The sequence below is a fragment of the Panthera pardus genome, unplaced genomic scaffold, assembly GCF_024362965.1.
Source record: "Panthera pardus isolate Hobbes unplaced genomic scaffold, ASM2436296v1 HiC_scaffold_11, whole genome shotgun sequence".
Taxonomy (NCBI): Eukaryota; Metazoa; Chordata; class Mammalia; order Carnivora; family Felidae; genus Panthera; species Panthera pardus.
In genome coordinates, this window is record NW_026526666.1 from 86499148 (window position 1) to 86768382 (window position 269235).

General features: G+C 47.1%; 9 protein-coding genes and 3 long non-coding RNA genes across 22 annotated transcripts; 6 read left to right on the forward strand and 6 right to left on the reverse strand.

Annotated features, from left to right (window-relative positions):
* Positions 1-599: 599 nt before the first annotated feature.
* On the forward strand, positions 600-8314 carry KDF1 (keratinocyte differentiation factor 1). Of its 2 annotated transcripts, none has more exons than XM_053898776.1 (4): positions 600-724; positions 6005-7072; positions 7529-7603; positions 8166-8314. In XM_053898776.1, the coding sequence occupies exons 2-4, from the start codon at positions 6037-6039 to the stop codon at positions 8246-8248; spliced, it is 1194 nt and encodes a 397-aa protein (XP_053754751.1). In that variant the 5' UTR covers positions 600-724; positions 6005-6036; the 3' UTR covers positions 8249-8314. The 2 variants fall into 2 exon arrangements, with proteins under 2 accessions (XP_053754751.1, XP_053754750.1); XM_053898775.1 differs by having other exon boundaries at positions 657-784.
* A 1720-nt stretch (positions 8315-10034) lies between these two features.
* NUDC (nuclear distribution C, dynein complex regulator) lies at positions 10035-21077 on the reverse strand. The gene is made up of 9 exons (XM_019432474.2): positions 20865-21077; positions 18489-18566; positions 13499-13702; positions 13355-13420; positions 12449-12568; positions 12178-12372; positions 10934-11017; positions 10721-10839; positions 10035-10302 (listed from the first exon to the last, which is right to left on the reverse strand). Exons 1-9 carry the CDS (start codon positions 20943-20945, stop codon positions 10251-10253), a joined length of 999 nt encoding a protein of 332 aa, XP_019288019.1. The 5' UTR covers positions 20946-21077; the 3' UTR covers positions 10035-10250.
* Positions 21078-28133: 7056 nt separating this feature from the next.
* NR0B2 (nuclear receptor subfamily 0 group B member 2) lies at positions 28134-30170 on the forward strand. The gene is made up of 2 exons (XM_019432546.2): positions 28134-28732; positions 29535-30170. The coding sequence occupies exons 1-2, from the start codon at positions 28192-28194 to the stop codon at positions 29831-29833; spliced, it is 840 nt and encodes a 279-aa protein (XP_019288091.2). The 5' UTR covers positions 28134-28191; the 3' UTR covers positions 29834-30170.
* A 7829-nt stretch (positions 30171-37999) lies between these two features.
* GPATCH3 (G-patch domain containing 3) lies at positions 38000-45058 on the forward strand. Of its 2 annotated transcripts, XM_019432527.2 has the most exons (7): positions 38000-38473; positions 39797-40221; positions 41786-41960; positions 42575-42634; positions 43441-43562; positions 43684-43811; positions 44318-45058. In XM_019432527.2, exons 1-7 carry the CDS (start codon positions 38038-38040, stop codon positions 44532-44534), a joined length of 1563 nt encoding a protein of 520 aa, XP_019288072.1. In that variant the 5' UTR covers positions 38000-38037; the 3' UTR covers positions 44535-45058. The 2 variants fall into 2 exon arrangements, with proteins under 2 accessions (XP_019288072.1, XP_053754740.1); XM_053898765.1 differs by lacking the exon at positions 43684-43811 and having other exon boundaries at positions 44318-44521.
* Positions 45059-45253: 195 nt separating this feature from the next.
* On the forward strand, positions 45254-56428 carry GPN2 (GPN-loop GTPase 2). The gene is made up of 5 exons (XM_019432472.2): positions 45254-45820; positions 46398-46554; positions 48846-49006; positions 50012-50142; positions 53858-56428. Exons 1-5 carry the CDS (start codon positions 45410-45412, stop codon positions 53928-53930), a joined length of 933 nt encoding a protein of 310 aa, XP_019288017.1. The 5' UTR covers positions 45254-45409; the 3' UTR covers positions 53931-56428.
* A 6080-nt stretch (positions 56429-62508) lies between these two features.
* On the reverse strand, positions 62509-63873 carry SFN (stratifin). The gene has a single exon (XM_019432548.2). It carries the CDS (start codon positions 63764-63766, stop codon positions 63020-63022), a length of 747 nt encoding a protein of 248 aa, XP_019288093.1. The 5' UTR covers positions 63767-63873; the 3' UTR covers positions 62509-63019.
* A 4035-nt stretch (positions 63874-67908) lies between these two features.
* ZDHHC18 (zinc finger DHHC-type palmitoyltransferase 18) lies at positions 67909-96589 on the reverse strand. 3 transcript variants are annotated; one of them, XM_053898773.1, is made up of 10 exons: positions 96152-96588; positions 91761-91921; positions 77041-77190; positions 75319-75456; positions 75151-75199; positions 74509-74611; positions 72809-72921; positions 71579-71678; positions 69201-69278; positions 68532-68646 (listed from the first exon to the last, which is right to left on the reverse strand). In XM_053898773.1, the coding sequence occupies exons 1-9, from the start codon at positions 96472-96474 to the stop codon at positions 69237-69239; spliced, it is 1179 nt and encodes a 392-aa protein (XP_053754748.1). In that variant the 5' UTR covers positions 96475-96588; the 3' UTR covers positions 68532-68646; positions 69201-69236. The 3 variants fall into 3 exon arrangements, with proteins under 3 accessions (XP_053754747.1, XP_053754748.1, XP_053754749.1); XM_053898772.1 differs by lacking the exon at positions 69201-69278 and having other exon boundaries at positions 67909-68646; positions 96152-96589; XM_053898774.1 differs by lacking the exons at positions 68532-68646; positions 69201-69278 and having other exon boundaries at positions 69726-71678.
* A 12854-nt stretch (positions 96590-109443) lies between these two features.
* Positions 109444-119748, reverse strand: PIGV (phosphatidylinositol glycan anchor biosynthesis class V). 6 transcript variants are annotated; one of them, XM_053898770.1, is made up of 5 exons: positions 119180-119748; positions 118083-118177; positions 116155-116289; positions 111624-112745; positions 109444-110263 (listed from the first exon to the last, which is right to left on the reverse strand). In XM_053898770.1, exons 3-5 carry the CDS (start codon positions 116230-116232, stop codon positions 109982-109984), a joined length of 1482 nt encoding a protein of 493 aa, XP_053754745.1. In that variant the 5' UTR covers positions 116233-116289; positions 118083-118177; positions 119180-119748; the 3' UTR covers positions 109444-109981. The 6 variants fall into 6 exon arrangements, with proteins under 6 accessions (XP_053754745.1, XP_053754744.1, XP_053754743.1 ...); XM_053898769.1 differs by having other exon boundaries at positions 119010-119748; XM_053898768.1 differs by having other exon boundaries at positions 118896-119748.
* Positions 119749-120945: 1197 nt separating this feature from the next.
* LOC109256757 (uncharacterized) lies at positions 120946-126594 on the forward strand. Its single transcript, XR_002075763.2, has 2 exons — positions 120946-121238; positions 125644-126594. It is a non-coding gene; the product is annotated as an uncharacterized LOC109256757 (long non-coding RNA).
* On the reverse strand, positions 125882-196269 carry ARID1A (AT-rich interaction domain 1A). 2 transcript variants are annotated; one of them, XM_053898764.1, is made up of 20 exons: positions 195064-196269; positions 169746-169958; positions 167940-168392; positions 166631-166747; positions 143126-143366; positions 142754-142843; positions 142025-142192; positions 141018-141330; positions 139582-139727; positions 139375-139484; positions 137950-138159; positions 135210-135417; positions 133910-134042; positions 133561-133733; positions 133045-133195; positions 132829-132963; positions 132648-132744; positions 131282-132173; positions 130805-130935; positions 125882-128980 (listed from the first exon to the last, which is right to left on the reverse strand). In XM_053898764.1, the coding sequence occupies exons 1-20, from the start codon at positions 196201-196203 to the stop codon at positions 127250-127252; spliced, it is 6852 nt and encodes a 2283-aa protein (XP_053754739.1). In that variant the 5' UTR covers positions 196204-196269; the 3' UTR covers positions 125882-127249. The 2 variants fall into 2 exon arrangements, with proteins under 2 accessions (XP_053754739.1, XP_019287931.1); XM_019432386.2 differs by having other exon boundaries at positions 133561-133736.
* Positions 175873-176382, forward strand: LOC109256758 (uncharacterized). Its single transcript, XR_002075764.2, has 2 exons — positions 175873-175972; positions 176193-176382. It is a non-coding gene; the product is annotated as an uncharacterized LOC109256758 (long non-coding RNA).
* Positions 196270-236310: 40041 nt separating the features above from the next.
* Positions 236311-245784, reverse strand: LOC109256845 (uncharacterized). The gene is made up of 3 exons (XR_008417102.1): positions 245503-245784; positions 240084-240166; positions 236311-237442 (listed from the first exon to the last, which is right to left on the reverse strand). It is a non-coding gene; the product is annotated as an uncharacterized LOC109256845 (long non-coding RNA).
* Positions 245785-269235: the final 23451 nt, after the last annotated feature.

Consider the following 269235-nt stretch of genomic DNA (forward strand, 5'->3'; position numbering starts at 1 on the left):
CCGCCTCCACACTGCTCGGAGGCCCCAGGGTAGAGGTAGTTGTCCTCCCCTACAGATTCCCCCAGATAGAGGTGAACTGACCAGCGAGCAGATGACGCGCACCCCCTATTCTACCTCAGGGCAAAGGAAGACACCGGAGCCCAGCGGTTCACTGGCTTGAGAATATCTGCTGCGCACCTAGTATGTGCCAGGTCCTGCCCTGGGCACCAAGGGGCATTGGGAAACAAGACCAGCCTCTGTCCTCAAGTCAGAAAAGGAGGAGGCAGAGGACAAAACTGTGCTGAGTACTATGCTAACGAAGTACTGAGACCTGTTCTATGTAACAGAAAACCAGACAGGCCAAGGGCCCCCCCACCCCCCCACCCCCCACCCCCCCCCCCCCCGCGGAAGGCATCCCAGGGGATATGACCTTCGAGCTGGGCCTTTAAGGACCGGCAAGCGCTCCCCAGGTGCTCAGAGCCTCCTGGGACACCTGCCCGTTTAACAGGAGAGGAGACTGAGCCTCGGCGTCGGTCTACCCTACCCGCCTCCTTTAACCAGACCAGGCCGAGCACCGGCTCGGAGTCCGTAGGCCTCGCGCCCAAGCCGGGCCGCCGGTGCCCGCCCCGCACCCAGGGCGGGGCCTCGGCCCAGGTGCGCGGCGGCGGCGCTTCGCGGAGGCAGGAAGTGTGTCCCCAGCGGCGGCCCGTGCAGCGCTCCCGCGAGACGCTCACCTGCGCCCCAGGTGAGCGGCGAGGGGGGCGGGGGGAGGGGCCGGCCGGAGGCGGCTCACCTGGCGGGACAGGTAAGCCCCGCGCGGGCCCGTGGGGGCGCGGGCCGGGGTGGCGCCGGTGTGGAGAGACCCCCCCCCCCCGCCCGAGGCTACACCTGGGCGGGGGAGGGTCCCGGGGCCGCTTCCTCGGGCACCACCCTCCCACTTCCGGGGTGCGCGGGCCGGGGAGCGGCCTGAGCGGGCGTCTGGGCTGGGCGGCCAGAATGGGGGTGGGGGGGGGCGGGGGGGCCGCGGTCGCCCTCAGGGCTGAGCTGGCTGGGGTCGGGGGGTCTCTGCTCGCCCGGGGAGGGGTGGCAGTGTCGGGAGGGGGGAGGGGGGCGTGCACACCCGGAGGAACGGTGTCAGGGCGGGAGAGGGGCTGCGTCTGCCCGCGGGCGGAGGGCCCCTGCAGCTGGAGAGCGTGGAGCTCGCCCCGAGGGCCCCGGCTGGTGCAGAGGCTGTGCTAATCGGAGGGGCAGTGCCCGGGTCTGGTTCTCCCTTGCCTCGGGACTGGGTGCCCCCGGATGCCGGATTCGTGGGCTGAGCCTTTGGGGCAGGAAATAGAAGGTGCGGGGACGCCGGGGGCGAGAGCCGAAGGCTGTTTCCCGAGCAGGGTTGGGGTGCCCGTCTCCGCTGGGTGTGCAAGACTAGGCTGGGTACGGGGGTGGGGCCTGTCCTGGGGACCTTGGGAGGAGGGCGGTGTACAGAGACCGACCCCTGTGTGTGTATGTGTGATCTCAGGGACTAGGGGAGGAGAGAGCATCAATGAGAAGTTTGGGGAGGGCGGGCCCCTGCAGTGACTTGGGGCGCCCGGCGACCGAGCCCCTCCCACGTGCCAGGCACCACACTAAGAAACCCGCACGAAATAACTCATTTAAACCTCACAGTGGCCCAGGAAGATACTCATGTCTCCCTAATTAAAGATGAGAAAACTGAGGCCAAGAGGCTTGTCCCAGGCCACAACGGGAGCAGGGGCCCTCCCCTCACTAAACCAAATGACCAGTGTTCTTAGGCTTTCGGATGTGAGGGCAGCAGCAGCCAGCGGAAGATAGAGCCTGGAGGAAATGGGCTAAGTTGGACTTCAGAAGGGTTCTGGACCTAGAGGGGTGGGGAAAACTGAAACAAGCCACTGCCCTTAGTACCCTCCCCACCCCCCCAACCCCCCCCCCCCCCCGACCTCCATCTCACCCACATTCCAGGTATGTGGCACAAAACAAAGTACATGGGCTCCAGAGTCTGGTAGAGCACAATACAAATCCTGTGCCATCCCTTTCCAGCTGGGTGTCTCTGGGCAAGTCACTTCTGAGCTTGAGCTTCCTGATCTGTAAATATAACATTTACAGAACAATTGTTGAGTGTTAGGTAAAGTGAAAGCCCTCTTGGGCTGGAGACTATTTCTGGCCCATTCACTGCTGTTTCTCCAGCATTTAGCACAGTGCTGGGCACATGGTAGGTGCTCAATAAATATTTGGTGGGATGAATGTATTTTTTTTTTAATTTTTATTTATTTTTTAATGTTTATCTATTTTTGAAAGAGTATGAGAGTGTGAGCAGGGAAGGGGCAGAGAGAGGGGCGGACAGAGGATCTGAAGCAGGCTCCGTGCTGACAGCAGAGAGCCCGATGCTGGGCTTGAAATCAAACCATGAGATCATGACCTGAGCCAAAGTCGGAAGCTTAACTGACTGAGCCACCCAGGTGCCCCTGGTGGGTGAATTTAATGAATAGTAGCAAATCCTAAAGCCTTGGGGGTAGAGGAGGAGTGATCCAGACCCTTATCAGTAACCCCTTGAAGGTTTTACCTACCCCAGAGCTCAGTGTGGTTGAAACAGTGTAGAGGCACCCATCCTCCTCATCCAAGGCCTGAGCCTGGAAGGCTGAGGGCTCCCTATATGGTCCCTCTGTGGGTATAGGCTTGTTCATGGAGCTAGCAGCTGGCCACTTTGCCCCTTTCCCTCCCAAGTAACAGATAGGATGAGGTATTGGGTAAGACTCTGGGCCAGGCTGCTTGGGTAAAAGTAGATGTGTGGTTTGGATAACTTATTTAACCTATCTGGACCTCTAGGTATATAGTATATAATAATAATAATAATAATAATAATAATAATAATAATAATAGTAGTAGTAATAATAATAATACCAACAAATAGGGTTGTGAAAATTGGTTTAATACATTTACAGTACATAGAACAATGTAAGCCATCAATAACTAACTCATTCACTAGAATGCAGACTCCTGACTGAGGTTAGGGAATTTTTGCCTGTTTTATCCACCAAAATTTAGAACAGTGTCTGGCATTCAGTAGGCCTTCACTAAATATTTGTTAATTGAGTGACTGAATGAATCCATACCTCCAGCCCCACATTGCTCAAACCAAGGCAAAGGTTTTTAACCACTTGCCTGTCTGGGTTGTGAGGGACTTTCAAGTCATCTATTAGTCTCTGTCTGTACCCCCTTCCCTGAGACTGCTGCTACCCCTATTCTGGTCAGCCTAGAGCTTGAAGTCCTTTTTCTTTCTACCCCACGGTTCTGATTCTACTCTAAGGCCACACAGAATGTGTCAGTCCCCTGAAGCACTTACTGTATCTGACCCTGTTCTGACACTGAGGCAGAAAGGAGTCAGACACAGTCCCTGCCCCTTGGGGTCATACAGGCTTATCCTCAAACAATGGGTTCAAGGCTGACCCAGCTGACAGAGCCCAGCAGAAAGCTGTAGGAAGACAGGTTACCATCCCACTTGGGGATGTGGAGGCTCCTTAGAGAAGGAGTGCAGAATGGGGCCGGGGAAGTGGATTGAATAATTACAAGAATAAAGAATTCCTGTATCCTCTTGCCTAGCCACCATGGCTGACATTCCCTCCCTCCCCTTCTCTCTCGAGACACATGAACCTTCGGATTTTCTTGGGAACCTTTTGAGATTAGGTTACCGACATCATGCTCCTTTACCCCTTAGTGCTTCAGTGTATGTTTCTTAAGAGCATTATCTTATATAACCATAGTAATCAACTTCAGGAAATTTAACATTGGCATAATACTATTCAATAATATACAGTCTACTTGTAAATTTTACCACTTATCCACATTACCCAGTTTCCAATTTTTCCTCTTGATCAATCCAGGATCACACATTGCATTTAGTTGTCATGCCCTTAAGTTGGGCTTGTCTGATGTTTCCTCCTGATTATATTCAGGTTATGTTTTTTTTGGCAGAAATACTTAAGTAATGTCATATCCTTCTTAGTGCAGAGTATCAGGAGGCACATGATGTCAGTTCATCCCATTATTGGTGATGTTAATTTTGATCATTTGATTAAAGTGGTGTCTGCCAGGTTTCTCCAGATTGCTAAAATTCTCCCTGGCTGCAGTAAGCAGAAAGAAATGGAAGTGGCCAGAATGGGAGTCTCAACAGTACCTGGGTGACAGATGACCGTGGGCCTGATTAGAGAGGTGGCATTTATTTGTCCAAAGCACATTGTCTGTTAGAGCCAGAACTGGGACTAGAATACAGATATCCTGATGTTCAGTCCCAAATTCCTCACATACCACCAGTTCTATGACCTCAGTGCCATTAAATCAGGGAGAAAAAGATAAAGGATCAATGTCACAGAAAATCCAGTTTATTGCTTGGAAACCCCTACATGTAATCAAGAACCTTCCCAAACATATCACTACATAATGTTCCCTAACTCCCTGAGGCATAGTTATTCGCTCCCATAATGCCTCATATATCCTACATGTTCCATCTTAGGATCTTTTAAGCATCTGTTTTCCCTACAAAACCATGAGTGAATCACAAGAACAGGGTCTGTAGTTTATTCATCCTTGGTTTTACAGTGCCTTAACATAGGGCCAGCCTCAGTGTTTGTGGAATGAATGAAGTTTTTGCTCTGAGTTTGCTAGCAACCAAGTCAGAAAGGGAAAGAAGGTGTGTTTTGTGGCTTTCTTGTCTAATCAAAGGAAGCAAAAGAGTGCTTGGTGTTAAATATTGCTAGGCGAGCAAATCTGAGCCAGATTGAAATATTGACGTGGGGACAGTTACAGCCCCATGTCTGATTGAAGGAAGAGGGGAAAGGGAAGGTAGTAATGCTCAGGTTCTGTAGCAGGTCACATGGAAAGGCATTTGTTGAGTAGCCTCAGAGACTCTGTGCTGGGTAGGCTTACCAACAGTGGGAATAAACTGGGGGAGACCATTCCCTAGAAAGTGATATCTCAGGGGATTTTTCTTTTTATGTGGTAAAATATACATAACATAAAATTTACCTTTTTTAAAAAAAATGTTTATTTTTGAGAGAGAGAGCACACGCATGCACATGCATGGACCAGGGGGCAGAGGGAGAGGGGGACAAAGGATCCAAAGTGGGCTCCACACTGACAGCAGAGAGCCCAACACAGGGCTTGAACTCACAGGCTGTGAGATCATGACCTGAGCTGAAGTCAGACAACCACTTAACCGACTGAGCCACCCAGGCACCCCTAAAATTTGCCATTTAATCATACAATTCTGTGACATCAAACACAGTCACATTGTTGTGTAACCATCACTGCCATCCATCTCCAGAACTCTTTCATCTTCCCAAAGTGGAACTCTACCCAGTAAACACTAACTTCCCCTTTTCCCCTGCCTCCAGCCCCTGGCAACCACCATTTTACTTTCTGTCTCTAAGAATTTGACTATTCTAGATATTTCATGTAAGTGGGACCACACGTCTGTCCTTTGGGTCAGGTTTATTTCACTTGTCTCAAAGCTTATCTATGTTGTAGCCTGTATCAATTTCATTCCTTTTTAGGGCTGAATAATATTCCATTGTATGTATACATCATGTTTTGCTTATTTATCCATCTATCAATGGCCATTTGGATTGTTTCCACTTTTTGCCTATTGCGAATAATGCTGTGTGTACATTGGAATACAAATACCTGTTTAAGTCCCTGTTTTCAGTCCTTTGGGTGTATACCTAGAACTGGAATTGCTAGATCATAGGGCAGTTCTGTGTTTGATTTTTGGAGTTGCTGCCACAGTTTTCCACAGCAGCTGCACCATTCTACAAACATTCCCACTTCACATCTTCAATGCCTGTCATCCTCTGGTTTTTCAATAGTAGCCATCCCAATGGGCATGACGTCCCAGGAGATTTTGACATGTAGGTTAGACCAGAGACAGAACTTCCTCTTGGGGAGGGAGGGATACTAGGTGAGGGTTCATGGGCATAACTGCACCCTTGATCCTGACTCCTTTCTGGCCTCTCCTCTACAGGTGCCTGGCTGCAACAAATCATGCAATGAGCCATGCCCCGCCCCGGACACCCCCGCCCATCATCTGGGCCCCCACGCCTGGGACCCTGGGAGCGGCCAACAGAGCTATGCCTGGAGACGTTTGATGAGCCATCCCAACCCCCACCGAGCCGCCGCACCCGCAGGCCAGACCCCAAGGACCCTGGCCACCATGGGCCTGAGAGCCTTACCTTCATTTCCGGCTCTGCTGAGGCTGCTGCTGAGCCCCCGGCCTGTTGCCTGCTCTGGCGACCCTGGGTGTGGGACTGGTGCCGGGCTGCCTTCTGCTTCCGCCGTTGCCGGAATTGCCTTCAGCGTTGCGGGGCTTGCGTGCGGGGTGGCAGCCCCTGCTTGTCTGCTGGGGACTCCCCTGAGAGGGCTGCTGACACCAACTGGTCCAAAGAACACAATGGAGTGCCCCCCAGTCCCGACCGTGCACCTCCTGGTCAGCGGGATGGCCAACGGCTCAAGTCAACCATGGGTAGCAGTTTCAGCTACCCTGACGTCAAGCTCAAAGGCATCCCTGTATATCCCTACCGCAGTGCCACCTCCCCAGCCCCTGATGCGGACTCCTGCTGCAAGGAGCCACTGGCCGAGCCCCCACCCATGCGGCACAGCCTGCCTAGCACCCTTGCCAGCAGCCCCCGTGGCTCTGAAGAGTACTACTCCTTCCACGAGTCGGACCTGGATCTGCCCGAGATAGGAAGCGGCTCCATGTCCAGCCGAGAGATTGATGTGCTCATCTTCAAGAAGCTGACAGAGCTGTTCAGTGTGCACCAGATCGACGAGCTGGCCAAGTGCACATCAGACACTGTGTTCCTGGAGAAGACCAGTAAAATCTCGGACCTTATCAGCAGCATCACCCAGGACTACCACCTGGATGAGCAGGATGCCGAGGGCCGCCTGGTTCGTGGTATCATTCGCATCAGTACCCGCAAAAGCCGCACCCGCCCGCAGACCACAGAGGGGCGCTCCACACGGGGTGCTGCCCCTGCTGCCGCCCCTGACAGTGGCCATGAGACCATGGTGGGCTCAGGGCTCAGCCAGGATGGTAGGTGGAGCTCCACATGGCTGAGGGGCAGAGCAGAGGAGGTGCTGACCAAGGGAGGGCTGCGCTGGGGTCTGGGGCCACTGTGGGTCCACCCTTCAGCCAGTCACTGCTCTTCCTCCTTTTCCTCCCTTTTCTGAACTCCTCTGCATCCCCTAAGAGGCTCCTTCTGTCCCCTGCTGCCACCTGCCAGAGTAACTTGCAGGCCTAACCTGGTTAAGAGGATCCAGGAACCCATTATGAATTTGGACCTTTGCCCTAACCAAAACCCCTACCCACCCACCACGGCACAGATGCCTGTGTACACGCACACACACTGCCTGTGTCTTTGTTTTAAACACTGTTTCTCTGACCCAGCCAAGGGGTAGGTGACCCCTCCTTCATCGGGCTGGGAGCTGGTGGGGGCTAGGGTTAAAAGGATGTGATAATGACGACTGCCCCCTCCTGTTCCCTCCCTAGAACTCACAGTGCAGATCTCCCAGGAGACCACTGCAGATGCCATCGCCAGGAAGCTGAGGCCTTATGGAGCCCCAGGTTTGGTCCTGACCTGACTAGTACAGAGGACACTGCCCTACAGTCCCCTCTGGCAACCCCCCTCCATTCTCCCCTCTCGGCTTCCTCCTGGGGTGGGTGGGGCATGGGATCAGAAAGGGACCAGAAGCCCGAGCAGCCAGACCCCATCCCAATCCTGCAGGCTGGCTTAAAGGGTTCACTTGGGAGACATTCAGAGGGCTGTCCCTGAACGCAGGGTTCAGAAGCTGCATCTAAGCCCATATTACTGGCGAGGACAGTGAAGGGGCGGGGGGGGGGGGGGGGGGGGGGGGAGCGCTTTCCACTGGTGCTGAAAAGGCACTCTACCCTGTGTGCTACTACTGTTTTGTTGGTCTTCACCAGCCCCCGGGAGTGAGGTCATTACCCATTTACAGACAGCAAGGCTGGGGCTCAGAGAGGTCAAGAAGCCGAGTGGGTCACCCAGCCAGGATCAGACTGACCCAAGCAAGTCCTACTCTGCTCCTTCTCAGCAGGCTTTTCCCTGTCCCTGGGACCTAGATGAGCTCCTTCCCCTCTCTGAGCCTGTTTCCTCTTCCCTTCTCAGGATACCCAGCCAGCCACGACTCGTCCTTCCAGGGCACAGACACAGATTCATCAGGAGCACCACTGCTCCAGGTGTACTGCTAACCCCAACCAGGCCCAGTGGTGGCAACCCCTTCTGGGAGTATAGCCCACAGCATGAAGAGGGGAAGCAGGACCATGAGACCAGAAGCAGTGGCCACCCGTGGCTCCTCCTGCCTCAGCTGACTGGTTCCTGGACCATGTGCATTTCACTGGGCCACTGTGCCCATATCCCCCTGGATCCTCTGCTGGCCTGACCCCTGCCTGGGCCTGCTCCTTCCTGCCCCTGGTCTTCAGGCAGCCTCGGTCATGGAAAGCAAAGACTTCGAAATTACCTTCTGGGATTGGATCCCATCTCTATCCCCTTAACATATACCCCCATAACCAAACATGCCAACTTCCCTCTCCCCATGATGGGGAGGGAGAGGGTGACAGCTCAAAGAAGCTTATTTTAATGGATTGGGTTAGGGAGCAGGCAGGGCCTGTCTGGAATTCTGTGGGCCGTGCCCACTCCACATTATGTTCTATTGTTTCTTGGCTGATGGTGTTCTGGATGCTAACACAACCACAGTTCCAAGGACAAAGGTAACAGAAGACGGCCTGGTCATCTCAGCAGATACTGTCCTTTCTGTTCAATCTGCTTGGCTGCTGCACAGCACAAGAGACATGATAGGGTGCCCAGCCTGCCTCAGTGTTGTGGGGCAGTCATAAGGCTAAAATGATACCAAGAATGTCTACCTGTCAGGTTTCCCCAATAAAGAAGCAGTTTCTGTACCTAAGGAAGGTCTAACAAGTGCTTTGTCATTGTTGAGGGATTCTTTTAGGTAGGCCTACCTGCCACCACCACCCCCCCCACCCCGCCGCCTCAGCTCACTGCCCATCCCTGCAGTGTCCCCAAATCCCTGAGGATGGGTCAGCTCCCACCCAGCCTCCAACTTGCAGTTCAGCTCCCTCTACCTCTCCCTGGTTCTGATAGCACTGTGGTCCACTGGGATCTTCTGGACCTTCCCAACAACCCTGGAATGGGGTCATCCTTTCATGGACCAAGAGGCTGGGGCTCAGAGGGTTCAAGGAACTTGGCCACATGACTAGTAACTGTGGCTCTCAACCCGGAAGCTGGCCTCTTGGCAGTTTTGCCCCAAAGTTAGCAAGCTGACCTGCTTGGGGTAGAAGTAGGGTCCCCTTGTTTGGACATCAGAGCCCAGCTGGGTCCAGAAGGATCCTACTTAGCTACTCCTCACACACAGGAGTGTCTTAGTCCTCTCAGCAATGAGGAGAAAGCAGACCCACCAGCCCATTCTTGACCGAACAAGATAGACATCCAGGATCCACCTCACCCCCCACAGCATCTTATTATCTCACAGGCACCTTGTGGCAAGCGACAACTAGGCAAACTATCCAGCTCCCTATCAAATATACAAAATGGAGATGGTCCCCTTGGGGACTGTGACCACAAGGTCCCAGTACCAGTGACAAAACTGTCCCCTTTCCTTCAGCTCTGCTATCTCATCCAGGTCAAGGCCTCTCCAAGATGGAGAATGTCCACAGTGAGACACTGTCTTAGAGATGAAAACGGAATCAACTCCAGTGGGTCTTAAATTCTGCTGAGTCATGGGCCCCTTTAAGAATATGACACGTATTCTGATCCCTGTATCCAGAAAAACTCACCTTTGCTCAGTCACAGACTAAAAGCCTTGTTTAATTTTCCCTCTAAGTAATGAGAAACAGCCCCAGAGAGGTGTAAGGACTTGCTCTAGGTCACATGGCAGAAGCTGGGCTAAAAGCCAAGCCCCCAGCACCAGCAATGAGAGGCCTGTCCCCCAGGGAAAGACCAGAGGGAAGAGAAAACAGGTGGAGTAAATAGTTTTAATGTGTAACGGTAGGCCAACTGGGGAAGATAAGACACCCCCCACAAGGCCCCAGCCCTTCTCCCATGATGCCCTGGGACCAGTGTGTCTGGGCCAGTCCCATACCTGTCCCAGCCCTGAGGCCCCCAAATCCCAGGGAAGGGTAGGAAAAGGTGGATGGCTGGGGTTCACCCCCAAGAGTTCAGGGAGACATATACGGGCTAGTTGAATTTGGCCTTGGAAAAGTCCATCTCCGGATGCTGATCCATGAACCTGGGGAAGCAAAAGTAGGAAGAAGGTAAATCAGGCCGTCCCTCTCCCGGAAACTTAGCCCCTTTCTCCCAACCTCCCACATCAGGTCTAATTTCTTTAGAACCCTGAGCAACTTGGGAGCCAGGCCAGGCAAGCGGTAGAGCCTCAGGGTTTTCCTATAGATGGCAATGACCGCTTGTGTTCTCCCTTCCTACCCTGAGGTGGCCTTGCCCTCAAGATGACCTCAGAAAGTGATTAGAGTAGGCAAGCTGAGGCTATCAATCCATAAACCTGGCTGGCTCATTCTGGAAGGGGAAGGGCGGCCCCTGTGTCCTGCTCAGTGACCCACTCACTGTCTCACCCAGGCCTAGACCCAACACCCACCTCCTCCCCAGAACTACCCCCTCACCCCCCAAGCCTCCATCTCTGCATTGCTCACTTCTTCAGAATCTCCTGCTTTTTCTGCTCATCCGAGGTGGGCAGCCCCATAGACTTCTGCCTCTGGTCGTACATCATCTTTTCCACCATGCTGCGGGTCTCACTGTCCAGGTCTGACAGCTGAGGGCAGGCAGTGACAAAGATGGGTGAAGCTCTGGGGCCACCTAGGCCCTCACCTCCCAGCTGAGGCCCAACACAACCAGCTAAGGCTCACCTTGGAGTTCTCAGGGTTGATCTTCTTGGTATTGATCTCAGGATCAGTGGATACCAAACGGCTCCACCACTCCATCTTGTTGATCTGTGAGGAGGGGAACCACCGGAGATGGGAGGTAGCTCACTCTGTACCCTAGGAACCACCCCCCAACCTTTCCAAAACCCAACTCTCTCCTCTATCCTGTACCTGGGACCCACAAAGCCCTGTGCGGGGCCCTAGGGTGCAGATGGGCAAGACCTCTGCCATCCCCAGTGGCTTGGGAAGCAAATGGAGACAGTTACAAATCAGTGTCATCAGGGCAAAAATGAAGTGCAGAGGGAGCTATTCATCCAGGGTGGAGGGACAGAAGTTAGAGTGGCACCAGGACTGGGCCTGAGGGACACATGGTACACCAGATGAAAAAGCAAGAGAGGACATTCCAGTTGGGAGAAGCTAGTGCAAGGACATGGGAGAGGTGAGTGAAAGGCAGGTAGGCTGGGACAGGCCTTACGTGCCATGGAAAGCTTTCCTTTGACTCATGGCACTTTACAGGACTACATTTATTTACTGGTGTCTGTGTCGCATCTCTGAGGGAATGAGGCGAGGCTTCCTGAAGGCAATTTTCTATGTTTTGCTCATTGCTCTCTCACCAGCACTTAAAACAGCGTCTGGCACATAGTACATACTCAGGTATTTGCTGCATTGAACTCATGTACAAACCTAATGTAAAACAAGATGCTTTGGTACCAAAGACTCAATCGTGACTCCATCCCTACCTAGAGGTAGGAGCCTGGGCAAATCTGAACTGCCCTTTTCCTGATTCTAAAATAGGAATTTTAGACCGAACCATAAAAAAAAAATTTCAAAAATTAAAAAAAGGGGGGGGGGGTGCGCAGCACCTGGGTGGCTCAGTTGGTTGAGCGTCCAACTTTGGCTCAGGTCATGATCTCACAGCTCATGAGTTCGAGCCCCATGCTGGGCTCTATGCAGACAGCTAAGAGCCTGGATCCTGCCTCAGATTCTGTCTCGGTCTCTCTCTCTGCCCCTCCCATGCTCACATGCTATCTCTCTCTCTCTCTCCCCCTTAAATATAGACGTAAAAACATTTTTTTTTTAATAGAATAAAATGGGACAGACCTACATTGAAAGTCCTGTGCAGATTAAATGTGTCCACTAGGCCCCCGGCATGGTCCCTGAGTGAATGAGCAGACACCCTCCCTCCTTTCTCCATCAGGACTCAGACCAGGAGACCAGGCCGCTCACACCTTCTCCAGATGCACTGTCACCACCTTGCCGTCCTCAATGAGCCACGAGCTCTCCTCCACCTTCACCTCGTTGTAGAGCTCCCCGTCAATGATCGCTGGTTGCCCCTTGAGCCCCACCCGGAGGTGCCGCCGATGGATGTCCACCACCACATCCTTCCCCTTCAGCCGGAAGTTCACGTGGAAGGGCAACGCCAGCTGCATGGGGCAGGGGAGGTCAGCAGGAGCCCCAGGCTGGCTCCCTAACCTCCTAACCCGAGCCCCGGCCACTCACATCCAGCTCCGACAAGGTCTGGGTCCAGCGGTAATTGGGCAGGTCGGCCCCGTTGCCAAGGTTGGGCTTCAGTTTCCCTTTGTCTTTCTCATCCTCCTCCTCCTCGTCCTCCTCAGCCTCCTGCTCACAGTTGGGGTGCTCAGCTACTTACCTGACAGACAGACTGAACCCCGCTGAGCCAGGCCCAGGGATGGCACTGGGCGTACAGCCGCAAAATGAAACAGACCTGGTCCCTGCCCACTCCAGGGCCCACTGGGAGCCAGAGGTAAAAAAATGGCTCTGATCTCTGTCTAAGACAAGCAGCATACCATGTGACAAAGGACACAGTTGGTGAACAGTGACAGTCAGAGATGGACCCATGGAACCTAGCTGGGGATCCAAGCCAAGGGACTTGGAAAGAAAGCCCAGCACAAAACAGAAGGTCACAAGGTGGCTATGAACAGGGTTCTAAAATAAAACCAGGCTGCCAAATGATCAATTTTCTTTTTCTGTGTCTGTGGGGCTGAGACTCCTACTGTCAGACCAGAAACTCTGGAAAGACAAATGAATGCCCAAGCGTTGTTTGGGAAGCTGGACTTGAGAGGGAGGAGCCCCAGGGGCACATCCCCCACATATATCGCCGCAAAGGGCCAGGCTGGGCCCACAAACCCCAGCCCACCCAAATGATACCTGTCTAAGCGCTGTGCTCTCTGGCTCTTAGGCTCTCCTGCCAAGGCTTTAAGACCAGTAGATTTTTTTTAAACCCAATCCTGTGGTCCAATGTCTAGGAGTGGGATCTTGAAGGATGGGGAGGACCCCCAAAGCTGAGGGAAAGGGCATAGGGGAAAGCATCCGAGACATGGGGAAAGGCTACAGAGTCTCTGGAAGTTTCCAACCCCCTGACTATGCACCCCCAGTCCAACTCACCTGCTTCCCTGGTGAGCCAACGCTGCCATTCTTGAGCTGGGCCTCATGATTCTCTGCATCCTTTTTCTGTGGTGAAGGGCACAGCAGTTGGCAAGAGCATCCTCGCTGCCAGTGCTGATGGGGGTGCAGGGAGCCCACTCTTACCTGGTCAATCTCCAGCTGCAGCCTCTCTGCCTCCTCATCTGTCAGCTCCTTGATCTGGGGCCCAGAGGTCTCTGACTTGGCCTCCTTGGCCAGCCTGGCTGCCCGCTCGGCCTTCTCCCGCCGCTCATTCTCCTGCCGAGATCTCTTCTCCCGCCGGGCCTTCTGCGCCAGCTGATTGTGGTGGTTGAAGGTCTGTGTGATGAGCTGGGGGAGGGACAGAAGGCGAGGAGGCACTGGGGCTGGGGCCAGTATCCCAAGGCCTGGAGTCCAGTCCCGCCTCTATCTGCTGGGTGCCTGGGCAAAGGCACTGCACTCAGAACCCAAGCTCCTCATCTATACAATGGGGGGGACACTGTACACACCTATCTCAGAACTCAAATGAACAGCTGCAAAGTACCTGGCACAATAAACAGTGGTTACTTAAAAAACACACAGTCTAGTGACTAAGAACACGACAGTGAAGCCAGACGGGCTGAGTTCTAACCCAAGCTGTCACACACTAGCTACTGTATTTTTGGCAAAGAACTTAACCTGTAAGAGCTTCAGACTCCTCACCTGTGAGAATGAATCCCTATACCTCACAGGGCTGTTGTGCAGACCCAATGGTAAGTGCTCAGAAGGTCCTTCCCTACAGAGCAGGGCTGTTATGAACAGAACTCCAGTCTCCGCCCAAGAGACCTTTCCTGAGCCTGCAGGCCTGCACTGACCTGCTTCCCTGACTGATCTCTTCCCCATGCGTACCTGTCTCCAGGACAGCAGCAACTCAGCCAACACATCCAGAATCACCACATTAGCAGGAAGGCAGAGAGAGCTTTCTTGAGGGAAAAGGCTAGACTCCTCCTCTCCTCAGCCCGAGAGCGATCAACGTCAAATCCTTCCTCTCCCACTGTGCCTTCCCAAAATGTTTCCAACCCACATCCTGCTAGCTGGTCTCCCTGCTGCCCAAGAGCTACCACAATACTACTGCCACTGTCACTAGCTGGCTGCGTGGCCTTGGACAAGTGAATGACTTTGACACTTTCGAAGCCCCAGTTTTCTCACCTGTCACGAGAATCGAATAGGACAAATGCTTACCAAGAGGCTGGCACGGTCCTTGCCACATCACAGCCACATACACAGTGTTAGCTTCCTAACACCCCTTGCCCGACTGAGGCTAATCCAGTGTCAGCGGGTTAGGGGTGGGGACAAGTATGTTCTCCCCTATAAAAATGCAATGGGAGAGATGGCTCACCTATTCATACCAATAGGTCTCAAGATGTGGTTCCCCACACCCGCAACACCACCATCACCCACAACTTGTTAGAAATGCTAAACCTCAGTCCCACCCCAGACCTACTGAATCAGACATTCCGGGTGGGGCTCGGCAGCCTGTCTTTTTAACAAGCCCTCCTGCCCAATTCTCAAGCAGACCCGACAGTCACACCTAGACTGGAGTTCCCGGACTACTCCTTCTACCTGTGTGACCCTGAGGTCATCACTCTGTGCTTCTATGTCATTATTACCAAAAACAATCTTGCATAAGTTGTTCTTTGCCTAAAATGTCCTTGTCCCTACTCCCAGGTCACCTGGCAATCTCCTGTTCATCCTCCAGGACCAGCTCCGGTGTCTCTTCAGGCCCTCAGCAGGCCCAGGAACATACCCAACTCAGGAAACCCACCTGTGTCAGTCCACACATCTGGAAGAGGCCTCGCGGGCACTCAGCACATGACCGGTGGTCAATTTACCACCTTCCAAACATCTCTGAGCCACAGCTGGATGGAAGGAGGGGTCTGCAAGAGCTGAGGGGCGTAGGTGGGGCTCAGGGTCACAAGTCACCCACGGGCTCCTAGACCTAGGTTCTGCCAAATGCCCCGTGGCTTCTCATTCATTTGATGTCAGTTCCTCCGGCTACCCCCAAACTCCCAACCTCATGCCACATGGCAGTAGTTCCACACTCTACAAGGTTGAAGGGCACCAAAAGCATCCCCCAACCAAATGGGTTAACAAAATGGAGTGTGTGTGAAAGAGAAGGGAGTCACCTGAAGGCCATTGTGCTGTCAATAGAATCAGTCACGGGACAATTACGCCAGCGAAGGCTGTTCCACCAAAGGGCCTTGGTCCCAAATCCCTAATCGGGAAGACCTTGAACTCAAGCCATTTGCCAACCAGTGGCCAAGGGGAGGCGGGAGCAGGGCCCTCCCCTCTCCCAGCTCCAGTGAATCATGTTACATCCCATTCGTCCTGTTCCTTCCTAGCTCCTGGAGGTTAGGTGAGGGCAGAGCTGAACCACCAGGCACAGCCAAGGCCAATCACAGCAGTCTCTGACCCCTCCTCCCAATCTCCTCCCACCAGCTTTACCCAGGCCCAACCCCAGGCAGAGACCCCTGGGGGTGTGGAGCCTACTCTATGGTGCCAACCAGCAGGCTGTCAGAGAGCCAAGCATCTGTTACTAGACACATCTTTGGGAACCACAGCCCAGCAGAGGAGGGAAGGATGAGGACAGCTGGGCTAATTCTAGAAGACAGGCCCCAAGGGCACCTGGGTGGCTCAGTCGGTCGAGCTTCTGACTCTTGATTTCAGTTCATGATCTCACAGTCGTGGGATCAGTCTCCAAGGCAGACTCGGTGCTGAGTGTGGAGCCTGCTTGGGACTCTCTCTCCCTCTCTCTGCCCCTTCGCCGTGCATGCACAGGTGCGTGCACACACTTGCACAAGCGCTCTCTCTCAAAATACAAATAAACATTTAAAAAAAAAAAAAAGGAAGATGACAGGCCCCAGACTGTTAAGCGGGCAGACCTGAACACAGGCTTTCCCTGACCAAGGCTGGGTGATCGGGGAGTAAAGAGCGGTTCCCACCAGCCTGGCAAGAAGAGACACTGAGAGGTAGGAGATATTTAACCTTACCAGGGCGAGGGTACCCCAAAACATCTGAAGGAGAAAACATATGCCTGTTCTAGAACTTCACATAAATTAAATCATTCAAGAAGTGCTCCTGTGCGTCTTCCTTTGAAAAGCTGAACGATATTCCATTAGATCCATCACATGTATATATGACACTATTCACCCATCAGTGGATGCTTGGATTGCTTCCACTTTTTGGTTCTCGTGCATAGTGCTGCTATGAACACGGGTGTACAGATCTCTCAAGACCCTGCTTTCAATTCTTTTGGGTATGTACCCAGAAGTGGGATTGCTTCGGCTCCAACAGGTTCAGAAAAGGACCATGAACTTGATTCTCAAATGCCAGCCACTTCATCTACATTACCTCTTTTTATCCTCACAACAGCCCTATGAGATAAGGATTTAGACCCCCTTACAGCTGCGAAAAATGAGGCTCAGAGAAAACGTGATTTACCCAATGCCACACAGTGGTAAAGCAGGAAATGGAGGGGGAGACTGGAATTCCAACTCACGTCTACCTGATTCCAGAGCCTTTGCTCCTAACGGGTGCACTTAAAAACGATGTACCTGGTGGCCTGTACACAGTAGGCACTCAATACCCAGGAGTTACTGTGTTACACATGGAGACCAGGTGGGAAGGCTGGACAGGTTTCTGCCTGCCCGAGAGTCTGACCCACCTCCTGGGGAAGAGCTGAATCTAAGTGAACAAAGAGCCAAGGAGCATGACAAGGTCTAAGAGGGGACCAGCAGACAACCATACATGGCAGCTACCATCACCCCCATACCTGTAAGACACCACTTCTTTATTTATTCCCTGCTCTCCCTTCTTCCAGCTATCTCTTAATCATCCTTCATACCTCAAGCACCGCTTCCTCAGTCTTCCTTGAGCCCCCAACCTAGGGCAGTCCCCCATTTAATGTTCCTAGGGCTTCTGCCCGAACACCCACTTCTTCATTTATTAAGGGGTGGGGGCAGCATGCTACACTGTGAGATCCATGAAAACAAAGGCCAGTCTGTATTCACCTATGTAATCCCAAAGGGTCTGGCATAATACCCACCACAGACAAAGCATTAAGTGTTCAATAAATGTTCACTGAACGAATGAACAAATGCTATTATAAGGCAGTCTGGCCCGCAGAGAAACAGGCGCTGGCGCTAACACAGAAAGAATATTTCAGCCAGAAGGGGTCCTACAGGTCAGTAAGTCCACCTTCTTCCATTTTGCAGACATGTAGATTGAAAGGACCAGAGAATTGGTGGGAAATCAACCAACCCACACCAATGGGCTGAGATTCCAGGACTCCCACTCTCAAGCCAGTGTGTCTATGACAGAGTAGCCTCAGATCAAGACACAGTATAGCACATTCCAGCTTGTCAGATGCCTGACGCCACAGGAAGCAGTTTGCAAAATGTCTCCCTCTTGTTACTATGTCTCTTTAAGTGAAAACAGTATCAATGTCCTAAAAAATCATTGTTCGGTGAGGTAACATTTTCACAACTTACCAATTTTCAAAAATATAATTACAATCTAAGGTATCAGAAGGAAGTTCAAGGTCTCAGAGCCTGTACCACAAAATGCAATTCCCAAATCCATGAACTTTGGGTCACCGTATCTGGGAAGACTGGGATTGGTTGGCTTTAAGTTTTCCTGTATTTGTTTTCTAAGCTCAGTTTCCAACATTTGCCCACTCTCACCACCAGGTAGGTAATTAGATAAAACTTCCTCAATGGAAAAGGAATCCAGCAGCATGCGGTCAAGGGCAGAAGACAGTTTTACAACAGACTCTGGTTCCAACGCTGGCTCTCTCACAACTTAGCTCAAGACTGAGGACAAAGTGCCAAACACCCTTGAGCCAATTTCCTCATTTGCAAAATGGGAATAGTAACACCTGTCCTTCTCAAACTGCTAAAGGATCACGGGAAATAGAGGCAGATAAAGCACCTGGCAAGGAAAGGGGCTTCAATAAACGACAGCTTGCTTCCCGTCCCCAAATCTTCGCCCTTGGCATTTTACTTCTGCTGAAGGCTATTATTACACCAAAAGAAGACCAGGGGAGCTTTTCTTCTGAAGAGACAGAGCTTCCCAAGGGACAGCAGGCCCCAACACTCACCTTCTCTGCCATCCCCTCTTCTCCTCCAACGAAAAAGTCTGTTTTGCGTCGAAGGAAGCTGAAGAAAGTATTCACAAGCTGAAAGACAGAAGGAGACTGCAGCTGTGGAGATGCCACAATGGGAGCCCCTTGACTGCACAGAGATCGGTTTCTCGTCCAGGAGGGATCTTGGGACTTGATTGTTTTACCCCAAGCCTCTCATCAGAGGAGACAGCCTCCCTAACAGGCCCTACCTCAGTCACTTCCACCAGGAAGCCTAACTTAACCTTATTTAGCTTTCCTGAAAGGCAGATTTCTCATTTCTCCTGTCTATGGGTACATGGGTTTCATATTCCTTGTGGTTCTAGAAGGAGCCTAAGGATATAGAACACTCCTCTCAATCCAGGGCTTGAAACATCTAGGCCCAGCTTTCCTCTCCAGACAGTAAAAAGTCCATCCAGACTGGCACTGGCTGAGTTACTAGGGCAGAGACGGAAGGAGGGGAGTATATGAAGCCACTTCAGAGAAGTTTAAAACCAACTAACTCTGACTGGTACACCAGAGTATCCAAATGGTTAAGAATACAAGTTTGAAGATCAGACTGATACATATTAGCTCTGTCATCTTGGGGAAGTTTCTTAACTCTAAAACAGAAACAGCAGCAGGACCTATTTCTAGGGACCCTGTGAGGATCAAATGAAATAATGGAGGTGAGGGCCCTTAGTAGCGCCTGGCCCACAGCAAGAGACCTCCTATATTAAGCCATGGCTTTTTTTTTTTTTTTTTTTAAATGTTTGGGGGTGGGGGGGGGCAGAGAGAGGAGGAGACACAGAATCCGAAGCAGGCTCCAGGCTCTGAGCTGTCAGCACAGAGCCTGCAGAGCAAGAGACCTCCTGCCAGAGTGAACTCCTCACACACAGGAACCGTGAACTATGGCTTATTCTGTCTACATCCCCAAAGCTTGGCACCAGGCTCAGCGTATATGCTCAGTAAAACTTTTCCTGAATGAAATGATCTAATGGTGACCAAGAATTAGCACCTTAGTGCTTTGATCTGCCCAAAAGTTCTAGCATCAGATTTAGAACCACTCATATCTTCATGGTTTGAATTTCTACTTCTAGACACTTTTTTGATTCACTCAAAAATGAACCTGTTCCCAAATCTAATGTCAACAATTCAGGAGGATGAGGAAGGGAATCTTTCACACGTGCAAATTAGTAACTCTCTTCCCACCTCAAAAGGCTTAGGAGTCCTTGGTCTCCACAGGCACCTGAGTAAAAGAATGGGAATAGAAAGCTCAAAGAAAACTTGTTCCCAGTGAGACAAAGAATCAGTAATGGACTGTGGAAAGCACAATGGCCCAAGGAGTCTGGTCCTGTCTGGTCAGGAACCTGTTGGATGATTTTAGGCAAGTTCCTTTGGTTTCTTTACAGAATGAGAGTTCTGGAACCAATCTTGATAGGCTTTTCTATTTCTAACTTTCCACGTTTTTGGCCCAAAAAACCAACTCCAGAATCTGTAACAGTTGGTCCTTATCGTTCATATGCTATGTGTTATTATGCAGTCACTATGTATGAATTATGCTTTTGAAAAGTTTTAAGCTCCATCAGGGCAAGGACAGATTTCTGCTCACATCTATATGCCCAGGACCCAGTCTGGTGAGTGTCTGAAACACATCAATCACCCGAGAAGTATCTGAATGAACAAACCTGACTACTGAGAATTCCCTACTGTCCTTCGAGACTTTTCCTGTCCAACAAAGATTCAGAAATTAAAGGACTTGTAGCTCTATCTCAAAGACAAAGGAACTGAGGCTTGGAGACGTGGAAAGGTCCCTTGTAGGTAGGTGCTGGAAAAAATTGTGAACCCAGGCCTCCTACTCCTCATTCACGGCCTAAAGGGACCACGTGCTAACATCACCCCGCCCCACACCCCCCCCCCCCCCCACACACACATTCGCCAGCTCGGTCCAGGTCTTGGTAGATGCAAATCCCAACGTATAGGATGCTTCATCCTAAGAAATGCTCTTCGGGGGAGGCCATCGGACGGAAAACGAGGCCGGAAGCATGTATGAGACTGGGGGACGGGTTAAGGGAGAGGGCAGCGGGTTTTCCAGGAGCGCGTTCGGAGACGCCGGAGTTGCTAAGACACGGAGTTGCTAGATACTAAGCGGGGCCGGGAGCCCGGGACAGAAACGAATGGGGCCCTAAGTGCCACGGGGAGGCCAGACCGGAAGCTGGGTCGCAGTGAGGACGTAGGAGGAATCCCAGGAACCCGCGAGGCCCAAGGGTGAATCTCGACCCCGGAAAACAGAGAAGTGGAGTAAGCGTGGCTAGGACCGCGCGGGTTGGCGAGCGCCTCAGGACCAGGCCAGGCCGACGCCGCGCGGGCCGTTACCTCCTGCACGCCGCCCTCGTGCTGCTGCGCCATGGCCAGCAACATGCCGTCGAACCGCTCCTCCTCCTGTTCTCCGCCCATCGCGCCTGCCTCTAGCGACGCTCCGAGTTCCCAGCTCCGCACTCGCGTCCCGCGTTCTCCCTGCTCTTTCGGGTCGCGTCCGGCCCAACGGCTCCAGTCGTCCGCCTTCCGCAGCGGAGCCGGAAACACGCACGCGCCGCACCGCCCAGGCCCGCCTTCTCGCCCTGTCTTCCCGCCTCCCTCCGGGCCCGCGACCACTGACCGCGCGGCAAACAGCCCGCTTCACCGACCATTGGTCGACATGCTGAGCCAATCGTCGAGCGCGTCCAGGAAGCGGTGGGCGGAGCAAGGGTCCCGGAGTTTGGCGTGAGTTGCTATGGTCACCAGATGCTTTGGAGCCTTCCAGAAAACCCTGAACTAAAATCTGGCCGGGTTGGAAGTTAAAAAGGGACAAACTCTGAGCTTCACCCCTGAGAGTGACTTCCCAGCTTGTAGAAAAGTGGAACTGAAAGTGTCCTAAGTCCTCTCTTCCAGTCCTTCCATGAGGCAGTGGAGGCCCTAGCCCAAAGGACAGCCTACCTCTGTCATCATCACACACTTGCCAGGGCCAGTTTCTTGGGGTGACAAACTGTACAGTGGCTCGAGCCTCGTCCTGGGAAGGGCTCCGTGCTTGGTTTAATGCTCTTCTGATGCAGTCTTGAAATTCTTAATTTTTGAACAAGGGACAACACGTTTTGCACCGGGCCCCACAAATTATGGAACGGTTGCTGTATTCAACCTTCAGTGGGGGACACGTCCCAGCCATCTAAGGAAAACCGCTCCACTTTTGCGGTGAAATTCTTCATCTTAGTCTTCTCAGGGATTCTACCCTTGTTATTGTCCTTTTTTTAAATCTCCTGCATCACAAATGCTTTTCTTCTGGATCATTCCCTTCAATTTACAAACATGCTCTAATGTCACTTATCTTTTACCATTCCGTGACTCCCATTTTCTCATCCTACCACTGCAATTTTCGGTTCTCACTTACAGCAAAACTTGAAAAGATTGCTATACTTGCCTCTCCACTTTGTTACCTTCTATCTTTCCTCAATTTATTGTAATTAGTTTTTTCTTTTTTTACCATTTATTTTTGAGAGAGAGGGCGACAGACAGAGCACAAGCAGGGGAGGGGCAGAGAGAAAGGGAGACACAGAATCTGAAGCAGGCTCCAAGCTGTCAGGCTGTCAGCACAATGCCGGACGCAGGGCTTGAACCCAAGAACTGCAAGATCATGACCTGAGCCGCTGTCCGTCGCTTAACCCGACTGAGCCACCCAGGCACTCCCTAATTAGCCTTTTCTTAAAAGACTCTAACCAAGGGTACAATGACCTTGTGTTGCCAAAGCCCATGGACCACTATTATCTTCCTCAACTTCCCAGCTGCATTTGACAGTTTGCTCCCTCTTCCTTCTGGAAACATTCCCCCCACCCCCCGCCCCCACCCGGCCTTCAGGCCATACACAGGTCTCAGAAAACACAGCTCTCCACGGTGAGAAAAAAAAAAATACAAGACTTGGAGCACCCGCTGGCTCAGTCAGAAGAGCATATGACTCTTGATCTCAGGGTTGTATGTTCCAGCCCCAAATTGGGTAGAGATTGCCTAAAAATAAAATCTTAACAAAAAAAATCCAAGATGTATCTTTTTAATGTTTATTTAATGTTTTGAGAGACAGAACACAAGCGGGGGAGGGGCAGAGAGAGAGAGAGAGAGAGAGACACAGTATCCAAAGGAGGCTCCAGGCACTGAGCTGTCAGCGCAGAACCCTATGCGGGGCTCAAACCCACAAACCTTGAGATCATGACCTGAGCCCAAGTCGGTCGCTTAACACACTGAGCCACCCAGGCGCCCCAAAAAACCCAAGCTCTAAAACCTTGGAGTCCAGCTTTACATGACCACCCCCCACAGAGGGGTCTCCTTCTCCTCCTCCTCCACTGCCTCCTTTAGAAAATGAGGGTGAAAGCAAGAGCAATAATAATGACCACTGCCCTTCCTTTACTGAGCACTTGCTGTGTGCCAGGCTCTTTGTGTCCTGAAAAACACCTAGGAAAGGCATTATTAGAGGCAGATTTTCCGTGAATCTAATGAAACTTGAACCTCAGCGTCCTTCACTTGCACATCCAATGCCTTGGGGAGAGGCTGGGCAAGGTCTTCTTTATATAGATATAGATATAGATATAGATATAGATATAGATATAGATATAGATATAGATATAGATATAGATGTTTTATAGATGTTTTATAGATGTTTTACAGTTACAGATATTTTACAGTTATAGATATTTTACAGTTATAGATATTTTACAGTTATAGATATTTTATAGACATATTTTATAGATATAGATATTTTATAGATAGATATAAATACTCATAGTTCATGAGTTCAAGTTTGAGCCCCGCATTGGACTCTGAGCTAACAGTATGGAACCTGCTTGGGATTCTGTCTCCCTCTCTCTCTGCCCCTCCCCTGTGCACTCTCTCTCAAAATAAATTAAAGCTTTAATATATATATTCTTTTTATTTTGCAAAAATAAAAAGCTTAAATTATAATTGCTCAAGACCACTGTTTGCCCTGTTTTTTGCCCACTCTATCCCACTTCCCACTATGAGCGATTCCCAAGACACCTGGGAAGAACCTGGGTGGTGGAGGAGAAAGAAGGACAGGTAAAGAGAAGAAGCAAATCTGTACAAAATTCTTTCAATCATCATTAAATTGTCTGTCACTTCATAGTGATGCCGACCCAAAAAGGAAGTTCTCTCCTATAAAGAATACGCAGCATATACAATTATAAATACTCCATGCATAGGGGCGCCTGGGTGGCTCAGTCGGTTGAGCGTCTGACTTCAGCTCAGGTCATCATCTCACAGTCGGTGAGATCGAGCCCCATGTCGGGCTCTGTGCTAACAGCTCAGAGCCTGGAGCCTGCTTTGGATTCTGCGTCTCCCTCTACCTCTGCCCCTCCCCTGCTTGTGCTCTGTCTCTCTCTCTCAAAAAATAAATAAACGTTAAAAAAATTTTTTTAAATAAATACTCCACGCATATATTTCTTTTTTGATAGTAATTACGCAAAGTAGAATTTATCAAAATTCCTACTACAAACCTATAAGCACGACTACAAGTATCAGAAACATCTGTGTGAAGTATCCTGGCTATCAAGAATAAGACATGTTTTTATTCCTAAAAAAGAAAAAAAAAGAATAAAACCTGTTTTTGATCAACCATTCCAGAGGAAAGACAGAATCATCGCTCCATTTTCACTGAAGGAACTTATTTTAAAATTTTTTAAATTTTTTAAAATATTTATTTTTGAGAGAGAGAGCATGAGCAGAGGAGGGGCAGAGAGAGAGGCAGACAGAGGATCCAAAACGGGCTCTGTGCTGACAGCAGAGAGCCCCACGTGGGGCTAGAACTCATGAGTGAGATCATGAACTGAGCCGAAGTCTGACGTTCAACCAAATAAGCCACCCAGGTGCCCCTGAAGAAATAAGGGGGAGGGAGCCACAGTGGCCCAGAGCAAAAGTCAGAGCCCCAGCAGGGTGAGGAAGGTGGCCATATGGCATGGGGTCCAGCAAGGTGAAGAAAGTGTCCCTGAGTGGGAGGGGGCAGCCAGACACAAGCTATCAGAGCCCAAGTGGGGTAAGGAGGGCATTTCATAGGGAATCGGGTGGTGGTAAATATGGGAGACTGATTATAAATAGATCCAATAAGTGAATAAATTCAGAATGATGAAAGCCAGATTTCTCGGTGTTGGAGAAGGGAGTCATAAATATAAAAAGGGGAGAATGAGAATGAACCCTATTATAGTAGATTCGAATTGCAGGTAATAGTCTGAACCCATGTTTTATAGTATGTATAAATAGATATAGAAATAAATATAAGTGTGTGTGTCGGGGGGGGGGGTGTACTCTCCTTAATTCTGGAAGGGCCTGGGAGCAGTGACACCCTCATAACAGTGAGCAAGTCCAGGTTTCTAATTACCCTCCCAGTACCCAGATCATGGTTTTTATTTATTTATTTTTTAATTTTTTTTTAACGTTTACTTATTTTTGAGACAGAGAGAGACAGAGCATGAACGGGGGAGGGTCAGAGAGAGGGAGTCACAGAATCTGAAACAGGCTCCAGGCTCCGAGCTGTCAGCACAGAGCCCTACGCGGGGCTCGAACTCACGGACCGTGAGATCGTGACCTGAGCTGAAGTCGGCCGCTTAACCGACTGAGCCACCCAGGCGCCCCCAGATCATGGTTTTTAAATACTACTCTCCACTAAAAGATTGAACCAGAGCTTCTTGGAGTACTGGTTGATTGCAGGGGCTTGAAAAGAGGTATCTGCTTAGACCGGAAAACAAAGGATGTTCAAAGAATGATGGGGTATGACAAAAGGACAGACTCCAGCTTGAAAGAGCTCCCGTGGGCCAAATCTGTGACAAGCTGAGCATTCAAATAAATAACGATAGTAACAGATTACAAGCCACTAAACAAAATAGGAGAACATGAGTTCATAAATAAATACACACATACATACATTCAAACTATGAGAAGGTATGTATCTACATTTTCAAAATACCTCCTCGCAAACTACAGATTCATTACAAAGGGGAAGAGAGTAAGTATAGTGGAGAGGCCTGGCAGACATCACCTTACTCGGGTGACCAACGAGAACCACAGGACAGATGGAAATGTGTGCTATCTGATAGAATGAATCAAGAACACCTCACTTCTGTGATATTCCTGCTAAAGGTACATAATCTGAGTCTAATCACAAGGAAGCCTTAGACAAACCCAAAATTGAGAGCCTTGCTACAAACTAACTACAACTCTTCAAAAGCGTCAAGGTCGTGAAAGGCAAGGAAAGACTGAGGGACTTTTCCTGACTGACAGAGACTAAAGAGACATGACAAATGCAGCGTTGAGATTGTGGACGGAGCCCTGTCTCTGGAATACTTCCTCTAGAGCATTTGCTGAAGCTTAAGCGAGGTCTGAGATTAGATGGGAAATGGAAGGGAAGAGGCAAGCAAAGAATGTGCAGCTAAAACACGTAGGCAAATACCGTCAAGCAATTAATCAAAGTATTGTGTTATTCTCCCGGGTTTGTGACATTCATGTTTTTCTGTCAGCTTATTTTAGTTTGTAATTGGCAGAGATTAGTTTTCTCATTTTATTAAAAAAATTTTTTTTTAATTTTGGGGGGCACCTGGGTGGCTCAGTCGGTTGAGTATCTGACTTTGGTCAGGTCATGATCTCACAGTTCGTGAGTTCAAGCCCTGCATCAGGCTCACTGCTGTCAGTGCATAGCCCTCTTTGGATCCTCTGACCAACGCTTCCCCCCTCTCCTCCCTCACTTACACTCTTTCTCCTAAAAAGAAATAAGCATTTAAAAAACAAAGATTTTTTTTTAATTTTTAAATAATCTCTACACCCAACATGGGGCTCAAACTTAAAACCCCAAGATCAAAAGTCACATGCTCTACCTACTGACTGAGTCAGCCAGGCCCCCCCCCATGTTTTCTCACTTTAAATATTCACTTTCATACCTGATTTTCTATTCCTAAAGAGGACCTTCCAAATTGTAGAAGCTTCAGGGCCCATAAACTCAATATGCACTATTGGCCTTTCTTGTACCTTTTAAAGATGAGGAAACTGAGGCACAGCAATGTAAAGTGACTTGCCCAATGACGCTAAGTGATGGGGCAGGATTTGAACCCGAGGAGTCTGACTCCGGTCTCCTTTGAGGGGATGCTGAAGAGGTTTCAGTTGTGGAAGGTTGTGGAAGGAACTTTACAAATGTAAGGATTAAGATTATTCACAATCGAATGAAAGATGTGCACCTGTTTGTCTGCTGGGGCTTGGTTCCTTAGGCAGAGGAAAGGGAGGAGCAAAGTCCTCCTACCGAATGCCAGAAACTGCTTAGAATTTCACATCTAGGACCTCACTGTGTTGTTGTCCCAGATGAAGCTCCTAAGGCCCACAGAGATTAAGGGATCAGCCCAAGGTCACACAACTGGAAAAGGACAGAGCCAGGAGCAAATGCCAGGGATGGTGATGGCTGTCCAACCGTGTGCTATAGCAGAAGGCTTGCCAAGCTGGGCTTGCCAAGGTCCATGAACACAACACAGCCGAGGACCTTCCCACCCTCTCCTCGACCCCATGCCCCACCGTCCTGAGACAGATGCCCGGGACAGAGTTGCCACGTGGCTGGCGGCAGAGCAGCGTTTCTGCCCGGATCATAAGTCGGCAATATCTGTGGACCAGGTAGCTGCGAGGTGGAGACCCGGGTAGCCACCAGCTCTGGAAAACTTAGGCCACACAGATCTGGCTGAACAACTGGGCCAGCGGATCCAGGGGAACAAGCGAGGACTTTGGAGTCAGACAGATCTGGGCTCTGTCTCTTCTTGGTGGTGTGACCTTGGGCAAGTCACTTCACCTCTTTGAGTTTCAAAAAGTAAGAATCTTGCCTCATAGGCAACCTCTAATATTAGACTGGAAAGTTCTTGGCCCACAGGAGGTGCTCAGTAAGTAGCAGCCATATTTCAATATTGTTCCGGGAGGGTTTCTCAGCAGACACAGCCTTTTGGGAGCTTTAGGAATCCAGGCTGAGGAGAGAGAGTTCTTCAGGACCTTATTTCTGCAGGCCCCCAGAACTGGAGTCAGAGGAGGGAGGCCTCCTAGTGTGCACAGTGGGCAAAGTCCTCCCGGCCCCCCAGGGTCCTGGCTCCCTTCCCTGCAGCCTGTTCCTTACCAACAACAGGAGCAAAGCCCCAAGGTTAGGCAAACAAGTCAGTGATAAGGCACTTCCAGGTTGGGCCTTGCATTCAAGGCTTGTCCAGCTCTGGGGTTGGCTTCCCAGCTTAGTGAGAGTCCGACAGGCACCAATAGGGAAACCTGCCATGACCACCTGCTGATGGTGCACCTGAGGCCTTGGTGCCCTGGTACAGCCTGGGTTAATGACCTTGTTTATCCACTTGAGTCATCCGATAAGGGGCAGTCGGGCCAGCCGGGCCAGCGAGCAGGCAGTGCTGTACCCTGCATAGGCTGCTTCATTGACTAAAGTGATATCAGGGCCACGTGGAGCTCCCAAAGCCCCCTCCCCCACCACTTCCCCACCAATCCTGCAGGGTCAGTGCAGTGTTTCTTTTTTTTTCAATGAACATGACTTCTGGAGTCAAGGTTGTCAGGCTGTTCCCCCCTCCCTCCCACTGGGGTTATAAATAGCACCCACAGCGCAGAGCAGAGGGCGGGAGAGCTGGGAGGAAGGAGGAACAGATCCCCAACCATGAGTTCGAGCCAGCCAGGGACCTGCTCGTGTCGGGGTGCTGCAGGCCGCCCGGCCATTCTGTACGCACTTCTGAGCCCTAGCCTCAGGGCCAGGCCCTCTGTGCCCCCAGCCCGTAGTCATTGCCTGTGCAGGCAGCACCGGCCTGTCCAGCTGTGTGCTCCCCATCGCACCTGCCGGGAAGCCTTGGATGTTCTGGCCAGAACAGTGGTCTTCCTCAGGAACCTGCCGTCCTTCTGCCAGCTGCCCCCCCAGGATCAGCAGCGGCTGCTGCGGGGCTGCTGGGGTCCCCTCTTCCTGCTGGGGTTGGCCCAAGACACTGTGACTTTCGAGGTGGCCGAGGCACCAGTTCCCAGCATACTCAAGAAGATCTTGCTGGAGGAGCCCAGCAGCAGCTCAGGCAGCGGCCAGCTGCCAGATCGACCCCAGCCCTCGCTGGCTGCGGTACAGTGGCTTCAGTGCTGCCTGGAGTCCTTCTGGAGCCTGCAGCTGGGCCCCAAGGAATATGCCTACCTGAAAGAGACCATCCTCTTCAATCCTGGTGAGCTTCTAGACACTCCTGGGGCCCAGCCAGGGAAGGCACCTGCTAAGGGCTTCACGTCCGTTATCTCTTTGGGTCCTCATTATCACCAAAAAGCCACCTCACAAAAGAGGCTCAGAGAGGTTAAGTGATTTGCTGAACGTCCACACAGCCAGGTAGGGGCAAAACAGGGATGGGAACTTAGGTTTATTCATTCCCAAGACTAGCCCTGGCCACTCTATCTAAGAAAGTGTCCTGACCCTCAGGGAAGGTGGGAGTTGGGGGCGGGAAGATGGGCAGACACAGCTGTGCCTCCGTCACAAAAAATTCTGTAGGTTCAGGAGGACCCCATAGAGAAGAATGGAAATGTGAGATGAGAATTCCTCCCCAAAAAGCCCTAGTGGAATATCTAAATTATAGTAACTATGGTGATAGTAATGAATATTCATATTATGCCTACCATATGTTAGGCTCAATTATAAGGGTTTTGCATAGACTAGCTGATTTAAACTTCATAACATACCTAGGAGATAGGTACTATTATCTCCATTTTACGGACGAGGAAACTGAGGCACAGAGATTAATTTATCCAAGGCCATGCCACTGATAAGTGACAGTGCGGGATTCAAACCCAGGCAGCCTGGCTCTTACCCATTACTCTGGGCTGTCCCACAAATGGACGGATAAATAAAATGATAAATAAATAAATGGGGGAGGTAGTAACAGGGCCTCAAAGGCCAACCCCGCAACCTCAGGGCTTGGGCCAGGATTGCTGCCTGGGAGTGGGGTACTCACCAGCCCTCTTCACCTTCTCTGCCCACAGGTGTGCCGGGCCTCCACGCCTCCTCCCACGTTGGACACCTGCAGCAAAAGGCTCATCATGCTCTGTGCAAGGCCCTGGAGACCTGGTGCCCAGCAGGCCAGGGCCGCTTGGCCCGTGTCCTCCTCACAGCCTCCACCCTCAAGTCCATTCCGCCCAGCCTGCTTGGGGACCTCTTCTTTCGCCCTATTGTTGGAGACACTGACATCGCTGGCCTCCTCGAGGACATGCTTTTGCTGAGCCAACCTGTTCCAGCCCAGGCAGAGATCAAGTGTAGGTTGGGCGGAGGCTGGCAGCGCTGATTTGGCCCAGCTGTTCCCGGGGGTGGCCTAATGCTCCCAGAGGAGGCAAGTCTGTATAGGCAGCGCTTCTGGAGTAATCTGGTCCTCGCCCAACAAGATGGGCTTTGGGGCTCCGCACTCACCACACCTGTCCCCTTGGCCGTCCTTGGTTTGACATGGTGCTCCAGCTCTCTGGCCATCCCTTAGTGATTCCTAGAGCCTCTGGGCCAAGATTCCTGTCCCCTCCCGAGGTGGGGATGGAAGCTTAGATGACCCGTTGGGCCAAGAGTCCTAATGACTTTGTACAGAACTTATCTAAGTTATTGGTTTTTGTAATAAAAGGCATGACACCCTTGGAGCCTGACACTGTAATTTGTGCATGTGGAAGGGACTGTCCCACCTCCAGGGTCTACCCTGCCCCTATCAGAAGGAGTCCAAGAGAAAGAAACCGTAAGGAGTGTTGGAGCCACTCAGGGAGCTGGGATATTAATTTTTCGGTGTGGAATGCTTATTTCATTTTGGGGGATGAGATTTATTTTGTACAGGTCTGAATCCAGGGGATGGGATCGGTTCAGGACCCCCTTACTTCCTGGCATTTATCTTTGGGGCTGGGGGTGTCTCTCCCTCTCCCCAAATCCGCTACTGACCCCTCCCTTGACCTCTGACCCCTACAGGCTCCCTCTCACCTCAACGAGCGTCAGATCACAGCCAGTGAGGAATATGAAGCAGTCCATTCCTAAACTAAAACAGACAAGGTCACTGGAATTCCTGCAGTTTGGGGTCGCTCACTTCCACCACCCCTGCTGATGACAGAAGAGGATAGTCCACTGCTCTCCCAATGGGAGGGGCAAGGGCATCTAGGGTTGACCTGGTGCAGCTGCTTGGAGGCCAAGCCTGGCTGAGGTTTAGCTGCCACACCAGATGTTCAAGTCTGAGACACTTCCATGGCAGTTAGTTCACAGATACTGCCCTGAGCTCCCCCCTACCCCCGAGTTCCCTTCCGTGGCCCCCCCGTCCCAGCCCTTCTCCTGGAATCCACTCTCATTGGCCACAACTAGAGGGGCAATGCTTGGCATAGCCATGGCCTTCAGGACCGCTCCATTCAGTGCATGGCTTGTGTCTGTTCTGATTGGTCAATGTCTGGCCCTCAGTGTTTGTTAAATATTTTGAATATCACCCAGGTTAGGGTAACTGACCTGTAGGCAGGAGGGAATGATAACAACATATATGCCTATAGGACCCCCTTTCAGGCCTCCCTCCTTCTTTAGCAATAAGGCCTGCCCCTACCAGTCCTACCCCCTTCACCACCAGTTTGGATTCTCTTCATGGGGCCAAGTTAATTATTGCTCAATGAGAGGTCATTCACTCAGGGACAACAGTTGAAGAGTTGTCATTCAGGCCTCTGCTGAAGGCCCCCAGGATACGGACCACAGGGAACTAACCATATACCCATTCTGGGCGCCCAGTGCCACAGCAAGGGCACCCCATCCCTTACCCAATCACCTACTCACCACTCAGACACCCAGAGTGACAGAAACGCACAGCTCACACCCTACAACAAAGATACATACAACTCAGACCTACAGCTCTCTCTCTGTTTCTGTCTCTGTCTCTGTCTCTGTCTCTGTCTCTCTCTCTCTCTCTCACACACACACACACACACACACACACACACACACACACAAAGACGTACAAGTCAGACACACCTACAGACCCATAAAACAGAACCACCATCCACTCACACACAGCATGGAAAAGCACAGCCAAGATGCACTCACTCAGTGACATACAGCAGACCCAAACACAGGACAATAGAGACATGCACCCGAGCCAGATGTTGACACATACATCCCTATGCCCAAGGGTGGGGCACACGCTATGGAGACACCCTCCCACTGGGGAATGTTCTCCATGTTCTGTAGGTCACAGGAAAGAGAACAGTGGCCCCCAAAGTAAGCAGACCTGTGTCTGCACATCTTCATGGTCTACGCAGAGCCTGCTAATCCAGCCCCAAACTGCCTGGCATTTGGGGCCTCAGCTAACCAATCACCCCCTTTCCCCATGGTGACCCCCAACATCTACCTTCCTCTCAGACAGGCCATTTGCTCAACAGCTCCCCCAAGCCAGGACGTAATCAAATTCCCAAATAGAAGCATCCTTTAGAACCCAGAACAGGCCCTGCATTCCTTTGCCCCCTAACCTCCCGCCAGAACTCCCCAACTCAGACCTTGGGCCGCCAGTCACCTCTCCCTGCCCTGCCCTTCCCAGCACTTGGACAGACACCGCCCATTTCACCTTGCAAATGCATGAGGCAACTCTTCTAAGAGCAGATGCCTTGTCTCCCCATAGGAGCCAAATTCAGAGGATTCCTGGATTTCAGGTCATTCTATCTTCTATGTTCCTTCAGTAACTGCCTCTGTCAGTTTACTGTTGCACCTCTCTGAACCTGCAGGCTGGATCTTTCTGCCCTTTCCTCCTCCAACCGTGAACAGCCATTAGAAAGTGCTCCTCTCCGCTACCCACCCCAGCCTTTTCCCTCAACTTATCTAATGTTTCCATCATCCAAATAGCTTCCCTGATTAGCCCTATCTTCCTCCTTCGCAAACTTCTTCCCTACCCCTCCACATGGTTATGGAGCTATACTTCTGTTTCTCATCTGTATCTCTTGTGTTGCTCCCTGTGCCCTGTCCAAACCTTCTGCAAGGAAGATAAAGACAAATCTAGCAAGACTAAAGAGAGAATTATAATACAATGTAATATGAGCAAGAATGCTTTCTCCATGAGACAGCAGGCCTTCCAAAGGTGGGGGACAGTGTTCCATTATCAGCAGCTTACAAGTGGGAATTGTGTCTCATAACCAGAGAGGGAAGAGGACGAAACAGGCTCAGACAGGGTGTGCAACTTACTCAATGACTGATCACTATCTGTGCTGAGATTTGAACTCAGGCCTGTGTGACTGTGGAGGCCAGGCCCTTGCCACCAGCATAGGCTGGCATGAGTCATGGCCAGGAGCAGGCTGTCTGGAGCCAGCTCAGCCACTGTTTACTGACCATCAGCCATGATCCCTGTGCTCAGGCCCAGCCAGGGATGACTCACTAGGAATCAGGAGAGTGGCTGTGGCTCTGGGTCAGCGTTGGGTGCCATTTTATTATCACCATCATCTCTACCTTTATTAGCCTAATCACTGACTGCTTATTAAGCAGTCAGGCACTGAGCTGATGTGTGCTGTGTCATGTGCCAATACACCCTGACTTTCGGTGTCATAGAACCTGGGATACCAGCAAAAAGCCAACACCCAGTATCCATCCATCCATTCATGCCATTATTCAACATCTCTCTTGATGATCACTTGTACTAGACCTTGTGCTAGATGCTAAGGGGCACAAAATACACAAGATACAGTCCCTGCATTCACTGAACATCCTGTCATTGGCAGAGAGAGACACATAAGTAATTGTAACACAGAGTGATCTGAAATGTGATAGAGGTATATTCAATGGGCAGCAGGAGCTCAGAAGAGGGAGGGACTAAATCTGCCTGGCAGTGGAATAATGCTTCAGCCAAGTGGTCACTGCTCTGAGCTAAAGAGAATGAATAGGGGTTTGCCAGGTAACCAAGGGATGGACATTCCAGATAGAGGGAATGACAGGCGCAAAATCAGAGAGGTGACAGAGAGCAAGGGGTTCAGGTAACTGCAGATGGTCTGGGAGCAACTTGGGCCCAGGGCAGCAAGAGATGGGCCTAGAAAGGTGGACAGGGACCATGTCACAGAACAAGGCAGCAGAGAAAGGCAATCCCAGTGAAACCGATGGAGGCAACAAGGCTAAAATCCCAGGGGAATCAGGTTTAAAGAGGATTATTCATTCATTCCTGGCAGGTCATTCTAGGTGACTACTAAATAATAACCAGCTAACATATATTGAGAGCGATGCTCTCAACATATTACATGGGTTCCATTGTTCAATTCTCACAATAACTGTGAGGGAATCATCATCATTGTCTCTATTTTACAAATGAAGAAACTGAGGCACAGAGAGGTTAAGCGACTTGCTCAATGTTACACAGTTAATAAGTACAGTCAGGATTAAAACTCAAACGGTCTGAACTTTGGCCCTATGCTCTTAGTCACCAGGCTGTCTTGTGTCTTTAAAGGCCAGGGATTATCTGGGGCACCCGGCTGGCTCAGTTGGTGGAACATGCAACTCTGGATCTTAGGGTTGTGAGTTTGAGCCCCACGCTGGGTGTAGAGATTACTGAAAATAAAATCTTTTTTTTTTTTTTTAAAGGCTAGGGATGATCAACTGGAGAATAAATGACAGTACCTACACCCCTTCCCTTCCCCACCACACTACAAGGTGGAACGAGAGGGAAAATGTAGCCTCGGTTACCCTTGGATTTAAGTTTTTGATGAGAAGTCCGGCCTGTGTGTTCCCCCAGGGAAGTGGCCCCCCTTTCCCTGGAGACAGTCCCCAGCCACACCCAATGGCACATTCCCATGTTAGTGCCAGGAATATTCTTTGAATCAGCGGGGATTTACTGAGTCTACCACAGACTGAGTTCTGGAAATTTAGGCCCACAGTGGCAATGGTGTGGAACCGTAAGTGCATACCTTCTTGGGTCAGCTAACAGCGCTTCCCGAGCTCACGTCTTGCTTGCTGTAACGCATTTACTTTTCTATTTTCAGATTTTTCAAAATATGGTTTTAATTCAACCTTTTCTGTATAATATACAGAAAAACACACAAGTCACACAGGTACAGTTTGATGAGTTATCACAAAATGAGCCCCTCCCTGTAAGCACTGCCCAGCTCAAGAAATAGAGCTTTAGCGACACCCCAGAAACCATCATCACCACCGCGCTTCCCCTCCCCGCTAAATGGCATCATGATCCCTGGTTTCCAGCATCATAAGTGAGACTGTTTGCCTGAAACTTTGTATAAATGGAACCGTACAGCATATACTCTTTTGTTTGTCTTTCACTTCCCATTATGTCTGAGAGTCATTCTGACCCATTCACGTTCATTGCCGTAAAGTAGCCCATTACTACACGACAATTCACTTATCCAAGATACTGCTGATGACCCTTTGGTTCATCAAATAATATTTCTTTTTTTTTTTAATGTTTATTTTTGAGACAGAGAGAGACAGGGTGTGAGTGGGGGAGGAGCAGAGAGAGAGAAGGAGACACAGGATCCAAAGCAGGCTCCAGGCTCTGAGCTGTCAGCACAGAGCCCGACGCGGGGCTCGAACCCACAGACCGTGAGATCATGACCTGAGCCGAAGTCAGACGCTTAACTGACTGAGCCACCCAGGTGCCCCTCAAATAATATTTCTGAGACTATTCCTGCACACACCTTTTGGTGCACAGATGTTTGCAGAGCTGATGTTATATAGCAAGAAGTGTCATTACCAAGTCATAGAAGGTGTGCTCAACTTAAGTAGGTCTTGTCAAGTTTTCCAAAATGGGTGTACCAATTTACACTTCCATCAGCAGATTTTAAAATCCAGGTATGTAAAATGATCCTATCCACAATTACCCAGACTCCCATTAGAACTTTTTTTCCCTCGGGGCGCCTGGGTGGCTTGTTGGTTAAGCGTCCGACTTCAGCTCAGGTCATGATCTCACGGTCCGTGAGTTCGAGCCCCGCGTCGGGCTCTGTGCCGACAGCTCAGAGCCTGGAGCCTGTTTCAGATTCTGTGTCTCCTTCTCTCTCTGACCCTCCCCTGTTCATGCTCTGTCTCTGTCTCAAAAATAAATAAACGTTAAAAAAAAATTAAAAAAAAAAGAACTTTTTTTCCCTCAAACAGGTGTCTATTCGTGATCAACACAAAGTAAACATTTTTTTGAAATGAATTGTTTTCCCTTTTAAGATGTTTTACTAAAATTGAGTAAAACAAAATAGCATTTATAAAACGTATGTTAAGTATAGGGGCGCCTGGGTGGCTCAGTTGGTTAAGCATTCGACTTCAGCTCAGGTCATGATCTCATGGTTTGTGGGTTTGAGCCCCATGTCGGGCTCTGTGTTGACAGGTCAGAGCCTGGAGCCTGCTTCGGATTCTCTGTCTCCCTCTCTCTCTCTGCCCCTCCACCGTTCTCTCTCTCTCTCTCTGTCTCTCAAATAAAAAAAATTTTAAATATATGTTAAGTGTAAAGGATAACAGTACAATGGAACCCTCATCATGTCCCATAAATTTTGAAGTCACCTCCCTCCTAAAGGTAATGATTACCCTGCATTTGGGGTTAATCATTTCCTTACTTTTCTTTCTTATTTTAAGTCACATTTATTTATGTATCACTAAAAAGTAGTTTTTAGTTTGTATTTTTCAACTTTATATAAAGAATTCTATTTCCTACTTGCTTATTTTCCCTCATCATCATATACCTGCTGAAAAGTACTAAATGCCGGGGGCGCCTGGGTGGCTCAGTCAGTCAGGCATCTAACTTTTGACATCGGCTCAGGTCATGATCTCACAGTTCATGGGTTTGGCCTGTGCACTGGCAGTGCGGAGCCTGCTTGGGATTCTCTGCCCCTCCCCCACTCGTGCACTCTGTCAAAATAAATAACTTAAAGAAAATCGTACTAAATGCCAACTTTTTGCTCTTACAATCACTGCATCTATGAATACTCATATATATTGTCATATAAAATACAAATCTGGACTCAGTAAGGAGAGACTTCTTTTTAAATGATTGTTGCAGGGGCGCCTGGGTGACTCAGTTGGTTAAGCGTCCGACTTCAGCTCAGGTCACGATCTCACGGTCCGTGAGTTCGAGCCCTGCGTCGGGCTCTGGGCTGATGGCTCAGAGCCTGGAGCCTGCTTCTGATTCTGTGTCTCCCTCTCTCTCTCTGCCCCTCCCCTGTTCATGCTCTGTCTCTCTCTGTCCCAAAAATAAATAAACGTTAAAAAAAATTAAAAAAATAAATAAAATAAATGATTGTTGCAAGCGAAGAAAGGAACTATTGCAATGGAGAAGAAACTTATTGTGATGGGACCATAAGATCTACACGTGCCTTCAAGGTTGAGACAAGAGGAGTGGATCATTCATAGAGAGGAGTAAACAGGGCTAGAAAGAACTGGGTCTGAAGAAGTGGGGTGACCAGGAGTGGCAGGATGAGACAGTAGATCAGAAAATGTTTTACCCTGAACCCAGCCTATTCTCAGGAGGGGTTGTGCGCTGGCTCACCACTTGGTGGGTGGGTGGGTGGGGGAGTGGGTGGGGGAGGCAAAGTTCAGGGACTTGGGGGAAGGAGAGGAGCTTAACCAAAGTTTGGTTAACAAGCATTTTGTTCTGATTGATCAGTGGGGACAAGCAGTTCATCTAAGCGTTTACAAGGGAAAGAACTGGAATTTGGAGTCTGTGGCTGGCCTTGACATACATGCGTATACAAGGGAGCACCCGTGAGTTTTATCTAAGTCATATAAGGAGGCGTGTTTCTTTGCAGTAAGCTGTGTTCTAGAACACAAAAGGGTGGGATCGGGTTTCTTAACCTTCACTGTTTTCCGGGATCACAGGGCTGGGTGAAGCTCAACATTGTCAATACAGGGACATATGCAAAAATTTAAGTATATACAGAGAAGTGGAATATGGGCAGCTTCACTTCCTTCTACTGGGTTACGTCGTATTGTTTTCCAAAGTGGTTGTACTAGTTTCCACTCCACAGCAGTGCATGGGAGATCCAGTTACTCTGCACTATCACCAGTACCTAGGATTTAAAAATTTTTGCCAATCTGGTGGATGTTAAGTACGTCTCACTAGATTTCCTTGATAATTAATGCGATTGATGCTCTTTCATTGTTAATTGGATGTTTAGTCCACTTTTCAGTTGGATTATCTCTTTCTTAGAGATGTGTGGGAGTGCATGAATACGCTTTGGAAGAAGTGGATGGATGAACCACTAAAATGTCTCTAAACTGAGAAAACTGAGATTAGGTGTGGGAAATCCCCAACAACTAAAAATCTTAAAAAGTGCCCCTCCCTCAGGCTTCTAATTTTATCATCATCAGAGTCTTATGAAAGCGATCTGTAAACACATTTCCCAAGTGATGTTTTCATCATCGCTGGCTGCTCTCTGTGGGAAACCGACCCCAAATCCCGCGCCTTCTCAGCTCCTCAACCACCACCCGACGGACTAATCACCAGATACACATCATCGCACCACGGAGGCCTCGGTGCCGCGATATTCTCGCGAGAGTTGGAAACAGCCGATCATGTGACAACGCAAGATGGCGGTGCCCAGCGAGGCGGAGGAGGAGGCCACAGTCTACTTAATAGTGAGCGGCATTCCCTCGGCTCTGCGCTCTGCCCATCTCCGGAACTACTTTAGCCAGTTCCGAGAACAGCGCGACTGTGGTTTCCTGTGTTTCCACTACCGGCATCGGCCTGAGCGGGCTCCTTCCCAGGCTTCTCCCGATTCTGCCCCAACTCCTATCGGCCAGGTTCTCGCCCAGACTTCAGTCACCGATGCCCGCACTCTTTCCCCTCCGGACTCTGCTCCCGCCCAGACCCGCACCTGCTGCTGCGTCATCTCGGTACGGGGGACAGCTCAGGCCCAGCAGCTTCTTCGCATGTACTCCGGCCGCCGGTGGCTGGATACTCAGGGGACTTGGTTGCCGGGTCGTTGTTACATCCGCAGACTTCGGCTACCTACTGAGGCATCAGGTACGGATGGGAAAGATAATAGACTAAGCCTACCGAACCTGGAACAGGGACACCTTTCATGAGGGGATAAGTCAGGTCTCTGATTATCAGGCTCTTTAAGAGTTTAGGTCATTGCCGGACAGAGCTTCAGGCTCAACGCCATGTTAAGTTTAGGGGCGGAGGTCGTGGGGGGAGGGTACGGAAAGAGGCCTATTGGGATGATCCTTCTTTTTCCAGTTTATTACATTTCTTCTGAGACCTTTTTTTTTTTTTTCCTCTCTGAGAGGTCGATATTGCCCTGACACAGAAGGAAAAAAGGGAAACGAGGCTTCTTATTCACTTATTGTCTTTATTACATTTTTTTGTTGCTTCCTACCCAGCCCTCTCTTGGCAAGATGCAAATGAAAAGACAATCTCTTTTCTCTGGGCAGCTCTGGAAGTCACTTTGATGGGTGGCAGGGAACAGCACAGAGTTCTCTAATTCATTTATTCGACAAATCTAGCTTTTGTGCTCACCCAGTGTGATTCTCGCTGCTGTGCAGAAAACAGACATAGTCTGTGCTCAGGATTCAGAGAGGAAAACAGATCTGTAAAAAAGTAAGTGTCACAGAGATGGCATTCTAATTGTTAACATTTGCTGAGCACTACCTGTGTGCTTACTAGGCATTGTTCTAAGCCTTTCATTTTCTTATTTACTCCTCACAACAATCCTATAAGGTAGGAGCTATTGTTACCCATTTTATAGGTAAGGATACTGAGGGATACAGAAGGTGTGTTACGTGCCCAAGGTTACAGAGCTGGGAAGCGGCAGGGTCACAGTACAAACCCAGGCATATTGACCCAGAGCCTATGCTCTGTATCAGCAAGTGTGAGATGACAGAGGAGGGAGAAACTGCTCTCCTAGAGGGATCAGGAAATGTGGCTTTTCATCTGGATCTGAAAGATAAACAGGAGTTTGTGGGAAGGAACGGTGTTCAAAGTAAATGGCACTTGCAGAGACACAGACAGAGATGTGAAAGTCCATGGAACTTTCAGGGCATGTTAAATTGTTTGGTATGGTTGAAGCACATGGTTTGAGGATGCGCAGGGAGTGGGGGTTGGTGGCAGTTGAGAATCAAAAAGTCGACAGGAACCAGATCTAAAAGAAACTTGTGTGCTCAGCCGAGGTGATGAGAAATGGCATGAAATTTTTAGGTGGTTCTGGTCAGGAAATGGAGGAAGTTACTCTGGAAAAGTATGAAAGGGAGGAACAGCATTAGGCTAAAAGATCTGAGCCAATTTCTGGCCCAAGTGTTGCTAGAGGCTTCGAGGTTTCAAGAGCCATTCTTCCTTCTGCTTTCCAAGGTTTCGGCTCCTTTCCTTTCAAAACCCGCAAGGAGCTGCAGAGTCGGAAAGCCCAGAGTGAAGCCTTTACTCTGGCTGACCTGAGGCAACTGCCAGAGCTGAACCCACCAGTGCTGATGCCCAATGGAAATGTGGGGACTCCTCTGCGGGTCTTTTTGGAATTGATCCGGGCCTGCCGCCTACCCCCTCGGATCATCACCCAGCTGCAGCTCCAGTTTCCCAAGACAGGTTCTTCCCGGCGCTATGGCAACGTACCTTTCAAGTATGAGGACTCAGAGACTGTGGAGCAGGAAGACCTTGTGTATACCGCCGAAGGCGAGGAAATACCCCAAGGAAGCTGCCTGGCGGACATACCAGCCAGCTCCTATGGAGAGCCAGAGGAGGAAGGGGAAAAGGAGGAGGAAGAAGAGTCACACTCAGATGACGTGAGTAGAGCGAGCTACCCTTTCTTTGCTGACAGCTTAGAGAGGCTCGGCCATCAATATACTACCACTCTTCAATTGTGTATTACAATAGTTCTAAACCTGGCGGTGGGGTGGGGTGGGGGTGGGGCGGTTCTCAGGAGAATTCCAAAGAGTTAGAACTCCCTGCAATTAAATATAAAACTATAAAACTGCATTTGCATGTGCAAATACGCATTTCTTTGAGGAGAGAGGCCAGAGCTTATTGGAAGATTCTCAAAGGGACCTTCTTTGCATTCTCTAGAAGGAATGTAAGGAGGGTCCTCTTCATAGATGAAAATGTACCCACCAAGAAGTAAAATCATCTAAGGAATTAGAGGCAGATGTGGGATGTGAACTTGGTCCCCTTTGCTGCTTGTCTAACCTCTGTGTGCTTTTATTACGTGGCTGAGAAATCACATTTATTTTCTGACCTTGAGTCTGTGGCTTGAACACCAGCTTCCACTCTCATTTTTTATCATGTGCGATAGACGTTTCTTCTACCTCTTTCTCCAGATTTGGGTGTTCATCCGTAAAATTAGGAAAGGTGTGCTTTGGGGGGAAACTTTGTGCGTGTGCATACTCTGGGTAAAACAATAATTCATCTGTGTCTTTCAACCGCCAGCCCAGAGCTGCTAACATCTCTACTACATCCTTTGTGTAGTACTCTCTGGACTTTTCCCAGCGCCTGCTCTGCAGCAGTGATTCCTGAGGCTTCTTGGAGTTTAACTAGGATAGGAGCCCCCAAGATTTCAAGCCAGGAGTCATCCTATCATTCTGCAAGTCTAGGCAAGCAGTTGCACACATAGGCTAGCGCAGGATTCCAGAGACATTCCAAGATCCATTTCCTGCCCTGGAAGAGCCTTAATACTGCCTGAAAAGAAAAAAGCAGCAGCATCTGGAAAGGCTGTATGGTGTAGCCACGTGGGTTTGAATGCTGGCTCTGCCACTCTCCGTGTACTATCTTGAGCAAATCACCTTACTCCTCTGGACCCAGGTTTCCTCATCAGTAGAATGGGAATGATGGTACTCAACCTCGCAGGGCTGTTGGGGTGATTAAAGGAGCTAAGTTATGAGAAGGGCCTGACGCACAGTAGACAATAGGTATTACTTATTGTCCCTTTTTTCTTTACGACATAACATATAGAGGCCTAAACAGCGTGTACCGATTACCTCCAAACTGAGGAGTTTGGAGACGAGCGAGAGTGCTGTGGCCTCAGTGTGGGGGCTTCACGTGGGCTGTAGAACTTGAGGGATGAGGATTCACCAGGTGAAGAGAAAGTGGTGGGAGAGGAGGGCAGATAGTCCCAGCAGGGGGAACAGCATGGCCAGAAGCACAGGGATAAGAGTGAGTTGGGCTTGGGGGAAGGCACCAAGTGTTGTGACACGGGATGGAGGGATGTGTTGGGCAAGGCTCCAAGGACCAAATGTGTGTTGCTTCTAAGAGAAATTTGGAGGCATGGAGCCTGCTGTGCTCTGAGCTGCCCTCCTTGTGGGCATGAGGTCAGGATGCTGAACAGACAGATCACCTCTGTCCACCTTCTCCAAGGACGATGACCGCGGTGAGGAGTGGGAGCGTCATGAGGCACTGCATGAAGATGTGACCAGGCAGGAACGTACCACTGAGCGGCTCTTTGAGGAGGAAATCGAGCTCAAGTGGGAGAAGGGCGGCTCCGGCCTGGTATTCTACACTGATGCCCAGTTCTGGCAGGAGGAGGAAGGAGGTAATGCTGGCATCCAGGCAAGGGCAGGAGTGATCCCTGCTGCATCCACTCAGGGCTCTCCATTCCACATGGGGATTCTCTGGCAAGGAGGCCAAATCTGGGGCTAGAGAAGAGACTTACCTTGATTGTGTATGAGAGGCCGGTCATCCTTTTTGAGGGTGGCAGATTAGTGGAATGAGGAAAAAATGCCCTCCGCCCCTGCAAATTCTGAATGCCCCCCAGCGGAGATATTTTAAAATATAACCAAAAGCCCCAAGTTCTAAGGGTACCTGAGTGGCTCAGTCGGTTGAGCATCTGATTCTTGATTTCAGCTCAGGTCGTGATCTCATATTTCGTGGGATCGAGCCCTGTGTCAGTGTGGCGCCTGCTTGGGATATATTCTCTCTCTCTCTCTCCCTCTCCCTCTCCCTCTCCCTCTCTTTCTCTTTCTCTCTCTGTCTCCCCCTCTCCCCCCACCTCTCTGCCCCACTCGTGTGCACTCTTGCTCTCTCTCAAAATAAATAAACATTTAAAAAAAGAGCCCCAAGTTCTAGAACATATGTCTAAGTCTAGATTTAACTCTCAACAGAACTGCGAATCCTTAGTTTACTCTCTTTGATGCTTTTTATTTGCAGACTTTGATGAACAGACAGCCGATGACTGGGATGTGGACATGAGTGTATACTACGACAGAGGTACTGGGCCAGGGATTACAGTATGGGGAGGTGGAACAAGGACTCTCTACTAGGGCTTGATTAGCAGAGGCCGAGACAGGACCAGTTCCCCTGGGGTAGCCCACTGAGAGCGTTCCTCTCTTAAATCATCTCTAGTTGTGTGCATTAAATGCTGGTTGTGGGCAGAGCCCTTTTCCTTTGTAGAGGAAGGACATGTGGGGTCAGCCCTCAGGAGGCTCTGGTTCTGATGGGCAGACCCTGGTAGAACGGGAGGTTGAGGTGTTCAGGCTCTGGTTGAGAATTTAGATTCTGGAGGGGTGCCTGGGTGGCTCAGTTGGTTAAGTGTCCGACTTTGGCTCAGGTTATGATCTTGTGGTTTGTGAGTTCCAAGCCCCACATGGGGCTCTCTGCTGTCAGTGTGGAGCCCTCTTTGGATTCTTTGTCTCCCTCTCTCTGCCCCTCCCCACTCGCTCTCTCAATCTCTCTCTCAAAAATAAACAACAACAAAGATTTTTAAAAAGAGAATTTAGATTCTGGAGTCAAAAATGACCTGGGAGAGGTTGGGGTAGGAGGAGAAGACCTGAGTTCTAATTCTGTTTCTCATCTCATGGCTCGGTGACTTTTCTGTACCAGTTTCCTCATCTGTAAGATAGGAAAGCCAGGGTTCCTACTTTTGGTGAGCCTCCAGTCTAATGAGACAGATCATAGTAAAGTAATAAAACACCATAAAGATGAATATGCAAGTCTTGTGAGGAGGTCCTAGAAACCTGATTTTCCCCCTTTCTGCTGAGAGAGACCCTTCTACAAACTGAGCTCTGCTTCCTCAGATGGTGGAGACAAGGATGCCCGAGACTCTGTCCAAATGCGTCTGGAACGGAGACTCCGTGATGGCCAGGAGGATGGCTCTGTGATCAAATGCCAAGTGGGCACCTTTGAGCGCCACACCAAGGTAAGCACTGTGTCTAGCCCATCGACCCCTCTCTTTTCCTTCTCTATCTCCATTCTTTCTGCCACCCCCACCCCCCTGCCCCGCAGCCCCATCTCTTGAGTCTTTGCCCTTCCCTCCACAGGGCATTGGACGGAAGGTGATGGAGCAGCAGGGCTGGGCTGAGGGCAAGGGTCTGGGCAGCCGGTGTTCAGGGGTGCCTGAGGCCCTGGATAGTGATGGCCAGCACCCTAGATGCAAGCGTGGATTGGGGTGAGTATGGCCAAGAGACTTTCCTGGGGGCCCAAGCTAGGCTTTCATCTGTACCCTGGTTTCCCCCCTTCCCTCTGGTTTTGGAAGGGTATTGGAGACTCCTAGGGTTGAGCTTCAAAGCAGAATTAGAAGGAAAAGGTAGGTCTGGCACTATTAATTTTCTAGACCAAGCTCTAAGGCTTGATAGGATCACTGGTCTCCTGTGGAAGTCATGCCCCCTGGTCTGAGGAGTTTGGACTTGATTGCTGTTAGGGAGTGCCTGTAAGTCACAGAATGGTGACCGTTTGTTCTAAACTCTATGTATTATTTAAAATGAAGGCAATATGTGAGACCTCTGGTTGCTGGCACTGTCGATGGAGAGATAAGAGGACTGAAGAGCAAAGATCCAAATTTAAAGGCTCGATCTGTGGGACAAACCAGACGTGCAGTAGCTACTTCTCTGTCTTTTCCCAACCCTTTATTGGAGTTTGAGAGCAGGCCTCTCAGTTGAGCCCTTTTTAATGCAGGTACCACGGAGAGAAGCTACAGCCATTTGGGCAACTGAAGAGACCCCGTGGAACTGGCTTGGGGCTCATCTCCACAATCTATGATGAGCCCCTACCCCAAGACCAAGGGGAGTCGCTGCTCCGACGCCAGCCACCCACCAGCATGAAGTTTCGGGCGGACGTGGCATTTGTGAGGAGTTCCAGCTGTGCCTTGGACAACCCCTCAGAGCATGAGTGACAGGTTCGGGCCTTCCTTAGTATCACTCATAACTGCACCGGTGGCAGCCTTCTGCCTTGGCCTTATGTCCCACCACAGCCGAAAGAACTCTGGGACCAGTAATCTGCGCAGCTTGTTCACAGTGTTCTGTTCTGAACTTGCCTTCTGGCGCTCTACCTCAAGGACATTTTTACCAAAAGCCCCCTATCCTCTTTTAATATTAGGGCTGAATGACCTCAGTGGTCTCCTAACCCCAGTCCCTGTTTGGGCTTGCCCATGTTGCCTCCTCCAGTACCTTGAACAGTTGGATTGACTGAAGTTGTCAGCACAACCTTCGCTGAGCGGGGGGTTCACTGTAAAGGTCAGAAAGAGGGGGAAACGGGCCTGGAAGAGGAGTGGACCCGCGGTGCTTGGGAAGGGACGATCTTGGGGCGGGCCCTCCATCGCCTCCACCCGTGACTGGCTGGGAGCGGACAACGGAAAGGTCGCGGGAAGGTGGCCCGGGTCTGTGACCTAACGGGAGAATAAAGAAGTTTACTACCAGATTTCTCTTTATCTTCCAATTTGGGCCGGGGGAAGGTCGGGAAAATCTGGGCTAGACTTCCCCCCACCACCCCAAACCCGCTAGCGGAGCCCAAACCCGGAGGAGAAACGCTCCGCGTCGCCACGCCCCTAGGCGTCAAGGCGCGCCGTCATCCTGGGGGCGGGACTTCCTCTCGGGGCTCCCGTCGTTTCCGACGTCGTCCGGAAGTCGGGCGCTGATCCCCTTACACTGCGCGGGTGTCTGCGGTTCCTCCTTCGGCTACCCCGGGGCCGAAGTGTACGCCGGGGATCCCGTAGCCTTCGGCTTGTGTCTCAGCCGAGCTACTTGCTCCGCACGGGGCTGCGTGCAGCCTATGGCGGGGGCCGCCCCGACCACGGCCTTTGGGCAGGCGGTGATCGGCCCGCCTGGTTCAGGGAAGACCACGTACTGCCTGGGCATGAGTGAGTTCCTGCGCGCGCTGGGCCGGCGCGTGGCGGTGGTGAACCTGGACCCGGCCAACGAGGGGCTGCCGTACGAGTGCGCTGTGGACGTGGGCGAGCTGGTGGGGCTGGGCGACGTGATGGACGCGCTGCGGCTGGGGCCCAACGGCGGCCTGCTCTACTGCATGGAGTACCTGGAGGCCAACCTGGACTGGCTGCGTGCCAAGCTAGATCCCCTACGCGGCCACTACTTCCTCTTCGACTGCCCAGGCCAGGTGGAGCTCTGCACGCACCACGGCGCTCTGCGTAGCATCTTCTCCCAGATGGCGCATTGGGACCTCAGGGTGCGTCTTGGGTCGAGCAGGCTTCTTTTGCAGATGGAGGAACTGAGACAGGGAGGACAGATGCCACGCCCCCATGTCACACAGCGAGGTAGGGGCCGAGTCGCTTTGGAGTAAAACTGGTGTGAGTTCGAATTCAGGCTCTGCCACTGACTCGCTGTGTGGTCCTGGGTAAGTCAGTTTCTCTCTCTGAACCTCAGTTTTCTCATCTGCACAATGGATGTACTAGCACCCAATTTGGGGTTGTTAGAAGTATGGAAAGGGTTATGTAGAAAGTGGCATGGTGATTGCTGTTGTGACTTGGTGGGCAAAAGTAAATGAAATAGAGTCAGATGTAGTCAGAATGGAACTAGTTGCCCACCGGGAGACGTGGTGCAAGGCATCTTGTAAGGAATAATGCCCCATATCTCCTGGCAGAAGGAAATGAGTGTAGCTATTAGAATGGAGCAGAAGCAGGAGGAAACTAATGGGGAAGGCTTGTACTCTGTCCTCAGAAGTCCTCAGTCTCTTGAGAAAGACGTAGGCCCCGATGTTTCCTGCCTTCCCAGGCCACTCACCCCGTCTCTTCCTCTCCTTCCAGCTGACTGCTGTCCACCTGGTGGATTCTCATTACTGCACAGACCCGGCCAAGTTCATTTCGGTACTGTGTACTTCTCTGGCCACGATGCTACATGTGGAGCTGCCCCATGTCAACCTGCTCTCCAAGATGGACCTCATTGAGCACTATGGGAAGTTGGGTGAGAGCTCCTGTTCTGGGCAGCCAAGGAGTAGGGAATGAAACATCTCAGCTGCAGGGAGCTGCCTCCAGGTCCTGACTCCTGTTTATTTTGTGCACTCTGTATGCTAGATATTGTTCTAGATTTGGGGGACAAGAGAGCTATAGATGGTGATATGTACACTGCAAAGGAATTAAAGTGAATGGTTGGGAGTGAGTTGAATGAGCAGTGCTATTTGAGGATGAGATCTGAATGGTGAGAAGGAGCCAGCCAAGGCTGAACTGTTCTAGGCAGAGGGACCAGTAGGAGGAAAGGCCCTTAGGGAAGGAGTTTTTTTGTGTTTAAAGAAACAGTGGGGGGAGGGGAGGAAGCCCAGAGTAGTTGAGGTAGCAATAGGGGAAGGGTGGTAGGAAATGAGGTCAGAGAGGGGGGCCAGGGCTAGAACCTGTACTGTTGAAACACTGGGGAAAGCCAGTGATGAATATTAGGCAAGGAAATAGCACGAATTAAGAACATCATTGTGGCTGTTTTGTGGAGAACGAATGAGAATGAGCAAGAATGCAAACAGAGATGTTGAGGAGGTTTTTTGCAGCAGCCTAAGCAGTGGTGGTGGGAATGGAGAGAAATGGATTGATCCAGAACTTACTCAAGAAACAGGGTCTCTTGGTGGGTTGGATGTGGAGACTGAGGAATTAAGGATGACTTCAGGGGTGCCTGGGTGGCTCAGTTGGTTAAGTGTCCGACTCTTGATTTCGGCTCAGGTCACAATCCCGGGGTCATGGGATGGAGCGCTTCATCAGGCTCCGCCCTGAGCATGGAGCCTGCTTGGGATTTTCTCTTTCCCTCTGCCCCATCTTCCCTACTCACATATGCTCTGTCTAAAAATAAATAAGTAATAATTTTTTTTTTTTTAAGGCTAGCTGTCAGGTTTCCAACTGAGCCAGTGGACAAATAGAGGCACCTTTGTCAGGGTGGGAAAGATTGAGGGAGAAGCAGGCTGGCACAAGGCAGGAGAGTTGCCTAGGGGCCTCATGGCCGCATTTTTTTCCTGCACAATTAGTGCTCTCCTGAGCTGGGGGCATCAGCTCCCTAAATAGCATCTCCAGGCACAAAGGAACCTAGAGAACAAAAACTGAAATGACCAGCAGGGAACAGGAAGAAAGGTTGTTGGGATCATGGGGTCATAAAGTGTCAGGGCATTGTCCAGGGAGGCCTACTGGCTCTCAGTCAGGACATGGAGGGATGTCAGCACCTTGGAGGGGCCACCTCAGCTCAGAGTCCTGGTCCATCTCTTGTTAAGCCCAGAAGCCCTATTTTATCAATGCCCAGATTTGCAGTCTTCCTGAGCCCCTCTCCTCGCCTTTCATGGCCCCAGATGGCTACATGGTGATCCCTGACCTTTCTAGCTCTGACTCTGGCCAGTCATCCTTACAAAAGACTGTTGTGCAAACCAGATGAGGCCATTGAGGCCCAGAGACATTACATGAATAGCCCAAGGTCAATCACATAGCTGATGTGTTAGCTGAGATGAAATCTAAACCCACATGCACCTGGCTCAAACTGCTTAATTCCTGGGGAGAAATGTACCTATCAGGCAATCCAAGAAGTTTGTTGGAATGCCCGGAACATTATTCCTTGCAGGCAGAGGGATGTCAGTTTCTGATTAGAACACAGGAGCCAGAATGCAGGGAGTGGGTCAATCAGTCTCCAACAGCCTGATTACCTTAGCTCACTGTGGGCCAGACCAATAGAGTAGCCCAACTGACTTGAGTTTTTTGGCAGAAATGGACAGTGCAGGGAGGCCCAGTTTCCTTTTCTTAGAGGAAGTTTGTATTCATAGAACTCCGAGTCATCTAGTCTGATGTCCTCATTTTACATTAAGAAGGAACTGGCCCAGAAGGGAAAGTGATTTATCCAAGAGGCACGCTGCTACAATCCTTATAGTGCGTGTGCTGGGTCCTGGGGCTACTACCTGACTGTGAGCTCCATGTGGCACGGACCAAGCGCTGTTCTTGGTACACATTCGATACCGTTATTTGTTACCATTGAGCAAGTGCTTCTCTGTACCAGACATCGGGATTTATAGCATTTAGTCCTCACAGCAGTCCTGTGTAGCTACTACGTGGCAGAACCAATGGGTAAAACCAAGTATTTTTTTCTTAGTAACTTCATTTCACTGCCTCGACAAATATTTGTTGAATGAATGAATGAGGGAATGAAGACAAAAGGAAGAAGGAAAGGAAATGTGGTTCCTGTCCTTGGGTCTTTTACCCTGATGCCAATTGCTCCTGAACACCAGTTTCTCTCCTTAGCCTTCAACCTGGACTACTACACAGAGGTCCTGGACCTCTCCTACCTGCTCGACCACCTGGCTTCTGACCCTTTCTTCCGCCACTACCGTCAGCTCAATGAGAAACTGGTGCAGCTCATTGAAGACTACAGTCTGGTCTCCTTCATCCCTCTCAACATTCAGGTACTAGGGACTAAGAGGCCTCTTCCCTTGCCTGTAGGCTCTGACAGTGCCTGGAACTTCACCAAGCAAGGGTACAGGAGGCTCGGAAGGCCCAAACAGTGGTCTTTGTCCTGGGTCCAACTATCATTCAGTCCTCTTGGTTTTAGGACCAGTGGCTGTCATGGGCAGGATTCCAATAAAGAGAATAGACCAGACTTTGGCCCTGTCTATTCTGTATTGCTGGGTTTTCTCTACACATGTTCTCTCATCCATGTGAAAATGGGTGATATTAGAAAGTCACCATCAAGGGACTTGACCAAAGCTAAAGATAGGTCTCTCGACCTCATTTAGGATGGGCAACTATGTGTTGACTTTGCAAAGTAGTACCCAACCCCTGTGCATGGACTTGAGCAAACTTATCTCTTCCCTGTTTAATGCCATGCTTTTCTCCTCTGAAATGAGAAAGTGAACTCCACAATATTAATCCTAACAATTACCACTTATTGAAGGCTTTCTGTACTAGGCATTATGCTAAGGACTTGTACGTGCATTATTTTGATCTTTCCTTCCCATCATGTGATGTATGGACTGGTCTTATTACTTTTATGTGAATGAGCAAGTAGATTATATGCAGATTTATTGGGTGCCTAAGTTAGCTAAGTACTGTGCCAGGCACTGAGGATACCTCTACAGAAAAGTCCCTGACCTCATGGGGCACACAGTCAAATAGGGGAGGCAGATGAGTTAATAACTTGTCAAAAGTAAGCTCTAATCAGAGCTATAGGATAGACCCAGGGGACTTTGGGTGTGCATAGAGGAGCTTATCTGTTCTGATTTGGGTGGGTTGGTGGTCAGGAGAGATGGGATGTAGCCAGGCCTCTGGGGACAAGTGGAACTACTCCAGGCACAGAAGCTGCATGAGGCAAGGTTGAAAGGGATGTTTGGAGGCTGCGGGCACTTTGAAATGTCCTCAGTTCCACACACCTCTGTTTCACTCACAAGGCTGTTTCTCTCCTCCCCACCCAGGACAAGGAGAGTGTCCAGCGGGTCCTACAGGCTGTGGATAAAGCCAATGGCTACTGCTTCGGGGTCCAAGAGCAGCGAAGCCTGGAGGCCATGATGTCTGCTGCAGTGGGAGCTGATTTCCACTTCTCCACGTATCCTTGCTCTCTAGCCTCTAGGCCACAGCCAAGGGGGGACATGAGGCTCAGGAGTGGCCACATCTCCCCTTGTAGATGACTGATCTCTTGCTGACCAGTTGGGCTCCTTGGTGACTGTCTCTCAGGTGCAAAGGCTGGTCCCTTAGATGGCTTCAGTGTTGGTTGTACCTGAGGACAAAGGAGGATACTGATCAGAAGGAGCAGCAAATACGGATGCAAAGAAATGAAAAGGCATTGGTTGTTTGGGAGAGATGCAAGGGGTTCAGTTTGCTTCTTGTCCTGACTGTGAAAGGGAAAGGGGGCTGTAGGGGTGCAGGGGTAGTAGGCAGGGCTGACGGTGGGGGGCTTGCATGCCCTGCTGAGGCGTGTGGACTTCCGCTTGTGGGTGGGCGGTGGGAACCAGCATAGCCTGGTTGTGCAGGGTGTGACATGGTCAGGTGTACGTTATTTAAAAGCACTCCGAGTGCAGAAATTGCGTTTAAGGGATGTGAGCGGAGGCACAAGAGTGTTTACAGTCTGTAGATGGAAAGAGATGAAACGTTAGTAGTAAGAACGGAAAGAAGGGTACAGAGTGGATACAAGGAGGTGGGCTACCAGCGTTGGTGACTGGGTGGTTATGGGAATAGATGGAGGTGGACCAGAAGTTAGACTCCCAGGTTTCTGGCTAATACAGCGGTACGTGTGGGCGGTTCTGTTGGTCACTGAGGCAAGAACAGGAAGGGAAGAGGACAGGGTTATCACCTGGATGGGAGGGATGGACGCTGGCAGATGTGCTGTGTTTCAGGGGACCGTGCGACAGCCAGAGCTGTCAGCTAGACCTCCGGAACTGGAGCTGGATTCGTGACCAGTGGGATGGAGCTGAGGTCACGTGCAGGTGTCCCTCAGGTCACCGAGGCCGCGGGTGAGGCAGGACAGGGAAGCGCAGGCCCACTAGGATGGTTTCAGACATTTGACGCTTACACAGCATGCCGGAGACCAGGGGGGCTCCAGAGCCCTTGGTATGGAGGAAGATCATTCCAGCCAGTACCTTCTGATCTGTGTCCGGCCCTGCCACACGTGGGAAACCAAGCTCGCAGGGAACCAGACAGGTTGTAAATAAAATGATGGCGGTAGAGCGCGCAGTGCTTGCTGAAGGGGTTGAGCTGCTACCTCACACTTGGCAGTTAATGTCGGCAAGTTCAACAGCAGGTGCTCAGCAAACACGTGAAGGGGCAGTTTCGGTAGTCCTGAATTTTTTTGTACGCTGTGCGTTACTTTATGCATCCGTACGTGTTATGCAAGGTTCTGTTTGTAAAACGGTACACTTTTTGATAGATGATTTAAGGGATTTTCAAAGGTATTTTTAACCGTATGCATTTGTGCTGATTTTATTTATTTTTATTTTTTATTAAAAAATTTTTTTTGCGTTTATTTATTTTGAGAGAGAGAGAGTGGGGGGGGGAGGGGCAGAGAGAGAGGAGAGAGAGAGAATCCCAAGCAGGCTCCGAGCTCAGTTCGATATCTTGAACCGTAAGATATCACCTGAGCTGAAATCGAGAGTTGGGACCCTTAACTGACTGAGCCACCCAGGCGCCCCTATTTGTGCTGATTTTAGATTCTGCCCCCTACCCTAATCCTCATAAGGTTCAACTTCACTCCACATCTAAGACAGTTAAGGATTGGGGCACCTGGGTGGCTCAGTCAATTGAGCGTCTGCCTCTTGGTTTCAGCTCAGGTCATGGTCTCACGATTCATGGGATCGAGTCCCGCATCAGGCTCTGTGCTGCCAGCACACAGCCTGCTTAGGATTCTCTCGCTCCCTCTCCCTTTGTCCCTCCCCCAGCACGCTCAGAGTGCACTCAAAATAAATAAACATTTTTATAAAAAGATAACTAAGGATTGGTATAAAGAAGGGAAACGTCAGCTCTCCCGAGGAGCATGTGGGTCAAGGAAGCTTCACCAAGGCAGTGGCGCTGGAATTGTGTTATCTTAAAGTGAGGGTTAACCAGGCTGATTAAGAGGGAAAGGGAATTCAAAGCAAAGAGAGTAGTATATACAAAGGCATGGCGGTTCAAGGTCAAGGCACGTCTGGGGAGTTGCAAGTAGAATAGCACGACTCGTGGGCAAGACAGGGCTTTGGCTGAAGAGCAGTGATAGGGCCAGACAGATGGTCAAATAGATGCAGGGTTCCATGTGCCCTGCCCAGGAACGTGGACTCCAGGTGGAGTCCAAATGCAAGTTTGAGGTTATTTCATGTCAAGGAAGATGGACTCCACTCATCCTGAGTGATTCTCGGGGCGACTTGCACAGGAACAAGGCATTATCTCTTGAGAAAAAGAGAGGGGGAAGGGGCACAGGTTCAGAGTCTGCTTGAGTAGGGGTGCGGGGGATTTTGGTGGATGGATCCCTAAGAGATGAGAAAGAAAGTCCGTACCCTGAACATCATTTAGCGAACTACATACTCTACTGGCAAAATCTCATTTAATCCTCATTCGGTCCCTTCTTTTTTTTTTTTTTTCTCAAGTTCATTTATTTTGAGAGAGAGAGTATCCCAGGTATCTGCACTGTCCGCGCAGAGACTGATGCAGGGCTCGAACTCAAGAACCGTGAGATCATGAGCTGAGCCGAAACCAAGAGTCGGACGCTGAGCCACCCAGGCGCCCTTCAGTCCCTTCGTATAGATGAGGCAGTTGGGGCTGTGAGAGTGACAGGTCCAAGGTCCTTCTCCCAGGATGTGCTGGAAGGACAGTTCAAACCTCAGTCTCCCCGGTTGTGGAACCTCAGTTTCTACTAGGTGAACCTCACTGGAGTCACCTAGTAGAACAGCCACGGTGGCCATCCTTCCGTGTCTAACTGCCATCTCCTCCTCAGACCCACACCCAGGCCTCAGGCCGGCCAGCCTCACGGGGCTCACTCAGCAGTATCACAGTCTTTTCCTCCGTGAGTCTGATTGGCATCCTTCCCACTCCATGTCCCTGCTGTCCCAGAGAGGTAGAAAGAGAGAGGTAGAAGGCACCGGATAGCGCAAGCAGAAGTTAGTTGTTATCTTTGAGCTCCCCTGAGTTCCCTCCCGTGGCAGAAGAGAGGTCGGAAACACTTAGCACCTGCTGTGTACTAGGTGCCATAGTAGGCACTTCGTATTGTCTTCTTTGAGCCTCACAACTCTATCTTACAGACGAGAAAAAAGGATGTGGCAAACTCAGGATTTAAACCCCCAGTGGTCTGGCTCCAGAGCACGTGACCTAACACAGCTGCAGGGTTAGTGCCGTCTGGTCCTTTGATCCTCAGCAATGTGGGGAAGAGGCGAATACAGAAGCATTTGGGTCTGGATTGTTTGTTTGTTTAATGTTTGTGTATTTTTGAGAGAGAGGAATCATGTGCAGAGGTAGGGGAGGGGCAGAGGGAAGGGGACAGAGGACCCGAAGTGGGCTCTTTGCTGACAGCACAGAGCCCGACGTGGGGCTTGAACCCACGAACTGTGAGATTATGACCTGAAGCGAAGTCGGACGCTCAGCCGACTGAGCCACCCAGGAGCTGGGGTCTGGGTGTTTTGAGGGGCCTCTCAGACCCAGTGGGTGCGTATTGCCTGGAGCTATAACGGTGAGAAAGGGAGAGGGGTGGGAGCAGAATCCGCCAGACGTGGCTATCTCGCGGCATCAGTAGAGGTCGGATCCTGCCCAGACCAGTTCCCCACCCTTGCCTGTGCCAGCATCCTTGACACGCCCTCCCTCAGCACCCTGGGCCTCCAGGAGAAGTACCTGGCATCCTCAGACCAGTCGGTGGAGCAGGAAACCATGCAGCTGTAGCAGCGAGCTGGGCCCTGCAGGGCAAGAAGCGGAACCCAGCATTGGAGAAAGCGGCAGCCGCCAATGACCACGGACAGCCCTGCCGACTCAGATCGAGAGCAGTCTCCCCAGCCAGGCAGAGCACTCACTGCACCCTCAGTGGTTGCTGTTGCCAGGAATTCAGCACCGGCCCCACTCGGGCTACGATGGGATGTGCTACAAACACAAGAGTTTACTTTCTCCTCTTTGTGACCTCCAAGCTTTCCTCAACCGTCTAGGTCCAGAGAGTTGGGGCAGAACAAGGGAACGGGACCTTCCCTTAGAAGAGGCCTATTTCTTCATACAGGACATCGTTCCCGTCCAAGCACAGGACTGTGCTAGAACTGACACTCAGTCTCCGGTGGTGCGGTTTTGTAAATTCGCAGTCGTAGCAGTGAGCCCGGTGCCTGAGTTTCCACAGGTGATGCTTCCTAGCAGATCTGAGTGTTTTGTTTTCATGGTATTTATTTTACGGTTTTATTCCTTTGGGGCAAGGGTTAACTAGTTTTCCATTTATACTGGTCATTAAAAGTTTACTTTGAAATTGCAAAAAGTGAGTTGTTTAAAGAAAAATATTAAGTATACAGCATGACCTCATAAGGAGTGTGGCTTGAGGTTGGAAATAATGGGGTTTGCTTCCTTTGGTTCTTCCTGCAACTGGTTGAGTGTAATTCATATTTTCAACCAATAGGTGGCAGTCCAGGCTTAGCAGTCACAGCCCGGAGGCAGCAGGGGACCGATGGCAACTGTGCCAGAAGTCTCATTTGCAGACACTTGGTCCTGTTAACATGTGAGAAGGGCTCGGCCTTTTACAAAGTGCTTCCACACACATGGTTCTCATGTGGCTCTCACAGCCATTCCCGGAGACCTAGACAAGATGGAATGTTAGGAAGCCCCATTTTACAGTGAGGAACCAGATGAGTTTGAACTTGGGTCAGCCTGGCTGTCTCATTGTCCACTTTGCTGACTTCTTTTCTTTTTCTTTCTTTCTTTTCTTTCTTTTCTTTTTTCTTTTCTTTTCTTTTTTCTTTTTTTTCTTTCTTTTCTTTTCTTGTTTATTTGTTTACTTTGAAAGAGAAAGAGAGCATGCGGAGAGGGCCAGAGAGAGGGAGAGGGATTCCCAACAGGCTTCACACTGCCAGCACAGAGAGCCTGATGTGGGGCTCGGACTCACAAACTGTGAATTCATGACCTGAGCCGAAATCTAGAGTCGGACTCTTGACAAACTTAGCCACCCAGGCACCCCTTTGCCGACTTCTTAATGGTGAAAAGTCACGGCCCTTCTCCCACAGGATTTGTGGCCAATCAGGGGGAAGAATTTAAACACCTGTAGAGTATTACTGACTCATAAATCAAGGGGAAGATAGGTCACTGGGGGTTTGGGCAGTTGGAGAATTCAGCTTAGGAAAATCTGTTCCGAAGTGGCATTGAGACGGGGGTGACGGAGCTTTGCTTCCCAATTGGAGGAGTCAGAGCAGAAGGCAGAAGAGTGAGGGGCTGTGAGGAGGCTTCTCTAGCTGGGAGAGTATGAAAGCAGCCGACCTCTGCTCCCACGCCTGGCCGAATGGGGGGTAATTACTAGGTGCTGCTTCCCCAGCCTCTTTCATCTGAGAAGTTCAAAGCACCGTACCCCTATTAACACCCTACAGTAGGTGGGGAGGATCAACAGCAAGCCAGGGAAACTGAGGCCAGGAGGCGCAGCCTGGGGATGCCTGTGAGTCACTTGTGGGGCCCGGAGCCCAGGAATCCTGACGCCCAGGTTGCTGGACAAATCCCTCATCAGGTAGGGTGTGAGGGTGGATCCTGTTTTGGAACATAGGACCAGCAGCTGTGGTCAGGGGTTCTGCTGCTTGCCCCATCACCCTGGCTCTTACCAAAGCAAACCAGCTGGAAGGAAGGTGTCATTTGAACTTTATGGCCTTGCATCCAAGCACTCTGAGCATTTCTTCTCTGCAGTCACGGAGTGGAGAAAGGTGGAAGTCAACCCACAGTTAATTTTCAGGCCTTGGTGTGACAGCAAGGGTATTTCCTCCTCCAGGGAATGTAGCTCCGTTCACCTACTGATGGCAAAATGATTTTCTGTTCCCCTGCCATGGTGGGGAGGAGTTGGAAAATGAAAAGAAAATAAGTCACCCATGATCCCATAACATACAAATAATAAAAAATCTTTGTAATCTGCAATAAGTTTTATATTCAAATGTACAAATATATTTTGTGTTTCTCAGTCTTTTCTATACATGGAGAGGGGTAGCTAGAGCATTTGTACGAGTGGAATATGTTATACTTGCTCTGTAACCTGCGTTTTCTAGTCAACACTTATTTCATCCAGTTAAAGATATAGAGACCTTTTTAACGTCTGCATAATATTCCATGGTAAGGCTATGACATTGTTTACCTGTCCAGACTCCCATGGTTAGCCTAAGTCATTACCAACTGTTTGCTGTTGTAAATTGTACCGCGATTATATTTTCGTACTCAAATCTTTGTCTGAGCCTCTGATTTTTAACTTCTGGAGAGATCCTAGAGATGAAACAGCTGATATTTCCCAGGTTCTGGATTCATATCGCCAAAATGCCTTCCAGAAAAGTGGCACCTTGCCTCTCACAGACACTGTCTGAAAGTGCTCTTCTCACTTCCAGACCTCACTTGGCAATCATGAACAACTCCTGGAGGGAGGAAACCATCTCTGAGTGCCTTAGAAGGGACCTTCCCGGTCTTCTCGGCTAACCACTGACATTAGGATATATGCATTTCCTGGCTTTGAAGTGAGGACTCCCCCCGCCCCGCCCCCAAAATTGGAAGATACTGTTTGGAACTTAGCAGAGGCCACAGCTAATTGGAAAGGCTTCCAGCCCAGATAAAGAGGCTTAGGAGTGAACGTGATGCCCTAAAACCCACAGAGCTGAAGCACAGCCAGTCTGCTCTCAGCTGTTTCTGAATTAGCAAGATCCTCACCCACAGTTGGCTGAGAATAGGAAGCCTGATCCCATTAGAGTCTGTGGGAAGTTCTGTCTTAAGAGATTCTCTCTCCTTTCCCAGGGCTCCTGAGAGGGGAGGGGAGTGATGGCAGACCCATCCCAGCTCTAGGAAGAAGGAAGAGTCCCAGATTAGTGCACACTTTGATGAAATCAGGCCTGCTGAGGGGAGGGGAAAGCCCTACACCTTATTTCCAACCCCTTGTGTCAACTCATCGTGTCCTTCATTTCCAGCCAAGGAGCCAACTTCAGACAGCCCCAGATGTCCAGGTGGCCTAAGACTGAGGAGCTATGAGGGGATGGGCTGGGGATTTGGAACCCAGACGAGGTGAGAAAATACGAATATTGGTAAAAATGCTCCAGACTAGACTACATCGCAAAGTTTTAATTTTGTTTCCCCATCCAAAACCTTGAAGCAGTTGAGGGAAATGAGAGGCTCCTTCAAAGCCATCCCCATCACGTGAATCTACAGCCTCCTTGCTGCAAGAATCTGAAATCAGGTTTTTCCCAACTGGACATTTAGACATTGGAGGGTGTGTGTGTGCACGCGCGCGCGAGCGTGCACATGCATGTGTGTGAATATCTGCTTGCTGTGCAAATACGGCGTCAAGAAATGTTCCTAGTGCTCCCCTTCCCACTGATCACCACCTCTTCCTGGACATTAATCCTGAAGCCTTCACAGTCCTCATGGAATGAAAAAACAGCAAAGGAGGAACACTGGAACGTGGGTAAGATTTCTCCCAACTCTTGAGTCGTACCAGTGGTCACTAGCCTATTCTGACCTAAACATCAGGCCACTCTACAGTCAAGACAGGGACATTTCAGGTTCACTTTATCTGGGGGGAGAGCGGGGCGGGGGTGGGGGGGGGCATATGTCTTCCTTCTTTTCTTCTAACAAATACCTCTTGAGTACCATCATCTGATGTATTAAATATTGTGCCTAGACACAGACTGAAGACTCCGTGCTTTCCAGAGTCTGAGGTTTCCTCCTTTATCTCTAGACAAATAATGAGTTAAATTTCCCAGAGAGCAGCCAGAAGATTGGGTGGAGATGAGAGATGAATCAGCCTCTGACACCCCCAGGGTGACATACCTGTCTGCTACCCCCACAGACATTCCTGGCTCCTGACTCAGTGGGTAGGTGAGGCCGTGGCGGGGGGGGGGGGGGGGGGGGGGGGGGGGGGGTCGGGGGGGGGAAGGTTCTGAGAGGAGGAGCACCTACCCTGCAGAAACCTGCCTCCCTCCCGCCACCTCCCCCACAGCAGGGATGGGGCGGGGGGGAGGCCCTGTGAACAGAATTGAAGAGGAACAAAGAATGTAACCAGGTGAAGAAACCTTAATTTAGTGAACGTGCCAGCAAATTGGTCCTCTGCACAGTCTTTTCTCATGAAGACAATTCCTTTCTGCCGGGCCCCGGGGTGGTGTTAGATTAAGAAGTCTTCCTTGATTCTTGGAAAGTCACCAAGATACGAGCAGGGCGGCATAGCATAATGTGGTCCTTTTCAAACTTATTTTTAACTCCTGAAACTCCAGTATACAAAACAGACCTATGTGTGGCTATCTTAGCCAACTCGTGCGGAAACAGGGGCAACCCAGACTGCTGGGCTCCTGCCCTGTGGCAGTTTATGGGGAACCCTCCGAACACGATTTGGAAACAGCGGTTGTAGTTTAAAAACCATGGGCCTTGGAGTTAGACGTGCTGCCCTCTCTAGACACCGAAGTCATTGTATGACCTTGGTTATTAGGTTATTGAACTGCTCTGAGCCTCGGTCTCTTCATACACAAAGATATGTATTGCTGTGAGGATCAAGGTGTGAACGTGGCTGGCACATGGCCGTCATGCCAGCTGCTATGATTACTGTACTCTGTTCTCTAGGAAGAAGGACTGGGGCACTGTGGGTCAGTTGTGCAATCTTGGTGCAAGCATCCAAGATTAGGTCTTCCCAAAAAGGCACCGGACATTCGGACATTGGATGTGTGTGTGTGTGTGTGTGTGTGTAGGAGTATCTTGCCTTTCGGGAAGGAGCCATAGTGGCCTGCCTGACCCCAGTGACTTGGCCTCCCTCAGGTGCCTGGTTCGGAGAAGGCACCTGACTCCAAAGGCACCCCTTATCTCCCATTCCTGTGGATCTGCAGAGCCAGTTTGCATTTTGCTGTCTCAAGGAAGTACATATATGAGAAGATACCTTCTTTAGAAAATTTTAGGTTGTGGATTTTCCTCATACCACTCACATTCTTGGGAGAGGAAGATCTTTGCAAGGGCTTAGCCTCCATTTCCTGGGGGGATAATCTGGCAGTACAGGAAGGATAGGGCTGGGGTTACTTGAATCTTTGTGAGCCCAGTCTCTGTCTAGACAGCCCTGCCTCATCCCAGAACCAGCTTTATTTCCATTTCTACAATAGCACTGGCACTAAACCGGTTTCCGGGCGTTTGGAAGGATGGTTTTAAAACTGAGTTCCAAGGGGCGTCTGGGTGGCTCAGTCAGTTAAGCATTAGCCTTCCGCTTAGGTCATGATCTCACGGTTTGTGAGTTTGAGCCCCACATCAGTCTCTACTGTCAGCACAGAGCCCATTTCAGATCCTGTCTCTCTCTCTCTCTGTCCCTCCCCTGCTCTCTCTCTTTCAAAAATAAACATTTTAAAAGAGTTATTTAAAAATTAAAAAAATTAATAAAGCCGAGCACCTTCCTGCGCAAAACCCTGGCTGGAGACACTGTAGGAAGAAAGGAAAAATGATTAGACAAAGTTACCATTTTTAGGAAGCTCTCTGAGGAGATAAGAAATAAACTCAGGACCTAGCTGCAAACCCAGAGGCAGAGGCAAGTAGATATGAATCATAACTGAATTAATGTACCTATATAAACTAAAGGAGTTGGTAGGATATATTCTGTAATACTGTATGTGTGTTAAAGGGAGGTGGCTACCCATGTTTTGACCTGAAGATGGGCTTTGAAATTTGGAAAACCTGTGGAAAGGCCAGTGGAACCAAAATAAAATGCACCTGCCACGAAACTCATCCTTCTTGAGGGTGCAGTCAGGGGTTTTTAGTATATTCACAATGGTGTGCAAATACCAACTATTTGAATCTGGAACATTGCATCACCCCCCCCCCCCCCCAAAAAAAAAGTCTGTGCCCAGTAGCAGTCGGACTGAAGAATTTTACCTGTCAAACTCTGGCCAGGAAGAGACGGCAAGAGATGCTAGACCCCACTCTGGGTAGCAGTAAGAATGCTTTAGAGAGATTATGTCGTCAACAAAAAGGTCCAAGGCTTTCATGGTCAGAAGCCGGTGCCTAAGCCAGCTCACATCTAGCCATCTGATTTGGTGATATTCCAACCCACAGCATCTGCTTTTGAAATCTGTCAGCACCAACACACTACCTCAGGGTGGCTCATTTCTTTCCCGATATAGGGCAACCATGAGTGGTATAGAGGGGAGAGGCAAAAGTCAGAGGCTGAGAGAAAAGAAGAGAGAAGTACCTTTCCCAGGACCTACCCCATTAAGAGAAAGTCACCAGACCTGCCTGGTAAGAGAAACTGGGTCACTTCCAGAGCCGAGGGAGAGTCATTTGCCCTAGCCCGGAATCTCTGCCTGCTTTGGAACCTTGAAACCCTACACCCTTCCAGGAAAGGAGAGGAGAATACAGGCGATTTAGAAGGCAGCAGGAGTGGTCATGCCAGCTTCCCCTGTAGAATTAGTATCTCTGATAAAAGCCTTCAATTTCAAGTCCCCTGGTTGTGACCAAATTTGGGCTCTGGGGAATCTGATGAGGCTGGACCGAGATCCCATTTTGCCAGGGGAAGCAGTGACCACTTGATGTCAGGACCCTGTCTCAGGTGGTCTGGTGAGCATGCAGGTCAGCTTTGTCAGTAAAGGTGCTCCTCAGGACGGGGGCTGATTATTGGCACAGAAATGGATAAATCCTCGACTACTGATGCTGGAAGGATTCATAATAGCTAACGTGTATTAAACATGCACTATGGGCTACTATATGTGCCCGTATCTTTCAAGCTTCATAGCAACTCTTAGAGGAAGGTACTATTTTTTAGGGGCACCTGGGTGCTCAGTGGGTTAAGCCTCCGATTTCTGCTCAGGTCATGATCTCATGGTTTGTGAGTTTCGAGCCCTAAGTCGGGCTCGGTGCGGACAGCTCAGAGCCTGGAGCCTGCTTCGGATTCTGTGTCTCCCTCTCTCTCTGCCCCTTCCCCACTAGTGCTCGCTCTCTCTCTCTCTCTTTCTCTCTCAAAAATAAATAAACATTTTTAAAAAATGAAAAGAGGAAGGTACTGTTTTTTAACCCCACTTTATAAACGAGGGCACAAACACACGCAATGTTCAGAGCCTTGACCGAGAAGGGTTGGGATTCAAACCCAGGCAGTTTTGACATCACAGTTTGTTAGACTTTTGCCCAAGCCCTTTGATACTGAAGGGGAAACTGAGACCCAGGGGATGTATGGCTTTTCCAAAGTCGCACAGCCAGTCATGGACACAATCCAAGCCCGTCGGTTCAGGGGTGCCTGGATGCTGGAGTGTAGTGGGGACGCCTTGGTGGCAGGGCTGCCGACCCTGCCCGCCCGGCCAGGCCCGGGCACCACCGCCCGGTAGAGCAGATGACTCAAAGGGCGGGGACTGCTTTTTCCGCACGGCCCCTCCCCGTCCCGCTGCTCTGAGGATGCGGAGCTCTCGGGCCGGGCGGGTGGCAACTTGTCTGGGTGAAACCGGCAAAGCGCCGCCCCTGGCCCTTGGCGGGTGGCGGGGGCCCCTCACTCCCGCTGCGCGTCGCGACGCCGGCGGGGCGGGCCGGGTGGCGGGAAGACGCCCCGCGCGCGTTTCGCCGCTCTCTCCCCCATTGGCCAGTCGGGCCCCAGGGGCGGTACCCTGAGCGGCTCTCCGCCGGGATTGGACGGCAGCGGCCTGGGGCCCGCCTCCAGCCCGGGGCTGCGGAGGCTGGAGCGAGCCAGGCGGCCGCAGGTCGCGGCGTGCTGGAGCCGGGAGCGGAGGCGGCGAACAGGGATGGCCTGGGCGGGCCTCGGCTCCCCGCGGCCCTGCCCACCCAGCTCGCGGCTCCTCCTCGTCCGCCCGTTTCAGGTCGCCCCCTGGTCCGAACACGGGGGCGGGCACTCCCCTCTCCTCGGATGTGGGCTTTTAATGGCGTCATGCCCCTGCCCAGATTGTGCTCCCCTCCTCTCAGACCCGAGCCCCTGATGGGACTGTTCCTCCCTTGCAAATCTAGGGTGCGCACTGCCGCTCACTACAGCCTTTCCTTGCGGCGCTGACTCCCTGCTTTCCTGTCCCCCGCAGGTCTGAGATCTGGAGCCTCCCGCCCTGCGGCCGGGGCCGAGCAGCCTCAGAGCAGCCTTTGCGCTCGCCTGACCCTCCCAGGACCAGACCGGTTTGTTGGGGGTCACCGTGATGGAGAGCTGAACACTCCCCACCCCCCCCACCCCCCCACGATTGGCACCAGCCTCTCACCTGGAATCACTGAGCCAGCCCCTTGAGAGGTCAAGAAGCAAAAGTCAAGGTCTCTGTAAATCAGAAGCCAATCCCTGTCCCACCCCTCCGCCAATAACTGGAAGAGACAGGAGGAGTGTCACAGGGGAACTTTATTGAAACATGGTCACACCCAGCAGACACACTTTCCCTCTCATCCTGGGTCTTGCGCTCTCTCTCACTCGCTCTCGCTCGCTCACACACACACACACACACACACACACTCATCTCCACACAGTCCAGCTCTCAGCCACAAGGGTGGGACACTCCTCAATTCCTAAGATTCAGAGGCAACAGGGGGCGGGAGAGAGGCGGGGGTGGGGGAAGAGGTGGCCCGGTTGGCGGTGGGAGGGGTGGAGGAGGGGCGCAGAGAGCAGGGGTGGGTGGGCTGACCGCTGGTGAGGAGCATCGACGGCCGCAGGAAGAGGGGTCCCCCTGGCTCCAGCTGGCCTCCGCTCTGCTGGTCCCTCTCTCGGAGCTCTTGTGAGCCGGGGAGCAGAGCATCCGGGGAGAAGGGTCGGGCCTCCCACCCCGTACTAGTCCTCTCTGCCACGGGCGGGGGCGCTAGAGAGGGCAGGGGCGCGGCAGGGAGGGGGCGGGCGCGGCTCAGCTCTGGGGTTCCTCGGGAGCCTCGCCCCCCTCCTCCCCGGCGTTGTCGGCCGTCCACAGCGTCAGGTTGTCTCGCAGCAGCTGCATGATGAGGGTGCTGTCCTTGTAGGAGTCCTCGCTGAGGGTGTGCAGGTCAGCCATGGCCTCGTCGAAGGTGGTCTTGGCCAGCGAGATGGCCTCCTCGGGGCTGTTGGCGATCTCGTAGTGGAAGACTGAAAAGTTCAGCGCCAGGCCCAGGCGGATGGGGTTGGTGGGCGGCATCTCCTTCTTGCTGATGTCCATGGCCTCCTGGTAGGCGGACCGGGCCGAGTCAATGATGCGCTTCTTGTCGTCACCAGTGGCCACCTCAGCCAGGTAGCGGTAGTAGTCACCCTTCATTTTCAGGTAGAAGACCCGACTCTCGGCGTCACCGGCCTCCTTGATGAGGTGGGTGTCCAGCAGGCCCAGCACTGTGTCACACACGCCCCGGAGCTCAGTCTCCACCTTCTCCCGGTACTCTCGCACCTCCGGGCCCTTCTCTTCCGAGCTCTCCTCGTTGCCTTTCTGCTCGATACTGGACAGGACCCTCCAGGCAGCCCTCTGGCCGCCCACCACATTCTTGTAGGCCACTGAGAGCAGGTTTCGCTCTTCGCAGGATAGCTCCTCACCCTTTTCCACGGCGCTCTTCATGAAGGCTGCCATGTCCTCGTAGCGTTCGGCCTGCTCTGCCAACTTGGCCTTCTGGATCAGACTGGCTCTCTCCATGGCTCTGGCGACAGACACAGGCGGCGGGCTAACTGGCTGCCTCGAAACCAATGCCGGATTCTGTGCCTCTCCTGCTGTCTGCCTGCCTTTTGGCTGGGTGGCCTGGCCTCGGAGAAGGGTGGGGAGGGACAGAGGGCGGGGCTGGGGCCCGGACCTGCCTCCTGCTTCTCTTCTCTTCTCCCCACACCCTTTCCGGCTTTTCCTTAAAGGTAAAAGGCTAAGATGTGGGGTGAGTCATCAAGGCAGTCAGCAGGAGAAATCCGGCCCCACCTGCACAGACACCTTTCCAGGCTCCAGGCTGCCCCCTCTTGTTCAGGGCTTCGATTTACATGGGTGCCCACAGAGCGGCCCCACTTTCTCAAATCAGATCTTCCTTCCTGGTGTTCTTCCAGGGGCTGAGGGTTCTTCAACCAACGGGCCGCTTCAGCCTGGCTAGAAGCCACGAAGCCAGGTGCAGGAGGATGGGGTTCCTAATCCTATCAGGTACGTTTCCCAGCCTTGCTTCAGGGGAGCTAATTACGTTTAGGTAGGGCTGTGGTTTCCCAAGCACCTTCACGGTTGAATTTAATCCCTACCATGTCTCTGCGAGATGGGCCAGACTGTGACTATTACTCCCACTTTAGAGATGGGAATGCTAAGGCTCAGAGAAGTATGAGATTTGCTCAGGGTCACACAGCTACTAAGTCCCCAGCATCCTACTTCCTTTGGCTTCTCTCGTGGAGGCCTCTGACTAGTGAGCTCCAGGCTGTATTTAGAAGTGAGATCCAGGCTTCTTCCAGAGTCGGCCTGAGATGGCGCTATCCCCTGGTCATCACTGCCCCCCAGGGTTCCTGCTGCGTTCCCAGAATGCACAGGTGGCATCTTTCAGGGTGCCACTTAATGAGGTGTTTAACGAGCGGCCCCTGACGCTCCAGCCCAGCCTTTGTAATTAATCACCTGGTAGGTTTGTTGGACACCTTCCCCATCACAGCACAATTTTCCCTTTCAAGTTGGTGGCCTGTTGCCACTTGTTTGAGGACCTACCCTCTGGCTCTCCACGCCAGGTCACCTACCCCCTCCAAGCCGCCTGCCATCATGTATCAGTGGGGTTCACACAGGGTGGGGACCCAGCTCTCCTGACTGACTCAGCCTGCCCTCTGTCAGAGGCTGGGAAGCAGGCCACTTGGGTGCTCAGTCCAATTTGGTTCCCCAGGGGGGGGAAGCTAGCACCTGGGGAGAGAGACAGGACCGAGAAAAAAGAAAGTGGTGGTGACACGTACCATTTTGTTTTAGGGCGTAGCAATCCCCAGCCTGCCTCTCAGAAATGTCCCTGTCCCTTCCGTTTGACTATGGCCCTTCCTCTGACCCCTGGCAGAGGCCTCAGAGATGGGAGACTTCTTTCTGGCCAACCTTCTGTCCCTGTTTGCTGGGATGCTGTCTCATTCAGCCAGGAGTTTCACCTAAAGGTGTTGGCTGTGCCTGTGAGGGTGGGTTCCTACTTACCTGCCCCACCCCTAGCCAAAGCTCCGATGGGGCTCAGGGGTGGGGCTCCCCTCACTGGGATCCAGCCAGCTTAATCTTTGAGCCAGGACCATTTCATAGGCCTGTTCCTCCCTAGTTCCTCTTGGTGCCCGAATACCCACCTTCCCCTCCTGGAGGCGGGCTTAGGCCAGAACTCTGGGGCCCAAAGATGAGATCTGTCTCTTTGAAGAAAAAGTAGGAACATGCCTGGGCTGAGGCTACACGTTTCCAAGGAAGCAGAAGGGATTTTAGGCTTGCCATCCCTAAGACTCGGCTCAGATTGGATCCCCGAGACAGAAAATGATGGAAAGGAAATGCACTAAGATAACTAGTTTAATAGAGCATATCTTTAAAGTGGTATTCTGAGTGATTTATTTTCTTTTGATTTCCCTATTCTCTTCAATGATAGATATGTATTTTTCTACGAGACACAGAATAGCCTAGTGTCGTTGGAATCAGACTGCCTGGGCTCAATTTTTGGAAGCTGTCAGGACCTTGACCAAGTGCCTGAACCTCTATAAGTCTCCATCTTCGTAAGTGTAAAATGGGGCTTGTCGTGAGGATTAAATGAGTTGATGGAAAGCGCTTAGTAGAGTGAATGGTAACCATTATTACCATGTGAAAAAAATCCAACCAATCTTATTATCATAATCACATACACTCAAAACACTAACATGGAGCTGGGGGTTCTGTGACATGAGAAAGGGTCTCAAACCAAGCCTCAGCCGAGTGTCCCTGGGGGAGAGAAGACAGGTGAATGGTCAAATGCACTGCCTCAGCAAGGCCTCCTCCCTCCCCGTCAGACATTCCTCTGGCCTAAGCAGGCCCTAGGCTCTCTAGGACTAGTCCTTCGCACTAGTCATCCAGCCCAGGCTTTCCCAAGTCCTGGGAGGGGGAGGGAGGAAACTGGAGATCCCAGAACACCAGAAACCTGGAAGGCACGGCCTGGCAGGCCTAGGCATTTTGGAGTTGCTCTGTCTCTAGGGAGGCAGCATTCCCTTCCTATCACTCAAGCCAAGGGACCTGGTGGTGGTTCACACCACAAGCTCCAGGCCTTCGGCCCAGCCAGAAACCCAGAAACGAGAAGAGGGAAGAGAAACCTCTTCACTCTTCCCCCTCCCCTGCTGAAGCTTAGGGGTGAATCTGGGAGCCAGGCTGCCTAACACCTCCTGCCCGCTCTGGCCTGTCGATCCTGACTCAGTTCCTGTCTCAGACACCTCCCTTTGCCTCCAGGCCTCCGTTTCCCAAGTCCAGAAGCCCAGGCAGGCAGGAGGCGGCAGGCCCCAGCAGGGCACTGAGTTCCACCATCAGCCTCCTGAGTCAGCAGGACAGGAGCTGGGGCCTCGGCCCCAGGGGGCATTCCTCATCTTGCCTGCTACCTCCCCATCCTTCCATATAGCATCCATCCTGCCAGCAGGTTCAAGGCTCTGGTCCAGCCCTTAGCTGGTAATCACGGGCTTCGAAGGGTTGTGGCACAGAGAAGGCAGCAACCGGTTGCTATCCATCTCCACTGAGAACAGAGGACAGGGCTCCAAATGCAGCAGGAGGGACTCTGGTTAGATTCCAGAAGGAACTTCCTACAAAATGTTGTTGAGTCTTGGAATGATCAAACAAGTAACTGGAGGAAGCTATGGTACCTCTCCCGCTGGTTAGTTGTAAGAGTTCAGTTATCCAGACAAGAGCTCACTCTACTAGTTGCCTTTGGGAGGAAATATTAGATTAGTTTTAAGTGACTCAGCTGTCCTGAGTCCTTTTCTCCTCCAGGCACTGTTGTTTAGAGTATCCCACATCTCCTAGACCAGTCCAGTCTAGGACATAGTGTGGGGTTTGTGGAAGAATGGAATGAGGTCAGGCTGTGGGACTGCATCCCACCTCTGTTATAAGGTCTCGGACAGGTCCCTTCCTGCCCCTGAGCCTCAGTTTCCCCATCAATACAGGAAAGCCAGTACAGATCATCTCTGATGGCTACGGATAACATCTTGTGATTGGGTTTCTCCTTCTGAGATCCCCTCCTCCCCAAGCAGCCCTACTCATTCCTTGGCTAGTGCAGAATGGTCAGGGGTTGGGGCAGAGATGGGGTCCAAATCCGAGATTTGCTGCTTTGTCAGCTTCGGGAGAACCTTGGCAACTGCTGTGCCTTCCTTGAGCCTCAGTTCCCTGCTCTGTAAAAAGGCTGACATCACCTCTCTCATAGCTTTAGGTGAGAAAACGGGCCTGGCACTTGGCTAGCCCTTGCTAAATGGCTGCTGTCATTATTTTTTTTTAGCTCTTAGCACACTGTGTGTGCCTCTCAACGCGGGCCAGCTGCTGGGGAGAGGGAAGGCTCCTTGACATGGCTACCCTGGGCTGGGCTCAGTTCAGGGGGTGACAGTCCCCACTTGGGTTGGGACTTCTCAGAGCTGAGGTCACCTAAGGCTTGGAGGCCTCTGGCACTCAGACCAGTTCTAGAAGGGCAGAGTGAAGAGGACATTGGCCACTCCTCCCGTGTCACTTCTGGCTTCGCTGTGCCTTTTTTAAATCTCCGGAAGGGCACTGACCGACTGGAACAGAACCGGCAGTGGGGGCGAGCCAGACGTTCTGCACACTCATCACAGGCCTCACGCCTGGACCCCGAAGGAAAGGTGGCACCAGACAGCCAAGGATATGGCAAGAAGAGGGAAACCTTTATTTGGTTAAAAAAGGTACAGACAGCAAACAAGCAGCCCCCAGCCGTGGGCTCAGCAGACTTCCTAGGCCCGGCCCAGTTTCCATTAGCTCCTCTGAAGAACGCCGGGCTGTGGAGCCAGCCCGGTCCCTCAGTGCCCGGAGCAAAGGGTACAAGCATCCTCCTGGCATCGCACCTACTTGGGGTAGTGGGGACGGAGGGGGCCGTGGGAACAGTGTCAAACCGGTTGTGCTTAGAACAGTCACCAAACTTGTTCGGCAGCGTCATCAACCACCAACACCCCAGAGGCTCCCGAAGGAACCTGCTCAGCCCCACTGTGGCTCTGCCTGACTCTGGGAGGGGGCAGGCTGTAAGGCAAGATTCCTGAAGAGTCTCGACACCTTACAAATCTGGGGAAGGGGAAGGGGAAGGGGAGTGGAGACGGGGGTGAGTTTCAGCGTCGTATTGTATCACCGTGCTGACAGCTGTGGTATGGCTTTCTACACTCTGGCGTGGAGTGGGGGTGGGGGCAGAAAGGCCAGCCCCCGCCCCCTGTGGGGGGCTCTGGAGAGCACAAGGGCGGGGCGGGCTTGGGGGCAGACCCTGTAGGCACGGACGGTGGCAGGTGGGCCACAGGTTAGGCAGGTGGAGGTGCCGGGTGCCGGGCTCCCCTCAGGCCGCTCCTGGAGAGGCAGAGAGCAGCAGTCCTCAGGAGGTCCTTAAGCCCCCGCACACACTGGAGATCCCCGCAGGACAGCAAAGAAGGAGAAGAGAGAGGGTTAGCGGACCCGGGAGGAGACAGGAGGCCTGCGGGGGGGTGCCGCCTGCTCTCCCGGCACCTGCCTCTTCCCCGCGGGAGGGCCACGGCTGGGGCAGCAGGCAAGGACGCAGCAGAGACACGGGCAGGGGAAGCTCAGCGGGGACGGAAAGCAGGACACAGGTGTTCGTGACTGAGGGCTCCTGCACACCAGGACACCCCAGAACAGGCCCAAGCACCTCTGAGCAGGTCCGCCGCCCCTCCCCAACCTCACCCTTCACCTCCTGCTCCAGTGGGAGCTGCTTCCTCAGTCCAGAGCAGGGCTGGGCCCTCAGCCCTGCCTTCATGCCCCCGTCCTTCTGCTTGGGGGGGGAGGGGGGAGCCCTGGGGGCCCTACCACCGCCAGCACACACACCACACCACACACCAGACAGATGAATGGGCTCCATGGGGTCGGCAAGGCATGCGATGGGGATGAGATGGCGTGTGAGGGGACTAGGCGGTGCTGGCCGACAGGGGAGACACGGTCTTACCAGCTAACCCTCTGCAAAGAGGCCTGTTAGCTCCCCTCAGGCTGTGCAGGAGATGGCAAAATCCTGACAGGTGTCCTCCTGGGGGAGATACCAGAGAGGTGGGCCAGTGTTACGAGTCGTCTGGCTGGGCCCCGCTGCTCAAGGCGGGGCTGGGGGCCAGGGAGGCTCCGGCTCGCAGATTGGAATCTAGGGTCTCGTAAACATTTTCTTAGCTGAGCGGTCACTGGGGGTCAGAGCGAAAAGGCAGCAAGGAAAAAGAACCTGGGGGTCTCCAAATCCCGGAGGCAGGGGAAAGTAGAGGGGACAAAAAGGGGACAGGATGGCCTCTTCTTACATGCCTATGGGGGCCACCTTGCTCAGTCTCCAGCAGACAGACTCGGCCAGGAGAGGAGACCTTTAGCCACATCACTGGCCTTCCTGCCTTCTGTCTCCCCAGGAAAGACCAAGTTTGGCTGAAAGAACAGAGGGCTGCCAGTCGGAGCCTCAGCAAAGAAAGAGCAAACAAAAACCAAACCAAAGCAAATCAACTCTTAAAAACGAAAATTTTATTACAAGCAGGAACAAAGAATACTGGCTTAAATAAAAGGCAGGGGGCTTCCCCTCCTCTAGCCAGCCCCCTCCCCACTTGCAGCATGGCCCGGGGTCCTGGCGCTGGGGCGAGGCTGTTTCTCCCAGGGGGGACCCTCTGCAGCTGCCAGTTCTCAGCTGCCTGTGACCCACTAGCTTCTGCAGCAAGGAAGGGCAAGAGGCGAGGACTTCCTAGGTCACTTTCCAAGGGCTTCAGCCCACTTGAAGGGCCAAGGAGGGAGACAGAACAATCTCCTATCTACTTTGACAAGAAACTACAGTTCCCCGCAGAGAAGAGACATCCTTTGACTTTGGGGCCCAGACGTAGGCCAACCTTCACTCGCTTCTCGGCCCACCCTGCTCCTTCCTCCCTTTTCTCTGGATGGAGTCCTCCAGCTGGTAGAGAGTCCCTGTTCTCTGGCCGCTGGCACCAGGTCCCATACTCAGAGCCGGGAGGAGGGTGTGCGGCTTGTAGAGTGGCAGCCGCTCCCCACAGCCATTACCCCATCCACCACGCCCAGCCTCAGCCAGTCTGGGCAGGTCCCAGGCTTCCTGATGTCCGAGGAGGAAGGGAAGATAGGAGGGTGGGGGCTGAGCTGCAGCGGGGAACCCAGAGGTCTCCTGCGATCACTGCACAGGCTCCCTGTTGCCGTGGCTCAGGCCGCTCCTTGCTGCTGCCAGCTGACACCCGAGGGGGATGGCGGGGAGAGGGGCAGCCCAGGGGATGTAGGGAAGCGGGAGCCAGCCGCATTCATACAAGGGCACACGCGAACACACGCACACACACTCACTCACAGCCAGACGTTCTCTTATAAATTTATAAAACCCAACTTGCTTTCTGCTAATCTTTAACCTGGCACTACACAGATAGCAATGTGGCCGACTGTTTTTTCTTCCACTTAAAAAATGCTACGTAGAAAAGAGGTCTATAAAATTGTGCAAAATACCCAGCATTAATAAACCCGTTTCAAGTATTGCCAGCAAGAGGATAACCCACCCAGCCCAAGAACTGACTTGGGAGAGAGGTGGGGAGGCAGGGAGGTCAGACTGGGATCCCTTAGAGAACCCTCCATGGGTAGAGAGCAGGCAAGGCCCCCACTTCCTAGCGTGCTGCCCAGGAATCATGCAGGAGCTGAGGTCTTGGGTGCCTCGCTGGCTGGCTCAGCCTTCTCTGACACAGGCTGTCTCCCACCACCCCCAACTCTGCCCTATCCATCTAGAACCCCAGCTCCACCCTACTGGCCGACGCCATACGAAAAAACATGAACGGAAGAAAGAACAATGGTCATCACAAAAAGAATGAAGGAGCCCACAGACCACAACGGCCCACGGAGGCATCCTCTCCCACAGCCCGCTGTCCAGAGCCGAATGCTCGTAGGTCCCACTTCACCCCCAGGACCCCAGCTGAGCAGAGCCCACCGGCCCCTCCACCTGGGAGGTATCGCACGCAGTCCGCACCCTCATTCACACGGGGCTCGCCCCGGCACAGGCAGAGACTCGGCATGGTCCCCTCGCGGCCTCAGGGGCCCTGGCCTCTCTCTCTCCTGTCACTCCTGCCGCTGATCAGCTGCGGGGATCTAGGGCCCAAGGCTGTGGGAACTTGGGTTTGGGGAGCAGAGGGGACAGCCACGGAAGTGCGGGGCAAGCCACGCAGGGTGGGAAATAAATACGAAAGAGTCTTTGGCGGCTCTGCTTCCCTTGGGTGGAATGGGGAGGGTCCCGGCAGGTGTGGAGGGTGGCAGGTGACTGCGGAGGGGTGGACAAGCCAGCAGGTGGCAAGTACCGAGCCCAGTTCAGGGGTGGCCTCCTACCATGCTGGCGTCAGGCTTGGCTCCGCAGGCTGGCTCATCGCTCCTGATGGGCGAGGGCAACACGGCGTCTGACTGCACAAATCCCCTCCGGTCAATGAGGCTTCCAAAACACAAGGGGGGACGTGAGGGCCCTGCCCAACACCAGCGGTCCAGGCCTGGGGCTGGATGGCAGAGTCCATTTTCCAGCCAAGAAAAGACCCAGCCCTAGAAAGCCTCAGAAAGGGGAGCTGATCTCCAGCTGGGGGCTCAAGACCCTTCCCTTCCAGAGCAGGGGAACCAGAAGGGCCCTCTCTGCACCCTGGACACCTGGTTTTGGACCACCAGATTGATGCACTGTGAATTCAAACCGGCCCATTTTTCGGTCTGGCTGCCACAAAGCCAGGCTGTGGGTGAGGGGAAAAGCAGGATGGAAGAGCATTTGGAAATAGCGCGATTCCCACTGTGACCTACCCCCCACCCCCACGGCAAGGATGACACTCCTATGAGGCAGGAGAAGTCGGGGACGGTGTGGGGAAGGTCTGGGTCCCGCAGTGCCCACTGCAGTGGAGCTCCTGTTCTGGCACTCTGGTGCCCCCTGGTGTGAAGACAAGGGCACTTCCCAGCAGGGCTGAACCCTCAGGGCGCCACCAGGAGGGAGGATGGAGACCCCGCCCGGTCCAGCCACCAGCACCGGAAGGGAAATGTTGCCCAAGAGTAGCCAAAACATTAATTGTGGTGATCACTGGGGAATAAGATTACATGTGATAGTTAGTACTCTTCTTTTTAAGATTTTGTACTCTATGTTTTTCTACAATGAGCATATGTGATTAAAAATTACACAGAATTCGGGGCGCCTGGGTGGCTCAGTGAGTTAAACGTTCGACTTCGGCTCGGGTCATGATCTCACGGTTTGTGAGTTCGAGCCCCGTGTCGGGCTCTGTGCTGACAGCTCAGAGCCTAGAGCCTGGAGCCTGTTTCGGATTCTGTGTCTCCCTCTCTCTCTGCTCCTCCCCTGCTCATGCTTTGTCACTCTCTCTCAAAAAAAAAAAAAAAAAAATATTACACAGAATTCTTTTGTGTGATAAATGCCTTGAGTGCACCCTGCCGGGGATGGTGGACAGAGGGCTTCTGTCGTGTGAAGAGAGGTCTGCTGCTTCCAGAACCTCTTTGAGAGGTGTGGACTCGCAGGGCTATCCCCCCACTGGCCGGGCCAGGCCCTGTGACCTCTCCCCATGCTCACCCCTGGCTTACCTGGGAGGTAGGGGGCCGCAGAGCACAGCACAGCAGTTGGTGATAACACTTTTATGGCTGTAGGGATTGACGGAGGCCTCACCGCCCCTCTTGCTGGACCACGAGCCTTTGATCTGCCAGCAGGAAGGAGGTCTGAGTCAGGTACCTCCTTTTACTTCGATTTTCTAGGAGGGAGGTCTAGAGGCTGGGAAAAACTGGTGAGAGTTTTTCCAATGCTAGGTAGACTATTGGAGGGGACATGTCTTTAACCCAGGCTATTCAGTGAGTGTGGGGGACTGCTGGATGTCGGGGGCACCTAGCCGAGAGGAGGAAGCCCTAATCAGGACAGAGAGCAGCGCACAGCCAAAGAGAAGCCTCCAAAGGAAACTTCTTGGGTGCATCCTCCCTTCTCCGGCCAGCCACCTCTAAGGGAAGGTAGTATAAGGGGACAGAGCTCAGGCTGACCTGGCTATGAGCCCTGGCCCTGCCCCCGACACACTGCATGACCCTGGACAGAGCACTTCCCTGAATCTCAGTCCTCATTTGAAAAACAGGGAACTGTGATAGCATCGTTGGAGATGAAATCTTGCCATCTCTTGATTTGTGAGGCCAGCTATCAAAGGCACTGAAGAGTTTAGCAACAAAGGATACTTGCTTGACTTTAACCCAGAGTTTCCCAAAGTCATTTGGCTATAACACATCTTTTTGCTTAACCCCTAGTAACATCTTGAAGAACCAGCACCCACAAAACTGCCTTGGGAGATGCTGGCTGATGTCATTTCTGCTCTGTACCAATCATTCAGCACATGAAACCCTATCATGAGTGTTAAGTTCTGTTTCCCAGAATGAGAGGCTGAGGTCAAGAGATGTATTTTCTGTTGGTCACGGGCCTCTGAGCAGTATCTGATGGTGGCCCTGGCACAGATGCTGTCATTTACTTTTTTATCGTTTGGGAGAAAAGAAGGGGAGGTCAGGTCGGGCCCGGGGCTGAGCACACAGTGGGCGCTCAAACAATGCTTGCTGGTGGGGGTCTGAAAGGCAGCAGGTAGGGAGGGTTGACATAGCCCCATAGTCCTATCCTCGCTGTCTCCCTCAATAAGGATGCCCAAGGGAACCCCAGGGGCACCCTGAGAATAGTCACATCTCTTTGCCTGTAAGTGCAGTGTGGTGGGGCGCAGCAAGGGTAGCCCAGGGCTTTTGGCCACAACCCTGACTCTGTCCCTTTCTGGCCGTGTGACCTTGGGGCAAGTCACTCAGCCATCAAACAGGAGAAAAAGCATCCCTGTTCCTTCTGCCTCAGAGTTGGCAAAAGGACCCAAAGAGATGATGGGAGCTGAAAGAACTCTGGAGACAGTTAACACGCGGGCCAAACGTAAGGACTGTTACGGTGGAGCACTGCCTCTGGGTTAGCGAGAAAGCCTGTGCGGAGGGGCCAAGGCACGTGGGGGCCTTAGAAGACGCTGTACTGGATCTCCCAGGGCCAAGCCAGGAGCACTGGAAGGCAATGTCTGGCCACCCTCTGTCCCCACCCGTGTTACCCCAGCAGCCCGAGTCAGGCGAGTCAGGCTGCACTGCGGCCGGCCGCTGCAGGCCCCCTCGCCCAGCCTCCTGCCCAGGGCCCCGCCTCCTGCCTAGAGCCCCGCCTCCTGCCCAGAGCCCCGCCTCCTGCCCAGGGCCCCGCCTCCTGCCCAGTGAATGGAGGTTGCTCCAGCCTTACTCACGTCTTCGTTAGTTGTCAGGTTGGAGGCGACGAGGTAAGTATGAAACCCTGAGAGGCCCAGGATGGACCAGATGGAGAAGAAGCAGATCACCAACTCCAGCACAGTGAGCAGGGTGGTCAAGGACCCACACCGGGACAGGGCTGGGGGCCTCCCCGGCCCCTGGAGGCCTGCCATGCCCAGCCCTTCTCACCTATCCTTCCGTGAGCGATTTCCCCAGAAAGGAGATGGGTTTGTAACCTTCCTGCGGTCCAGTCACCACTTCTCGACAGGATTACCTCCTGAGCCCTAAGAAGGGTTCGGGAGCCCATTCAAGAGCAGGACGGGTGATGGACAGTAGGGGGAACTGAAGATGCCAGGCACCAAGAACCCCGCACAAGAACCCCGTCCCGGTTGCTTGGTGTCTTAAGGGAAGACAGGGACTGTGGCTCCTGAGAGTTCTTGGCCACCCCAGCCCTTTGATCAGACTGTTTAGGATCAGCTCTAGCCGGGGAGGAAACGGAAGCAGCTGGTATATCAGATTATTCTAGAGGACAAACATTAGCGCTACACCATTCCCCCCGGATTACAGGATGAGGTGTGGGGATCCACCCCAGTGAAGGGGCCTCGTTCCCACCAGGGGATCTATTGGCTGACAAAGGATATCTCGCTGGTGTCTCCTTCAGAGTGGAGAGGAAGTTGCTTCCCTGAGAGCCTGGGGAGGAGAAAACAGGACAGGGCACAGCTCAGATGGACAGTGACCACAGCCCCTTGACTTGGCAGAGCTTGCCGGCCCACCCCTCCTGCACACCCCTGCCCCCACGCCCAACTCACGCAGCGTCAGGTGGGTGACCACACAGGCGAAGATGAAGGCCGTCAGGAACGAGAGGGAGAGAATAAACGCGTAGAAGAAGCGGTAGTTCCGTCTCCCCACACAGTTGCCCACCCAGGGGCAGTGATGGTCAAACCGTTCTGGAAAAGGGCCCGGGGGCGGGGGGGGGGGGAGGGGGGGACAGGTTAGCGTGCCTGGGCTGCAACCAGCACAGGTGTTTGGAGGCCTCACGCCACAGCTGGGGCTTTCTTCCCCCACACTCTCTCTGTACCGGCCCATTCAGCCGATTCGCAGCTCCTCACACGCTCCCTGCTTCTGGGCCTTTCTGCAAGCTTCCCACTGCCTCACACATTCTTCTCTATCTCTTCACCTGGTTAAGGGCGATTCCTCTTTTGTATCTCAGCTGCAAAGCCACTTCCTTAAGAAAGCCTCCTCTGATCCCAGACAAGGTGAGGGCCCTCTGTTACCCGCTGCTACTTATCTTCTGTGGCTCTTTGCCCATGTGTGTTTACATACTTATTAATAATTAGCGGACCGGCCAATTACCCCTGCTGGATGGTAAACTCCACGAGGGGGCCGGTGTTGGCCTCACACCGAGCTGAGTCCCACGTCCAGCTGTGCGTGGTACGAAGATGCACAAAAAGCACTTGTCGCCTGGCCTACGACCCTGGCCACCTGCGACAAACAACGCTCCCCATTCCCTGCTCTAGAACTAGAGGCTCAGGGAGGGGCGGGGCCGCTGTGTAACTTGTGGAGAGCTGGCATGTAAGGCCTGGCCAGAGGGCTGAGCTCACACTAGCACCCCAGGGCGGTGGGTGGGGGCGGGGGGGGGGGGCGGGGCTGCTGGTGTCACACCCAGACTGGTAATGAAAGTCCTCTGTGGGAATGTGGATCACAAGCCCACTGCAGGCCTCCTACCATGGCCAGCACCCTTTGCGGATTCTCAGGGAAGAATAACGCCCACTGAGTCACCCACTCGGCTGCCTGCTGTCATGGGGTGTTCCCTACTGTTCTCTCAGGGAGTGCTGAGCTAGCGTGATGAGCTCACTGCCCTGGGGACCACGCTCAGTCACCGTGGCTCAGCTCACCTGGATCCTCTTACATAGCATTTCCCTTATGACACCCTTCCAGGGGCACACCCTCGGTCCCCATCAGAGCTGCCCGGCCTCTGGAGAGCAAGAAGAGGAGACAAAACAGCCTCTGGTTCGCCAGCAACCACCGAAGGTGTGGGCCTGGAGCTTAGCTTCCAATCCTGGCCACATCCTCTCTACCTGACTGGCTTGAACTCCTCTGTTCTCAGATTCTTGTCCCTCCCAAACCCTGGGAATCAGATCAAAGTCATTCAGTATAGCTGGCTCTGGGCTGCTGGATGGTAAATCATTCTCTTTCTGGCCCCAAAGTATCTAGAATGTTATTGCTCTAGTCTCTGGTTCCTAGAAACTTGGACCTACTGAGGACCAGGCTGAGTCCTGGGAGAAGGGTCCAGGGTCTCTCTGCATCTCCCCCATACTTCAGAGCTGGGGGAAAGGAATCTACCAATCCTGGGCTGAAGCCAAGATACCACTGGTCACACTCTGAGCCTCTCCCCACAGCCCTTCCTCGATCAGAGCAAATTTGGGTGACTTCCTGCCCAGCTCTGGCTATTTCAGACACACCCCCGCCCCCATGAGTGACTCCTCTGTCTTCAGGGCTCCCTGCACCGCTTCCTGCTGCCTCCCACTCACCCACACAGTTGTCGCAGACACTGCAGTGTGAGGTCCGGGGTGGCCGAAACATCTTGCAGGTGAAGCAGTACTTCAACTTGACCATCTGCCCGTTGATCATCACCTCCCGGGTCCGAGGGGGTGGCCGGTACGTGGAACTGCCTGTGTTATCTGGGGGTGGGAGGACAGAAAGATGGGGAATGTCCAAGCCCAGAGCCAGGAGCCCCAGCTGGGTGGAAGCCACTGCTGCCTGGCACGGACAGGAGAAGCCTTAGGGAAACCGTTTCCTGGGAACAAGCCATTGGCGGGCCCAAGGAGGGGACAGATATTAAGAGCTGCTACCTACCGAAATTTGCTGTGTGCCAAGCCCTGTGCTAAAGCATTACCCACATGCTCACGCACTGCTGGTCTTACACAACTTTGAGAAGGCGACTCTGGGAAGACTGGGGGAGGTTTATCTAGTCAAGCCTAGACCTAAGTTCCAGTTTCTAGGAGGTACAGGGGATGGAAGACAAAGTAAACAACACTATGAGAAAACAATCAGATCCAGAATGCGGGGCACCTACAACACCACTGATCCTGATGTCTAACAAAATCCACGTCACTTACAAAGAGAGGGAGACAGTTAAGCGTCCGATGTCGGCTCGGGTCATGATCTCACGGTTCGTTGAGTTGGAGCCCCACCTCGGGCTCCATGCTGACAGCTTGGAGCCTGGAGCCTGCTTTGGATTCTGTGTCTCCCTCTCTCTGCCTCTCCCCTGCTTGCACTCTGTCTCTCTCAGAAATAAATAAACATTAAAAAAAAAAAAAAAGAATTGTAAATATAGGGGCGCCTGGCTGGCTCTGTCGGAAGAGCACGCAACTCTGGATCTCGGGCTTGTGAGCTCGAGACCCATGTTGGATGCAGAGATTACTTAAAAATAAAATCTTAAAAAAAAAAAAGAACTACAAATATATATGACACAAATAAGATACACTAATAACAACTATTAAATCTAGATGATGAACATGCATAAATTAATTCTATTGGGGCGCCTGGGTGGCCTGGTCAGTTAAGCGTCTGACTCTTGGTCTCAGCTCAGGTCATGATCTCACAGTTTGTGAATCTGAGGCCTGCATCTCGCTCTGCACTGATGGCACAGAGCCTAGTTGGGATTCTGTCTCTTCTTCTCTCTGCCCATCCCCCGCTGGTGTGTGCGCGTTCGCTCTCAAAATAAATAAATAAACTTAAAAGAAAGAAACTCATTGTATTTCACACTTTTCTGGATGTTTGAAGTTCTTCATAATAAAAATTTTAAGAGGAAAAGAAATGCAGAGATATATTGCATTCATGGATTAAAAGACACAATTTTAGAAAAGGTTTTATTCTCCCTAAATCAATCTGTAGATCAACATAATCCCAATCAAAAATCTCAGTATGTTTTTTTTTTTTTGGGGGGGGGGTGGAAATTGTCAAACTCGTTATAAAATTCATATGGAAATGCAAAGGGCCAAAGACAGCCAACGCATTCCTGAAGGACAAAGCTAAGGACTCCTATGACTAGAGATCAAGACTAATGATAGAAAGCTAATGATTAAGAAGGTCTGGTTTGGGTGGGAGGGTAGAAATGCTGATCAATGGAACAGAAAAGAGAATCCAGAAACAGACCTGACATGTCAATGACCAAGTGGTTTACGACAAGGGTAACACTGAAGTGGTGTGAAAGAAAATGGGCCCCCAATAAACAGTGCTGAGTCCACTGGGTAAACAAATGGGGGAAAAAGCATCTGGATCCTGCCTCCCACCAAACATTCAATTTCAGACAGATTGTAGCTCTAAATGCAAAAGCCTGGGATTAAAAAAAAAAAAAAAAAGGAGACATGACTGTGGAGCAGACAAAGATTTCTTAAGACCCAAAGGGGCAAATCATAAAAGAACAATCTGGTATAACAGCATCACATCAAAATTAAGAACTTCTTTTTCTTTAAGTATATTTGAAAGAGAGTGCGAGCCGGGGGAGGAGCAGAGAGGGAGAGAATCTCAAGCAGGCTCCATGCTGTCAGCACAGAGCCCAACATGGGGCACAAACTCACAAGCTGTGAGATCATGACCTGAGCTGAAATGAAGAGTCGAACGCGTAACTGACTGAGCTACACAGGTGCCCCCAAAATTAAGAACTTCTATTTGGGGCACCTGGTTGGCTCAGTTGGTAGCACGTGCAACTCTTGATCTCCGGGTCGTGAGTTTGGCCCCATGTTGGACATACCAATTACTTAACAAGAACAGTAATAACTTGTGTTCATCTAAAGATACAATGAAAAAAATGAGGGGCGCCTGTGTAGCTCGGTCAGTTGGGCTCCGACTTTGGCTCAGGTCATGATCTCACTGTGAGTTCAAGCCCTGCATCGGGCTCTGTGTTGACAGCTCAGAGCCTAGAGCCTGTTTCGGATTCTGTGTCTCTCTCGCTCTTTGCCCCTTCCCCTGTCATGCACTGTGTCCCTCTCTCTCAAAATAAATAAACCTTAAAAAAAAAAGTCTTAAAAAAAAAATGAAAAGGTGACCTTCAGAGTAGAAGATTTGAACAAGAACAAAGCATTTGTAACCAGAACACATGAAGAATCCCTATATGTCAGTAAGAAAAAGTTCAGACATCTCAATTCAAATGTGGACAAAAGATTCAAATAGGTATTTCATAAAAGAAGCTGTCCAATGGCTAATAAACACATGAAAAGGTATTCATGCTCATTAGTCTTCAATGAAATGCAAATAAAACCATAAAATGTTACCACCACACATGTACCAGAATGGCTAAGATGAAAACAATTTTAAAAATCAAGTGTTGGTAAAAATGTAAGGCAACTAGAAATCTCATATAACCACTCTGAAAAACTACTTAACACTAACCACCAAAGTTCAACATATGCACCCCCAGCAAGCCCACTCCTAGGTATCTCCCCAACAGAAATGTACATGATTAAAAAAAAATTCTTTAAAAATTTTTTTTTAAAGTTTATTTATTTTTGAGAGAGAGAAAGAGAGAGAGACAGAGCTCGAGGGGGGAAGGGCTAGAGAGAGAGGGAGACACAGAATCTGAAGCAGGCTCCAGGCTCCGAGCTGTCAGCACAGAGCCCGACGCGGGGCTTGAACTCACGAACCGCGAGATCATGACCTGAGCCAAAGCCGGACGCTTAACCGACTGAGCCACCCAGGCGCCCCATAAAAAAAATTTTTTTAGGTAAACTCTACACCCAACATGGGGCTCGAACTCATGACCCTGAGATCAAGAGTCACATATTCTCTGACTGAGCCAACCCGGCCCCCTGAAATGTGCAAGATTTGATGTGCACCAAAAGATGTACAGGAATATTCACAACAAGAATCTCAGCCAAAATCTGGACCTACGCAAATGCCCATAAATAGAACAGATTAACAAAAGGTAGTATGGAGTTCTATAGAGCAAAGAATGAACGATCCTCAACCACACATAAGAACTATGGATAGGGGCGCTTGGGTGGCTCAGTCGGTTGAGCATCTGACTTCGGCTCGGGTCATGATCTCACGGTCCGTGGGTTCGAGCCCCGCGTCGGGCTCTCTGCTGACAGCTCAGAGCCTGGAGCCTGTTTCCGATTCTGTGTCTCCCTCTCTCTCTGACCCTCCCCCGTTCATGCTCGGTCTCTCTCTGTCTCAAAAATAAATAAACATTAAAAAAAAAAAAAAAAGAACTATGGATAAATCTCATAAACATGTGTAAAGTGAAGAAACCACATACGTAAGAACACAAAATGTTCAAAAACAACTAAAAGTAATCTAATATGGTAGCAGTCAAGATCATGGTCACCTCTGGAGGGGTGACACTGACCAGAAAGGCAAGGGGGAGCTCCTGGGACACTGCTCATATACTGTTTCTTGATCAGGGTGCTGATTACATGCGTGTGTTCAGTTTGTGAACACTCAACAGAACACTTAGGATTTGTACACTTTTTTATAAGCCCATTATATTTCAGTAAAAACTTAACAAAAAGAAAGATTTAAGGGGCTCAGCTGGTTGAGTGTCTGACTTCAGGCTCAGGTCATGATCTTGCAGTTCGTGGGTGGGTTCGAGCCCCACGTCGGGCTCTGTGCTGACAGCTCAGAGCCTGGAGCCTGCTTCGGACCCTGTGTCTCGCTCTCTCTCTGCCCTTCCCCTGCTCGTGCTGTGTCTCTCTCTCAAAAATAAATAAACATTTAAAAAAAAAATTTTTTTTTTTAAAGAAAGAAAAGAAAGGTTTAAGTAACTTGTGCAAAGTCACAAACTCATATGCTGGCAAGCAGGAATCCAAACCCTGGTCTGTCATATGCAAAAGCCCACAATTCTACCCACTGAGCCTCTTGGTCCCCCGGACCTCAAAGGACCAAAGTCCCCAGGGCAGTGGCTTATTTCTGGACAGAACCTGAGAATCACATGAGGCTGCCTGTGATCCCTAGCCCTTTACTATGCTCCCAGCCATCACTTCTACTGGACACTCCCCAGATAATATCTCCAGTTTGGCCACCTGCCTCCAATGATTACTGAGTGTCCAGCAGGTGCCAGGCACTATTCTAGGCACTTGGCATGCATCAGTGAAGCACACAGACTTGTGTCTCACATTCCAGTTACCAAACAGACTCTTTCTTACCAGGCTGTTCACCATCCCCCCCAACCATAACATGTTTAAAATGGAACTAAGCAGGGGCCCCTGGGTGGCTCAGTTGGTTAAGCGTCCAACTTTGCCTCAGGTCATGATCTCATGGCTTCTGAATTTGAGCCCTGAGTCGGGCCCTGTGCTGACAGCTCAGAGCCCGGAGCCTGCTTCAGATTCTGTGTGTGTCTCTCTCTGCCCCTCCCCAACTCGCACTCTGTCTCTCTGTCAAAAATAAATAAACATTAAAAAGAATAAAAATAAAATAAAATAAAATAAAATAAAATAAAATAAAATAAAATAAAATAAAATGGAACTAAGCATCTGAACATCTTTTCTTTACTCTTAAAAAATGTTTATTTTTTTTATTTTTGAGAGAGAGAGTGAGCGAGCGCGTGAGCACGAGCTAGGAAGGGGCAGAGACAGAGACAGAGGATCCAAAGCAGGCTCTATGCTGACAGCACAGAGCCTGATGTGGGGTTCAAACTCATGAACCATAAGATCACGACCTGATCAGAAATCGGATGCTCAACCGACTGAGCCACCCAGGCGCCCCAGAACATCTCTTCTTTAAAACAGGCAGCATGACAGAGGCCAGGTGGTTTGAGGCCAGTGGACACACTCTGAAACCTGGTTTTGCCACCCAGTGGTTAGGGGAAATGTTAAAGCCAAATGTACTTCTCTGAGCCTCAGTTTTCTCATCTGTAAAATGGAAAGAACAGGTAGAATGGAGCACGAATCCTGGCCCCACGTCTTTTTATCTGGGTTTCTCCCGGTGATATCGTCTGCTAGATGTTCAACAGGGCAAATCGTTTAACCTCTCTGAGCCTCTGTTTCCTTGATCACTGAAAGGGGGATAATAACAGTACCCACATCACAGGGTTGTTGTGAGGGTGACCTGAGGTAAAAACATGAAGTGACACAAAGTAAATGCTTAAGAAGCACGCTGTTATTATTAGCTCCCATAATTACGAAGAGAAAGGAAGAGTCAAGGGAAAGAAAACACCACACTGAGCGCCTCCTCCTATATGCCGAGCACTTCGTAGGCATTATCTCCTTGCATCCAGAGAACATCCCAGGAGGTAGGATTACTAACGTCAGTCACCTCCAGGTTATAGTTCAGGAGACTTTTTGGTGACGTTCAGTGACATGTCTGAGGCCGCTCCTGGCTAGGAAGTGGCAGAACCAGGATATGAAGCCAAGTTTCCAAAACTTGGGCTTGAGGTCTTTTTGTAAATTTCAAAGTGTCATAATGGTGTTATTTAACCCTGCCTGGTTCCTCATTTCTGCCAAAGGCACAACCCAAGAGCCGGAAAGAACGTCAAAGAGCATATAATGCAGCGCCCAGTGCATAGAAAACTATAATCGTCTCCCCACTGACCGCCTCTCTTCTAACCCCTTCAGTTTACAAATGAGAAAACAGGCCCAGAGAGGTCAGGGGATTTGCCCAAAGTCACACAGCCACTGAGTGGCAGAGGCAGGAAAACTCAGTTTGGAGGCCTTTTGCAGACCCTTCCTTCTACCTCACCCTTTCCTGGCCAGTCACCAGGTCTTCTCAGGATCTTCCTTCATAATCTTTCACTCTCCTCCCAATGCTCTAAGCCAGGCCAGAACCCTGTCACCAAACAGCCTCCCCTGAAGACTCCCTGCTTCCAGCCCCTCTGCCTTCCAACCCACCACATTTCTCTAAATAATTCCTTTTGGGGGCACCTGGGTGGCTCAGTTGGTCAAGCGTCTGACTTCGGTTCATGAGTTTAAGCCCCACATCGGGCTCTCCGCTGTCAGCACGGAGTCTCCTTGGGATCCTCTGTCCCCTTCTCTCTCTGCCCCTCCTCTCTCAAAATAAATAAATAAATAAATAAATAAATAAATAAATAAATAAATAACCCCTCTTGAGTTATAACCCTTCCCTGGCCTCCCCTAAAAAAACAGATAAAAGGACAACTTCCTGTCCTGATACTAGGGACCTCCACAATTGGGCTCAACCTCCACTCCAGGCTTTTCTCCCACTAGTTTGGCCCTATGAATCCCTGCAGCCTTGGCTTCCTGCCCCTGTCCTGGCCAAGCCCTGGCCCCCGCCGTCTCCTTGCTCACCAGGACTCTCCGGCTCCCTGCCTAGCCTCCAGCAGCTTCTCTGAGCACGGCTGCTCCCGTGCCTTGCACACAGTACCTGCCCCAGGCTGGGCTGTGATGGGCCTGCTGTGTGCAGACACCTAGACCGCACGCCCCCGGGTGGCAGGGATGGTGGAATAAACAGGCAGTCCCATCCAATGAACCATGAGGGAGCAGGCAAAGAGGAGAGAGCACAGGCTTTGGACCAAGGCAGGCCCAGAGTTCAAATCCTGACCCTTCCGTTTATTAGCTAGTACCCCCAGGAAAGCCACTCAACCTCTGTGAGCCCGTGGTGGCATCTGAAAAAGCAGACAAATAATAACCACTGCCTGGAAGGTTTATGGAAGGATCAGAAATTGTACATGTAAAGGAACCGGCACTTGGGGAGTACTTACTAACTGCTGTTCTCAGAGGGACGGCAAGGCACAGGCTCTGGAACCTGAAACCCTAGGTTCGAATCATGATTTTGCTGCCTCCTTGCTACTGAAGAAAGTCCCTTCGCCTCTTGCAGCCTCAGTTTCCTCATCCGTAAAATGGAGATAAGACAGTCTTGATCTCACAGGATTGTGGTGAGTGCCCAATGAGGTGCTGCAAGGCCGCCCTAAGCACAGTGCTAGATTCGAAGGACCCTCAGTAGTGACACGGTTCACACTGGGACCCTCTAGCCTGCAGAATTCTCCAGCTCTTCCCAAAACTCTTGATGCTACTCCAAACCCGGCCTGTAACCCTACTCCACGGGCCCCAGGTCCAGCTCCTGTCCCTGCCCACTGCTGTCTTCCAGGCTTGGACACAGGCTTTGGAGCCAGACAGATAGGTGGCCCAACCACAATTAGCCATGTGATGTGGGTCAAGTCTCTCTGACCCTCATCTGGTAAAAAAGAAAATGGGACATAATCAAATCCGCCTCCTAGTGCTATTTGGAAGATGCAGGAAGAGTTTGGCAAGTGGGTTTAGCAAAGCGTCCGGCACCTGGCATGAGCTTAATAAATATTAGCCGTTATTATTGTTCTAGGAGATGCTATATTCCAAACAGCTGATTTAAGAAGAAACTTCAGAAAACAACCTGGCTGTGAGTGAAGGAGAGCCCCAGACCCTTTCAGGAAAGAGGAAGAGAGAAGTTTCTGGAATCCTCACTGGATTCCCACAAGCCCTCGCCAAGGCAGGGAGGGAACTCCTACCAGCACGCCGTGTCCTCCGGGGGCCAGGCTGCCCCTCTCTAGAACTCGGAAAGAAGAAGTGACGCTCTTCTTTAGGCTGCCAAGAGGAGAGTGTGTCACACTTGAGCAAGGGAGCCACCCAGATGCCAAATGAAAGTCCCCAACTGCGGGGCCCTGAACAAGGTGGGTCAAAGGAGGCCCTGCAGCGGGGTCACTGTGGAAAGCGAACCCCACTCGGGAGGGAGGCAAGGAGCTGCCCCAGGGCTTATTCTCCGGCCAGACCACGCTGCCCAATCACGGCCCTGGCCTCAGCCTCAGTTTCCTCCTCACCAACTCCCGCTAGCAGCCAGCGCAGGTGGCAGCTCCTCGGGGCCGGGAGCAGGCCCGTGTGCCATTCCTGAGCACGAGGCTCAGCCTCTTAAGTTTCAATAGAGAAAAACAATTTTCAAAGGGTACCGTTATTCCCGGTCTCACTGGATGCATAAAAAACGTTCTGGGCCGGGCAAGAGGACATGTACCCCCATTTTACAGATGAGGAAACAGATTTCAATAGCATAAGGTGGGGGGACGCTGAAATTGGAACCCTTGTCTTCCAAATATTCTCTCAAACATTACCAACCACTATATCAAGGCCTAGAGGTGGCAGGTGAGGGGAGAAGAGGCAAGTACAGAAGAGTCAAATGTGTTTGCTTTAAAAAAAATTCACAAGGGCGCCTGGGTGGCTCAGTCAGTTCAGCATCTGACTTCGGCTCAGGTCATGATCTCACGGTTCGTGGGTTCGAGCCCCGCGTCGGGCTCTGTGCTGACAGCTGGGTTTGGAGCCTGCTTCCAATTCTGTGTCTCCTTCCCTCTCTACCCCTCGCCCACTTGTGCTGTTTTTCTCTCCCAAAAATAAATAAACATTTAAAAAAATGAACAATGAAAACATTTTTAAAAAGCGGGGTCGGGGGGCACACCTGGCTGGCTCAGTTGGTAGAGCAAGCATGTGACTCTTGATCACAGGGTCGTGAGTTCAAGCCGCAGGCCAGGCTTTGTGCTAAAAAAGAAGAAAAGAAAAGAAAAGAGAAAAGAAAAGAAAAGAAAAGAAGAGAAAAGAAAGAAAAGAAAAAGGAAGAAAGAAAGAAAGAAAGAAAGAAAGAAAGAAAGAAAGAAAGAAAGAAAGAAAGAAAACATTTGCTTTGTTCACCCAGTCCAGAAAATATTTGTTGACGAAAGGAAGGAAGTCAGAGTGGGAAGAGATGTTATCCCTGCTCAAAAGGAATCTAAGATCTACTCCAGGGCGCGTGCGCGCGCTCTCTCTCTCTCTCCCCGCCCCCCCCCCCCCAAGAAGTCAAGTCCCTCTCAGGCTAGTAAGGCCTCCCTGCTGCCTTGCGGGTGGGAATCTATAGCCCCTGGGGATGTGAAATGAGGGCGAAGGCTCCTCACTGAACGGCTGTGAGAAGCAAATGAATCTCCCCACACTCTCCTCCTGACCAAGGGGCATGCTCTGGGTCTCGCCCCAACCGCAGCCCGTGGAGGGGAGCAGGCAGGCACTCTGCACTCAGAGCCAGCCGGCCGGCTCTGTGACTCAAGCCCAGTGGCTGGCACGGAAGCACCCTGGGGCTGGCAGGCGCTACCGAGTCGGCATTAGCGAGGGAAGGCTGGGATCGCCACCAGCCTTGCTGGGTCCTGACCGCTGGGCCTTCCGTTGCCCCCACCGGTGGAGGAAGCAGCTGCGGGGCTGTGGTCTTCCCAGCTTCCAGGTCAGTTCAAGGTCAGCCACAGCGCCCGGGGCCGGGAGCACTGGGTCACTGTAGTCCCCACCTGACCCTTTCTGTTCATTCCAGAGGTTTATGGAGCACCTACAGGATATCAGCTTAGTGGTGGGCTGGGGGGCGGAGATACAGGAAGAGCTTGGCCTGAGGGCCCAGTGAGGGGGGGAAGCACATAATTACAGAGTCTGTGTAAGAGGCACTGCGAGTCAAATGTGGGGACTCTGGGCCCAGCCAGCCTGATCTCATTTTGAAACCTGGCCTGGCCACTTGCTGGCTTGTGACTTTGAGGAAGCTGCTTAACCTCTCTGAGCCTCAGTTGCTCACTGGGTAATAACATTATCAAACTTGGAAGATGATGATGTGAATCAGAGATGACAAAGGTCTACCCCACAGCTCGTGGATTCATGGTGTTACTGGTGTCTGTAGTGGAGACGGGAGGGGGAGGAAATGTGTGGGGGTGGGGGCAGGAGGCAGCACTGAAGGCAGCAAAAGGTGAAGTGGCAGTTAAGCAGGATCAGGAGGAATGACCCCTTGGGCTCACCAGAAAGAGGGCATGGCCGGAGAGGGGCTGTGGGAACAAAGCACAGGCAGTGGGACAGAGGGCTGCAGGGGTGGGAAGTGCGGGCAGGTAGGCTGGAGTGTGCCTTCACCCTGCAAGTGCGCCTCTGCGGGCAAGTCTGCAGGAAAGTGGAAGACGATGTTTCCTGGCCGCAACACTAGGCAACACGAATTCATGGGATGAGAAAGTTCCTCCCTCTTCAATTTTCACTCAAGCCTCTGACTCCATCAAGGGGAAAAGTCTCAACTTTAAAAAAATTTTTAAATGTATGTTTATTTTTGAGAGAGAGAGAGAGAGAGAGAGAGTGAGAGCAGAGAGAGACAGAGACACAGAATCCGAGGTAGGTTCCAGGCTCCGAGCTGTCAGCACAGAGCCCAACACAGGGGCTCGAACCCACAAACCGCAAGATCATGACCTGAGCCGAAGTCAGACCCTTAACCGACTGAGCCACCCGGTCGCCCTAAAAAGTCTCAACTTCTAATACCTAATGCCTGTGATCCTCACAGGCCTCAAAGGGACTGCTTTTTGCTAGCAACTGTAACCACAAGAGTTCTGTAACATTGTTATGTTTCTGTTTTTATGATTAGGTTCTATTTCCAGTAAGAGGCTTTTGGCTTACAAGGTTGATAACAATGTTCCTTGTAAAATACACTTAAAAATGAGTCACCTAAAGGAAACACTAAGGAAATTGAAGGTACAAGATGAGGTGCAGAAAGGGAAAAATTGCGACCATTGTACTCAAAAGACCGATCTTCAGGAAATACTGTTGAGGGCACCTGGGAGTCACCCGAATTCTAAACCAGGGAGGGCTGGGGCCAAATCTGAGTCCTGGGAAGACAACTATGACTGAAGGTGTTGGGGCCTGGTCAGCAGTCAATCCAGGCGGCAAATGAGACAGGTCTGCCCTAGGGCAGTGGGCTTCAGAAGGACCCTGGGCACAGACAGGCTGCGGTTTGTGACCTGCTGTGTGGTGGCGGAAGGAGACGCAGCCTTTATGTCCATTCTGTGAGCTGTAAACGTGTCTACATTAGCGTCTGTCACTCAGACCTGGATGTTTCTATCGTCTCCCATCAGACTGGGAGCAATGTTGGCACCTCCTACCTCTTTTCCAACTTCCCAAAGTGCCTGCACTCTGTATGGCCCTGTGGGATGACCCAGCTAGAGGGCTTGCCAGCTGACAAGTCAACATCTCAGACCCGGGTGACCAGCCACCCCGGTTCGCCTGTGCCTGAGGGGTTTCCCGGACACGAGACTGGAAGGAGCTGGTCACCCCACTTCAGACGGTCCTTGAAAGGCAGGAGCCTTGGGCTAGAACCTGTTGGGCTGGAGTGGCTGGCCTATGGGGCCAAAGCGAGAAGCCCACAGTCTGCATGGGCCCCGGTGAGCATCAGTTCATGTTTATGTGGACAGCACCATCCACCTCAAAGTAGGTCTCCAACCTTCTGGAAAAGGCTCAGTGACCTTTGTCCTTTTCAAGAAAATATATTTCACCCTGATTAGAAACCTCCTGGCCACACCCTCAAATTTGGCTCCTGTTCAAGTTTCAGAGTTCAGAGGCCTCAAAGATGTCACTTTCCAGGCTTAGCAGCTGTTCCCAAAGGAAAGTCTCTAACCCTGACATTTAGGGTCCCGTGGGACTAACTCCACCCCATTCTCCAACCAGAATTTCTCTAATTCTCTGAAGTATTGCTCCTTTTCCAGCCAATATGGCCTGCTCAGGGTTCCATGCCTGTCCCTGCTCCTTCCCACTCTGTTCTCTCCTCCTCTGTTCCATCTGCCTGGAGGCTCCCTTCACACATATTCCTGGGCTTGAACTCTACCCAAACTTTAAGCTTTGGCTCAAGGCACCTCTCCATGAAGCTTCCCCATATCCTCCAGGCAGAAGATACTCCTGTTTCTCTGATCCACTTCCAAAGCCTGATCTCACCTGTAGCAGCTGGTTAGGCCTTCTACCTGGGACTGAGCTAGCCTGGAAACCATCGGAAGGCAGGGTTCACATCGGATTCATTTTTGGCCTCCCACCTCCTCCCCTGTAGTCAGGAGCCAGCATATAGAATTAACACATAAACGATTAAACCGTAATGCCTAACTGGGAGAAGTTCCAACTGTCTCTCCATCAGTCACCTAGGGACATCAAGGAGGGCCTCCACAGAGGCTCAGCCATTCAGCCAATATCCCTGGACCCTCCACTTGGCAGCCTAGGTAAACAAGACCTCACTGTCCAGGAAAGGCTGCCGGGCCTGCCCAACAATTCTGTAACCACCACCATGCAGCACAGGGCCAAGAAAGGAAGGACACGGAGCTCTTGGAAGGTGTCACGGAAGGTCTGGCCCAACTGGGGTCATGAAGGCTTCTCAGAGGACGGAATACCTGGGTTGAGACATAAGAATAAAGATAGTGCGGCCGCAGAAGATGGGGAATTGCATCCCTGTGGCCATCTCAGAAAAGAAAGCGAGGCATTTGGGAATCAAGGCACACAACAGTCCCTCTCCACACCTCCACTCCCTGGCCACGTGATCCCCCTGCCTCAGTTTCTGCATCGGCACAGACGGGCCACTGAGAGGATCTGTGGGGATAATGGATGGAAAACACTCACTACACGCAGCCAAGCGGTCCCCAAACATGGGGGATTACAGTTGTCATTATTGCCCACACAACTCACAGGAGGCCAGAGGATTCCAGGGGGCCAGATCCCCAAGCTCAGGCTGGACTGGACAATAATCCTGCCTCACGATTAGCCCTGAGTTGGAGGCAGGAGAAATGGGTTGCCACAGAGCCTCCCCTGTTGCCAGGTGGACCGCCCAGGTCAGACTGCAGAAATCTGAAGGAGCAGAGTTGAGTCTAAGAGGCCGAGTGGTGAGTGGCCCAGTGGGGCAAGGGGGAAGGAAGCTGGATGCAGGCAGAGGAAGACAGCAATCGAGGGCGTGGCCGAAGACAGGCCTGGGCAGAGGGATGAGCCGAAGAACGAAGAGCAAGAGAACATCCTCACCCTTCCTGCCCACCCTCCCGAGCTGTGCCAGAGAAGCAGTGAAATGACTCCCAGTGATGGATGCAGCAGCTCTGACATTAACAGGCCACCGGGTCTGTTCAAGGCCAGTCAGACGTTTAAAAGCCTGTCTGAAAGCCACCCTGTGAGGGGAAGGAGCCAACCACAGACCGGAAACCGGTGTGCAAAGAGCCACGTCACTTCTCCCCAGGAAGGAGCGAGGGTGCAGCAAGCTCAGATTAAGGCCCAGCACCCAGCCTCCCAGGGGGACCCACACAGTGGTCTGGGAGGAATCAAGGGCTATCTGCGGTGCCTTGGGAGCACAGGTTCTTTCTGGCCACAATGGCCTTCCTGCTGTTCCTTACACATACCAAGCTTGGGGCGCCTGGGAGGCTCAGTTGGTTAAGTATCTGATTCTTGATTTCGGCTCGGGTCGTGATCTCACGGTTCGTGGCATTAAGCCCCGCGTCGGGCTCTATGCTGACGATGTCAAGCCTGCTTGGGATTCTCACTCGCTCTCTTTCTGCCCCTCCCCTGCTCATGCTCTCTCTCTCTCTCTCTCAAAATAAATAAATAAACATTAAAAGCCAACAAACATACCAGCTTGTTCACCACTCCAGGCTTTTGCTTTTACTGTTTCCAGACTGTGCGTTACTGGCTCCATCACACCATTCAGAGCTCCTCTCAAGTACACCTCCTCCTACAGGCTTTCCCAGATCACCTACTCTAAACTCCCCACTCCCCACACCTACTGTGCTTTTCCCCTAGAAGCCTACAGAGTTCAATCCCTTGTCTCTTCAGGTCTTTGCTTCTTTGCTCAGAAGTCACCTCCTTCACAAAGTGTTCCCTGACCACCCAGTTTAAAATCATACACCCTTCCCCCCTCCAGCTCTTACCCTCCCTCCCTACTTTACTCTCCCCTGACGTCCTAGATATTTGTTAACTGTCTTTCTCCTCCCACTGGAACATCAGCTCCGAGAGCGCAGGGGATTACTGTCCTATTTGTTCACTACTGTATCGTCAGCATCTAGAAAAGGGTCGGGCACATAATAGGGGTTCGACAAATGATGAGTGAATAAGTGTATATGAATGTTTAAGAGCAGGGCCTCTGGTCAGACTGTATGAGATCTCAGTCCAGCTCTTCCACTTCCTGTATGATCTTGGACCACTTACTTTACTCCTCTGAGACTTAATTTAATCAGCAAAAGGAAAGCAACAACAGTCCTGGTCTCATAGGATTATTGGGGGATTAAATAAGATCATGCATGTAAAGAGGTGAAGACACTGCCTGACCCCCAGCGAGCACTCAGTACTAAGCTGACGGCCTTGGTAGGCTTCGTCGGCTAGCATTTCTTACTTGCTCCTCTGTTCCCTTGTTTATCATGCGTTTCCACCCCAGGGTCAGCTCCAGCCTGCCTCACTCACTACTGTGCCCTCAGTTCCTGGCAAGGTGTGGGAAGAGAAAATCGGGCCTCCTCTCAAACCAAGGAATGTGGAGCCGGGAGACGCAGCTTCAGCTGGAGTAGGAGCCTCACCGATTTGTTTCTCTAGAGCGGCTGCCTCACAGACGGTGGCCCGGGGCAGGATCCCAGGGTCGGTGAAGCTGGTCTGCAGCAGGCAGCTCATGACGAAGAAGAAGAGGATGGCAGCGATGATGGGGATGGCGAGGGTCAGCTGGCGGGCCAGGAAGGGACAGCTAGAGAGAGAGAGGGAGAGAGAGATGAGCAGATACCCCAAGGGCTCCCTGGAACACAGGGCTACAGCACTAGACACGTGTCATGCCATCAACACCACTCCGCATTCTGGCATACAGCCTTTCCCTGAGGAAGAGGGACAGCTCCTAGGTGAGCGCAGCCACTCCTCCAAGAGTGCCTGGAGCAGACATCACTAATTGATCTTTGCACTTTCCCTCTGAGCCAGCAGCAGACATGATCAATAGAGCCCAGAACTTTTTTTTTTTTTTTTTTTTTTTTTAAATGAGCTAAGGAGAGAGGTCTAGATCCCAGCACTCTTAACCCCGGCACTTAGCTGCAGCTTCAGAATCCTTCTAAACACAGAGCTTCAGGCAGCCGCTACCAATGAACTAGGTAGTCACTTGAGTTGACCGTCCACGACAATGTTCACTTATTCATTCATTCAGTTACTCCACAAATATTTAGCGAGGTCTCACATATGCCAGGCAATACCATCAACAAACAGCAGGAATAATGGCAGTGAATAAGAGTGTTGTTTCTCCACCTGTCATGAGGCTGCGGTCTAGTGGGGAAAAGACAGGTAAACAGAGAGAGAAGTGCTACACAGGGCTTTGTGTGCTAACATGGGAGAGAGGAAAACAGCAGAACAGTCAGGAATATCTGGCTGGAGGAGATAATGTCTAAGCTAAAATCTGAAGAATAAGTAGGGGTTAGCCACGTGCAGGGGGTTAGGGGAAGAGCACGGTCTATGCACTGCCACTGTCATCCCAGGGCTGGCATCCCAAGCCCATGCTTTCAGGTCCCCGACCCCAGTTGGTTTGGAGGACAGCCTGTGCTCAGGCTGACCCTGAGGCCTGCCCAAACTATTAACCGCTGTCCTACGCTGCCTTCCCTCCCAGAGCTAGAGTGGCACCTGATGGGGTGAGGAGCTGCTACTTGGGAAATGACAGGCTGCTGGGAGGCCAGAATCAGAAGAGGCTCCAGGAGCTGGCACAGTTACAGAAAGCAAACCTGTGGACACATACTCTGTTTCCACAGCCTCTACTCCCAGAAGCTCTGGCTTCCAGAGAGGCCCTTCCCTTGAAGAGCAAAGACTGCCAGGTCCAACGGCTCCAACTGGACCACATTCCGCCCCAAACATCTCAGTGGTCCCTGGGTTCAAGACTCAAAGCTGGGCCCTCTGTGTCACCCACATGCCAATCAACCAGTTCATGTATCACCAGACTTTTGGGGGGACGGAGATGAAGTCTGAGACTCGTAGAGCACTCAGAAACACCAAGTGCTAGCTCCCTGATTTTACAGAGGGGGGCTCTGAGGCCCACAGCCACATTCAAGGTCACCCTGTCAGCCAAAGACAGGACTGGGGCCTCCGGGCCCTCATCAGGTACTCTCTCTGTTCATTCAACAAATATTTACCGTACTGAATGCCTACTACCCACCAGGCCCAGTTCTAGGCACCAAAGACAAAACAGTGTGGAGAACGAAGCCCTTCTGTGGCGAAGAGACAGGCAACAAACTAGCAGAAAGTATAGGCATAGTATGTTCAGATGGTGGCAAGTGCTTCCAGAAAACAAGTAGTCCGGGAAGAGGGGATAGGAGGGAGGGGAGTGGTTTGTTCACTTATAGGGGCAGTTAGGGAAGGAGGGAAAAAAAGTGAAGGAGTGAGCCATGAGACTCTCTAAAGGAAGGGTATTCCAAATGGTGCAAAGGCCCTGAGGCAGGAATATGCAAAGAGGCCAATGTGCCTGGAGGAGGACGCACAGGGGGATAGTGGGGGGAGATGGACGGAGAGGAAGACTTTGGTTCTTATCCCAGAAAGCCAGAGAGAACTCCAGGGGGAGCCTGGGATCTGACTTAGAATTAAAGGGGCACTCTGGCCTCCATGTGGGGTGGGAAGTGGGGCAGAAGCCAGATACCCTGCTGAGAGCCCTGTGCAATAATTTACCCAACCAAACAATGAAGCAAAACCATTCTCAGCAGGAAAAGCCCTAGAGAGCCACTCTACCTTTTTCCAGCGCAATGGAAGAGTGTGAGCTCACTCACTCTCCAGCGTTCCCACACCCTGGGTCCCTACTGAGGTAACACCCCAGTCTAGACCCAGGGGAGGTCTGAGCCCAAACCCCAAACCCTCCTGCCAACTCCACCAGCCCAAGTGAATTAGGGCAGAGACAAGGCAAGATGATTCACAAGCCCTCCCTGAACCCAGAAGTCCTCTTTTCTCCCTTCTCTGGGGGACAAATCTGTCATCAGTCAAGATACCCACGCAGCCCAGAGAAGATCCTGCTTCTGAACTAACCGAATCCCACGCCTCAGTGTCACAGGACTGGGGGCGGGGGGGGGGGGGGGGGGGGGGGCGGTCAACTTCCTCCTGCTCAGGTTGCAGCCCTGGAGGTACTGGAAAAGGAACTTTCAAAACACTCATGCGGGTCGGGTCGGGTCGGGTCAGCTCAGCAAGGTGGATCTGAAACTCAGCCCAAGGAACACACTGGAGGCTGGGGGCTCCCCAGAGCTCCTGCGTGTTATATTTTCCTGGAACTTTTCATCCACCCTGACTCAGAAAGGAAGGGTGAAAGGGAGAAGCTAATTTGTAGGAAGTCCTCACCTTGCTTCAAGGGGAAACCCAAGGTTGCAGATACATGATCTGGCAGCTGGAGAGGGTACCTGGGGGTGGCGTCTTTGTGGCAGCCTTAGCACGGCCACAGGCCCTTAGGACGTGTTTTATGGTGAAGAAAACAGCTAATAACAGCAGCCAGCATTAAGTGCTTGTTACTGGTTAAAACCTTACGCACATGACATAGTGCCACCCTCATGACAACCTATTATAAACCCCATTTTATAGATGACGAAAGTAGGGCTCCAAGGTGAAGGGACTATCCCAGAGTCACGCGGATAGTGTGTGGTGGGGCTGGGATTTGAACCAGGTCTGTTGGCTCCAGAGATGGAGTTCTTAACCACACCGCACAATTAAGCAAGACCACAAAGGATGGGGGAGAACCCGGAGGGGAAGCTGTGTGGGTGAGTGTGAGTGTGTGTGCAAGGGATCACACAGCAGGCGGCTCAAGCTAGAGACCAAAGGTGGAGTGCAAAACTTCTGGGAAGTGACAAGCATTCCTCCTCCAACCAGAAAAGGGAGCTACTGTGTGGGCCTACCCTGGGTCACCGGGGATGTAAAGAGGTCAAAACCCCACAGGGGCAAACAGGACCTATCACACCAAAGCACTGTGGACTCTCTTGAAAAATAACAAGGCACTGCAGCTGTTCCTGCCATGGGACAGGCCAGAGGTTTGCTCCAGAATGGTGAGAATGCAAAGAAAGCCAGGGGTACATGGGGTGGGGGGCAGGGACCTGCCGGAGTCAGAGGGAAGGACTAGAACCACTGGGGAAACTAAGGAAGGTACTGGAGAGGGAAGGGAGGCCTAAGAGGCCCAAAGCAGTCTGGGAAGATTGCCTGAGGGCCTAGAGGGAGAATGACTGAGGTGAAAGGAAGGGGGAAGGGTCTGAGAGTAAGAGATGACAGGGGACCCCAGAAGGGACCCTGGTGGGACACGGAGGCAGCTGGGAGAATTGTGATGGGTAGTATAAAGCCAAAGGACACAGAAAAGATTCAGAAGTTGTCTGGAAGGGATATAAAGCAAAGATGCCTCAAGGGGTCAGAAAGAAGCAGGGGCTGGCCAAGAGATGGTCCAGCAGAGAGGTGAGGGCCAGGGGATCCGGGAGGCCTGAGCCAGGTTCTGAGAGGGAAGAGAGGATGGGTCGGTGCAGGGACTGGCAAGTATGGGGCTCCTGGCAGGGGCTGGCAAAGGCAGGGTGCCAGGGAAAGGCAGGGAGGGACAGGAGACAGGCCAGAGGATGGGGCGATGGGGCCCCGTGTGGATGGAGCATCCAGATGGGCGAGGGAGGAAGGACAGTAGGGATGGGGTTGGGGCGGTGGGTGGTGAGGGCCAGGGAGGGCCTATGAGAGACACGCGAGGGGACTGGAAAGGCCTGGGGGCAGATCCTGAGCGGGCGAGGACGCAGGCCCGGGAGGAGCAGGGAGGAGAGAGTGCCTGGCAGGTGCAGGGAAGGGTGGAGCGCCCGAGGAGGTCGGAGTGGACCGGGCGCCCAGCGGGAGACCAGAAGGGCGGGAGTGCTCGCCGAGGAGCCGGGCGGGCGGAGTGCGCGGCAGGGGGCGGAGGGGACCGGAGGGATGGGGGCGCCCGAGGGGGCGGGGCCGGGGGCACCGCGGGACTCACTCGAAGACGAAGAAGAGGATGGTGGTGGTGAGGATGAGCAGCAGCGTGAGTGCGAAGACGCCGCCGTGGCCGGCCAGCATGAGGCGGCCGCCGCAGTAGAAGCGGTTGCGGCCCGGGAACACCTCCCACTTGCGCCGCGGGCGGCGGCCGATGCTCCCGCTGCCGCTGCCGCTGCCGCTGCCGCTCCAGCGCGGCGCGCTGGCGGGCGGCGGGGGCCCGGGGCCGGGGCCGGGGGGCGCGGCTGGACCAGGGCGGCGCGCCCCAGGGGAGGCGGGCGGCGGGGCGGCCCCGGGGCTGATCTGCTGGTACTCGCAGTCCTTCATGCGGCCGGCCGCGGGCCTCGGCTCCGCGCCCCACGGGCCGGCCGGGCCGCAGCGGGACCGGGGCCGAGCAGCGGAGGTGGTAGTGGCGGTGGCGGCGGCGGCGCGCGCGCGCGCGCGCGCGCCCGGCGCTCGCTTGCTGGGGGCGGCCCTGCCGCCGCCCCGCCCCCGCCCCCGCCCCGCGCGGCCTCCCGCCGCAGCGCCCCCTCCGCCTGGGCCCGGGATGGCGCTCGCGTCCCGCGGCCGGCCCCGGCCCCGCTGCGCACCCTGAGCCGCGGCGGTCCCCTCTGCAAGATGACGGGGCAGCAGATGCGCGCTCCCGGGCGCCCTCTGTTCCCTTGCAATGAAATCATTTCTTGGGTGTCCCCTGTGTGCCAGGCACCTTGCCAAGCGCCGAGATTCGAGTGGTGGACTTCTTGATCTACTTCTGGCAATCTGTAATTCCAGGGCCAGGCTTCACCCATCTCTGAGGTCTGACTGGATAGGTATTGGGGGGGGGGGGGGGGGGGTAGGGCGTGGGGACTGGCAGGGGAGGGCGTGGGGACACAATCTGCTTTGAAACCCAGGGGCCTGTTAACGACTGTCTTGGAGTTCACAATGCCCAGTGGGCGTGTGTGGCACATCCTGACCTTCCCTCACCCAGATCTGTGATCTGGACCCAGACCAAGGGTTATCTAGATATCTGGGTTGATGTAGAGTTGATGCCACAGGCCTCAGTATTTTTCAAGAATTTTGGGTGTGTTTGCTTTCCAAATGGCTGTGTAACAAATTATCGCAAATTTAGTGGCTTAAAACAATACACATTATTATCTCATACATTCCAGGTCTGGAGCCCCAACCCAGTCAGTTGAATCCTTTGCTCTGAGTCTCAGAAGGCTGCAGTCAAGGTATCAGCAAGGCTGCATCCTCATCTGGAGACTCAACTGGGGAAGAATCCACTTGCAAGCCCACTCAAGTTTTGTTGGCAGAACTTATTTCCTTAGACTCAGTGACTCAGGGCCTGAGATTTTTGCTGGCTGTCAGCTGAAGGCTTCCCTCAGGTTCCAGAGGCCATCTGCAGTTCCTAGAGATTCCCACAGTTCCTTGCCATGTGGGTTTCTCCAACATGGCTGCTTATTTCATCAGGCCCACAAGGAGAGTCTGACTCCAGTGTGCTAAGTCAGAGTTTCACATAATGTAACTTATTATGTATGTAGCAGGAATGACGTCGCGTCACCTTTGCCATATTCTATAGGTGAGAAGAAAGTCACAGGTCCCACTCGAACTCAAAAAGAGAGAATCACAAAAAAAAATGTGAATAGCAGGAGGCAGGAATCACTAGGGGTTACCTTAGGGTCTGTCCACAACACTGGAGTTACTGGAAAACCTAAGGAAAAGTATAGGAAAAGGGAGAGCTGGAGACGAGCATAGGAGAGAGTAAAAAAGAAAGTCAATGGGGCGCCTGGGTGGCGCAGTCGGTTAAGCGTCCGACTTCAGCCAGGTCACGATCTCGCGGTCCGTGAGTTCGAGCCCCGCGTCGGGCTCTGGGCTGATGGCTCGGAGCCTGGAGCCTGTTTCCGATTCTGTGTCTCCCTCTCTCTCTGCCCCTTCCCCGTTCATGCTCTGTCTCTCTCTGTCCCAAAAATAAATAAAAAACGTTGAAAAAAAAAATTAATAAAAAAAAAAAAAAAAAAAGAAAGTCAAAATACACGATGCAGAGGGGTGGAAAGGTAACAACAGTGACCTCAAGGATCACTAATTGTTACACATGCCAGAGGCTGCCCAGCCATGCCTTTGGTGCCAAAGATCCTGGGTCTGATGAGCCCCACCTTGGAGTGAACCATGTTGTGGGCTTCTTCCCCTCTTGCTCCTTGGCTGTAGAACAAAGTTAAAAACCGGACATACTGGTTTCAGTAAAGAGTCCTGCTGTCCCACCCAACTGGGTTCTTTTGCAGCCCTACACCTTTGCTTGCTCCTTGTCACTTTCCAGAAACTCAAACTATCCTGCTTGATTTCAGCTTTCCTCCTCTCTACCTCATAATCTCCCCATTTGCATGGATCCTTTCCTCTCGTCTTAAAGATGTGGGCTTCCTTCTGCCCATGGCCAGGCCTCCACTCATGTCCACTCATGTCGCTCTCCGTTCATACAGACTGCAAACACACACTCTATTCTCCTCTATCAATTAAAAGGCAAAATGAAACTAAAATATCAATAACAGAAACAGCATTCCCTCCTCGTTCTAGAGTCAGGTTTATCTTTTTCTCTCTCATTTAAAGAGCAGCTACCACTTGCATACCACCCATTCATTTGACTTTTTTCAGTTTAGCCTCTGTTGACATCACTCCTCTAAAACCTCTATCTTGGGGCACCTGGCTGGGTCAGTCCATACAGCATGCGACTCTTGGTCTTTGGGTTGTAAGTTCAAGCCCCACACTGGGTGTAGAGATTACTTAAAAATAAAATCTAAGGGGCGCCTGGGTGGCTCAGTCGGTTAAGCATCTGACTTTGGCTCAGGCCATGATCTCGTGGTTTGTGGGTTCAAGCCCCGCATCAGGCTCTGCACTACAGTGCCGGAGCCTGCTTGGGATTCTCTCTCCCTCCCCTGCTCTCTCTCAAAATAAATAAATAAACTTTAAAAAAAAAAACCCTTCTATCTTAAATGTCACTAATGACCCATTTAGTGTGGCATAAACTACTCATTCTCACCAATACCCACAGTTCCCAGCCTCTCTTACAGATGGGTGTGGCCAAGTGACTGAATTCTAGCTAATGGAATGTGAGTGGAAGTGACAAGCTGTCTCACAGAAGTCCCAAGTGCTGATCTTTGCTCCCTTCCCATCTGCTAGTAGAATGGAGGAGACTCTGAGAGTCAAACTAGATGTCCTCATTCCAAGTTTCAGGGTCCCAGTCCTTCTCAATCACCAGAAAGATTTAATAAGACTGAATTCAACTGATGTAATTGTGCAACATGCACAATATTTTTTTTATGTTTTATTTATTTTTTGACAGACAGACAGACAGACAGACAGGGCATGAGTGGGGTAAGGGCAGAGAGAGAGGGAGACCCAGAATTCAAAGCAGGCTCCAGGCTCTGAGTTGTCAGCACAGAGCCCGATGCGGGGCCTGAACTCACAGACTGCGAGATCATGACCTGAGCTGAAGTCAGACGCTCAACCGACTGAGCCACCCAGGCGCCCCAACATGCACAATATTTTGCTTTATTTGTAGCAGATAAGTCTGGGGGCTAGAAGAAATAAGACATTGTTTTATGGTTATCCTGGAAACTCTGATTCTCTGACTGTGACTTAGACGGAGAGTTTAAAGATCCAACCTTGTCATTTTCTTTCTGCAAGAACTCTGATGCATTCAGAAGCATTCCTGTAGTCATCATCACTGCCATAACAGTCAAGTGCAACAATCACTTGGGCCCCCAAGGCACTTGCTTTAGTTGGCACTCCGTCACAAATAACCACAGGTGATAATTTGATTAATCATGATGCCACAGCACGCGGTGGATTCGTCCCATTGTGTTTCCCATCGGCAAGGAGCTCAGCACCCTGAAATCCAAGGACACAACCAAACCAGATCCCTATTCCTGTCTTTTGAGATTTTCTGGGACTCCCCCTGAGTACCAATTTCTGTATCAGTCAGGGTCCAGCCAATGAGACAGAACCATACCAGTCATTGCATAGAGGGGATTTAGTATAAAGAACATTTGGAACCGTTAACCAGGTATAAAGCTGTAGCTAAATAACTGGAAGTTATTAAACACAACTTAAAACCTTTTTTTTTTTTTTTTTTTTTTAAATTTTTTTTTTTTTTTTTTTTTTTTTTTTTGGGACAGAGAGTGACAGAGCATGAACGGGGGAGGGGCAGAGAGAGAGGGAGACACAGAATCGGAAACAGGCTCCAGGCTCCGAGCCATCAGCCCAGAGCCTGATGCGGGGCTCGAACTCACGGACCGCGAGATCGTGACCTGGCTGAAGTCGGACGCTTAACCGACTGCGCCACCCAGGCGCCCCTAAAACCATTTTTTTAATGTTTGTTTATTTTTGAGATAGAGAGAGCATGAGCAGGGGAGTGGCAGAGAGGAGACACAGGATTCAAAGCAGGCTCCAGGCTGTGAGCTGTCAGCACAGAGCCGGATGCGGGGCTCTGGGCGCTCAAACTCATGGACCGCGAGATCATGACCTGAGCCGAAGTCCGACGCTCAATGGACTGAGCCACCCAGGTGCCCCTAAAGACAACTTTAAAGTTGTAAAAAGACAACCCTGAGAGATCACGGAGGCGGCAACAGCAGGAGGCATCTATAGCTCGTAGGGCTAGGAGAACAAAGGGGAGCATTTGGAATCACTCAAACTTAGCAACTGAGAAGAGGGGCTCCACAGGGCTGACACTCAGACCCCTGTGTCTAATGCTGGTGTCTGGTGTCTCCGCGCATGGAGGAGGGACCAACACCGCTGAGGAAGGAGTGCCACCTGGCTGGCGCTGGTGTCTCTGACTGGGACACCGTGAAGCTGGTTCTGAAATCGTTGGAAAAAATCTGCAAAGTGGATTCAGCTGCTGCTACGGGAAGGCACTGCTGCCACCCAGGTGAAGGGGCGTCGCTACAGTGACCTCACAGGAAAAGGAAGCACACAGGAGGGCGCTTCTCTTCCTCCTCTGGACTCACTGGCTCCCTCTAGTGGCCCTTATTGGCACAGCCAAATACAGAGCCCGCTGACAGAGCAGAAATGTGATTTGCAGAGCCCCGGCTCCCCGATCTCATAATAGAAAGCAGAGGGTGGGTTTAGAGCTGCGAGACAGCAACTCGCTAACTAGTCCGAGCGCTTTTATAAAGTATTAGAAGAAAGAGGTGAAGTTAGGTGAGAATTAGCTGGTTTTCAAGCAGAGATGGAAGGGAAATAGAGACAGTCCAGAGGTAATGGCACTTTCAGAGTCAGAAAAGCTGACTGCGTTTAGACAGTAAGTAGTAGAAGACTGAAAAGGGTCTTGAAAGACGTGAGCACCCGTAAGGCAAGTATCAGCCGAAGAGTGTGGACTTCCCAATTATTATTTCACGTGACTTTGGTGTAGCCACCATTACATTAAGCATGAGGCAAGGGGTGATGAAGCAAATAAATAGATTAGCTTGAGAATTCTGTCTACGAAAGAACTTGAGGGTGGTTAGTGTCACATGGATATGACTAGAAGCAAATAGAACAGAAACTTTGTATTGTAAACGTTGTATTAATTTTGTATGTCAATTTGACTAGGCCACCGTATGCAGATATTTGGTCAAATATTATTCTAAATGTTTCTGTGAAGGTATTTTTAAGGTGAGTTTAACATTTTTAAAGTTTATTTATTTATTTTTGAGAGAGAGAAAGAGTGGTGGAGGGGCAGAGAGAGAATCCCAAGCAGGCTCCACACTGTCAGCGTAGAGCCCAACACAGGGCTCGAACTCATGAGCTGTGAGATCATGACCTGAGCCAAAATCAAGAGCCAGATGCTTAACCAACTGAGCCACCCAGGATTAGGCTCAGAAATGTTATATTCTTAATATTTTTAAGAATATATTTTTAAAGTAATCACTACACCAATGTGGGCTTGAACCCATGACCCCGAGATCAAGAGTCACCTGGGGCGCCTGGGTGGCTCAGTCGGTTAAGCGGCCGACTTCAGCTCAGGTCACGATCTCGCGGTCCGTGAGTTCAAGCCCCGCGTCGGGCTCTGGCCTGATGGCTCAGAGCCTGGAGCCTGCTTCTGATTCTGTGTCTCCCTCTCTCTCTGCCCCTCCCCCGTTCATGCTCTGTCTCTCTCTGTCTCAAAAATAAATAAAACGTTAAAAAAAAAAAAAAAAAAAAAGAGTCACCTGCTCGGCCAATTGAGCCAGCCAGACACCTCATAAGGTGAGATTAACATTTAACCAGCAGACTTTAGGGGCGCCTGGGTGACTCAGTCAGTTAAGCATCTGACTTCAGCTAGGGTCATGAATCTCACGTTTGGTGGGTTTGGGCCCCACAACGGGCTCTATGCTGACAGCTCAGAGCCTGGAGTCTGCTTCGGATTCTGTGTCTCCCTCTCTCTGCCTGTCCCCTGATCTCACTCTGTCTCTCTCTCTCTCTCTCTCTCAAAAATAAATAAACATTAAATAAATAGAGTTTAGTGAAGCAGATTATTCTCCATAAAGTAGGTGGGCCTCATTCAATCAGTTGAAGGCCTTAATAGAAAAAAGACTGACTTCCCCCAGTGAAGAGGGAATTCTGCCAGCAGACTGTCTTCAGATTTGAACTGCAACATCAACTCCTCCACGGTCTCTAGCTGCTGGCCTAACATGCAGATTTTGGATTTCCCAGCCTCACAATCATGAGCCAATTCTCTCCCTTGTACCCATCTATATGTACCCCGCATATGTACACTTAATATATCCCATTAGTTATGTTTCTCTGGAGAACTCTGACTTATATGCCAAAAAGGCTTTGTGGTAACTGTATTGCCAAAGAATCCATGAGACCAAATTTTAAAAAACCTTTGTCTGCCTAAAATTAGTATGAAATCTCAAGGGACCCTGAACAGTCAAAACAATTTTGATCAAGAATAAAATTGGAGGTCTCACATTTCCTGATTTCAAAATGTACTACAGGACACCTAGGTGGCTCAGTCGGTTGAGCATCCGACTTCAGCTCAGGTCATGATCTCACCGTTTGTGGGTTCAAGCCCCACATCAGGCTCTGTGCTGACAGCTCAGAGCCTGGAGCCTGTTTTGGATTCTGGGTCTCCCTCTCTCTTTGCTGCTCCCCAACTCATGCTCTGACTCTCTCACTCTCTCAAAAATAAAATAAACATAAAAAAATATTCAAAATGTGCTACAAAGCTACAGGAATCAAAACAGTATGGTACTGGCATAAAGAGAGACATATAGACCAATGGAATAAAATTAAAAGCCTGGAAGCAACTTTGCATAGAGGTACCTGAGTGACTCAGTCAGTTAAGTGTCCGACTCTTGATTTCAGCTCAGGTCATGATCTTATGGTTTGTGGGATCAAGCCTGGGATTCTCTTTCTCTCTCTCTCTCTCTCTCTCTCTCTGCCTTTCCTCTGCTCTCTCTCTCTCTCTCTCAAAATAAATTTTAAAAAACATTTTTAAAAAAGAAAAGAAAAAGAAATAACTTTGCATATATGGTCAAATGATTTCAACAAGGGCCCCAAGACCAGTCAATGGAGAAAAGACTGTCTTTTCAACACACGGTACTAGGAAAATTGGATATTCACACGCAAAAGAATGGAAGTTAGACTTTTCTCTCACACCACATACAAAAATTAACCCCAGACGGATCAAACACTTAAACATAAGAGCTAAAACCATAAAACTCTTAGAAGAAAACAAAGAGCAAAACTTCATGACATTGGATCTGGCAATGATTTCTTGCACATAACCTTGAAAGCATAGGCAACAAGAGAAAAATAGATAAAATTGGACTGCATCAAAATTAAAACTTTTGTGCATCAAAGGACACTATGAACAAAGCAATAAGGCAACCGGGCAACCTATGGAATGAGAGAAAATATTTGCAAATCATGTATCTGACTGGTATCCAAAATATCCAACAACTCAAAAACAACAAAAAACAAGCAACCTGATTTAAAAATGGGCAAAGGAGAGGTGCCTGGGTGGTTCAGTCGACTAAGCATCCGACTCTTGACTTCAGCTCAGGTCACCTCATGGTTTGTGGGATCAAGTCCCATGTCAGGCTCTGCACTGACAGCACAGAGCCTGCTTAGGAGTTTCTCTCTCCTTCTTTCTCTGCCTCTCCTCTGCTCATGCTCTCTCTCTCTCTCGCTCTCTCAAAATAAATAGACTTTCAAAATATGGGCAAAAGATCTGAATGTTTTTCCAAAGGTATACATTTCATGCACCAGTAAGCACATGAAAAGGTGTTCAACATCACTTATCATTAGGGAAATGCAAATCAAAACCACAATGAGACATCACCTCATACCCACTAGGATGGCTATTAGTTAAAACAAAACAAAATAGGGGCACCTGGCTGGCTCAGTTGGTAAAGCATGTGACTCTTAATCTCAGGGTTGTGAGTTCAAGCCCCACATTGGGCATGGAGCCTACTTTAAAAAATAAAATAAAACAAGTGTTGGTGAGAATGTGGACAAATTTGAAACATGTGCATTGCTAGTCGGAATGTAAAATGGTGTGACTCCTGTGGAAAACAGCATGACAGTTCCTCAAAAAATTAAACATAGAATTAGCATATCATCCAGCAATGCCAATGCTGGGTATATACCCAAAAGAATTGAAAGCAGGGACTTAAACAGACACTTGTCTACTAATATTCATAGCAGCATTATTCATTAATAGCCAAAAGGTGGAAGCAACCAAAATATCCATTGACAGATGCTCCATTGACAGATGCTTGGATAAGCAAAATGTGGTGTATTCATACAATGGAATATTATTCAGCCATAAAAAGGAAAATGTGACATAGGCTACATACAATACGGATGAACCTTGAAGGTATAATGAGAAGTGAAATAAGCTAGTCAAAAAGGGACAGATATTGTGAAGGAGTGGCCAGATTCACACAAAAGTAGAATGATGATTGTCAGAGGATGGGAGGGTAGAGGGAATGGGGGGTTACTGCTGAATGGGTATCAGGTTTTAGTTTGGAAAGATGAAAAAGTTCTGGAGCTGAATGGTGGTGATTGTTGGACGACAACGTGAATATACTAATGCCACTGAACTTTACACTTAAAAGCGGTTAAAATGCTAAGTTTTATGTTATGTATATTTTAACATATACATACCCATGAGTGCCCGTGAGTGCACACATGGGTGCCTCTGGCTGGCCGTGATTTAAAATAATTTTTTGGTCCCCATGCTTGCACCAGCAGGAAGTAGACTGTGAAACCTGCACATTCTCCAAGGAGCTCATACTGCCCAAAGCCCATCTCAGATGCGGCCCTAAATGATAATCAATGAGCCAGAGGGCACAGCCAGGAGGCCTGGAGAACAATGGACAAAGAAGTCCCTCCTGGAACAAATCAGTGTCTAATCAAGGAGTGTCTCCAGCCCCAGGGAAGAGGACTTTGATAATCTGACCAGTGGAGATTCAGAACTGCTTTGGATCAGAGACTGTGACACATCTTCAATTCTTTCCTTTTCTAAATAGGTATTTCTATGGACGTTATTCTTGCTCTGCCATTGGATGTTTTGCTTTTTCAGTTCATAAGGAACCAAATCAGAAGCAGACTGAGAGACTTGGAGCTGAATATAGTCACTAGATGGGATTTGGGGTTATCTCCCTTGGGAAGGGGTGTGTTCTCTCTGTGAGAAGAGCAAAAACAGGTATTTGGCTCCGAAAGACAGACTGAGGCAGACTGTGACACAAATATCTGTATTTTCTTCTTCCTAAACCCACATCCAGACTTTATTTCCCAGTAGGGTTCCCAGATTTAGCAAATAAAAATACAGGCTGCCTGGTTAAATTTGAATTTCAGATAAACAATGAAGAATTTCTTAGTAGAAGCATGTCCTGTGCGATGTTTGAAACCATAATTATACTGAAAAAAAAAATTTGTTTACCCAAAATTAAATTTTAACTGAACGTCCTGTATTTCATCTGGGAACCCTACTTCCCAACCTCCCTTGCAGTTAGATGCGGCCATGTGACTGAGTTCTAGCCAATGGTACGAAGTGCAAGTGATGTGCATCTCCTTTAGGCCTGGCCTCTTAAAACCTCTCTGAAAGCAGAGGACTCTGAGCATCTAGAGGGGGAGTCACAAAATGGTAGAAGCCTAGGTCCCAAACGACTGGGTAGAAGAGGCCTCCCTCTCCAAAGCTGCACAAGACTACGATGCAAACAAGAAAGGAGCTTGTATGATTAAGCCACTGAGTTTTAGTAGTTGTTTATTACAACAGTTAGTCTATCTTGAATAATATCCCTAATCCCTAAATCAATAACTTTTCCCATCCTTTCCTTAACAGTGGGTGATCTTAGTAACTATCTGTTTCTTCTTGAAACTTTCTCTTCCCTATTTTTTTTTCTAGTCCTTTGATGATGATGATGATGATGATGATGATGATGATAAATACCCACTGCTCATGAAGTTCTTACTATTGCCAGGTGCCGTGCTAGTGCTTTATCTAGTGTCTCATTTAATCCTCGTAACTACTCTGTGGGGTTGGTGCTATCACCCCCATTTTCAGGATGAGAAAACTGGCTTGGAGAAGTTGAATCACTTGCCCAAGGTCTTCTAGGCCCTCCTCCTCTATACTTTTCTGACAGTCTCATCCGAGATCATGGCTGCTGCTGTAATGATCATGTCTGTGTGGATGGCTCCCTGACCTCTCTCCTTGTCTCCAGTTCCACATTTCCTGGCGTATGAATGTGTTGAATGTGTTGTCATTGTAAACTCAGCAAGTCTGAAGTGCAGCTATTCATTTGTTGGACTGTTCTAAACACTTTTCATTTAGTTTCCACAACAACCCTATGAGACAGATATTATTCACATCTGTGAGGTAGATAGTGTTTCCATACTTCACAGGTGAGTAAACGGAGGCTCAGAGATTCAGTATCTGGCTCACATTTATGCGTCAGTACGCAGATCTCAATGACAATACCTCAGTTCCACTCAAGCTAAGCTTCTTCCAGTCCTGTTCCATGGCCTGCTTCCTATACTCATTCTCTGCCCTTAACTTTCAAATCCTTTCTGTCCTTCCAAGTCCAGCTCAAAGGTTATTTCCCCGCCAAGTCTGTTCAGGTATTACAAACTGGCAGGGATCACCACTTTGTGTGAATTTACAGAGGACTTAATCTGTACCTCACTTACCTTTTCCTAAGCATACAAGCAAAACTTTAACTCTTCCTTGGCATAAAAAGTTCAAGTAGAGAGGTACAGAGCAAGAAGTTTACGTGGCCCTTCAGTCTTCAGAATTTTCCAGTTTCTACCTTGATTAATGTTTCTGTGTATCTGCTAGCAACTCTGTTAGACAGTTATTTGAGGGCAGGACATATAGCAAATCACCTTTCGTCCCTAAAACAGGCATAATAAACAATTGTTGAAAGAATCCATCAATTTCAAATCCTTTGAGCTTGCACACACTACATTTTTAGACGAAGGTGAGAAGGTCTGTTCAAGAAAAGAAGTGATTTTTCCTCAAGGGGACTGGTAAAGACATGTCAAACACTCCCTCTCCTCCCACCTTCATTAAAGAACAAAAAAGCATCTACTTCTTAGGTGTATGGAGCGTCTGGTTTCTGTTTTAGCTGGGTCTCAGAAGGAAATGACTTTTCTCTGAAATTGTAGACGCCCAACCCAGCTGCAGCATTGTTAGACCTTAGGGTAAACAGGAAGCTTCCTGCCTTGGGCCCTTCATGTCCCTCTCCCAGACTATTAAAGACTGTTAATAGGATGGTAAAAGGACAGCTGCTGGCCATAAAATCAGCCCATTCCTTAGATCCTTGGAGAATAGCAACTAGATCCCTCCAAGGTCAGAGAGAAAACTGTGTCCGTCTCCAGGTCACATACCAGGTGTGTCCACCTAGCTGGGGTCCTCAGTTATCTCCTCTATGATCAAATGTAACCATTAAGGCCTTTGCAGAACACCAAGAGTTCGATTCCTCGGTATTAGTTGAGAAGGTGGGATTTCCATTTACAAATGGAAAGGGTTTCTGGTCCTTGAAAGAATTTGTGTCTGCAAGCATCATGTCCTGTTCACCCCCAAAAAAGAGGTAAAGAGGAGAATCCATGAAAACAAAGCATCTAGTGCTCCTACCTCTGCGGTACAGAGCTGAAATAGGACCTCAAGTCTTCCTGCACACGGGGTGGATTTGCAGCTGTTGGTGAGGAAGGAGGGAATGGTTTCTGCCAACTGGAGGGACACTAGGGCAGGGGTTATCCTCTTTTGCCAAGAAGGGCACTCGGGTGTCTTGGCAGAAGGCAGAGGGCTGCCCCAATCTGTGTGTACATTTTCAGAAGCATTTGACTCTGGACCAAATGCTCTCAGCTGTGCTAAAGCTGGGGCAATGGATGGGAAATGCTTATTGGCCAGGCTGACTAGAAGCTCCAACAGAGGGTGTTGGGGCTCAGCCAGGAGCTTCCCTTCAGCTGGCAAGTTTAGCTTTCTGTCATGGTCAGAGGGAGCATGTCAAAATTCCAATTCTCAGTGCTCTCCAGAAGCTATGATTACCCATCTATTTTGAAATTTCTGCTTGTTGGAATTTTTAGCTCAAACAGGGATCGAGTGGTGACGATACAGAGCCTCTTACCTGGCTCAAAGAATGAGCAAAAATAGCTGAGGAGGGGTCAATGCTCTTACCACCAGTACAGTGATGGGCTCATAACCAAATGGGAGCCAGAAAGATACCATTTCGTTCAACCTTGTACTTACTCACAATCTTTCAATTCATGCTGCCTGGTTGGCTCCTCTGACCCATGTCTACCAATCAAGCAAGCACAGACACTTGGGCAGGGCAGGGAAACCAGTCACCACTTTGACCATTTACTTGCCCGGCACAGATTTACTTACACAGGTCAGGGAGCCGTATTTGCCAGGTGTCGCTGCTTTCCCTCATTCAAAGGAAAGGTCACTTGAGTTACTCCTCAGAGTTGCACCCAAGAAGGGAGAGTTCCTTCTAAGTACTGAAAGCAGGAGAATTGGATATTTTCTCCTAAACTCACATGTTTGAGCCGCTACACGAAGTGTTTAGACTGGGGTGATTCCATGGCTTAAGGCAGCTCTTAAGATCCCAGAGCAGAAAGGGACCTACTAGATTATATGGCCCATCCCCTCTCCTCTCCCAATAGGATAATATTATTTCCCCCAGTTTCAGAAGAGGTGACTAAGGCTGTGAAAACCCTCCCAAGGTCACACAGCTGGTAAGTGGGGTTTTACTGAGAGGACTACAATCCAGGTCTCCTGCTTCTTTGTGCAATGTTCTTTTTACCATGACTTTTTCCCTAAGAAATTTGTAGTATTTTAAAAAAGGTAATTCATTGCCTGCATAACCAACACTTGTTTAATTTGCCTATCTTTGCAAGTTTTTTCGTATAAATAAATGAACGAATCATGAAAAAAGTAGTCAGAAACAATGTCCCATTAAAAAGGTGGTCCTACTTTACTTCTTACTGCCACTACACTGTTCAGGCCTCTGCCATCATGTGTGGACTATTACCAGCCTGTCAGCTAGAGCCTTTGATGAAATAGACATTTAAACAATTTACATTTAAATTTACATGTGGGTCAGTGGTAAGTTTGCAACTATCTTTGCTATGCTTGGTTGAGGGGACAGATCCAAGTGTAACTTTAGACCTAGAGTATGATTTCTTTACTCACAGAGAAAATAGCTGCTACTAATCTAAAATTTGCCACAGCCAGGACCAGCAGGGGTTCTCCAGTGGCTCACACTTCTCCCAGTCCTGACCAACCTTCAGAGAGAGAGACGGAGGGGTTCTAATGGACGGAGCAACGGTCCCAGGGCAGTGCAGCCAGTCCCAGTGTGTATCTGTACTTCCAGACCCCTGAGACTCCAGGTCACGTCCAAGGCAGGAAGTTGCAATGTAGGAGTAGTCCCAGGAGCCAGTAAGACAGGAAGTAGCCCAGAATGCATCGTGTGACTAGAGAACAGGTTTTCCAGTTGTACAAAAGTCCCATGATAGAATTCCTGGGGACCTTTTGTCCTGGTGGGCAGGCCCCTGCAAGCGGCTTCCAAGGCACAGTCTCTAGGGATCTCAACAGTGGCTCTTGATCCTGAAGCAAGTAAGCTGGAAACCAGTACACAATAGGAGTGGAGGAACCTAGAAATCTGGTGAGAACCTGAAAATCGTAAGAGAGGGAAAACCGACATTTATTGGACTGTCAATGCTTCAAACTGGACCAGCCTGGGACTTCCCTGCTGCTAGGTGAACTACAGCCCCATGACTAGAAATGTATTGTACTGGAAAAGAGACACAGCAGAACTTAGGATCTGCCTGATAAAGCTGTGTGTGACACCAGCCGGGTGACCTCAATGTTACAAATAAACAGCTACAGGCTAATTACTACAGTAATGGGCCAATCAATACTAAAAACTCTATGGGGTCCAATTTTAGCCTAGAGCCTGGACTCTAAACACTAGGCTGTGACGTGGGCTTTGGGGACCTGAAGTGGTTCCCTCATCCCCTGGGAATGGCAAAACAGAGGGAAAAGGGGCAGGCAATCCTGTGGTTCAACATTTTCCCTTCTAGGGGAGTTCAGAGCCAAGTCTCCACATGGCCTCCCTCATCTAAGCTGGAAACTCTAAGCTTTGCTGGCACGCACTCTACTAGTTAATCCAGCTACAAACACAGAATGCTACTTTCTATTTCCCCTGTGCCTCTTATTCACACAGCCCAGAGAACTTCACAAACAGCCAATGTGCGCCTCCAAGAGGCAGAAACTGCTAAGGAGTGGCCGGCACGGAGAAAAACAACTTCCTCGAGATTATGTGGGAAATGGGGCCACAGCCAGGAATAAAAAAAAATAGAATCAAACACTTCCCATTCCTATCTCCCCACCCCCACCCCAAAGATGGCACAAGGGAGCTCCTCTGAAGACGGAGTATCTGCCAGAGGGGAGAGCACCTCAACAAGTCAACACTCAAGCAGACACTCTGGGTGTTAACCATACAGGAGGGGAAGGTCCCGAGCTCTCCTCTGCACTTACTCCTTTATCACCATCACATCAGGTCCTTCTACAACTCTCGTGTCTCCGCACACACCCTTCATCTGCCCAGAATAGCTTTCCTCTGCTTCTTAAATGCATTCCTTCTTACTCTTTAGGACCCAGCCTTAGTATGATACCCTCCTCAACTCCTTCAGTCCATTTTTTGCTCTGTGCTTCCACAATACTTGATCTCAGAACAGCAACTCCTCTTCCATCCCGCTATACCAGAATTTTATCTGGGAAGTGTCTGTCTCCCCATTTCTACCATGAGACCCACCAGGGCAGCAACTTTATCTCACTTGTGTTCCATTCCTCAGTGGTCTGACCCAGGATCTAGACAAAGAAAGCCCACAAATAGTTGTTGAATGAATAAATTAGGTGCAGGTTTCTCAAATGGGAGAAGCTAGCAGGCTTCCTTGTCCCTGGCCAAGGGGTCCTGCCTGTATTCACACCCTTATCCCAGCCAGGAATTCACACCCTTATCCCACCTCACCTGAACATGCATGCACAGACTGCCAAACAGCAACAGTGCTGCAGCGTGGACCAGGTACACAAACACCCGAGGACCGAGGAATCCAGAGTCAGATTTTTCTAGGGTCTTACTCTTCTTGCTCCTTTGCATTCCAAGGGTAAGGCAGAACCAAGGGTGGGTGGTCACATATGTCCACGTGGCCCAGGCAACCAGGAGGGCCACTGGTGCCGCCAGTAGGAAATTGGGCACCTGCTTGAGCTCATAGTATCTCAAAAAGCCAACATTCCAGTAGATATCCTGGATATAGCTATATATTAGGGGAAGTTCCCAGGAGCACCAAGGTGGCTCATTTCCCTCCACGATCCGGTAGCCCTTGTCAACAGCTAACTGCAGCAAGGGCTTAGGGATGGGGTGGGCTGAGCCTGACAGACAGAACTGAGTATAGGCATAATACTGAAAGAGGGCAAAGGGAAGGCCAAGTATGAGCACAGAGAGGAACACAGAGCCCATCAGCTTCAAGAGCTGTCTCAGAGGATTCAGCACCACGAGAGAAGACAGAAAGCTTTGGCACTGAGAATACACGAGGAAGCCAATGTTGACCAGCCCATTGGAACGTACACCAGTGGCAAGGGCAAAGAGGAGTCCACTAGTCCAGCTTCGGCCCCTTTCCAGCTGCCCCATGGCGCTGAATGTCAGGAGGGCAAACAAAGCTTCTGAGTAACCAGCTGCCAGGAAGACATTGGCTGGGCTGAGGCAGAAGAGCAGGGCTCCGTAAAAGGCCTGGCGGGGACAGTGCAAAACCAGACAGCCCAGGTCGTGAAGTGCGACTGCAGCCAGGACGGAGAACAAAGAATTGAGCAATGCTACTGAGATTAACAGGCAACTCCGTAGGTTCAGTAATGCCCGCAGGGGTCTCAGGAGTTCAGCTCCCACCAGGAGAGCCAGGGGGAAGCCAGGGAAGAAGGCAAAGTTGTGCTCATACAGATAGCCGTGCTCGGCAATGAACAGGAAGTGTTCTGCATCCCAGTGAGACAGGCCACCCAGAAGACCTTCCACAAGTTGGTCCACAGAGCCCGAGGGGGTGAGGCGAGGAGGAGAGAAGGCTTCTGCACGGTGATCTGGGATGACGACATTGAAGAGAGCCTGCGGGATGAAGGAGAACTAGGATTTCGGTTGAGCAACTGGAAGGGAAGAATTACCATTTAATAAAATGAGGAAGAACCGACTTGTTGGAGGACAATCGGGAGTTCGGTTCTAGACTAGCTAAATTTGAGTTAAGACATTCCAGCGCAGAGGTCAACAAGGCAGTGAGATCTAGGAATCTGAGGGTAAGGAGGGCAGTCAGGGCTGGAGATGTAAATTCAGGCATCATAAGTGCACAGAAGGTATTTAAAGGCATGAGACTGAATGAGATCATCTGGAGAGGAAGTATGGCTAGAGAAGAGATATCGGAGGATTGGGCCCTGGATGTGTCAACATTTAGAGGGTTGGGGCTTGAAGGACAATGAGGATCCAGAATGAAGATAAAGAAGGAACAGTCAGTAAGGTAGAGGAAAACCAGGAGAGAGTGGTGTCTTAGAACCAAGTGAAGCAAGGGAGTGATCAACTCTGTTAAGTGCCGCTGGGAGGTCAGGAAGATGGGGACTGAAAAGCGACCACTGGATTTAGAAATGTGTAGGTCACTGGTAAGTTTGACAAGAGTTATTTCAGTAGAGTTGAGGACACAGCAGACTTCATGGACTGGGTTTGGCAGAGAAGGGAAGAAGGCAGACTGAGGCAGACAGACAACTATTTGGATAAGTTTGGTTGTAAATGGGGTAGTAGTGAATGACAATGTGGGAGATAAGTATTTGTTTGTGAATGGGAACAATCCAGTGGAAAGGCAACCACCAGGTTTGCAGGAGAGAGGGGAGAATGGCTGGAGCAGGCGGAAGGGGGTAGGAACTGCTACACAGGTAGAGGTGGGGGGCAGGCCTGGAAAGGAGAGCTGGGTTCAGCCTCACTTCAGCAGTGAAGGCCCAGAGGTGCAGATGCAAGCGTGTGACGGAGGAGGTGGGAGCACTCCCAAGGCCATTTCTGACGGCATCTATTTTTCTGAGTTTTCACTCAGGGAAGCAAGTTGGGGAAAAGGTGTTAGGGACTTGAACAAAGAGGAAAACATGTAAAATAAGTCATCTCTGACTCTAGTTCTCAAAATAGGCTGTGCACTGGAATCACCCCAGGAAATTAAAAACTACTGAGGTCTGAATGTCTGGGTCCTATCCCCAGGGTTAATGATTGAACTGGTATGAGATACAGCCTGGGTATTGACATTTTTTTAAAGCTCCCCCAGGGGGATTCTGATTTACAGAACAATTTGAGAGAATGGGAGGGTGAATGGGCCTGGGAAATACACTAAGATTGCCAGGTAGCACTAAAGACTCACTTGGGCCAGTGATCTTGCAGAGAAAGAGACTAGTCAATACAGTTGTGTGTTCTCTGGGCAGACACAGCAGTAGACAGAGAATGAAACTGAGCTGTGACTGGGCTTTTGTGTTGTAAGCCAGGGAGAAGGGAGCAAGCGAATTATGCGTGTATGCCTGGTGGACTATGGAATCTAGCTGGCTAAGAAGGGGCATGGAAGCCATAAAGTGGATGAGGCACAGTGAAACAGTGGTAGAACCAACGGATTTTAAGTTCTGAGGGGGTGGGAGAACCGTTAGAACTGGGTTACTAGAGGGAGTGAGCTGGAAAGATAGGAGATAGTGGTTAGTTGTATCAGCTGTATTAATATTGAAACCACCAAGAAATCAACAGTTCTGGAAAAAGCAATGGTGAGTCAGGAGCTAAAATCTTCAAGGAATGAAGAGGAATGAGTTGTCATTAACAGAGATGCCAGCAACAATGAAGGGTAACTGGGGATATCATTTGAGGCGTGAGCTTTAAAGCTGGAAGGGGGCTGGGGGAGAGAGAGGGATGATGAAGTAGCATTACTGTCAAGTGTCTTTTTGCATCATTAGATTGTCAGTTACTTAAAGGAAAAGAGACCAAGACTTTTCATACTCATCACCTAGCACAGTACTCAGAACAGAGTAGGCACTTCATACAATTGTGGTGGCTGAGTGAGAGAAGAGGAGACATACTCATTTCCAGATCACCATCGGAATTAGTCCTGGTTCCCTATCCCAGATGCCAGTTCACGGTCCTGCCAGTCACTCATCTGATGCTGTTCAAAGCCATCACTGAGTCATTTTCCCCATATGACCCCATTTTTAAGGCTCTCTCTCTTTTTGGTTTCTTTATCAGGCCACTTTCAACAGTGAAGACAAATGGGACAGGAGAGATAGTCACAGAAAATGGCCCTAGTCTCCAAGTTGAAGCTACTTTTAACTAAACCTGGGGCCCAGCAGAGGCTGCTATGCCTCATTGTGTGGGAAGGGAGAAAGGAGGTTTCCAGAAAGGAACCAGCTATGAGCCTGAGGAAGTGCCATTTGTGAAAAAAAGCACACATAATTATGCTAATATAACATCACTAGGTTGTTGGCATCCATTCAACAACACACAGTGAGAACATACTAAGCACTGAGCACCGTGCTAGGCACCAGATAGAATTCATATATGTGTGAAATTTGATTAAAATATGTATCAAGGCCAGCCTCAGAGGGGAAAGGGAATTGTAAAAGTGCAAATGCATTCTGAGGGTTGTGGTGGGTAAGGCAGCAAGGGGCGATACCAGGGGAAGAGTTGGGACATTGCTGACTAACCGAGTATACATAGAGTGTCTCAGGATCGTGCACTCAACTGACTGACACAGTGCTCAGTCTCCTGCTAAGGGGACTCTAGGGCAATGCCTTGTGCTGTCATGCCCTAATGGCATCTCTCATTACAGAACTTCATGGTCTGTTAGAAAGCCCACTACCTCTGGAGTTAGGAACCCTGGGGTCTGACTCTGGCCCTTCTCTAACTTGCTGTGTGTCTTTAGGGAAGCCACTTAACCTTTCTGGGCCTCTGCTGCTTCATGTGTAAAACAAGGGATTAAAAGATCATTTCTGGGGCACCTGGCTGGCTCAGTCAGTAAAACATGCAACTCTTGTTCTTGGGGTTGTGAGTTTGAGACCCACACTGAGCATGAAGTTTACTTTAAAAAGTCAGTAAGGGGCGCCTGGGTGGCTCAGTCGGTTAAGCGTCCGACTTCGGTTCAGGTCACGATCTCGCGGTCCGTGAGTTCGAGCCCCGCGTCGGGCTCTGGGCTGATGGCTCGGAGCCTGGAGCCTGCTTCCGATTCTGTGTCTCCCTCTCTCTCTGCCCCTCCCCTGTTCATGCTCTGTCTCTCTCTGTCTCAAAAATAAATAAAAAGCATTAAAAAAAATTAAAAAATAAAATAAAAAATAAAAAGTCAGTAAAATATTTTTTAAAAGACCATTTCTAAGAGTCCCGACCACTTCTGAGTTATCAGGTATAGGTGTCTATGTTTCCAACCACATGGAAGGGTACACCTGGGAGGCAGAAAGAATACAGGGACAATTCTTAGTGCCTAGCCCAGCATGTTCAGGACAAAAGATCAGAGACTGACCTGCAGCACCAGAGTCAGGACACGGCAGCTGACTGCAAACCTCAGCACCTCTTTCCTGGATGGATCCATGGGCCACATCCTCTCACCACCGGGAATTCAGGGGTGTTGCTGCCAGGACTGAGCTCCCTCGGGTTTCTAAACTCCAAAACCCAAGGAGAAAACATTACATGTGGGCCGAAAGTAAATTCTTGAAAGCATTCTTCACAGGAGACTCCCCCTTCGGCATTACATGGCAAACTCAACCACCTAACGGCCCAGATGAGGGAAAAGCATCTTGAAGGCAGATGGGACCCACTTGGTATCACCCTGAAGCACTGTATTGTCAGGCAAGTTCTACATGAAGATTGGCATGAGGTTGGCAGCTAAGCTCGCAGAAAACCTTTAAAAGACTGTTGAGTGCCTCTATGTAGGAACTAAAGACCTGGGTTCAAGTCCTGACTCTGTCGCTCACAAGGTCTCATTTAGTCCTTCTGAGCCTCAGTTCTTTACGTATAAAATGGGATCAGACTATTTTTTTCCCCAGACTATTTTCTCTCACAAAATTGTCATGATGGTGAAATGGACGAAAGTGTGAAAAAGTACTAGCAAATCCATGTTGTGGTTGCTATTATTTGGTGTGTGCCCTTTTCCTCCTGCCCAGAATAATAAACTAGATCCCAAACCAGAGTCCCAAAAGTGGGGCATAGAACTGAACTGGAAGACCATAATGACTACACACTCTAGCCTAGCTCTCTGATGTGTGTTCAGCTGGTCTGTTAAATTAAGTGGAGAAGGAAAAGAAAACCACCACTCAGCAGGACTTCAGCCAGCTCACATTGCTAAAACAAACTTAGGGGGAAGACAGAGTCGACTACTAGGGATGGAGAAAACTCTTATTTCCCCATCTCTTTGTTGGAATGGCAGCAATGTATAAACAATTGCAAAGCCATTCTGAGGCAAGGAATGAACTTTAAGGCTTTTTTTTCTTTTCTTTTCTTTTTTTTTTTTTTTTTTTTTTTTTTTGGTCTTAAACAGTTCCTTGGGCTGAAAGAAGTAGCAAAGGCTCCTACAGAACATTCAAACACCAGTCTGGGAAATCAGAAGTGGGGACAAGAGCACCAGAGGCGGCTCACTGATTTGGGGTGCACTATCCCTAACAGAAAAAAATATTAAAACTTAGAAATTAATGGAGAGGGCTGGAAGAGTGTTCTTTCTTATCTGGCCAATACCTATCACATCTTTAGGTGTCACCTGTTTCTGGAATTCTTCTCTGATGCTCACTAGACTATTTGATATGCTCTCATTATACTCGGCCTTGTCGTCCTTACTGCTGTTGCTTATTTAAGTTGCTTGTGAGGGCGGGGGCTTTGTTTTGCTCCCAACTATACCCCCAGGGCCTGGCATTATAAACAGGCATTTCAAGCCTGTGTTCCCATTGAGTGGAAGTGGCAAGAACAAGATATGGCATCACCAGTTCATTGGCTCGGGATATAAAATCGCTGCTTTAAGTATTCCTCCCACCATATCTCACGGTAAGATCAAGACCTAAGTCACAGAAGCCACAGGAAAATACAATTCCTCCAGAAAGGGAGCAAGGTTGGCCAAGGCTGACAGTACACTTTCCTCAGCAGAAGGGGGCGCCTGCTGCTCACTCCATCACCAGGAGGCCTGAAGGAAGGGAGGGGCCCTTAACGCCACACCGGTTTGCTCATCAAGATTCAGATCAAAGGCAAGCTTTTGAAAAAAACCAAAGAGCCGCGGTAGTTTATGAATCTACCCAACATTTCCAGCATCTGACTCGCTGAATTGAGAGGAACTGCAGAAACAAGTACAGCCAACTTCACACGGCGGCTGATTCTTTATCCTAGAGCGAATTCACTTTTTCCCTTCCTTCTCTTCCCACTCACATGCAGAAGAAAAAGTTGGGGACAGAAAAGCAGTTAACCCACCTCTGCCTCTTCACCAGGCTTCCATTCTTCCTTTCCTCTCTCCAGAGTCAAGCTCTAGCCCCAGCGACCACCGGAGACTTGTAACCTACTCTTAGCTTACAGGTAAACCAAGTAAAAAACAAAATAAAGCCAGTGAGTTGTCCCTCTTGGCTAGTTGCAGACCTCACTTCCCAACAACCCCTTGACGGAACCAGACTCTTGAATTGGCAGGACATTTACAGGGCAACTAGTTTTACTCTATCTTCCCGGGAGATAAATATGCCCATAGTGGTGAATAATAAAAATCTCCTTGGTTTTTACATCAGAGATCTCATCAGACCCTGTGAGGCCAGTATGGTTACCATCGCCATTTTATGGATGTGGAAACTGAGGCTCATTGGGGTCAAGTGACACACCTTAGGCTATATTTAAAGAGAATGTCATTTTTTTCCTTCTGGAACTTCATGGTCTTCCGACCAGCCTTCACCCGGGCCAAAGGGGATGCGCTCTTTCACAGCCAGGGCAACAACCCAGGTCTCCCAAGTCCTAGCCCAATACTTGTCCGAAGACAGCGCATGCTCCTACTGGGTATGCTCAGGGCAAGGGAGGGCCCTATCTGAGACCCTGGGGGAGCCTGAATCGGAGCCCTGGACCCTTGGATGCTCCCTTGGAGCATCCTCTGTGGAGTGAGGAAGTTTCCGTGACTCAGGGTCCTTGGGGCCAGAGGCCTCGCTGGCTGTCGCGAGCCAGGGGCCGCCTTCTGCCAGCCCAGCCGGGTCGGAAGCCCATTCTAACCCTTACTCTCGGACATAGTCCTAAATGGACAGTGGGCACCTCTTCTCCCAAAAGGAGCCACGGCTCAGGGACTACTCCCGAGGGGGCCGGCGGGGCCCGGCCTAAGGCCGGAAGGCAGGCTAGGGCGGGAGGCTGTAAAGGAAGAGGCGGCACCGGGAAGCCGCTATGGCGGAGGGGCGGGGCTCCCCGCTTCTCGGCGGCCTCCGCCTCATTTCCCTCGGCCTCCGTTTGACGGCTTCCCTCCCCCGAGAACTCCAAGGCTCCCGAGCTGGCGCCTGGTCCACAACGCCGGCCCGTCTCGACCTCCCAGGCGGGGCCCGAACCTCGGCTCCTCCATCCGGGGCCCCGAGCATCCCGCGCTTGCGCACTGGCTCCGCCGAGGCGACCCCGCCCCCCTCCTGCCCGGACTCGGTGTTGCCCCGCCCCCTTCCGCGGCGGCCATGTTGACTCCGGGCGCGCGGGGCGGGGACGGCGTGGACCCAAGAGTCCGCGCCCCTCGGCCTTGGCACCTTCCCGCCTTGGTGACACCTGAAGAGTTCCCCCTGGCGCTTTACGCGCCTCAGGCCCCCTCCCTCTCCTTCCGTTAGTCCGCCGTGTGTCAGAGTCGGCGCTCTCGCCCGGGTTGCATCCCGCAAACATCCACTGAGTTCCCGATGTGTGTGTGCTGAGGCTCTCGGAGTTTCGGGCCGCCCCGCGACCTCTTCGCAGAAGCCGGAGAGAGCCGCACTTTCCCTGCTGTCAGGCAACCCCAGCTCAGCACAGGGCCTGGCACACAATAGACGTTCCCTGAATAGAAAGAAACGCCTTGGGGTTTCTGTGGCCAGCAGTGGCATTCTGCGTCCTGGGTGTGAGGAAAGTGGGGGATCCCCCTGCTTTTCCCCTTCAGCTCCCTACTTCGTGTCCTACTTCGTGTCCTACTTCGATCCTCAACCCCACCTCCTCAGGTGGCTAACGAGGATTATGAAGGAAACTTAAGAGAATGCGCCCCGCCCCTCCCCCCCCCCCCCCCCGACTCTTCTTCCTCATTCGGGCAGTTGCTCTCGTAGGAAGTGAGGCCAAAAAGAAGAAGAAAAAGAAGCTAACTCAACAAAACCGTCTGTTAGGGAGGAGCGGCCGGTGGGCACCCCTGTAACGGAAACTGTTAGAACAACTTTGCACCCTCCTTAAAGGAAATAGATAATAAATCCTTCTCCGTTGGTGGATTTCTTGTTTCTCAGGATTCCAAAGCCTTCTGTGGTTTCAGTTATCGGCCCTCCAGAACGGAGCGAGGGTCTGGGTTAGCCTCTGGCCACAGCCCCGGCTGAGGGAGGGGTTTTATCTTCTGCCACAGCTATTAACGTGGGTGGGAACAAAGGGATGGTTGCTATCTCTCCAGGCAGAGAAAACTAGCCTCCATCAGTTCTGTGGGGGCCAGGGACTGTAGCTTTTGGTTCTCCCTCATGTCAGGCTCTGAGACCTAAGCTGCCCTAGGGTACTGTTGTGTGTAAGGTGGATCCGGTAGAAATCACATTTTAGTCCTGTGTTGGAGAAGGAAAACAGATGGAGAGGACTCTCCCCCCGTTTTTTCAGGGACACTTGTCCTCAGCTTCAGACGCCCCTGAGTGAATCGGCCAAGCTGTGGTGCACACTCGTGACTGGGGCCTGAGGTTGTGGCTTGAATCTCTGGAAGTCCATGAGGCTCCCAGCAGCACTCAGTTTGCAGAGACAAAACTGAGCAGTGTACCGTACTTGCTTTGTGAATTCACAAGGGAGAAAGACCAGCATTCCTAAGGTTCCCTCTATCCACACCAAATTCTCTCAAAAATCTATTTGTAAAAAGGACAGGGGTCTCTTGTGACAAGTCAGAATGTTTCCTAACAGCTCAACTGTCACCCGTGAGAGGTAGAACTTTGTCCAGACCTTCAGCTCTACTTTCCAGCAATTTCTCCTTCCTTCCTTTCTCTGCTGCCCACCCCCCTCCTCTTCCGCTCTGTTTCCTGTTTCATTTTCTGGCTTCTGCTCTGACAGGAAAACAAGAAAGCTGAACCTTGTGCTCTCAAAGCCCTGGCTTGTCAGAATGGAAGAAGACTGGGTGGGATGGGAGGGGGTTCTGGGCCTCCAAGGCCGTGGGTAAGTAGTTGAGGAGGCAGCTCTCTCCAGTCTGCGTTTAGAGTCTGCAGCTAAAATGGAGTCTGCATCTACACAGGGAGCCAGCTGAGCAACCAGCACTGTGGGAGAGTCAGGGAGACAGAGACGTATCCAAGGGCTCCACAAAGACTCTATACCACCCATCCACTTCCATTAAGAAGCAAATGTCCCATACCACCAACAAATGATTTCATAATACAAATCCCTGACCTAAACAACACAAGCAATGCGTCACTATTTCTAGAATCCTAGAAGGTAAGGGTTACAGCATTTCTGTTTCTTCGACTTGCCTGGCTCTGCTCTTGCTGCTTCCCCTGCTTGAAATGCCTCACTGCCAGACCACCCTCTAGCCAGCCCACTACCTTCAGGTCTCAGCTGAAAGGTGGCTTTGTCAGAGGGGCTTTCTGCCACTACCTGGCCACAGCCAGCACCCTGTACTATCCCATCACTCTGTTCTGTTTTTTTCATAGCACCTATCATCACCTGATTGTCTTAGGAACTTTCCTCCTTTCATTGTCTGTTTCCTTCTTATGAAATATAAGCTCTATGACAGCACAGGCCTCGTTCACCAAAGTATTACCAGCACTTAGAACAGTGTTTTGCGCATCGTCTATACTCAGTAAAGATCTGGTTTATGAATCAGCTTAACCTGACACCAATTGTTTATGGATATGGGAACTAAGGCTCAGAAAAGAGGAGTTACTCGCCTGAAGTTACATAGCTGGTGGTGAAGGTGGGACTTGAATTCGGATCTCTGGCCTCTGAAGCTGGTTTTCTGTCCCTCCACACTATTTTAGTCTTTTTCGGGTTTACCTCTTTCCCTCTCTTCCTTTTGTTCCACACAACTACGAATCTTTACAGGCTATGCCAAGAATCCTGCATCGGGCATACCATGGCTTAACGGCTCCTACCTCCTCTTTCCTCTAGTAAATTCCCATATTACCTCTTTGATTTAGTCAACAAAATGGGACCGCCTACTGTGTGACAGGGGATGAGAATGTAACACAGAGCAAGACAGACACAGTCCTCGTCCTCGTGGAGGAGATGGTGGTAATATCTACCTCATGGTTCCTATAGTGCTTGGCACAAAGGGCTCGATAAAGATGGGCTGTTGTAATTCCCTGAACAAAAAGGGGGAGAGAGTGATGTTCCCACTGGAGGTGTGAAGAAGGAAGGTTGGTAGTTCTCATGGAGCACTCACCATGCTGAGCAACCTGACGACTCATTTCTTTCTGTAGCTGCCTTGCCTTGCTCCTGCACCATATCCAAGCCCCAGACCGAGCAGTGTTATCTATTCTCAGTAATTCAGTTTCAGACACTAAACTTGCCTTTTTTTTTTTTTTTTTTTTTTTTAGTTTATTTATTTTGAGAGAGAAAGAGAACGAGCGGGGGAGGGGCAGAGAGCAAGGGAGAAGGAGAATCCCAAGCAGGCTCCTCATTGTCAGCACAGAGCCGGATGGGGGGGGCTCGAACTCACGAACCGTGAGATCAAGAGCTGAGCCGAAGTCAAGAACCGGATGCTTAACTGACTGAGCGACCCAGGCACCCGAGACACTAAACTTTCCATGGCCCCAGTCCTGTGGGAATGATGGAGTAGGTGACCCTGATCTTGGCTTGGAGGCCACGCCATCATGGGATAAAAGTGACCACACTGGCTTCTGATTCAGTCACCGGCAACTGTTAGCAGGCAGGTCTAATGCCTGTGATGACAGGCAGGCATCTGTGCCTTACGAGAACTTTATGCCACTTCTTTCCCCTGTGGGTATCCACTGGCAGTTTCCAAGGGTGCCCGGTGACATTTACATCCATCCGGAGATCTGGGGTGGCACCAGCCAGGTTTTGGACATTTACCAAAAGCAGCATCCTTTTGGCCTCTGCTGTGTCATTTGAAGATGTCCATCCACCGTAGGACAGAGTCCCCACCCTGCCTCTCAATTGCAGGAGCCACCAGACACTGACCCTTTAAAGGTCATGACACTAAATATTTTTCACCCTTCTTTCGGTGTTTGCCTTTCAGTAGTTAGAAAACCTTGACCCCACTGAGAGGCCTAGTGGGAAGGGCCTTAGCCACTTGGGGGTGGCAGTGGCTGCAAGGCAAAAGAGCCAATGAGGTTGAGAGTATTGTTTAGGCCAGACTTGGCTGCTCTCCAGCTATGAAAGAAGGTTAAGGTCATTTGGGGGGTGGGGAGGGAGGAGCCTGGGAAAAGAACTACTGGCCACACCCCTGGGTTCTCTATTGGCGAGGTTCTATTTACTTCTCAAAAGCAAATTACTCACAGCTCAGTGGCTAGCCGTTCTCTCAGCCTGTGGTAACTCCAGTCAGAAACTGGAGACCAGGCTAGGCTCCCCCTGCATTGCAGGAGAGTAGATGAAAGGAACCCAGGAAACCAAACTCCTAGGTAATGCTCCACACACAGCCCAGAAATGCACTTTCTAGACTAGAAAATGAAGTTGAAGAGGCCCGGTGCAAATATAGCCATTAGCAACACCGCTCACCAAAATATAGATATGAAAAGCTTCCCATGTCGTTTTTTTCCAGGAGAGTCCTAGGAAGGCATCCTGGTTGACAGAGGTTCGCCATTGTCTCTACCTCCCCCTTAATAGAGAAAAACACTGATTATTCATTCCTGTCCCTGACCCAAATATTAACAACCACACTCAGGCTGATGAACACTTGATTGATATTCTTGGGACACTTTTTACCTCATGCTGAATACTACAAAGATCTTTCCTGCGGAGCTCCACAGCTAGATTCCGTTACTCCTTGTTGTCCTCTGACCCAGGAAGGAGGGCCTTCGTCAGCAGGACCTTGCTTGGTGTGTGAGCTCAAACCAGCCACTTTCAACTGTAAAATGGGAACCAGAATACTGATTCACAGGCACAATCCTCAATCCTCCCTTGTAGGGTGATTTGACCTACTACATCTGGTACCCAAGTGGGTACTCACTAGAACACTGTGGTTTCAAGTTTACTTTCTAAGTGTCCACAACAATAGCATTTTCTCTGTTACTGCTTCTGATCTCTCCGTTGTTTCCCCAAAGAAGGAGATGAACAGAGAAGCTCTATATTGCAACATTTAGCCTCATAAAAGTAACTGCATCTGGCCAACATCTACAATTTCATCCAACAACTACTTAAGTGGCCAGGCTGTTGTAGGACAGGGATGGAGCAGTGAACAAAATAACCTCCCTGCCCTCAGAGAGCTTACATTCTAGTGGAAGGCGACAGGGGAGTACAATATACAGTTGACCCTTGAACACTGGGCTTGAACTGCACAGCTCCACTTAGATTTTTCGATCCGGTGCAGTACTCTAAGTGTATTTTCTGTTACGATTTTCCCGACATTTTCCCTCTCTACCTTGATTGTAGAAACACTGTATATAATACATGTAACATACAAAGTATGCGTTAATCAACTGTTTGTGTATCAGTAAGCCTTTTCCCGTCAAAAGTAGGCCGATAGTATTAAGTTTTGGGGGGATCAAAAGTTACACGTGTTATTTCTGGGGCACCTAGCCGGCTGGCTCAGTTCGTGGAGCATGGGAATTCTTGATCTTGGGGTGAGGAGTTCAAGCCCCACGCCGTGGGTCAAGATTACTTAAAAAGGAAAAAAAATAAAAGCAACATGTGTAAAATTAAAAAAAAAAAAATTACACATGTATTTTTTGCTTGGGCAGGGGGTTGGTGCGCCCCTAACCTCCACACTGTTCAAGGGTCAACCATAACAATAGGCCAGATGGTAACAAGTGCTACCAAGTAAGGTAAAGCAGAGAGGGAAATAAGGCAGGGGAGCAGAGATTGCTATTTTAAATAAGGTAGCCAGGGAAGGATTCGCTGATACAGTATTTGAGCAAAGACCCGAAGGAGAGAAGGACTTCAGCCGTGTAGTTATCTGGTCAAAGAGTATTCTGGACAGAGGGAACAGTAAAGTGCAAAAGCCCTGAGGTGGAAACATTGCTATGTGGTGGAGCGAGCAACGGGGAAGAGAAAAGGGGCCCAGGGAGGTAATAGCAAGCCAGATAATGGAGTGAGACGCACTGAAGGATTTTTTTTTTTGATCTTAGGTTTTAAAGGGAGCGTTTCTGATTACTATGTCAAGAATAGGTTCAACCAGGCAAAGCAGAAGCAAGAAGGTCAGTTTGGGGAGTAGTTCATGAATTCAAGAAAGATAGGATAGCGTCTCGAACTACAGTGATAATGGCTAGACTGAGGGTTCTTTTTTGGAGAGCGCTAACATACTGGATGTAGAAATGATAGTAGTTGGGATTTTTGGTTTTTTTTTTTTTTGCCAAGGAATGGAGTTGCTGTTTACTGGGCAAACTATGGGAGAAGCAGGCTTCTAGGGGGAAGTCAGAGGATTTTAGCTTGGTGGGGTGTTCAAATTAAACTTCCAAGCAGAGATGTCAAGAAGCAGCTGAATGCTCAAATCTGGTAACAGAGGAGAGTGCCAGTCTGGAGAAATAAAGTTGGAGGCTGCCTCGAGATAAATGATTGTCTTACTGTTAAAGATTTTCTAGAAAAGCAGATATCCTCCCTTCGCCAACTATTCCCGAAAGTTTTTTTTTTTCTTTCCTAGAGCATCATCAATTTCTTTGGCTATTACACCCGTTTCATTTCCAGAGGCTAACGTGTTTTTTATGTCTAAAACTTCCTCTTGCAGGTGTAATCATCTCAGACGCTTTCTTGCACTGTGGAAGGTAAAGCAGGATGTGATGCAACAGTGACAGCGTCCAGGATGCCACCACTCAGCGGGGAGAGAGAGCGCACCACAGGAGATTTCCAAAAAAAAAAAAAACAAAAAAAAACCCAAAACCGAGACCGGCAACTCCCCATGCCCCACCCCCCGAAAGGTCAAGCTTTTAAATAGTCGGAAAACAGTAAAAAGCCTCACAAACGTCTTACCAAGATTTAATGTACATTTATTCTTAACACGTGGAACATATAGTATAAAGATTTCATACTGAATAAATGATATTCATTAAGCCAAAAAAGGAAAAAAGGAGGAATTTACATCAAGTTTTAGCTACATTGTTTGAAATACAAATATGCAGATTTTATCACTGAAAAAATCTCAATTGTGTTTCTTCATCAGGAACTTCAACTGAACCTAGAACTTTTTCACACCTCGATTAGAAAGAAAACAAAACAAAACAAAAAACCCGGAAAAAAATAAACTATAAGTTGATTGGCTGCTGAGACAGCAAGGACTTTTTACAGAGACCTGTACAGCATCGCGCCGAGGGGGGCGATGTCTGGCAAGAGATTAAATAGCTGTGTCTCGCTTTGTGCAGGTCACCAACTTGTTAACTCGTCATACTATAAAGGGGTAGCTGGGAGGGGGACCAAACTGTGGGTATCCAAGGGTATGTGCAATGTACAACGTCATGTATATACACACGTGGCAGCGCAGCCGCTGCAGCTAAGGTTAAAACCAGTTCTAAGAGGTGATCTCAGGGTTATTCATACAATCAAGGAGGAGAGAAAGAGGTCAGGGTGTTGTAGGTTCACACATGATACTTTGGGGGAAAAGCCTTTTTTTTTTTTTTTTTCTCCTCAACGTTTAACTAAAAACATTTTTAAAAACTACAGCTTGCTGCTGACCCAGCGTTTTCTCTTGTTTCCATGTGAGACATTATTATTACAGTATGTTTACAGTATCGGGTGTACAGTACAGTACATGAAAGGGTCTACACTCTACTGCACAGGCCTCTCCAGTGAACAGAGTCTGTCCACAACTGCGAACTTCTCGGCTCCCGCAAGATTGTGAATGTACAACAATAAACCACACACAGTTCAGCAGTCACCTTTTTTGTCCTTCAGAGGGTTTTTTTTTTTTTTGTATTTTTTTCCTTTTTTTTTTTTTTACCATTAAAAACAGTTATGAAATGTGGCATCCCGTCGATGCAAGGGCCGGGAAAGCCATTTTTATTTTATTTTATTTTTTTTCCCCAAACTCACTGTAAACGACAGTAACTTTGGTTAAAATAAAAAAGTCTTCTATGTAGGCAGAGCTTTGTCTTTTCAAACAGGGTGGGGTCCTGAGGGGAGTGAGGTGAGGACAAGGAACAGACAGGTGTGGGGGGGGTGGGGTGGGGGGGAGAGGAGGAGGAAAGAGAACTAGGAGAGACTTTTGACCCAAGGGAGAAGCCGGACAGCACAGGGTAAACTGGATTCTGAGGTGGTTTTGCATAAATAAAGGGCAACAGTCAGTTTCTAAGTTCTCCACACACGCACACACACACAGGGAGGGAGGTGTCCCACGGCTGTCATGACTGGCCAATCAAAAACAGTACATCACAAATGACTTGTGAAACCAACGAGTTCATCAACGGTGAGACCGAGATGTCCAACAGCCGCGACTCGTACAGCGTGAACTCCGAGTGGTTCTCGTCCACCTTGGCCAGGGCCAGCAGCGCGCGGGCAGCCCGCCGCATCATGTCCACGCTAGTTGGCTCGAAGGGCGGGTTCTGCATGTGGAGCAGGCTGGCCTGGCTCTGCTGGAACTGTGTGGCGGCAAGGCTGTCCTCCAGGAAGCCCAGGAGGTTGCCGATGCTGCCCTTCTGCACTGCGATGGCACGGGCCGCCAGGCTGTCGCCCTGCGCCAGGTTGGCCAGCAGTACCACGGCCATCTCCCGGCACACCGGGTTCTTTCGGTCACTGAGGAAGCGCACCATGGTGCTATACAACTTCTCCAGGCGGCTGAAGGGGGGAGTGGCCAGGATCAGGTCCACATTGTTGTCCTGGATGCTGAGTTTGCTGAGGGTTTCCAAGACCAGTCTCTGCGGGGAGAGGACGGCGTTGGGGCCCAGGGTGGAGAAGGGGTCCTGGGCTTCGGCGGAAGGGCAGACTGCCCAGTGTAGGAGTCCGTCCAGGACAGGCAGGCAAATGCTCTCAGGGTATGGGGAGAGGTCCAACTGCCCCGAGATGTTGGCGAGTGTGACCAAGGTGTTTTCCCGGAGCATCTCCAAGCAGTCCCACCACCACTCCACTTTGTTGCAGCTCACCCCTTGGTCCTGCTCCTCCTCCTTCTCGTAAGTCAGTGGTGCCTGCTTCCGCTCTGGGTGCTTGTGGTGCAGAAGGATCAGCTTGCCCAGGATCAGCAGCAGCCCCGGGTGTTTGGACATCTCAAAGTCGTTGCCTGGCACGAATGACAGGCTTCGGATGGTGTTGGAGACACAGACGCAGCGCTTGGCGAGGGAATCCTGCCAGTCCAGAAGGGTACACAGTGGGGTCTCATCTTTACTGTGGGGCTCGTCCTCTAGGATCTTGATGTTCCGGTGGCTCTGTGCCGGGCTGATGCCAAACGGAAACTTGCTGCTCTCCTTGGTGGCCTCTGCACTCTTAGCTCCCTCCTCGCTCAACGTGCTAGACCGGGTGGACAACATGTCATCCATTGTGGCTGTGATCCGTTTCTCTGGAGGGCCATCGGGTGGGGGGCCCTCCTGTTCTGTTGTCCCTGGTGTCCCCTCTGCCGCCGTGACGTGTTTCCGGGTGACTGGTGGGCAGGGCACGTGAGGCCGGGTAGGCAGCAGCTCCGTCTTGCTCTCAAAGTGGGTCTGGATATGCTCAGTGGTGTCCCCCCCACCAATCCGCCAGTGCAGCAGGCCACTGTCAAACTCCTGCACACGCCCAAGCTTATCTGAGCAGTCCACCACAAACGGGTCATTCTTCTGCACGATCTTTACCGGGAGCTTGTCAAACTTGCTAACCAGTTTCTCCTCACTACTCTCCGAGGCCGCCTTGTCCTTGCTCGAAAAGGCCATCTCCTCATCATTTTCCACTACTTCCTCCTCTTCTTCCTCCTCTAGTTTAGGACCTAGAAGGTCTTCCTCCTCCTCCCCCTCCATAGGGGCTGGACTAGACGCCTTGCTGAATCTCCCAGGGTCCAGTAGTGTTCTCTGTCCTGGGTCACCCACCTCATACTCCTTTAAAATGCCAAAGATCTCGATGAGGCAACGCCGGAAATATTCCACAAGGAGCTCTAGCAACCCTGGGAGCTAAAAGAGGAAAAAAACAGGAGATAAATTAAGGGAGAGAAGTGGGCTAAACGAGAGAATCCTTGACTTGAGAGGCTCCCCCAAGGTCTTCTAGCAGATCTCCCCGCTTTCCTTGGAGGTCAGACATCTGTATCCCTGGGAGAGATGAGAGTTGCTCCTTTCCCAAAGGCTCTCCGCAGAGCAAGTCGTTGGGTCTCTCCCATGCCCAGCACACAGTTCTCCCTTCTGCTCAGCCTACCTCCACATAAGCCCGCTTCCAGCAGGACAGACATGCTGAGCGACAGCCCTGCACCTCGCCATCTCACAGCCTCCTCTTTCCCTACCAATCCCTGCTTTTCTTCCTCAGGCCCAGTTTCCTACCCACTGGTCAATGCTACCGTCCCTCTTACGATACCCTACGTCACACTGCCAAGTGTAGCCCGAGGCTAGGCACGGTGGGATGACCCCTCTAACACGAGCTGAGAGAAGAAGAGATGCAGTGCGGACAGATGTTCACCTGCTCTCTTCTCCAAGCTTCCCAACATTCCAGGAGGCTAGACCTTCATGAATCAATCGTGCAACATAATGAAAGGGATGAGGCTTCGGTCCTCCAAACACTGGTGCAAGCTGGTGCTAGATAGACCCAAATTCCAGCTTGGATCCAAAACAGGCTAGTTATCTCTAGAAGAAAACCCTAATTGCCAGTCAGATTAAATCTCTGGCAAGACTACAGCAAAATGGAAAACATAAGGGCTTTAGAATTAGAAAGACCTAGGTTTGAATTCTGGCTTTTCTAGGAACTAGCCATATGATTTAAACTCTCTAAGCTGTACTTCTTCTATCTTTCCACTGAACATGACGGAAATTCCTAAACTTTACACGGTGGTTCTGAGGACTAAATGGAATATATCAAATGCCTGGCATATGGAAATCAGTATCTGTTCCTTTTCTTTCTCATGGGGAGGCAATTTTATAAAATGGACATCAAGTCAGGCTTTGGAATCAGAAAGACCCTGATGATAGCTGTGTGAACTTGGGCAAAGATAAGACGCTCAGCCGACTTACTCATCTCTAAGAGGCCACATGTGCCTCAGAAGACTGTTGTGAGGCTGACATGAAAGAAAATATGAAGGATCTGGCACAAGGTGATGGCACAACAAATGGTTAACTATTAATAACAATGCTCCCTAGTCAGCTCCTTGATAGATGGGTTGGTAAGTACTAAGGATGATCAAAAAGACTGGGATGGTGCAGCAGAAACTCTTCCCAGCTAGTGGGAAAACTCAAGGTGCACACATCCTGTGGAGAGAGGATCCGGAGAACCATCTCTCTGCAAGAACGTAATTAAAATACCACCATCACCCCTCGCCCCCCGCCAAGCCTACTTCTTTCCACTTCCCTTTCTATACCTTAGGAAAATGGGATTGATAAAGACCTCCCGTACTCATGGTGGATGAAGTAAGAAGGGGAAAAAAAGAAACTGTCATGCTCACTAATAAAGACCACAGGTTTTTCTTGTAGTCTGAAAAGGTGGTGTCCTCACTCACACCAACAGAATCTGCATTTCTTACCGATTCCAAAAAGTTTCTCCCCAATTCCCTTTGAAGTCAATCCTGATACCTTACACAAATTATTATTGTTCCCAGTGTTCTGGGCCCATGGCCAGTGGCAAAGTACTGGCATGGAATCAAAGCACTGGCATGGAAGATACCAGAGAGTGAGTGAGAGAGGGGAGACCATGTTGGCCGGGGAAGGCTTAATTCCCTGTGTCACGTAGCACTATCTACTTCAAGAAGGTCTCAGGCCCTCCCATTCTTCCAATCTTTCCCAGGCACCTGTACTCACCTGACTGAGGTTGAAGGTCATGATGCTGTTGTCGTCATACAGCAGGATGTTAATGGTGTCTAATGCCCATGTGCTCTCTGCCAGCAGCCCAGACTTGAGGGACATCATTACCCGCCATGCCTCCGGGGTTCCTGAAATAAACCTCCATGTCGTCCATCTACCAAGCCCAGGTTGGCCGGATGCTCCCCCAGGGCTGGCCCATCAGTCAGGCTACTCTGAAGATAACACATGGCGGGAGGCAGTTCCTATCTAGGAGAGGACACACATCTGCTTCTAGGCTCCCTTAGGACATCACTGCATGGCGCTTGCTTTTAGTAAAGCCTCATACCAGCTGTTTTCCTTATCCAAAGTTCTTTGGCTCTATTTCAGACAACACTGGACCAGATTTTATCTCATCCAGAATGTTGGGATGGAGACAAAAAAATGGACAAGACTTTAGGAAGAGATAAAGCAACCTGATCGGGGAGGTCTCCTTACCAATGTCTTTCATTGTGAGCCGCCTCCTCTGCTTCAACACAGGCTGTGTTGCTTCCACAGAGCCAGGTGGGAAGGTGATGTCCCGCCGAATCATGGGTGGCTGCACAGGGGCAGGTGCTATGTGCGAGGCAGGCACTGGGGGACCTGCCTTTTGCATCTTCATCCCAGAGTGCAGGAATGGAGACTTGCTAGGGGAGGTGCGGTTCTCCATTGGCCGGGGCAGGGGAGCGGGGCTGGATACCTGAGGAATGTGATTCTGCATGCTTGGCGGGGGCTGGTAGTTGGATGGAGGGGGCCTTGTCATGGGGGGCACGGGGGCAGAGGGACCATATGGGGGCTGACGTGTGCCATGGGAAGGCCACGGGCCTTCATGGTTGGCCCTCTGATCCGTGTGCAGCATTTCATCTGTTCGGTTCACACCATGATAGGCGGGGCCCTGGGGGGCAGAGCCAGTGCTCTGCCTGTTGGCGTAATTGTAGGTCATGTCATTACGCCCTTGCCACATGGTGCCTTGCTGAGTAACCTCAGCCGATGCCTGTATGGGGCCGCCCATCATTTGCGGTGGCATGTTCTGCTGGGCATTGGAGCCGGGGGGTGCAGAGACACGGTCTCGGCCAAACTGGAATGGAAACTGGTTCTGGGGGCCGCCTGCTGGTCGGCGCTCAGTAGCAGCAGCGGCAGTGGCGGGGTAAGTGTTGCCATACTGGTTGTACACATCTTGCTGAGGGGAAGGCTGGGCAGCTTGCTGCTGGCTGGCAGGCTGGGGCTGGGCTGGGGGCAACTGCTGCTGTTGGGGCTGCCCCTGCCCCGTGCTGTACGGCACGCTGTACATCTCCCCTTCGTGCCGCTTGGCAGGAGGGCCGTACGTGCCATCCATCGGCCGCTTGTAATTCTAAGACAGGGACAAGCAGAGGGGAGGTTAAATTCTGCACTCAGGGACCCAAGATCCAAACGCAGCTGCCAAGATGGCTACACCAGACACTCGCCAGGCTTACTTCCACTCCTCTAGAAGAGGACATGGTCTCCAAGCGAACAAAGGATTCACCTTTACAAATGATCTTTTGAAGTTGTTTCTGAAATCAAGAACCATTCCCTATTCCCCTCTGGTTCTCCCTTGCTCTGTGTAGAAAAATGTACGTAAGTCTAAAAATCAAAATAAGGCCTGTATCTGGCCCTTGTGGAGAACTAGAGAGACTGGACTAGAATCTAAACAGGACGAGGTTGAGGGCTTGGCTCTTCAGCAGAATTGGTCATGTAGGTGGGAGAACACCAAAGTATCAAAAGCAAGCCTAAACTTTTCAACTTCGTTTTCTAACTGCCTCTCGAGGGGAACCTGTGTGTCAGTTCACCCTGTTACCCTCCTCACCTGCTGCTGCTGCTGATACATTGTGGTCTGCTGGCTGGGGAAGGGGCTGCCGGAAGGGGTGCCTTGAGTGGAGAACTGATTGCCATAGGAATCATGTCTGCGGGAGGGAGAGAATCAGAGGATCAGGGTGGGAAATGGCAAAGCCTGAGCCACAACGACACTAGGACCAGGGTTCACTCACCGTTGTTGCTGCTGCTGCTGCTGCGGGGGGTAGCGGCTAGGAGAATACATCCCCGAGTCTGGGTTGGAAGGCATGAGATTCGGCTGTGGGGCTCCAGTGCCCATGTTTCCCTCGGGTCCTATTCCAGGCTCCGTCCTAAACACAATTGAAGAAGTGGATTGAGTCCACTAGAGCTGTGGGGTGCTGGGGTGGGACAGGAGCGGGGGCCATGCTTACCTCACTCTGTCATAAGGACCTCCATAGGGATAGTGCTGTCGAGGTCCCATCGCCACATTTCCCAGCCCAGGGCCGGCAGCTCGGCTGTAGGGGTCTCCCATTCCGCCATTGGGGCCCTGCCCTGAGGACATGAAGGGATCACTCCCTGGAGCTGAGTACAGAAAGGAAGGCAGTGAGCAAACGGGTAAGCCAGCAGGCCTAGCAACCCACACCTTGCCTGCCCCAAAGACCAGGCCCTGTTTGGAGCTTGGGTTTGTTCCTACGGTTTCCCCAGCAAGTTCATAAGAGATCTAAAGAGGCTCCAACCAGCAAAGAGCACATACTTGTTAAGGTATGACAAGGTAAGGCCAGGGAGAGGGAGACAAGAAAGGAGGTAGGGACGAAGAGTGGTGGTTAGGTCTGGAAATGCCATATCTCAGAAAATGGCTCGACAAGAACCCTGAGCCACTCTCAAGACATCCCCCCCATTTCCCTGGCCCTGTCCTCAAGGGCACGAGGCCAACAGTAATTGGTCACCTTTCCTCATGCTGCCATAAGGATCCTTATTTGGCTCGTAGGACATGCGCCCCATCATGTCAGAGGTATTCATACTGGGCTGGTACCCAGGGTTTGGAGTCATGGAATTCCGCTTCTGGAATGTGGGGTCACTTCCATCAGGAAAGGCATCCTGGATCCCAACCGAATTGCTCCTGCTCCAGAGTGAGGAAAGCCAATTAAACCCCAAATAAAGCAATTCCTCCAGTAAGCAGGGCACATGCGAGTCACTGGCTGGGCAGGCAGAGCAGGGACCACTCCTGGGCTGCACAGAAGCTCATGCACTTCTGCTCAGGTCTTTCAAACCCCCTGCCCCTGCTCCTGGCCTTACCTCATCCCTGGCAAGGGGGGGATCTGACTGTGTGGTGTGGATGCTGGAGTTGGTGGCTTCAGGTCTCCTCCTTCTGCCATGGAACTGCTGGTTGACTGAGGTGTCTGTGGCCCCTGCATAGACCCAGATCCCGCTGTGGACAGAGATGTGGGGTGAGCCAGCAAGTGTTTAACTCTCACAGAAATACACAAATGCCCCAGGATCTTTTTGGAAGGGATTGCTATAAAGCTAAAGCTGGGGTTCTTTAAAGCCTGAATCGCCCTTCTCAGCAGGAGATCGATCTATAAGGCCAGGTAATAGAGGAGGGAATTTGAGGGGTCTATTGCTCCTTGCTACGATTTCACATTTGGAGAACAGGAGTAGTGTGGCAATGCCATCACCACGCTGGTGATTTCCTGGACTCTCTGCCAGCTTCCCTGACTATTTTGCTTTCCTTCCCCAAGGACTCTGGTTAACTTACTAAACCCTGTAATGCTGGAGCCCAAGTTCCCAGGCAGAGCCCCTAGAATCCTAGGTAGGAAGGCTCCATCTTGCCCTAAACCTGCAGCGTGCTTTAGGAACCTAGGAGCTCCTACTCACAAGAATCTAGCACAGTGTCACCACTTAGGTTCCAATGTTCCTCCTCTAAGCTGATGCGAGCAGAACCACCAGTAATTAATGTTTCCATTAGTTACCATTCCCAACAGCAGACATCCCACTGCTTAGGCCTCCCCAGCTGATGAGTCATCTCAGGCACTCATTACACCCTCAGAGGTCAATACCAGGGCACATGTGTTTACACCCACCTTCTAGGAGCCCTGGCCCTCTTCCCTCTCCTTCCCATGCTTGCCCAGGACCCAGCCTCCTCTCAGAAAGGAGGGTGGGCAGAGGCACTCCCATCAGAGAGTTCCATTCATATCCCTCCCTACCCGCTCCTTCCCATTCATTAGCATCTGAGCTCCCTGGGGAATTCAGGGCTCTCGTCTGAGCGGCATTCTAAGGCGCTGACATCAGTGGGCCAAAGCTCCCAGATGGCCCTGCCTCACTGCTATTTGTCAGATTTCCCCACTCCTCTGGTGTCCCTCCCACTCACTAGTTTACAAACATTTGGCAAGATGCCAGGTGCACAATGAAAATTAAAACTTAAGGGCTGCTACAGACTACGTCTCAAGGGAGTCGCCACCGTCCGCTCTTTAGTCTGCCAACGAGTTAAAGCCCTGTGGTAGGACAGGGCGGAGTACACGTCCCCGGTGCCAGGCACTGCCGGATAATGAGCCTGGACCCTGAATGGTTTGGTGGGGCGGCTCACCCAGATCCTTACCAGGAGAGGGAGGCTGGATCTTGGGCTGCGACTTCTTGGAATCAGCAGCTGCGAAGATGTCTGGGGGAGGGTCTTCCCCCCGTTCAATCTTGCACTCAAAGGCATAGAGACACTGGATGTACTGCTTTTTCAGGGAGCTGGCAGCGCTGCTTGAGGTGCCCACATTGAGGTTGGTCGCAAGTTCCCGCCATTTTTTGTTCTTGTTGACCTGTACAACCAACCAGAAGAGTCGGGGTACGTCTTCCACCTGATCTTCCTGCCCACAAGCCCCAGACCCCATCAGGCTTCCAGGTTCTCATCTCTTAGGGAATCACGGTTCTCAGTCAACCACCAAAGTTAACCCCGCTTGGTGCGTAAGTCCGTGACAAATGTTAAATCCATGGCTAGCGTCCCTCCACCCTCAGCAGGCTCTATCCACAGATCACTGCAACTAGCAGACAGTGCTTATTCACATGAGGGCAAATTTCACATCACTGTTAGTGGGAGAGAACAGAATTTAGAAGGTATGATGCTTTACACAAGTATATTACTGAAAACTGTTGTGCAAATCACCATCAGATCCAAACCCCTTTCAAGGCAACAATAAAAAATCACTTTTCCAAAACGGAGATGTGGTACTGTCAGCCACCACTCTGCCTGACTTACTTTTGTCAAACTGGAGGTTTCCGGGTTTTTCTTTTCTTTTTTTTTTTTCTTGGTGTGGGGCTCTTTGCAAATTTTACATTCTTGTGCCACTGCTGCCCTCCTTCTCAGTGACATGTAACTAACTACAAGCCCTTCCCTACTAGGCACTATCCTGATTGTTCAGGAGATGCTTCAGGCCCTATAACTTCTCTGTGCCTTCCCAGCAGCTAACCTACCCTTCTGCCTCCTTTCCTAAGCTTCAGGACACGCTGACCAAGACCATGCCCCAATCCCTACAATTAGACAGTCTTTCTGCTCTAGCCAGGCAGGCCTCCTTCTTCATGTATTCTTACACTTATTCATCTACCTCAAAGGCTGGGAACACCAGCTTTCCAGTCCTAACCCATAACGGAAGTTCAATATGTTGTCATATCTACTGATCTGGTACCCGTGATACCAGAGAGAAGAGTGATAAGGAAGCAAAGACAGGGACAACCTAGATGGCGGGGAGGTGACCAGAACACGTCCCTAGAACAGGTAATGTCCGAGATGAATTCTGAAGGTTGGAGATGGTGTCGGTCGTGTATATTCCAGACTCTCTCCTATTTCCATGCCACTTAGGCCAGTCAACTGGAATGGCCCCCTCCTCTGCCTAACACCCTACAAATCCTTCACAGAAGCTCAGGACTCATTTTCTGCCTTCTTGGAAGCATTACAGACTAGCTTTTAACAGTGCTATTTCTCCTCTGAACCCCGTCTTTAGCGTTCAATTACATCATAGCGCCTAAAAGGCTGGCATTCTCTCACAAACTGCAAGACAGGCACAGGCTTCAGGATTCCCTCTGTACCTCATCCTACATCATTTAATGAATCCAGAAGCCCATTCAATCAAAAGCGTGCCAAACCTAAGCCAACGACCCCCCCCCACCCCCCGCCCCCATCCCCACAGGCAGGAGAAGCCTGGCTAGGAAAACTCAACGCCAGGGATAACGGCGGGAATGAGCCCAGGGTCACCTCAGAGGCCTGCTGTGGCGTTGCTTCCCACGCCAGTTATGTGGCAGTGTGCACGTGTCTTGTTTTGTTTTGTTTTCCTTTGTGGGGGAGGGGAATAAAGCCTGAAGGGAGAAGGAATTCATAACTGACTGTTGGCTGGCTTCATTCCAATCACTTTCTTTTCTGCTGGTGACAGCTGTTTTCCTCTTCTGATTTAGAAGGTTTGGAATACATCTCTCCCTGCCACGCCTCCCCCTGAGCTAAGCCACAAACTCAGATCCAACAGCAGGCTCCTGATCTAATGACTACGTAATACACATAGGAGGAAAGTTTGCAAGGCACAGCACTGCCTCAACTGTGTGCCTCATGGGCTGAGTGTAAAGCAAAACTCTAAGGTTTCAGAGCAGAGGCAGGGCTCAGGATGGAGTTCAGTTCAGAGTTTTTCAGCAGAAATGAATCCATTCACTTAAATATCCCATACAGAGTAACTAAACAATTTCCCAACCTACTTTGTCCTTCAGAAACTATTTCTACTAAATAGCTCCTGAAATCCCATCTTCACCAGGAAGTTTCCAGGAATGAAAGGGTCAGCCACTACTATGGCTACCTGGGTACCATCTCACAAACCAATTTACGTGGCAGAAATCTTGCTGTAAGCTTTGCATATTATTTCCAGCTTTAGACAATCTAGCAGGATACACACTATCCCTACTTTACAAATAAGAAAAGTTAGGACTCAGAGTGGCCGTACACCTCGATTAAGGTGACATATATTGTTAAGTGGCTAAGGAAGAATTCAAAACCAGGCCCATCTCTCCAAACCATGGTCTTGCTTGCAATGCCAGACTGCCTCCCATGGAATCAGAATGTCCACATTTTGCCTATCTTTGCACCCCAGTGAGACCCTAGACATATGGTAAACTCAATGCTAATACTTCATACTAGCCAGGGAGGTCTCAGCCTCCTGCCTATGGAAGCCCCATGCTTCCAGTCTATCAGTATGTGCCTCAGAGAGCAGGAGACGGTGACGTCCCTGTGGGATGCTTTGCACCAGGTGAAGCCACTGAGCACCTAGAGAGAGGCTTGTTGAAACCACAGGGGAAGCCAAGTGCTAGGCACTCACCTGAGTCAATCCACCAATCTCCTTCACAGACACATAGAGGCGATAGAGGTCCAGAGGTTTCCTACCCACAGCAGGCAGATTTGTCATGCCCATGGCCTTCTCCTCCGTGAAGGCCAGATAACGGTCCACCCACATCTTCCTCTCAGGCTCACCACCCAGCTCATACAACTTGGTGATCTTCTCATTGGTTGTAGTAGAAGAACTGGATTTCTGGAAGGGGCAGGTCAAGATTCATAGGAATCGGTCAGATTCAAAGCCTATGCTAAGGGTCTCAGAAGTCCCTTGATTAGGGTAGTGGTAAAGCTTCTTATTCTGGGGTACCTTGCATTTGCAAGGTCAAAAGACCAAATGAGAGCTAGAAATTCTTCCTGTAAAGGAAGGAAGCTAACACTGACTATATATAATGCATTGGGCGCTATGCTAAATGCCTTTTCATATTAGGTATTATAAATTATTCTCCTCTTCAAAGATAAGGAAGCAGGCACATGGAGGCCATTCCTAAAATCTCACAGTTTTTAAGCAGCAGAGCTAAGTGTCAAACCCTTATCCACCTCACATCAATGTCACTACTACTCCCCTGCTATCACCCAGGAGCCTAGGCATGCTTTTATACACGGTTTCTGAGAATTCAAGAAACTCAAAACATGATCTTGAGACAATGGGATGGACTAAAACAAAAAGAAACTTCCTCCTCTCAAGAAAGGAAGGGTCTCCTACGTGCCTAAAAAGGCTCTGGATGTTAATTATCCTGTCCAAGACAGGAAGATGGCTAAAAGGGTCTGAGAGCCAGAGGTGAAGGTCCACAGGAGGTGGCAGCTGTAGATTTTTACTTTCCCCTACTTTATAAGATGGGGAAAATGGGGTATGACAAAGGGCAGAAATGTTTCAAATGACTCAAACACTGAGCAGGTCCCCAGATTGCCACATAACCCAATAGACAGCACACTCAGGACCATCCTACAGGGAGGCCAAGCAAGGGCCCAAACCCCACCTGCCTCATCTCCTTCTTTAGAGAACCCAGGGCACCAACCATTCCTACTGCTCTGAGTAAGGTCCAGGAAGAGAAGAGGAACTAGTTGCCTATGGCACACACCACCTATCAATGCATGAGCACAGGGTGCACAGTTTCACAGAGGGCATTACAGACAATTCTACGCTGCTGGCCTGGCACTTCCTCTATAACAGACAGCTGTGAGAACACCGTGTTATTTACATCAGGACCCCTTAGGCTAACTGAAATCTAATTCCATGAGCTATTAGCCTGGGAACCTTCATGATTAGAAGAGGTAAGAGCAGCCTTTTCTGAGATGATCTAATCCATGTCATAAAAGACTAGAGAATCTAGTCACCCTCTTTTCTTTTTCCTTCCTATCACTGGAAAGCATGGGACAGAGAGCTGAGAGGAGTCAAGATATAAATCATTACCTTGGATTTGGATTCTGTCTTGGGTGTCCCATCTGCCTTGTTGTTCATTTTGGTGGCTGGAGTTAACTTGACGTCCCCAAGGCCCATCATCTCTGGGCTGGCTGCCATCCCTATAAAAGAGGGAAAAAAAATCTCAAGTCCAACAAGCGTGTGACAGGAAGATCATTCTAGACGAAATTCCTGGAGTGAGCAAGGACTTGTACTTACCTGCTGAATTGTTGGCCATGGTTCCACCCATGGGATACGGGGGTCCCTGAGGGTTGATCATGCCAGCCATACTATTAATCCCTTGCCCATAGGGAGGTCCTGTTCCCATCATGCCTCCCTGATTCATATTGGGGTAGCCTGGTGGCCTGAGGAAGAAGATGGAAAGTGTGTGAGAGAGAGAGAGAGAGAGAGAGAGAGAGAGAGAGAAGACACTGAGCGTCACACTTGGACCTGAGCTGAATAGAGTTTGTGAACCAAGATTATCTACTGAGGCTTATACAAGGAAAAAGTTTATGGGTTTCCCAAACCAAAACCATGTACCACCTGACCTAGATATTCCCATCTTCTACCTCCCACAAGAAGTTCTAAGAGGGTTCAGGCTCCAAACAGGACACAGTAAAGCTCAATTTTAAACGATACAGTACTTGAAGAAGGAAGTCCTACAGTGTCTCTCTTTAAGTACTGCCTCCCTCTAAGGCACCTCCAGTGTCAAAATGTGTTTCCATACAAGGACCTTCTGTATGGCAAAAGGCCTAAATTAAATGCTCAACTTTACCATTCTTTGTTATGTCAAATCCCAACCAAACTGGACCCCTCACAGCATTGCACCTGGATGGACCTACTGCAAACCCTATGGTTCCATCATTCTTCAAAGTACTATCAAACTCACCTCTTTACCATTAATCACCCTATTCTACCTTAGTTCATCAAGATTTCCTTAAGATAAGAGTCACTTTAAGAACTGTAGCCACCAACAATGGAGTGCATGGACAGAGCCTTCAAAAACTAGTAGAATCATATTCACTGAAGTCAACAGCCACCAAATTGAGTGGCCAAGGAAGAATGGATGAATCTTCAAGTCATTAAACCAAATCACATGAGCTCTCTGCACTTTAGTACCAGACTCAAACACAAAGAACCATACAGAACAGTAGAAAAATGGCAAACCACAACCCTGCCATCCTCTATTTCTCACACTACAGATCCAAGTCATGTGTATATTAAAAATCCTTTTGGAAACCAAAAAACTAGATTGACACAAGAAATAAAGAAACTCTGAAGACTTATTTTACTCATCAAAATAATCTATGTTTACATACAGTATCAGGTCATGTGAAACTTGATACCAACTGAAGACGCTTAAGAATCAGCACTTTGGATCCTGTGTCCACCCCCCCACCCTGGCTCTCTCTGCCCCTCCCCACTGGTTCTCTTGGTTCTCTTTCTGTCAAAATAAATAAACTTAACACACACACACAGAACCAGCACTTTTGTTGTGTATTTCACTGTAAGGAAACTCAGTTTTCAAAAGAGCTCTCAATAAAATACATATTTACCAAGATGACATGGTTTAGAACCAGAAGTGTCTCAAGAACCTCAATCACTTTACAATTTATTTCCTTGTGCTGACACTCTCTTCACTTCCCAGACCTTACCTGTTTTGGATAGAGTTGGCAGCAACATGCATGGCGACAGCAGTTTCTTGAGTTTTCCGGTTCATGCCCCCTGGTGGGGGACACATCCCTGACCCAACCTGAGGTGGCATATTGGCCATGTTAGGGCCATAAGGCCGGTTGCCCATGGAGGCATGACTCATTCTCCCTGGAGGGAGTGTGCCATAAGGTGGGATGCCAGGCTGCCCATGCATCTGACCTCCAGCACCCATAGGGTTCATGCTTCCAGCCATGCCTGCACTGGGGTAGTTAGCATTGGGCAAGGCATTATAGTTTGGCTGCCTGGGGTAGCCTCCTGGGAGGGAAAGAAGAAGAGAAGACACAGAGATTTGGTTAGTGACTCACTAGCAACTCCCAAATCTTGCTCAGCTCTAAAACTCCAAAGACAATAAATGATGGGAATCACTCAATATTTGGTCTGGTAAGACCAACTTCATGGCAGCCTTCACCCCATTAAAAAAAAAAAAAAAAAAAGGTGGGGGGAGGCCAGGAACATACAAAGGCAGGCCTCAGCTGTCCTCTCATCTTAAAGACAGTACACAGCACAAAGCAAGGGTGGCTGGCTGGCAAGGCTAGCTTTGTTGCTATCCAAGCCCTTCAACTCCCGGAACTCTTTCCTTTCTACGTGCACAACCTGCATTCTCTCCCATGCTCTGTGTAAGACATTCAGTTTTACATCTGTCCAGGGCTCATTTTGAGCAAAGATATATTCTATAAGGACTAATTTATTTTAATTACCATTAAGTGTCTGTGCCCAGTCTTGGGTTAAACACCGTCTTCCCATTTTACAGATGAAAAAAAAGGCTCAGAGACTTTCCACTATTTTAGGACCTGGCTATGTAAACATAGACTATTTTAGGGCCTGGCTTTGGTGGATTTAAAGCAAAGGGCAATCCTACTCTTGCAACCCAGATAGCAGCATATCAGACAAGGAACTGTTTTCTCCTCCCTTCCATCTCTATGTACTCCTAACTGGGCAATATACTCACCCTGTGGGCCGTACTGACTCCCCTGGGGACCATAGCTCCCCATGGAGTTCTGCTGGTAGGAGCCCATGCCTGTGTGCATCTGTCCACCCGAAGGCTGACGCGGAGATAAGGCCGAGCCGGGCTGGGGGGAACTGTACTGGGGCATCTGGGGGTTCCTCTGCATGTAACCTATTTGTGGGTAGTATCCATATAAGTTATTACCTCAATACAATGAGAATAAATGCGCTCCCTTATCACAGGACTTCACCATCTACATTTTCTTTAGCGAATACTTGCATGAAGTCTCTTATGTTATTTGCTATATAACTAGGTGCCCTTTTAGGGACCCTCCGAAGTGACATGGCCATTAACCAGGGCATGCCAACTGTTTCTATTAAATGGGGGTTGAAAAGACAAACAGCAATGACAACAAAACGGTACATGATTTGAAGGGTAAAGATTTGATGCTGAGTCTTCAGTATTTGCTGACCAAATTAGGTGCGATGTAGGGAGGAATCCATCAGAACACAAACACTGAGAAACAAAGACTGGCGGGGTGGGAGGAGTGGTGCATGCACAGTGGAACATAATTCTGGAGCCACCAACATGGTTAAACCCACTGTAACTTCACAATTTGCTGCTGGGATTGTCCTAAGCTTCCTGGTCATACAGCTCTCCCAAAGCTATTGCACAGGATAATCAAATGGCTCCCTTAGACCTCTGCACCTCCCTGAAAGCCCAGGGTCTCACCTCGATCTTGAGCAATGCTCGATTGATTCATGGAAGGATGCATGATGCTGTCCGACTGGCCACTGGGTGGCCGAGGTGGCATCTGGTTGCCTGCTCCAAACAAAGAAAGAAGCCAATAGTGGCTAAGCCTGGAAATTCTAGCTCAAAGGTCATTTCAGAGAGAAATGGCTCCTGGGAAGGCCAATACCAATACCACCTCCCAATACCACATACACAGAGGGACCCAACCAAGGGGCTCCCATCTCTCTTCTTCAAATGCTGAAGGGAAACTTTGCAGACATGCTCTCTGTGGCAGTGGAAGGCTGGGGCTCCCTGATATCATTGGGGACTAGTCCCCTTTCCCTCTCCCCAAAGTCCAGCATTTGAGGGTACCTGGCACTGCAGCAGGCGAGAGTGGTCCTGAGCGAGACTGGGCAACACTGGCGGGAGAGCCAACAGGGGACGGGGAGGGGCCTCGGATGCCAGGCAGGTGAGGGGAAGTATGAGGAGAGAAAGGAGACTGAGCTGGATTACTCTGCTCTCCTTGGCTGCTGGAAATCCCTGATGTGCTCACTCCAGGGCTCAGAGCTCCTTCTGTCCCCATGGGGAGATCGTCTATTGAACCAGACAGATCCTGAAACATACACACAAGGACATATATTAGCAATATTAGGCAGAAAGACTCTTCTTTCAACAGTCGTACTATACGGCTAACATCTTCCTTAACCAACCAAAAGCAAATACACTGCACACGTTATATAGTCCTGATACTAAAGCTTACAGATGGCAAAGTCTATTCAGAGCCAGATAGAAAATATTTTAGACTCTGTGGGCCATTAGCATTTGTCACAACTACTCAACTCTGCCATTGTAACGCAAAAGCATAATCAGATAATACATAAACAAATGGGTGTGACTGCGTTTTTTTTTTTTTTTTTTTTACTCTTCGCTAGCTGTGTTCTAATAAAACTTTATTTATATCTATAAAAAAAAGTAACTAGCCCATAAGCTGGAGTTTGCTAGCCCATAAGCTGGAGTTTGCTGACCCATGGTCTATCTACCAGAAACAGATCATCTAGTACTTTCGTCTTCTTTCCTGTCCCCAACATCTATAGTCATAGGAAAGCTGCTCTTTCAGTGAGCCTTTAGTTCTTTTCCAATGGGGAAACTTTATAAAACACTGCCAGGATGGCACCAGGAGTTGGCTACAGTTCCCCTCTCCATCAGGTTATTATAAAGTACATTTATCAAGGACACACTTGTTCCAAGTTACCATACAATAAGCTTAAAGTGTAGGAGGTGGGAAAAAGATGTATTGTATAGGAAAGACAATTCCCTTTCTGCCAAGAAGGTCTGGGACTATATTCCTAACAAGTGGCCCACAACAGGGATGAACAAATGTACAAATGTTTACCAACTGAACAAATTCAGTTTTTGTCCTAGCTTTTTTGTTGTTGTTTAATGAGAACTTGATGTTTATTGGGGGGCCTTGCTTGCCTTGAATTAATCAGTAAAGAGTTCACTCTAGGTCAGTAAACTCCAAGATTGGCAACCAAGAGCTCAATATGAAAAATATTCGCCACAGCAAATGCACCGCCGGCCCCAGCTTCATTCTCTAGCAATACCACTGGTTCAACACCACACATTAACTTCAAGCTGGGAACTAACTGTATCCTGAAGAAAGGATGAGAGCTTTGGGTATGGGCTCAGGTCTGGGAAAGCTCTTAATACTCAAATGGTTAAGAAAGAAGTTCTCTTAAAGAGACACATCTGAAGAGAAAGGAGATCCAAAATGGCCTGATCTAAGTCTATTGCTACTCCCACAACAAGCTCATCCTGGAAAGATTATGTCGAGACGACTCTGACTCTGGAGTCTGATGATAACATTGAAGGACAGAAGGTACCTCTTAGGCTCTCTCCCAAGTATCCGGGTTGGTTGGACCTTCTGCAAACCATGGGTTACTTCACTAAGCTGGGAACATTTCTGCTGAGTACTGTGTGAACAAAGCTTGCCCTCAATGCAAGGCAGGCATGTAGGTATGCATTTGTGGATGTGTCTAGCTCTCCAGTGTTAGCTCAGAAAGTCAGAAAATTCTAGCTTTCCTCTAAGCAGCAGACCTAGAACACCATAGCATGCTTTAAATATACAATTAGAATTAGTCCCATCATGGACGAGAACTCAAGAAGGCCCTCCTCTAGGTAACACCAGAGTGTCTTCCCTTCCAAAGGAATAAAGTACCTGTAGCTATAAAAAGCCCTGGGTTCATTCCAAGAAAGGAGGATTCCACCCCCATGTTGAGGGTTAAGCTATACCAGGGACAGCTGGCTTCTAAGCCAAAGAGAATAAACTCAAAAGAGGCAGCAAGAAGACAAGAGGAGCCAACTGTGTAGGCCTTGAAAGCCACCTGCTAGGCTCTGGTCTGTATCAGAAACCACAGCTCAATGCTCTCTTTTACAGGGGCCAGTAGGTTCCCTCAGCATTCCTTCCCTCAGTATCCATTCCTTATCAATCTGCCAGCTTCTGGTAATAAGAATTACTTGCTTGCAGAAAAAAGAAATCAGTGTATTCTGAAACAGAATAGGAATCAAAGGTCCATCCATAAGAACTTGGCTCTTTTCAAATGGCTTTGAAAAATTAACTGTTTTGGGGTGCCTGGGTGGCTCAGTCAGTTAAGTGTCTGACTTTTTTTTTTCTTTTTTTTTTAACATTTATTTATTTTTGAGACAGAGAGAGAGCATGAACAGGGGAGGGTCAGAGAAAGAGGGAGACACAGAATCTGAAACAGGCTCCAGGCTCTGAGCTGTCAGCACAGAGCCCGATGCGGGGCTCAAACCCACAGACCGCGAGATCATGACCTGAGCCGAAGTCGGACGCTTAACCGACTGAGCCACCCAGGCGCCCCTTACGTGTCTGACTTCTAATCAGATCATGATCTCACGGTTGGGGAGTTTGAGCCCCGCGTCGGGCTCTGCGCTGACAAGCCCAGAACCTGAAGCCTGCTTCGGATTCGGGGTCTCCCCCCTCTCTCTGCCCCTCCCCAGCTTGTGCTCTCTCTCGTTCTCTCTCAATAATAAATAAACTTTTTAAAAAATCTTAAAAAAAATTAAGTGTTTTGAACATTTTTCTTTTTAACTGAGTAAGTAAAGCATAAATATTCTCATGATAAAAACAGTTCCAACAGTAAAAGCCAAAGTCCCCTTTTGCTCTCTTTCTGCTGCCCTCAGCTGAGGAACCCTGCTCAACTAGGTGTATATCCTTGAAATCTTCCGAGGAACTCGGGGGGGGGGGGGGGGGCGGGGAGGAAGAAAAAAACCCCAAAAACAACCCACCAACCACTGTTATATAGGTCGGGCAGGGCCTACGGATGCTCACATCCACAGGCTGATGCTTCAGCCACAACTTCTGTTTTTAAAAAACCAGGCTCTCCACAGATCCACAAGTGAATGTTCTAGTCCTGCTGAGAGGTCCCAGGAGTTGGAAGAAAACATCAGCAGCCCCTGCGACAGGGCTCTCAGGACCCTGGAGGTATCTGCAGTGGCAGTGTGGTGGCTTCCTTCAGAGATACACTGAGGAGAGCTGTCAGTTTTGGTAAAGTACCCTGAGCTCCTTGGAGAAAAAGTGCGAAATAAACCACTGTCAACAGCAGCCCCACGTGGGCTGGGATGCCTGGGCACAGAATAATAGTAGGGAAGGAAGCAGCATTAATCTTATCTCTCTGATTTGGTTGGTTTGGGGCCAATCTCTCAAACTGTCATTTTCAGCAGATGGCAACTGGTCAGCATGGGGGTAGTTGATTGGGGGAAACAAATTTTTTTTTTTTTTAAGAACCCAAACGTTAGCATAGGAAGAGACAGATCATTTCCCATTTGAGCATGTATGATGTGCCAGGCACTTTATGGAATTCCTTCATTTCCTACCACTCTTGGAAGCACTCCCGTTCACATGTGAGGATGAGCACGCTGATGCTCAGAGGGACTGGGTTACATGTCCAAGTCATCCAGCAAGTAAGTGGCAGAAACGAGATTGTGATCCCAGGTCTGCTGAACTCCAAAGCCTGTGTTCTCTCTCTCTCCATTACGCTGTGATACCGTATGGACTAAGGGGAAAGCACCACACCTTTGTGTTAGGAGACCAAGACCTAGTGCTTGGCACTTATCAGTTGTGGCCTTGGACAAAAGCTGGCAACAAGCTGGGCTTCGTTCTCTCAGTTATACAAAGGAGGACTGGACAAATCGGAGTTTGTGGTACCCCTGGGGCCTATGCATGAAAGTCCACTGGCACCATATGGTTGGGGCCATATGGAATATGCAGTTACCGGCAGTAACACCCTGGAATGAGTGATATGACAACACATAAGCAGTGTAAAGATGTAAGATGTATCTATCAGTCCCAATGGCTAATCACAGCAAGTGTGTTTATTGGGAATTAGGAGGGACTGGTAGGGGAGGAAGACTCCGAAGGGGAGAAGTCTCTCCCCTCTATCCACACGGACAGATAGTGCTCTGAACTCCATGTCCTTTTATTGCACGGGACACACCTCTGCTTTCTACCCTACAAAAAGCCAGTTTTTCAGGTCTTTTGTTCCACAAAAAGCCGGATGTCTGGTTGTTGAGTCAGACCTCAATGTGCCGAACAAGTTCGACTTTCTACAACACACCTATCACACAGACAAAGTTCAATCAGCCTAAGCCCCTATTCACCTGGTGGGGGCCACTTTTAGCATTTCCAAACTCAGGGTCTCCGTTCTTCCAAAAGGGCCCACCTAACAGGTACCTTCCAGGAGGTCTACTGAAAGAATTGTAGCAATGCCCCTTAAGTGGAAAGATCTCTTTCCCCGGGTTAGCTATCTTCCAAGCATAATCCTGCTGAGAGATGGGAGGTAAGGATCAGCCCACTCAGTGCCCTGCCAGTTCCAAGGAAGCAGCAGGGCCAGGGAGAATTTCCTCACGTGTTTCCAACGTGTTTCATGCATTTTATTGCTCATCTACCATGCAGATCAAAAGCGCTGGAGCAGGTCCAAGTATTTCACACAGAATCTCACACTCCAGGCTGGCTACAGCCCCGAAAGCCTTCGTTTCTTCACTTGAAATACTGCCCAATGTTATTTTGGGATGTGACCTGATAGAGGAAGCCCATAGGGACTCCATGACGATAACCGTTCCAGCTGTGATTGGTTGCCCAGCCCCAGCAAGTGCCAGCATGGGTTTGTCAGGCTCTGCTGACAAACAGAACTCGGCAGCTAACACCTTCTCTTCACACCACAACAAAACCATGCCTGAAATCACACAGTCCATACCTCACTGGGGGGTGTGTGGGGGGAGGCCAGCCAGTGCTCTCGCAGGAAGGACTGCAAGCTCTAACATGAATTGGCTGTCTGATGAAGTACATTTTCAAAGCAGGAAGATACCAGATCAGGGTTAGAGGAGGGGGGGGGGGATTCAAACAATCTCCTGACAGAGCCTGAGGATGACATCAGTTCGTTTTGCTGCGCAGATTAAATAACATCAACAGGCAAGTCTAAAGTACAGGCTCGTGGAAATGCTCAGATTCAGGGTTTTCTCTCAAATTTGGCTGAATCCTTGAGAAATGGAGCTTTTGTTAACCCCCAGATGGAGTTCTCGTCTTCTTTCAGTTGAGGAGTGCTTTTGCCAAGTTGTGCAGACTACTGGCGAGGAAATCACCCACCAAGAGAACCAGGTAAATCCTATACACATACTTATAGGGTGTGTATGTTGGGGTGGGGGTGGGGGGAACCTGGAAATTCAGCCACATTCACTTAAATGACTTTTCCTTGAATGAAAATGCACAGCCTGAAATGACCAAATCTGCACTGGCATTTGTCAAGTGTTTTTCCGGCGGCATACCTAACAGATCCATGGCCACGGCGGGAGGCTGCTCCCATGCTGGAGAATGGGAGGAAATCCTGAAGAACACAGAAAAGGCTGGGAGACCTGACTCTTGAAGAAAGGCAGACAGCAGGGAAGGAGGCAACAGCCTGGACAAACTTCAAGGAAAATGGAGTATGGCCAACTTAATTATATAGAAACTACTTAAGGCAAGTGAGTTTTGGGGAGACCTGGTTTTTCATAAAGACTTCCTTAAGCAACTTAATTGTCAAGTGTCAGGGGAAAAGAAGCTACCTCAAACGCTTCTAAAAGATATTCAGTACAATAAAGCTTCAGTTGTAGGTTCTCTTTTCCTCAGTATTTGCTAAGTGGAAGAAAGGGTGATCTGACCCACCCCAGACTAGTAGGGATTCCAGAGTTACAAAACTCTGCCCTTGTTCCAATGAGTGGTCAACAGTCCAACAGACGAGCTGCCATCCCTGCCCAGAGAGCAGGCTAGCTGGTGCTGGCTGAAATGCCAAGAACGAATCAATACACAGAACAAGCTGCCTCTTAATCCTGGTGGTACTTTTTTTTTTTTTTTTTAATGTTTATTTTTGAGCAAAGTGAGCGAGAGAGAGTGGAGGAGGGGCAGAGAGAGAGAGAGAGAGAGGGAGGGAGAGAGAGAGGGAGGGAGACACAGAACCTGAAGCAGGCTCCAGGCTCCGAGCTGTCAGCACAGAGCCTGACACGGGGCTCGAACTCACAAACCACAAGATCATGACCTGAGCCAAAGTCGGATGCTTAACTGACAACTGAGCCACCCAGGTGCCTCATACTGGTGGTACTTTCAAGTCAGAGGCTAAGCAGGGATTAACAAGGTGAAAGGGAAGGCAGAGAGGCTGGCACCATCGTTTTAGCTTAGGACCAAACACCATCTCCTGCTTGAACTACACCCACTGTTTGGAATGGCAGAAACTGCTCTGGGAAAGGCTAAGAGAACTTGATTTCCTACCTAACCCCTACCCCAAGTTTCCCAAAACCCCCCACTGAACTCCCTCACAATAGGCTATTGTTCTGGAGATAAGGGGACATTTCTTCCTGGTACCTTCGGGCTGCCAGGTGGGGAATGCACAGTAAAGGAGAGTCAGAACTCTTCCGGTCTCCAGAATGCTTTTCAGGAGCCCACCTCCACAGGGAAACCCCCTATATATACACTTCAGAAGTCATAAATAAAGCTCAAGGAGACCAAATCTCCAAATTCAAAGGATGCTGGAAAGAGGAATAAAGCAAGTCTCCTTGTGGGAAGGGAAGCACAACTGATACAAATATGGGACTCTCGTGTGTCTAACCCTCAGGTACATGGCTGACTCACATTTAACTCTCGCAACCGTCTTCTGATGCAGGCATTCTCCCCATTTTACCAAAGCAGGAGCTCAGAAGTGAAATGACTTACCCAAGGACAGAGAACTATTAAACAGAAGCACTGGAGTTCAAACCCACAGCCCTCTGATTCCAGAGCATGCACTCTTTCTACTGTAAAGGGGAAGCTTGCCACCATGAGAGGCGATGCTCCACGCTCCACAAAAAGCCTGGCGACAACCCGTCTCTGGACATGCTGAGTGCCTACCTCCATGGTTCTAACAAGTTAACCTCACTAGGCCTTGCCTGGCTCCTATGTAGAAGGGAAGACTAAAACTAGCTAAGCTAGCTCTACTAGTCTGCAATGCCTCACACTCCCCTCGTTCCTAGCCGCTCTTCCTAGAAGAGACCTTCCTTTCTAGACCTTCTTTCATGGCTTATTTCAAATCGGCCCTTTCATCTAGAACTCTCTTAATTTAAACTTACTATTGCTACACTAAAGGGTATGGTACTTCTTCTCACCTCTGGGCCCTTAGAGGGGTACTTAATGTACAGGGGGTAGGAGGAAGGACAGTGTGACTGAGACTCCAGGGAGACCAGCAGGAAGTTGAGTCCCATGAAGGTATCTGGTCTCCTCAGGTATTCATACTGAATGTGCTCTAATAATGTTATCAAGCACAGGGGTGTGGCCCAGAGAGAGAAGTCAAAACATGCCTGGCCTCTAGATGGCCTCATCTCAGGTGATTTCAAACTCTCACCCAGACCTGCAGGCAAGCAAGCTTCAACCCCCTGACCACAGCTGTTCTCCAACAGGGGGGCACCAGAACTCTACTCTCACACAGCCGGGTGGCCCATTTCCCAGAGAACCAGAGAACTGGGTGGGAAAACCAATTACTTGAAGCTATAGGTGCAGCAACTATGGACTAAAATCATTTATTTTTTGGCTTGGAGACTTCAAAGATAAGAATAGCTTCGTGGGGACAAAGCCTACACAGTCCCAGCACAACTTCTCTGGCCTTTCACTCTCACCCCGCGGGCGATGCTCAGAGTCCCTCCAAGGGTTCCCCTTGACCCAGTGCGGCAAGACTGATAGCACTATGTTGAATCTGCCTGTGGGACCAGAGCAGGACCAGGCTATACCCTCTTATGTTATTAGTAACCAGAAAAATGTCAGGCACACAAAAGACAACATGCTTCATAAATGTTACTCAATGAACCAATCTACTCAAAAGCATCCTCTTTAGACCCAGTCTCTCTGTCTTCTCTCTTTCGTTTAACCTTCACTCCCACAGTAATCCCATACCCGACCGAGCTCTAGACCTCTACATGGAGGGAGAGACTCTTGGGCGCCGGCATCAGGGGAATGAACTCTCCTGTCTAAAACTGCCAAGTACAACCCCGAACAGGCCCTGGCCACTTGGGTAAGAGCTCTTGATAGAACTGCAGTGCAGAGAAGGAACGCCTGGAAAGGAGGCTGCCGGGAGGCGGGGCTCTGTGTCACTGGAGAAATTTCAATCTAATTACAAAAATACAAGAACCTGCTGTTCTAATCCACCTCAGCAAAATCTCTTGAGGTAGTTCTGACCCTTTGGGTGGGGGCCGAGGGTGTTTCTGAGGCGAAAAAGGGGGGAAGAGAGACTGTGGGGCTGCCTGCACTCCTGCGGCGGGAGCCCCTGCAAACAGCAGCCTGGGCCACTGCAGCAGCCATTGATTTTCCAGGGGTCGATATTCTGCTCCCACAGATCTGCTCGGCTAGAGGTTTAATCACATTGAGTGCTTCTGCTCAACATCTCCCCTGCACTTCCCCCTCCCCAAACCAATAAAACAAACACCAAACACAAGGAGAGCCGGCAATGGGTAGATGGCATTCCCCACAGCTGGCCCCCACCCCCAGAAAAATTCTAAATCCCAGCTCCAAGGAAGCCAAAACTACATGGGTAGTCCACAAGAAGCTGCAGGGACAGACCCACAGGTGCCAGAGAACCTTTTAACCCACTGCCTGACACTCGCATATGGACTCTTCTAATAATCCCAAGATTTTATATTAAAAGCCCGGGGCACCTGGGTGGTTCAGTCAGTTAAGTGTCCAACTTTTGATTTTGGCTCAGGTCATGATCTCACGGTCCTGAGATCGAGCCCCATGTCAGACCCTGCACTAACAGTGAGGAGTCTGCTTGGGATTCTCTCTCCCACTCTCTCTCTCTGCCCCTCCCATGCACACACTCTCTCTTTCAAAATGAACAAATAAACTTAAAAAAAAAAAAAAAAACAACCCACAAAACTCCAGTTTCCCAACTTGTGAAAAAAATAGATCCTAGAACTCCCATAGGGTAGCGAGCTAACTTGTTTTCCAATGTGTCACAGTCCCCACCAGGCCTGTATAATACCACGTTACCTACCTGACCAGCCTTTGGACACATACCCCTCCCCTGAAAAGGCTACTTTCTCACTTGGGCCAGGAGAGAATGTCTTATCTAGTCAGAAATCACCTCTTGGCCAAAAATGTACAGGGTTTTAAGGGTCACTAGCTAACGGACTCAAATCTGAAAAAAAAAAAGGAAACTGGGTCAGAGCTGGGCCTGAGTTAGAGCAGTCAAGAACAGTGCATATTTATGGAATAGGGCTGTTCTAATCCCAGCAGGAAACAAGTGCTGTAAAGTTTGAGAAAGCAAAGAAGTTAGGAACTCCCTACTTTCCCCAAGTTAAGCATTTCCTGTTAGGAAAGCCAACCACATAGACCTTGTTCTACCATGATCATCAGCTGAAATCCTAGAACTTGAGCAAGGAGCGGGTAGGGGAGGGAAGAGCAAAGAAGCACAGAAAAGAAGGCAGAGTTCTAGAAAGGAGAAGTGTTAAGGAAGGGGTGCCTGGGTGGCTCAGTCGGTTTGATCGAGTTGACTTGATTTCAGCTCAGGTCATAATCCCAAGGGCGGAGGCTGTGTGGTGTCTGCTTAAGAGTCTGTCTGTCTGTCTGTCTGTCTCTCAAATTAAAAAAAAAGTGTAAGGGAGAAGGGGTGTGGCCTTAGGCTTCCACCTCAAGCAGAAAGCAAGCAAGGATACAAAGTGCATAACTAGGGAAGGCAAGACTGGCACTGTGCTGCACACAGCTTAGACCAAGGTCTAGGGAGCTCCAAGGCCTCCTCGGTTTGGTATTAAAACCCCCTAAATTTATATTTGCCAGTGGTCTTCTCTACCATGGCCTACTAGATAAAATCCAAAGATTTGGGGGACGATAGGGAACAAACAGATCTGAGAGTAGGAAATGGACAGCATCTTTACCCAGAAAAGACAGCCAGCCATCTATCCCAAAGGCCTGAAAACCAGAACTCTGAACATGGGGAGAGACACAGTCAAGTTCTGAAAGTAGAAGATGAGGGGGGAAAACAACCAAATATTCTTTTTTTTAATTTAAATATTTATTTTTATTTTTGAGAGAGTGCGTGAGCACACATGCGTGCAGGGGAGGGGCAGAGGAACCGAAGCAGGCTCCGTGACAGCCCGAATTGGGGCTCAAACTCACAAATTGGGAGACCACGACCTGAGCTGAAGTCGGACACTTAACCGACTGAGCCACCCAGGAGCCCCACAACCAAATAGTCCTAATAACAGTTCTTCTGACACTGATCCCATTTATTTGGAACTTAATTCTTCACCTACCTTCCCCAGAATGTCAGGAAATTACCTTCACTTATCTCAGTAAATAATATTCAATATTCCTCCCACATGAAAGCTGGTCTTCAGGGACAGGTTCTCTGACTCTCAGCTTGAGCCTTCCACTCTTAGTTTCCACTTTCAACAAGACATGGCTTCTTAGTTTCCTTGGGAAAGGTCAAATGGGGAAGCAAGCTAGCAGCTTGGAGGTGAGCTATACCTCACGGAAATCAGAGACTATGTCACAATACCAGCCAATTCCATGCTGACAGCAGGTGGGGAAGAAAGAACAGGTTCAGGCTGTGGAAGTGGATGGAGCAGGAGAGTAAGCACCGGTCCCCAAAGGTTGAACACCAAATATCTTAGGAATATGAAGAAAAAGACAACAGAACTAATTCTATGCTTCATTTATCAGGTATGTTAACACAGTTCCATACCCAGGGGTCCTCCCCTCTGGACCAAGTTTGCCAGAACAGATTTTCACTCTGGTGTCCGGTTGGAGGGGGAGGCCCTCATGGTTTCTAAATTATAGCATTTCTAGGAAGACTTGGTTTATTTCTATTTATTTATTTATTTATTTTTAATTTTTTTTTTTTTAAATGTTTATTTATTTTTGAGAGGGAGAGAGACAGAGTGTGAGCAGGGGAGGGGCAAAGAGAGAGGGAGACACAGAATCCGAAGCAGGCTCCAGGCTCCGAGCTGTCAGCACAGAGCCCGACACGAGGCTCGAACTCACGAACCGTGAGATCATGACCTGAGCCGAAGTCGGATGCTTAACCGACTGAGCCACCCAGACGCCCCCCCCTTTTTTTTTTTAAATGTTTATTTTTGAGAGAGAGAGAGAGAGACAGAGAGACAGAGAAAACATGAACAAGTTGGGGAGGGGCAGTGAGAGGCAGAGACCATAGAATCTGAAGCAGGTTCCAGGCTGAGCTGTCAGCACAGAGCCCGGTGTGGGGCTCAAACTCATGAGCTGTGAGAGCATGACCTGAGCTGAAGTCAGAGGCCCAACCGACTGAGCCACCCAGGCACCCCCAACTTGGTTTATTTCTTGTCCAAAAAGCCCAACACCGCCCTTGCCCCAAGGACAGATGAGAAACAGCTTGGCAATCACACATCTGGGGGTTGGATTTCTGATTTTGTTGGTCTTTTTGGAGAAGGACAATGGCAGAAGCCAGGGCATGTACTTCACTGAGGTAATCGTCCAAACAGCTTGCAGAACGTTATAAATGTACCAATGGGAGAGAAAGGGAAGTGGGGTGGGGGTGAAAGAGAGCATGGTCACCAAGGCAACTGAGTTCATCCATATGTTGACTCAGGAATTGCAGGAAATTCTAGTTTTTGAGGTTTCTTCCTATCAGAATATTTCCTACATCTTCCTGGAGAGTAGACCTAAATCCAGAAGCTGTATAGTATCACTACCTTTGCCTAGAAATCTCAACCCCGCATCTCTACATACCTCTTCCTTCCTTTTCTCCAAAGAAGAGACTATGGTATTCTTCCTTCTCTTAAAGGAGTTTTTGTTTTTGTTTTTTTTTTTAACTGATCCTTTAGAGGAGTTTAGTAAAAACTCCTAATAGTAAAAACAGGTCCTAATAGTAAAAACACTGGAATGGGAGTCAGGAACCCAATGTTCTCATTTACTGAATGACCTTGGGCAAGTCCTTTACCCTTTCTGGGCCTTAGGTTCCTCATATGTAAAGTGGGGGTAAGGGGGAAGGGTAGTGTTTGTGTTAGTGTGGTGAATATTCTGTGGCCTAGCTCACGCTGTCTCCATCCTACTCTTTTCCTAATTATAGAGGTTAAAAAGCTAAAAACCGAATTTCCCAGAATCCCTTGTGGATGGGTTTAGATATAGTTCAGGTTCTCCTAATTAGGAGCAAACTCGAGGTTAGATCAAAGTATGGCAGAGACCATATTTCCGTCTCCTTCACTTGTTTCTGCAGCAGCATTTTGGCTTCCTCTTCCAGTAAACTGGATGCTGGTTCTGGCGGCAGCAGCTGCTCCTTCTTGACTCCAGCTCACTGATCCCTGGATAGCAGACTTAGGGCATTTAATCTGATAGTGGCTCAAAGGTAGGAATTTCCTTCTGGAGGACAAGCCTAGAGCATGCTTCCTCAACCTTCCTAGCAAGTTTGTAAGCCCAATTCCCTGCATTAAATTCCTCTCTATTAAATATACCTAGGCCTAGGGTTCAGTGTAGAAACCACTTGATCTGACACAGGATTATCAGATGATCCCAAAAGAGTCGTTATGAAGGAGAGAGGAGAATAGAATTATTCACAAGGCCTACTCTCTGCTAAGCCAGCATCTTCTGGGGAAAATGGGCAAGATGGAGGAGCATTAGAGCATTAAAATACATTTGTCCAGAACAATCTCCTTCACTTCTTCCTTTCTTTAATTTTTTTTAACAACCTCCCTGCACTTTCTCCCTCCCACTCTAACCCTGGGGTGGGGGTGGGGTGTTGAACTGCTTACACAGGACAGAAGGTTGAGTCAGCACATGCTTTCTTTCCATCTCTATACTCTCTGCAAGCTATTACTCTGCTGAGGATAGCATTACCTGCCCAACCCCATATAAGTATTCTCTGGATTTTAGAGGGGGGAGGTTTGGGCTAGAAAGGGCTACAAAGTGTCTTTGGCAGCAGCAGGAAATGCTTTTAAGCGCCAGGTAAAAAAAAAAGAACCAGTCCCGACAACCCTGTGCAGCTGAGGAGTGAAGACAAGTTTGGCTGCAAAAGATTCCAGCTCATCTTCTTATAGCAATTTCTGGTCTAAGCAATGAGCCACCAGCTTCCTGTAGCAAGACTGGGGACCAACTGAAGAACAAGGTCAAATCCAACAGGTATAGTATGCTTGGTGGGAAGGAGGTACTTCCTGCCAGTCCTCCATAGGGTACTGACCCCAGGAGCCATCACACTAGAAGTAAGGCTCAGTTAGTTTTCAGACCGAAGTTGTTCCGAAGAAAACAAAAGGTACTAGCAAGAGGAATCTGTGTGAGACACACAGGCAGGAAGCAGAGCTGAGCCACCAGCGACTAGAATAGAAACAGGAAATGGGCCCAGGAACAAGCATAGAGTAATGTGCTGCAAGCAGCACAGGCTCCGGCAGGCACCAGGCAGTATCAGGGCCGGAGCAGCGTGACTGGGATGGAGAAGCAGATTGGCTAGCCCTGCCAGAGAACAGGCGTTCTAGAGAAGGGGCGGCTACTTGCACATGGTACACGCTGCTCTGAGCAGTCTGGGCAGATATGACGGAGGGGGTGGGGATTTCCTTTCTGAGACTTTTTGAGAGCACCTGGGCTACAATTCAAGGGGAGCAAGCACACACAGTCAGATATAAAGGAAACAGGTCACCAACCTCAGAAAAGCCCAGCTTCTCTGAGTACCAAAAGTGCTAGTGGCATTTTTGTCAGCCCCTTGAAAATAAGCCATCAAAAGCCTAGGCAAAAACTGTTGGCCTGTTTCCTTTCACCATGAGATGTGACAAAAGGCAACACAGTGTAAAATTTTAATCCTTCAAGCGTTCCAATTTTTTTAAGCCTTCAGAGGATTTCTGTCACTCCCCCCAGTAAACACAGATGACAAAACGCTGGCCCCCGAGCTCACGTGGGCAGCAGGAGCCCAGGGCTGCTCAGCACAGGTGTACTGAGCCCAGGAGCTGCCTCGCACAGGTGCTACACGCAGACCTGGTCCCTGAGCAGAGGTCCCAGGCCACCATGAAGAAATCAGGGGAAAAGTCCCAGAGAACGTATTGCAGCTAGGTTTTGAAGCCAAAGTAGGAGTTTGCCAGGCATTAAAGAGAGCGACAGGGAAGGTGACTGGGCAGTCATCGGAAGCAAGAAGACACTGGCAGGAAGGACTGGGAGTTGTGAGGAGTTTGAGGCACACCTGAGTGGCTGGGGACGAGGCTACACAGGTATGCTGGGAGCTGTGGCTGGTCCCACAATGGGGTCTGGCCTGTAGGCATGGAGAACCAGGGCCCCCAAAGCACCACAAAACAACGGGTGGTGGTCTTCCATTCCCACCCCACACACTCAGAGATTATTTACAGTTTACTAGACACAGTCAGTAAAATTCATGTATTCCAAAGTCCCCAAGCTTGACATTTCATTTGAAAATTTTACTCTCAGTTCTCAGGGTCTAACTCCTTGCTGCTGCTGCTGCTTCTTTTCTTTTAATGTTTATTTATTTATTTAGAGAGAGAGAAAGAAAGAGGCAGAGAGAGGCAGGAGAGAGAGATTATCCCAAGAAGGCTCTGCACTGTCAGCATAGAGCCAGACTCAGGGCTCAATCTCAGGAACCATGAGATCATGACCTGAGCCAAAATCCAGAGTCAACCAGACGTTCAACCGACTGAGTTACTCAGGAGTCCCCCTAACTCCTTGTTTCTAAACCATTAGATAAATGAATCACCTGGGGATCTTGTTAACAGTGTTGGATTCAATAAACCTGGGTGGGACCCAAGAACCTGCATTTCTAAGCAATTTCCCGGGTGATGCCCGTGTTGCTAGATACAGGACCACATTTTTTCAGTAGCAAGGCTCTGATTAACATCACCATTAATCAGGACACTGTTCTCTAAGAAGAAAGGCACAAACAGGGTTTGCTCCCATCTAAGTCAAGGGGAACAAAAGAACCAAATTTGAGTCAACTTCCCACTGTTTGAGGCGATTCCCTAGTTGGTTACTTCCTCCAGCAACCCTGCGCCCTATCAATTTGGGCATGTTCCCTCTCCCACCCCTCCCTGCCCCCCCAGCTGCCCTTTTCACAACTCATCTGTGCTCCATGACAAGGAGGTCTGGAAAAACAGAAGTGAAATGGCAATTCTTTCAGGACAAGCCTGGTAAATGTTAAACGACAAAGGGGTTGAGGCTTCTGGTTAAACTTGAAGAGAGAAATTCAGATTCTCCAAGCCTTTCTTCTGCTGTGTGGGATGCTAGAGGAAATATTTCGTCTGAAATATCAGAGAGAGCTGGATTCAAATCCTAGTTCTGACCCTTAGTTTCTTCTAACATAAAAAAAGGAGTGGTTACTCATTACATTTCAATTCCTGCTCTTCTAGGAGGATTGGTATTGCCTATAGCTCCTTTCCTGGCCTCACTCCTACCGTCTTAAGATGTGGATGCTACAGAAACAACGTAGTTCCCTCCCATTTCTTCTTTCTAGATCACTGTAACCCAAGCTCCCAGCAGTCTGACAGTAGTAAACCATGAGTGCTAATAGCTATAGTGTTATTAAGTAAAGTCTTAAAAGGGGCTTGAAAACCCAGGTGATTAAAAAAAAATCTGTACATAACTTAACAGACATTAAAAATCCTAATCCTATTCTCGACCTCATTCCCAGCATCCATAACCTCCATTCCTACCTAATGAGAAGAAACAAGTATGATCCAGCTCTTCAACACTGGCCTCTAAGACTTCTCCAGTCAAGGGTACAGTGCCCTTTGTGAGCTAACCCAGTGAGTGCCCTTGATGCCTTTTTTTTTCACAACTCTTGAGAGATAAGTCTGTTTACACCCTCCTAATATTCTGCCAGCATCTTCAACCTTCTTCCTATCTACAGTATACACATGCGGGTCTTCACGTGAAGTGGAGGAATTTGGGCTGATTCAGCTGTCACCGCCCCCACCCCCCAACACCTTTCGAGAGTGTTCTTTACCTTTATACCTTTCCCTGAATTTCCTTTTCCTCCAGCCCTCAGAAACCAGGTCCTCTCCACACCTAAAAAGGATCCCAATAACCTGCTTCATGACAGATCCCACTTTATATTCCTTGAAATATAAATTCGATGTGGACCATTCCCCCTCGCCTTTGGCTTCCATAAATATGACACAATCCTGGTCCTACTCAGAGCTCACCAGCTATCTGCTGGGCGCTTCTACCCGATGACTGCAGGCATTGTCCAGGGCTCCATCTGACTCCTCTCTCCGTAAGCCATGGGCTGGGAGGCCTCCTTCAGGCCACAGTTTAACTGTTAATCACTATACACACAGCTCTCCGATTCTATCTAGTCTCAGCTCTTTCCCAAGTTGCAGTCTCCTCTCTCCAACTAGCAACTCAGCATATGTTTTTGTCTTGTTGTTTAAGTAGGCTCCACACCCAACGTGGAGCTTGCATTCACCACCCTGAGATCAAGAGTAGGATGCTCTGGGTGCCTGGGTGGCTCAGGTAGCTAAGTGTCCGACTCTTGGGTTTCAGCTCAGGTCATGATCTCATAGTTTCATGGGTTCGAGCCCCATGCCAGGGTCTGCACTGACAGTGCAGAGCCTGATTGGGATTCTCTGTCTCCCTCTCTCTCTGCCCCTCCCCCAACTCACACTGTCTCTCTCAAAATAAATAACTTAAAAAAGAAAAAAAAAAACAAAACAGTAGGATACTCTACCAACTGAGTCAGACAGGCACCCGTATTTTTTTTTTTTAAGTTTCACTATATGGAACTTAACTTCTCCCCCAAAATGAGTTTTCCTTTTAACTTTTCCGTCAACGAGATCTTTCTCCTCACCCCCTTCAAGATCATTAAATTTTCTACCCAGTAGAAGCCACTTTCTCTCAGATCTATACATTTTTTCCTGCACACCTCATAAATGGGACTAGTTGGCTATGCAAATGAGACAAAGGGGTACAACTCCACACCTCTCACCAGAATTTTTTCAACAGTTTAACTTCTGCCCTTGCTTCCAGACTCTCCCCTTTTCAAACCACACTATACACGAATGGATTATTTTTTATAACATTAGTTTTATCACATTACTGCTCTAATTCCATATCTAGTCTGCAGGCCTGTAAGATCAAATCCAAATGGCTTACTTGGCCCACCAGGGTCCTAATTCCTTTAATCTAGCTTTCCTTCCTGTTACTGTCCACCCCCTGGAAGCTGGATCCTGACCAGCCCCCCAATATCATCTATACTATACCCCACCCCCACCTGGCCTCTGCTCAGGCTATACTTTTCTTTTTTAACCACCCGAGTATCTCCATATCTAGGTCATTCTAAACTTCTGCCATGATGTCTTCCCTCAACTATGTAGACATAAATGATCACTGACTTAACCAAACTTGGCAGTATCCATTATGACATTCAGGTATACATTCTTCTACCTGTTTTACTAATGAAACAGAGAAGGATCCTTGAGGGTAGCAACCATGTCATATTCAGAATCACAGGCTGCCTCAGAAGTCATCAAAGTCTAACCCTTGTCTAATGCCTGTCTGCCTTCTATAGAATGCCCACAGCAAACAGTGTGCTAGCTTTTACTCCAGGGACAGGAAACTTACTCACTTTTTTTAATATTCTCATCCTCCAGATCACAAAAGAACTTGAATGTCACACTTGGCCTTAAACCTACAGGCAACAGGTAGCCAGAGGCTTTTAAAGCAGTAATGTTAACTTGCCAGATTTGACTTTTTAAGATGATTACAATGAGGACAGACTTGGAAGGAAAAGAAACAGAACAGCTGGGAGTCTGGGGGGGGGAAGACACTAGGTGAGAAGTAACAGGGGACTTAAAAAAAAAAAAAAGGCAATGGGTAGGACGGGGGAAACCAGATCCAAAAGCCATTTCTGAGGTAGACTGGGATTTGGTGGCCAACTTCTAGAAGGGCTTCAGTGACGAGTGCCACAGAGCGGAGAACTCCCAGGGTGGTGTTGGCAGTGCAAGGGATGCCCTACCCCAGGAATAGACTGCACTGAGCCCACAACTGTGGGCAGACTATTTCTCCCAAGTCTCTTTTCTCTCCACCTTTTTCAAGTCACAGCCTTCCCTCCAGATCACCAAGAGTCAAACTACAGTTTAAGTCACCACTGTTATTCAAGTTACCATTGTGGCTTCCTCATCTTCTGATTTTTTTCTTCCCCTTTCGAAGGGCTACCTAAGCTCACTATTATTCAAGTATGGTTTTTAGAACTCTAGCACCACCTGAGAGCTTGCTAGAAATGCAAACTGTTAGGTCCCACTCTACACCCAGAATCTCTGGGTAGAGGTCAGTAATCTGTGTTTTAATTAATCTCCAGATGATTCTTAGTGCATGCTAAAGTTTGAGAAGCACTGATCTAGCTAACCTTTCTAGATCTGGATTTTCAATTCTATATCTATTTTCCACCACTGAATGGAAATTGTATTCCAAGTAAAATTTCAAGACTAAAATGTAAATTTACAAATGTGCCTCAGTAAGAAAAAAGATTGGGAAGCATTCTCTAGGGAAACCACATACACTTGAATGAATCACTTAAACAGAAGCTTTTATTTATTTATTTTTTTAAGTTTTTATTTATTTTTGAGACAGAGACAGAGCATGAGCAGGGAAGGGGCAGAGAGAGAGGGAGACCCAGAATCTGAAGCAAGCTCCAGGCTCTGAGCTGTCAGCACAGAGCCCGACGCGGGGCTTGAACTCACAGACTGCGAGATCATGACCTGAGCCGAAGTCGGACGCTCAACTGACTGAGCCACCCAGGCACCCCAAACAGAAGCTTTTAAAGATGTAACTCCAAGTCATTCCCAGACATGATTATAATCAAAAGTCAGATACCAATTTTCAGATGAGACCCTTAAAGATTTTGCCCCAAACTAAAGAAACCCCAAACAAACCCATTTTGTTTGCTTGTTCACCCATCCCTTACAAGAACCTTCTTCTCTTTTTTTTAATGTTTATTTATTTTTCAGAGAGAGAGAAAACAAACAAACAAACAAACAAACAGCAGGGGAGGGGCAAAAAGAAAGAGGGAGACACAGAATCTGAATCAGGCTCCAGGCTCTGAGTTGTCAGCACAGAGCCTAATGTGGGGCTCAAAACCATGAACCGTGAGATCATGCCCTGAGCCAAAGTCGGACGCTTAACCAACTGAGCCACTCAGGCACCCCAAGAACCTTCTTACCATAAGGTGAAGTAGTAGCTATTTTACAAGACAGATGACAAACCCTAACCCCACTTCTTCCTAAGGCCACTGTCAGGAAGCACAAATAAATTAATCCATCCTCTACCATGGAGTTTGGGCTTTCCTGTAACAGGTTGTGATACCTGCCTTGCCCTAGTAGTGAAAGCAACAATCTTATAATATGGTCAAGCTGTCCCCTGTCAGACATACACTTTGTGAATGAACAATGTAATAGATGCTGCTCAGTGGAGCCTACTTTATGCCAGGCACTAGGATGCCAAGGAACAAGACAGTCAGCCCTCATGAGTTTGTGTTAAATAAGTAACACTTATTTAAATTTGAAATTACACTTGAGAAAGATACGAAAAAACATGGGTGCTAAGTCTATTTTAGCAAAGGAACCTGACACAGTTTGGATTAGTGGATTTCTACCAGGGCTGTAAATCACAGTCACCTGGGACAGCCTCTAACCACAGCAAAGCCCAAGCCCCACCCCCCCGCCAAACAATTCAGAACTCTGAACCCTGGCCACTGGATTTTAAAGATCGTTTGTTCCCCAGGCATTTCTGACATGCAGCCAAAGTAGAGAACCACTGGTCTGGGGCATCATGTGATAGATATTAGGGGTAGATAGGTCATTAACACAGTGCCTGCCCTCCAGAAGCTTACCATCAAGTGGAAGAGACCCAAGTAAGTAGAGGTATCAGCAAATTGCTCTAGTGACATGAAGGAAAGAAACCTCAGATATTGGATAGTGTTTCCCTTGGTACAAGGATGGGGAAGTGATCTCAGAGAGCTATATAAGGTGCTTTTACCTATGTCAGCAAGGTTTGCTTGCTAACGATGGGTCCTCAGGCTGAATCATTCTTTGTATCTTTTAATTTTTTTTAGTGTTTATTTATTTTTGAAAGAGACAGACAGACAGACAGACAGTGAGCAGGGAAGGGTCAGAGAAAGGGAGACACAGAATCGGAAGCAGGCTCCAGGCTCTGAGCTGTCAGCACAGAGCCTGATGTGGGGCTCAAACTCACAAAACTGCGAGATCATGACCTGAGCCAAAGTTGGACACTTAACCGACTGAGCCACCCAGGAGCCCCTCTTTGTATCTTTAATAGGTCTTAAATATTGCAGAGTTGTTTTATTTATTTATTTATTTAGCATTTATTCATTTTTGAGAGACAGAAACAGAGCGTGAGTGGAGGAGGGGCAGAGAGAGAGGGAGACACAGAAGGCTCTGAGCTGTCAGCACAGAGCCCGATGCGGGGCTCAAACTCGTGAACCGCAAGATCATGACCTGAGCCAAGGTCAGACACTTAACCGAATGAGCCACCCAGGCGCCCCTGTTTTTTGTTTTTTAAATAAAAACTGACTTCAGTCCGTGAGGGCATCGCAGAAGTTATTTAAGCTGAGTTTTGACACTTGATTAGGAAGGAGTTTTCTGAGGAAATAATCTTAAATATGTAGTCTGAAATATGAACAAGAATTAGGAGGAAATGTGTATTAGGCAAGGGAAGGGTCTGTGCAAGGGTCCAGAAGCAGAAAAAAGCATGGGGCCTTATAAAAACTGAGAGGAAGTCGACAGCAAGGCAAAGAGCAAAAAAGGATGAAACAGAAGTTCTCAAAGTGCCATCCCTGATCTAGCAGCATCAAGTGATCTGTTAGAAATGCAAGGTCTCAGGCCTCATTCCAGATCTAAATCAGAAGCAGGGGGCAGCCTATGTAATATTAAGGATTTTGGATTTTATTCTAAGATTAATGAAAAATAACTGAGAGGTTTTAAATAGAGGGATAACATAATCAGGATAATAGCAGCTAAACGGTCTGGCATTAATAGCTGAGCAAAAACTCCTCAAAATCTAATTTTTGTAATAATCAGGATCAGAAACCATAATGAGTCTTTAAATCAAGGGTCACAATCATAATGCTTTTAAGGCTAAGTGGGTAAGGTGAATGAGCGAAGAGGGTGATGTGGAAAACTGGAAAGGCTGCCCTCCAGTCAGCTGCTAGCTACTGTTCTGGAGCCACACACAAAGGGGTGCCCCCTAGACATCTGCTGAGTGAAGGAATGCACTGGCAAACCTAGGGATCCCTGACACAACCGCTTAAGAAAAGAGAGGGCCCCTTCTAGGGAATCCCAACTTCTCCTTTCTTCAGATGTGACGGTTTCCCAGCCTGGCTAGGCAAATCTGGCATCAAACCAAAATTTCAAAGAATAACCACCTTTTGTTTCTTAGTCCAAGTAGCAGAGGGATAAAAAGCAATTCAACAAACAAGATGCCAATAACCCAGCCAGCTCACCTCCCACATAGAGCTTCTACCACAGAGCAAATGACCCATTTGGATGAATCTATAGTAGAAGCCTGAGCTTGGGAATGCTGCTTGTGATAGGCTGCCCAGGAACAATCCTCCCCTGGGCCCACAAAGCTGCCAGCACCCTCCCTTCAGCAGGTCAAATCAGAAGCTCTGGCTCAAGGCTCTCAACCGTTAGAAGACATGCAACATGTTTGTATGCTAGGCTTCCCAGGACTAAAAGACAACAAATACAGTTCTGTTGAAAGCTTACTAGGAGCAAGCAGAAACTTTTTGACGGGGAGCAACTTAAAGCACTGGCAAAAACCCACTGATTTGGTTTCTTGCCACAGTAGCACCTCACCAAGATTTACCTACAGACCACAGATGACGAGGGAGTGGTTACACATTTCTGACTGAATCAGGTTAAAAAACACGTTCCAGTGAGGTTCAGGATGCAGAAAAGGATTGCAACAGACATTTGTGAAAAGGGAACAAAAAGGGACTGCCTTATTCAGACACATCCTCACCCAGTTCCTCAACTGAGAAAGTCAAGGGTCTCAGACTCCCATCTGACAGTGCCTACTTGTCCTGGCCTGGGATGCCTGCACAGCAGGTACCCAGGGACTCCGCAGATCTTGCCCTACTCAGGTCATGGCTCAGAGATCTTCAGGGGAAGCCCCGAGAGGCTTCATGATGAACAGAGTTCCTGCTTCCTACCTCTTCCTTAAAGATCCAGAAACCATTTTCTCCCAAGTCAGAATAACTGAAGAGACAGGCTTCAAATCTGAGTAGAATCAACATTTCAAAAGACTTTTATCTAGATACATGTGGCTGAATTCCTATTTACTAATAACTGAAGCACGATTTGCCATGGAGGGTTTGATACCTACTGTCTTAACTAGATTTCAGAGCAGCCCATTTTATTCCTGTGCCCAGATTAATTTTCAGAGTCCGACTGACTTGCCTACATACAGCACCAGAGCTAAGATCTGGGGCAAATGTTCCCAGAACCAGTCTACTGTTAACTAGTTGGTGCCGTCTCTCAGGTATCATGTAGAGTCTCTATGCCCTCAGAAGTGATGATGATCATATCTGACATTTATGTAGGGTCAGATATTCATAAGCACTCTATTTTAACTTATCTCACGTTAGTAACCACCCCACAAAGTGGGTACTTTTAGGTTCATTTTACAGATGCAGAAACTAAGGCATGGCAAGGTTAAGTGACTTGCCCAAGGCTACAGTTAGTGACAGAGTCAAAAGGTAGACTGAGTAACAATGGCTCCACAGCCCAAGCTCTTCATCAGCAGACTGTACTGCTGTTCTCAGGATACAGTCGGTCCATCCATAAACACCAATCAAGCATCTGGGCACCAAGCACTTAACTAGACAAAAGCACCTATTCACACAAAACAACCAGAAAAACTACTTTTACTCAGTCTATGCTCAATGCAATAATCCATGCTGAATGCACCCCCAGATCGTACTTCCTAGCTAAACACTGAGACAAAAACCTAAAAATTAAGCCCTGAAAAGTAAGGTGAAAACATCCCTGAGACTTCTCTCCCCTTTGGTGGAGAGCACATAGTGCTTCCAACATCTTCATCATCTCTGTCCCTCACCTGGCCCATGCCGCAGAGTCCAAGATTTAAAAAACAAAACCCCAAACCAAAAAACTCTAAATAGAGATCACAAACTTATTCTCCAGGCAGGGAGCCAAAACAGACATTCCACAAGGTCAGTCCATAAATTCCTATTTAGAATTTTCAACCTGAATTCAAGGAATAGCTCATTGTTTATTTAGGTCATACCACCAAAACACCCAACCAGAAACCAGTTTTCTTTGCTTTCCTCTCTGCCCCAACATCTTTTAGAGGTTGGCAAGAATACTCACAGGCAAGCTCGAGGGTCTTGACTGAAGACTCAAGTTCATATCTTCTTGCCCTCCCTTACTGGAGGTCATTGAGGGGGCTGAGGATGCCTGAGACCCAAATGAATCTTGAGATAACTCCTAAAATAAGAAAACAAAAGCTGTGAAGGCCTGGTACTGATAAACCAGGCAAGCTTGCTTCATGGTTAATGGGCTATGGGGCTGTCTCACAGAGGGCCAGTGAGAGCAAGAAACTGCCCAATTGCCCGCAATATTATCTGAAGGCAGAAAAATACAAGGTGTGGCTCTTAAGACACATGTCAAGGAGCACCAGGTGATGTACGGAATTGATGAATCGCTATAATATACACTTGAAACTAATAGAACACTGTGAACTAATTGGAATTAAAAAAATAAAGTTGTTGGTTGGATTAAAAAAAAAAGACTTGTCAAAATGGATGTAAGACTCTTTCTGAATGGCACTGCTGACCATTTACCACCACAGAGTGTTGTTTCTTCGAGTTAAATGTTGAAGTATGGCTAACTATAATTTTATGTATCAAGGAATGAGACTAATTAAAAAAAATCCCTCTGCATTAAAATGAGTCCTGCTTCCTTCAAAGACACTGCCTTAGGATGAGATATTCATTCCAATAATGCTACCAATGCACAGAATCTTTAGTGGATCTGTCACCACTCGGTCATTTCTTCTCTTTTTTGCTTTTTAAAGAATAAAACCCAAATTGTTATTTTTAAGCTTTATCACCTACCTTGTTCACAGACATGACTACAAATGAATGTTCGCTATTTCCTAAAATCAAATCCACCTTCAACAAATGAAAGGACTCGCCACCATGGAGAATATTCTAAGCTATGTGATGTCAGCTCTGATGGCAGTTTCAAATGAAGGGGTCCGAAATACTTTGAGCAATAGCAGAATGTAATGGCAGTTGGAATGAATGTACAGTACAGCCTCCCAAAGCAACTGTTTTTAAAAAGACCAAACTCACTTAGATGTTCAAGTTCTGAACGCTAGTATAAAAATTAAAAAAAAAAAAAAAAAAAAAAGTCCCGTTATCTTTAATTTCTTATCCGTCTATGCAACTTTCCATTGCCCTATTTCTTCATCAGTAAGGAAAGGTACAGATTTTTATGCAGTTAAGGTTATGCCTTTATTAGTTCAATCAATCCAGTTAGCATGTTTACCCAGAGTTTAATTGGTTTTTAAGTGCACATTTGAGAACCAATTTGTATGGCAAAGTTCTCGGGACAACCAAACCCCGAGTTGCCTGTGGTCACACGTAGGGAAGGGTGAAAGGCAGAGGTGCCTTACCTGCGGTGGAGGGAAGCGCTGCTGGGAATAGGCAGTTTGCTGGGACTGCTGAGACTGGGGCTGAGGGTACGCAGCCTGCTGGGAGAGCGTCGAGGAGGCTGGCTGCTGAGGTTGCTGCTGCTGGTAGGGAGACTGTGCCTGTGGCTGTGAGTAGGGGGGCTGGCTCTGGGGGTGCTGCTGCGTCGTGGATTGCTGGGAGGGGTATGGAGTCGGGGACTGCTGATGTGGAGGCTGGGATGGCTGCTGGGAATAGGGAGGCTGAGAAGACGGGAGCTGTGGCGGCTGAGACTGCGGCTGCTGCTGATAGGAAGGCTGGGCGTGAGGGTTCTGGGATGGTGGCTGCTGGGAGTAGGGTGGCTGCTGCTGCTGGGGGTGAGGACTTTGCTGGTTGTAATATGGAGTCTGGCCCTGTTGACCATACCCACTGGGGCCTTGTTGTCCATAAGGAGGAATCTGTAGGAAAGGAAAGGATACTTTTAGCACAGACTCTTCTGGATGAAGAAAGGTATTCTGTCAGAAGCTACGCCCTAAGGATGGGTATAGAAAGCAGGCAAGCCAAGCCTCCCACTTAGAAGGCCCATGGTTTCTCCTACCATCCCTCTCTCAACTGAGCCAGGAAGGACAGCCAAGCTGGGTTACAAGTTGGTTTGTTTACAAGTAGAATGCATTCATCCACAGAAAATTTACACTATTTAATATTTGAGCAACTTACAAGAGTTCAAGAGCAGCTGTTTTTACCAATGAACCTACTCTTTTTATCATGGCCTAGACTGTTTTTGTAAGTGCTAGGAATCTGCACCCTAGCCACAATGAATAGTCAACAGCAGCCTGGCTCAGCCAAGTGAAAACTGGGTTTAGTAACCCAGACAGTGTGCAAATCTCTAAGCTACTCAGGCTCTCTTTTTCATTTAGTCTTCATTCAAAAAATATCTGAAAGCCTACCTGTTTACTTGTACTAGGCATGATCCTAGGCACTGGGGATATATTTGGTAAGCAGGCAAAACCAAAAAACAACAAAAAGCAACCAACCTAATAATATCTACCCATCTTTTCCTCCGTTTTCTCGTTGGAAAAAAAATCCAAACAAAAGAAAACAAAATAAACAAACAACAAAAAAACCCAAAGTGACAGTATCCTATTTTCTATATTTAAGAGCATACTTTAAAGTCTTAGAAGTAAAGTTAGGTTTTATATTCTGTCCATCACCATTTTCAGTATGAGTATTACTCAAATATAAATGATAGAAAATGCTGTCAAAACAAAAAAATGACAATAAAAAGATAATGGTGCAGATGGCCAGACAAGAGGAGATGAGGGAAATCTTAACATTTATAACAGCACTGTTAGCATCGTTATGGTTCGGTCTTCCCCTTCTCTTCTATTCCCAGTCCCTCCTAACCATTCATTTTGAATCAGCTATATGCTGAAGGCCTTGGGAAACGTGAAGGGTCTTTTCCATCCCCAGGGCTCATGGCATGAGGGGCTTTTCTTGGTAGCAGTGGATAGGTGCCTAGCTGCTGCCTTTCTTCCCACCTTCCCAGAGATCACTACTCAGTGAATACAAGCAGGCCAGCCAGGTCAAAGAACACAGATCTGTACAGCCTGTGGCCAGGGAGTTTTCCTTCAAGCACACAGGGGATGGTACCCACAACCTTGGCCTTGTAAGCAGCCTACTGGAGCCAACTGAGTTAGTTGGTCTATCCTCCTTTCAAGAGATTTAGATGCCAGAGACACATTCTGATTCTATAACTCAAGACCAGATCATGGACAGCAACAAGGGTTAAGGTAACTGGAGTCACCATCTACCTGCTGTGCATAAGAGAGGCCGCCCATGGTACTCTGCGCCCGGCCCTGCATGGCCATCGGGTACCGCTGCGGGGTCTGGGACCCATATGGCTGCCCTGGGTACCCATGTCCTTGCTGCGGTCCTGATGAAGGTCCCTGTTGTTGCGAGTATGGGTTAGTCCCGCCATATGGCTGAGGTCTCATCTTGCCCATCTGATCCATTGGACTGGATGGCTACAAAATAAAAAGCATTTCATTAACCTGAAGCTTTGATAGCCCCTGGCCAATATGAACATAAACCCAAGCGTATAGGTCTGTATGCCACATAGAAAAACAGTTACTGTGAAAAAGTAATGGTACAGACCCAGTAACCCGTGGGCAAGTCACTTAACCTTCCTCAGAACCTTGATTTTATCATTTGCAAAACAAAAATACCACCATGAAAGCGTCTTGTATAAGTGTGGTACTACTTGAGATCCAAGGGAAAAACCATGTATAGAGCAATGAATATAGGTACTCTAGGATGCAGAAAATCAGAACAAAGGCCCTGCAAGCTGGGAGAGGACATTGCTGCTGTATCTTGTTCAACACCACCAAAACTAATGCTTCAATACTGTGGTTGGGAATTCAAATACATAAGCATCTAGATGTTTCCATTCTTTAAATAGTAGAATCCCTTTTCTGCATATCTGTAGACCGTTCATACTATGGCACAAGCACTTAAATTTATGCTTTCTTCCAAATGGGTAACGTGGCTAAGTTACAGTTGTTGAGAGCCTTGGGCATCTCAACTGAAAAGTTCATCTCCTTTAATATTCAAGAGTTTGAATGTGTAAGAAGGATTATAACTTTTGTCTCTTTAAAGGACAAGGCATAGAGGTATACCAATAACGGAAACTCAAAGTACAATTCACAAGTATTTGGTTATACGTATAGCTTTCCTTCAGCTCTTTGAGTGACAAGTTCAATCAGCTCATTCACTTTCTGACATAACTCTACCCTACTGGAGCTACATAGGATAGAGCCCAGCATATTTCCCAGCCAGAGATGCCTACCCATATCGATGTGGGCATGGGGGTGGGGTAGAGGGAGTGTCTCTAAACACCTTAAATAGATACACCCAAGTTGAGAAGTAGGCTTGGACCAGACACAAAACTTGGAAACTAAATTTTAATTTGGGAATGGGCAGTAGATATTAATACCCTGGACCTGAAGATCATTAGCTCTCAAATTAAGAAGGAGTTCGGTAGTTCCCAAACTTTAGCCTGCATCAAAATCAGCTAGAGGGCTTGTTAGAACACAGACTGATGAGACCCACACACCTGGGGTATCTGACTCTGTAGGTTCAGGGTTGGGCCTTGCATACATATCTGTAACAGTTCCCCAGTGATGTTGATGCTGCTGGTCCAGGAGCCACACTTAAGAACTTTAGATTATATCTAGGGTCCCCCTTCCTGTTCCATTATTCTGTAGTTAGTAAATTATTCTATAATTTAAGGTGTGTAAGACCTTAAAACAACAACAAAACCCCTCTAAGGGGAGGGAGGCACATTCAGATAGCTGGTTCTCTGTACATGTCTTTCTTGGGGGGCAGAGTACTACATAATTATTTTATAATAGAGGGAAAGTCAAGCTATCATGAGGAAAATGGATAAGACAAAAAGCTACAGAAACTATTCTTCTAAATACCAAGAGGAAAAAAGCTGAGGCAAAATTCTCTTAGGCTACAGCAAAATCTCAGCTAAAAAGGTTAGCAATGATGATGGGAGCACCCTTCAAGTTTCTAAACTATAGTGAATCACAGTAAAACTGTATCCCAAATTACTACTACATGTCAACATTATTAAAGTGTTGTTTCAATCATCCTACATAAACCATTTTTGTTTAAGTCCTGCCTCTGTGTCAGAAGCTCTAAGAAAGCTCTCAGTCATTAATTTTGGAGCTACACAGATTCTTTTGGGGCTTTTTAGGAAATTCAGATTGAACAACAATTGGACTAGTGAGTAATAAATGGCATGTGGTCTTCCCCAGATACACCTGGCAGTGAAGCCAAAACACCACCAGTCCTCCCCATACAGAGCTCAGGGGCTTACGCAGCTAAGTTATGCCAGATATAACGACCAGATCCTCATCTCATCCCAAACTGCAGCTGCTCTCCATGTGTCTCCCAGGTGACACCCTCTTCCCAGGTGAAGAGACTACATTTACTCAACAGGGAGACCAGCCCACTCTGGGTATCTCTGTCAGTCAAGGTCTCCCCACAACACAAGAGGGGCAGTCATTACCATGGTTACTATGGAGCTTCTAGAGCAGCAGCTATCAACCAGGGCTACAGATCAGAATTTTCTATGAATTTCACAAATGGAATCTCTAGGGAGAGACGCAGGCACTATAGAGAGTCTGCAAGGGCTTGGGCCCACCCACCCTCTCCACCCCTCAAGATCCTCGGATGATTCAAATGTGTACTACTGAGATCTAGACACACTGTCCGATCAAATTTTCTGTGACAGGTGACTATTAAGTACTTGAAATATAGCTAGTGTGACTGAAGAACTCGATTATTTTTATTTACTTTTAATTAAATTCATATAGGGGCGCCTGGGTGGCGCAGTCGGTTAAGCGTCCGACTTCAGCCAGGTCACGATCTCACGGTCCGTGAGTTCGAGCCCCGCGTCGGGCTCTGGGCTGACGGCTCGGAGCCTGGAGCCTGTTTCCGAGTCTGTGTCTCCCTCTCTCTCTGCCCCTCCCCCGTTCATGCTCTGTCTCTCTCTGTCCCCAAAATAAATAAAAAACGTTGAAAAAAAAAATTTTAATTAAATTCATATAACCACATGTGGCTAGTGACTATCATATTGGACTCCACAGTTCTAGAGCAATGCTCACAAATCATTTTCACCTTTCCCTGTCCAACAATAGCTACAAACTCCCTGTCTACATCCTGGACACTATCACATAGAGCAAAGAATGTAGTACATCTACAGACTTGGGTTCAAATCCTAACTCTACCACTGTCTGACCTTGAACACAAGCCCATCTAAACAGTGACTTTTTCATCTAAAACGCACACAACACACTACACCCAGTGCCTGGAATTTAAATGCCCAATAAATAGTAGCCATTATCAATAATGATAAATAGTGCTTCTGCCTGGCTCCAAAGCCCTGCACAATGTGCTCCAGTTCTACACATTTTTTCATTCTCACCCCAAAATTCCCCACATAGATACGAGCCCAGCTCCATGCAATGGTCCCCTGCCCTGCCCTCCTGTCCACAATGGATTCCACCAGCAGAAACCCAACCCTTCAACATGAAGCCACTTCCCATTCTTCAGCACAGTCTGATCTGTCACGTTTCTAAACATCCTATGGCAAATTCAGTCAGAATCATAAGATATGGCACTTAGTTGTCTAATTAACTGACTGCATCTCTCAAGACTACGTTGTAGGAAGCCAGAGATCGGGTGTTTTACCTTCAAAGTCGTCCCCCACCCTGCCCCACCACCACAGACCCCAAGTGCAGAGCTAGGGCAGTAGAATTTCACTGTGCCAGGCTGCCCTACTGTAAGAAGTAGGCAGGGGATACTATGGGGAGAAAGTCCAGATCAAACCCTCGAACCATAGGGTCAGGGGCATACCCTAAACCAGGTTATGACTTTGAGGGAAGAAAAACAATGTGGATTGAACTGGAAGAAAAAAGAGGGCAGGGTAGAACAAACAGCTAAGGGGAAACAAGTATACTTCTGAGAAGAATCTTACGCACCATCCTACACCAGAGAGGTCTTCAAAATTGCAAAGGCATCCCCAAACCCACTCCTTAAAAACAAAAGGCTAAAGGCCAGTTAGTTACCTTTTTCTCCCTCGTATCTAGGGTCCTGCGCCCCCAACGGAGGACACCTACTTAGCAGAGGCTAGTTAATAAACATTTCAAGGATCTCTCCATCAACTTTAGGAAATCTTCGCAGTCCAAAAATAAATGCAAATCAAAGAAATTCTTATTCTAAAAATAAAACTAAGACATTTCCCTTTCCTGGACATCAGACTTCTGACCTCCTCTCTTCACCAAAGAGTTCTAATCAACAGAATATTCAGTTTAGCAAACTAAAATATATTCAGTTCAAACAATCTGATTACTCCGATCTCATGTCCAAGTTAAACATTTGCTCATATCAAAAGGGGAGGTAAGTCGGGACCTAACTCATACTTGTGACATTTAAAACCATTGTGAAAGATTTGTGATTTGCAGTTATAGATGAAATGCCATCTTCCAATCTCTCATAACAGAAAAGGGGCTTTAAATCATCACTAATCAGTTTTATTGGAAAAGAGCAATCTCAGGCCAGAAAAATCCCTACTACATGCAAGACAGAAAAGCCAGTATCAGCAGTCTGCAGACACCAAGAAAGGCAGGGGATGGGAAACACCAAACTCTGGCTGCAAAGAGCCAGAGATTCCACTCTGGGAATGATGGAGAGGAAATCCTTTCAATGGGAAACCACAGGAGTAGATTTTACTATGATTACACTTCAAAAGCAAAGGCTCTGCCACAAAGACACATAATTGAGAGGAAAATGCTGCCCCCTTGATCAGGGAAGTCGGGCCCCTTGCTGTATATACTCTCCTGCATTCATAAAAACATAAAAATTAAAAAAGGGGGGAAAGAGGCATAAGAAAAAAAATCCACCACCATCCACCACTTATCGCTTTCCAGATTACTGACAAACTGCCTGTCAAATAAAATGCATCAAAAGACACAGTTTAGGGGCATCAAAGCCAAGGAGGCCTAGTAGGCTAGACCTTCCTCTAGCAGGTTGTAGACTGTCCATTGGCATAGAGTCCCCCTATCCTAAGCAGAAAGAATTACATGCCCCTCCAGACCAGTGAGCTAACGGGATCCCTTACAACTTCTTATTGACCCCAAGGAAAGCCATAACAATCCTCAGGGTTGCTGGGATACAAGAAACTGGACTTCAAATTCTCCAACTTCTGACCATGACCGATAGAGAAGAGAGCAGAGAAGCCCCCCCCCCCACCTCCTGTCAAACTTCCAGGCAGAAAGATACTATTCACCAAAATGTATCACACCATGTTGCAGTGGCACCAAGAAAGACAAACTCAATGTTCTTGAAATGAAAGTCCAACTGAGAAAAGCTCCAGGCTTTTGGTCTCAATCCAAAGACGCAGAAAGGACGTGACCAGGCAGCAACCGTAAGGAGCCAGATTTGGTATCCCAAGACTGGCAAGAACAAGAGGGGAGATGGATGGGCCGGGGCTGCGGAGACGGTGTCCATCAGAAAGCAGAAGTCTTGCCTCCCATTTGTTCTGTCATCCTAAATGCCAACTAGACGGGGCCAGTATAAACTTGGTGCCATACCCTGGAATTTGGACATTTAAATATTATTTCTTACTCCTTGTGTTTTCAATTCATTCCTGGCCAGATTTGTTGTATGACTTTTAATAATAACAATAAAAAAAAAAGCATCCCTGGCTCTTTAACCGAAAGAACCCCCTAATTGATTCCCACAGTAATTAACCTGCATTTTACCTCAGAGAGCGGTAGTTAAGGAAGTCGGCACTGCTATTTATAACTCATCTCAAATTGAGGGCAGACTGCCTAAAATCTAACACATCCCAGCTGTACTCCTGTTTGAACTGGGGCCAAGGGAATTTTTTAAAGCAATCTTGGCACCGAATGAATGACACCAACAGTATGAGAGCGCGAGCGGTTGTGTTGTGGTGACGTAGCACTGGAGGTGGAATGGGAGGGGGCCAGTGTACTGTGATCCCTCTCGTGCACGCCTGCTGCTCGCGAGTCCCAGTACAGTAAGCTGGGAACCGCCCACTGAGAGCCAAACACAGGAAAAGGCTTTTCCTGTGGAACGCCTTGAAGTGAGAAACACATGGCTAATCTGCATAAACGCGAAGCCACACCGCCCCTGCCAGGAAGGTTAGTGCTCGTAATCTCTGGCCATGAAGCTGGCTGCCTGGGAGGACTTGGACTGGCGCCTGATAACCCAGAAAGAGCCGAGAGAGAACAGATGGGTAAGGACCCCGGCAGAAAACAGCCCCGGGTCACGTGACTCGCCACATGGCCCCGCCAGCACAAACTATTGTCTGGCCGCGGAGCTCCCATACAAAGGCACCCGGCCTCAGCTTCCTGTGATTACAGGGACAGGCGGCAGCTGTTGATCCAGTTCCCGTTCGGGACCCTCCCCTGTTGAGGAGCATTCCAGGCGGGGCCAAATATAAAAGGTAAGGACTCTCCCAACCAACGCTTTCAGCTTCCCGCGAGCTCCACGTGGCTCCACTGGGATCCTAGGGTGGACAGAACAGACTCCCCTAAAACGAACCACCCTTTTTACCCTGGTACACATTAGTTAACCAGAGTAAGTCGTTCTCATGGTGTCCCCCTCCCCAGCCACACACATCTGTATCCAAAGCCGCCTCATCCTTTTCTTACTCACTCTTCCAGTATTTCGTGGCTTTGAAAATTGTTCAAAAACCCTTACTCCAACTGAAGAGAAACTGCCCAGAAATCTGTTTAGTTCTATCCCCAGACTCTGCCTCCTAAAGTAAAGAGACTTCCTTCATTTGGGTTTGCGTTTAAACAGGTTTCCTTACTGTTTATGTGACCTAGGACAATAAAACATTCCTTAACTTCCTATTGGCCTCACCAGAGTCATTAAGATTTTCTGAAGCTAAATTGAAGTTGATGATGGGATAAGAAAAATATCTCATCAGACATACCAACACCTGACCCAGGAAATCAAACCCACTCAGCCCAAGATTCTTATTATCCTTCTTAATCTCAGAATCATACCCCAAATTTTCTACTTTACAAGAGATGGGAAACAATTCATTCTAGTTCTAGTTCATTCGCATTCTAAACAAACTGGTCATCTGCCTATGGTGAGAGAGAAATTACCAACATCTACCACTCCGAAGAGACAGGTTTAAAAACCAAATCTTTTCAAATTCCACAAGTGTCCAAGTTGAATATAAATTAAAAACCCAGGGGCGCCTGGGTGGCTCAGTCGGTTGAGCATTTGACTTCGGCTCAGGTCATGATCTCACAGTTCATGAGTTCGAGCCCCGCGTCGGGGTCTGTGCGGACAGCTCAGAGCCTGGACCCTCCTTTGGGTTCTGTGTCTCCCTCTCTCTCTGCCTCTCCCTCGTTCATGCGCTGTCTCTCTCTGTCTCAAAAATAAACATTAAAAACAATTTTTTTTTTTAAATCCAAACTCAAAGAAAATCAACCCTATTCTGTTTACAGAAACAATTCTATTTTTTAAAATATTTATTTTTGAGAGAGAGAAACAGAGCATGAGCAAGGGAGGGGCACAGAGAGATGGGGACACAAAATCTGAAGCAGGCTCCAGGCCCTGAGCTGTCAGCACAGAGCCTGATGCAGGGCTGGAACCCACAAATGGCGAGATCATGACCTGAGCCGAAGTTGGCCACTCAACCAACTGAACCACCAAAGCGCCCCTGTTTACAGAAACAATTCTAGAAGATTAGGGCATGTTCCTCTTTGCAGACTAAGTAAGAACTCATTTCAAAGACATCACTTGAAGCACCAGCCTGACCAAACCCCTAAGAGGGGCTGCAACCAGACATCAGACTTGACCTTCCAACCCATACCTGTCTCTAAAGTGATAGAGAACAAGGTGCCTCTCTCCCTGGCTCAGAGAAATTCAGGCTACTGTGCTCCATCCTTCCAGATCAGATGAACAGAGAACGCTAACTAAGGGTAGGAAAAAAAAGAGAGGCCAAAGGGGTAAGAGTCATTGAATCATCTAGCAAAACTCAAACAGATTATGAGAGCCAACTGTAATAACCACCTCACAGCTGTCCACCCAAAAGAGGCATGCCAGAAAAACCACAACCAGGTGGCTGGTATTTTCTTTATTTCTTCCTGGGTTCCAGAAAGAGTCCTTCAAATAATGCAGCTACAGCACCAAACTAATGAACTTATTAACAAATGATCAAGGCTTTCTCATCCAGAACACTTTCAATTAGCCACCTTTCACACAGAAAATGCTCTTCTGTAAATGACAAAGATCACTTTTTTGAAAGACCAAACTTAGCTAACGAATCTCTCCCATTTCCAACGACTTACAAAAGCCTCTGAGAAAACCATACAACTTCCTTTTTTTTTTTTTTTTTTTTTTTTTTTAATTTGAGAGAGAGAGAAAGAGAGAGAGAATCCCAAACAGGCTTCACGCCCATTGTGGAGCCCGATGTATGGGGCTCCATCCCACGACCGCTGGGATCATGACCTGAGCCAAAATCGAGAGTTGGACACTTAACTGACTGTGCCACCCAGGTGCCCCAAAACACTAGAAACCATACAACTTCTTGAGAAAGCATTCCTCTTTAGGTACTGCTTCAATCCCAGGGCTCTAAAAACAGTAAGGCCTCAAGAAGATGATTAAACAGGAACTGAAATGCCATCTGACAAAATTAAACATCCCCTTCTATACAATATTTTAATCTCAAGAGTAAGGCAGCAGCACAACATGGTGAGGAGTACTAAGCTGAGAGGACACCTGGGTCCCCATCCCAGTTCTCTGACTGACTCCCTGGGGTGAGCTGGGGGTGGGGAGGGGCAAGGCACTAACCGGGTTGTACCTTAACTTCCTCAGCAACACAATGGAATCCTGCCCTCCAGATTCCGAATCAGCAGCTCTGGGACAGGGCCAAGAATCTCCTCCGGAGATTCTCACGTCCAGTCTAGGAGCATTTGGGCTACATGCCCTCTTTCCCAAACTCCTCCCATCTCCAGCACCAAGTGACTCTAGAACGCAGATGCACCTGTCCAATTTCCTTAGCCAAGAAAGGGTCTGAAGGGGGCAGTGCCTGGCCAACAGAGAAACAATCAGGAATGCACCTCAGATTTCCAGATTCCCAAATAAGCAGCATTCTCAGTCAAAGCCAAGCTTTCCTAAATTCCTATACCCGGTCCCTGGATTATCTTGTTCGCCTGAACACGTATCACTAACGTACTATATACTTATCTTGTTCACCATCTGTATTCTAGACTAGAATATAAGCTCCAGGAAGGTAAAGATTTGTGTGTAAAACAAACTTTCCTACTTTAAAAGTAGGAAAACTGTCGAAGAGAGAGTGAAATTCTAGAGGCCTTGCAATTCCTTTTTTAAATTTTTTTTCCAACGTTTTTTATTTATTTTTGGGACAGAGAGAGACAGAGCATGAACGGGGGAGGGGCAGAGAGAGAGGGAGACACAGAATCGGAAACAGGCTCCAGGCTCCGAGCCATCAGCCCAGAGCCTGACGCGGGGCTCGAACTCACGGGCCGCGAGATCGTGACCTGGCTGAAGTCGGACGCTTAACCGACTGCGCCACCCAGGCGCCCCTAGAGGCCTTGCAATTCCTAACCTTGTTCGTGCAGAGGAAATGCTTTGGCCCTGGGTGGCCAGTCCCACATAATGGTTATGAGCTCTGCCCCTGCAATGCCTTCAACTTCTCTCTCAGTTTCTGCAACAACAGAATAGAGACAATAGTAGTAGCACCCTCAGCGCTGAATGAATGAGTTGATACATTAAAACAAAACACTGTTCCTCAAACCAGCAGGATATGCTCTGGCCTCTCTATCTCTCCACCAGGTACTCTTTCTTCAGGTATTAGTCTAGCTCTCTTTCACATCAAATAACACTTTAATCTGGTCTTCCCTGGTGAACCCATCTAAAATTTCAATCCTGCACACCTCTTATACCTGGTCCATGACAAATCTTTCTCCTGAGCATGTATCACTAGAACACTCTATGGTTTACTATTTATCTTGCTTAATGTTGATATCCTAGACTAGAATATATAAGCTAGTGGGGTGGGTATGTGTCTAGAAGAACTAGAGGTGGATGTGTGTTTAATTGACTGCTATATCCTCTAGCACCCAAAATGTTAGCTATTATCATCCTACACAAGTCCCAAATTTCTAGAAACAAAGCTTAGCAACCAGAACACATAAGGTCTGGTCCCCATGCATTCCAGACCAGAAACCCAAAGTGGTCAATTAGAGGTTAACTAACAATCAAATAAATTAAGGTTATGCTTTTTATTTATTTTTTTTTAATTTTTTTAATGTTTATTTATTTTTGACAGAGAGAGAGAGACAGGGCATGAGTGGGGGAGGGTCAGAGAGAGAGGAAGACACAGAATCTGAAACGGGCTCCAGGCTCTGAGCTGTCAGCACAGAGCCTGACGCGGGACTCAAACTCACAGACTGTGAGATCATGACCCGAGCTGAAGTCGGACGCTCAACCGACTGAGCCACCCAGGTGTCCCAAGGTTATGCTTTTTAAAACAGAGAAAAAAGTATAGGCTTTGACAAGTCAACCTCCCTTGGCACCAGAGCCATCTGTAAAACGGGGATTAAAACCTAACAAAGATATGAGACAGCTGAAGTGATTAGGTATGTGAAATGCTCGTTAAAGTACCAGTTCATAAACTATACATACAACAGACATTACTTCCCTCTCTCTACCCTCAATAAGAGGAAGAGCAGAATGGGTTGAAAGCAAAGTTTCAAAGTAAATGCTTAAGAATCAAGAACACACAAGTCAGACATCAAAAGGATTGAGGAGTCCAGTTTTCAAGCTCCATCTACTTTCAGTCTGTTCTCCCAAAGGAATTTGTTCAGTAGCTCCTCCCAAGAATCCTGACGGTAAATAAAGCCCAATAGTTTTCAACCAGGACAGTACTAAATCCCTGAGAAGTGTTTGGAAATAAATGTATCCAAGTGCCTTTTTTTGGTTATCATATCAACTCTGTGGTGCTACTGGCATTTATTACCTGGGGAGCAGGATGCCAAATGTCCTGCAATGCATCTCCACACAAAGAAGAGCCTCGATGAGAAACAATGGACTCTAGCCCATTACAAGTCCAATCTTAGATGGAGAATTTCCTGTAACACTTGACCCTGGAGCAGTGAAGGGAAAGGGAATCAGAACTGGCCAGTACCCATCCCAAGAGCCCAACATTACAAAGTCACCCAGTAGCCACGGTAATCATAAATAAAAATTTACTTTTAAAAATGGTTGGAAGATAATTTACTGAATGAATGTGGTACTTCTCCAGTGCACTTATTACAATTTAATTATGGTTATTTGTGATTATTTACTTACATCTTTCCCTACTAGAAAGTACTCCATAGAGGCAGAAATTATGAATCCCGTGTTCACAACACAGTGACTGATACATTGTAGAAGCTCGGGAAGTATTTGTTGAGTTACTGTAAGCAATTGGCAAAAGGAAGGTAGGCCCTCACAGGTTTTCCAAAAAAAAGTTCTGCCATTAAGATTTATTACACTGGCAAGTCCCAACTATCGTATGCTTCAAAGTCAGTAACAGGACTGGGTAATTAAGTGAGCCAAAAAAATGTTATTATCCCCAAAACTGAGAAACGGGGAATATGATCAAAGTCTAGGAAATCTTGATGGTGTGCAAGAAAGATCGGCTGGGATACTGCATCCCAATATATGCTCAATAATTAAAAACAATGGGCAGATCTTGCTACCCACATAAGGTGGGATGGATTGACACCAGGAAAAGGTACTTCCTCCCACAAACCACCCTTTGGTGTTTCTAGGAGGGAAAGGACCTTGTGGATGGACCACAAGCCCAACTGAGTGGTGCAGTTTTTTAGACATTTTCTGCCCTGCTCATTTGTCATTTATCATTAAGTCATATGGTACACTTAAGGAATACACGGAGAGGCAAGGGTCATGTAACCTTACAGAGATTCACCCAGGAGGGTACACAGCAACTTATCTTTAAGTTTATTTATTTTTTGGGGGGGGGGGGGAGAGTGCGCACAAGCGGGAGAGGGGCAGAGAGGGAGAGAGAGAACCCCAAGCAGTCTCCACGCTGTCAGCACAGAGCCTGATGCAGGGCTTGATTCCACTAACCGTGACATCACGACTTGAGCCAAAATCAAGAGTCAGCCCAGCCGACTGAGCCACCGCAGCAACTTTTCAATAAAGTTCAATAAAGATAACACTTCTAAATCACACCTACTTCTGACCTAGTTTCTAAAATACTCCTCCTTCTTCCATATTAAACTGCTTTGCAGATAACTGCTCAAAAACAAAAAAAAGGCAAAGGCAAAAACTGCTCCTAGTCATAAAACTTTAAGGCCTCATTTGCTTTCTCTTTAAAAAGCTCTCCTTTTCCCCACTCCTTTTATTTTATCTATAACTCCAAACTTGGACTGGTCTTGCATGGGTTATATAAAAAGATCCTAAATTTCTCTAAGTGCACAGTTCTACATCCTGCCAAAATTTCTCCTTCTGTACTATAAAAGGTGTCTGTGACACATCATTGAGCTGTAGGAACTTGATTTACATGCAGTCGGAGATTCCGTTTGTCATCAATCCAATCAAGTCCTGTATTTCAGTAAAGACACTGAGAAGCAGCAGCAATGCCACTGTGTTTATTTAATTCCTAGTGCTGCCTTGGACCACTTTCCAAAAATGCCAGTCTCTCACCTGGTCCCCCTAAGTTCACTCTGAACTGTAACAGGCACGATCAAGTAAGTTAAAGAATGGCCCAGGGCACAGCCAACCTTACTAAGATTATAGTGCCTCCAAATCTTCAGGCTTTTTTAAGGTCAACAATTCCCTGAATGAAAAGCCAAGAGTCCCGTAAATTGTCCAGTTCTTTTCAAAGCTCCAAAAGTACATTGGTACCAACCCTCTCTACACCACTGTTCACACAAATGTGTATAGGAGACCCTGGCTTCATCATTTATACTAGAAATACATTGGACCAGACCGATGTTACCAGCTGTCTTTTCTGAAGCTTATTTGTCTCTCCTCTTTATTTGTTATCTCTGGCCAGTATAATCAAATTGAGATGTGTACTTGGCATGCTAAGTTATGCAAATCTAGCTAAAATTTATCTCTTCCTCACCCCCTTACCCCCAAGTGTGTTTGGCTCGTACACTTTTATTCAAGGCACACAGAATTTCCTTTTGGTGAATGTGTCTGGGTGGATGAACCCAGCTATCTCAATCTCATTTTATTTTAAACCAAAATACCATAATGAGACCGCATATTGGTCACTTGAGGTTTTATGCAGGGGTTTTAAAGAAGCCGATTCAAAGCTGCGCTGGGAAAGCAGAGAATTCAAATCACAGACCAGAAAGAAAAACAAAAATGTTACAAATCTGTCATGTCCCAACACAACCCCAAAAACAGATCAAGGAGGGCTAAGAAACAGTCTCCAGACCAAGGCAATAAAGTGGGAAAAGAGAGCAGAAGAGGTAGAGATCATTTAGGAAAACTTCTGTTTGTTAGTTTATTAGATAAAGGCACTGGCTGCCGCTAGTTAGCCAGGCAACTCCAACAGAGGTACACAGATACCAGGAATTTTTACTAAAATGATGTTGATCTGAAAGTGGTAGAAGTTGCATCTCCAGTACTTTTAAAAACATTTAAGCAGCTCTGGTGTGGTAACGTTATGGAGGCCTCCATGTGCTCTGTGTTCTGCTAACGGAGTTAGACACCAGAGGACAGAATGAAAAAGAGGAAAAAAAAGAACAGAGAAAATAAAGCTATAAGGCAGAGGGACGACAAAATGAGTTTAAAACACACACACACACACACACACACACACACACAAAGAACATAAAACTCCCTACTGGAATTTTTGTCTGTGCATACAAATGTTAAATCCCAGATCAAACTGTCAGCATACTGCCTCCTGAAAGCCTCAGCCTTCATTGCAGCCGGGTCACAGTTGATCTCCGCTTCAGTCCTCAGGCAGGAAGGAAAAGAGGCCTGGTACAAGGAAACTTGCTTGTATTGGGGACGATACAGAAACCACATCAGGTTTTCAGAAAGCACAGGTGTACCAGAACACTGGTTCTCCACTAGGTCTTTTGCATGGTTACTGTTTATTATCTGACCATTTCTCTAACTTCCATTTCTGGGTCAAGTACAATCATTATTTATTACATACAACTAGGGACAGGTCTTGGCTCAAATGTCCACCCCTTAGAGAGACATCATCTACTTCAAAGATGGGCGATTTGTCAGGAGTTGACTTAATGGGTTTATTTGCTAGGACTTTAAGACAAGAGACACAAGGAAAGGAAAAATCACAGTACAACTGGCTAGCCACTGGGGCTCAGGTGAGAGAGGGAGGGAGGTCTTTGAGGATGACCTGAGAGACCAGCAGATCACTGAAGGTCCTGTTCTCAGATCACAAGCCATCATAAGCAGAAGGGACATCATGGTGTTTAATTAAAGCTTTCCAAACTGGCATCTACAAGAATCACTTTCTTAAGCAATTTACTTGGCTGGTCATACCTGGAGACCACAGGTCACCATCCTAAAATTATCTTTTCCACCTTCATCAAACAACCAGTACCACAGATTCAGATTATCCTCATGCTACATGTCACCAAAGAGCTAAGAGAGAGAGAAATGGAAGGCAGGGAGTCCCCAAGCCCTATAAAGAAAACAGACATTTTCTGTCACTAGAGTTTATCATTATTGCATAATCGAAGATCCATCTCAAAAGTATTTCCTTTCTTCTCCCCCAACCCCAAGCACTTTTAACCTTTTCTGTATCCAGTAACTCTTTCACATCTTGGGAGAAACACATACATCTGAAATATTAGCCTATGGTGCAGTCTGGAAGAAGCCCCTCAGGTAATTCTGATGGACTCTAGCCCAGTTGAGCATAGATGCATAAATCCGGTAGTTCTAACTTGGGCCTGCATCACAATGGCCTGGAGGGTTTGTTAAAACAATGCTAAAGTTTTGGATTCAGTAGGTCTAGATGAGTATTTGCATTTCTAAACAGGGCCCAGGTAATGCTGAGGCTAATGGTTAGGGACCCCCCACTCCCCATCCCCTGGAGAACCACTGCACAAATCTGTCTCTCAAACTGACAACAGGTACTTAATAAAATTTGTTGGTTTTTTTCTTTGAAGTATTAATAGAACTTAGATGCAGCTGAAAACTATGGGATAGCTTTTTTTTTTTTTTTTTTAAGTTGATTTATTTTGAGAGGCAGAGGGAGAAAAGGGCAGAGAAAGAGGGGGAGAGAGAATCGCAAGCAGGCTCCATGCTGTCAGAACAGAGCCCTACATGGGGCTCAATCTCCCGAACTGTGAGATCATGGACCTGAGCCGAAATCAAGAGTCAGACACTTAACCAACTAGCCTTTAATTCAGTGAAGATCAACAACAGTCTTTAACCACCAATACTATCCCCCTCTCAAGCAGGGGCCTCTACCAACCAGGAGTGATGTTCAAATTTTATTTGATAATAGTATTGTCACATATCTCATTAATATTTATTGAAGCCTGCAAGGTAGATACTTTTCCTCATTACACAGTTGAGGATACAGATTCAGAGAAGTGACTTGCCTAAAGTCACACAGCCTAAGGGAACTTTAAACCTTGGTTTTAGAGCTGACTCTTCTAGGAAACTCTGTGTGAGGCACTTAATCTTTGTGTTCACTTTCCCCAAGTGGAAATTAAGACAATAATCTTTGCCTCTCCTGCAAGTGCTCCAAGTCATAGAAAGTAAAATCACTCTGCAAATATTTTTGTAATGCAAGTTACTCTCACTTAGATCAAAGTGAAGGAGTCTATTTTTGAGCCTCAATCCACCACCCACCCCCCCCCCCCAGCCCACCAACACTCTCAAAGACCCCTCCCGAAAAGAAAGTGGCCTGAGGACCAAATGCTGCCAACTCTTATACTGGGATCACATGGCCACTCATCAGAAACTTAAATAAAATTCTAAATGGACAGAAATCTAGGCATAATGTAAAATTGTAACTTTTCAGTCTTTCACCCCATTTAAGAGGTCTGGGCCATTGCAAAAATAATGTCCCAATAAGCCTTTGTGCTTAAAACATTTATTTTAGAGAAGCAAATTTAGTATTTTACGTTACAACTCTAGAGAATCAGACAAACCTTGATTCATATCAGAACTCTACCTTTTACTAGCATATTGCCCTAGGGCAAATTTCTCATTTTTACTGTTTCCTCATGTGTAAAGTAGGAGGAGTAACAATAGAAACCCACCTCTCATGGTTTTGAAAATTAAATCAGTAAATTCATGGAGAGACCCAGCATAGAGCTTGCACATTGTAAGTGCTCAAATGCATGGTTGCTATCATTAATACTCACCCTCAACATGCCATCATTTGAAAATTTGGATCTCAGTGAGGCTTTCAGCCTATCCGTAGCCCAGGACACAGTTACGGATAAACTACCTATAGAATCGTTCCCTCAATCCTTTATAGTAGAATTATCTTTGGCAATCAGATTCCTAAACAGATAAAAAGTTAGAAGTCTACCACTGTTGGACCAACCCAAGAACTCCACCACCTTCGTAACAGAGGAAAAAAGAGAGAAAGCCATCTGTATGCACCAGGCAAGACACAGCAACAAACAGCAATTAATTCCCAGCATTAGGTGACTTGTTCGCTAAGGACAAGAGAAAGCCATAATAAGGTCCACCCAGAGAGAGGGGGAAATCACTGTGCAAGAAGAGGCCGAACACATACTTGTTTCCTCTAAAAGGAAGCAGCCATGCACTTCAATCATCTACCACGTGGCTGAACTCACACTTTTCTTAAAGTACACCGGCATAAGTCAGTTGAGAGTAAACAGCTGGACCCAGATGCACTCATGCCCAGCAAGCAAGTTGTGACCTCAAGGGAAACAGGAGGCAAAATAAAAAACACAAAGTACACGGCAAATGGGTTTTTAAATGACTGGTATCACACCAACCCCTAAACTCCCCTGCTGCAGTCATGCTGGTGCTAGATCTTAAGCAGGGAGTTCCTTTTAACAGAGATGTCTATAAACAAGCAAGCTGAAAGCTAACAAGTTTAAGAGGGAAAAAGCATACAAAAATCTTGGCTGCTGGTGATGAGCCACAGAAAATCATAAATGTGCCCGTGCCAAGGGAGGAGGAAGTCTAATATCTAACATTGCAGACTTGGGAACCCAGAAGCAACGAAGCCATAAGGAAGCCCAAATGTAGAAGAGGAAAAAAAGCACATGGCACATTTCCTCTTCATATGGGTGGCAATTTAAGCAGCACTCTGGGCCTGCAGAGCCCATAGCCCCAGTGCCCCAAGCTCCTTAGTATTTCATATCAACATTAACTTCCTGGAGGGCGACAAAAATCTGTCCTGGATTACTGGGTGATTTCTAATATGTACCATAACCAACACTAAGTCAACATTTTAGGGATCAAATTTCCTACTCTGCAGCATGTTGGAATGCATTCTTGGCATTAGACTGCTCATTGCAGTACACCCTTAGAAAATGCAGAAGCCACTGGTAAATAAAGACTCAACTTGTCCCAAGACTATCTTCTAGTATGCATAAATGACTAACAAAAACAAATGAAAGTTCACTCAGATGTCCTTTTACATTCAACAAAAACTAATTCCATCCATTTGAATGGCGGGGGGGGGGGGGGGACCACAATTTCAGGGAAGAATACTCAAGATAGTTAATTCCACATTCACCCTAACTTGGATTCCTCTAAAACTTAGACAGACTAAGGAATTCATCTCAAGCCCCTACTCACCGGCTATCCATGGCAGATGAACCACTGTGCCCTAATTCTGAGTTACTGGAAATTTGCTTTGCCAAATGCCAGAGTATTTTCTAAACTAGAATCTGTATTTAAGACTCCACTCCGTACTTGTATTCTGGAACAGTGTAACCCATCCTTCTCTTCCAGGTGAAAGCCCTGTAGCAGCCTGGCACTGGACTCTCTATGCATTTTCAGCTGTTAAAGCATCCACTTACAGTCCTTGAAAAGTGCCAGAAATCATGTGTGTTCCAATCACACATGGATCAGCAGGTAAAGAGAAACCAAAATCACTACATTGCAGAGGCTCCCATAAGGAGTAAGCATGTGTTTGCACCATTTATGAGCTTCTTGGCCACAGCCAACCTAATCAAAAACAATATTAAAGGCCATTTCTGTGAACAGATGGGCAAACTGTGTACATGCAGGCTTATCCACCCATCAACCCTCAATAGAAGGTCTCATCCAAGCAACTCAGCTTCAGCACAGCTCCCAACTCTTCAGAAATAGCAGCAGCCTAAGTGTCTGGACAGGTACTTCACGACTCTTGTTTTGCTTAAAAAAACTCAATTAACTCTACCAAAAAGAAGAAGAAGAAGAAAAACAGGCTCTCCAACCAAAGTTAAACCACCGTCACTGCAGAGCTGTCCAGGGCACACAACTCTGAAGGTGACACAACCTTCCAAACCCGAAATTACTACAAAAGAGCCCCTGAACTGGCCAAGAACTTGGCAGGTTGTACTAAAGGCCCCACATAACCACAAGAACCACTAAGACCCTGGAACCACTCTCACGGAATTTTACAGTTACAGTCCAAATTCTCAAAGTCACTAGAATGAGACAAGTACAGGTCTGGGGAGGGTTGTGTAGTTTGGATTCTATAAAGCCCATGGAACTCAGAGTAGCGGTATGAAAAGGCAAATTAATATTTTAACTTTCCCCCTCTTGAACATTAAGCTTCACAAATCATTGCCTCTGAAAAGCTGTCCCAGGTTAACCTTGCCCAACTCTGATTGCTCCTTATTCTGGAATTCCTTCAGCCCATACACTTAGGTTGGTCTATACCCATTTATAAAACCCTGCTTTGCAAGTTTTCCAGATGTATGCACATAAGCATGCTTCACCAAGAAAACGAAATTCCTCTGAAGCAGATACTGTCTCTTTTAAGTCCCTTCCTAATATCTAACTGGTGTGTTCACATAAGGCTATTTCCTATTTCCATTTGAATCTCCAAATCCCCCTGAGCTAAAAATTATACTCTCAGCAATGAGCCTCATGTTCTAATATCCTTACCACCACACTGACAAAGGCCTGGGCAACCACTGTCTGTGTCAACGCAAGTTTTTGAATTTTGTTTTAAAACAAGCTGATAGCCTTTGGTAAGTCAGCAGAACCTAAAAATTATGGTCAGGGCCATAATGACATTCATATTCCTTACTGCTATGCTAAATCAAAAAGACACTTGCAGGACTCTGGTCTATAAAAACACTTCTTGGGGCACCTGGGTGACTCAGTCAATTAAGCGTCCGACTTCAGCTCAGGTCATGATCTCAAGGTTTGTGGGTTCAAGCCCCGCATCGGGCTCCGTGCTAACAGCTCAGAGCCTGGAGCCTGCTTCAGATTCTGTGTCTCCCTCCTTCTCTGCCCCTCCCCAACTCACACTCTGTCTCTTTCTCTCAAAAATAAATAAACATTAAAAACACTTCTTGTAAAGAAAAGCGGTGTCAGAGTCAGTGGATTTTGTTTAAAAAGAGATTTTTAGAAGATAAATCTGGTTATCTCACAAGGCTACCAAACCAGAGTACCACAGGCACACCGCTAAAATACTTCTAAAATATTTCTTCCTCCACAAAAAGAATGTTTCACTGAAGGAACTCAGAAATGTTTTTAATCCTAAAATGGCAATTTCAAAAACAAAGATTGAATCTATCCATATAACCCTTCAGGCAGGATTTAGTGAGACCCCAAACATTTGGACTTTGTACTAACCCAGGAACTTGGGAGCATTAACTTTATATATATGTAAATATATATATATATATATATATATATATATATATATATATATATGTAAAAAAATATATATAAATATGTAAATATATATATATTTACATATATATATATGATGCACAGAAGAAGTCCAGTAAAAACTATACAAATAAACCCAACCCTTAAAGCGGGCTTATAATTCCGAGAGCCACAGCCAGAGGCTGAGGACGACGCTGAAGTTGCAGTATCTTTTTTTCTCCTTTCTGGTATTCCAAAAATGCAAACCCAACCCTAGAAACATCTCACCAAACTACAAAACCTTTCCAAAAGAACAAGGCTTTAAAACTCAAAGTCTCATAAACCAAGCTTTTGGAGCACACTTACCTCACTATTGAAACTTAGGATCTTCTTTCCAGACTTCTGTTTATTTTCTCTCTGAAACTGCAATCCATTTTGAACGGGGCTCCATTGTGCCCTGAACTACGCCTAGACCCAGGACCATGGAGGCTTCTCTTCCAGCGTAGCAGCGTCTTTTCACTTCCAGTCTCTTTTAGATCATCTCTCCTAGCCTCCATCCACGCCTCCACACCCCCAGTACTACCCTCTTCCCTATCCACATTTCTTTTCCTCCAAAGTTATTTTATTCCACCACATGAGAACAGACTGGCATTATCTTTGCTTGAAAACTGTTTATTAATTTGCCTGTCAAACATTCTATAGAGCCGTTTACATCTTACTACAGAAACCTCCTGGGTACATATTGACAGCTCAGCAAGTATTTACACAAAGCTCTGAAACATTTGGTTCCTTCAGAAGAGGAAGGAGCTGCTGTGTCAAGCAGAGAATTATCAAACACCTTTTCCTCTCCCTTTTTTCCTCTTTTATAAAGGGAAGCTTCTTCCTTCTAGCATACCTCTAAGATGCCTAAATTATACTTCTAAACTATCCAGCCAGGAGGAGAAAGAATGGAAATTCAGGTGTGCTGGAGAAGGGGAAAGAATAGCATTTCCAGGACCACTTGCAAAACACACCACATAGTTTAAAAAACTAAGGGTATGAGAAAAGGCAATAGGCCTATGAAATTGACCCTGCAATGCTTAGCTTTTCCGTTCCAGTCTCAGGAACTTTTGCTCCTCTCTCAGCAAAACTTACAGGGCAAGTTCAGGCACTCAGATTACAACCAACTGCCCAAACCAGACCTAGACCTGCCCAAACACCTGAAGAGTCTGGAGAACTTAATGCTACCTCTCCCCACCTTCCTATCCCCCCAAGAGAAGCAGAGTGTTAATGTTATGACTATCCACTCCCTACCCCACCCCAAATCTACTCCCAAAATCCCCTCTTAGAGATTTTGAGGCAACTATTTTTCAAGACTTGCTTTAATGAAATCTGCCCAATTTTTCAATTAATGTTTAGTGTTTTAAAACCACCAGCCAGGTGGAATGACTAATGACAAACATAAGCAGTTTCAAAACAAAATAGTCTGGTAAGGCTTTTTCTGTAAAGGGCCACAGACCATTGTGGTACCCAACTGTTCAGAGCTTGTTCCTGTAAATCCTCAAGAGAAAACAGCCTTGAGTTCCTCGAGCCCAAGGGAAGAAAGATGGTCTCAAGACCCCTACTGGTCAATGTACAGGCAGAAATTGCCTTCATAACAAGTTAGGTATGGAAGCACAGCCCAATGCGTAGCATCACAGAGGAAGAAGGCCATACAGTCCACCAACTTCACTTTACTGATGAAGAGAAAATAAACCCAAGGTCAGTGGCTTGCCCCAAATCACACAGCTTAATCTAGATCTGCATGTGGAACCAAAGCCTCTTCCTCCCGAATCCTGCACTCTTTACTCCTCACCACTGTCACACACAACTCAGTGTGCATCAATAACGATAATGACCAATCTAAACAAGGAGAAACCCAGAGATAAAAGCCATGGGAATTAGGACTCCATGTTAGAGACCAAGGTATCCCAGCTCACTTGCAGGAAAGAACTATTCAGTGCCAATGTATTTTGAATACCGTATTTTAACCATATATTTGCTTGGTTCATTTCAGTTGCTTCTAGAATTTTGGGATTTGAAGCCAATCAATACAACGGCAGAGGGGCGGGGGGGAGGATTGGAAAGGGTCCTGACCATTACTTTGTTAGCCTATTTCCACATTAAAAAAAAAAGTCCACTAACCTCATTGCTAAAGCCTGCTGCAGACATCACACCCTACAAGAGCCAATCCAACAGATGAATGTTTAATGCAATCCAAGACATCTTATTACAGTAGGTGCCACTTGTCATGGTTACTGGTTGCTCTGTGTCACACACAAAGGAAGGAACCTTAAAAAGTCCTTGCAGGGCCCAATACAAAGAAGCCAACCTTGGTCCTGATGCTTTCTCTTCTCTTGCAACCATCCCAACCCCCATCACCCCTACTTCCCTCACGGACAGTAGAGAAACATGAAGCCCTCACAATGAAGTGCCGTCTCAGTGTGGTTTTCCTGGTCCCTCCTACTTGAGAGAGTTCCAAGAGTCCTGTATTTTAGCCAGCCCAGAATTTCTGCCAGTAGGCATTCCCATAATAAGCCCAAGATGCCTGTATTTGTTTCCCAGGAGTTGGAAATATCGTCTGATATTTCCATAGCAAGAACTAACAGCCAAACTTCTACAATCAAATCCATCTTGATCCCAGACTACATATTCTATTTCATTTTTTACTTTGATGAGCTGATACTACTCTCAAGGTACTAGAGCTAAAAGCATCCCCAATAAAACGCTTCACATGAGGTTCAAGTGCATAGGTGACTAAAAAGTATCTCATCAGTAGCAGGATTCAACACCTTGAGATACAGTATTACTTATGGAAAGCCCTAAAGGGAAAGTTTGCCTGCTGGGATCTTCCGGCTCCTGTGAAAAAGACAGAGCCACAATACAAACACTCAGCTAATCTTTATTTCATAAAGGCAGAGTCAAATGAGAACGTTACAACCTTAGCTATGTCCATCAATTCTCTGCAAAACAGTCTTAATCCAAGATTCAGTTAAGGAAAGAAAGGGACAGAGCAAGACCCCATTATTTAAGAATGCTTAAGAATAAGGCATCATGGTCTGATAAGAGGTTTATCCTTAAGTAGCAAAGAGAAATTCCTATCAAAATCTACCCACCTACATCCCTCATAGAGACTACCACAAAACTGGAAGTTGCACTGTCTCTTCCACAAGTGAATGCTCACTAGCCCATTCTCTGGGCATCAGGGCAACTGGAATGAAATTGAACAGGAATCTATGTTGTATGAAGTGCTAGGAATGGTGATGTTAAAAGTGAAACCAAAAATTCACCCAAGGGCAGCACAAACTTCCAAACAGGGACTGTATCTATTTTCCTACCATGTACTCAGCACACAGCATAGTACTCAGCACAAAGGAAGTGCTCAAATATTCGTTTAATGACTGAAAATCACTATATGGCAAGAGTTGGTTTTATACCCCCCAAAAACAAAGTATTTGCCTGAATATTATTTTTCAACTTTAATTTTTGCTTTTAAATGAACCTTGACTTAGCCCAAATGTACTCCTCTAATAGTTTACAAAAGGTAAATGACTCAGCCCCCCTCCCCTCAAGGGAAAAGAGATGTAGCATGTCTCTTGTCCAGAGACAAGAGAATGTTCTCTTTGCTAAGACTAAGCTCATCCTCTAGACACTAGAGATTCAATTTAAAATTCTCCCAGTTTCTTGCCCAAACACAGAACATTATGGACAATGTGGAGTCAAGGCACAGCACTCTAAACCTGCCATTTAACACAACTGTTTTCAAAATTCCTACCTTAATAGAAGAGAAAAGCAGTTCTAGAATGAGGAAGGAACACAACTAATCAGTGAACAAAATCTCATAGCAGGAAGGTACAACTGAATACTGCTGGGGCGGGGGGCGGGGGGCATGAAAGGAGCTTTCCCCCTCTTTGAAAAGATACAGGACTCCTGACAAAAGCACTGAAGACAGAACATGAAGAGGTACGAAGAGCAAAATTAAAATAAAACAGAAAGCATAAAAATGTACCTTAAAGTTGTCATTTCTAAGCAAATATCAAGTATCATTATAGGTGGTATCTTTATTATCTTGGAAGATGGGGGGGGGGGAATGGAACATACCTTAAAATGCAAAGAAAAAAACAATCGACCTCTATTTCAAAGCTCTAAAACAACAGATGACAAAATACAAAACTAGCCTTTTTGATATCTCAGGAACAAATGATAAATTTCACCAAACCAGGCCTTTAGGAGAAAGTCCCTCACAAGATCATGAAAGACATCGGCTTCTCTTTAAATTGAGCTGCTCTCCCAAAGTTCAATTAACAAAAGAAAGTGTTAACCAGACTCAACATGTAAACAAAGAAGGAGGCCAGTCGTCCTTAAAACAGAACACTTGAACCTAATATGAAATTCTCTCTCAGAAAGCTTCCAGTTCTCAAAATAAATAAATAAAAGTTTTCCTCCTACCCCCTCCCATAAAGATCCCACATTTGTCACTCGATAAAAACCCCAGTAAAATAATTTCAATTCTGCAAAGCGAACAGGGTCAAAATTACTCAAGACAAATGCATCTTCAGAGCCATCAAAGAAGTCATTTATACCATCAGGAAAGTCACAAAACCAAAACAAACAGCAAACCCATTGTAGAGAAAAACTCAGCTACTGTTCTGACAACACAGAATCTATTTCAGGCTGCATAAAACATAACAAGCAAAATAAATCCAAGGTACAAGCAAAATGCCACTGCCTCCTCTTTTGTTTCGGCACAATGTAACAAGGGCAGCCTGTCTGGGGCTCTGCTCCTGCTGATACAGTATTGCTGCTTAAACCTCCCTCCTCAAGGTCACAGCCAATTTCAGCTCTGGAATAAAAGGCAGATAGTGGCAGCGATGGTTTGGGTTATCACTGGCAGAAAAGCAGAGTGTAAAAGTTTATGAGCTCATCAGGATTGTTGTACCATTACATCAGAGGCAATTATAAATGGCCAAGAGCAGGAGATGGGGAGCCAATCAGATCACAGATAGGATGTCAACCTAAGACCAACTGTCTCCTGGCTTTGACAGAAGGATTTTACCTCCATAATTCAAATCCCAAACCAAAGCAATCTGCACTTACTACTCCAATCACTCAGCTGTTTACCAGCACTTCCAGGGAGAAGCCCAGGCCACTGGGCCGACGGAGACTAAGACAGGAGATGGCCCAGGCTGCCCTGGGTGAACCGCAGCCGGCCTCTAGCTGCCCCCAAGCAGGCCCCTGCCCTCCCTCGAGGTACCCCCGAACCCGAGGGGCCCCTCCTTGAACGCACAGATGGGCAACGGCCTAGAGAAAGACAGGAGGGCGGGCAGAGAGGAGCGGCAGGTGAGCAAAGAATTGTTCACTCCACTCCCGAGCTCCTAACACCGCACACCCCTAACCTGAGCCCCCAGCACCCCCCTCAACCCCGGCCAGGCCCTTCCCCGCACATTCTGCCCCACACCCCCTTGAAGACCCCCGGAGTTCGAGGGGACCAGGAGGGAGGGAGAAGGGGAGCAAACACCTCAGGGAAAGCCCCACACAAAGGCTGAAGGAGGGAAGGAGAGGAAGGCAGACAGGCAGCCATTTTAAGAGAAGAGCCAGACAATGGCAGCTCCCCAGCAGTGGGGGCCCCGGACTGGGGGTATCCCAAGGCTGTGGCCTGCTCCCCGCAGCCGCCACCCACTCCCCGGACCCCGCTCGCCCCAGCCCCCTCCCCACTCAGCTGTGTACCTGCGGGGTCCGGGCGAGCGGCTGCCCCCCGCCGCCGCTGCTCCCGGGGCTCATGGGCGCGTGGTGGCTCCTTTGTTGGGCCCCTCCCGAGGCGGCTGCCGCCGCCGCCGCTGCTGCCGCCGCAGCCCCCCAGCACTGCGAGGCCATGTCCGCCGGGCCCTTGCCGGCGCCCCCGTCCTGGGGCCCGCCGCCGTAGTCGCCCCCGGGGTAGCCCTGGTAGCCCCGGGCCGAGCTGGGCGACGTGAGCAGTTGGTTGAGGGTGGGGGTGGCGGTGGGCTGGGGGGTTCCCCCGCCGGCCGCTGAGGGGCCGCCTCCCCCCATGGCCCCGAAGCGCTGCTGAGCGAAGGACGAAGACGACGAGGAGGCGGAGGCGCTGGAGGAGGGAGGCGGCTTGGAGCCTGCGGCCGCCGCCGCGCCGGAGCCCGGAGTGCCACCTCTCGGGGAGCTCAGCGCGTAGGCCTGGGGGGGCGGGGGGTAGGCGCTGCGGTTGGGGTAGTAGGAGTTGTACTGGTGGTTGGGGAAGCCGTGGTCGTGCGAGTTCTGCTGGGGCCCCGCGTAGGGCTCCAGGCCCCCGCCGCCGCCGCCGCTCTGCAGCGCTGCCAGGCCAGGGCTTTGTTGTCCGCCATGTTGTTGGTGGAAGACGGCGGCCGCCGCGGCGGCGACGGCAGACGGGCTCCGGCCGTAGGGTTGCCCGAAGCCGTAGGCTGGGGGCGGCAGGGCGGCCGCGGCTGAGTGAGGAGGCGCCCCCACCCCATCGCTGCTGCCGCCGCCGCCGCCGCCGGGCGGCTCCGTGAGGTTATTGTTCAGGGCGGGCCTAGGGCCCGCGTTCCCGTTCGAGTTCTTCAGGTCCGGCTCCGCGCCGGGCCCGCCGCCGGCGCCGGCTCCGCCGCCGCCGCCACCCCCATTGCTCTCGGCCCCGTCCTGCAGCTCCTTTCCCAGCGGCTGCGGCGGCCCCACGGCGGGGCCCTCGCTTTCCTGCCCGGCGGCTGCCTTCATTTCCCCGCGCTCGGCCGCTGCCGCCGCCGCCGCCTCGCCCCCCGCCTCCTCCCGCTGCTGCTGCTCCGCTTTCTTCAGCTCCGAGGGCGGCGGCGGCGGGTTGCCCAGGCTGCTGGCGGCGGCGGGGGCGACCTGCGCGGCCATGATCCCCGCTGTCTCGTCCGCGGAGAGACCCGGCCCTGTCTTCGTCTTCTCCCCCCCTCCCACCCCGCCCCGGGGCCGAGTCCCCCGGGCTGCCCTCCCCACCCGCCCGGGCGGGCCTCGCGGGGCTCCGCTGCTGCGCGGCGCTCGCTCGCTCGCTCCTCTCCCCCCCGCCCCGCCGGCTCAGGCTCCGGGCTGGCGGCGGCGGAGGAGGAGGAGGCGGCGGCGGCCGAGGCGCCGGCGGCTCAGCTGCTCCCGGCTCTGTAGGCTCGGGACCCGGCTCTCCCGGCTCATTCCCCCCAAGCCCTTGCCTGGGAATGAGGGGGGCGGTGGAGGCTCCGCTCCCCAGGGCCTGGCCCCGCTGTGACTCTCCGCTTTCTGCTGCCGGAGAAAGGAGGAGGGAGGGAGGGAGGGAGGCGAGGGGGAGGGGGCGGGGAGGGAGGGAGGGAGGGAGCGGGGGGGAGGGGGACCCGGGACGGGCGGGCTGGAGGGCGCGCGGCAGCAGCCCGGGCGCCGGGAGGCAGAGTCGGAGCGCGGACTGGGCCGGGCGCCCTGCCTCCCCTCCCCGGCCGCGGCGCGAGCTGAGGCTGCTGCGCGGCAGCGGGCGAGCGAGCGGGCGGGCGGCCGGACTGAGCGGCTAGAGCGCCCCACTCTCCTCCGAGTCCCCCTCACTCCGACACGAGGCTCAGCACTGCCATTTTACCCAGCGCCGTCGCGGCCGCCTGGCAAACCCGGACCGGAGCGCGGAGCGGGCGCAGGCCATGGAACGGACTCGCTCCCTTCCCCTCACAAAGGAGGAGGGGAGAGAACGAGCCGCGGCGGCGGCAGGCCCTCTGCCGCTTTCGCTCGGCAGCGCCGCCGCCGAAGGCTTCGGGGAAAACCCGGCCCGGAGCCCGCGCCTCCCCGGAGCCTGCGCCGCCTCCCTCCTGGCGTTCCTTCCTATCCGGGTCGGTCCCCTCCGGGCCGTACGGAGGGGAGCGGGCAGCGTGAACTTTACTCGCGGCTGCAAAATTGGCCTGAGCCCGAGACCGCGGCCGCCTCGGCCCAGGCCTGACCCTCTGGCAGCGGTCCTGGTCTCTTGGCTGCTACTTAGCACCTCTACAGCACTTTTATTCTTCAAAGCCTTTTACAAACCCGCTCTTAAAGACCCAGCTGAGTGAGCGAGCAGGGCCTAACATTTTACACCCTTTGCAAGCCCTACGGAATGACAGATCATTTGTTCAGACTTTCCGTTTTCCCACTCCCCAGCCCTCTTTAGCCGGGCCTCATAAGGCCCTGGGGGCGTGAGGTCCGACTCTCCCCATTTTCTAGAATTGTAAGACCGAGGGGAGGGGACTGCCCTGTCAGTCAGGGGGCGGAGGAGGGTGATTTTAAAAAGTAGCAAAGTCCCCAAAGCTACCCGCCTACTTAGCCTTGGGGGGAAAAAAAAAAAGTGATCAAGTTGCATCATATACAGCAATGGAATCAGACTAGAAGAATGGGTTTGAGACCAAGCTGATCATCTCAGTCTTAGATCATCCCAACACTAACGTGAAATGGTAACCACTGGAGCTACTTTGGGGCATAAGACAGCCTTCCAGCAGGAGAACCCAACCCTAATCTTTTCCCAAGAGAACTTAGCCCACAATGACCAATAGTGCCAGTCTCCAGAGACAATACCTGTAAAACTGGGGAACAGACCACGGAAGAGGCTCTGCAGAAGAGCAGTGGGAAACCATTTTCTCCTTAAAGAGAGAAAAGGGACAGTCTAACAGGTCACTTAGAAAATAGATGTCACCAGGAGCACCCAGGTGGCTCAGTCAGTTAAGCATCGGACTTTGGTTCAGGTCATGATCTTGAAGTTCGTGGGCTCCAGTCCGGTGTCCCGCTCTGTGCTGACAGAGCAGAGCCTGGAGCCTGCTTCTGAGCCTGGAACCTGCTTCACGTTCTGTGTCTCCCTCTCTCTCTGCTCCTTCCCCGCACATTCCCATTCTCTCTCTCTCTCTCTCTCTCTCTCAAAAATAAACATTAAAAAAATAAAAAAGAAAGAAAATAAATGTAACCAAATTTATTTTCTATCCTCCCGTGTAAAGATTCATCACAGTTTACCATTATATTCCAAGAGATGCCAATCGAGCTAGAGGCATACATAGAAACTTCTAGATCTACAGGCCCTACCACATCCCAGCACCAAGCAGTCTTTTCCTCCTCAAGCTGACTTGGAATGCTCTGACGTGACAGGCTACAAAAGCCAGAGGGGATTCCAGCTCCTCACCAGGCCCAGGCTGCCTTGGGAGAGGCCCAGGCCAGTGTAGTCACTAAACACCAGGGCCTCTTTCCCCCCTCAGATTTTATAAATGGAGACTTCATAGCCACAGAGCCATTATCTTAGAACTGGCAGATCCCGCAGGCCCCTTGGACAAGTTCTGGCCATGCCACTGGTCACTGTGAATAATTCCAAAAACCTGAAGCCACTCCTACTCTGAAGAAAACTTAATAGGATCTTACGCTAAAAAGGCAAAAACCTTCCTGTTAGTCTAAGAGTGGTGGTGGGTTTTCCGCCTCTAGCCAAGAACCAAAAGGACTACCAGGATCTGGCTGACTGGAACGGGCCAGTGCCCTGGTTTCACTCACAGTCCTCAGGGGCAACTACTCTCCCAGTGCATTAGGTCCTAGAAACCAAATTATAGGCTGCCTCATAAATGGAGCTTGGCTATTTAATCAACTGCTTCTGAGCTGGCAAACAGTCCTGAGTCCTGCACACAAATGAGGAGTTTTTACATGCAATTACCCTGCCATTTTCCTCAGAGCTGGACTGTAATGGGAAACCTGGAACCCAGTGAAAATCTGGAAGCCAGAATGGATTTGTCTCCAGAGAAAGCCCTCATCTCCTTTTTTCAATGGCTGTGAAATTTGGAAAGTGCCCAAATCCCTTTCCTACACGTGAGCACGCTGTTTTGAAAACAGCCACCATTTTTTTCTAGCAATAAGGTAAAGTGCACAAAAATCTATCCACCTGGACTGGAGCAGGTAATGTGGGATTTCTCCATTCCCACTTAAAAAAAAAAAAAAAATCTCAAATCCTTCAGGGTCCTCTTCCACCTCTACCTTTAGAGCCCCACACCACTATCCCAGGGACTGACGAGTTGAAGGGAACTTTCTTAGAAACTGGCCCATCAGCTTTCCCTAGGGGCAATGGCAGCGGGAAAGGGGGGGGGGGGAGGGGAGGAGCTGGGCACGTGGCTGGCTGGAGCTCCAAGACCCAGGTTTGGGGCTGCGGGTTCTCCCCGTGGAGTTTTTTTCCCCCCACGGCCCCAGTGTTTTAACCCCACACCCAGGCAGCTCAGGAATCCCGGCGCAGATCGGAGAACTAGGACTAGGACAGCGCTACCCTCGCGAAAGCGCCTCTGCCACCAACAGCCTGATGGCAAATATGGACTGAATCGTTGACATGGAAACCGGACTAAAGTCTTGCTCGCTCCCTCACAAGAGAGTTCTTATCACCATCCCCGACCGCAAAGCACTTGGCAAACGTGGACTGGATCTCCCGCCCAGAGGATCAGGCGGAGTTTCTGTGCGCTGCTTTAACTCCTGCGGCTGCGGCAGCCAAGGAGGGGGGCAGGGCTGCCAGGACAAACCGACTGAAAATGGCAGAGGATGTTCTCATTTTATCTGGCTTGTACAGTGTGCATGGATTGGGCCGAGAATAAGAGAACAACCTATTAAAATCCACGCAGTCAACTGCAAAATGTGGAACCGAGGCCTGGAGGGTTTGTTAAGAGAGAGAAACGTTTGCAGGGAGAGAAACAGCCCTTCCTTTCTCGAAATTTGCTTCCCCTAAGTGTGCGAAATACAAAACTCAACAAACAAACAAAAGATCAGTCTCGGCTCCTTCCCTTCCTCACTCCTTTTGGGGGAAGGCGTTTTAAGCCTTAGGACCCTAGTGGAGGAATTGCCTCTGTTCTGAATAAGGCGCTGGGAATCGGAGGAGCGCGGGGTTGTGGCCCTCACACGCGTCCCCGCCGCGGCAAAGCATCAGACACCCAGCGGAGCTCTCCCGAGTGCGAACTGGAGCTGCGAGTTTGAGCAAAAGGGCAACTATGTCAGTTGACGGAAGCCAGAAGCAGAGTTCAAATCCTGGCGTGGATTTCCGTCTGGAGCTGTCTGCTTCTTAAAGTTTGTAACTCGGTGTTCAGAAACAGCCCCAGCGGAGGCTTTGGGAGCAGTGTGAAAGTCTAGCACTACCATCTGACAGCGAGCAGCAAAACTTTGGGCTGCATATTAAGCGAGGAAAGTGGATTGAAGCAAGAGTCAAGGCAATTCATTATATTATCGGCTCCCAGACGGGAGCTGTAAGTTACGAACTGGATCGCCACGGAGAAAAATGGAATGGAGTCTAAATGGCGCTCAACAGCTCTTAGCGGTAAAATTGTGGCTGCCCAGCACCTAGGATCCTAAAGCAGCAGCAGCAGCAACCGTAGAGGCATCGAGCCTGGCGGGCGCTCAACGACTGCTTGTGTAGATGCTTTCTTCCACTCAAGATTTTAAAATAAAATCTCAAGATTTTAAAATAATTTGGAGGAATTTACATTTAGAATAATAAGGGACACATTTTGAGAAATGTTCATTTCTGCATGAGGCTTTCTTTTTTTTTTCCCCCACGAGAAGAGTAGCTCTGTAAAAATACCTCTAGGCATAAGTCAACTTGCTTTTTTTTTTTTTGTATCAATATAGAATGAGAATGCTCCTCACCATCACCTCACCAAAAACTAAAACCAGAAATAAAGATCCACGTTGGTCTGGTTTGTGGCAGGTTGCAAACAAAATGTAACACCCAGGTTCAATCTAACATGAGGAAATAGGTACCAACTCGTACACTCTAATATGCACATTTTACTTATCCACAAATTTCATTGATGAGTTTGCCGACTATTCCTTTGGAGACGACAGAGTAAAACTACTAACAATATTTTAAAGGCAAACAAACATACCTGAACTGGAGTTCTATAAAACCCCTGGGCAGATCAGGAATTTGGACATTTCTGCTGAGCCTCACTGAAGGTTTGTATTCCCCAACTGATACAAAAATAGTAGATGAAAAGCCTACTTGCAAAGAAGCTTGAAAGCCACTTTATAGTCCATCAGAAGAGAAACTTCAAGATGCTGTATTTGGTACTTACTACACCAAGTTGTTTTTAGATTTGGAAAGCTAAGCACCAACAATATTACCAAGGGAAGATCAGGTCAGCAATCTTAATATTGAAGCCTATTTCTCAGGAACAGGAAAAGTTTGTTATCTTTGACTTTCCACATGAAACCAATGTAGGCTGCTTTTGTTTTGCTTTACTTTAAAACCAATCGAGGAAAATTTCACACATGTAAAATGATTACAAGGGAAATTTTTGAAAGCTGAGGGTGGAGGAGAACATCAGAAGGAAAATAAAATATTCGAGGTGGGTATTTCTTTCAGCCTGATTGCATAAAGCTTTCTTCACTGCCATTTTACTGAGATAGGAAAAAGAGAGAGTGGGGAAGTTTCTTGCTGCAACTCTGGAATGGATCTGGAATGGAGTCTTTTGCTCCAACACAAGTTAAATGGAAGAGTGAGAAAGAGAAGGAAAAACTGTGAGCACTGACAAAATGGAGGGAAGCAGGCATGCAGTCCTGTAAAACAGGATGGAAGGCTAAAACAGCAAATGTTCTGCCTGCTCTCTGCCACACAGCCACCTCAAGAGAATACTCCCGGCGTGATCATCCCAGGCTTTTTATGTAAGAATCAAAGAAAATCCAAAGGAACCTATTAGGCATAAGACAGGAAGTGAATGTCCCCTAAGGGAAAGCATTCTGACTAGATTTAATAGAATTTAAACTCAACCATCCTCCCTACAGAAAGAAAATGGCTTCTTCCAAAGATAAAAGAAAAGTTGACCAAACAAAAAAGTGAGCTGTGGAATACTTTAGTGGTAGTGTTGTGGCACTCCAGTGAAATGCACAACTTACCAATGACACAAAAGGCAAGCTGCCTGGGGAAAAAAAAATCACAGTGGGCTTTGGCACTTTATCAAATGATCATTTTCTGCCCCGAAATTGAACAACATTGGATTCAGAAGCCCCCAGAGGGGCTGGAGGGTGGGGACCACCAGGTTGGTTCTCGTTGGCCTACCCCTCCAAAGATACTATTGGAAACCTGTGTACAAGTGTGTTGTTCTTCCAGTCTTGCTGTGGAGGGAGAGAACAGGAGACAAAGGAGAAATAACCCAACATACTTCATTGAACCTATCTGACAGGCCATTGAGAAAACAGTGCTGAACCCACCACCCCACCCACACATACACACAATCCTCTCTACTACAGTGTATTTTCATCAATAGAGTCCATCCACAAAATACACTCAAACGAAAGAATACACAATGCCATAAAACATTAGGCACTATTTTTGCCCCAAACACTAAGACCAGGATATAGATTATACATTTTTTTTTTTAAAAAATGTGAGGTCCCTTTCGACCTCAGAACAAAGTCTGAGAGCTCATTTATTTTTTTTTTTTTCCCTAATCAGCCACAGCTACCTAAAAATATGGACACTCTGTCCAACAAAAACTGGAGTTTATGGCTGATGTTGTTTCCCCTTCAACCAGCTAAAGTTGGAAGTCCAAAGTATTCTAGGAAAGAAGTGTGATACTTGACTCCACACCTACTCTCTGGTTTTTTATGAACTAGCAGCCGGTGTTTCTAAAATGGAATCCTAGGAGAGTTGGAATACTACATGGCTTTCAAAAAGATCTTCTCTAGGAAAAAAACTTAGAGGTAAGGAAGTAATCCTGATTGGCTACTGGAGATTTTGAGTAATCCATCACTAGCACAATTTGTAACTGATACTGGAGAGGTTAGACAGAAACCATTTTTATAAACATAACCAAATACCACAGATCAAGGGCACTCATTTTGCCCCTTGAATACTCGCCTTTCATAATGAAGCAGCCTTACCCTATGCACCTGCCCTTCTTCAGCAATCCTTGAGTTGCATGTGCTGTTCTGACCCAATCCCCACCAAAACGGGTCCTCTTCTGAGGCTCAGAAATCTTGTGAGCATGTTATTCTTCCAACTAGAAATTAATAGTATGACTATTGCTAATAATAAGATCATTCCAAAGCCATGGTTATAAACTTCATTAAGTACCTTGCTCCTTGCTTTAACTATCTCCTGGAATACTTATTAATGCTATGTTTGGTGTAGACATTTCTAAAGTGCCACAGTAAGACCCATAGGACAGCCTTGCCATAGCAAGGGCTCTAGGACCAAATGCAATAACAAACAGGAACAGTCATGCCGAGCCCTAACCGTTCACTGACATCACCTTTTGACTGCCTGTGAGTGATTCATATTCTCAGTGATCTGCTAATTGAAGATTAATTAATTTAGTAAGTTCTTCACCGTTGCACATTATGCTATCTGACCTACCTCCCTCATTTCTACCGCGCGCGCGCGCGCGCACACACACACACACACACACACACACACACACACACTGACGTTAGGTTTTGGTGTGCAATGCCAAAATGAGAAATATTTAGTAGGAACAACAGGAGAAACATTTTCTAAACAGCTAAAAACATGGAGGGGATCTGGATAATAAGGCACGTTTGTTTTCTGCCTTATTTGAGGTTTTTAATTCTGTACTTCAAACACAGAACACACACACATAGACACACACACATATACAGTATATATAATTCTTTTAAGAGATCACAGATGCCAGCCAGCATTAGAGTTATACCAAACATTTTCTACACTGCCATTTTCCAAACTAAGTGAAACAGAACAAAAACATGGAGAAGGAATTTACAGGAATGGAGTACTACAAAGACAGATGAAAACTCTGGTCAAGGTCTTTTGGGAGATGAGTGGGGATGGAGGATGAACTAGGGAAAGACAAGATTTAAAGGAGGATGACCTACCTAATATTCAAGGCAAAGAGCCTATAGTTTGAGAGCTATCTCAATATTTGAGACAAATGTCCGGACTTTCATTTTAAGGCAGATTTCCAAATGGTTATCCTCGTTTATAAATTGTAATGATCAATCTTAGACTCACGAAATCGAATCAGATGAACTATGTATGCTCAGATGCATCAGAGCAGAGGCTCTCCATGAGGCAAATGACTATCGCTGCTCTGTGATGCTTTGAAACCAATCTAGAATTTTCCACTTGATTTTGGATATCAATTCTCTCATTCAGTTTACTATAAATGGGAGGCCCTTTGACAATTATTTTGCTGTGCCGTACAGCATTATATATATCCTACCTTTGTACCTCCTATAAAGTACATTGTAGGCTAATGTCTACTTAAGAGGAAAGACATGCCTCCAAAATAGTATAGGCCTTTTTCACTCAAAACTTACAAGTTCTTAGCACTCAGGTCAAGATCCCTCATTTTCAGAGAAAGTTGATGAAGAAAGAGAAAAGAGAAATAAAGAAAAACTTAAGACATGGCAATACCCGTTCTACAGGTCCTTGAGATTTTGGTGAGTACCAAGAAAATGATGAATGTTAAAAGTACTTTGAGATCACTGGCCTAGTTATCAAAGGTATTATTATTATTAATAATATTACTAATGCTCTTACATGAAGGTTATATTTTAGTCATTCTTTTCCCCTCGTGAGAACTCAGACAAGTGAATTTGGATAACTTCTCCTGTTCCTCCTTTTTTTCTCTCTTCTCTCTCTCCTTTTTGTCTCAGTGTCACATAGGCTTTCACATCGGGTAATTGGACTCTGACTAAATAGTACGAAAGTGTCCATGAGGTACAATTTATGCCACACAGCTGCTTTCAAAGCTCAGGCGCCTGTCCATAACGGTGATCATAACAGGGACTCCTGCATGGATCGGAACCCAGTGCTGCTACGGCAGTTACGTAGAATGATGCGGTATTTGTTCTACCTACTTGACTGAGTCTGAGTTTAGAATGGTCTTTGATCTTTTTAAGAAGAGAAACAACTATCCACCAAAACGAATGGCTGAGATGCACCAAATCAAATAATGTCCTTAATTGGACAGAGGAGGGCGAAAAGAACAAGCCGGACTTAGAGTCCGTTTAATTGCACCTCTCCAACAGAATCCTGGTGCTAGATGAGGAAACAGAATACAGCCTTCCACCCTTTTGATCCTTGCTATTGAAGACAAGAATTTGATCTTTAGATCAGTGTTTGGAGGGTTTCAAAATTAGTGACCTGGGAAGTCCCCAGCCAGCAGCTAGCACTTCCTCACTCCATGAGCGTGTGGTTATTCCTTTCAGGGGACTGGTGTCTCCAGCTCAGTCTTTTTGAGCACCTCATGTAGCAATGATGCAAAGAACAGTTACTAGAAGAAATCCTAAATATTCAAAGCTACATTGAGCAGGTAGAAACTCCTGTTTTTGGGGCGCCTGGGTGGCTCAGTTGGTTAAGCAGCCGACCTTGGCTTGGGTCATGATCTCGCGGTCCGTGGGTTCGAGCCCCGCATCGGGCTCTGTGCTGACAGCTCAGAGCCTGGAGCCTGTTTCAGATTCTGTGTCTCCCTCTCTCTGACCCTCCCCCGTTCGTGCTCTGTCTCTCTCTGTCTCAAAAATAAATAAACGTTAAAAAAAAAATTAAAAAAGAAACTCCTGTTTTCTTTTCCAAATGTGAAAACATGTGTTCAAGAGAATTGTTTATAAGATGGATTTTTTTAAATGGCATCTTCAAAACCAGTTTGCTGTTGGAGTGATGTTTATCTTAAACCCTAAACGTTATAAAAGTTGGAGTGATGTTTACCTTAAACTCTACACACTTACCAGTTGACAGCATTAGAGTCTTTTATAATTTAAAAATCAAATAGAGAAGAAAACAAATTCTTGTCTCCATACTGCTTAGGCCTTCATATAGGTAAGGCTGAGTACACGGTGATAGAAATGTGTTGGCAAGAGGTTAAATTTATAAAAGTATAAAAAAAAAAAAAAAGGAGAAACAAATTTCGCTAAGGCTGCATGGCATGAACTTGCCAGTGATAATGTTTGCCACATTTTCTTCCAGAAACCAGGAAAACCAAGGAGATGAAGTCGGCCTAAAAGTCAGAAGAAAATGAAAAGAAAAGTAAATAAAGACATGGGGCAGCCTCTTATATGTCCGTAACTTCCAGAGAATAGCCCGAGTGTAACGTGGGGGAACAAGGCACCTAGACTCACCTAGGGCTGTAGGCCATGAACCCCCAAGGTCAGAGTCTCAAGAAGGAAGAAGCAGCAGGCTTTGCTCCAGCCCAAGCCCTGTGCCAATGATGTCATGTCATTTGTAGCAGGAATCCCTCTTCCATGGGGAGCTATTAAGGAGGAGCTCTGTTCCAAAACAGGGTTTTCCAAATTGCCTCTCTCTGTAGGCTTCCCCGAGGGCCAGGTATTAGAAGAACTTGCATGCTGTACCTGTAAAGGAAAAGGAAAATAACAGAGGCCCTAAAATGAAATTGAGCAACTCAGTCTGAAAATTTTTTTGATGAAAGTAGGGATCATTGTTGTTGAATTATTTCAGCCTCACACATAAGAATCAGGGAGACTGGGGCGCCTGGCTGGTGCAGTTGGAAGAGAATGTAACTCTTGATCTCGGGGTCGTGAGTTCGAACCCCATGTAGGGTGTAGAGATTACTTAAATAAGTAAAACTTAAAAAAAAAAGAATCAAGGAGGCCGAAGTTCCTTATTGAATACCTCAAATTTACTTTGAATTCCTTTTTTCTTAAAAATTTTTAATGTTTATTTCATTCTTGAGAGAGAGAGAGGGACAGAGGGCGAGTGGGAGAGGGGCAGAGAGAAAGAGAGGGAGACACAGAATCTGAAGCAGGCTCCAGACTCTGAGCTGTCAGCATAGAGCTTGACACGGGGCTCGAACCCGTGGACCTCGAGATCATGACCTGAGCTGAAGTCGGATGCTTAACTGACTGAGCCACGCAGGCGCCCCTACTTTGAATTCCTTAATATCAGAATGAATTTGTTAAAAGCACAAATCTATGTATGAAAAATTTTATATTCCATATGGATTTTACTAGACCTCTAAACAACAATGCCTTCTTCAAATGGATGAAGAAAAATATTCATACAGAAGCATCTCTTACACAACCCAAATTTCAAGATTTAGGATGGATTTAGAAGAAAATACGGAGAAATACAGACATGAAAAAGAAAGGTGGATAGATCCTCCCATCTCATACACTTTTGATGACAATAATAGTGATCTCTTGAGTGACCACTATGTGCATGCCATCTAGCCTCTAGTGCTCACAAAAATCCACTAAGATAGATATTATTATCTCCAAATATAAACAAAGATACTGGAGCTCAGATAGATTAAGCAATCCAGGCCATGATGCTTGTAAATGACAGAGTCAGGATTCAAACCTAGCTCTCTTCCAAATTCCAAGTCCTGACTTTTCAATAAAAATAGATAGTAAATGCCATAGTGTATTTGGTAATGTACTTTTTCAAGATACCAGTATTAATTTTTTTATTAGATACATCACCATGCATATATATATGCCATTAGACATATTAATGCCACTATCAAGTATGAGGTCAAAATAAAACTATTTAATTGGTCTTTTAACTTTAGTATAGAGCTGGCATACTACTGATCCCAATCAGACAATAAACATAATTTCTTTGGATGTCTTAGAGTCTCTCAGTTCAAAATGTGTTTCTAAGACTAGAAGCTTCAGGATCACCTAGGAGCTTCTTAGAAACGTACAATCTCAGGCCCTATTTCAGACCTTCTGAAACAATCTGCATTCTGACAAGATCCTTAGGTGCTTTGTATACAAATTAAAGTGTAAGTGGCACTGTCTTAGAGATGGATGATTCCAGAAAAAGGGATGCCTCTCACCCACACTGAAGTCATCTTTGTTCCTAAGACCAGGGAGGGAGAGAATGGTAAGAATCCATTCACATTATTACCTTTCCTTTCTGTTTTTAAACCAAATGTTCATCAGTCGTTCTTTTTTTTTTTTTTTTTTAGTAACAGCTTTATTGGGATATATTAAAATTCACCCATTGAAGCGCGCAATTCAATTGTTTTTAGCTTATTCAGAGTTGTGCAACCATCACCACAATCAATTTTAGAACATTTCATCACCCCAGAATGAAACCCCATACTCTTTAGCAGTCGCCCCCCCCCCCCCACTGCCCCCACCATTCTCACCAGCCCCAACCCTAGGCAACCACTAATCTTTCCGTCTCTACAGATTTGCTTGTTCTGGACATTTCATATAACACAATACAATATATGGTCTCTTGTGATTGGCTTCTTTCACTTACCACGTTCTCAGAGTTCATCCATGTTGTTCATCAATCCATCTTAATCCTTCCTCATAAGTAGAAGTTATTCTTTCAACAGATGTGTGGGTGCCAGGCCAGGGGACCCATCACCCGGTCCTCCCTATGGAACTCCTGAGTGCCACTGCTCCCCTAGGAAAAGCCTTTCTCTTCCCATTACTAACTACCCTAATAAGGAGGTCTTTAACAGAGTTCCCTTTGCCCATCTTCTCCCTGGGATTTGGCAGCTCAAGGACAGCTGGCCCTTGGCCAAGTTTCTCTCCACAACACCTGCGGGCACACTACGAGTGCTGCCACCTTATGCCCATTTCTTGAAGTAGTGGACACTGGGTCAGGCACTGTCTTCCTCCCCAGAGTCCTGCTCTCTGCTGTTTCCACAGCAAGGAAGGTTGTGACTCATGACTGAGTGTGACCAGGAGAGGTCGAGGGTGTGCCGTGTGGGAACACATGCCTGGTACCTTCAAACAACCAAGAGGCAGAGAAAGAAACAAGTGCAAATGCACTTGGGGCGAAGGGGGACATGATTTTGCAATCTCTCTTCCTGATTCTCTTGGCTGTTTCTTCAGCCACCATTTGCTCTTCCTCTCCTCGCTTCACTTTCGTTTCCCTATGTTATTCTTCGCAGAATAGGGAACCTAAACATCTCTCCCCTTTCCTTTCTACCTGGATTGTTTTCTCTTTTGCTTCCAGCAGCACCACAGTGGTGCACTTAGACATTTGGACTCACTCACTAAGTTACTTCTTAAAGAAGAGAGTCAGTCTAGGGGCGCCTGGGTGGCTCAGTCGATTGAGCATCGGACTTCAGCTCAGGTCATGATCTTGAGGTTCATAGGTTCAAGCCCCGCGTCGGGCTCTGTGCTGATGGCTCAGAGCCTAGAGCCTGCTTGGGTTTCTGTGTTTCCCTCTCTCTGCCCCTCCCCCACTCATGCTCTCTCTCTCTCTCTCAAAAATAAATTAAAAAATATGTACATAAAAAAAGAGAGAGAGTCGGTTTAAACATTCTGCCTTACTGAGAAGCAGGACAAGGAAGAGTTTGTTGTTTTTTTTTTTTTTTGTTCTCCCAAATCAAGATAGTCTTCTTTAATGGAGAATTATTGATATGAGACCTAAATTAACGGTCCCAGAGAAAAATCAGCGTAATAACGAAAACACTTTCTCGAGATGCTCGTGGCTGGATTTAGAACCTTGCCGGAGTTCATTTTGGGGTGGACACTTTGGCTACAGGTTGTTGCACACTACCCCATACTCCCTGAGTAGCCCGTCCTTCCCCCGGTCATGGCCTTATTCCTGAGACAGGCTTTCCAAACTCACACTTCAGGTACCTCAAGCTCTCACTGCCACTCTGTCATATTCATTCAAGAAATGTTTGGCTCCTACTGCCCTCCAGAACTGTGCCATACACAAGGCAGACAAGGATCCAGTTCTCAAGGCGTTTTGCGCGAGAGAACGTGGAGAAGGATATATAATGGTACACTGCAGCCGTAATAGTCTCGTCATGTGTTTGGCTGATTCCCTCTGTGTGTCTTTTTTTTTTTTTTTTAACGTTTTTTATTTATTTTTGAGACAGGGAGAGACAGAGCATGAACAGGGGAGGGTCAGAGAGAGGGAGACACAGAATCTGAAACAGGTTCCAGGCTCTGAGCTGTCAGCACACAGCCCGACGCGGGGCTCGAACTCACGGACCATGAGATCATGACCTGAGCTGAAGTTGGCCGCCTAACCGACTGAGCCACCCAGGTGCCCCATCCCCCTCTGTGTGTCTTAATGAACCATGCTGTCTCGGACTGAAGCAGGCAAGAAAGACCTTGCTGTCTTGGACATCAAGGAAGAAAAGCAGATGGACTGATGTGGTCCTGGCTGGTAGCCTTGCAGAACCTTCTACCTTCAACTTCCTTTGACACTTGAATCACCCCGAGAGCCACCGAGGTATCACAAAGGCTAAGAACCATGGTGGTAATGGATTTCATATTTCTGAATTCTTAGCTGATAGCTTATATGTATCAGGCAGGTGTTGCTTAGAAATTGTTCTTATACATAATCTTTGTTAATTTATATAGTTTCATATTATTTAGCTGCATCAATTATTTATGTTGGGGGTTTGTTTGTGTGACCATCCTTTAATCCTTGGGAACTTAGAACAGGGTGTTACATACCTTTTCTATTTTCTACTCTTTTTGTCTCTCACAGAGCTGGGCATACCAATGGGAGCTTGTTAAACTTTTACTGTTAGTCAGCTTGTAGTGGAATGCATTATTTATCTTCTCTTGCTTGGGGGTCAAAGCAACCAACCAGATCTAAAGACACATTTAGAAGACCTGTCAACATAAACTGGTGCGTATTTACTCTGACTTTGCTATTACAATTCAGAAAAGCTGCACTTATCCACACCTTTGAAAAATATAACCGTCTGAATCAGTTTTCTAAATAATTGAAAGTAATCCCTTTAAGTAGCAGATGCTTAAAAATCTGCCTTTAATGAAATATTATATTAAATAAAATAGATTTCTGCATTCTCAAAATGTATCTTATTTTCTTGGTCATTATTAGCATTCAGAACTCGAGGGCAAAGTAATGCATCTTTGAGAAACACAGAAATATGCTAGGCTTTTTAGTCTACCCAAAATGATCCAAGGTTGGTGTGTTTTTGTGTTCATTCATGTCCTTTTAATAATTTTCTTTTTTCCTTTTCTTTTTTTTTTTACATTCTTAATCTTCACTTTATTTTTTTTTTAAGTTTATTTATTTTTGAGAGAGACAGACAGACAGAAAGAGTGTGAGTGGAGGAGAGGCAGAGAGAGAGGGGGACACAGAATCTGAAGCAGGCTCCAGGCTCTGAGCTGTCAGCACAGAGCCCGACACGGGGATCGAACTCACGAACCGTGAGATCATGACCTGAGCTGAAGTCGAATGCTTAATTGACCGAGCCACCCAGGTGCTTCTATTTGTTTATTTTTTTTTAATTTTAACTCCAGTATAGTTAACATACAGTGTTATGTTAGTTTCAGGTATACAGCATAGTGATCCAACCATTCTATATATTCCTCGGTGCTCATCATGGTAAGTGTACTCTTTTTTTTTCTTTAAGTTTATTTATTTTGAGAGAGAGAGAGAGAGTGAGCACTGGGAGAGGCAGAGAGAGAAGGAGAGAGAGAGAATCGCAAGCAGTCTCTGCACTGTTAGTACAGAGCCCGACATGGGGCTCAAACTCACAAACTGTGAGATCCTGACCTGAGCCAAAACTAAGAGTCGGCCACTTAACCAACTGAACCACTCAGGTGCCCCGATAAGTGTACTCTTAATCCCCTTCGCCTATTTCACCCATCACCCCCACCTACCTCCCCTCCTCTCTGGTAGCCATCAATTTGTTCTTTATAGTTAAGAGTCAGCTTTTGGTTTATCTCTTTGTTTTTAATTTGTTCATTTGTTTCTTAAATTCCACATATGAGTAAAATCATATGGTTTTTGCCTTTCTTTGACTATTTCACTTAGCATTATACTCTATAGATCTACTTATTGTTGCAAATGGCAAGATTTCATTCTCCTTTATGGCTGAGTAATATTCCATTATATATATATATATATATATATATATATATATATATATATATATACACACCACATCTTCTTTATCCGTTCATCTATCAATGCACACTTGGGCTGCTTCCATAATAATAATTTTCTTTCTGGCTTTTTGCCCCCTATTTTGTTAAGATATTAGATAGTACCTCTTGAGACTTCCTGGGTGCCTAGCTTTGGTAATCCTCTCCCTAATCTGCATCCTAGGAAACCAGATAACCAAATTTATTAGCATTGTGTGTAAAGTAAGAGCAAACAGGTTTTGAATTTGAGAGTCTTTCCTAAAAGTGAGTAGTACTGACTTTCAAAGGCAGTTCAATGTTCCTTTTGATTTACTCCAGTATTCTGGGGGCGCCTAGGTGGCTCAGTTGGTTAAGCCTCTGACTTCAGCTCAGGTCATGATCTCGTGGTTCATGAGTTCGAGCCCCACATGGGCTCTCTGCTGTCAGCACAAAGCCCGCTTCAGATCCTCTGTCCCCCTCTTTCTACTCCTCCCCTGCTCTCGCTGTCTCCAAAATAAACATTAAAAATAAAAAAGAAATAGTAAGTATAAAAGCTGATATTCAAATCCAATCCTGAATCAAAAGTCTGGATTTTCTAATTTTTTCTTTCAGAAAACAGAAAACAGACGTTTATTTGTCCAGTAACAGTCTGGCAGATCCTGGACCGCAGGCAGCTCTACTCCACTTGGTCAATCAAGGACTTGGGTTCCTTTCATATTGTTGCTTTGCTCCCCCCGCCCTTTTTTAATGTTTATTTATTCATTTCGAGAGAGAGCAAGAGCAGGGGAGGGGCCAAGAGAGAGAAAGAGGGAGAGGGAATGCCAAGCAGACTCCGCGCTCAGTGCCCCTGGATCCCACGACTCTGGGATCATGATCTGAGTTGAAATTAAGAGTCGCACATTTAACCGACCGAGCCATCCAGGCACCCCAGTTTTACTCTCTCTTATAGGGATTTCACCTCAGTTGCATGGTCAAAACTCTGTCTCAGGCACATCTGGTCCAGCTTGTTCTGGATCAGTAGTGGCCTGACAGGAGTGTGCAGAGGAAACTTCAGGTGCCTGTGTGTTGAGGGGAAGGAGGTATAGGGAATCTGGGTGCTCCTGGATGAATAAGGGTTAAGGACTAGGGGTGCCCATCTCCCTACCTCCACCTACCTCTCTCTCTCTGGTTCCCATACCTAGAAAGCTACTCTCAAAGTCCTCATCCTTTCTATTAAGCCAAATTGCCTTCCTTAAAACCATTGCTGAGAGATAATAAGAGGGTATTCAGCATGTATTCTCGTCATTGTGATCAACTTGACCATGGATGTATTGGCAATAAATGTAACCAACCAGCTGTGTCTATAATCAGCAATTATTATTTGAAGATAAAGTGGAAGTGCTTCTTTCCAGTTGCTAGAATCTTCCTCTGAAGGAGGGGTTAGGGATAACTTGGACTAACCCAGCTTGAGCCAAAGGGCAAATCTTTTAAAGTCCAGGGTTAGGTTCCATAAAAGCAGACCTAAAGCCGCCCCAGGAAAGCCAAATGGCCAAATATTGGCCAGGGATATGAACACCCCCTCCAGAGTGCAAAGGCAAATAATGGATTGGTGGAATATAGTGTTGAGATTTGGGTGAAAACAAGTACAGAAGTAGTTCAATAAGAAGAAATCTTAGATGGGGCACCTGGCTGGCTCAGTTGGAAGAGTATATGACTCTTAATCATATACTCAGGGTTGTGAGTTTGAGCCCCATGTTGGGTATAGAGGTGACTTAAATAAATAAGTAAATCTTTAAAAAAGAAGAAGAGGAAGAAGAAGAAGAAGAAGAAGAAGAAGAAGAAGAAGAAGAAGAAGAAGAAGAAATCTTAGGCAATTTTCTAAAACACCTGTGACTGGAAGACATGTAGAGGGGTCAATGTGGTTTAAAGGGACAGGATCTTCTGTGAAGATATATGAGATGACTTAAATCAGGGGAGCTATTCACAAGTTCTGTTAACCAATGGCATGGTCTCCTAATGAATAAATGACAATGAGAATTGTGCTTTTCTGAGTTTTTATTTAATATTTCTAGCAGCTTTGTGAAGCCTTTAATTCTTTTTTTTATGTTTATTTTATTTATTATTTTTTTTTTTTTTGAGAGAGAGAGAGAGAGCAGGGGAGGGGCAGAAAGAGAGGGGCTCAGGGATCTGTCAGCAGGCTCCAAGCTGATAGCAGAGTGCCCAATGTGGGGCTTGAACTCGTGAACCACGAGATCATGACCTGAGTTGAAGACAGATGCTTAACAGATTGAGCCACCTGGGCACCTTTAATTCTTTATTTTTTCTTCCTTATCCCATTAATTGTGACAAGCACCAATTCTGGTTTGCCTCAGTTAATTCATATTTTCTTCCATTTTCTGCTTCTGCTTTAGGTAAGTTTTATGCTATGTAATGTATATGTTCATATATATTATTGTATTCGTTTCTGCCCAAACTGCTTCTACCCAGGTAGCTATACTGCCCCATGATTCCACCCTTGGGGTAGGTTTTTTTCCCTTGACTTTTTTTCCTTCAAATTTTCAGATTTACAGTTTTGTCTGTTACTTGGCCTTCTGTACACCTACTACCTTTTTACCTAGAAGATGTGAAACATCTGGTGTTCGTTGTGGTAAAGAGGTTTGGGATTCTAAGGGCTCTTCTTTCTTCAGATCCTGCAACCCATCAAAGTTGGGCCCCAAACTCAGTTTAACTAAAAGTCAACTGAGATCAATAATTCACCCTTCAAAGTTTTGCCTTGGATCTTTGTGTGAGGAGGAGGGAGAAGTAGGGATGTGGGCTGTGAGCTATGACTGATGAGAGATTCTGAGCTACACTACTTAGACACTCCTGAAATCCTGACCCTTGAAAACTATATGAGATAATGTTAATAATTGTCTTAAGCTGATGATTTGGGGAATTATTTGTTATACAGCAATAGGTAACATACAATATGCTAAGTGGCTTTCATTCTGCATAAAATCCCTATAGTCTTTCAAAACACCTTGTTAGCATTTCTTCTAGTATTTAAAATATCTAGGGGTGCCTGGGTGACTCAATCGGTTAAGCTTCCGACTTCGGCTCAGGTCATGATCTCGAGGTCTGTGAGTTCGAGCCCCGCATCGGGCTCTGTGCTGACTGCTCAGAGCCTGGAGCCTGTTTCCGATTCTGTGTCTCCCTCTCTCTCTGACCCCCCCCCCCCCCCCCGTTCATGCTCTGTCTCTCTCTGTCTCAAAAATAAATAAACGTTAAAAAAAAAAACAAAAAAAAACCACTCACTTAAAATATCTAATTCTATACTTGTTCAATGTCTGTCTATCTCCTTCACTGGGGCAGAGACCACATCTAACTTTTCATTAAGCACAATTCCCAGCATTCAGGAGGCATTCAAATATATATATATATTAGTAAATAAATAATAACCAATAAAATAAAGAATCTTAAACCCAAGAGTAATTGGCTGCCAACATTTTGTATCCCTAAAACATGTTTATAATGGTGTCTTTTCAAAAATCATCCTTCACGTAGGATGAAAACATTTATGTGCCTCTATTGTAGCACTATCATATCAAATAGGAGTTGTCCATCTGTGAGCTCCATGAGGGCAGGGACTTTAGTTTATCACCTTTGTATTTCCAACATTTGCCAGTGCCCATCACAAAGATATTCAATAAACGCTTGCCGAGTGATAAATTAAGTGATCATGTGGAATGACTAAAGGTAGACTTTCCACGATATGAGTCAAGACTTGAGATTGTGCCATATCACCTAGTATTGCAGTTTGCGGAATTCTTTGCTTTGTTGTAGTATTATCAGTTACACTGAATTAAAAAATGAAGCCCTATAAATAATGCCTCTTGACCCAACCAAATTTTTTAAAAAAAATTTTTATGTTTTTCTTTATTTTTGAGAGAGAGAAAGAGAACGTGAGCAGGGGAGGGGCGGAAAGAGAGGGAGGGAGATACAGAATCTGAAGCAGGCTCCAGGCTCCAAGCTGTCAGCACAGAGCCCATTGCAGGGCTCTAACTCGTAATCCACGAGAGCATGACCTGAGCCAAAGTCGGATGCTTAACTAACTGAGCCACCCAGGGGCCCTGACCAAACCAAATTTAATTTTTTTAAATGTTTATTCAATTTTGAGAGACAGAGACAGAGCATGAGTAGGGGAGGGGCAGAGAGAGAGGGAGACAGAGGATCTGAAGCAGGCTCCAGACTCTGAGCTGTCAGCATAGAGCCCGACGCAGGGCTTAACTCACAAGCCATGGGATCATGACCTGAGCTGAAGTTGGATGCTCAACCGAGCCACCCAGGCGTCCGTGGACCAAACCAAATTTAAATAGCCTACTCAGAGAGACAGTAAATCAGAGCAAGGATGGTAGCACCTTTTAGTCCAAATCCCATCCCAGTTCAGCAGGTAGAGAGCACAGGAAGTTGACATCTCATAAGACATTTGGATCCACGCACTAGTCAATCGCTGTTTATGCTAAACCAGCAAATCCAAGATTCTACAATTAGAAGGGCTCTCTTGAAAGACAATGCCATTCAAAATACCAGAAAGTTCAAGTGATAATAGGATTTGGATAACTCATGATACATGCAATAGTAAAGTTCAGAGCAAAATGCCTTGAGACTGTATGTAGTATTTACAGTAATACTTATAAATGGCCATGAGTGTAAATACTAATGTGTCCCAGAGCTTACTTTAAAAAAATTAAACTAAATTAATTTTTATTTTATGCTATTGTGAAGCTTACAAGAGAACTATTAAAGTCTTTCTCAAAAAAAAAAAAATAAAAAAAATAAAGTCATTCTCAGTGGGGGGCACCTGGGTGGCTCATTTTGTTAAGTGTCCGACTCTTACGTTTGGCTTAGGTCATGATCTCATGGTTCAAGGGATCGAGCCCTGCATCAGGCTCTGCGTTGACAGCATGGAGCCTGCTTGGGATTCTCTCTCTTCTCTCTTTCTTCCCCTCCCCCACTCGCACTCTCTCTCCCTCAAAATAATAAATACATTTTTTTTAAAAGCCATTCTCGGGGCATGGGTGGCTCAGTTGGTTAAGCGTCTGACTTCGGCTCAGGTCATGATCTCATGGTTCATGGGTTTGAGCCCCGCATCAGGCTCCACATACTGACAGTGCAGAGTCTGCTCGGTATTCTCTCTCCTCTCTCTCTGCCCCTCCCTGACTTGCATACACAGACTCTCTCGTAAAAATAAATAAATAAAATTAAAACCAAAAAAGTCAATTCTCAGTGGAAAAAGTACATCTAAAGTTCATGTTATACCAGAACAGATCAATGATCTGTCCTGACTTCAACTAAAGCTGCTTATACAAATCACATAATCAGTATACATACTAATTAAAACTAGCAAGAGTATCAGTTGATTTAGGGATGACTGAAAGTTGCACCAGTTAGTTTTCTCCTGTTACTTTCAGTTCTATTGCAGTGGCTTCTAATATAACTTATTCACATTAATGTATCTGTATAGAGTTCCAGCCTCAAAACAATGATGGAATTATCCTTCACTAGTGATCCTTCTGTTGACACCGTCTCATGCCATATACAAAGAAATGCCACAAAACAATAACAGAAATGTGTCTCAAATGGCCAAAGTACCATGACCCTGGTCTATAAAACATAGACCCTGGTAAAGAGTCAAAGACAACAGTCAACCTGATCTTTGAGGGTACTCCCATGCCAAAACATTTTCATTTAGATCGCCAAAAAGGGAGGGCTGAGTAACACCCACGATGGATGACACAGCTTTGAAGAGGGCCTCCTAACAAAGTCGGAGGAGTCACCAACATATACCTGTGTTCGAATGGAATATTCAAGCACGATGCTCTACGACTGGGCTCCGGTTATATGATGTTGATAGAAAAAATATCTCAGCCCCAACTGTGGCTTGCCACCAAGAGTCTTTCATTGCAGTGGTCATAGGGAAGGAGCTTTGTTAACTGATAAAGCTGACAAAGCTGTTAATTAACAGTTCCTGAGAAGGAACCACGAAGGCCTGAATTACAACTTTCACAGAAGTAGCCAACTTCATTATGTTTCAATTTAATATATCCAATTTCATCATAAATTCTCAAGCTACAATGGCAATGATTCATTCAACAGATATTTTTTAGGGGCACCTGGGTGGCTCAGTCGGTTAAGTGGCCGACTTGGGCTCAGGTCATAATCTCGCGGTTCACAAGTTCAGGCCTCGCGTCAGGCTCTGGGCGGACAGCTCAGAGCCTGGAGCCTGCTTTGGATTCCGTGTCTCCCTCTCTCTCTCTCTGCCCCTCCCCTGCTTGTGCTCTGTCTCTCTTACTTTCCAAGATAAATAATAAAACATGAAAAATGTTTTTAATAAAAAACATATTTTTTTAAAGCACTACGATTTCCCTGGTACTGTTTTGGATGTTAGGGATACAGAGGTAAACAAAGTGGACAAAAAACTCTACCCATAAAAACTTACATTTTAGTGGTGGGAGACAGATTATAAAAAAATAATTAAAACATAGGTAGAATATCTGCCCGATGACATAAAACAGGAAAGGGGGAAAGAGAATGCAACGTTAGGCAAGCTTGTGACTCTCAACAAGACAATGAAGAAATACCTCGGTGAGAAGGAAACATGGAACAAAAATCTAAAGTGAGTTTATGAATCAACTCAGGCTGCCATAACACAATGCCATAAATTGGGGGGCTTAGACAACAGACATTTATTTTCTCACATTCCGGAGTCTGGAAATCTGAGATCAGGGTGTCCTCATAGCTGGGTTCTAATGTTTATTTATTTTTGAGAGAGACAGAGACAGAATGTGAGTGGGTTAGGGGTAGAGAGAGAGGGAGACACAGAATCCCAAGCAGGCTCCAGGCTCCGAGCTGTCAGCACAGAGCCCAATGCAGGGCTCGAACTCACGAGCTGTGAGATCATGACCTGAGCCGAAGTCGGTCACTCAACCGACTGAGCCACCCAGGCACCCCTAGCTGGGTTCTGATAAGAGCTCTCTTCCTGGCTTGCCAAAGGTAAACTTCCTGTTAGATACTTACATGGCCTTTCCTGGGTGTGTGCACACGGAAAGAGACAGTGAGAGGACTCTCTGGTGTTTCTTCTTACTTGGACACTAGTCCTATTGGATCAGAACCCCACCCTCATGACCTATTCAACCTTAATTACATAAAGGCCCTATCTCCAACAAATTCTTACACTGGGGGGTTAGGGCTTTAACATATGAATCTGGGTGGAGGACAAAATTCAGTCTATAGCAGGGAGTAAGCAGTGCAGATAACCGGGGGAAGAATGTTTTAGGCAGAGAGTTTGGGCCAGAAATATAAGTTAGGGAGTTTCAGCATATAGACAATATAGACATAAAGACATCAGATGAAATCACCAGTAGAGTGACTGTTGAGAAAAGCAGAAAAGGAGACTGAGAAGGAGTAGCTAGTGAGTGATGAGGAGAAAACCAGGAGAGTGTAGTATCATGGAAGCCTAATGAATAAAGCATAGTATTTCAAGAAGGAGGGGGTGAGAGGTCAAATAAGAATGAAGGCTGAGTCCTGACCACTGGATCAACAATCTGGAGGGTACTGGTGACTTTATCAAGGGCAATTTTGTTGGAGTAGCAAGGGCAAAGGGCTGGTACTTTCAAGAGAGACCAAGAAGAGGAATTCAGTATGAGTAAAAGCAACGAAAGAAAAAATGGATAACTTGGACTATATAAAAATTTAAAGCTTTTCATGGCAAATGATAGATGCCATCAAGAAAGTGAAAAGACCAGGCACCTGGCCGGCTCAGTACAGCTTGAGACTCTTGATCTCAGGGTTGTGGGTTCGAGCCCCACGTTGTGTGTAGAGATTACTTAAAAATAAAATATTTTTGATAGCTTTTCTTTTTCTTATTTTAAAAAATATTTATTTAATTTTGAGAAAGCACAAGCGGGGGAGGGTCAGAGGGAGGGGGACAGAGGATCTGACACAGGCTCTGCACTGACAGATTGACAGTAACAAGCCTGATGTGGGGCTTGAGCTGAAGTCGCACGCTCAACCAACCGAGTCACCCAGGTGCCCCTAAAATCTTTTTTTTTTAAGTTTATTATTATTTATTTTGAGAGACAGAAAGCACACACATGCACAAGCAGGGAAGGGCAGAGAGAGAGAGAGAGGTAGAGAGAATCCCAGGCAGGCCCCCCCCCCAAGCTGTCAGTGCAGAGCCAGATGCAGGGCTGGATTTCACGAACCAGGGGATTATGACCTGAGCCTAAACCAAAAGTCAGACACTTAATAAACTGTGCCACCCCGGTGCCACAAAAATATAAATAAATAAAATCTTTTATTTTTTAATGTTTCTTTATTATTTTTGAGAGAGAAAGAGAGAGAGAGAGAGAGAGAGAGAGCAGGGGAAGGGCAGAGAGAGGGGGACAGAGGATTAGAAGCGGCCTCTGTACTGACAGCAGTGAGTCCAATGTGGGGCTCAAACTCATGAACTGTGAGATTACAACCTGAACCAAAGTTGGATGCTCAACCAACCAAGCCACCCAGGCACGCCCCCAAAAATAAAATCTTCTTTTAAAAAAAGTGAAAAAATAGGGGCGCCTGGGTGGCTCGGTCGGTTAAGCATCTGACTTTCGCTCAGATCATGATCTCATGGTTAGTGAGTTCGAGCCCTGCATCAGGCTCTGTGCTGACAGCTCAGAGCCTGGAGCCTCCTTTGAATTCTGTGTCTCCCTTGCTCTCTGCCCCTCTCCCGCTCACGCTCTGTCTCTCTCTCTAAGTAAAAAATGTTTAAAAAAATAACTATTTTAAAAAAAGTGAAAAAATTTAAAAAAATTTTAAGGTGAAAAAATAACCTACAACATGGGAAAAATATTTACAAATCTGATATGGGAGGGATACAGAATATATATTAAAAAGTTACAACTCAACAACAACAAAAACAAATAACTCAATTTTTTTCAAATGGACACAGGATTTAAAAAAAAAATTTTTTTTTAACGTTTATTTATTTTTGAGACAGAGAGAGAGCATGAACGGGGGAGGGTCAGAGAGAGGGAGACACAGAATCTGAAACAGGCTCCAGGCTCTGAGCTGTCAGCACAGAGCCCGACTCGGGGCTCGAACTCAAGGACTGCGAGATCACGACCTGAGCCGAAGTCGGCCGCTTAACCGACTGAGCCACCCAGGCGCCCCCAGGATTTTTTTTTTTTAGTGTTTATTTAGTTTTGAGAGACAGAGAGACAGAACATGAGTGGGAGAGGGGCAGACAGAAAGGAAGACACAGATTCCAAAGCAGGCTTCAGGCTCTGAGCTGTCAGCACAGAGCCGGATGCGGGGCTCAAACTCACAAACCATGAGATCACGACCTGGGCTGAAGTTGGAGGCCTAACGGACTGGGCCACCCAGGCGCCCCTGGATACAGGATTTAAGTAGATTGTTCTCCAAATAAGATATGTAAATGACCACTAAACATATGAATAGATGCTCAACATCATTAACCATTAGAAAAATACAAATCAAAACCATAATGAGATATCAAATCACACCCATTAGGAATGGCTATAATCAAAAAAGCAGACAACAAGTGTTGGTGAAGATGCAGAGAAATTGGAACCACAGTTTGGCAATTGCTCAAAAGTTAAACAGAGTTATCTTATAACCTAGCAATTGCACTTTTAGGTATATATGCAAGAGAAATAAAACTGTATGTCTGGGGCAGCTGGGTGGCTCAGCTGGTTAAGGATCCAACTCTTCAGTTTCGGCTCAGGTCATGATCTCATGGTTCATGAGTTCAGGCCCCACTTCGTGCTCTGCGCTGACAGCATGTAGCTTGCTTGGGATTCTTTCTCTCCCTCTCTCTCTGCCCTTTCCCCCACTCTCCCTCTCAAAATAAATAAATAAACTTATATAAATATATAAAATATATATAATGTTTATATATATGTATGTAATATTTATATATCCAAACAAAAATCTGTATGCAAAAAAAGTGTACATGGATGTTCACAGAAGTATTATTCATAATAGCCAAAAAATGGAAACAATCCAAGTGTTCATCAACTGATGAACGGATAAATGAAAGTGGTATATTCAGACAGCAGAATTATTATTAAGCAATAAAAAGGAATCAAGTATTGACACATGCTACAACATGAATGAACTTGAAAACACTATGCTAAATGAAAGAATCCAGTCACAAAAGACCACATATTGTATGATTCCATTATACAAAAAGTCCATAGAGCAAATCCATAGAGACAAAAAGATTAGTGATTGTGTAGGGTTCTATAGGGTGGGGAGTGATTAAGGAACAGGGGGTTTCTTTTGGGGATGATGAAAATATTCTAAAATCAATTGTGGTGATGGTTAACACAACTCCGAATATGTTTAAATCATTGAATTGTATACTTTACATGAGTGCATTTCATGGTATGTGAATTGTATCAAAATGAAGATATTTGTGTGTGTCTGTGTGTGTGTGTGTGCGCGCACGTGTGTTTACCTGCATAACAATGGCTTGAGGAACAAAGGTATAAATCTCCAGAGACACTCAACATCACCACTTGGGATTCACTTCTAAGTGTATCTGACTCCAAAGCCTGTGTGTTCTTAACCATTCTTCTGAACTACCTCCTAATGATCATTTCCTTAAGTTAGATTTCCATAAGTAGAATTAATTACTGAGACAAAGGATTTGAACGATTTGCTGCAAGGGTTGAAGGAGTCCCTGTAACCATCTGGGCTTGCCAGGTACATGGCCCCCTTCTAGACAAAGTGATCCAAACTCCTCTTTCCTCTTCAAGGGCTACAACTCATACAACCTGTTTTGAATGAAACAGACCTTGCCATCACAGCTGATTAAGACGCAAACCAAAGGCAGCTACACACACCCTAGCCAACTGCCACTCAGGCAGTAGTGACAGCTCAGTGTTCAAAGGCAGCGCTCAATAGTGAATAATGGCAAGTCAACCCAATCAAATTCTCTTTTTAGGGACATATAAATGCCAGGTGAACAAAGGAAGGCAAGTAACCGAAGCCTGAACTGTTGAGCTCTTAGCAGCTGTGTGGTAAGTATAGAACATGAATTATTTGTAGAGAAGCTTTCGACTGTCATCTGAAGAGTGAACCCAAACACCTCTTGCAAACAAGCTCACCCAACAAGGAACCCACGCACAGCACACTGAAGTCATTTGCTACTACTGACACTAATAAATTAATAGTGATACAAATGATACTACTACTAGTATCATCCATATGATACTAACCTAATCACATGAAGCATTCTCTAAGGAGGTTTCAAAGAGAAACCACGTCATTTCATCAGGTCAAATCATTGTACCAATAAAAGTTTCAAACCAATGGTATTTTGCTCAAGGGGAGCAGAACAAGGCCTCTAAACCTTCTAAATCTTCATCTCTCCCTCAACCTTAACACCCCTTTCCTACCCTGCACTCAGCTCGTGAATTTGCCTTCTATGTCACTGGGAAAATAAAGGCGATGAGATGGGAACTTTCTCGTTCTCTCACCCCCAAATCGACCGTCCTATCTCCACCAGCTCTCCTATTCTCTGTCTTCTTTCCTGTGACAAAGGGAAAGTGTCCTTGTTCCTATTAAAGGCTAGTCAACTCCTTTGGGCCCCTTATCCCATCCCCTTTAGCCTAGTCTTGGACTTTGCTCCTGAAGTTCTCCCTAATCTCTCTCACATCGCTGATTCCTCCCTTTCTATTGAAAACATGTAAACATGCTCTAGTATCCCCTTACCCATACTTAAATTTTTTTTCTGGGAATTATAAGAAAAAAAAACTTTTGTTGGAGCAAGGAAGGCTTTGAAAGTATGATACAAAACTCAGATAAATTCAACTATGTAAAAATTAAAGATTTCTGGAGAGAAAAACAACGTAAATAAGGTGAAAAGACATACCAGCAACTCCTATCACAGAGGGTTAAAGTGCCTGATGTATTAAGAGCTTCTACAGATGAATAAGAAAAAAACCAACAACTCACCAGAACAATGAGCAAGAGGATGGCAGAGACAATTCAAAGAAATACAACTGGCTTTTAAACTTTTGAAAATATATTCAACCTCACTCAAAATAAAAGAATGCAAATTAAAGGTACAACAAGAAACCATTTTCACTTACTAGATTGGCACAGATAAAAAAACTTGATAACACACCGAATGGGGAAACGCCTTCTCATCATTGCTGGTAGGAAATATACTGGTACAAATTATATAGAAATGTTTTGCACCGTATCTGTCAAACTCACAAATGCACTCACTCTTTGACTCAGCAATTCTAAGTAATTTTATACTACAGATATATATTTCCACACATATGACAAGGCCCATGTATAAAATCATTCATTGCAGTTTTGTTTGTGATAACAAAAGATTGGAAACCACCTAAATATTCATTAGTAGGATCACTAGGGAATTGAATAAATAAATTATTGTGTAATAACATAATGCAACCATAAATAAAGAAAGTGGGAGACCTTTTTGTATATCTATACAGAACAATCTTCAAGATAAGTAGATAAGTAGAAAAGCAAGGAACAGAAACAGTACGTATAGTGAGCTATCATCTGTATATTTGTTTAAAAGGAGGAAAGGTAGAAAAAAATATACGTAAATATTTGCTTGTATATACAGAGAATATTTCCAGAAGGATTTGTAAGAGACTGGAAACATTGAAATGAGGGAGGAAAACAGAGTGACTGGGGGAAAGGTAGGGGAATGAGATTTTCACTGTAAACAAATCATTTTGTACCATGTAATGTAATCTATTAAAAAAACTTTTTTTAAATAGGCTCCACACCCAGTTGGGGCTTGAACTCACAACCCTGAGATCAAGAGTCACATGCTCTGCCAACTGAGCCAGCAAGGTACTCCCAAAATTTTGTTTTTATGTAAAAAAATTGTTTTTCTAAGTTTTCCCTGTCCTATCACCCTATTTCTTTACAAAACTACTCAAAGCATTTGTCTCTATTTGCTGTTTCTACTTTCTCATCTCCATTCTCTTTTTAATCCATTCGAACATAGTTTTTGTCCCTGCCATTCTACTGAAACTACCTTGTCCAGGTCATTATAACCTCTATCTTGCCAGACAAATCCAATGGGCATATCTCCACCCTCATCTTAATCTCTCAACAGTATTCAACACTGTCAACTACTCCCTCCTTGAAGTCATTTCTTTTCTTGGCTTGTAGGATACTTCATTCTCCTAGTTTTCTTCTTGCCTCCTTAGTCACACTTCAATCATCTTGTTGGATCCTCCTCTTCCTCTGACTTTTGAAGACTGACTCTGCCTTTGGCTCTTTTCTGCTCTATCCATACTTTGCCCTAGGTGATCCCATTTAGTCACATAGCTTTAAGTACTGCCATTGACCACCTAATTTATAATTCGGTTCCATTTCTCTTCTCTAAGCTCCTGAAGTCATAATTCTATATTTAGTTTTTCAAGGAACCATTAAACTATTTTCTAAAACATGGCATCATTTTACATTCCCACCAGCAATATATAAGGGTTCCAATTTCTCCATATTCTTACCAAGAACTGTTATTATCTTTTATATTATAGCCATCCTAGGAGATGTGAAGTGATATCTCACTGGAGTTTTTATTTGCATCTTCCTAATGAATAATTATGTTGAGCATCATTCATGTTCTCGTTGGCCATTTGTATATCTTTTTTGGAAAAAGACTATTCTAGTCCTTTGCCCATTTTTTTAATTGGGTTGTTTGGTTCTTGGTTGACTTGTAGGAATTCTTTATGTACTCTAGATATTAATCCCTTATCAGGTATATGATTTGCAAATATCTTGTCCCATTCTATGGGTTGCCTTTTACTCTGCTGATAGTATCTTTTGATACACAAAAGCTTTTAATTTTGATGTTCAACTTATCATTATTTTTTCTTTTGTTGCCTGTATTTTTGGTGTCATATCCAAGAAATCATTGCCAAATCCAATGACATGGAGACTTTCCTTTGTTTTTTCTTCTAAGAGTTTTATAGTTTTAGTAGTTACATTTATGTCTTTGATCCATTTTTAGATAATTTCTGTATATGGTGTAAGGTAAGAGTCTTTTGCTTGTGGATGTCCAGTTTTCCCACTACCTGTTGTTGAAAAGACTGTCCTTTCCCCATTGAGTGGTCTTGACAACCTTGTTAAAAATCATTTGACCATATATGCAAGGGTTTATTTCTGGATTCTATTTTCTATTCCATTGGTCATGCCTGTTTTTATGCAAAGTAGACTTTTAAAGATACCATTTTTAACTCTTCAGATTGGCAGTATATCAAAACATTGATAACATTCAGTATTGAAAAGGATGTGAAGAGATGAGGATTCTTACACAATGCTGGGGGAAATGAGAATCACTATGACCTTTTTGGAAAGTAATGTAGAGGTGTCAAAATTTAAGATATTCTTTTAATGCAACACATAGGATCTTTTTTATAGAAATAAAAAACTAGTGCATAAGTATATGTGTACAAAGATATTTATTGTGGTATCATTCGTAGTGGGAAGAGGCTGAACTGAAAAAGTCAGGTAGCTATTCTCTCTGCATCTTTCTCTCCTTGCAGTCACATGTTTTCTCACTTCTGTTTTCCTCTGTATTTCTTCCTGGACTTGCAAATGGACCAACTAGATCACTGGGTAGGAGTCTCTCTGATCTTACAAATCTCAGTGTTCACCATCATCTTAGTCTTGAGTTACCATTTTGCTCATTTACAAATCTGCTATTTTTTTATGCCACTTTTTATAGTTTCTACTTGTCTGCCAAGTTTTTCAAGTTTGGTTTTTTTATCTCCTTGAACATAGTTCAGAGAGTTGTTTTATAGTCTGTGTCTAAAGATTGCAACATACAGAATCAATCCCTGTGGGTCTGTTTCTATTATTTGTTATTTCTCCTCCTTATTCATGGTGTCTTATCTCCTTGTTTGCCTGGTTATCTCTGTGCTGGACACTCTATTTGAAAAAAAAATTTTTTTAAATAATTTGATGCTGAGGATGATTATATTTTTCTTTAAAGAGGATTTTTATTTACTCTTGCTACTAGCAATTAGGGCCAACTTAATATAAGTTCAGGCCCTGAGATTTTTCGGGGCCACTTAAATGATATGAAGTCAGCCTGCAATATGAGGATTAGTTTCCTTCTGGTGTTCCCTTACACCTACAATGTGGCATTTCATTTTATTTTATTTATTTATTTATTTATTTATTTATTTATTTATTTATTTTAATGTTCATTTATTTTTGAGAGAGAGAGAGAGAGAAACAGAGTGCAAGAGGCAGAGAGGCAGAGAGAGGAGACACAGAATTCAAAGCAGGCTCCAGGCTCTGAGCTGTCAGCACAGAGCCCAATGTGGGGCTTGAACCCAGAACTGTAAGATCATGACCTGAGTCAAAGTAGGACGCTTAACTGACTGAGTCACCCAAGTGCCCCTACAGTGCAGCATTTTAAACTCCTAGCCAAAGCAGAGGGTAAAATGTCAGGGTTACAACCCTTTATGGACCCTGGACTCCAACTTTTGTCCCCATCAGCTCCCAAGGCTGCCAAAAGTGCAGCTTAGATTGACAGTATGCCTCCTGAACTAGTAAATGTAGTAAATGCTACCAGACAAAAGCAGCATGAGTGTCAGGCTCATCACTCCAAATTTCTTATCTATCCAAAATGTTGGCCCAGTAATTCCTCACTATCTTGTTAGTTAGTTATTAGATGCTTCTGGAGGATGCTTTTTATGTGCGTCCAGCTGGGTTAGCTGTCTTCAGTAAGAGGGTTGACCTGAATTACATAGTCTATCATCAGTAACAATGGAAGTCCATTCAGTTTACTTTATTTCTGCAAGAGAAAATCTCATTAGCTCCAGTCAAGGGCCTATTCCTACTCTTGTGGCCAGGGTTCTAAGGTCATTTAGTATACAGAACATTCAATTGCTTTGAGAAGGGCAGGTTCCTAACAAGGGGATATGGGCATGGAATAAATGATTGGCATCTTTAATATACCAAATTACTTGCTGTTCTTTAAATGTACCCTCCTATATCATATTCCTGTGTTTTTTCATGTGTTGTCTCCGCAGCCAGGATTTGCTCCCCTCTGTTCACTAGGCAAACTCTTTTTTTATTTTCAAGACTTAACTCAAAGAAGACTACCTTATCTCAAAAACAAGCAAAGAAAAAAAAACAAAAAGACACTTCTTCTATATGCTCTTTGTAATGTGCATAAATCTTTTCATAGAAATGATTCTATCCTAAAGGATATCATTCCTATTATTCTATCCTAAAGGATAGGAATTTTTTTTTTTTTCACTGATGAGAACTGACATTGTGCCAGGCACATTCAACAAATATTTGTTGAGTAAATGAACGAATGGGAGTAAAGAACAAATGATTCTATAAAATTCTAACTCCAAAAAATAACTTATTTCCATGGTTTGTTATTCACTAGACCTTAATTCTTAGAAAAACCTTTTTCCCTCTCCTGCTAAAAATAAATAATACAGATATGTTTTGAGAAAGAGTAAATAATGATATCATTTTAGAAGCAATTGCCTAATTTCTTTTGCTTTACTAGATTTGGTACTCTCAGATTCTGACTCATTTTGTTTTCATGCTTGGAAGACAAGGCTTCAAACTCATTAGTTGGCTTTATGGCCATTTCACACTTTGCCTACCTCCCTCTCCATTCCCACAAACAACCCCCCCCCCTTCCATTTTTATCTTTTCTTCCTTCTAAATTTTCATTCTTTCTTCATAGAAAGGACATTCACTGATCACACAACTGGTCAAACGCAGCAAAAGAAACACACAACTTTATATCCACAGTTCTGTAACTTTTCTGAAAATCAGAGGCCTAAAGCATACATCAAGTTTAATAAGGAGTCATAGCAACTTCTAACAAATTCGGAACATTCATAAGAGACCCCTATCAACCAGTTCTAACAGTTGCACTGCAAGGGAGAAGGAGCAAAATCTTTGTGAAAACCAAGGAGATACCTTACCTTCTGAAGATCTTTTTGAGAAAGATTAGGAGGGCAGACAGGCCACACATTAGTAATCACCTTCCCCAGCACAAGGGAAACAGAAAGTATCTGTTTAACCATATTCCCAAAAAAGGAGAGACTAGAAGAAATCAGACAGAAACACAATAGTAGCTTTAGAAGCTACAAGCAATAGAAACAACAAAAAGAGAGTTGAGGTGTGACCAGTTATACAAAACTGGAAGCATACAAGAAAAAAATACCATTAAGTAGTTGTTTCAACTCGAATGTGAAGATATCCACTGTCTTTTTTTCATGTTTATGTTTACTTATTTTTGAGAGAGAGAGAGAAAAAAAGTGGGGGAACGTCAGAGAGTGAGGGAGAGAGAGAGACTCTCAAGCAGGCTCTGCACTATCAGCTCAGAGCCTGATGTAGGGCTCAAGCCCACGAACTGTGAGATCACGACCTGAGCTGAAGTTGGACTCTTTAGAAAAGAATCAGTAGCCCAAAACTACAGAAGCAAAATAAATATAATAGAGTTTTACCCAAAGAATGACTTACAAAGTGGATTTGCTAGTTTTTTTTCATAAAATATGCTCATTCATTAACAATAAGAAACTTCTGCTATTCCATAGGTACTGATAATTTGAGCCATTTCTTTGGTCTGTTGAAAGGCTGCCTTTTCAGTTGTAGCCTCAAGTTCCCAGAATCATTGGTGACAACCTAAGTGGACTTAATATCATTTCCCAAGGCTTGCTTGGGAATTTTCAGCCTGTGATGTTCAAGAATCTCAGGTGCTCCCACCCAATATTTGCATTTTTGTATGCAGAAGAAAAAAATTATTTAAGTTGAGGGGAGGGCTAAAGAAAAGAATGAGTAAACTAATACTTTTTTTAAAGAGGTAACTATTGATGGCATCAGGATGTGAAACCCCAACTATTGGCACCAACCCCACTGCCTCTGGGTTCCAGCATTTTTTATTTTTTATTTTTGAGAGAGAGAGACAGGGGATGTACAGAGAGAGAGGGGGAGACACAGAATCTGAAGAAGGCTCCAGGCTCCAAGCTGTCAGCACAGAGCCTGACGTGGGGTTCGAACTCACAGATTGGATATCATCACCTGAGCAGAGTCTGTTGCTTAACTGACTGAGCCACCCAGGCGCCCCACCAATACTTAAAAAAAATTTTTTTTTAATGTTTTTATTTATTTTTGAGACAGAGAGAGACAGAGCATGAGCAGGGGAGGGGCAGAGAGAGAGTGAGACACAGAATCCGAAGCAGGCTCCAGGCTCTGAGCTGTCGGCACAGAGCCCAATGCGGAGCTCGAACTCACGAGCCATGAGATCATGACCTGAGCCAAAGTGGGTCACCCAACGGACTGAGCCACCTAGGAGCCCCCCTAAAAATATTTTTAGATAATACAAATACTATAAGCAGTAATTAGACAAAACAAATTCAGAACCCCAGTTAAACTCTTTGCTCTCAAAGTTGAAAATTAAGTGAAAGCAATTTTTATAATTCAGAAAAATAAATACTGTGGAAATGTGGAAAACATGGACTGGCTCAATTCTGTAATGATACATGATGAAATGCCATCTGTACAAGTGACAAATAACAGAACAAATCAATGGAAGTGAAGAATAATCTTCAAATGTAATTTAGACATTTTAGTTGCAAAGATGTTGATCTGCATTCATATGTGTTGCTAATTTAAAGAAAGAACTAAGTAAATGTCTTTCTGGATCCTAACGATAAAAATATAATAATTATTTCAATTTAATTTTCCACTCATTCATTCAAATATTTTTGGAGCAACTGCTATGATGTGGAAGACACTGGGGTTACTATGGGGTGGGGGTGGGGGGTTGAAAATAAAAGGTGAAAATGAGCTCCTAACTTCAGGGTATATATATATATATATTTTTTTCTTAATTAACATAATTCACATACCATAACATTTATCATTTAAATTTAAAGGGTACAGGGTTGCCTGGCTGGCTCAGTCAGTGGAGCATACAACTCTTGATCTTGGGCTTGTAAGCTCGAGCCCCATGTTGGGTGTAGAGATCACTTAAAAATATAAAATCTTGAAAAAATAAAAGTGTACAATTCATCAATGGTTTTAAGTACATTCACAAAGTTGTGCAAGCATCACCACTATGTGATTCCAGAACATTTTCATCACCCCCAAAGAAAACCTTGTATCTACTAGCAACCACATCCCATTTCCACCTCCTCCTAGAGCCTGTGGTGGCCACTAATCTACTCTGTCTCTATGAATTTTCCTATTCTGTACATTTCATATAAGTGGAATCATACAATATATAGCCTTTTTAGACTGGCTTCTTACATTTAACATAACATTTTCGAGTTTCATCCATGTTCTAACAAGTTTCAGTACTTCATTCTTTTTTATTTCTAAGCAACATTCCATTGTATGATTATACCACATTTTGTTTATCCATTCATCAGCTGACAGACACCTGGATTGTTTCCACTTTCAGGCTATTATAAATATTGCTGCTATGGACATTTGTGTACAAGTTTTTGTTTGAAGAAAGTTAACTACTACAGAATGATTAATCAATGTACTAATTACGTTTGGATTAATGCATCAATGTATTGATACAGAAGTAATGGATAGTGGTAAGCATCATGCAGTGGATTTTTATTGGTTTTGGCTTCCCAACTTCAGTTCCTCCTTCCTATTAGTACAGTATCCGTATTCTCTTATGTGTAATAACATAAGGAAGCTTCTAAAGAAGCTGACTTCACACTCAAATCCAGGGTAGCCCTTATTGGCTTAAGTCCAGCACATCCTATCTCCATGGACATTGATTAGTTCAGTGACAGGCAAGTGACAATAATTCAAACCGATGAGATATGAAAAGATCTTTGCTGGGGCTTCTGAGAAAGATGCTTCCTTGCTATTCTGAAGTAGCTGCCTTGAGAGATGTTCTTTTACTACTAGAGATGAGGGAAGCACATACAGCTCTCTTAGAAACTGCTACAGTCATATTGAGATTGAGCATATTGACCCATACCGAGCAAAATTTAGAAAATCAAAGATTTTGTAAATGAAATCAGGTCTTTGGTAATATCACTGAGCCTCAATACTGAGGACCAAGTTTCAGGTGACGATTAACAAATTCTCTTAATTTATTTTAATGTTTATTTATTTTGAGAGAGAGAGAGAAAGCATGATGAGTGGGGGAGGGTCAGAGAGAGACAGAGAGAGAGAGAGAGAGAAAATCCCAAGCAGTCTCCATGCTGTGCTGTTAGCATAGAGCCTGACGTGGGGTGCAATCTCACAAATCTGTGAGATTGTGACATGAGCCGAAACTAAGCCGAGCTTAACCAACTGAGGTACCTAGGTGCCCATCCCTTAATTGTTTAAGCCAGTTTGAGTTGAGTTGTCTGTTGCTTACAATCAAAAGATTATATCATAATATTAACGGAAACTAAATTTTTATAGCACTTTATAGTGTAAGTCTAAGCTATGTGAATTCAGTGGTAGACACATTGGATACTGCCTGAGGGAGTCATGAAAGTCTTCCTGCAGAAAGTGACATTTGAGTTACAACTTGCAATTTAGAAAGTATTTACTAAGTACAATGGACTAAACAAAATTAGGCAGATTTCTTTTATTGCAGATCTTCTCAGAGACTTTAATATTCATTCATAATATATGCATAATATAAATTATACATATATTCAAGAGAGGGAAATAATATACCATGTTTACTAAATTTATTTCACTCTGAACACCTAGTAATATCTCAAAGAATCCAGCTGGCTTGGTAAACACTGGTATGTATAATGTGTCAGTGGATGGCTAAAAGAGAAGAAAAGATCATCTTGGCCATCTTATTAGAAAATTTTCATGAAGATGAAGGCATTTGAAACAAATTTTAAGAGATTGGTGAATCCTGAACAAGCAGAATGGATCTAGGTAGTTTCTTGACTAAGACAAGTTCATCAATTAAACCCTTCAGTCAAGAAGAAATCTGAAAGGGTAGTCATCAGCAGTGTCATTCTTTAAAGTTTATCAGGAAGGCTTTTTTTTTTCTGGAGTCCTGGAGCAAATTCAACAAATAAAAAGATAATAGCTATTAGTAAAATAAGCTAAAGTGAAAACATTTTAAATGTATTGCCCACTGTATTTGTAGGAAATACTTGTAGAAGAGAGGCATGAGTAATGAGCGACTGATTTCTCTGTATTTGATAAGGCATCTAGTAATCTGTTTGTCACATTTCAGTTTCACTTTATAATTGTGAATGAACCCTGAGATACATACTACATCTTTTCAGCTCTGGCTGTCTAACAGGAACAACTGATAGTTGGAGAAAACTCTGCAAGTTCGTAGGTTATAAACTTAGGGAATTAAGGGTTGTTACCTTATTAAGACAGAATCATTAAGTCTCTAAAAGCCCATTTACAATTATTCATGGTTAACACCATTTACCTCAAATGAATAGTCCTTTCTTTTCTTCATTTTTCCAAATCAGGTCTATGAATAACAGGGTGATTAAAGCTTGAAAAGGAAAAGAGACCAGAGATACTCACATACATATCCATTTTTTATTTTCCGAAGAAAATTGTATAACTTTGCCATAAATTGCTTTCAACAAAGGCTTAGTTTACACATAAAAAGATGGTGGGGACGTGAAGATGGGGGTGGGTTGGGGGATGGCAGTGGGAGATTAACTAATAAAAAAAACCCAAAGACTATTTCTCTGAAAAGCTACATGGCAGAAGGAAGAAAATACAAACACTGGCCTTAGGACAAAGTCTCCATTGACTTCTTACATCCATCAGTCAGTGCTTACCCAAAGTCCCCGCTGAAGTAGCATTTTGCATACCACACACCTACCAATAGAAGGTCAATTTATCCTGAAGCAGGTAAAGCACATAAAACCAAATTCCTGGGCTGCAAAGATGCAAATGCTGACAAAATAAGGTGTTTACAGGGAACTTCTTATCAACAGCTAAGTCTTTAAAGGAGAAAAAAAATCTGAGATACTCCTCAAGGTACCAGATCCATACACCAAACATTTTCTTCCAGGTTTTGTTAACTAGGGGCTGAATCGCTAACAGAACTATCTTAAAAATACATAAGTTATGAGAAATTATTATTACCATTCCTCTTCCCTTTAAGAATTGCTACATTAGGGAGCCTGGCTGCTCAGTTGGTAGAGCATGTGACTCTTGATCTCGGGATAATGAGTTTGAACCCCACGTTGGTCTTGGAGATTACTTAAGGAAATTAAAAAAAAAAATCTACATTATTATTAGGACCCAAAGACTTGTTCACTACCCTCGTCTTTCACTTCCTTCTTGCTAATTCTTTTTCTTGATACTTTACTCTGTTCCTGTGAACCTGATTACCAAAGGTCTTTTCAAATAAACAATTCATATTTTAGGAATATAGATAATGGTATTTTTTCAGCAAGTCGAATACAATTCAAGACTCTACTTTTGGGGGCTTAACAGAAGATCGCTCATTCATTAACTAATAATATTCTAATTCTTGTCAATTGTTTCCATTGGACTATGGAATTTTTTATGGTGGAGGCAGATATTATCAACCACTATTTTTTCTTAAATTATTTTCAAAATACTGTGTAAGTATAAGATAATGCACTGAAGATACACAAATATACAAGGGTAGCTTTCATTATCTTAAAATAAAATGATCTCAGCCACTCCCCCATTGTATCACCCCAGGAAGTAAAAATCACGGAATACAACTATTTCTTTTTTTTTTTTTTTTTTTTTTTTTTTTTTTACTTGTTTATTTTTGAGATAGAGAGAGACAGAGCATGAACAGGGGAGGGCCAGAGAGAGAGGGAGACACAGAATCTGAAACAGGCTCCAGGCTCTGAGCTGTCAGCAGAGAGCCCGACGTGGGGCTCGAACTCACGGACCGCGAGATCATGACCTGAGCCGAAGTCGGATACTTAACCGACTGAGCCACCCAGGCGCCCCAATACAACTATTTCTTCACCTTTCGCCATGGCAAAAATGACAGACAGAATGCATAAGCTAAGTCTGCTCTGGAATGGTAGAAAGGCAAAACTGAGGAAATAAGGAAGATCCAGGTGATTGAGAATTGAGAGCTAAGTAAAAGATAAGGATAGGAAAGAGAGAGAGACTGACAGAGACCCAAGTCCATACAATTACACTGTAGGAAATATAAGATCCAGATAAGAACATGGGTGCTGAGATAGAAAGAACGGGGTCCTGGGAGTTCAGGCTATTGCATTCTTGCCCCACCTCTCAGATACCAGCGTTATAATGCTAGCTTCTGTTTCCTCATCTGGGGTATAAGGAAATTGAACAGACTGCCTCTGATATTCCATCTTTAACTTTCTAAGAATCAATGGAAGGCTCCCAAGTGGTGGAAGGTAATAGAAGCCAAGATGGAAATTTGGAGGAATCTGAAGCCTAGCAAGACTCTCACAGAGGGAGTGAAGACAGGAACAGCCAAAGTAGGAAAAGAAACTGAGAGAAGTTGAAGAGTCAAGAACAGATCCCACATGAACGGTCTCCATTTTTCTACCAACACTCTAAGAGAAGAGAAAATAACCCAATTTAATAACCTAAAATAAATCTAATAATGTACTTACTGCTATTAGGTTGAGCCATATATAAAACTGTTGATATTCAGTTGTGACAAAACTAGCAATTTCATATGGTTCAAGTTAATTATTTTCCATTATCCCATTTGGAGACAAGCAGTCTTCATACCGATGATAATTAGCTGATTTCTATGTAAATAGAAAACAACATATTTGAGCCCTTAATTTCTTTATAAAGCTGATATTAGTCAGTAACTAGTAGAACTATTAAATGACCCACCCCAACTACTGTGGTTAGATTACTCTCCTTAAGACTATAATTCTGAGATGCTATATCCTCTCTTTCTCCCAGCATATTATGCCTTAATTTTCCATCAAGAAAATGGAATCATAGAATCACAGAAATGAAAACATACAATTTTATTTTATTTTTTATTTTTTTATTTAAAAAATGTAATGTTTGTATTCATTTTTGAGAGAGAGAGACCCATCGGGAGGGGCAGAGAGAGGAGACACAGAATCTGAAGCAGGCTCCAGGTTCTGAGCTGTCAGCACAGAGCCCAACGTGGGGCTTGAACCCACAACCTGTGAGATCATGACTGAGCCTAAGTTGGATGCTTAACCGACTGAGCCACCCAGGTGCCCCCATACAATTTTATTTTTTTAACATTTTATTTATTTGTTTGTTTATTTATTTGTTTATTATTTTTTATTTTTAAGTAACCTCTACACCCAGTGTGGGACTCAAACCCACAACTCCAAGATCAAGAGTTACATGCTCCACTGACTAAGCCAGCCAGGCGTCCCAGAAAATATACAATTTTCTTGAGAGTACATAAAAAGACCTTGAGATGGCGTGACCTATGGAAAAAAGTTTAAACAATATAATAAACCATTACTCTATGGGAGAAGGGTTACAAGTAATACCATATAAAAGAAACCAATTATGTACAGAAAAGGTTGGCAGTAAAGAAAGATGCTGAACCTACAAGAGAAAGGGGTATCCCAACCATAAGCTCGAAAACTTCAAATTGATCCTTGCCTAATCATGAAGGAACTGAAAGAAGCATTTAGTTATGTTACTGTGGTTCTCTAGCAGAAGGAACTAGCTCTAAGGAACCAAGAAACTAAAAAGAGAAGTAAAAAGGGGTGGCTCAATTTTTGCCATCCAAACACAAACACCAAAGGATCAGTTAGTGTTGTAAAAAGAGGACTGACATCTGGAGATCTGAGTTTGGGCCCTAACTCTTGTCACTAACTTGTTGCGATCTTGAGCGAGTCTTCACCTTCCAAAATATGAATTTTCACCTCCTCAAAGTGAGGGGGTGTAACAAATGATCTAAAACAATATAATTTCAAACTGACAGAACATTTCAAGAATAGTAGAAGGAATCTTAACTACAGAGAACACACAGTAGGGAGGTGGGTGTGGGGGGATGGGTGAAGTAGGTGCTGGGGATTAAGGATGCACTTGTTATGATGAACACTGGGTGTTGTATGAAAGTGTTGAATCACTATATTGTGCACCTGAAACTAATATTACACTGTATGTTAATTAACTGGAATTTAAGTAAAAACTTAACAACAACAACAACAACAAAAGAATAGTGTGGGGCACCTGGGTGGCTCAGTCAGTTGAGCTGCCGACTTCGGCTCAGGTCATGATCTCACGGCTTGTGAGTTTGAGCCCCGTGGCGGGCTCTGGGCTGGAAGCTCCCTCGGAGCCTGGAGCCTGCTTCCAATTCTGTGTCCCTCTCTTGCTCTGCTCCTCCTCCGCTCTGCTGCTCCTATGCTCATGCTCTGTCTCTCTAAGAATAAATAAAACATAAAAAAAAAAAAAAAAAAGAATAGTAGAAGGAACTCCTCTTAAGTTTTTTATCCAAATCAAATTTTATTACCTCTGCTCCATATGCCTTACTATTCTACCTTTATATATATAGACTTATAAATATATGCATTTTTTCTGAACCATTTGAGACTTAGATATCACACTCTTTTACTCCTAAATACTTCCGTGTGTTATTTACTAAGAACAAGGTCATTCTCTATGCAGCCACAGTATAGATATAAAAATTGGGACATTTAACATTGATACAATACTATTATCTAATTCACGATCCATGTTAAATGTTGCCATTTGTACTAAAAGCATTTTTTAGGGCTTTTTTTTTTTTTTTTTCCTAGTCCAGGATCAAATCTAAGGTCACACACTACATTCAGTTTTCATGTCTCTTTTGCCTCTTTTAATCTGGACCAGTTCCTCAGCCTTTCTCAGCCTTTCTGTTGTTTCCTGACCTTGACATTTTTTTTTTTAATTTTTTTTTTAATTTTTTTTTTCAACGTTTTTTATTTATTTTTGGGACAGAGAGAGACAGAGCATGAACGGGGGAGGGGCAGAGAGAGAGGGAAACACAGAATCGGAAACAGGCTCCAGGCTCCAAGCCATCAGCCCAGAGCCTGACGCGGGGCTCGAACTCACGGACCGCGAGATCGTGACCTGGCTGAAGTCGGACGCTTAACCGACTGCGTCACCCAGGCGCCCCTTTAAATTTTTTTTAACATTTTATTTATTTTTGAGACAGGGAGAGACAGAGCATGAACAGGGGAGGGTCAGAGAGAGGGAGACACAGAATCTGAAACAGGCTCCAGGCTCTGTGCTGTTAGCACAGAGCCCGACGCAGCGCTCGAACCCACGGACCGCGAGATCATGATCTGAGCCGAAGTCGGCCGCTTAACCAACTGAGCCACCCAGGCACCCCTCCTGACCTTGACATTTTTTGAAGGGTACAGGCCAGTTATTTTGTAAAATGGCTCTCAATTTGGGTTTGTTTGACATTTCCTCATGATTAGGTTCTGTTTGTACATTTTTGGCAGGATTATCAGTGAAGCAATGTTGTGTCCTCAGCACTTCTTATTAAGAGATGACGTAGGCTTGATGACTTGGTGAAGGTGGTATTAACGAGGATCCTCCACTATTTCCCCTTTATAATTATTAAAGTCGTTTATGGAGAGATACTTCACCATGCAAATATCCTGCTCCTCATCAAACTTTCACCCATTTTGCCAGTTTCAGCATCCATGAGTGAGTTTCTCACTCCACCATTTCATCTATATTTACTAGTTGTCATCCTCTGATAGGAAATGCTTTCACTTTTCCTACATTTATATAATGATTTATTTACTTCTTTATATCAGTGTGGACTCATAGGCTCTTATCTCATTCAATGGTTTATAACCCGTTACTAATAGTAATTATTTTGATTAAAGCAGGGTTCTTTTTTTTTTTTTTTAAGTTTATTTATTTTGAGAGAGAGAGGACACAAGTTGAGGAGGGGCAGAGGGAGGGAGAGACAGAATCCCAAGCAGGCTCCATGCTGTCAGTGCAGAGCCCGATGTGGGGCTCAAATTCACAAACTGTGAGATCATGACCTGAGCCAAGCTCAAGAGTCAGATATTTAACTAACTGTGCCACCCAGGTGTCCCAAAGCAAGTGTTCTTAATCATTCTTTGTACCATGGACTCCTTTGTCAATGTGGAGAAGCCTACAGACCTCTCGTCAAAATGATGTTTTTAAACTCATTAAATAATTACAGACGACATTACATAGGTTTCCAAATGCAACATACTGAAATAGTGATCAAAATATTAAAAATTTATGATACAATGTGCTTCATTATTAACAGAATAAATAACAAGATCTAGTAGTAAAGACTTCAGGGGTGCCTGGGTGGCTCAGTCGGTTAAGCATCCGACTGGCTCAGGTCATGATCTCTCAGTTTGTTAGTTTGAGCCCCGCGTCGGGCTCTGTGCTGACAGTTCGGAGCCTGGAGCCTGTTTCGGATTCTGTGTCTCCCTCTCTCTCTGCTCCTCCCCCGCTCGTACTCTCTCTCTCTCTCAAAAATAAAAATAAGAACATTAAATTTAAAAAAGAGTGCAAACTCTTATCAACAGGTCTGCAGCAACTGCAATGTGGTAGGAAATTATCTGTGATTTCTATCAGTGACATTCCCAAGTACAGAACTGCTAATACTGCTATGATTTTGTTACTAACACTCATACTAAAAGGAAGTGCTAAATTTCAATATTAGTGAAAACAAAGATGTAATTTTCTCCCCATCCATGCTCGTGAATTTTATCCTGGATGCCCGGTTTAGAACCCCTGATATAGTCTCTTGGTAATCCCAGCCTCCCGAAGGCCCTACCTTAACATCACATTGTTATTCAAGCCCAAAGTTTCAGTCCTCCAACATAAAAGTTATCACACAAATATAGAAAAACTAGATACGACTTGAAGACACTGATTTGAATAAAAGAATAAATTGCTTTAAGAGTCCAGGGCCCTGCAGCACTAAGGCAAAAAAAGTGGCCCCCTGAAGAATGGCCTTGAGCTGGTTGTGGGTCCAGCAAGACCCAAGGTAGAGAAACGGAAGCCCAAATAAGAGGAATGACATACCCAGGATCCCGCAAAGAATGGAGTCAGTAGCAGCAGCCAGAAGTCATCTTTAGAAGGCTTGGTGAATGTACTGTGGCTTCTAAAATGAAGAAACAGAACCCTTATGAATTCCAGCTTTCATGGAGGACCAACAATAAAGATATGTTTATGCTAAATGACACAGAGGTGGACAATAAAGGGGAAAACAAGGCCTAAATTCCATTAGGAAAGAGCTGATGACTTGTGTCAATTTTTCTATAGGTTTTAGTCTACAATGTGACTTTCCCTTAAGAAATCAGATAGCGCCACTGTTGTCCCAGATTAGTGATAATAAACCACAGCAGCTTGACTCTACTGTCTATGGGCCACTGTTGCAGGTTATAAGTAACAATACAGTCACATATAAGAATTCTGAAAATGATCCCCAGATTTAATAAAAAGTAGTGCATTCTCACATGTAATGTTTTCATTTCACCTAAGAAAGACTATGTTCTGAGGTTCTCACAATTTAACTTTTGATTTTAAAAGTTAGAAACAAAATGAGATTGGGGTGCCTGGGTGGCTCAGTCAGCTAAGCGTCCGACTCGGTTTCAGCTCAGGTCATGATCTCATGGTTAGTGGGATCAAGCCCTGCATTGGGCCCTGCACTGAGCATGGAGCCTGCTTGGGATTCTCTCTCTCTCTGCTCCTCCCCCCACCCCCACATGCTCTCCCTCCCTCTTTCAAAATAAATAAACATTGAAAAAATAAAATAAAATTCTTTAAAAAAAATAGGGGTGTCTGGGTGGTTCAGGTGGTTAAGCATCTGATTTTGGCTCAGGTCAGGATCTCACAGTTTGTGATTTTGAGCCCCATATCGGGCTCTGTGCTGACAGCATGGAGCCTGCTTGGGATTCTCTCTCTCTCTCTCTCTCTCTCTCTCTCTCTCTCTCTCTCTCTCAAATAAACATGAAAGAAAGAAAGAAAGAAAGAAAGAAAGAAAGAAAGAAAGAAAGAAAGAAAAAGAAAATGAGATTGAGCTGAAAACCTAGTTACTTATCTTACAGCACCAACCCCCTGAGAAGCATCAGTTTGCAGACCAGGACGTAACTTCAAGGTTGAAGTTGCAGTGAACTCTGGTTACAGAAGCAAGAGCCCAGCAGAAACATAGAGTATGTGAATGGAGCAAAAAGTGGAAAAATCATTTTAGAAGGGCAACTTCGAGTGCTAAAGTTCAAATGCAATGCTTTCTAAATTGGTCAAAAAGTACTTTAAGATTTAAGTTACATTTAATCTCTTTGACTTTAAATGATTTTCTTTGGGAGTGGGTGGGTAAGTTTGGAGTCTGTTTAAAGTAATCACAGGACTCTCCCCTCCTCCTGCTTTAGGAAGTTTGAATTCCACTGCAACCTAGATGTTACCACTCTACCACTGGTCTTCCTTAAAATTCCTCACCAAATCTATGTATGTAGGCAACGGCTTAAATGCAAGGCTATTTATCCTTCCTGAAATAAAAACTATGTTTGTGAGCACTCATGCAAAGTTAAATAGTACATAATTCCTAATGCTTTCCCATCTTTCTTCAGCATTTAAAATCCGAAGACCCGGACATTCTTACACTTAAATTTCTCTTTCCTGACATCCTTGTTGTCTTTTTTTTCAATATTGGACTGTGCCATTATTCACATTCCCATTAAATCACTACCCACTCCTGCTCATTTTCTGTTTAGCTCGTTCTTAACTATTCATTGCTCTGTTTCTTGATCTACACGTTCAGAACCTGAGGACTGCACGTGAACAAGGGGAGAGAATTGTGGAAACCACAAATTCATATGTAACTTGTGTGTTTTTTTTTAATAATAAGAAATAACAATGAGTTTTTACTGATTTGAGCCTGTAGTAGTTTTATCTCCACTACTAGATTGCATTGTACGAATAGCCCCGTCTTAGGGCACAGGTTGGTTGAGCGTCTGACGTGGCTCAGGTCACGATCTCATGGTTCAATGAGTTCAAGCCCCGAATCCAGCTCGCTGCTGTCAGCACGGGGCCCACTTCGGATCCTCTGTCCCCCTCTCTCCATGTCTCTCTCCCGCTTGCACTCTTTCTCTCTCTCAAAAATAAACATTAAAAAATAAAAAATAGAAGAATAGCCTTATCATGTTCAACTTTATATCCCACGAAAGACCTAGCAAATAGGAAGCATCCATTTGATGAACAATGTTCAGAAAAGTGTTAGCACGCCACACTCTTACTCTACTTAACAAAAAACTCTCTTGTAATGAATCTGGACTGGTTCTTAAGACCACCATCATGATTAGAAGACATCAGCCCAATAAACAATTTAGAAATATTTACAATAGAGGAAAATCATGATAAAAGTGTCATTTCACACAAAATGTAACAAAACAGATCCAAATTTACAATGCTTGGAATGAGACTCTCAAAACATTTGAATCTGAATTAAAAAAAAAATTTTTTTTTTTAATGTTTATTTTTGAGAGAGAGAGACAAGGTGTGAGCCAAGGGAAGGGGAGAGAGAGAGGGAGACACAGAATCCGAAGCAGGCTCCAGGCTCTGAGCTGTCAGCACAGAACCTGACTGGGACTGAACTCATGACCTGCGAGATCATGACCTGAGTCAAATCTGGATGCTTCACGACTGAGCCACCCGGGTGCCCCTAAATCTGAAGTAATCAATCTCTAGACATACATAAAATTACACAAGTCTCCTGTTTCCTTCAGTTCCCAGGTATAGCTTTAAAGTTTGTGGTACCAAAAGGTTTACAGTAGTGGTGCTTCAAGAATTCTCTAGGACATCTCTTGTCTCCCATGGACTTGAGATAACTTTAGAGCTGAAGCCCAGGGAAGAAGTAACTTTGGGAAGAGGGGGAATTCAGGATAATAATATCCAACCACATTAACAAAAAGGAAAGGTTATCTTTATAAAATAAAGTGGTATTAAAAATTTTTTCTAAGTTAATTTTTTTGAGAGAGGCAGAGAGAGAGGGTCTCTCTCCAAGAATCCCAAATAGGCTCAATGCTGTCAGCACAGAGCCCTACAAGGGACTAGATCCCAGAACGATGAGACCATCCATGACCTAAGCCAAAATGAAGAGTTGGACGCTTAACCGACTGAGCCCCCCAGACGCCCCTAAAAAAGTCTTTTTTCTTAATCGAGGAGGCCAATTCCATCAAAATGTTTTCAAATCCTGAAAAATAAAAAATCTCAAAGGGGGGAAGGAATAAGAGAATTACAAGATCTAAGAGAAAATATTACACATCATGGTAAAAAAACGACCTTACATTGAGCAAATAACCTCCATCACCTCTAAAAGCCTGTGTCTTGGGGCGCCTGGGTGGCTCAGTCGGTTAAGCAGCCGACTTCGGCTCAGGTCACCATCTCACAGTCTGTGAGTTCCAGCCCCGCGTCGGGCTCTGTGCTGATGGCTCAGAGCCTGGAGCCTGCTTCCGATTCTGTGTCTCCCTCTCTCTCTGACCTTCCCCTGTTCATGCTCTGCCTCTCTCTGTCTCAAAAATAAATGAACGTTAAAAAAAATTTTTTTTTTTGAAAAAAAAAATAAAAAAAATAAAAGCCTGTGTCTTAAGATGCCGACTTGGCTCTTGGCCCTTCTGACTTAGTAAACGCTACCTAGTTGATTTGGGGTAAATTGTTTCTATGGCTTTTGCTAACCGGTCTGTTGTGGCTTGCCCTAGAGGTTTGAGGGTCCCAAGAGAAAGACTGGGGGACTGGCTTTCCAAGGTTGCTTAAAATTGGTGGAAATCGAGGGTTTAATCTTTCCAGGGTCAGGACGCCTGGGTGGCTCAGTCGGTTGGGTGTCTGACTTCCACTGCGCTCATGATCTCACAGTTCGTGGGTTCAAGCCCCGCCTCGGGCTCTGTGCTGACAGCTCAGACCCTGGAGCCTGCTTTGGATTCTGTGTCTCATTCTCTCTTTGCCCCTCCCTCACTTGTGCTCTGTCTCTCAAAAATAAATACAAGTAAAAAAAAAAAAAAAATCTTTCCAGGGTCAGCTCAGGTTTGATTTGGGGAAAAAACTCGAGGAGTGTTCAGAATCCAGCCAGTCAGACCTCTGGACCTTAACTTCCCCATCTGTAAAATGGAGCAGGCGATCGCCACTCAGAGAGAGGAAGAATCACAGGATCACAACCCATGGCTCCGCCAACGTGAAAGCAGCCATCCAGTTAGGGCAAGAAGTAGGCGGCGCGCACAGAGGAGCGAGAACAGGGCAGTTCGCAGGAAGTGCTTCAGGGCTGGGAGGGGAAATAGAGGGCGGAGGCGGGAATGTGAAAACGGAGCGCTCGCTGCGGAGTTTGTACCGAAGCTCAGGGGAGGCGGGGCAAAGCTGAGGTGAAGGGGTTAGTCAGTGGATAGGCAAGATGGGCCACCTCCCCCGAAAAGAGAGGGTTGGGTGCGGGGGAGGCTCTGAGGTGGCGGCTGAGGAACGTGGGGGGAGGGGTGAAAGCGAACGCTCTCAGGAAAAGGGGCGGGAAGCGCGCGCTAGCGCGCGCATGCGCGCGCCTAGCTCCTTCAGCGCACAGGCCTGGGTTTCTGACCGCGCGCCCCGCGCCGACGGCGCGGACGTTAGAGAAGGAGGAGCCACGCGGCCCCTCCTCGCCGCGCCGGGACCTGCGCGTCCAGGCGCGCGTACCCCGTGGTGGCGGGTCGTCACCTTTTTCTCCAGTGGGGGTTTAGGTAGCCGGGAAAGGAAACACGTTTCTCTCCGTTGCTTTTTTTCGTCCCCTCCCCCACGAAAAATGGGACGGGAGGTCCTGGGCGTGTCAGGGAGAGTCCGTTCCGGGTTTTCCCGCCCACTTCAACTCCGTGAGCGCTTCGACTGCGCGGCGCTTCACTCCACCGGGCGCGCCCGAGCCCTCCGCCGGAACTCGTTCCGCCTCCCCCACACGTCTTTCTCCGGCAATGCAAAGTGGGAGCTCGGACCTCTTTCCCTGAGGCCCTCAGGCCGGCTCTCACCCCCTATCTCTTCGGCGTTGCGACTCTGACTGCCCCTGGCAGCTAGAATTCTCTAATAAGGTCGCTCTGAGGGACTACTTGATGTCTCCGTGCGCTCGGTGGTGCGGCCGCGCTCTGAGCTCTTCCTGGAAACTCCCGCCTCGGGGAGCCAGGAGAGCCCGGCCGGGGGGGAGGGGAGCGGAGGGGACGCGCACGCCCCCCTGTCCCGGGGGAGGGCTCCGCGCCCCCGCCCTCCTCCCCGCGGGGAGGGGAGGGAAGGCGCGAGAGGGGGAGGGGAGGGAGCGGGGCGCGGAAACGGGGGGGGGGCGCGGCTTCCCGCCCCACCCCCCACCTCGAGAACAACGGGTTCCCGCTGCTGCCCCCTGCCGCCCACAGCGCCCCGCACCCCGCGCCCCTCCCCGGCCCCGAGAGGGGCGTCGGGGGCGCCGCCGCCGCCGGGGCCGTGGGAACCGGTGCCGAGACTTACAAGAACTGACCGGTTTCCTGTCAGAAAACTTCCAGTTACTTTAGAGAAGCCGGTTGGGCCAACTTGGTCCCAGCCGGAGTTGGCCACATTTCACTACAGCCTGGTGACCTCCCTTCTACTTTAAAACAACGGGGAATAATCTTGGGGGAGGCAGTGGGTTGATAAAACCAAGAGCAACACCACGTTGCACCGCTGCGACTCAAAGGAAATTAAACAAAATACTGACTGGGGGGAATTTTTAAAGGGCTACCGAACAGAAGGAACTCGGGTTTTTCAAGTTAAAGCCTCTCCCCCCCCCCCGCCCCCCGCAGCTGTATGTACACAAAGATGTGAGTCAGGAGCGTTCACCAGAGCAGGACATCAGCTCGTGAGCTTACTTGAGTTTGTAGTCCAAAACACCTTCCCGAACTTTTAAAAAGGCGGTTGTTTCGGGATCCAGCAGGAAAAAAACCAATTCGAAAGAGCCTGAAAAAGTTCAATTAGAATAGCAGCCACATTTCAACATTTCCCAGATTTTGCAATATTAAACTGTGAGGGTTGGAGCCAAATTTTAAGGCAGGAATTCTCACTGCCAAATTACAAATTTCTCAAAATGAGGGGTGTTCAACCAAATTGCTGCCAGACCCCATAAACAGGCACTAACAGCACTGCTATAATTACACCTTATTATCTCCCTCTCAGTCTTCCTTGATTCACTGCCGGGTAAAATCCTCATCCCGGGTGTCACTAGCTGGCCTTTTTCTGGGGCTGAACAATCACACACCTCCCGTTCCTCAGTTCACCCAGTGCCTCTTTAGCTGTATAACTGATCTGCCTCTCTTCCATTCTTCACAGTCCCATCTCTTCCTAAAATGGAACCCAATCAGATGGGTTCTTTTCACCACCACCCCCCCCCCCCCCCCAGCTTCCCTAGGGACTAAGAAATGAAGAAGATGAAAACAAATTTATCGGAATTACTCACAAGAAACATTTCTTCTTTGAAGAAAAGGATTTAGGCCAAGAAACCAAATTTGTTGTTTAACTCAAGCCCCCTACAGGGATTTAGCATAGTGGGTTGAATGCAGTTAAACCAGCTTAATCACTTTCTTTGTTCTGGGCTCTTTGCATTTATTTAATGTTGTATTTTAACACGATTTGACACAACCTATACTAATTTCTTCTGTTAGTGTAGAGTCTGCATTGTTAGACCGTACAACATAAGCAAACAGAAGTTTCTACGGAACATTTGGCGTTTTGTAGAATTCGGTACTAAACTGCTATATGACCAAGACTAAAGCAGTAGGGTGGTTTGGGGGGTGGGGGGAAGGGGAGGTGGGAAGTCACGTTTTCATTTTTAAATCCAGAGATTTTTAAAGCACAAAAGAGTGGCCAAGGTAGACCACTGAATTCTTTGGATAAGATCTGTAGCTCCCCCGCTCTCGCTAGGAGTCATATTTACTCATTTTCGCATGGAAGTTTTGTTGTTGTTGTTGTTGTTGTTGTTGTTGTTGTTGTTGTTGTTTCAATAGCAAGAAAAGAAAGATCATGCTGGATCTCATCCCCGCTAGATTTTAATTCTTCCAGCCTTTCTCCCTCTTAAATAACAATCCTACCCTGCTTCTCACCAGCCCCAGATTGAGGGGCATTCATTCACAAATGACTCCTGAGCCTCTTTCTGAAAGTCTGCTTCCTTATAAAGCCAAAACCTCAATACTAAGGCTCAATGAATTAAGGCTTGTAAAGATGCAGGCGGAAAACTTAAATGCCTGGAGAAATAATCTCCTTTCTGTTTTGGCTTTATCCAACATGCAGGAATATCTGTCCTTTGCTATGTGGGAGCCAGACACTGTTCTAAGCTCTTTATATGAATTAACTCCTCACAACTGGCCTAAGAAGTGGGTACAATTGTTGCCATTATTTTACACATGAGGAAATTAAGACACAGAGAAGTTAAGTAACTGGCACAAGATCACCCAGGCTGGAAACTTCAGAGACAAGGTTTGAACTCAGGCTGCTTCCATTATTCTTCTCATCATCCAAGCTAGTTATTACTTTAACTGTCCATAGAGTGAAGGGGTCACTGTTCGTTCATCACATTTTGCATTCAGGATGTCCCCTATAAGACTAAGTCCTGGGCCATGGTGTGTGTGTGTGTGTGTGTGTGTGTGTGTGTGTGTGTGTGTATGTGTTTTAAATTTTTTAATGTTTGTTTATTTTTGAGAGAGAGAAGAAGAGAATGCAAGTGGGGGAGGGGCTGAGAAAGAGGGAGACACACAGAATCTGAAGCAGGCTCCAGGCTTTGAGCTGTCAGCTCAGGGGCCCAATGCGAGACTCGAACCCACGGACCATGAGATCATGACCTGAACTGAAGTCGGACGCTCAACAGACTGAGCCACCAGGCGCCCTCTGGGCCGTGTTTTTTCCTCTGGAACTCCAGTAAAGTGAAATTCGTTGAGATCTGCTCATGAAAAGCATTCCCAAATCAAATTACTCTCTTGGAAGCCAGCCTCAAACTGCTAGCATATGTATTTGTAAATGCTAACCAGGACAGACGCGTCCAAACTCACCGGATTCAGAACATGCCTACCTCACGTTATAAAGAAAAAAGATGGTTAGAAAGCAATTTGGATTCTCTGATATTGAACTAGGTAGAAAGCAGGAGGTGAAGTGGGAAGAGATAAGGTGATAGAAACCAAGAGAAAATGAATGTGACATATGTGCACATGCAGAGATCAGTACTACACTGCAAGAATGAAGATCAAGGTCATGCAGAAGAAGAAAAGCATGTGCACGTGTTATGACAGAACCAGAAAAGGAACATAAAACCTAAAAACGACATGGCAAGGGGAGGCAGTGGGGTTTCAGGTTGGGTTTTCCCCCATAGGGAGTTCAGATAAATTAAGTAGAATTTTAGGCTGGATTAAGAGAAATATAGCATCTAGAACGGGGGGGGGGGTTGGGAATCCACTTTATTCTGTATTAGACCACATCTAAGTGACGTGTTCACTTTTAAAGGGATGTAATAAAGAGCAACCAACCAAGATGGTGAGGAGACTTGAACCCCCGGGTAATGAGGAAAAGTTGAAGAATTCATGAGTGATAGAAGAACCATGTTGAAATACCTGAAAGGCTACTGAATGAAAAGGAAATTAAACTCATCCTGGGGCTGCCCCAAGACTAGAACTGATGATTAGGAGCTTCAGAAACACGTTTTAGTTCGGAATATGGAAGAAGTCATGTAATAGACTTAGAATGTAGCAATCTCCATCCACATCCATCACTAGAAGCATACAAAATGCACGTGGTGGCTGGACTATATAGTGTTCAAGGTGCCTCTCATCCTTGCTTTGACATTCACTTAGACACCGTAAAAAGAGGAAAAACAATATAACGCACCTCATTAGTTTGTTGAGAAGCACTTAGCGCACAGTTATAAGTAATAGCACTCACTAAAAGTCAGCTGCTAATAACATCGATGAAGTTCTAAGATTTAGTCTTTATAAATTTATCAGTGGGAGATTATTTAAGTCTCGTGTTTATAGATCACCTTTTTGGCATTATCAATATTATCCTGAATGGTGGCTTGGGTATCACTTAAGCAACTTTAGGATATCCCGATGCAACTAAAACTTATTTAGTAGCATCCGGGGAGCAATCTTGTGAATTCTACACCGTCAGGATCTTACAAGCTGAATTGTAGCACTATGCTGCGATTCCAGAGGTAAACGATATGATAAGATAATGTGAGGTGACTGTTGGAAGGGTGAAGAAAATAAACTTAATAAAATCTGGCAGACGGAGAGAACTCCAGCAGCACAGCTTTGTGTTAATTGTTGAAAAGCAACAGCAGCTGAGGTCAGCCTTACTTTTCACATACAAGACACAGAGGAAATGGCTCATCTTGAGCAAAAGGTGTCACGAAGTCCAAGAAACCAACTGGGAGAGCTGGGTACAGAGATAAAGACAAGCCAGCCAGTGATCTGATTACCTGCTTACCCTGGGAAAGTAGTTCTGTAAAAACGTTGCTATGTCACGGAGAATAAGGCTGACCTCAGCAGCATCTTCAACAAAAAGAAAACGTGTGTGACTGCTAAGAAGGACAATGAAGTTGTCTTAGCATCACACTTAATTCCTCTTGGTTCCTCCAACCCCAAAGGGAAAATGGAGAGGAGGCAGTACAGCTGTAAAGCAGGACAAAGCTGGGGCTAGAAAGCCAATGGCTTTGCCTCTCCAGGCCTCAGTTCTCCCATCTGTGGAATGGAAATAATAGCATACATAGCATCATTGTGAGGATTATAGCATTTTTGTGAGGATTATAGGATAGGTTACATGTAAAATATACTTAGGGCAGTGTCTGACACATAGTAACTAATACATTATCAGAATACAGTTTTATTGGAGAAGGGAAGAAATTGTGGCCACGTGATAGTGTTTGCGATATAGCTTCTGCCGTAGAGAGAGAGCAACATTATACAAAGGGAATGGAGAGCCACGACCCCCACACACAAACCAACCCTCTCGGCACTAAAGGGCCTAAAGCTTAGAACTTAACATAATTTATAGAAGGCCAGCGGAAATAGAATTGCAAGTGTCCTTGCTCCAAATGCAAGGGAAATCATTTCCCTTCTCCCTCCTTTGGTTCTGTTTTTTTTCTTCATGCTTTAATCATTTTGACACCAAGCTGTACAAAAGTAATTTAAAATTAACATGTCTGACACTTGGTAGCTAGCAGAACCTGATTCTGAACCCTGCCCCCTCTCCAGGGCAGCCAGAAGTCTTCTCTGATTGGCTACTGGTCCTGCAGCAGCTGATGAAGGGCCCAGGAAAACACATCCAACAATTAATTTGCTAATTTAGTTTTCTGTTTAATTTGAAACCAGAAAATCCTCAATCACTCAGGAGCTTGGTTTTCTGGCTCAAGCATTGGCTTCTGAAACTTCTTGTTCAGTAGCGAGCAAAGAAACAGAAGAGAAAGGGAGAACGCTTACCTTTTTAGGGACATGCCATAACCCCATGCCCTTCTCTCAAAATGGTTTTCTATAGGATTGCAGCTCACAAATCTTTTTACAAGAAAAATTGAGAGTAATACATTCATGTTCAACGTAAGTAAACTGCTTCTTCAGTTATGGGGAATTTCCAGACCAATATGTATTCAGGATTTAGAAAACTACCTTAGGGTTACAGACAGACTCTTAGAGGGTTTCTACTGCTAGAAAGAAACACTGCTCCGGGGCGCCTGGGTGGCTCAGTCGGTTAAGCACCTGACTCTTGATTGCCTGAGTTCGAGTCCTGAGTCAGGCTCTCTGCTGACAGCTCGGGGCCTGCTTGGTATTCTTTCTCTCTCTCTCTCTCTTAAAATAAATAAACTAAAAAAAAAAAAAAAAAAAAAAAAAGAGGTATTGCTCTGTTGTGAAGCAGCTTTCAGGTTCCCTGGGAACTTTTCTGTTGATTTTGAAAGGAAGAGGCAAAGGCAATTTGTATTGGAGGTAGAAAAAAATTGTATAAGAGAGTTTAGTGAAAAGATACACACACAGGTCTTTCTGGTAGTTTTTTTCCTTTCTGGAGAGAGTTTCAGAATTAAGAGGGGGGCCTAGGGGCGCCTGGGTAGCTCAGTTGTTTAAGAGTCTGGCTTCGGCTCAGGTCATGATCTCATGGTTTGGTTCGTGGATTTGAGCCCTGCATCAGACTCTGTGCTGACAGCTCAGAGCCCGGAATCTGCTTCAGATTCTGTGTCTCCCTCCCTCTCTGCCCTTTCTCCACTTGCACTCTGTCTCTCTCTTTCTCTCTCTCTCTCTCTCTCAAAAAATGGATAAACATTAAAAAAATTTTTTTTTTATTAAAAAAAACACACACAGATTACTGGGTTGTATTCTCCCTGAGATTCTGTTTTGTTCGGTCCAAAATGGGACCCAGGAATCTGTATTTTTTGCAAGTGTTCCAGGTATAGCAGTCTCCTGATGAGAGTTGGAGAATCATTGCTTACAGCAAAGAGTGAAAGACTCACTCGACTTGAGTATGAGAATTTGGGTATAAACAATATATGTACTTACTTACATCACACAGTGACCTTATCAATGGGCATTGCCACTGCCAGACTTACACCTCAGGGCACAAATTGGAAGGCAGATAACCTGGTTAACCTTTTGTGGCATCTGGTATGTTTGGAATCCAAATCTCCTTTCACCTTATGATTTCTTTGTAATTGCAATTGCAGAGGTCAGGTTGATAGAATTGACAACATTGTAGCTGGTGAGAAACATGGATTCATTTCCCATCCTTTTCCATTTGTTGCAATCTATAGTATTTGAGGACTGATATTTACAGGCAGGGGGTCTTGGGCATGTGAAAAAAGCTGGTCGGATTCTGCCCCAGGCACAAGGGGCAAAACTGGTAAAATGTTCCTGCCCAGTCCTCACCCCATATCCTAAATCCAGCTCAAGTGTTAAATGATGAAGGATTAAGCTGTGATCCCCTCCTGAGGTACTTGTGTTTCAGAGAGAATCCTCTGGAAGTGAGAGGAGAGGATTATCTTAATGACTCCCAACCTTACTTGATAGGCAGAGTGCCAGATCCCAAGATTTGGGGGAGCATTTTCTTAGAAGATGACCCCCTGAGTACCTCTTTGCTACCTTCTGTACTCTACCGTCCTCAGTAAACAATGACCATGAAAGTTTCCAGTCATTATTCTCAGAGCTGAGGGAATGGGAGCCTTTTTGTTTAAATGTGGACATGTCGGTCTGCTGTGGCTGGTGTCAGAAGAAGCATCTAGGTCACAGAGTCCCATCGCCGTTTTGTCAAAATGCCATATTCTGAACTTTCCATATTCTTACACTACTAAATTCAAAGAGAGAACCCATGAAGTGTTTTTTTATTCATTCAACAAATAAATTTATCAAGTGCTATTTTTTTTAATGTTTTAATGTTTATTTTTGACAGAGAGAGAGAGAGAGAGACAGAGCATGAGTGGGGGAGGGGCAGAGAGAGAGGGAGACACAGAATCCGAAGCAGGCTCCAGGCTCTGAGCTGTCCGCACCGAGCCCCATGTGGGGCTCGAACCCACAAACCGTGAGATCATGACCTGAGCCAAAGTCAGACGCTCAACCGACTGAGACACCCAGGCACCCCTCAAGTGCTATTTTGTCCCAAGTACTGTCCTATATTCTAGAGATACAACAATGAACAGATAAAATTCGTGTAAGCTACATTATAGCGGAGGACAGGGATGAGGAAAGGGCAAGATATAAACAAAATAAATAGTTATATGGTTTGTTGAGTGATGAATGTTATGGAGAAGAAAACAGTCATAGAATGGAAATGAGAAGTATTGGGAGGGGGGAATGTTTAAATTTTAAACTGAATAGGCAGGGAAGCGCTCACTGAGAAGGTGTCACTGGAGAAAAGACCTAGAAGAGGTGAGGGAGCAAGCAAGCCATACAGATACCTGGTAAAAAAAAAAAAAAAAAAAAAAAAAAAAAAAAAAAAAAAGAATTCCTGGGGCACCTGGGTGGCTCAGTTGGTTAAGCTTCTGACTTCGGCTCAGGTCACGATCTCACAGTTCATGGGTTCGAGCCCTCCATCGGGCTCTGTGCTGACCGCTCAGAGCCTGGAGCCTGCTTCGGATTCTGTGTCTCCCTCTCTCTCTGCTCTTCCTTTGCTCATGCTCTGCCTCTGTCTCTCAAAAATAAACATTAAAAAAAAAAAAAAAAAAAGAGTTCCTGATAACTAGTTTAATACCTCTCAGAGCATAGGTTAAGAGTTAAAACTTGCAAATTCTAACCTAACTCTAGTATCTTTGCTAAATGCACAATAATTTCCCCTTTGAAAGTTACTCAACCCTTAAAGCTATGAAGTCTTCTAAGGCTTCGTTGACATTTTCATATCAAAAAGTAAATTTTATTTTTTCCCCCTGAAAGCCAAATAGTACTGCCGTAGTCACTTAGAGGTATGGAAATCCACCCAAAAAACAAACAAATAAAACTTCTTGCAATTTTCAGCCCGAAGATTTTCATTTTGTAAATTTACTTTAACTTAAAACATTATTCACATAAATAATTAGACATTGGACTTTAAATGGATTATTTGTTTAAAACATGAAAAATAGTTTCTTTCATTCGGTTCTCAGAACAAATTGTGAAATGTGCAAGACTAGTATTATGCTCAGTTTACATAAGAGAATGCTAAGGCTCAGAGAGATTAAGTGCCTTGCCTTAGGTCACACAGCCAATAAGTGGTTGAGCCAGTGTTAAAACTCAAGCCTTTTGACTTTAAATCCCATGCTTCTTCCCTCTATCATAGCTGCCACTTCGGTTCCCAATTTAGGAAAACAGCTACACCACAGTATTTACTTACAGAATTTAAGCAGCCTCTAGATGCCCTGTGAAACCACATCTGTCACATAAAAAAGAAAAATATCAACAGTATATTGGAAAAGCTAGTTGCGAAGTTAAACTAAAAACCAAAAGGACAGACAGCTGGCACCAGTTCCTAAGGCCTCAGTTTTAAAGGCTGGAAGTCTAAATCACAGAAGAAATATTATACCTTTCTACCACTGGGCTCTGGTACAAGGAATGCTTTCCACCTTGGTCAGAAGAGATGCTGAGAAGCAGCATAATGTTCCATTAAGTACTAAAATTTATCAATACCCTAGTTCAGGCAAAAGGAGATATAGATAAAGAAGTGGTTATATTTCTGGAATTTGGTTCTTTCCCCCCATTTCCAAAACCACTATAGTCAGGACCTTTGTCACTTATTCCTCACGTTTCTGTAAAAGCCTGCTATCTGGGTTTCCTAACTCTGTTTCTCCTTTTTCTCTGACCTGTTTCTCAAACCTTTATCGTACATTCTCCAGATTAAGCTTCCTTAAAGTACTGTCATCCTTTTGCGTGAAGACCTTTAATGACCCTAAAATATAATTAATTTCAATAAAAGAGGACTCAGTCTAGCATTCAAGACCTTATCTAATGTAACTTACTAAAACTGACACAAGATGAAAGAAAAAATGTGAACTGCCCTATCTCTATTAAAGAAATTGAATTTGTCATCAATTATGTTCCATAAAGAAAGCTCTAGGCCCAGAAGGTTTCACTGGCAAACTCTAGCAAGCATTTAAGGAAGAAGTGACATCAATCTAACACATATTCTTTCAGAATATAGAAGAGGGCATATTTCCAACTTGTTAGAACTTCTCTAGCCAGCCAGATCTTTGACACTGTGGTCCCAACCACCGAAAACTTTGTGTTCTCTAATTATCCTACACACAACATGTGGCATGCCTTTGCTGACACTTTCCTTTTCTTGGAATGCCCTCCCCACTCCCTATGCCTCTACAAATACTTTGGATGGATAAGATTCTTAGATGATTTGAAGCTGAGGTCTATTCTTTTGTGTCACCTGCCTGTAAAGACAAATACATCCTTAAGAAGTGAGCACAAAAAAATTGAACCCATCAGTGTTAGTACTATATATATAGACATTAAGCCCAGCATAGTGTACAGAAAAAAAGAGTCAAGGGATTTTCTGATTCAACAGGGAGAAGTGTTTCCACTCAGCAACAAAAGGCAATATAGAATTGTGCAAAATGCAAAGAAAGTGAGATTTTAAAAAAAGAAAAAGAGGGGCACCTGGCTGGCTCAGTCGGTGGAGCAGGTAGGTGACTCTTGATCTTGGGGTTGTGAGTTTGAGCCCCACATTGGGTGTAGAGATTACTTAAATAAAATCTTTAAAAAGAAAATTAGAAAGAATAGCAGCAGAATACCAATAAAAGCCTTTTATGTCACTCAGCCTTTCAACAAATATTTATTGAGAGCCTACTGGGAGCCAAGCATTCTGCCAGGCATTGAGCACACTCTTGGGGGTCACTGCCTTCGTAGAACTTACTGTCTAGTGGAAGAGACGGACGATACACAGGAACACAGAATTATAAATTGGGATTAACTTTCCTGAATGGAAAGAACAAACCCCGAAAGAAAGAATAATGGTGGGAACCTGGGAACCTGTTTTTAAATTGATGGTCAGGAAAGGCCACTCTGAGGTAGTAGTTCCTTGCAGGATCAGAAGGCACCAGCCATCTGGGTGAGGGCCATTCCAGGCAGAGAGAGGAGACTATGTGATAGTTCTGACGCTGGAAAGTTGTCAAGTTCTTTATCAGCCAGATAAGAAGGTCAAGGTGGCTGGTGGGTTGGACAGGTAGGTGAGGCTACACCATGAAGTGTCTTCCTGGATTTGGAAGGAGTTTGGATTTTATTCAAAATACAGTGGGAAGCCAGGTTATAAGTTACAGGTTGTAAGTTAATGAGAAAAGTATTGAGAAGACACTAGATTCATAATATTTCAAAAGGCATCATTTACTCCCGGGATCCAAGGGACGTCTGTCGAGTATTGCTCTACCAGGTATTATTCTAAGAATTTTCACATCCCATTCAATTCTCACCATAGACCTGTGAGACCGTTATTACTATCATCATCATCACTTTCTTACTGAAGAAACAGATGCTCAAAGAGGTTCAGGGACTTGCCCAAGATCACAAAACCCAGAAGCCATGGATTTGAGATTTAGTTTCACCTGATTCAAGGCCTCTGCTCATCCCATTAGATTATCTAATAGTTACTCAGGCCCAACCAACATCCACAATATACTTGACTCCTCTCTGTTTCTCAAATACCCCCATCATGTCCATCAGCAATTCCTGGCACCTGTACCTCTAAAATCTAACCACTTGTCACCATCTCCATTGCTGCCACTCTGACCTAAGCCGCCATTGTTTCTTGCTTAGATTCCTGCAATTGCCTCCCAACTGTTGTTCTCCTTGCTTCTGCCCTTGTTCTCCCACCTTCTGTTTTCTACCCAGCGGCCAGAATAAAGCTTTTAAAACTTAAATCATATCATAAAATATGTCATTTCTCCAGTAGCTTTCCATCTCAGAGTAAAAGCCTACAGTGACTTACAAATCCTTACAAAGCCTGCCCCATGCTCTCCCACTTCCTTGACCTGTATCCTACATCTCTCCCTTGGCTCACTCTCTTCAACTACACTGGTCTCCTTCAAAGAGGGAACTCCTGCCTCAGGGCCCTTGCACTTGCTGTACCCTCCGCCTAGAATTCTCCTCCCTGTCATATTTGACTTTCTCCCTTCCTTCTTTTATGTCTCAGCTCGGGGAGTCCTTTCTGTCCATCCTTGCTAAACTAAAAAGCTCCGTTCAAACCATAATCCCCATCTCCCTTAACTCTCCTCTCTGATTCTTTATAATCCCTTTTACTATTTTACTTATTTGTTTATTGTTGGGCACCCCCCCCCACACACACACCCTTTAGAATCTAAGTCCCATGAGGACAGGAACTTTATTTTCTGTTCTTAGAACATGGTTTTCAGCTCCTAGAACACCACCTGGCACATAGTAGGTGCTCAATGAACAGAGGCAGGTGACTAAAGAACAAAGCCTATTTGTTCAAAGACTAAGGAAACAGAAAGTCAAAGTCAGTCTTCTGAGGATGGGAAATCACTTTGTAAATTAAGAAGTGGTGTGGAAGTTTATTTCTTCCAGTTGGTTCTTTGAATTCTAAGCCTTAAGAACCACTTCTAAAATCCTTAACTAAATTGAGTGGACCCAAATGATCTTGGTTTATGCAAGGCTGCCTTTTGGTAGGCCACCAACTACATAACTGATATTGCCAGGGAATCCTGTCTTGCCCTCCTTGCCTTCACTGGAAAGCCAGCAAGGACCCCTTCTCTTTTCTAAGGCACCCTTGCATGCCTTTGGAGTTTTAGAGTTTTTATTCTGGGCAATGGGAGTGATGGTCGATGCTCTATCCGTGGTTGGGATTCTATACAGGGAAAGTCATTCAATTAAATCAAGCAGTATTGAATTCTTAATTGACACAAATGAGACAGACAGACAGCTGGAGGAGTGGGGGAGGGACAGGGAGCAGGTGCTCTGCATAATGGAGAAAGAGGAGGGGCAGAATATAAATTCGAACTGATGTTGGAGAAGCTCATTTGCGAATGTAGATTTTGTGTCACAAGAAAGGTAAGTTTGCCACAGCTTGCTTTACATACAGCAGAATGGATCAGGTGGTATCTTTGCCAAGGATAAGACAACAGGTTTCAAGTGCTCGTGCCATTTTGGCTGCCCCCATGGCCCAGTCTGCCTCTTTTCAGGTACTGTCATTTGTGAGAATCACTCTGGGTAAAACCTGGGTTTTGGTTTTTGGTTTTGTTTGTTTGTTTGTTTCAAAATAACCTTATCAGATAATGTTTGAATAAAAGAGACCACTTTTTAAATTCCATTTCTCAAATACAGGGATCCTTAGTGCATGAGTTAGGAAGGTAAAGGAAAACCTGTTTCCAGATCTTCAAATGCCAGATGTATGGGGCATTCCTGCAGAGAAGGCATGTCCCTAGACAACTCTGGAATTTCCTCTGAGAATGTTGGGGGCATTTTTCCCTCTCAGCACCCTCTCGATCAGAGCTTTGACTCCCCAGCTTAGACAATTCTTCTCTGTATCCATGGGAATTGCTCCCATAATTAGCAGTGTCTCCTGCCTGGAACACAGACAAGTAAATGTTCAAACCTGGCAGCTGATCCTGGGAAGGAGAGCTGATTAAATCTTCCCTGTTGAGAGGCACCTCTTTGATTTATATGTGACACCTACATCCTCCACCTCAGGTTTGTCTGAGGGAAGCAGTTTCACCCACGTCTTCATAACCAGGGACCCTAATATTTAAAGACATTGAATCTTAAATGGAGACTACTGGTTTCTCAAGTCAACTGACTTAGGAAAACACATAGGTGATTTTTCCTCTCTCCTCGCCCCTTCTCCACTAACCACCACCCTGCATTTGCTGTGATGAAAACTCCTGCTGCACAGGTATCGTCAAATGCCAGGGGACTTGAGAAATAAAAGGAGCTCAGAACACCACTAAGTACCCATAAGTATTAACTACAAATGGAAGAGTCAAGGAGTGGGCAAACTGTTTCTTTAGAAGTTTTAGTAAGACAGGCTGGAACCGTCAGGCCGCAAAGTGAATACTCTTGGTGGTATTCCATTCCAGGAAAGCTTTCTACGGGAGGAGGCGGATTCTTATCTGGATGTAGCTAGGATTATGTGCTCCCATTCAAACACGTTCAGGAGAGACAATATCCATTTTCTCCTGACATCAAGGCAGCCTTTTAAGTTTATCCAGATTTATTTTGGTTAGTGCAATAAAAAAGCCAGGTTGGAGAGTTCTGTCTAACAAAAATAAAGCCATTGTATGTTTAAAATTTCCCACTGAAAGCCCGCTTTTATTTTATTTTTATTTTTATTTTTTTTATTAAAAAAAATTTTTTTTTAACGTTTATTTTATTTTTGAGACAGAGAGAGACAGAGCATGAACGGGGGAGGGTCAGAGAGAGAGGGAGACACAGAATCTGAAACAGGCTCCAGGCTGTCAGCACAGAGCCCGACGCGGGGCTCGAACTCACGGACCGCGAGATCGCGACCTGAGCCGAAGTCGGCCGCTTAACCGACTGAGTCACCCAGGCGCCCCTGAAAGCCCGCTTTTAAAGCAGTTTGCTGCTCTCCAGCTCCAGCCAACTCGCAATACTTGGCGTTCAGGCAGGTTGGCTGAGAACAAAGCAAATTTGCTTCGCACACAACAGCCTAAACCTACACTCCTAGGACAAAAGTTTTCCTTAGCAATGTTTTGCACATGGCTCTGGTTAAGGGCCGTTCACTTACCTCCAACCTCTTTCTCCTAGGAGACAAAGGCACCTTTGGGCTGCGGTGACATGGGAGAGTTAGAATCAGATTTGTTATCGGCGTTGCAGCCTTCAATTTCAGTAAGAGGCTAAATGTGTCTATTCCGACTACAGGAAGGCAGTCTTTAGAACCCCTGGAGCACTTGGCCAATTATGCACCTGCAAATATACCATACAGGACATTTCAGGTTCCTAAGCACTTTGAAAACCGATACTTAAACCGTCTCAAGGGATCCTATCACCCACCTCGAATAATAGCTGCTTTGGAATCTGTTGTTGGCACCAGAAAAAGAAAGAATCCTCTGAAGTCATTCTAAAGCCATTTTTATTGTGCATTTTCAAACAAAGAACCTCACCAAAAGAACTCGTTACAAAATCAGGGTAGAAAGTCAAACTCATCTCATCTAAGAGTCAATTACCCTGGCAATTTTGTGAAGGGATGGGAAATGAGTGCTAGGGGAGAGAATTGTGGGGAGAGGGTGGGATTGGCTTTTAAAATCCCCTGGGCGAGGAGGGTGTTCCCACTGACTCTAAACTCTAACAATTACAACAGGAGGGCCTCTGTGACTTTCTGGCTATAAACTTTTTTTTTTTTTTTTATGATTATTAACTGGGGAAATCTAGAATATGTGGAATTTCAACCTCCATTTGCTTCTTTCTGAGAAATTTGTTTCTGTACAGAGTACAATATAACCTAAGGCTCAGAATTTATATCGGCTACCTTGATATTCCTTGCTGAAAAGCCACCTTCTTACATGTCTTACTTCCAATAAGGAGGCAGATGCCCTACTTGCTGTTTATCTCAGGAAAGAAATACATGTGGGAAAAGAAGCAATTTTCTCCTCATTGCAATTAAATTAAGTCATGACCACCTGTTGTGGGATTATCCTGCCATCTGCTGGTCAAAAGAGAAATAACAGCAGACAAACGAGATGGATGAGGTAGAATGTCCCTCAGCTGATTGAAGGCTTTTGGCATAGCTAAAATCTTCCTTCTTTTAATTAAGAGTATCACTCTCTTTTTATTATTGTGAGGTAGCAAAAATGGGATTCATAGCAGGAATACTTATGGAGAGTCCAAGAAAGGCCGGTATAATCCTTTTTGAAAACAACTGGCAATATTTTATCAAGAGTGGGAGAACGTTCTTCACCTTGACTTCGTCGTTCCACTCCTGGAAACCTGTTCTAAGGGATGAATTCAAAATTCAGAAGAAGCCGTGTGCGCAAAGCTGTTCATCACAAAGATCGTTTTATGTTGGAAAAAATGTTTAAAATATGCAACCCAAAATATCTGCCAATTAGTAATTAGTCAAAACAATCCACTTGGAATATTCTGAAGCTGTTAAAAATAATTATATTAAAAAGTTATGACTACACGATGAAGTGTTTATATTATAATACAACATGAAAAAAAAAGCAGATTGAAACCTAAGCATAGGGGTGCCTGGGTGGCCCAGTCGGTTAAGCGGCTGTCTCTTGATTTCGGCTCAGGTCATGATCTCACGGTTGGTGAGTTCAAGCCCTGCGTCGGGTTCTGCACTGACAGCTCAGAGCCTGCTTGGGATTCAATCTCTCTCTCTCTCTCTCTCTCTCTCTCTCTCTCTCTCTCTCCCCCTCTCCCCCTCTCTCTCTGCCCCTCCCCCACTCATGCTTTTTCTCTCTCACTCTCTCTCTCAAAATAAATAGATTAAACCTAAAATAAGAATCCTAAGCATGGAAAAAAAATTCTTTTGGGAGGGGGGGAAGCCACACCAAAATATTACTGGTAATTCTTTGTGAGGCCATAAGGGGCTAAATATTTTTTCCTAGGTTTTAGTCTTTTCCAAATTGTCTTTAACAAGTATATATTAGCTTGTGTAATGGAGGGAAAACTCGTTTCCCCTAAAAGATGCCAAGGTTCTTATTCATTCCTCATTTTACTAAAAAACATTTAAAAGTCCCACAAATCCTGCCTGACCATCACAACTCACTTCAGCTCTATAGGGCTCTAGCCTTTTATCTGTCAATTGCTTCCCTCCCCTCCCAGGGTTGTTCAAGGATCAATCCAATAATGGATGTGAAAGTACTTTGAGGAATGTGATATTCCATATGATTTGTTATTAATAATTAATGTTGTCTACAGGTTCTCCCCAGTCTTATCCATTACCCTGGTTTCTTGTCTGAAATCAATAGGGAAAATACAAAACCTTTCATTTCCCCCTCACTCTTGGCAAAATAATACTTTGTAATCTTGGTAAAAGGCACCACTCTCCATTCAGGAATCCAAGTTCTATGGGTGCCTCCCTTGAGCTCTTGATTTGGCTATTCTAAATGTCTCCTGTCTGATCTCCCTGTCTGGGGTGTCTCTTCCTTCACAACGTTGTTCACACTAGTGGCAGCCAGAATGATCATTCTAAAATGCAAGGTTGGCCAAACCGTTCCCCAGCTCAGAATCCTTCCGTGGCTCTCACTGCTTTATGGAGTTAAGTTTAAACCCCTGGTCTTGGCATCCAAGGTCTCCGTGTTGATCCTTCAAGTCTGATTTGTCAGGCTATTTCACACGTCTTTGATTTTGCTTGGGCTGTTCCCTCTGTCAGGAACGCCCTTTCGGGCTGTCTGCCTGATAAATCTGTCCCCATCTTTGGGAACTCAGTTTAAGCATCAGCTTCTCTTGAAACCTTCCCTGAAACCCTGCCCCTTGATCGAACTGGCCATACCCTCCTTCCTACCGATGGCTCCCTTTCCACACCATGCTTTAATAATGTCACTTATCATAGAGTTAGGTAATTTTTGATTTCCTTATCTGACTCCTTCGCTAGATGAAAAGCTCCTTAGGAATTACAAATCTTGTACTAAGTGGCAAAGCTAGGACTCAAGCCCAGCTTTTCTAAAAGGAGGGAAAAACCCAAACCCTGTAGTAGATATTATTATTATTCTTGCTCATCCCAGATCCTCTCAGATCTCTTACCAGTCCATCCCGTCCCATCCCTCCTTTGGTTGCTGTTTGCTTTTGCTTCTAATAACCAATACCTGAGGCTCTTCTAAGGAGGATGGTCCTCAGGCTACCAGAATGGCTTTGATCCTTCCCTCGTCTTCAGCAAATGACTAATTGGATGTGAGAGTTTGAATGAGAGCCCAGTTTACTTGTCTCCAGTAGAATTTATACTCCTGAGTTCCCTGAGGGATTAAGCTGTGCTTTTTGCAACTGCCTGAAATCTCGTTTGCTTGGCTGCTGCTTCTTCTTCCCTGTCCCACTTTTCCTACACCCTTACTGACTTCTTGGAATATTTCTTTAAAAAAAAAATTTTTTTAATGTTTATTTATTTTTGAGAGAGACAGAATGCAAGTGGGTTGGGGGCAGAGAGAGAGGGAGACACAGAGTCCAAAGCAGGCTCCAGGCTCCAAACTGTTAGCACAGAGCCCGACGCGGGGCTCGAACTCACGAGCTGCGAGATCATGACCTGAGCCGAAGTCGGACGCTCAACCGACTGAGCCACCCGGGCATCCCGGAACATTTCTTTAATAAATCTCTTACCCAGGAATCCTTGTCTCACGGTCTCCTTCTGAGGCTCCCCCGGCATCCACCTAAGCCTGTTCTCAGTTCCTACTATATGCTAGAAACTCTTGGATGTTGTATAAAAGCTCGGTTATTTGTACCTCACAAACTCACTATGAATAAAGTGTATGTATTTAACTTTTTTACACCCGAATAACAGACTCAGAGAGGCTGGGTAATTTATCCAAAGTCACACGGCAATTGGAAGAGTCAGAGTTGAACCTAGTCCCTTTTACTCCAAAGGTATGTCTGGGGCACCTGGGTGGCTCAATGTGGGAAGCGTCTGACTCTTGATTTGGGCTCAGGTCATGATCTCACAGTGAGATCGAGCCCCATAGTGGGCTCTGTGCTGGGCATAGAGTCTCTCTCTCCCTCTCCTTATGCCCCTCCCCATCTCATGCTGTCTCTCGCTCTCAAAAGAAAGAAAAAGAAAAAGAAAGAAAGAAAAAAGAAAAAGAAATAAGAATAACTACCCTATAGGATAGGTTACACTATTACTACAACTGCTACTTATTCAACAGGTTATTCTCCAAAAGGCTGTTGATTAGTCCTCCTGTTCGTATGTGCATTATAATGCTCAACCACAGAGACTCAGGATGGGCAAAACACTAACAAGGAACCACTCACATAAGCCCTGGATGCGACATACTAAGAAGGAGCCGCTGCTCAGATATCCATATTGTTATTTCCACGTGGGTAGATAGAAAATATTGACTTGTTCTCACAGTTCACAAGAGTAAATTCCTATTCCCCCTTGCGGCCATTCCTAGAATTACCACTGCCGCCTAAGTCCTGGACCTTACAGGACCAGACTTGTAAGAGTTCCTAGAGACCACATTGAATTCAGAGGCTACGGAGCTGGAGCCCCAAACCCCTACCTGTCAGAGAAGGTGCTAATGAATATTTTCAGAATTTCGAGAAAAAAAAATCTAGCTAAAATCATTCAATTACCTGCGATGGGAAAAAAATTAACTCTTTTAATCCTCATAGCAATCCTGTCAGTAGGTATCCCGTTAGGATTCCCTTTTTACAGATAAGGAAAAGGATTCACAGAGTAACTTGTCCAAGTAACAAATAGCAGAGATGGGTCTGAATCCGGGCAGTCTGGCTCCAGGGCCTTACATGTATCTACCCTGCTGTGTGGTTGCATTTATTCTAGCCCTATTTCCCCAGCACCTTCTATGTGCCAGAACTCAAACTAAGGTCACACCACATGTCCTCACAACTGAGCTGCATTTTGCAAATGAAAAGGCTCAGACTCAAAGGGGCACAAGGAAGCTTTTGGCAGGGGTGGGGGGTAAAGAATGCATTCATTATCTGTTTGTGAAGATGGTTTGACAGGTGTATACAAATGTCAGAACTCAACAAATTGTTCTCTGTGCAGTTCATTATTTATCAGTTTTATCTCAATAAATCTTTTAAAAACAGCATGGTGGGGCGCCTGGGTGGCTCAGTCGGTTGAGCGTCCGACTTCAGCTCAGGTCACGATCTCGTGGTCTGTGAGTTCGAGCCCCGCGTCTGGCTCTGGGCTGATGGCTCGGAGCCTGGAGCCTGCTTCCGATTCTGTGTCTCCCTCTCTCTCTGCCCCTCCCCCGTTCATGCTCTGTCTCTCTCTGTCTCAAAAATAAGTAAACGTAAAAAAAAATTAAAAAAAAAACCAGCATGGAGATATTAGGTTATAACATTAGACTGGCAAAAATTAGAAAGCTAGGTAATGCTAAGTGTCTGCCAAAATGGGAAGAATATAGGGGCTTTACTGGGAATGTTAAATTAGTGCAGCCATTCTGGAGAGCAACTGTCACTACACGGTCAAATTCATTTTGCCTATAGTCTGGGTCCCAGTAATTCTATTCCTGGGTCAATATTAAAAAGAGAAGAATCCCATCATAGTGAAACTGCACAAAATCAAAGAAGAGAAAATACAAAAAATGTACAGGTGAAGCAGACTTAAACTACCTGGTATCAAGATTATAAAGCTATGGCAATCAAAACAGTGTGGTATTATAAAGACATATAGACCAACAGAATAGAGTTTGGGAACAGAGGCACACGCATACAGCCAATTGGTTTTCAGCAAAAGCGCTAAAGAAAGGATGGTCTGTTTCAAAAAATGGTGTAGAAGCAACTGATGTACATAAGGAGAAAAAACAAATTTAACCCTTATCTCATACAAAAAATAATACAAAAAATAATAATTTGAAATGGATCATAGACCTATGCATAAATGCTAAAACTTTTGCAAGAAAACAGAAACTCTTTGAAACCTTGGATGGAAAAAGTTTTCTTAAAACAAGAACATTAACTATAGAAGAAAAACTTGATAAATTAGACCTTAACGTTAAGATCTTCTGCGCCTCAAAAGACACCATTTAGAAAATGAAGGCACGCTGCAAACTAGGGGACAATACTTGTAACATATATTTCTGACAAGGGATCTGTATCCAGAATATGTAAAGAATTCATCAACTCGATAATAAGAAAACCCAATGAGAAATAGGCAAAAGATTTGTACAGACTCTTCAAGAGAAGATACAGGAACTTCTAATAAGCACATGAAAAGGTGCTCAGCATTTATTAGGCATCAGGAAAATACAAATTAAAATTAAAATGAGGGGTGGGGCGCCTGGGTGGTTCAGTCGGTTAAGAGTCCAATTTCAGTTCAGGTCATGATCTCACGTTTCATGAGTTCGAGCCCCATGTCGGGCTCTGTGCTGACAGCTCGGATTCTGTGTCTCCCCCTCTCTCTCTGCCCCTCCCCGACTCGTGCTCTGTCTCTGTCAAAAATAAATAATAAAACATTAAAAAAATTAAAATGAGGGGTGCCTGGGTGGCTCTGTCCATATAGCACTCAACTCTTGATCTCAGGATTATAAGTTTGAGCCCCACCCTGGGTATATAGATCACTTACCTTTAAAAAATAAAAGAAAAGTGGGAATGCAAGCTGGTGCAGCCACTCTGGAAAACAGTATGGAGGTTCCTCAAAAAACTAAAAATAGAACTACCCTACGACCCAGCAATTGCACTACTAGGCATTTATCCACGGGATACAGATGTGCTGTTTCGAAGGGACACGTGCACCCCCGTGTTTATAGCAGCACTATCAACAATAGCCAAAGTATGGAAAGAGCCCGAATGTCCATCGATGGATGGATGGATAAAGAAGATGTGGGATATATATACAATGGAGTATTACTCGGCAGTCAAAAAGAATGACATCTTGCCATTTGCAGCTACGTGGATGGAACTGGAGGGTATTATGCTAAGTGAAATTAGTCAGTCAGAGAAAGACAAATATCCTATGACTTCACTCATATGAGGACTTTAAGAGACAAAACAGATGAACACAAGGGAAGGGAAACAAAAATAATATAAAAACAGGGAGGGGGACAAAACAGAAGAGACTCTTAAAGATGGAGAACAAACAGAGGGTTACTGGAGGGGTTGTGGGAGGGGGGATGGGCTAAATGGGGAAGGGGCACTAAGGAGTCTACTCCTGAAATCATTGTTGCACTATATGCTAATTTGGATGTAAATTTTAAAAGATAAAAAATAAAATTAAAAAAAAGAAAAAATCTTTTAAAAAATTAAAATGAGATATCTGTATACATCCATCAGATAGCTATAATTTAAACAGAACAATAATACCAAGTGTTGGTGAGGAAATCGAACAACTAAAACCTTCAAATGCCACGTGGGATTGTAAAGTGGTGCCTACAATTATTTTGGAAAACAGCTCTATAGTTTCTTATAAAATGAAACATATGCTTAACTTATGACCCAGCAATTCCACTCCTAGATGTTTACCTGAGATAAATAAAAGCATATGTCTATAAAAAGTCTTGCATATGAATGTTTACAGCATGAACCTAGACCCAAATTGGAAATAACCCAAATGTCCATCAGCAGGTAAATGGATAAATGAATTGTGGTATAATAAAACGAAACACTACCCAGCAACAAACGAAACTGATTTCTGCAGTAATGTGGATGACTCTCAAAAATGAGAGTCTAGCTAATGAGGGAAGCTAGACAAAAATGAGTACATACTATATTATTCCCTTTACATGAAATTTTAGAACAGGCAACCCTATGTAACATCAAGCATATCAGTGATTTTCTGGGAGTGGAGAAATTAACAATAAAGGAGAATGAGAGAATTTGGGGACTAATATAATTGTTCCATATCTTGGTTGGGGTGTTTATTTTATTTTATTTTATTTTATTCTCTCTTCTTTTCTTTTCCTTTCTCTTCCTTTTTTTCCTCTTTTCTTCTCTTCTCTTCTTTTCTTTTCTTTATTTTAAAGAGCCCCAGTGGGGAGAAGGGGCAAAGAGAAAGAGAGAGAATCTTAAGCAGGCTCCATGCTCAGCACAAGCCCAACACCACCCCCAACTGTATACTTTAAATGGGTGTGTTTTATTATATGAAAATTAAAACAGTACATTTGATTTCAAAAATAAAAAGAAGGATAGAAAGGAAACAAAAGGAATAAAAGGGTATAAGGGAAGAGGAAAGAGGAAAGGGAGAAGCAGCATCACTCAGGCTCAGAAAGGGAAAGCGATTTACTTAAGGTCATACAGCTAATGAACTGTGGATTTGAGATCCCAACCTAGATCTAACTGACTTCAAATCTCGTCCACTCCTTCCACTCTCTTCCACTGCTCCCATCAGCAAATGTGGTTTGATTGTAGTTCGCAGGGTTTGAAAAGGAAAAAAACAACCCGAAGGGGGCTTTAGTGGTTTTCAAACAAACAGAACCATTGGTTGGGTTTTATTTTTTTTTTAATATATTTTTTTAACGTTTATTTATTATTAAGAGACAGAGCGTGAACAGGGGAGGGGCAGAGAGAGAGGGAGACACGGAAGCAGAAGCAAGCTCCAGGCTCTGAGCTGTCAGCACAGAGCCAACGCGGGGCTTGAACTCACAAACTGCAAGATCATGACCTGAGCCGAAGCCGGACGCTTAACCGACTGAGCCACCCAGGCACCCCCATTGGTTGGGTTTTAATCCCTCATTTCTCTGGACAGTGATTTGCCCAGTGTCACATAGCTGGTAAATAACAGACTGGGATAATAACTCTGCTTCTGTGTTCTGATGATTTCTCCATGGGACACCGTTTCTTCTACTTCACTCCTTCATTTTTCTCTGTCTCAAAGAGTTAAGAAAAGTAGCTCACAGAGTTAAGGAATAGCAAAGAAGAATAAGAAAAAAGATGGAAAAGCAATAGTGAAAGGAGTGTTGCAAACAACAAAAATAAGAGGAGATAAGAGCAAGCAATTGGACTCAAACGGTTAAGAAAGGCTTTCTGGAGGAAAGCCTTCGATGGAAACCTGGAAAGACAGCCATAGGAGGTTTGTGAGCAAGAGAGTTTAGTTACCAGGGAGCAGGTGGACTTCACAGGAATATGGCTTGGGAGGCACCCCACCATCCCATTCAGAGTTTTTTCCTTTGGAAACCTGCCAACATCAAAATGTTATCATCAGAGCCTTAATTTTTTAGGTGGAGATCATGTCTCCAGGAGTCCTAGGTCAGAGTAACTGTCCAGCACACTGAATGCAGAGTTCAGTCCTTGGCTCTTCTATCATTTGATAACTGGTGTCTACTTAGTGGTGATGCAAGGCATGAAGAGGTCTGGGGTGAGGAGTACTACCCTGGCCAGCCCCTGTGTGTGGACTTCTCAGGACCACAAAGACAGGACCCGTGATGCTTGGAGCCTGGGGATTGCCAACAATGAGAACGGACCCTTCATTGATCCCTTACAGTAGTACTTAGTGCTAAAACAAACCAACCCACAAAACAAGTTTCTTTCTTGCTAACATAAAATCCAAAACAAGTGTCCCTGATTGACATGTGACCTTCTTTTTAGCAGTGATTCAATAACCCAGGCTCCGTCCACCTCATGGCTCTGCCCATCTTCACTGCATGGCTCCCAAAGTGCCCAGGCTCTTCAAACCACAGGAAGAAGAAAGGGCATGGAGAGGATGATTTGGCAGACAGAGTATGTCTGTTCACACCCCATTGGCTAGAACTCTGTCACATGGCCACACCTAACAGCTAGGGAACATGGGAAATGTAGTCTGGCTGCCTGCTTGTTCAGGAAGAGGAGGAAATAGACTCAGGTGGGACATAGGCAGAGGGAACATTGCCTACAGCACCTAACGAATAAAATAATTACCATTGATTGAACAACTGCTTTACTCCAAACATGGTGCTGGGCACTTTATTTAATTAACTTGGTCCTCTGAAACACCTCTGCAAAGTAGGTGTAATATAGAGGGGATGATAGGGGTGCCTGGGTGGCTCAGTCACTCTTTCTTTCTCTCTCTCAAAATAAATAAACTTCAAAAAAAAAACTTAAAGCAAAGCAAAACAAAACAACATAAAACAAAACAAAACTAAGCTAAACTAAATCTCAGAGCTGTTGGGCGGCTTGCCCAAAATCACATTGTAAAAACAAGATTTGGAGTGCTTGGGTGGCTCAGTTG

Bases quoted from the DNA above. Each gene is read 5' to 3' on its own strand.
- KDF1 (XM_053898776.1), top strand. From the start codon at position 6,037: ATGCCCCGCCCCGGACACCCCCGCCCATCATCTGGGCCCCCACGCCTG. The intron at 7,073-7,528 runs GTAGGTGGAGCT...TTCCCTCCCTAG, and splicing joins CTCAGGGCTCAGCCAGGATG to AACTCACAGTGCAGATCTCC. The intron at 7,604-8,165 runs GTTTGGTCCTGA...TTCCCTTCTCAG, and splicing joins GAGGCCTTATGGAGCCCCAG to GATACCCAGCCAGCCACGAC.
- NUDC (XM_019432474.2), bottom strand. From the start codon at position 20,945: ATGGGCGGAGAACAGGAGGAGGAGCGGTTCGACGGCATGTTGCTGGCC. The intron at 18,567-20,864 runs GTAACGGCCCGC...TCTGTCTTTCAG, and splicing joins ACGAGGGCGGCGTGCAGGAG to CTTGTGAATACTTTCTTCAG. The intron at 12,373-12,448 runs GTGAGTGGCCGG...TGCCCCATGCAG, and splicing joins AGACCTTGTCGGAGCTGGAT to CTGGCGTTGCCCTTCCACGT.
- NR0B2 (XM_019432546.2), top strand. From the start codon at position 28,192: ATGAGTTCGAGCCAGCCAGGGACCTGCTCGTGTCGGGGTGCTGCAGGC. The intron at 28,733-29,534 runs GTGAGCTTCTAG...CTCTGCCCACAG, and splicing joins GACCATCCTCTTCAATCCTG to GTGTGCCGGGCCTCCACGCC.
- GPATCH3 (XM_019432527.2), top strand. From the start codon at position 38,038: ATGGCGGTGCCCAGCGAGGCGGAGGAGGAGGCCACAGTCTACTTAATA. The intron at 43,563-43,683 runs GTAAGCACTGTG...TTCCCTCCACAG, and splicing joins CCTTTGAGCGCCACACCAAG to GGCATTGGACGGAAGGTGAT. The intron at 43,812-44,317 runs GTGAGTATGGCC...TTTTTAATGCAG, and splicing joins AGATGCAAGCGTGGATTGGG to GTACCACGGAGAGAAGCTAC.
- GPN2 (XM_019432472.2), top strand. From the start codon at position 45,410: ATGGCGGGGGCCGCCCCGACCACGGCCTTTGGGCAGGCGGTGATCGGC. The intron at 49,007-50,011 runs GTACTAGGGACT...CTCCCCACCCAG, and splicing joins TCATCCCTCTCAACATTCAG to GACAAGGAGAGTGTCCAGCG. The intron at 50,143-53,857 runs GTATCCTTGCTC...GCCCTCCCTCAG, and splicing joins GCTGATTTCCACTTCTCCAC to CACCCTGGGCCTCCAGGAGA.
- SFN (XM_019432548.2), bottom strand. From the start codon at position 63,766: ATGGAGAGAGCCAGTCTGATCCAGAAGGCCAAGTTGGCAGAGCAGGCC.
- ZDHHC18 (XM_053898772.1), bottom strand. From the start codon at position 96,474: ATGAAGGACTGCGAGTACCAGCAGATCAGCCCCGGGGCCGCCCCGCCG. The intron at 91,922-96,151 runs GTGAGTCCCGCG...CTCTCTCTCTAG, and splicing joins ATCCTCTTCTTCGTCTTCGA to CTGTCCCTTCCTGGCCCGCC. The intron at 71,679-72,808 runs GTAAGCCAGGGG...GTGTTTTGGAAG, and splicing joins TGCGGCCCCCTACCTCCCAG to CCTCATTGACCGGAGGGGAT.
- PIGV (XM_053898770.1), bottom strand. From the start codon at position 116,232: ATGTGGCCCATGGATCCATCCAGGAAAGAGGTGCTGAGGTTTGCAGTC. The intron at 112,746-116,154 runs GTCAGTCTCTGA...TTCATCCCGCAG, and splicing joins TCCTGACTCTGGTGCTGCAG to GCTCTCTTCAATGTCGTCAT. The intron at 110,264-111,623 runs GTGAGGTGGGAT...TACGATTTTCAG, and splicing joins GTCTGTGCATGCATGTTCAG to GTTCTCACCAGATTTCTAGG.
- ARID1A (XM_019432386.2), bottom strand. From the start codon at position 196,203: ATGGCCGCGCAGGTCGCCCCCGCCGCCGCCAGCAGCCTGGGCAACCCG. The intron at 141,331-142,024 runs GTGAGTATATTG...TTTCCCTCCCAG, and splicing joins GAGTCAGTACGGCCCACAGG to GAGGCTACCCCAGGCAGCCA. The intron at 132,174-132,647 runs GTGAGGAGGGTA...TCCCTGTCTTAG, and splicing joins TGTATCAGCAGCAGCAGCAG to AATTACAAGCGGCCGATGGA.